Source organism: Neodiprion virginianus, chromosome 6 (assembly GCF_021901495.1).
Source record: "Neodiprion virginianus isolate iyNeoVirg1 chromosome 6, iyNeoVirg1.1, whole genome shotgun sequence".
Taxonomy (NCBI): domain Eukaryota; kingdom Metazoa; phylum Arthropoda; class Insecta; order Hymenoptera; family Diprionidae; genus Neodiprion; species Neodiprion virginianus.
In genome coordinates, this window is record NC_060882.1 from 6,816,408 (window position 1) to 7,104,765 (window position 288,358).

Genomic DNA, 288,358 nt, shown 5'->3' on the forward strand with positions numbered 1-288,358 from the left:
ACGTCTTGTTGCACAATTAATCGGCACTCTGTGAAACTAAACGAGTATAAAACGATATTATGGGCAATCAATGCGGATAATAAACGCTGTGCGTTATGGCGTTTATGATTATCATACTCGACTAGGTATTCGTCGCAAAACGTGGATTTTTTAACTATACTTTATGATAAAATATAATTATAGGTATATATACATCACGAATCTCATCACTCGCCTGGATGCAGAAGCGATTATTTTTCCGGCGCTTTCTTGGATTAAATAATATTCATTATTATATCGTCCACCCAAACACTATTTTACCGGACAGTAATTAATACTCCCGTAAGAACAAATCAATTGTAAATTCTATCTATGCATTATGTGTGCGCAATTGTATGCAGTGATGAAAATCTAAACATGGGTTTCAACAGATATCAAGATTCAATTAGGATTAGCTGTGTTTCACATAAAATCCGGATGGTTCAACATATTATATTAATAGTAATAATAATGGCAATAGTATTAATGGTAATAATAATAATAGTAATAATAATAGTAATAATAATATGTTTTGATTTTGTGCCTTTGATTTATTCGTTTTTTGTTTTTTGCTTTATTCGTAAATATATATATATATATATATAGATAATAATATATATATAATGTTCTTTTCTCCCTCTACAAGTATTACAGAATTGTAGATTACGAGTGAATTATTATAGTTTATCGTAGGTGTGCAGTGTTTAGATGAACGTTGGAACGTAGGTATAGATTCCTTACACGGTGACCAAACTCAACAAAAATTAAAGATGGATCTGATGCGTACATACCTATCACGTTATTACTATTTATAATAAATGTTCAGTATTCAATTTTCGTACCTCGACGTTATTTCCATTTATCCAGTCAGACAGCGTCTCTATTTACATATATACCATACGTGATTACTTTTTCTATTTTCCTCTTTTCCCCTCTCTTGTACAATCCTCCGCGCAACTGTAGATATTATAGATCTATACGTTTTTAAAGATAATTATTATACATCCTAAAATTAAGTCTGATTTTAGATGAAGCATCATTACTTTGTTTCGTTTTATATAGGTATGTATATACGAATTATTGGAATATCGAGATGGTTGTTAGTCAATTTTTTCTTTCACGTTAGTTTATACGCACAATAATAACGATCAGTACTGTAATTGGATTTAAAATTTATTACGAGATAGATTCTTTTACATTTCGCAGTCGCGTCTGGATATTTTCATCCGTACGCGATATTATCATTACAAGCTGACCAGTTGAAGCGATAACCTGTCATGCAGGTATAAAATTGTGACGTAAATTAATAATATTAAAAAGAAATTACCGATGTAATTGTTGCGCGACATTTTACCGCCAAGAATTTAAACGAAATGCGATCGACTCAGTTTTCATAAATTATCTCGTCACTGATCGAGATGAGATAGTAAGTATATATATATATATATATATATATATATATATATATATAAATTTAACAAAATTTGAGGAAGCAGTGACAGCAGTTGGGAAGTCCTATATAAAGAATAATCCATTAGCATATCATCGGATCTATCAGCCCGTGGACGATATTTATAAAAAAACATGTATATGGCACATTGGGCAAATAAAATGTAAAGACGGGCGGAAATTCTGTTCTTTACTGTATCCATCGTGTGACTACGTAATTATTTAGTTTATAAATCAATTACCGTTCCGTTCATTCGTTTCCTCGACTTTAAACAATGTCAGTTGGATCAAATTTTTCAATGTTTGTTTGATTAACGATAGCAGAAAAGAAAAGAAAAAAACAGAAATAAATCTCCAAATGAGTCGAAGATTACTAAATCACAAAATTGATAAAGGATCTATAGATGCGTACGTAAATACTGTATAATGAAATGAAACGGTTATCGCTCATATTAGCAAGTAAAATTGGTCAATATTTATATACCTCTAAGTACATGTAAGCTATGCGCAAGTGTGATTTGTTTTTCTTTTTTCATGGAAATGAATAATTAATAGTAATTAATTACAGGTATAATTGTGTGTTAGTTAGAGGAGGGGTCTAATAGTTAATCGCGGTTACCCGTGACATACACACATATATTATTATGTCGTTTTCTGCGATGAGTTTGTAAAAAAAAAAAAAACAGATTGTTTTCTTCTTCATTATTATTATTATTATTTTTTTTTTTTATTTATTGAGTATTCGAGTATCATCGAGTCTGGCATCTGACCATCCAACCTTTGCGTTGTCGTCTAGACTGGCACATATACAACCTTTTCTACCCCTAGAGTTATTAAAAGACTAATTAATAGCTTACAATAACAACAATGATAGTAATAATAATAGCAATAGCAATAGCAATAATAGTAATAATGACATGACTAATAATAAAAATAATAAATGTAATAATAATGGGTTTCGTATTTGAATTAACGATATATTCTATGAACTATATGTATATATGTATCTAAAGTACTGTATATATATATATATATACATACATATATATATATGTGCATATGTATATGTACATATATATATACTTATATATTGATAATTACACGTACGGCTACGTAGGTACATCACAATTAATATAGTTACACTGTACATTAATGATATTGACGCTAATATCGCGATTATATTTTTATATCTGTATATAATATAATATCCGTATCATTGTAACGTGTTTCCTTACGGATGAAAATGCGAATTTTCATTATTTTTTTTTTTTTTTAATATAGATGCATACATACATGTATATTTATAGGTATGTCCGTACATGTATGTACGTACCTGTAGGCATAATAATTATGAGTACGAATCCGTTATATATATAAAATAAATATTATTATAAACATATTTTTAATTTTTTTTTTTTATTTTTTTCTTATTTCCTTTTAAGCTATCCTATCTGTCGACCCAAAATGTGCATCCGTGCTGCGGCTGATCCGAGTGTTTTTGACACGAACCGGCATCAGATTGGTTACATCTTGGGGTACAGATATATCAAGGATACTGGCTCTCTTTGTAAAATTATATTAGGTACCTTGTATATAATTGCACTGATTATACATGTATATATATATATATAATATATAATAATATATAATATATCATAAATAATAGAAATGTACGAACGAAAGAAAGGAAGAGAAAAATAAAGGAAAGAGAGAAAAAAATTGGAAAAAAAAAATTAAAAAAAAAACAGCATACATTTGTAGTTAGAAGACAAAAGAAACAGAGCTGAGAATTAAAATTTGTTACAAATAGTAAATGGATATTAGTTTTTCATTCGCCAACGCGATCAGGGTGGCACAGTATGTATTTATAGTGGCAACAAGAAGATTTTAATCGAACTTCAACGGGATTACGGGTGATTATTGTGAGCGATTCGACCCGCCCCACATGCAAGTTCGTTTCTTCTCGAAAACTGTTATTTGGCACATTAGTATTAGATATCACATCAAGTTTCCGTCGTCGCCATAATCCGCCGGACCTTCTCCTTCGAGGAAAAAAGAGCCGCCCGAATCGAGTTTACCTCTACGTAACACGTGCAGCAACGGATTTGCGATTTTTATTTTACGCCTGGTTCGGCTTCTCTTGAAATTATCAGACCGTTAATTTAGAAATGGTAATATCGTCTATCGGAGAAGTGGTCGATGTTAGAAAAAAATAAATAAAAAAAATTTAAAACTGGCAGAATGTCCTTTGAACGGTTTCTGCTTTTTTTGAAACTCGTCGATTCGTCGCTGAGGTAATTTTTAAAATCCGTTATTGCATTGTTCTGGGTCATTGGCCGGGACGCGAATACGATTTGATCGAACGAACGACAGTACATAGGTATGTACGGGTAAGAGTTAAAAAACAAAAAGAAAAAAAAAAAACGGAACAACAAAATATAAGTAAACTAATAAACAAGAAGGTACGCAAAAGGAAGATCGTAAAAAAAATACACACACATATATATAATATATATATACATACAAATTAAAATTGTAAAAGGGTTCGCTCGCAAAGATAGAACGATACAACATCATCATAATATTCAACAGATAATAATTTGAAATTCATCGATTGTTAGTCTATACCGATTAATAAATAGCACTAATAATAATATCAATAATAATAATAATAATAATAATAATAATAATGACAATAATAACCGGGATAAAAAGAATAATTTAATAATAACAATTTACTAAAATTCACACAACTCATCTCTCTATTTTTCTTTCTCTCGTTCTCCAGTTTGTTTCTATACATATAACCTGCCTTATAATTACAATAATTACCTACTATTACATAGTTTAGAGTAATATTAAAGTCAATAAATTAATGATGCAAATACTATAAGTACTAAGTGTGCGTGTGCATGTGCGTCAGTGTGTGCGTGTGTGTGTGTGTGTGTTTCTGTTTATATTATTATTAATATTATATAATAGGTATAATATTATAGCGTATAAGCCGTTACAGGCTGTAAACGCGTGTTTGTGCTAGTAGATTCACATTAACCTGCCTTATTACATGGAAACTGTTTAATACATATACATATATAAATATAATACATGTTCAACGTCGATGAGCGATCTCCGTCAAAAGTATATGCCTATTCTCCTCCCTCTCCGTTGAACGAGAGAAAGTGAGAAAGTGAGAAAGAAAGAAAGAGAGAAAGAGAGGAGAAAAAAAAGAAAGAGAGCGAGAGAGACAGAAAAGACAATTGTTAAAAGTAGATATACATACGTGTATGGCGTGTATTAGGCAAGTGTGCGCAGATTTGAAAGTTATATAATACCTAAGATGCGCGAATGAGGAGTGTGACGATGTGAAGTGTTATAGTTACAATGCGAAACGATAACGTGTCGCTTATCCGTCTGTAGTTTTTCATCGATTTATTTTCATGTTCATTCAATATGTGCATGCAGCCCTTTTCCTTTTGCCAAAGTTCAAACCTGGATGAAACGAATAAAGAAGGGACGCTTGATATGAGACCGGACTCTTTTGATCCGTCATCAAAATCGTACAAGGTTATTAGTCAAAATCAATCATCATTACAAATAGGACTGGGAAGAATTAGGAACAAGATTTTTCTTTTTCTGTACGTGATCTATATGGAAACCCGGCAAATATAACATTCTGGGATACAAAGTAGTGCGCTTTGGCAAACCAACGGAACGTTATATTACGATTACCAATATTACTACTACTATTATTATTACTGTTTTTTTAAATTATTATTATCATTACCGTTATTATGATTACCAATATTGTTATTATTATCATTATTATTATTATTATTATTATTATGTATTGCGCGCACTTATTTTTTTTTATTAAAACGCCTCAAAGTGCTAATGCTAGGTACCCGATGCAGTACTCTAGATTAGGCGATTGATGTGTCAAGTGATCTTATAATGTTAAATGTTTAGAAAACTCAAATAAACGAACCATTCTATTTTCAAGTTAATGTTATGCGTACGTTTCTTTCACCTCCCGCTCCATTGGCTACCTTTTCCTGGCTTGAGATTGAATTCTTCAAATATTGCAGTCGTTGTTGAAGGCAAAAAAAAAAAATTTCAAGTTTTTAGAAAATTATCTATATCACTGCCGATAAGCCAAAGGTTTCGAAGTATAAGATGTCAAAGTAATGGGTTATCTTTCTAACCAGTTTGTTTCTATATGAAGAAGACAAAAAAAAAAATATCAAAGCGAAAATTTTAAAACACTCGTCAACTTTCATTCCGGATAAATGAATTTGAAACCAGACACAACCATGTTCGAGAAACGGTAGGTGAAAAAATATCAGGTGCGCAGTGTTTCTTTTTTCACTCTCATTTTTCTCTCTTTCTATTATTTGCCTGACAATCTGTAACGCTCGGAAATGTTTCAATTGTTTTTCTAAATTTCATTGTAATAAATTGCGTGTGTTTTATTTGTATGTATGTATAGGTAGGCGCGGATCGATATTCGATATACTTATAGCTACGTTATAAAGATGATTTTACATCGCCTAGGTAGTACGTTGCGTGACATACAGTACAGCGCGTTGTGTGTAGCATATACGTATACGTAGACGTATATATAATATATAAATATATTATATATATATCTATATATATAAATATATTATATATATCTATATATACGTCTCGAGACGACGTCGCGTTTGCCATTTCATTTCTGCACCTTCTTTCATCGGTTTAGAAAATTGGTTGGAATTTGATTATCGATACCTATACAACGGACGTCGCGACGATGTAGTTCTTCCGTCCAGTCGATACATTGCACATATTCACCTCGTCGATGATGTACACCAAATCATACTTTGAACGCGTTACGATACCAAACTTCCAGCTTCATACTACCAAAGCGAATGGGACCGTTCCTCAAATTCGCACGCAGACAACATACCTATCGTACAGTCATACCGTTAAGTAATCTTTGCTCGCGACCCTGCGTGCCATGTAGATGCAAAATATGCGAAGAAGCCAGTTCTCGATGGCCAGTTGAATAGCTTCTTCCTTCCTACCTTTCTTCCTATCTTCCTTTCTTCCTTTCTTCCCTTCCTATCTTCTTCTCCTCTTTTCCGTTCGCCGTGACACGTTCATACACGTCCTTCGGCGGCGGGGTTGGCGATAAAAGAATAAATAAACCCGGCCCCAGTTCGAACCAGGTTACCAAAAGAGTTCGTGGGCAAGTCTTGCGTTAGCTCCGGGTGGCCACGAGGGCTGACCCGGAGCCGCGGCTCAATCCTCGTCGTGGTGCCGCGGACTGACGTCGTAACCGCCAACGGACCCCGGGTTCTCGGGGGAAAAGTTCATTATGTCACTCGGGGATAGACTGTCCTGGGGGTAGTAAAAGGAACCGTGGTCCGAACTCGGACCGGGGCCCCCTCCGTTGAGGAGCGACGCCGGCGGCGACACCGACGGCCTCGCCGAGGGACCAGGGTGTGGTGACGTCATTTCCGATCCGACCGGCGACAGGAAGCCCATGTCGGGACCACCGCCGTCTCGGTGACACCAGAGCTGCCTCATCTCCTGCCGTCGCTGTCGCATCAGCGACTTGTACTCGGAGATCCGCATCTTCTTCCCGTCGACTATGCATGTCCTTTTCGGACGCGGTCTGTATCTGTAGTCCGGGTGCTTCTCCATGTGCAATTTCGAAAGTCGAGACTGCTCCTCGTAGTACGGCTGCTTCTCCGAATTCGACATCGCTTTCCATCTCGCACCTGTAAAGCCAAATTTACACATTTTTCACGCACGGGAAAGTGGCTGAATATTATGAATTTCAATCACGAATGCGAAGAGGATGTAAACTATCGAAGAGAATCTGTCTCCAAATTTAAAGTGCCGTGTAGATTATGCGATAGCCTTTTGCATCTCACAATCAGTGGTCAAGTATAAATCTGCAGTATTCGGAGAGTTTCGCGTTTTCACTTTTACCCGTCGCGGGAAACGACGAGACTGCGGAATGATTCTCGAATGACGAAGAAAGTAAAATGAAAATAGGCAAAAGCGCCGTTGCACTCACCGAGTATTTTCGATATGTTCGAATTGTGCATATCCGGGCACGCCTTGAGGATTTTCCTCCGTTCGTCCTTGGCCCATACCATGAACGCGTTCATAGGTCGTTTAATATGCGGCTTGTTTTCACCGTCCCGTTTCTGCTGCCTCACCATTTTCGCTAAATATAAACGAGTAGGATTATTTTTAACTCGTCGAATATTGAAAGAATTGCCGAAGAGCGCTTCGATCGCACCAAGAGACACGAGAAGGTGAAAAATAAATAGCAAAAAAAAAATAAAATAAAATAAAATAAAATAAAAATGGACCATGAAGTTTCTTTCGATTAGTTTTTACAGGATTCAAATATTAGCACGTTCAATCGTCACGTTATTTTAATTTAAAAACAATAGTTTTCATTATCGACTAATCACCTTTTTCTGTTATATCTTCAGGAACCTTGTAGCCTTGCTCTCGTCCCCACACTGTAACAAAATGAACAATTATGCGTTTCGACGAGATTTAAATAAATTGCTGTTAACCGTTGTGTGAAGCGATCGTTGATCAACGAGAACGAGTAGAAAAGCGAAACGAAAAGAAAGAGGGAGAATGAAAGTATAAAAAAATATCTCGGTCCAATTCACGTCATACGCAATAATTTTTCTTTGAAAATTAAATGAACATATATGTATATATATATATATATATATACAACGTATGCAATACGTTATATGCGAGGATGGCTGCAGAGATAATAAATTGTAAATTTTGTCGTCATGCTGCAGGAACAAAGTTATGCTGCAGTGAATCATTCCAAACAGGCGATCATATACAGACGACGTTAAAACGCATGATGTTTCTTCGACACGTGTGGTCCTGATAGATATATATTTCTTTTTCATTTTTATTCTCCATTTTTTTTTCCCTCTTCTTCTTCTTCTTACACTATAGATAGACCTATCATTGGCTCTAGTTCTCGTTCGGTACGAATCTCGTACGTAGAAATAGACGTTTTGATTAGAGCCAGCCCAGCATCATCCTGACGCCCTGTCCTATGGTATATTTCAAAAGGCAAGAGAATTAGGAGAACGGTACAGTTTATTTTTAGATCACTGCGACTACAGTATCAAGTGGTTAAAGGTCGTAGACCTTATAACCACAATCTTGAAATTTCTTAGCGAACTCGAGTCGTTACACGGTTAAACGACCACTTTCAGAGGAAAATAAACAAGGAAGAAACGGAGAACGAGTGAGAAAAAAAAAGAAAAAAAAAGAAACGCGGAAAAACACCTTAATATACACAAATCAAGACTGTTGTTCATCCCGTATGTAACAATCATAAATTTGCTTAATATATAACATTTGCATAAGAATCGCTCGATGACTTTACTGGGCTGCGAAAACAAAACAAGGAACAAATAAGATTTTCACCTTCGTCTTTAAATTGAAAAAAAAAAAAAAAATATCACGCATTCTTTTTCTTTCGAAACGCTGAGTTTGCCGAAAGACACCGCCCGTTTCGTGATAAAAATGTAAACCTGCAGCTATGATCGGTGACGCCATCGTTCACGGTTTAGTCACTGTATAATATGTATAAGTATACGCATATGCATATAATGCGCATACCCAACTCTTCCATAACACATACAACGTGAAAAAAAATGAAACAAAATGAAAAGACGAACAACCGAGTGTAATAAAAAATAGGAGAGAAGGGATAAAAAAAAGTGACTGAAAACAGCACTCACTGTGCGGAGATGAGAGGAAGTCCTGCTCCTCCTGCGACGGATCCTCCCGACTACCCGAGTGTTTCATACCCCTCTGAGATTGCGGTGATGGAGGCATGCCGCCGGCACTAGACGGCATCCCGTAGATTCCGTGCATGGCGAAGTGTTTCTCCGCGGCCGCCGCGGCCGCCGCGGCGGCGGAACCGCCTCCGGATTCCTCTTTATTCATCACCTTGCCCACTGAAACGTCAACGTCAGAACGTTGCAGTGTATATCGATACCTATGTACAATGTGTACATACATCCATCTCGAATAGAGAGTTAGAGAGAGGTAAGGCAAGCCGACCGTCCAAAGTTGCGTACATCACAGGCGGTAATTTTACATACATATATATATATAGAAGTGTAAGTAGTAAAAATAATTATAATCAGAAGCAGAAAAATAAGAAGGAAAAATATAAGGATGACCGTCTTGCTCGGAACGACGTTCGTAATTTCACAACGACGAAACCACATCTGGAATCCCGCGTGCCGAGGTTCCTCAGAACGGAATTTGTTCGCTCATCGGACATCGGCGTTGTTTTATCATTATGATTATTACTTCCTTTACTCTCCTTCTTTTCCTATACATTTCACAGTTTCGCCATCCTTTTTCCCCCCCCTCTCTCTCTCTCTCTCTTTTGCCAGATTCAAAGTGGCAAGTAACCACCTCTTTGATCTTGAGATAGCACGTCAAAATTGTATACATAAAAGTGGTGGTGGGCCTCCCGCACCCGATATACTATACCAAACCAAACCGCACACCCCACGTTATCCTCAGAATTTTCCAGCTACAGCTTGCGCACAACTTATATAAATTCATTTCGGCTTAATTCCGTCGCGTACTTTACGCAAGTATAACGCATAATAAACTATAAAGCCGCAGGATTAACCGGAGTAATGATATGTTGCACGTAAATGACTGTCTTTTCTATAAAAAAAAATAAAAAAATAAAATAAAATAAAAAAAACTTGAGCTTTGATCGAAGCCAGTAACATGGGTAACCTGCTATAATAAACTTAACGCTTCTATCCGCAGTTGAAACAACAGCTAGTGTAGGTTCGGTATATAGAAAGAGCAATACCATTAGCTAATCGAACCGAAAGCTACCATCGACCATCCGAAGCCAATGCGTGCACTCCGGCACCCAAGGTACCTTACATGCGGATTCGTCAAATCGTAAATTCGTACTCACTGGACGAGAGGGTGCTGAGATGCGGCGGAAGTCCGCCGTAAGGTAGACTCGGCAGGTATCCACGGGGCATCTGGAGGCTAGAATGGAAGAGTTTCGGTGCCGTCGCGGGCAAGGGTTGCTCCTGATGACCGCTGCTCCCGGCCCCGGTCGAGTGGGAGTCGCTTCCCGGCGAAGAGGAGGCCGTCTGTCCCGAGGACTTTGGCTTGGTAAGGTTCAACGGGGTGTCAGGATCCTGATGCGTCGGTGCCGCCGGCTGCGAGGATCCGGAGCTCGGCGTCGGCGTCGGCGAAGACTCCTTCTCCATCTGCGTCGTCATCTGCGCCAGGTGCGCCGTCGCCCAGGAACTTGGACCGTCTCGATGCCCGCTTATCATCTGAAACAACAAACGTTCCAAGTTGTTTACCTGGTTTTCGTTATTCGCTCTGAATCCGGTGTTTTTCATTTTGCCGCGCGACGCGGTGACACGGACACACATGGAAACCACCCTCAGGATGAGTCGATCTCCTCCTGCGCTCTCGTTTCAATATTTGAATCCATTTTTCCAAAATAAATTTTGTTGCATCGCGACGATTCATCGTTCGTAGCTCGTCGGCTTGATCGATCGAATGTATTAATTCATCGATGGAAATTGCGTATCGCGCGCATCGTGCATCGCAGTTACATGAGTTCACATCGAGAGAGGAGTAGGTGTGGGTGTAACGATTTTGAAACGCATCTAGGGTGCGCACGGCGGCGTCGTGACATCTGGAGATCTTTTATTGACACAAAAATACCAGCGTAACCGAGTCGGCCTGACCTACTCGTTCGGTAGGAGGCGGAGGCGGAGGCGGAGGAGAGTCTTCCTGTTTCAATATTATCTCGGGAATACCGTGCGTGCAGCGAGCGCGTCGCGAGAATTATTAATCCCCGCCGAATATACATATGACCGTGTAGGACTGTGGAGGAGTATCAACCGACCACGCGGGCCAGACGAGGTCGTCATACTCACGTTGGCTATGGAGTTGATATGCTTGTTTCCCGTCATCGCCGTAGAGGTTGGCGGCGGCATGGAGGTCACGGGTAGTCCCCGAAGCTGCTCCTGAAGAAAGGGTAGGAACATGAGGGTCTGAGGCCCCGGCATCGTGACCTGGCCTTTGCTGATTTGCGCCTGAAGCTCCTGGATGTTGTGCTGCATGATGTGCTCCTGCTGGCGCTTGAGGTGCTCGGTTTGCAACCGTTGCATGTCGATCTGCTTCTGGGTCTCGGCGTTCAGGTGCGGAGGGTAAGACTGAAAGAAGGCAGAAGGAGAGACGTTCCGTGAGTGAGAGACGGCGAGAGAGAGAGAGAGAGAGAGAGAGACTCGGACGCACCATGAATCACCTGAAAGCGTGATAAAATGTAGCCGCACGTCGTTTGCAGAAGTACCCGGATGCACGCGGCTGCAACGCTCGACCAAAGTTCCGGTCATCTTACGGCGATCAGAGCCGGGCATACTTCATTATTCATTTGCGAGGCTCGCAGTTATGCCGATGATACGTATCCGTGACAGCTATACCGCCCACAGTGGCTAAATTTAAATAGGCTCACTGCCAGAGGGTTTCATTCACATCCACGTCCACGTAGCCGGCACACCGACGCGCGCATTCGTGGACCGGCAGCCTCGCCGAGTTTGCGTGGATCTCAGTATGCGAGATTCCGCCGAATATCCACGCACACCGCAATGCCGCTCCGCTCGCGCATTCACGCCAACTGCACCGGCACTGCGCCTAAATTTAGCCAGGCAATTACCGAACCGGTAGGTATGCCTCTCATAATCGTTGCCCGATGCCGTGCCTACTCCGACGGCGAAATGTATCATCCTTCCACGACCCGGGTACCTCTGCCCGACGTGCGATTCATTTATCACACGCGCGGGTCCTTCTTATTCCTGCTTCCGACCCAATCCGAGGTCCTTGGACCGCCTCGCGAGCTTGCGCTTTGCGCGTTGCACGCGGACAGGACCGAGGATTGGACTCCAAAGGCTCTCGTACATCTGCATCGTACACCTACGAGCAGCTCTGCGATGCCGAGACGTGAAACGGTCAAAGTACCCGGAAGGAGGATCTGGACTGACGCGACTTTGTGGAGGTGGGATGATCGTCGTCCGGGCGACTAGTGAGGGATGAGTTTGCGCGAGGTTTCGCGTATACACCCTAGGCGTGGTATATTTTCGGACATATCTTTATTAGATGTTTATTATCTGTTTACGGACCGTCCGTCCATGGTCGCCTGTACGTGCCTCTAGTATACCCTTTTGATACCGTGGCACCGTCAGAGTTCACAGATAAACAAATTGCATGTTCGCTAGCAGACGGGTTTCTACCGAGCAATAATATTAATAAATAGCCGCGCGTGTATACCCGGTCCGCCGGATATTGTACGCTGGAAACTCGGACCCGTGCGTCTCATTCCTCGGACTCTGTAATATATCATGCCGTCTCTCTTATTCTTCGCTCCGTTCGGCGTTCGTCAGGGTCCTCTGCTTCGCCACAAAGGCGACTTTGTCTCGGATATCGTCCCCGTCGACGTGCAGCGGCAGCTTCTACGTTTGTACGCCTGGAGTTATCCTCCTTATCGCCGATTCTTTCCCGCCGCAGCTCGATCGTTCAACCTTTTATAAGAGACATACCGACGCCGTTGTCGTCGCCCAGATATCGCGGGCTTCTGTACAGTATCTTCCCACCAGACTTTGATACTCGGAAATCGAAATCGTAGCCCTTTAGTGCCGCCGGTACAGTACCGATGATACGCGACGACGTTTCGTCTTGATCAAAATGATCATGGATCGGTCGATTCGTTCGCCGCGATAACTTTCTTTCCATCGTCGTGTAATTGGGAAAAAGAAATGAAATTAATCGGCGTGGAAAATCTTTGTTCCGAAACAACGCGGTCGCGTATTCGCTTTGGAATACCATACGACGAATAGGAGGAACGACAAATTCGCAAGATTATAACTATTGTGGTTTAATTTTGGACCGTAAAACGCGAAGCGGCCAGTTGGCCGGCTCGCAGAATATCGCGCATCTGTTCCCGACCGCCCGAGTTTAACTTGTAACGTACGTGCGTACTTTGGTCCATTGCCTATCCTCGTACAGGGTTACAGCTTCCGTTGCGCAAGATATTTGTCATCTTTCGTTTCTTAATTTCTCACTACTTTTTCCAGCCATTAGGTACCTCGTGACAGACGATAATATCTCCGAGATTCTAACAGCGACCGAATGACTGAATAATATTACACCGCGTGTTTTCTCTTCATCTCTTTGTCATTCTAACGCTGCAGGCCTTAACGCGCTCTTCCATAATGCGAAATGAAAATTTCAGTAGGGTATTTATTATTCACTGTCAATGCTGAGGGCTGGCTGTGCGGTAACAATGCGTGCAGCAGGAGAGCATGAAAGGGCCAAGAGCAAATAGAGTTGCGTGAGGGGGAGAATCAAACAGTAGCATCTGTGACCCGTACGAGGTATTCGATACAGTTGGATGATGGTCATAGGAATTCATTTGACACGAAGCACAGCCACGTGCATTGTAAAAACTCTATCCAAGTACTTACTTACATCGGGGTCAGTAAAAAGGATAAATATTTATACCGGTACATACTAAGAATATACATGGATTATCCGCAGAAGTGAAGAACCTTTGTAAATGTCTTAGTTTGCAGGTTTGCACTTTTTGCCAAAGAGCATATTGAAATCGACTGTAAAGACTACCGATCTTCGTGCCCTAATTTTGTCTATTCTCAACGAAATCGAACTTTAATCGTAGATGCCGGCGATCAGAGAATTAAGATTAAGGTAAAGTGTATCGGTTATTTACACGTTTAGACACAATTATTGACCCTTTTATTTGCCAAGGCACAAATTGTGAATTCCTCGATGAATAGAATCAATTGACAAAGGGTTAGACGATGCAAACTTATTTTTTTCGTAATTTTAGAACTAAGGATCGAGCAGATACGACCAAAAAAAGGTCAATAACTGGTACCGACACTTACCTTACACGCGTGTATATGCATGGTAGACAAGAATTTTTTAGCATCAAGGAATACGGACAGGTGATTTATTTGTGTCTTTTTTTCCATCCCGCTTACGGGCGACCCTTGTTCGTCGCGAAATTGAACGTCAATATTACTTCCGTCTGAAAGCAATTGAACACATCAGGGGTTATTCCGTTCTGCGCCGGAATTGGTGGAGGAAAGTTTGATAAAATTGGGACTTCGATCGACTCCCTCTTCCTTCTATTCCCCACGATCCCAACCCTACGGCGTCCCACGAATCGCGCCACTTTTTATGCTATTCAGTAACCGCGGATCCCACGATAATCCTTGGCTTCCTGGCTCGAGAGAAGGCGAGAGGAGAAGCTCGTGCAGTTGGTTCTTCTCATTGTCGTTTGACGTATCACACGTGCGGAAATAAGTGAAAACAGCTGACTGAAGATCGGTTTTCGCCTAGCTATTTTCATTCAGAATCTCGAAAATATCCGAACAATTATTGTTCAATTTGTGACTTTGGCGTAAAGTTTCAATAAATATAACCCTGTCTTTTCTTCTCTTTAAATTAAAATTTCCGTTACTCCAAGACGATTTTGACCCCGTTTTTCCAACAACCCAAGTTTAAATACTCGAAAAAATCCGTTCCTAGTCCGCTGCGCCACAGCTAGAGTTGGTTCGGAAATTACCGGAGGATTGTAGTAGACATAGTTCCCGATGTGGTTCCAGCTCGTTATACGAGCTCGCGACGACATCCTCGTAAAAATGTTGACGCGTTCCTCTGTATTCGTGACACAACAAAGCTTCGAGCTTCGGCGCGTTAAAGCTTGAAAGCTCGGAGAAACGAATCCCGCTACACGATTATTCTAGCTGCAGACACAAACTGTAGCTTAGGCAGATGGGCCGGTCTCCGAATCTCTCACACTAAAACTTGGAGTAAGAAAAGCACGTCTTCCTTATGAATGAGCGTGCATAATTCTCCGACTCGAGAAGCCATTCACTTAAGGAAGTCATAAATTTAACTGTTGGAAATCAAATCGTCGATCCGAGGGACTTGAATGACCGAAATACTTTTTAGAATAACGAGGAATCGATCGAGACAACCGATATCATTAGAATTATTAAAAATTGTTGACAACTTTTGCGGTAAGCGTCAAGTGGTTTCAATTCGTCAACGTTCTATTGCAAATTTCTCATCATATTTCTTGCAATTCCCTGTGATTCTCCACCCTCCACTGAAACTCGCCTAGAACGTTGAGAAATGAATGAAAATCAACGTTACCGAATCGACATCGTTCATTTGACAATATCGATGTTGCACCGTCCCCTCAAATTTTTCTCTCCCAATTGTCAGAGGTGCGATGAAAGAAGCGTTTATTATTTCGCCGCATTAGCAGCGGCGAATATTTCTCCGACAGTCAGTCGCGATTCGATTATCTTCCGCTCCGTGATCGGACTCGACGAGGAAAGCCAAGAAGCTCTCTGCAGACGGTACGTGCCTCTGATGCCGGGCGTCATATATCCGTGGTATATTAATAGCGTAAACTAATGCCGTGCGAGGCGTGCACAGGACACCCGGAACGAAGACGTCGCTACTGTGTGTGCACCACCCTCTTAAGGGCTCAGAGTTGTAGCCCAGCGGCGTTCGCGGATCGAGTAGGAATAAGCCGACCTACCGAAGAGACCGACTGTCAAGGGGATTATTGTCCCGGGTTCTTATCTCCGGCGAGTAGCTATATCCCGTCGACTCCGCGGGCGTCCCGCGGGACCCGGAGACGTCAGGACGCGTCCGCGCCGAGAGCGTCACCTCTATTTCCTTCCCTTTGTCCGCACCCCTCGGGAGCCGTCGTCGGAACGCCCGGCGTCGACGTACCGACCTCTTCGACGCCTCCGCGATCGGAGGAAAAATAAAAAGAGGAAGAGGAAGACGAAGAAGAAGAAGAAGAAGAAGAAGGAGGAAGGAGGGAGGGCGGGAGGGAGGGAGGGGAAAACAGACTCGGCTCCTTATCTCCGTTCACTATCTCTCTCTCTCTCTCTCTTTTTCTCTCGCGTTTCACGCCATCGTCGACGTGCCGGCACTCGACGACTATAAGGTGGCGAGAAACGAGGCCTGTTCTCACTTTTGGCACCCGGACTCTCCTCCCACCGTTTTTGCCGCGCGGTGTATAAGTACGGGTATTTTTACCGGGTTTTCACCGGGTCTGTGTTTACGGAAAAATTAAAACAAATATCACCTAGCTACTCCCGCGTATATCTCTTTCTCCCTTTTTTCCCATCGCCCCAAGCACGAAGCATTCTCCTCTCGACTCTTGCTCGCGCAAGCTCGCTCTCGTTCTCTCTTCGTTCGAGTGTTATTCGAGACAAGCGCCCCGCCGTTCGAACCTATATGAGCGATGATCGTCAACCAACGCCACGTTCCGCGTTTAATTTAGCGCACGTGTTTCGGGTATAACGCCGAAGGGTGCAGGGTGTGCACGAGGTATGAGGCACGACGACGAAACGCGTCCCAAATTTACAACAATTTTTTCCATTGCTATTTCACAGGGACATCATTAATTTCATTCACATTTCCACACGCTACGATCCTCCCTTAATATTCTTTTTACGAGTAAAATACCTTGTTTCAGTTTTGTCGCGAAAATTGAAACTCAAGCAGGCGATCAGAGGGATCAAGCGCGTGGAAAAGGGATTCGACGATAGTTTAAAATTTTCGCGACTTTCAATTTCGAATATTTGTTATACCTACTCGCGGCGAAGTTTGAGGTAAGCGGTTGAAACGAGAGAGGCTTGCGTCGTGCGAACACGACACAAGAGATTCCTCTTCTTTGCTTTACATATCGAGAGTATTAGTTGGCATGCGGTTGGTTGATGGAGGCGCTCTTTTTCTTCTAGGCTACCTCATCTCTCGTCTCTATGCTTTTCTCTTCTTTTTTTTTCGATTCTTTTGGTTCGTTTGTAACAACCTTCCACCGAGACGAAAATAAATGTAATCGTTTAATTTGATTGACTGTGTAGCATATCATATATACACACGCACACATATATATATCGTATACACCGACCAGAATTGTACTCTCATATACTGATTATAAAAAGTCTCGTGGTTTGTTTATTTCCTTCTCTTATCGGGTTCACTCGACTTTGTGGCCCCAAGCCAACACCGACGTAGAGGGAATAAAAAAAAAGTAATGGGCTTACAATAGATACTTGCCAAGCCTTTTTCCTATCATTCCACTCCGAGGCAACGCAACGCCACGCACCGCAATATCGAAATTCATATTGACACGTAATAATTGTAAAAACAGTTATACCAGAATAATTCGCGCGATTGTTTTATGCAAAAACTTACAAGGACACAACAGTACGAAGTACAGTATTTTCTACATTCAGGTACACTGTCCCATGTGTATCTCCTGCTGCAGGATTGCCTGCAGTAATTTTCGATTATAAAATTCCCTAATTTTCCAGATACACTTACCACCTTTAGCATCTTTGTTACAATTAAAGTAACGCAGGGAAACCTCGAATTCGCAATAGTGTTAAGTTTGAGTGAAAAGTTGAAGTTTGAAACGTGGGTATTTACAAAAACTAGATTAATTTTCCACCAGGTATCCGTCACCAAGATTTTCCCACGTAATACAAAAATCCCCGACCAATCCAAGTGCCTACACGCAGAGACGACAATCGGCCCCTCCGACCCGCATGAATCCGACTTTTCGCCCAGCCGGATCGTCAAGTCGGCTCCTTAATAATTCGCAGACAATTAAAATAACCCGTCCCGCCCGGCCGCGCTACCGCACGAGCTAGAAAGTGATTAATTCTGAAGGGGTGGGTTTCAGGGGGGGGCGCCTACTTGAGCGTCCGCGCGTCTCCTCCTCCTCTTCCTCCGCGGCGGGTGGCGTCGGCGTCGACGTCGGCGTCGAGGGGCGTGGGGCGGAATACAGCTTGTACTGCCGATTACAATGCACGCCACAGGGTTATACCTCAGCAACCGCGGATCACAATGAAGCGCCTCCTCGCCCTCGGGATTCACTGACTTTAATTAATTTCGCGTATGCGCGCAGGCATAACGGGGGCATAAAGTCACCGCGCAACTCAAACCTCTGCTTGCGCGCACACAGACACACACACTTGCGCGTAGGTACGCGAAATATTAACGTACGTTCTACGAGCAAGGCGGGCGATGTGTGTATAACGTTATAATAATCCCGATACGACCATCGCCGTGCACGGACCGAGCAGCCAGGAGCTGAACAACCACGCGGTGCTCGACGAACCGCATTCAGAGATATCTACGCTGGTCCGAAGAACCACTTGAAACGAGAATAATGCGCCCGTGCACGTGGCCCTGCCCTCCTCCCCCCCTTTCCCCCCCTTTTCCCTCTTTTCCACCCCGAACCCCGAAAAGCGGATACACGAAACCCCGGCTAGCTGCCGATGTGCAGGACTCGCGTATCGTGCCCCGTCTAGAAATATTTACGACGGGCTTATTTTTCCCACTTTTTAGTTTGCATCCGTATCGCGGTTGCAGGCCATCTCCTTGTTTTTCTTCACAATTTCAAATATATATATATATATATACACGTATCTGTAAACATGTATTACAGTGTACGGTTCCATTGCAGGGAGGGATGAGGGGATGGACCGCGGTGCAACCATGCAGACACACGCTGAGAGAATAATATCGACGGAGGAATGAATAAGGTATAATAATACAAGATGCAGGTTACACCTTGAGCGTAAACTGATACATCGGTGGTTGTCCGGCACCGAGAAGAATATGCGATACATCTACACCTACTTGCGTACAGGTGGAGAGATATTGCTATGGGAACGTTTCGCGAAACGTGAGAAGAACTCGTAGGGGACTGCGTGGCAGCCACGAGAATACGAAATTCACTCATCCGTGATTATTTTATTGTTTATATTGTGTTTCGTCGATGGTTGAACGCACCGCAGTTGCCGTACGATTATTGTGTTTAGGGGAGGAGACTTCGGTAAAATTTTCAAAATCGTTACTAGCAATCGTGTGAACAAAAAATCCTTCCACCAATTTTTCGATTATGCTGGTGTAGACCTTGAAACAAGATTTCAACCTCCCGTGATAAAATTGTAGGCGCAAGGAATTCTTTGCAGCAGTGGCCACAATCTTTCCTTGAAAGGTTCCTTGTGCATAATATGCATTCTCGTTGCAGGATTTTGAAACCTTCTTCCAGAGCATATGATACAGTAACCTAAAGATCAGTCGAAGAACTTTTTTATAATCATGTCGGAATAAAAAAAAAAAAAGAAGTTGATTTTTGTTCGAAATTTCGATGAAGTCTCTTCTTAAAAGTGTCGTCATAATTTTTCTATCGGGATCCGAATTTTCTGAAAAATAATCACGATATAACGTGTCGTAGATCTTGCAAGTGCAAAAGATATTTGTAAATGATTCCTGTAACTTGTGAAGTGTTATGTTGAAATTAAAATTTTCTTTTTTCTTTTATTCGTCACGAATTGAACAATTCTTGTAGTTTCGTTTACGCTGTTCCACCGATTCATTACCGTACCATCCCCTATTTCCAAAGACCCAATTTTTTCCACTGCACGAATAAATCCTTGCGCTTGTAAATGCTCAACTCTCGTATACATCGAGTTGAACAGCATCTCAAGATGAATCTTTAATATCAAACTGTTACGCACAAATCGAAATCTGTGCATTGCACCCCCATAGCTGCCGCAAGAGTTAACGGCATAAAATTATTTCGCTTCATCCAAATTTTCCATTCTCCTTCTCCTGCGTACGTCCGATTTAATAAAGCCGAGTCAGTCACTCGAGCGAAAGTGAATTCAGTCTTTGTGCGGGGGATGCGCGAAAAGAAGTGTTTGGCGACGGTGGCGGAACGGAACGGAACGGAATAGAATGGAATGCACAGCTGCGGCACGGGTCCATTCACATTCGTCGGAATTCCTGTGCCATGCATGCCTTCGGGCACAGGTCCGCGGATGCGGTCTCCTCTCTCTCTCGTTGCGGAGCAACCGCGGCCGCCACCCACTCTGCACGGCAGCCGCGGCTTCCCTAAATATAGAAAGGCGTACGCAGAAGAACAAGAATCGCGGAGAGTTTATATTGTCCGCGGAGTCAATTGTCGCGCGTCTCTCGGCAATAATTATTGCGATACTCGTCCGCCGTGCAACGATATTGTACGAATATTGTATAACATTTATAATTGTATTGTAACCCCTCGGACCGATATCCTCATCGACGCCTTTGTCGTCGAATTATATGTGTATACATAACAATGGTGTATATATTGTATAATCTGACTAACAAGAAGACGACGAAAAGTTCGTTCCTTTTCTCTCGTTGTATGTACAGGTATTATGTATATTATGTAGATATAACAATAATAAAAGCGAAAATTTGTCTAATTAGAGAGAGCGACCCCGGCAATTCACCCGCGCCTTTGTCATGTTCATTCATTCCGCGAGTGCGAATTCACCCCGATGACGATGCCGGTACTCTGTAGAGGGGATGAGGAGTGGGGCGGGTTGGTTCACCCCTCGTCGAAATTTCACACCCCCTGAACACCCCCGGATATCTTTTCCGCAATTGGATCAATTCGGGTCATCGAAGATCACGCGCGTTAAAAATTATTTCCGCCTGACGTTCTATAGGTTACAATCGTATACAACGATTAACAATAATTTTACAACATCCGATAAACGGAACGACGCGACACGGAGCTTTCTTTTTCCGCACAGGGTGCGTGCGGGGCTTTTTAAGTGATACACTGCGTAACTGATCGACCTGTTCGCCCAGTATCTCGTGATTCTCGATAACGAATAAGGCAGAGCTTTTTAAGCGCGATGTACTTGTCAGGTGTGACATTCGTCCATTACGCAGAGTATAAGACGCATGAGGGATGCGCTCGCTATATCGAGAGGCGGCTTACTAGGTATATTATACGCTTTCCCGCGTTCCCTTTACTACTTGTAGATTACATAGCGAAGATGACTGTTGCCGCAAGCAGCGGCACCGGCATCGCAGCCGCATCAGGGTATGTCAAGTGTATATTTGGAGCAGCTGAAAAAATTGCTTTTTCACAGGGATTATCACTCATATATGTATAGACCTATAACCTATACCTACATAACTTCATCTACCTCCAACTTCAACTCTACCTACACTGCGTGCACGTATTTGTTTTAATCTATTTTCGGATGATGAGAGAGAGCGAGAGAGAGAGAGAGAGAGAGACGGAGGAAGGGAGGGAGGGAGGGAGGGAGAGAGTGAAAGGGAGACTCGCGAGAACGCATTATAACCCCGGGCCTTTGGCGAAGCGTGAAAAAAATTGGTATAATATTTTGTATAAACATACTGGGTGCAGGATTGGAAAAAATAGATAATGTGAAAAAAAATAAAATAAATTAAAAATACACCGAACATACAGAGTATTCGAAAGAAAAAATCACGCTCGTCCATCTATCTATATACACACTAGGTATACACATATAATATGTATACGATGAAGGGTGAAAAATGACAACCACGGAATTTCTTTGATATCCCGTTGACGGATCGACGCGCCTACTTTATACCGAGGCGTTCAAATGATGATGATGATGATGATGATGATGATAACAACAACAACAAAAACAACAACAATAATAATAATAATAACAGGAATGATGATAATTATTATCGTGCCTTTTTTCACCTTTAACGATTGCGTGCAATTATCCGTACGTCGATGGTCTGCATATACGGTAAGAATAATAAAACGAATATAGTATAATTATACGCACCAAGGCGCCTGTAGTTGAAAAATAAAAAATTGAAGAAATTCAAACTCCCGAATGTATATAATTTTTAAATCGATAAGCTGCGCAATATCGGAGGTTGGCTATTGGACGGATGAACTGCCATGTACCTACAACCGGTGGTTATTACATAAAGTGATATTACGGTGGGAGGAGCACCCGGGTGTCGGTTGATGTAAAGGAGTAGTGAGACGTCTTCTCGCGTTCCTGCATGGAGGGTGTCACAGGTATAGTTACGAGTATAGGTACAGATGCATCAGCGGCGGCAGCAGCAGATATTAATTTCTCTTCCGTCGCGCGAAGCTCATTTATCAACGAGGCGTTTGAAAATTTATTTTTCGAAAGGTTGCAGTGCAAGCGTACGTTATAAGCGCATATATATATACATATATATATATATGTATATATGTATACAAGTATATCTACTACCACGGAGGCAATGCCATCGCATAACTGCAGGACTGGCGCTCGTTTGCAGCTTGCGGCTTGCAGCTTGCAGCTTGCACACGGCGTATATGGGATCTTCGGTATATAAGATACGGTGTATAAACCTACGTACAAAATACATATACACATATAAGTGAAATATGCCATCGTGTTTCAAGAACACATTGCGACACGTCGCTTTTACATATTGGACCGGAAGTCTTGGCCCATTTTTCTCCTCGGGGATGCTGCTGCAGCCATGGCCAGCCCGTAATAGGGAAGAATAGATCCGTAGATCTCTTCCTCCTCCCTCTCCAGTGAGAGAAGAGAAAAAAAAAACCTACGGGACGTCGCAGCTGCTACAATAGCTGGAAAACGGGAAGAGAACCCCTCACGGTAATTAATTAGCGAGTTAAACTGATCGCGGTTTTCTTTTGATTAGCCGATGTAGATTACACGTGTACACAACAATGTCACCGTGCACTTTGCACAGCGTTGTTATGTACCATGTACCGGTTATGCGACGACGAAGACGATTCATCAAATTTTATTAGTATTGTCATTATCGCTTGTTTACTTTTCTTTTTCATTATTCTCCCGAGCTTTTGCGGTCGCGTTTTTTCCTACCGAGCGAGAAGACGCCGGCGGTTTAACCTCCGGCAGAGCTGCGGATTAAGGAGTAAACGTTAAATTACACTGCAGTCTGCGGCGAAGGAGAAAATGAGAAGTAAATGAGAAGGAACGAGAACGAGAGAAGGAGGATGGAGGAGGGTAGAAAACGGAGAAAAAGAAGCACTCTTTCTCTTAAAGTAACCGCGCGAAACGGGATAAGATTACTTGAGTATAATAATAATTATTATAATTTTTTCTTTTTCTTTTTCTGTTTTTTTTTCTCTTTCCTACCTCATGCAATTTAAACCCAAAGCACGTTATTATTTTCGTCCCCGCGCACGTCGTATGGCGCTAACGATCGTGGGAACAATGAGCACAATGTTAATGAGAAAAGTAATTATGTGAGGAATTCTTTCGTTCATTCTTTCTTCTTCCGCTTCTTTTTTTTTTACTCTCGCTTTCTTTTTTCTTTTTTTTTTCCATTACTTCTTGCTTCACTTTCATTTTCTTCTTCCTCGTCTCCACCTTCGTTTCCGAGCCCGCGGTATTTTATACGCCTACTACATTATACATATACCCTACGTAGGTATTGTGCACACGGTACGCCGCCCACTTATATTCCTCCTTTTATTTTATGCCCGGAAAATCGGCGAAGGAAATGGAACGCTGTGATGTTTCACCCCGCGAGGAGAGGGATCTTCGAGGGTCTTGAGGGGGAGGAAAACCGCGAACACCAAGTGGTTCACAGCCCTCGTAGTCTGCAGGGTCGCACCTTACTCCTTCTATAAGTCCGTATAATCCGGCGAATTGTTCACCGAACAACGGGAAAATATTACGGAGAACGGCGCGCGGTAAGATTTCCTAATTTTCAATTCTACCAATTTCGCCAAATTCAACAACCCCCTAAATCGCAGCTCGACTCTGCGCAGCTGGTTAAACCTATTGTACACAAATGACAATATAATTTAAACGTTAACATATAGATTTTTTTTCAGCTATTAATTTTACAAGAAAATTTCAACGTCAATTTCAAGTTTCGAATACGAAATTTTCTCAATCAAATTCCTTATCACTTCTACCCCGAGTGCATAGATTTTCAAGTTTATAAATACCTTGTTTACATACATAAAAAATATTTCCCGTTCGACTATATAAAAGATCGCAATACGTAACATTTGCTTTCTCTCTCTCTCTCCCTCTCTTTCTATCTGAGCTTTTAAAGTCAGCGAAACGTATATTATGTAATCAATTAGATGGGTAAACAAATAAATTCCTTATCCCATCACGCTGTGCGGAAGCGCGTAGAATCTGTTGCAGAAATTAGGGATGAAGAAGAGTCGATAAAAGCGTGCAGTAGGATGAATTAAAGGTAGGGGAGGAATCGCTGAGGGATTTTATGCCGGGGGGATGAGGGTAGTGGGATCAGTCGGCGGGTTTAATGAGGTTACCTGCAATTACATGCATTAGTACCGTGCTCGTTGACGGGAACGCGATTCACCTCGTGCGGAAGAGATACCTTATACCTCTATCTCTATAGTTATACCTGTACGAAAGCGCATGCGCGCAAAGATTGCACAGACAATCGTACGATGCGCGTATAGGTGAAGGTGTATCCGCGTGCAAAAATGCGCATATGTTAACACACCGATTCGCGGAACTGGAGTGCAGATTCGAATTAACGGTGGACCTGCAAGTGCGCGAAAGCGCTAACCGCCGAGCTTTAACCTTCGGCGCGAATCGCGGGTAAGCCGTTAAGCTCTCCGAGTTTACGAATTCCCACTGCAAGCGCACCGCAGCTGCGCGAATTACAAACGCGAAATCGCAGTGAGGGTGGGTGCGGCGTCAGGTGCACCTCAGGTTCACAAAACGCGTCGTAGATACGCCTCGATGCGCCGAGGGCGGTGCGTCGTCCTGACGATCAAACGCGACGGCGTCGCGACGGTTCGCGTCGCGCTTTGATCGCTCGGAGAGATAAACCCGCACCCGTTGCGCGCAGACAAACACAAACACACACCACACACACACACACACACGGTGGAGTGAGACTCGCGCAGGGGATGATAGCGATGGCGCTGCTTAAAAGCACAAATCCATTTAAAAGCTCGGGGTGAAAAAAAAGGGCGGCCAGATTCACAACGCGTTCATGGCTGACCCTTTGCGGCGGAACGACATCGTTACACTTTTATTTACCAACCCCTCGAAATATAAAAAAAAGCAAACGTCCCGATACGTATCATTACGGGATAAAAAATCCCAAGATTTATAATTCCTATATTAGAACTCTTCAAGTCAAAATTCTTTGCGTAGAAAAATTGATGATTCGGTATTCCAGCAGACTATGAATATCTCGACAAATTGAAACGACAGAGAACAGTAAGTAATTTCAATTTCACATCAAACTATGTTCCAAAATTCTGCAAACATCGGCCACTTTATACATGTATCCATGTATGTATACCTATGACGGCATTGGATTCGGTACATGCTTCACAAACGCTCGTCATGGCCGATGGCCGTTGCAGCGGGAATAATAACGCTTTGCAGTCCCCCAAGATTAATTCGGGATGATACCGCGGACGCGTGTCGGCAAACAATCCCCCGTCCCCGATTTCAGGGAATGCATAGTTAGTCGATCGGCTTCCCTTTCCTGAACTCCTGCAGCAGCCGGGGCGACTCGTGAATCCGGGAACCGACAATACCTACCGCTAATTCCCATTAAACGTCGGGACGTGCTAACGGATGGATGAATCGTCCGTCAACGCGATCTGCGCCCCGTTCGATGTAACGTATACTACACGTGTGTATCTACCTGTGACAACGTTGTAGGATTCACGGCTTCGTACGGCCGTATAAAAATATTCATTTCATCCGAAATTATTGGAAATTTTTTGGCAAAGAATCAGACGACTGTCGGTACGTAATAGAAATTACATGAAAATTGCCCTGATATTATAAGAACATGATATAGTTTATTTATGACTCGGTTTATCCAAGATGCGATAATTTTGCCAATTTTTCTTGTTAGGGTGATATTTTTGTGAACAATAATTGTTTAATACATTTTCTTTCAGATTTCTCGCGGTGATAATTACTTAATGTTGTAATAAACGAAAAGCACCCGCGATGCGGAACTTTCTGTGGGGACTTACGTGTATTACACGGCCGCCATATTTGTCATAGCTGGTTTGAGAGAGCGAGCTACTGCCGGCTACGTGGCGCCGTTCCAATACATGTCATAACTGGTTGGCGTTAAAAAATCTAGGAACAAGACAAATTCGCCCGCCGGACGATAAGGACGGTGAACAATATAATTAGTTGCGTATCGATGTCGACGATTATAGATAGTTATTAAACGTATGACGCGTGTCATCCTACACGTCTGTCGGTGTGTGGAAATTTAGGATCTGTGGGAGCAGGCAATGATTAAGTGGGTTTAGATTTTCCGCGGTTTCCATACGCACGTGTCCGTACATCATGTGTACGTTACATGTATACAATTCAAAAGCGAGAACTCTAAATTGACTAATGATACGGAGTCGATAAAAAATGAGCCGACCGATAGAACTGGGTATCTTATAGATTACGGTAGAAGAAGAAGGAGAAGAAGAAGACGGAGAGGAAGAGGAATAAGAGGAGGGCGAAGCGGGTGGAACAAGAAGAAAAGCAAGAAAGAGGGACTTCCTGCACTGGAAACTGCATCATGCGTAGACAAATGACCGACCACGATAAACCAGCTCGTAATAAACTTGCCGAGCAATCAGTCCGCATCAACATACATTTATTTCAGGCGCCATCGTGAACGCGTGCCGCGTTGCCCTGTACGATGAAATAATCTCAACCTACTGATATTTACTATGCTTTACGATTCAAGATTTTGAGACCACAAAATCATGGTTAATTTTAGGTGTTGATTAATTTAAGCATTCGTAAAATACGAAACACTTATAATCGTATAAGCAATTACTAAATAACTTAGGTTGAACAGTTGTGGTAATTCTGACTTGACGTGGCGCAATCTTTTTCATCGGTCGAGAGTTCAGCTGTCGTCATTGTGCAGTTAGCAAAAAAAGATAAATAAAAATAGCAACTACTTTGACAATCGTTAGACACATTGTACTTTTTGAATAAAGATGTTTAGTTCGTCATTCCCTGCAACACATTTTAATCCTAGTATCGAAAAATTCTTTCCCATTTTCAATTGTTCCGAAATCCCAGTTTTGCGAAGAGGTCTCGTAAAATTTGAATTACCAAAAAAGCTCGAAGCTAATTATCATACCGAATCACACGCGCCGAATCACGATCCTGAAGCTAGCGACGTTCGTGTATCCACGCATATCAGCGAAATTAAAGATTGAATAACTATTTCGTAACTGCTAAATGATTTTTAAGAAATTAAATTGGCAAAATGTCTTCATTAGGTACCTGGTGTACTACTTTATTGCAATTTGAATAGATATAAAGTTTATAAACAAAAATCAAGGTTTGTTCAAACTTAATAAAATGTATCTTTCAAAATAATATTTTTTTTGCCATTCTTTAGTTAACGCGAACAGTTGATTTTCATATCGTTAATAAGTTTCAATAACATGCATTCCAACAAGGTAGTATGTATATATTTTTCGGGAGAAAAATCCACTTATTGGTAACTAAAAAAAACTCCATTTTTTAAACCAACGAAATTCCTCAAAAATAACCTTTCTTTCTGTATAAAAAAAAAAAGCACTAATCCGAACAATTCGTCGGTTCAGATCGAACGAACGGATTCGTAAGAAAATAATCTCTTGGAAAAATGAAAAAACAAAAAAAAAGAAAAAGAAAAAGAAACAATTCGTTCCTCCAATTGTACAATTATACGAACTTGAATCTCCTGAAGTAAAATTTCCACACCCACGCATATATCCCACAGACTTCTTCCCATGATTCTTCCGTATTTTCAGGTTGTATCGACGGCTGTTAGAGGTAAGAAAAGGCGATCGGGTGGCGGAAGGACGGCGATAGCGATCGATGGTCGTCGGCGATTGGAAGGCGGCGGGGCAGGTGGACGAGGCCTATAAACGGCGTCGGGACGCCGCGCGGTTACTGGCGCCTCTTGCCGGCCGCTCACGCGACTCGCTGCGGCGACGAGGACGAGGAAGGGGGAGGAGAGGAGCGAAAGGAGGAAGAGGAGGAGGACGAGGAGGAGGAGGAGGAGGGCAGGGCCACGGAAGCTCGAGGTGAAAGCGGCGAGCGCCTACCTGCGAGGCTGCTCTAGCCGGGCGGACCGCGCACAATAGCCGAGAGAGAGAGTGAAGGAGAGGAGAGAGAGAGAGAGAGAGAGAGAGAGAGAGAGAGAGAGAGAGAGAGAGAGAGAGAAGAAAGAGAGGCGAGGCGGCTGCACCTGTGCCTCGTCGGCAGGTAGCCCGGGGAGGACGGGGAGGGCGATCCGAGGCATAACAGGTGGAAAGGTGAGGGTAGAGCCTCGGCCTCTAGGAGGAGGAATCCCCACCGTCGGCTCCTCTACGCCCTCCGCACGCGATCGGTGAGGAGGAGGGGGTGGAGGCAGAGAAAACCGGCGACCGCCTTGCCACCTCCCACGTAGAGAGAGAGAGAGAAAGAGAGAGAGAGAAAAAGAGAGAGAGAGAGCGCCTTGCCTCGGCCACCGTTGGCTGTGTCGTGTCCCTCGGATTACAACGTCGTACGTGGCAGGCTCGGGGAAAATCGCCGAGAGAGAACATGATGGAAGTTTTTTCTGGCAGACCAATCGTCTCGATTGACGAAAATAATTTCTCTTCTCTAATGAATGTGATATATGTAACACCTGTCACCGTAAAGCCTAGCAGCTAAGTATTTCGTACGACGAGATTTTTGAGGAATAAATTTTTTTTACACCAGGTAACAAAAACTCTACACTGTAAAATTAGTCGTATACGTAGGTACATAATTGTTAGTCCGAAGTCAACGTTTACAATAACCTCGTGAATTTCACACGTGTAATTAATTGATATACATATATGTATAATGTGAATTGGAATTTCGAAATTTGAACAACTGTTTTGATAATCTCTATAACGCCTAGTGAATGATTTTTTGTTTTGGTTTAAGTTGCGTTCTGCGGGGTAAAGTTTCAAACAAATCTACCGGTGGTGTTGTAGGTGAAAAATATCTGACCTGTAAACTCACCGTTAAAACGCCACCATTGACTGGTGCGAATTCGCACTGCAAGTGTGCGGATTTCAAGGGTTGAATTGCACGGAAATGAGCACGTAACCAGATCAAAGGTCGTTTGCAAGAGCTGATATTTCCCAGCTTAGAGAATATAATTGCATGACGTAAATTGCCAATATCTGAATCGTCGATCTGTAATAAAATACCTAATTCTGGAAATGATAATTATTATCCTGACACAGGCTGCCTCTGAATAACATTTTACACCGTGAAAAATTAAAATTCCTTCTATTTCCCGGTCCGCGGATGATGGATGTTGCGTTACAGTTTACAGATCGAAAATATAAAGGATCTATTCATCCGCGCGGCGCGTTCTGTCCGACCCACGGCGGTTTTGGATTGTTCTTAAAACAGTGAAGAACAAAGCGCGTTGTTCTCCTCGAAACCGTCCAACATATACATATACCTAATGCGGCGTATTAATAGGGGGTCCGATCTTTATTTCCGGAGTCAAAAACTGACGTGGGCGCAGGTAAAACCGCATGAAAACGAGTTTCGTTGGTGTAACTAAAAAAATCCGGTATAACGTGTTACTAATATTTTTTCCCGCCGCCACTCGTGACTAAATTTCCTTGTAATCGTAGCGAAAATTTGATGTTGGCGCAGAAGATAAATTAATGCCACGACTTTGTTCAATGGAAAATACATAATAATTGTAATAGTCAGAAAAATTTATACAGTAAATTGCCAACTATACTCACAATAAAGCTGCAGTTACTTGTACACACATGATATACCAAAATTTTTTTTCTCCCATTCCAACGATACGTAATTTTTTACAGTAAGTATAAGAGACTATATTTCTCCTCGGCGAATTATACACGAGCTGACAAAGCAGACGGGGTGAACCGCGATTCCGCAGAAGCTGACAAGCATGGCAGGGATCAACTTCAGGGCGGTGAATCGCCTATTAATAATACACCGAGCTGCAATGTCCGAAATATCAATGGAATAGATTATACACGCGTCGAATTATAACTACGGACGAAACACCCGCGGATCAATAAATCACAGGGTGGTATATTTAGTTATCGGAGAATCCCGGCTATCCGCGTCCTTCTTATGTGTTATCTCACCGGTATTAAATGATCGGATGTGATATTTTCAGTAGGAATGGCATCGCTCGGTTGTTACACGCCTAAACGTGCCTGCTGCTATTTGTTACATCCCATATTTAACGCTCTGCTTGCTCCCGCTTCCTCTCGTCGACCCAATTATCCATCGATCGTTTCGGTAAGATCATCCGCGCGGTTAACCTGGATCCATCGAAATAAACCGAATTCCAGTATTCTTAAAGCTTTTTGCGATCTACGCAACTGTCGATCCATCCAAAGAAATTTCCGAATCTATATCAGATGACGTAAGAGTAAAACTACGCATTCAAAACCTCGAATATTGTACGATGCGCAAAAAATTCTTCGAAACCGAGTCCACTACTGGTTCAAAAATTCTAATCAACGCTGATTTTTACGGAAAAATCATCCCCTCAATTATAAATGTTTCAAGTTCTTCGCCTTTTACATTGCCGACGATCAGGTTCCGATATTATAACGATATCGCGGTGACGATAAAAATATCCTTTGCTGCAAGTACTCGGCGCACAACGATCAGCTCTGGAGGAACGTGGGTTGCAGAAATATCAGCGATTCCACCGCAGGTATTACCTTGTGTTACCGGTTCATTAGGCTGCGGGCCGTGAGGACGCCGAGGATCGCGTTATTCCAGCCAACGGCCGAAGACGAGTGCGGTAGTTATACTCCTGCGGACGTTGCGTGTAAATGTCGTAGAAAACGAGGTCCTCGTTTTACGCTGACGTGTCACAGCGTTCGTAAAGTTTCGCAAAGAGCAGAATATATAACGCAAACAAGAAACGTATGCGGCAAACGAACGCTACTGCGGATGATAGGTTACGATATACGAGTACCCTATATCCTATATATACTCCTCTTTCGCAAGTAGGATGTGTAAAATAGCAATGGCGGCTTGCTCCTTGTCTTATGTTGTCATATACATGTTTATTCGCGATGTTATTCTACGCATACGGGAATGATTTCGTGAAATTGACAAACTTTATCCGTAATATATTCACCGTGAAGGGTTGAAAAAATTACGAAAGAATTATAGACAGGTACGCTTAGTTTCGTAGAAGAAAAGGAAATAGTTACTACTAGTCCACACGGTTTATTACTATATATCACTGTTAGAAGAATATAACTAAACATAATGTCCCAGCAGGTTCGCTTTATATTTGGGTTATTTGTTACATTTCCGTTAGTGAATACGACTCACATTTTTTTTATTTTACCATTTAAATTATCATATCAACGTTTAGTTTGTAACTTCTACTTTATTTTCAATCAGTAACAGACTAAGAAAATTATTAAATCAGCCCAACAATTTTAGTGGACCTGTTGGGACATTTTTTTTTCTAACCGTGTATTCAGCTGCATTTTTTTTTTTAACAAATTAATCAGACTTTTCCGAATGAAAAATCGGTTCTTCAAAATCGACCCAAATTTCCATGGATTCGTGAGTAGCTTTCCAAAAAATTCCATTCTCGTTGTTCAAAAAACTGTGGATCGTTTTCGTTTCCGTTTTTCAAACAACTTACCGATCAAATCTTTTACAATTGCGTATAAATAATTTCGTATAAATAATACATAGGTATAACGGTAAATATATAAACAGTGTCTTCGGGAGGTAGCTCGATGCGGTGAAAATTAATCCTACAATATCCCTGTATTCTGTACATCCGTAAATCGCGTTGCGAATTTTTCTCAATCCGAATGAATTTACGACATGCGATCGCGAGGCAGCGCGGCGATGGCCTCGACCGGTTAACAAGTCGGGTTGAGATGACCGCTGCAGGGTGCTTAAACAGCTTGCACAAGCTCGGAATCCTCGCTCGCGGATGCGTCCGATCGGCTAAGCTCCCTCTAATAGCGTGAATTTCAAACTGACATAAACGTACACGGCCTGCGTAATTATACATACATAGTATAGAATATCGTGCATAAACCGGGAATGACGATGGGCTGATTGGCCGAGAGCGAGTAGCTTCGTTTCATATTCTCACCCTCTATTATACGCGTACATACCGTACAATGAATATAATATAAAGGCAATGAAAAGAGCAAAGAATAATCTGGCACGTTCGCTTACGACGGAAACTCAACGAGGTGGCAATAACATGTTGCAGCTCCGCGGACAAGCCGGTAGAATTATTTCTTACGATACCATTCAGAGTTGCAGTTTGCATGTATTATGCATACAAATGTAATAACGAAACTTGCGGAGAGAAATCAACGGCACGTAAGTGACTTAGTTGCAGGGATATACCTGCGTTCCGCGTAACCTGCCTCTTATTATACGCCTGCCTGCGTACCGCACCGTAATAAGGAGTCGCTAATTGTGTGCAGAGAATTTGCGATAAGTGCAGCAGCTTGCACCTCGTTTACGCGTGAAGGGAAAAAAAAATTAATTTTTTTTTATAAATAAATAAAAATATTTTGCAGCGTGTTCGGTTCGGGAAAATCTTGCGCGTAATTATAAAGTGTACTTGCCTGTGCATAAAATCGTCGCGACGCGCGGTAAAAAGGAAACAATAACGATAATGTTGACAATAATAATAACAACGATTTCGGTACAGGTATACGTGTATACGAATTGTCGCCGAAATTACAAACAAACAGTGAAATGTTGAACGGGGTGCGGGGCAGGGGGGGGGATGAAAATTTGTCTGACCTTGGTCTGGTCCTGCTGCTGGAGCAGCTGTTCCCTGAGCATCTGAAGCTTGAGTATCATCTCCGAGAGGCATCGCTCCTTTTCTACGAAGTTGTCGGCGCATAGAACCCGATGAAGGGCGGCTGCCCCGTCCTGGTGTCCTTCCGTCGCCGTGTTTCTTCCCGCAACCTGCGACGGCGCGACGCTGTTCGATATGCCGGTGCTGCTGAAACAGAGGGTTCGCTTCGTGTGAGACAAGTTCTGTACGAGTGCTATACTGCAGCACACCTGATGTATAATCCAGGCGCGCAGCGTAAGGGTTTTCGGTCAATTTCATCCCTCTCAGGGACGGTGGCTCGGAGGGATCGAGGTGTCTCTTCTTCACGCTTCTACGGAGGGCGTCGGGACGCCGGACGCCTGAATAATTAACGACTCTTGCGGTTTGGTTGCCGCGCAATCTCGACGAGCCGAGTGTGTTTGCCCCTGGCCATTTCTCCTTCTCCTTCTACCTTATTCTACTTCTTTCACGTTTAACCTGAACGCTACTCGTTATTCCCGGACGCGGTGGTCGACTTTCCTCTCTATAGTTCTCGCGTTTTAACGTGGGGGGATAGAAAAAATATTACAACCGAAGGATTTCAATAACGCAGGTAAACATGGGATAAAATACTTGTTAATTGCTGTAACGGAGATTCGGTAACGTTGCAATTAATTGGCTTGGAAGATTCTGTTCCATCGTACCATTCAATTTATACTCACGGTGCACCGTTTATACGTTTTTTTTTTCAAAGAAGTTCTAGAAAAATATCGTATTATAATATCTACCAATTTTTCAACCCAGTAACAATAACGGGAGTTCATATACTTGGTGTGCTTTTGTTGCGTGCAAAGTATATTCAGGCACATAAAATATGATTAGCTAAGAACGGTGATACTCGAGAAGCGGCGAGGCGGATTCATTTGATGAAATAATAAGAGAGCCGCAGGGGGAAGGACTGTGCATGACCTTCTTTGGCGGATGATATCCTATCGATGACGACGACGGTATGCGTTGCAAAGAGCGGGATCTTTTTCTTCCTCCTCCTCCTCTTTTTCTTCTTCTTCTTCTTCTTCTTCTTCTTCTTCTTCTTCTTCTTCTTCTTCTTCCTCCTCTGTTCGTGCCCAGTGACCTCATTGACCTCTCCGCAGTTGTATATCCGACCAACCGACCAGCCGTGACGAACAAAAGCCTCATTCTGTTATTATTTATTATTATATATTCAACGAGCCGACTCGCGAACGACGAGCAAGAAATTCTCTCTCTCTCTCTCTTTTTCTTTCTTCGTTACTTTCTTTCTCTCGCTCTGTGAACGAACCAAAAGGGTTTATAATTCCTACGAAAAGCGGAGATAAACGCACTGCACCGCTTTATACATCGTATGCATTATATACTCGGTCTTTACAATGTCGAAGCAGTTCTTTTTCCCCTCCACCTTATCTCTGGTAATTCCCTTTTTCTCTCTATCTTTCATCGATTCTTCTCCTCCTCGACGCGCCGAGATCTTACACAAAATTTCTCCCGCACGTTTATAGTTACGATATACCGAACGACTCGAGGGCGATAAGTTATATCCGGCACCGTATAATTGTCTCGAGTGTACAACGACAATATTGTACATGATTATACTTTCATCCGCCCAGCTTATGCGTGTAATTACCTCCCATGCCTCGTGTTTATTCGCCTTTTGTCCTTTTCATACGACCACCTGCCTTTTTACCTCACTTTCATGCCTCGTAATAATACTCCACTTTCATTATGCAGCCCTATATTGTGTATTATTTTATGCCTTGAGGTACATCGTAAGGAATTCTCTCCCGCAGTGCGATACGTATAATATCATACCTACAAACCGTGGAAATACCTTCTAATTTATTCAGTTTTTCGGAACGATCGTATCGTGTGATCGATAAACCTCCGGACGGCCGACCAAGAAAACTTATCTATCGTCACGTACCGTCAACTTGATTTTGAACGATTTACTGTCGACAAATTGGGAAATTCGCGGTTCAGAAATTAATCACTTCGTTTCAGGCGAAGCGGCAGCATTTTTAGTAAATCAACATTGACATCTGAATGAATTTGTTTATATAGTATGTATAGACTTCTATTGGTCTTGACATATACCTAATAATCATCAGATCTCAATCACTGCAGAAAAATTCCGTGCAAAAAAAAAAAAAAGAAAAAAAGCAAAAAGAAAAAAACCAGTTTTCGATCTCGTTTTACAGGCATGCATGAAATTAAACCCAGTTGCATAAAAATAATTTCACAAACATTCTTTAATCAACGAGACTCAATTCGTTATGGGTGATATATGTATAATAATAACGCATGGAATATCACGTAGGTACAAGCTGGAAATAAATCGAACTGTGAAATTGTGAATGAACGTAGACTTACAATATCGACCTACGCAACTTGCAAGAATACGGTTTTAAGTAGAGGCACGTGATAATCGAGACTATCGTATTATAACTGGGAGGGAATATTTATACACATATGATCGCGACGTCGAACGAGTGGAGGAATGTGTTTGAATAATTGTGGAAATTGCGACGGGAAATCAGCGGAGCGAAATACAATAATTATCGAGTAATTAACGATAAGAAGCAATTAGCACGATCCCGGAGACAACTCGACCGCACATGGCAATAACTGTGTATTTGTATAATAATGTAAAATGTATACAAGCTGGCATTACGTATAATATGCATAAATATATGTATATGTGTATATATATATATATATATATATACATATATATAGGTATAAATGTATGTACGCTACGCGCAAATGAATGTCATCGACGCGATGCCTCTGCGATGCTTGACGCGATAGTACAAAGTGAGAGAATGACTGCAGACTGACGCGACACGCTGTATAGTCGATTGACCTGCGCAAATACAAAGGCGATATCGATAATGATAACTGATTTCCGTTAAGGGTGGATGCATTGAAAATGGAGAAGGATGAGAAATCGGAGAAACAGCCATGTCGAATTTTCACGAACGCGAACGTTTGGTTTACGTGCGAGAACGTAAAAAAGTTGAAACGCAAAAAGCTCGGTAGAAACTTTGAGTACACAAAAAAAAAGAAGCTCGGTATATATTCTTATTCGTTCCTTACGAGATAATTGTACACTTGGACTTTGCGTGTCAACCAGTTTTCACAGATTTTAAAAATCCTATAACGATCTACAGATTTTCGCTTCTTCGAAAGTCCGCTAACTACTGTGATCCTTATATTTTCCAATCCATCTGTACAATTTTACCCGCAGCCTGAGAAGTGAAGAAGTATATCGGAAAACAATTTTTGGTCAATTAGTCAAATACGGCGAGGGAAATGTTATAAACTCCGACAAGAAGGTGATCGGAACAACAATCCGCGTTAACAAGTTAAAACCGGAATTTATCCGAACCAAAAGAAAAGAAAAAAGGAAAAAGAAAAAAAAAACACTCCTTTCGCCCAACAATCTTACAGTCGGCGTATTTGGATAAATTGACCGTCGCGTGTGTATTTATAAATAAAATAATAATTCGAGGAGCATGCTGCTAACTTTGACTGACCTGTGGGAGTTGTGGGTAAGGTGCAGGGTGTTGGGCGTCGACGATGGCGGCGGTGTCGTCCGTCGCGCGGCGTCGTCCTGGAGGGATAACGATCCGCTGTTCATCTTGCACGTGAGCCTCTTTAGTACGTCGTCCATGGACCGTTTCCCCCCCGCTGCGCTCACGCCCCCGCCGTTGTTGTTGTTGTTGTTGTTGTTGTTGTTTGTATGATGATTGTTGTTGTTCTGCGTAACGGTGTTGTTGTTGTTGTTGTGATGGGGGTTGGCGTGGTGGTGGTGATGGTGATGGTGGTGGTGGTGGTGACCGTAGTAGGTCTCCGCCGTCAGGGTGGCGGGGGGCGATCCGCACTCCGAGGAACTCGCCGGCTCGGCCACCGCCCCCGTCGTCGCCGCGGCGGCGTTCGTCTGGAGGTGGAGGTGGTTGTAGCCCTGGAGGGAATCGGCGCTCGTCTGTAGGAACACCATCCTCTGCCGCTTTGCCGCCGGTGGCGAATTAGCCGGCGACGGTGAGGGCGAGTCCCGGGGATCGTGCTCGCTCGGCGTTGCCGGCGACGAACAGCCCGACGACTCGCACTCGCCCCTCTGCAGGGGGTGGTTGTAACAATCCTCGATCGCGCCCTCGGTAGGGGCCGAGTTCTCCTCGGTTGTTACGCTCTCGACAACCCGGAGGACCGCCGACGACGCCGTCTCTTCCTCCTCGTCGGTACCACCCACAGTTCCCGTCCCGCCCCCACCTTCCGATAGCTTCGTTGGCGGCGACTTCCTCTTCGAGGACATTCTTACTCTGCGACAGAAAACATTCGGGGGGAAAAACGTAGGTATTTTTGACGAATTCCAAGCCGTGGTCAAGGATTAATTTATTTCTTTCTTTTTTTTGTTTGTTCGTTTTTAACAACCCTCGAATACGGAACGAGTAGGTATAATTATAAGATGACAATTACGTGGAGCCGGTATTTTATAAAAGCCACTTTAATTTAATAAAATTTTACCTTCTAAACAGCTTTTTTGATTTTATCTCCCGGCTCGGTTTTTTTCAGATTCTTATTAAAAACGTGCACATGTATTTCGGGTCCGGAGATGATACCTAAATCTTAACAATCGCGAAAAAAAATTTGTCAATTGTTTCACGGAACAATTTTATTTTTGCTTTGTTCCATCGTAAGTACATTGAGAATTTATCATATATTTGGTAAAATCAGTAAATATCCTTGCTCAATTGGGGTGAGTATAGTGGAAGAAAATGACGTGATCAATTGTAGGAATGATTCGTTTTTTTTTTATGTTTTCGCGACACAAAATTTGGATCATCTTTTTATTAGGGATATTTTACAAAAACGAAAATCGAGAATGAAACTAGCTCATCGTCCTATGATTACCTCCTCGTACATAAGACATCCGTGAAATATTTTCAATATGAAAATTGGTCCCCTTTCACACGCCTGACCGCGTCTAATCTCCGTGTGAGAAAACTTTAGCGATGCAATAACATGAGTCTAACGAAAAAAAAAAAAAAATAAAAAGAACAAAAACTAAAGGCAAATAAACGAACCCATTCCTGTATAAATTCCACTTTACGAGGAAGAAGAAATAGATTTTTACTGAAATAACAATCGATCGAACCATTTTTCAATGTCCGCATATGACGCACATGACGCATACATATATCGGTGATTTTAAATTGCCGACCGGTTTTTCAATAATAACGCCATGGAGATATACTCGCGTGCCTCTATATTTCCACGTCTGGCTAAGCGAAGCTGCTAATTATTTTTGACGTACGTCTCCGCAGATTGTGCCTTGCGTACATTCCGGCACTCCGCGCGCCTCGAACTTCGATCACGAGAAGGCAGGTTCGATCCTGAATCATCTAGCTAAGGGTGCAGTGAAGGGCGATTTCGTAATTACGAGAGAGAGAGAGAGAGAAGGAGAGAGAGATCGCGGGTCCTCAAATTGCGAGTCGCTACATATTGACCGGAAGTGCAGTATAAGCAACATCCGTTGCAGGTGATTGATTCCAATACGTTATGTATATAGAGAAATCCCTGCAAAGACATTCCGCGATACGTGTTATATGCGTTATACCTTATAGACGGAATAATATCGAGGGCGAGAATCTCGAGATATGCCAAACATCCGAGATGTGAGAGAGAGAGAGAGAGAGAGAGAGAGAGAGAGAGAGAGAGAGATATTCTCTCCGATATATATTCGTCGCCTATCCAGCAGTATAATTTCCTTTGGCAAATTAGACAGCTAAATCGCTTGATCGCGTAGTAGCTATAGTATCGGGAATATTACTCGGTAGCAAAACGATTTATGTATATAATGGTTTTGAATTTCGGTATTTTGGATCACGGACAATTAACAGCGGAACAGCGAATAATGAGAGAAAGAAGTTAGATTCGTACACCTCAAGGGGCGATGATATTTATTATCTTGGTCGGCCGAAACCGCGGGTCCGAAAACCGATGAGAATAAGAATGATGCGATAATCGCGTGTGTCGCAAGAGGCTTCACATTCTTTATACACGGCGTGGCGCGTCAAGAAGCGTATTACATATTCCATTATCTTCGTATATCGGGCAAGACGAGGAGGTTCAGACCGGGGTCACAGCCTGCGCTGTTCGAGTTATACTTTTATTATTCTTCGTATAATAATATTAGAATCGAGATAATAGCGCGCGCAATATCCCGTCACAGAATGAGAAACGTGGGGAGAGAGATAGAAGAAATTCAAAAATTGAGGAAAGAAAGAGACCGAGCACGCGTCAGCGGGACCCGTTAACGCGTTGTAACAAGGAACGTTGATCGTCATGCGGAGACGAGTTAGGAAACAGAGACGATCACGTTGAAGCCGGGTGTTAGCAAAGTATGAGGAGCGTGTCGCCTAGCTCCGTTGGTTTGCATGTCGACGAACAAAAATCGGTGCCCTCGATTTTTAACAACGAGATTTTATCCATCCGTCGAGCGTTGTTCGTTGCTTTTTTTCTTTTCTTTTTCTTTTTTGTTACGCATTTTATTTTTTAAATCAGAATTAACCGAAGGCTCCGTAAGCCCGTCGAAAATTCATCTTGTTACCTTGTGGTACCTGTACGCGATTTCACTCGTCGAGCGACGTTATTGATACTCGATCGTGCCTACCAAATTTCTGTATAAAGAAGATTAAACAGATGAAAAAAAAAAAAAAAAAAAACCTTAGGAATAATTCAAACGTTTTGTACGCGCTCCTGACGACGAGACATTTATTGAACGTTTGTTCTTTGATTCTAAGATATAAATTAGTTCTGCTTGACGCGATGAAGTTTTTTATTTATTACATCTTCGATGCCCAGTAAATACGTAACTTATTTCGATCGTTAAGAATTTTATTTACTTCGTCAAGTTACTTCACCTAATAATGATATATAGATAACGTCATTTTTTTGACACTGTAAAATCAGTAAAACTTTCGTCAATTTGGTAATATTATCAACAACTTGGTAGAAGCGGCGATCAAATTCTTTAATCCGTATAAAATTCTTTAGCGTTGCAAAGAACAATCACGTTTATCGCTGACGTTTAAACAATCCAACATCACAACGTCTCGTTTCTTCAAATACCAAGGAAAAAAGAAATTCCCAACTTGAGCGAAATTCGATACGCGCACACGGAATTTGGCGGGGTCAAAGCGCCAGCTCCGATGCCCCCGGATTATAAGCAGACCGGCAAAAGATGTGCTTTAGGATTGTCTTTTGGGAGCCGCGGTTATATATAAGGCGTCCTGCGAAAGAATGAAGAGAAAAGAAAACAGCGAGGTGCGGTAAAAAGTTGAAATAAACAAATGAATAATTAACCGAGGAGAGGCAAAAGGATGGAGAGAGAGAGAGAGAAGAGGAACAACAGGTCCTGGAAGACGGAGGAGACCCGCAGCTATTGGCTACCCGCTGGGAATCTTTGGCGTTCCGAAGTCTCCGGGGTAATTAATAGACCCGACCAACTATAAGTTACGCCGGATAATGTCCACCATATTTTATTTAAATGGGATTCACCGCGACGATCCGTTTAGCACGAGAGACCCTCGGCCTAATTGCTGCACCAGCGGGACAGAATCCGCAGCAGCAATTTCGCGTGCACTTTTTACCCTCCGATTCTCTCCGACTCATACTTTAAACATTCTCTCCGATGGTTACAGCAGCTTTCGATTAATACCCCGTTCGACTTAGCGGTTTGTCAAAACGCGCTACCGTTTCACTCTCTGTATATTACACGGGTACGATGTGAAAATTAAACTGAGAAACGAATTACGTACCGGTTCTTTTTTCAGCTTTTAACGCGATACCGTTTTCGGTCAAACGACGCGGAGAAAATTATTCGTTTCTCCGTCGTCAGAAAAACACGAGCAAAGGATAAAATTTGTCGATACGTCGGCAGTCGGAGGTTATGATTTTTCCTCAAGCATTTAAATACCAAAATCCATACGCGTTGTACGTAATAAATGATACGACTTGCGTCAAACCCTTTCCGTCCGTAGCACTGACACTTAGCGTTAAATATCTCGTGTGTAAATAGCGGAAGCAATATTGACGTTTTGGTAAACATCATTAAGACGACGTCGAGGAAATAATTACTTTCAATCAAACGATGATGGAAGCGAGTGAAAATATTTGTGGTAAAACGCTCGAAAGCACTGTACGTATACGCATAATCCGATCCGATAGTATCTGTCAGAGCGTCGTGCCTACTTCTTCGATCTGACAGTTGTATACAAATCGTCGGACGTTGTTCCTAAAACTTTTTGCATTCGTATTTAACGAGTGTGCGAGATATCGACTTTGAGTGAGATTAGGAAAACTCGAAGATCCATCCTTACGGCAGGGAAATATCTGCAAGCGGAAACGATCCGAATGTATATATTTAACAGTAAATATACATACATGTTATAATAAATTATCGTACACCGTATGTAACAAGCGCTGTAACGCATATCGCGTTGTTGTATAACGGAGACAATATAATGGGGTTTAATCGAGACGTATAAGCGGCGATCGAGCTATCGGTGAAAGGTCAAACACATCGATCCCGCGGTGATGTTACGCTCAGATATACGTACAACGTGTACCGAATACACCCGATACATCGCGTTATATTATTATATTACATTATATTATATTAGGTATACGTATAATCAAGCAGCGATAATGCGGTATCATTGAAAGCGATGTTATGACTATATTTAAAATCACGACTCTGCAGAGCTTTATCAACAGCCTCGGTCTTGGTTGTATTATAATATATACGTATAATTTGTATAATATGCTTGTGTGCAATAATTTGTGTACACGTTAGCGATAGTACAAGCAATGCCGTAGGAATGGAGATGCAACGAGAAATGAAAAAGTTCACCGTCCTCGTCCGTCTCTCTTTACTCCATTGTGATCATAGCAGACGGACCTTTTCCTTCGGCGTGCGTGTGTTACTTATTTATTACACGTATGTCGTACATTCATAAATTCCGCGCACAGGCTAATAATCGCATTAAAAACAACAGCGAAGACTTATACGTACAATAACGATCAGCGGCAATTCAAGAGATTGTGAAAAATCTTTCTCGTTCAAGGTCCGCGATAAGCTGTTTATTCCGGAAAAAAAATCTCAACATAAATTATCATGTAGGATGTGCATGTACGATTCGGACAATTGAACTTGTATGTACTTATACTTCGGTCGGCTGCATCATTTTGCACAAACTTTCGTATTACAACGGTTACGCGGGGTCGGTGTTACAGGCCGACGGGTTCGATTACAAAATCACTCGAAATGTTTTACGCATGCGCAACGCCATTCTCAAAGAATTTACATTTTTTCCTACCGATCGTACGATGAACGGAAGTCGATGACACGGATCACGATCAAAGCCTTGTATGTATATCTATAATTCTTGTTCCACTGTCAGTTTCTATCATCGTTTCTTAACGAATTAATCAAATAGCCGCGTAGATCTTAGGAAGACGGTCCATTATTTTATTTCTTCAAGTATCCGGATTAACTGCAGGCAATAGAAGCTTCTTAATCTCGCGGCAAAAACGAATTGCCATTATCACGGACGAACATATCTGGCAGAGAATTATATGACACGAGAATCTGTTACGCGGTCGATGCAATCGTATATACATAGATATATATACAATTCGAGGTAAAAAAGAGAAAAAAAAAAAAAAAAACAATCTCATATAACAGCTCAGTAACAAAATGACGAATAGATAACGGCCGATGAAAAGAAACGGTGAAGAACGAGGGCGTAAAACCATCTACGATTGGAATGATTTTCGTCAAGAGAGGCAAAAGCACGCACCCCGTGGTCTAGGTCGCATTAACTTGAGGGCGAAAAGCCCGAAACTGGCATCTGTTTGGGTTCAAGTAGCCCGGAGGGTCGAACCTCGAGTCGACTTCCGCCGTCGAGGAGGGCGCATAAACGCGGGTGCGGTGTGAGAAAGAAGCCGTTCGCCTAATTCGAGAAATAGCAATAGCTGGGTGGGGGTGGTCGGAAAGTGGGTTTGCGGAAGGCTGAACGTCGACGGAAGGACAACCGAGCGCATTGTAATCCGTTTACGCGGTGAAGGCGGTTATCGAATGACGCGGGGGCGATTACCCCGGCCCCGGATTTCACCCTCCAGGAACCCCTTCCGGTTCGCGAACCCTTTTCGCCCCGACACCATTTTCGAACGAACCGACCCACCTTCCCTTCCGCGTTCCGCTGCGCTAGTTCTGTTCTCCCAATTCCAGTCACAGCCGCAGGTAGGCACGATGTGTAGGAAATTAAATTGGAAAGTATCGAATCTCGAATGCGCGTCGATTAAAGTTGGGAAAATTTTACTGCACACAAACGTATGTGACAATTATATGTGCCCGTAGCGCAAGAAGTTGTCATATATTACACGTAATTATACAAGTAAATCGTGCTCGACGATATGTAGGCCGCGAAGAATCCGGGAGAATATAACACATGTGTAATATATAAAGCGATACATTGAACGTTGAAGTTGGATACTTTGTGGCGGGTTGTGGTTATCACCGTTTAATAAATCAAACGCGGTATAATCAGAGTGGAAAATGTTTCTTTTGTGTAGATAAGTTGCACGCGTTTGTTTACGTACACATGTCACGAAATGCGCGCGCGAATTGTCTTGCGTGATCGTTGATAAAATAATCAATCGTCGGTGGGTACGTATGTATAAAATTATACGCTTGCAATACACATGCGACACCTCAAATCGCAGATCGATTGTCGCGTAAAAGAACAACAACATCCACTTCGTTAAGTAACAAACGTATCAAGTCATTATTCCTCAATATCTGCATACGTAATATCGTTTTAACGAATTAAAAAGCGGTAAACAATTTGTTTTTTTTTTTTTTTTTTAATAAAAAACAACGCGTGATCTGACCTTACTGAAACGATTACGTTATTTCGCAGCAGACTGTATTACATCATGACTATAAGATACCTTCGGTATTACATCGATTCATTGTTACATTCTGTCAAATCACGAGATTGAAGTCAATAGCGTTATCGTAACGAAACGTTGGGGAAATAAAAGTCGCTATTTTCTTATTTTAACAATAACTTTGAAGGAACGAAGATTCGAAAACATGAGTACGTTTCGATTCCAAAATCACGGAGTAACGGTTTTACGAACGGTATCAAATCAGCAAAGCGTCGTGAATCAATGATATTCAACGTCTGCAATTAAGATCACTGCTTCATTGTCGATTTAGCGTTAGCCTGCAAAAACACTGTACCTTAAACGCATCAGACCGGTACCATAAACGGCAATAAATCACATTTCAGCTCTCCGTGAACAGGGTATAAAAAAACAACGGAATAGGTAATTTTTTCGCACGTCACTCCCGCGCATCGGTTAATTTTTATAAACAAAAAGTCGATACCGATCCGGTGTAATCTGCAGGAATACGGTTCCCTGGAAATGATAAAAAAAAAAAAAGCTCGACGGCCGTTCTTCGGCAAGAGACGAAGTTCGCGGGGGTGATGGTGGGGTCGGTGTCGTCGTTAGTATTCTTTATAGAAGACAGAGCAGCGTGGGATACGTTCTACATAATGGAGTCCCGGCGTAGCGTCTCTTCTTTTGATGCTCAAGTTCCGTCGACCGTTCTCTCTTGTTTATGTATGAGCGCGCGGACTCCACCCACGCCCTAGCTGCTGCAGCCTCCTCGTCGTCGGGAGATGATGCCGCTGAATATCCACCCTGGAAAACGCCACCCTGCACACACCCGCAAAGTGCACCGCGCCGTGCAAAACCTGCGGCTGCGTGCAACGAACTACGATGACGTCAACCAGGGCTGATTCCGAGTTCTGAAATAATACCCGTGGTCTTTGCGAATTGGAATTCGCGTAACGTTGAGGGAGAAGATTGAGATTTTTTTTTACAATCACTGTTACTTCGCGAAAGGGTTCAGAGCTTGCGGTTTTACGAATTGTTACACGCATCTACGCTTTGCTTCGTTATTCCTGTATCGTTTAACCGAATTTCAGACGACTCCTTGCGTAACTCAGTGGTTTTTTCGATAGAACACGTTACATGTGCGATCCAATTTTGTGGGGTGATTTCTCAGCTTCTAGGATTCACCATCCGAACTCGCAATGAGAGTATCACGGTTCATCCATTGGCCCGTCTCTTCGCTCTAATTATAACTGATTATATTGATGAATAATTTGATAAACGAAATCTGTTGCGTGTCTTAACCTGAAATATTAATTTTCAAGTTTCAATTACAGTTTTTCATACATATTCGAGTGTGAACGGATGTATTATTATTATCTCAGAGCCGTGGTTAAGTACAAGCTTCGGCTATTCGACAACCCTATGCATGTCTTATAAATCGAATAAAGGAAGGTCCGATGGATGCAACTAGAAATCGGAAGCTCCGTAGTATAATATTTAACTCATCGCCTATCAAATATCACGACTTCAAAATCTTTCCCTAAATTTTTGCTCACTGCCAAATACTTTTTCACAAACTTGAAGATGATACCTTCATTTTATATACAATTCGATAAACGACTAATTATCATTTTCAAAAATCAGCATAATATTAAGATCGTCCATACGTTTCAATTAACTTTCAATTTTTCCATAATCATTTGTAATTACACGATGAACTTTTCCGGGGGAGTTGTCAGGTACGAAAGCGTGATGCAATGTTGAGTAAAATCATGCGTAAAAAGAGTCCCTTGATTCTACAACGACACACCGTATTATATTAAAAGTTGAAAAAGTCGTTTTGTAACACCGTGGCTATTCTATATCTCTCCTCGCCTCCGAATACGAACGAAGCAGCGACACGCGGAGTCGTCGTTCGCGGATAGGAATGCATAATATACATACGGAAGATGACGATCATTCGGGATTTTTCTAGAGAGTTAGAGGTATAATTCCGGAGTCCGAAGACCGATCGCCGGGCAGCCAAGGGGCTATAAAACCCGCGTTGTTATCTCGAGATGAATGAACTTCCGGCGTCACTAATTTGCTACGGTTTGGTAACGGTATCCGTTGACTAATTGATGGCCCCCTTAAAAACAAAGAATTTCAACAGAGAGTAGAGCAAAAAAAGGAAGAAAGAAAAAAAAAATCCCAAAAAAGAACCGGCATTTCTTTCGAGATATATTGCCTTTCGAATCAGATCCGATGTAGCCGGTAACAAACGGAAAATGCTCCAGTTCCTCCAACCTCCAACGGTCGGTTTCAAATTTCTACTCCTCGCGTCTCTTAACAGCATAAAGTCGAGTTTCTCTGCTCCTCCTACAGCCAGCAGCGGCTTCTTGGGTTTCGGATTGGGGAAACTTTCCGAAACTATATATTCCCTCGCATCTCGGAGTTTAGGAGGGGTTGTGGTTTTTTCACGGCTAATTAAAGTCAGCGGTCGAACGTATACAAGTACAGGGACTAAGCTTCTTCTGCGGAAGTTGAGAAAAAAAAAAAAGGATGGGGGGTTGGGTAATCAAGGAAAAAAAAGACAAACAAACACGGTAAAATTAAGCAGCCACCTTTGTTCTATGCATGTACCTTATTACCCCGTGCATGCACGTACGTACGAACACGTATGAAAAGCAACAACCACGTGTTCGGATAACCTACGTCTTTTCTACACCTCGTCGCTAAGGAGAAGCTGATGGATAGCTTCTCGAGTGACTTTGATTGCCCCTGCGCCTAGTTTCAATCCCGTTGTACCGAAAAGATTTATTAACTCCCAAAGAGAGTAAGAGAGGAGAAATATTTATTCGATGAAAGGAATTTACACGCAGTAGCTGAATCGTTGTGGGTGAAAACGAGTATAATAATAAAAAGATGTACGTTAGAGTGGGAAGTAGAGGAAGAAAAAGGGGCTGAAAAGCAGACCGAGAAAGCTCCCGGTCGAATTTCATAATTGAAGAGTAGACGACGGGCGAAACGGTGCAGTATATGTATATATATATGACTACCGGGCCGTCTACATTTTCCAGTATTTGTTTTATTATTTATGATCCCGGTAAACGGATGAAAAATTGGCAACCACGAATAATTTGCACCAGTGTCGTTCGTTCGACACTCACAATGAGCAACAACGTCGTATGCAACACCCACCTATAACAGTATAGCCGTAAGACGTTTATGCATGTACAAATATACATACGTGTGTATATAAAGCATACGTTAGCTGTATCTCGCGTATTTTGTAATCCATTCGCGCGATGTACGAAATACGTAGGTATAGAACTGTATAAATTTGACCGGTAAAATTGATCATCTTCCTTTAACCTTTGCGCAATCGCACGTCTCCGTGGATTCTTCTCCTATTGTTTTGCAATCTATTTTCATGTAAATACATTAATGTATGGGTATGTAAACACGATTGAGAAATATAAATTTGACAAAAATTCTGGCACGAAGTTTCGATGCTGGCAAAGTGGATACGGAAATTATCTAGAAAAGCTTGTTGTTGCGGACCGTTTCTTGCGGTTATATATTTTTTGGGATAAAGCGATAGATCCGAGGTATAACAAACACAATGCGATGCTCCGCCATGCCGTAGGTATAAGGCGGGTTATACGCAACTAATAATAAAATGAAGATTCTTCCGCAATGAATAAAAATAACCCCGCAAGCGAGCGAATGACAGCTGCTTTGAGAGAAGAGACTAAGGCGAGCCGGCGGCGATTCTTCTAAAATCCGCCCGCAGCTGATATTTCTCTTGCACAACGTTTTTGTTCTTCATCCGCATCGAATAGCTATATTTTCATCTCTGTTTTTTTCTCCTATTCTTAATACCCATACCGTTTCAACAATCGTTCCTAACGATGTGACGGCTTCGGGCCGACGCTGAATAGACGTAAATAATGTGACAAGAACTTCCGACTTCATCTCCGTCTCAATCTGTATAACGGAGAAAAATAAAGGATTAATAAAAAAACCACAATTCCCTCACGCAAACTTGGCCCGTTTTTATTATTTTTCGCAAATCGATCAATTAGCTGAGTTCTCATACGCGCGGTAGGTACCTACATATTTTATTCATCGTTACAATCATTGTTTTTCAATCTTCGTCGTTTAGTTTCCCTTTTATCATTCTATAAATAATAATATACGTGTGTATTAATACAGCTTGGGCTGCGGTCGTTTATATTTAGATACCTGGTATCTTCCTGAACCCATTAATAGTTTCTCATCTGCCGCCGTAGCTTTGCCAACACGTTACACACACTCGCAGGTATAGTAATATTACATACTCATCCGTATACCCGATTAAAAAATGAATATCCTCAAATTTCCCACATCAACGTATTCAAATATTCATTTCGCACGATCGTCCAAGACAAGGATGGAAACGTGTGCAAAGTTCAAGGTCGAATATCCACCGTAGACGCGAGTAAATTTCCCCTCGTCAGAATATCTGTATACACATATATACACTGGTAGAAATTCCTTCCGAGATCTGGGATCGCAGAAACGCGATATAATCGAAAGGTTCATTAATCGGAGTCTGTAATATCGCTGGAAGTGCGTGACTAACGAAAAATCCTCCGAATTCATTCGCATTATATCGAAACGCCGTGGGTATATAACCAACGAATTCCGGTTGACTCAGTCGAAATCTATTCCTCCTCATTCCCCCTTACCTTTCCCCCCTGCCTCTCTCTCAGCAATATCTCCTTACCGCATCGGCGGAGAAATAAATAAATGAATCTGTTTCCTCTTGAAAATCGGTAGGACGGAATAATAGCGTACTCGTCGCACAGGGTATACGAATAAAAGAAAGCTTAGAAAGTAGGCCCAAAGAGAATTTCGCTGCTCTCTTGATCTTCTCTCTCCGAGAAGAGTCGATCCGGCTGGTGTCGACTGCCGAATTCTGTACCATCACCAGCAGCAGTAGGAGCGGCAGACGCTATCGGTCCGGACAGTTTCACGACAATCGCTGCATCCGCGAAGGACAAAGCTTAGCCTGTCCTAGAATTGTACGGATCAGATCGTCGTCCCGTGGACCACGAGGAGAGAGGCCTGCTGGCCGAGAGGAAAGAGGAGAGAGGAGAGAGGGGCGAGGGGGGGAGAGGGAGGAAAGAGGCGGCAGGTTGGGTTAGGCTCAGCCAAAGTGGGGCCATGTGTTCAGTGTCAAGTTGCGCTAGATGTTGGTCGAGTTGGCCGGGTTCCTCTTCGAATCCACCGTCCTCGTCTTCATCGTCTCTGCTAGCCGAGGTTTTAACCTATCCGCGTTGCGGCTGCGGCTGCGGCTGCGGCTGCACGTGCACGCGCCGCGTTTCTACCGTACTAGAGAAGAGCTTGAGGCACGCGGAGGGCGATACGCGTGCATTTCGAGACGAGACTTGGTCCACGCACGGAGGCTGCGCGCTTAGCGTATAGTCTGGGAACAAAGCTCTCAGCATCTGGAACGCGTTAGAGGTTTCCCGGCCCCCTCCTCTCCTCTCCTCTCCTCCTCTCCGCTCCTCACCTCTTCTCTTTCCTCTTCTCTCCGCTCCGCGTCACCCACATCTGCCTTATAGCTATACGCTTTCGGTGAAACTACACACGAAACGCGACGTCGTCGACGGGTCTTTTCGTTACTTGTACGTAGACACCCGCCTGCGTTGTAATATCTTGCGTGTATTGTAACCACCGCCTTCGTCTCTCTCAACTAGGCCGGGGAACGTCGACGAAACAAAGAAATCAGAGCGCCAGCTATGCAGGCCTCCCTTGACATCGCCCAACTTTCTCACATTCGTCATACTCTGGAGGCGAATGCTTCGTGCCTGATGCATCTTGGAAAACCACTGCACCGAACACTCTGGGATCTTTCCTCAAGTTGACGGGAAGAGTTGGGGATTTATTTTTTTTATCGTACTCGTGACTACGATACCAAAATTGTATTACTCTTGAACTCGTAGAAACAATCGAAACTGCACTCACTGGTAGATCGTGTTTGACACAAGTTGGGTAAAACACGCGTGCAACGTAAATTTGTGTACAATTATACGAGGAGGAAAGACTTGAAGATCGGAACGTGGTTAAAGAATCAAGTTGCACTCGATATGCAAAAATTTGCTATGAATTATGTTCGTTTTGCATTGAAAATGATATCCGTATTTTAACAATTCTCACGATTATTCATCAGTCTAGAAAAATTATGTGTCACATAGGCAAGCTTTCGCTGTTATTTGTATCTTCTTTTCTCACAGTATTCTTAGAATTTTTCATTCTAAGAAATCGGACGAATTCAAACGAATTTCACGCACGACAAATCTTGAGCTCTCATCTCAAGTACTCTCAATTATATATTTGAACACTAAAAAAAAAAGGTTAGTAATTTTTGCGATCCCCTTTGAGCGTACAATTTTCATCCGCTTAAACATGTCTAACCCAAACGCCAATGTCGTCGGTAATTATCTCACATCTGCATCTTTAAATTTCAATTCCCATGCTCAATTCGGGTATTCTGCAACCGGCGTCCTCACCCCGACATCTGCGGAACACTCAGACGAGGACTCGTACACAAGGGGGTGTCTGAGGGTGAAGGATCACCGAGTAATCGGTCAATATAGGTGGTAGAAGAGAAGAGCCCCGGATAATCACTCGCCGATCATCGGAAATAAGCCGGAGGATTAGTTCTCTTTGCAGGTTATAACGGAAGATGAATTACGGCCTTCGGAGGGGTTCGAGAAGGGGAACGCGAATGAACGGATCCTGCGGAAATGCGAAACGCTTCGAATGTTCGCGCGCGCTTGTAATCTCATTCGTATTAATCACTCTTTCGTTACACACGATGATTTCGGTTTGTTCCAACGGTATAAAAGTACAACTCTTAGAAATTTAAATCTTTAATTGTAGACGAGTGATCGAACCTGAATATCACCTTGACCATTTTTTTCAAATTATTGTCGCACGGTCGCTGCAGTAGCGAGGAAGAAGTAGAAGATGAAGAAGGATTAGGAGGACGGAAATATTGGTTGTGGAGGGAAGGAGGGGAAGATGTAGTTTGAAAGGAAGAAAAGAATATGAAGAGAATAAAGCCGCGGTATCAGAGAAGCGAGAACGAGTCGCAGAGGCGTGTGACACCGTTTTAAGCCTACTTCGTTTGATGATGGTATGAGCTTAAAAATAGGCTAAAAATACCGGGACACATTAGGCGAGCTGGTGACTCTAATATTTACTGTGCCCTTGCAGTCAATTCCGAGATTCGCGTTTGAGGATATAAAAAAAAGAAGAAGAAGAAGAAGAAGATGAAGAAGACCATCTCTGACACAGAGTTGAGTTTTCGAGACTTTATGAAAAGTTTGTGTATAATACCTACATGTATACACGTATGTACGTATACTGCATGGAAGGAACGGAGAAGCGGGCGACGTTTCGTATACGCGGAACACCGTATAATATTTACCGGTTGACTTCTTCTTTGATTATTATTAACCTCTTCTCGGTAAGTCGAGCGAAAAATTGTCTATCCTCCTAGCTCGGATATACCACGGACCGTATAGATACGTACATGCGTACCACGGCGCATAGATACATAAATCGAGTGAAAAGTATATAAGTCGAAATAATGTTTCCACGCCGTTCCCTTGATGATAAAACAAACAAACAAACCGCAATTTTCAAACCGCCTTGCCCGCGAGATGATTTCTTTTCCCTCCCCATCCTCTCTGACCCTTTTTTTTCTCTTCTCTCATTTTTCACGCTTTTTCTTTCATTTTTTTTTTTTTTTTTACCCCCTGACTTTAGATTCCTGACGAGACCTACCAATAATAAATATATATCTTTTACTCTTCAGCGTGGAAAAGTGGCTCTTCATCGGGTCTGATGCGTATTTGGAGGGAGTGAAGGTGAAAAAAATTTTTTAAAAAGAAACGAAACCAAATCTTATGTTTGCCGATGTTTCTTTCCTCGACGCCTGGAGCAGCGTGCAAGCTGGATTGATCGAAGTTTGTGTAATAGAATTTCTTCAAAAAACAAAACCCTCTCTGCTGCAGCAGCTAGAGAGTTGTATAAGAAAAAGCTTTAGCGGTTTTCTTATCTATTAGTCTTCTTTATTTTTAAAATATTCTCTGTAACAATAAATCTGCAAAAAGCCTGCCCGCGTTTAGTTTCATTTTTATTTTCTCCATTTTTTCCGTCTTTTCATCATCATTTTTTTTGTCGTGCTTTTTTTTTTAACTCTCCGCTTCCGGAACAGCCGCACGCGTTGGCACCTGCAGCAAGATATTATATTCAGTGATTTGCAGGACGCGGCCTGCATGTTAAATAGATTTGTTGCAATTGCGCGGGTTTGATATACCGGAAAGTCTTCTTTACACATTTATCGAATTTTCCGGACCGCTCAGAGGTTATGAAATTATATTATTTGTCGAAAAATTTACGCGACGTATAAACGATGCGCCGCTAACGTCGTCTAGAAAAGAGATAGAAATGCGGGTCATCGGTAGCCATAATTTAATCGTAAGACATTGAGAGTTCGTAGAAAAATGCTGGAATTCTCGGAATCGCAATGGGAAAATGAAGGATCGACGACGACGGGTTTTTTTCAAAACCCACCGCCACTCCGAGCGAGCCTTCAAGTCGTCCGAGAATGAAGATGAGCAGCTCGCTCGGATGTCATAGATCCGATCTCGTCGAGGATTAGCTGACAATGTGCCCGTAATAATACGCACAATGTCAAATCCGGCACGAAGCTCAGGAATAATTGAATTAACAGCTGCAGCAGCAGCAGCAGCGGCAGCAAAAGCTCTTCTGTCCTACGGTCGAGTGGTCAAACGAGACGTCGTTTGTACTCGTCGCGGTCATGTGTGCAGTTCGTCGACGGGGTTTTATTCGCCCCAATTATTATCACACAGCGAGAGAGTTGATCCTCATTCGAGAATATTAATTTGGTCTGTTTTTCTTTCCTTTTTTTTTCGCTGCTCTTTTATTTTATTTTAAATTTATCCTCGCGACGATGAGCGAGGTGCAGAGTTAATGTATTGAGAAGAATATAAACGACAGGCTGAAAATTGACGATAATTGGGAATCGCGGGGGACATGACAGCGCTGGCGTGAAAAGCTGTTTGAAGTAAAACGACGGTGGTTTATGCGTGTATACACAGGCGCATACACGCATGCAACCCCATTATTTGTGTACCTACATCGTGCGTGTGTGTAAAGAGACGGATCTGTCGAATTGACGTTCTTTTAATTTATAATGTCTGGGGATATGGGCGGAGGAGAAGGAGGAGAGGAATAGGAAGAAGGTTCAAGCCGAAGAAACGTGACTCGTCGTTTAAAGTTTTATACGGTTTTTCCCCCAACGTCGTGGGATCTCGGTTTGGATTGTTTGAAACACGAACTGTAAATACCCCGTCGGTTGAGTTACAAAAGTCTACACAGGAGTCATTATTCTTTTTTACGATTGCAGGGCCTATTTTAAAACAACAGCATTTCCCTTTCAACGAGCGAGCGAGCGAGTTAGCTAGCTAACGAAGAAAGAAAGAAAGAAAGAAGAAGTAGAAGAAGAAGAAGAAGAAGAAGAAGAACCAGGCTACCGCTGTCTGGCTCGAAAGAAGCTGAAGGAGAAAAAGATCTGGAGAAGGAGAATAAGGAGGAGGAGGAGGAGGAGGAGGAGATACGGGAGGAAATCGACGCCGATATCCGGAAGTTGTCTCGAGGGTGAAACACCAGCAGCAGTTTTACAAGGCGTCGACGAGTTCGACGGTCGTGAATTAACCGCGGAGATGAATCGCGCGCTTACGATTAGCGGCTTCGGCATGGGGTCACTGGGTCACAGAGAACGCCGCGGCGAGGAGGCACGGAGGTCCCCATTTTCGCTCCCCCCCATCCTCCCTCTTCCTCTTCCTCCTCATCCTCCCCTACCTCCTCCACGATCTCCGATGCCCAGAGCACATGGCCTCCAGAGAAAGAGAGAAAGAGAGAAGGAGAGAAGGAGAGATGAGAAAGAGAGAGGAGGAAGACGCGGAGGAGGAAATTGGTCCGTTCGTCACGACGCACGATCGCTGCTTACACGCGTTGTAGAGCAAAATTAACAGCCGATTGTCTCCGCGTCTGGCGCCAGCGGCATATTAAAAACCGCAAAAATTGGCACCCGAACCCGATCATCGGCGGATATAGGTGTCGTACCGAATTTTAATATACCTACACTCTCGAATCGCGTCACCGAAGAGGATCCCGTTTCCAGACTTGCGTCACTTTTCCGGTCTGCTGCCAAATAAATCGGCACACAATAGCCGCGTTCTATAATCTCGCAAATTTCTCTGGCCCGGCTGACGGGGCGACCGGTGAGAATGTGAAACTTTTATCGCGAAACACGTTCGTCCCGAGGGTGCGAAATGGGGTGATGGAGGGACCCCCTCCCTCCCGAAGGGTGAAAGTGCACTTACCTGCCGATCGTGTTCATATCATGCTGCACGCCGCTTTTTGGGGTTGGCGCAGGACCGCTCGAGGAGGAGGATCAGGGTAGTAAAGCCGCGGGCACTCTCTCACCTGCACCGCACACTGCAGGTCTCACTGTTTCTGTATATTAATTTCTTTCACTGGTCGGCGATAACGTAAAACACCTGCGTGTATCTGCCTGATAATACAGGTGCGTAGGTACGGTTCACTGGGTCGCGTGTCAACCTCTCTCTTCCTCACTCCCTCTGTTCCTCTTTCTCCGTACGTACAATGGTAAACTTGGAATTTACGTTGCCCGCACGATTATCGATACATGCTTAAAAATCTCTCGATCCGCATACGATCCGGTATTTTCCCCTTCACCCCCCTTATTTAAAAATCCATACAAGGTAACTGTAACCGGGGTGTTTTAACACACTTAATCACGGGTTTATTTACCTCCTGTACAATGTAATTATCCCGATATTTATCACACTTATAGATTAACGACCCGCCCCCCGTTCGGGGAGGGGAATCCCCTTAGTGACGTGATCGCGTGTTGATGTTTCAATATGGGTATAACACTGTATCGTACGATCAACTGGGAATGTTGGTTTTTTTTTTCTTTGCTTTATTCTTGTTTCGTTTTGTTTTGTTTTTTGTTTTTTTTTTTTAATTATTTTCTCTCGTTACCACGCGACACGCGGCGGTTCCAGAGGTCCTCCGAACCAGTTGCCGCGGCGGAAGTCACTACCGAGTCTGCAGGGTGCAGTGTATCCGGTTGGCGTCGAGGGGCGCCGGGAGGGACGGGGCGGGGGGAGGGGGTTTGACGGAGGGGTGAGTGGGTGGGCGGGGGGAGGGGGGAGGACGGCGAAACCGATATGCGTAACGAAGGACGTCGTCGCCGTCTGCCTGCGACGCTACAATGGGAACAATCGCGACGTCAGAGCGTCGGCTGACTGACTGAAGCCGCGAGAAGCTTGGCGGCGGCGGCCACCGTCAAACCCTCGGTTCTCCGCGACGCTGCGCGCCGCGGCGCCCCACCCGAGGCCCTCCGCTTGCCGTCGCTAGGACCACACCCCTTTTGCCCGCGAAGCCCCGCCCCCGATCACCGACACCCACGCCGCACTCTCGCTCTGTTCTCTGCCTCCCTCCCCCTCGGATCTCTCCGGCTCTCCCTCTTTCTCCGGTTCGCTCTGGGATCGAGCAGAGAGACGCGTATATACGCGTCGTACGTACGAGAACGCACACGAGCATCGCCGCTTTTTTCTCCGCATACGCGATACCGCGGCACACCTACGTAACGCGTGTATGAAACAGCAGATAGAATCGTGCCCCGCGTCGCGACGCCGATAGTAGCGTCTTGCACCGAGTTGCGGTCGGGTGTGCGAGCTGCAGGCGAACGATGCCGGGCTCCCTTTCGTTTAGTTTCGTTTCGTTTCGTTCCGTTTCGGTGGCTGATTACCCATCCAAACGAGTGTGCAGGTGCTGTGCAGGCTGTCTTTTTCTCTTACGTCGGTCCCGGTCCGGTCGGGGGCGGCACGGTTCATTGTCACGGGCGACGGGGGCGAGGGGAGGGAATCATCCCCCTGCAGGCGCCGCGGCGCCACAGAGAAAGAGAGAGATAGAGGGAAGGATAGGAGGGAGGGAGGGAGGGAGGGAGAGAGAGAGAGTGAGAGAGAGAAAGAGAGCCGGTTCGGCGCGGGTCGGGCGTCCGGCCAATCGGAGCTGCGCGCAAATCACAATGCTCATTGTTGCCGCGGCCCACCCTTGCCGACGTCGGCGGCGACGGTTCTCCAGACTCGCGCGCATGTGCCGACAAAGGGGTTGAGGTCGCTTACCGGTCTCGCCTCCGCCCCCGGTTATAGCCTCGCCGACTCGCGGCTCTCGCTCCTTCGATATCCCGCATACCTACCTAGCCACCTACCTATGTTATACCCGTCAACCCTTCTCCTCTCCCCCACCCCCCCCGTGGCTCTCACCTCTCTCTCTCTTTCTCTCTCCCTCTCTCACCTTGCGCGGCTTCTTCTTATGCACGTAATATACCTGTAACTATACCAACACATCAGCAACGGTAGCCCCGTGAACGCGGTTCGGTTCGCCTGGCTTTCCTCGCGGGTTAGATGGAAAGGGGGATGTGGATGGTGATGCTCGTTCGCCGGGGCGAGCACCCTCCTCCCCCGTAGAGTCCTTGCTTTCGCGGGGGAGGACGCGGGGCTCAGACAAGAATGGCGCCGGTGCGCATCCCTTTCATGTCCTCCGCAAACCGTTCCACCACTCCTCCTCCTACGCCCCCTCGCCCCTTAACCATCCCTGCCTCCACTCGCGGCGTCGGCGGATGGTCTCTTTGTCGTCGAAACACCGCGCGAGCGGCGCCCTTCTTACCCCCCCACCCCGTGTTATACCCACGACGTGTGTTCGCGTGTGCGGATGTTGTTTTATCCCGTGCGTATAATGCAGATTATATACATATATGTATATGAATATGTGCGGACGAGCAGCGACTGCGGAATTGAAATAACAATAATGATTATCGTTGCGGTTATATATTATTACTATATCACATAATCGTGATAACAAAGATAACGTAACACTGTAGTAAAACAGATATGATAAGCCTGTGTATATACGAGTAAAAAATTATTCATGCAACATGTAATGTGTAGGTGTAAATGCGTGCAGATTATTATATGATGATGATCCGGCATGGGTCCAGTTAGTTCACTGCAGGCTGTTATATATACATACAGATAAACTGATGAGAGAAAAACGCGTAAATTTATTTAAGATCTTTGACAACGCTAAACATTCTTACCATTCGTTAATTAGCCCACGACTAATTAATTTCAGAATTGCGCTTAGAAGATTATTTATCGAATTCGTTGTCTATCTTCTTGTAATATAGGCAGGTGCTGCCCGATCGTCCCGGGAGGAACATATTACATGGCTCTCGAGTTAATAATTTTGCAGGTGAACCGTGTTATCGCCGCCGGTTAGTTGAGCTGAGATGATGCGAGCTGACCGAGAACTTCAAAGCATACGCGCCGCGGTTTCAACCCGCGAAGCTAAACTGTCAGATAAAATCGTTGACTTTATTGAAATGCTCGTGAAGAAGAGAACTCATTGAGCTGCGTGAGAAGGCGAGACAATATGCAGTCGCTGTGTATACTTTATACATATACACATATGTACGTACATATATACGTATATACATAATATGTATATTGTAACTGTAATAGTTGCTCTCTGTGAAGGCGAAAGCTCGAGGCAATTAGGCGATTTAACGTAAGCTTACGAAATATTGAACCGTTGTCGACATATATAACCAGCTTCCTTTTCCTTTGCTCGGTTCTGAAACAGGATTCGCGATATAATGTTACAATATGCAGTATAATAATTTTACGACCTTCGGTCGAGAATTATCTGCATGCCTCTGGTTTTCACTTTCTGTTTTTAGTTTCTGCACATTATTTGTTCGTTGCAGAATACGGGGAAATAATGACCATCGAATTTACTACCTTTTCGGAAAAATGAAAAACTTGCATAGTTTTCTTCTCGTTCAAATTACTATAGCTTTCTGTTAAAGTTACTGGAAAAATGCTCCGATTTACTGGATCGACGTTACAATTAACGACGAAGAAAAGTTGTATGCTACAAAAAATGCGGTAACGTGAGCAAAATTTAAAAAAATAATCGCACTGGTCCCAAAAGTATTAAGAGCAACAGTCATTTCTTTCCACGTATATTCGCGTGGGAGTAAAATCATGCTCTTCTGAACCTTGTCCGGTATTCCTTTCCTACAGTCAATGCCTTATCTTCCTCGATACGTTATGTAGCTGTACCAATGTTTGCTTTCAGATTTAGGTATAAAGTACGTCTGGTATCTAAACAGATATATTACCGGGAAATAAGTATATCGGTCAACGGATCAACAAGATACCTATCTGAACGTTCCCGACTAGCAAAGTACAATACGGATATTATAAACGAAACAACGGAAACTGTAACGAGAGAATCAAATATTTTCATCCATTATACAGATAGAATTTTACAGCTCCACAGCAGCAAACAATTATACATCATGCGAATAATCATACGAGATTGTCCAGGTCTAAAAAAAAAAAAAATTGATGATCGACAAATCGTCGAAACGGGTATTAAAAAATATTAAATAATTTACTTATATTTATTATTTTTGTCTTGCAGTTTAGGGTTTATATCAAGCTCGCAGAAAAAAAAACAAAAAAAAGAAAAACGGGATTAGTACGGTAGATTCGCGCGAGGGCTGACCGAAGAATGGTTTCACTACTGCGACGGGATATTCGCTAGTTAAGATAGGTATTCGAAAAAGCTGAGGTTGAAAGCTGCACCTTGTGCGAGAGACTGCGGGTTACAGAAGGATCTGAGGTTCGTTGTATAAAGGCGAGTGATATATATATATCACACTATATATTCCACTCTACATATATATATAGAGTGGAATAGAAGCAAAATAAACAGGTTGATAGTAGTGGCGGCATTGTTGGGTCGGGCCGTGCTGCAGTGGAAAAAGATCGCCGCGGAAGGTGCGGGAGGAACAAGTAACGTGGGCCGGGTTTCGGGATCGAATGACGAGTGTTTTCCCGAGGCGTTATAAATCCGCACCCCGAATTACATGGCTTAGCTAGACAAACAGCTTGTCTACTGCATGGCGATACGCTGGAAGGTCTGAGATCCGGGCGGCGGGTATCCATCCGTCTTCTCAGACAATGAGATGGCCCCTGGTTGTAGAAATAGATACACTTCATCCGCCTCTCTACCGCCTCCCGCCTCTCGCCTCTCGCCACGAGCTTTCTATTTACAAGCTCCACAATAGTCAATGGCGAAGCGCGCAGCCTCGGGTTGGTTCATCCTCCTCCTCCTCCTCTTCTTCTCATTCTTCTTCCTCGGCTTCCTCATCATCATCATCATCATCATCATCATCACGAGCTTCTTCCTCGGAGTTAGCCAGCAGCTCGCATACCGCCCCAAACAAATGACGCCTCTGCCGTAGCACGTGTTTGACTTTGTTCCGAGAACCGGGACTTCTGCTGGTCTGTCAATCTCCCCGGCAGCCTAGCGAGGGAGAGGAAATTTACTCCTTGTTTTAACCCTCCCGTCGCATCTTCTCTCTTTGTTTTTCTTCCTCTTTTTCAACTCACCGTTTTTTATCTACTCTCGAGAATTCTTCTTACAAATGAATATGTAGACCGAGGAGAAACGTTCTCTGCCTAACTACACGAACTCCGTCAATGGGCCGCTCGCATACGGTTTGTTTGACGAACTTTGTTCAACGTCGTCCTCCTTGTTTTGTACCCTCTTCGGACTTTTTTCGCACACTCGTAACATCCCGATCCGCGATCGTCTATCTCTTCGCACAGCGAAACTCTTACATACCTATCTAGTGTAATCGCTAGCCAGTCTTCCTTGTCTTTTCCTTTTTCTTTATCTTCTCATCTACTCCTCTTGCACCCTTCTATATTGTACTATACCTAATTAGGATAAGTTTTTCGGAATGCGCACCTCGATCTCGAAAATTGTTAAAATAAAAACCTCACAGCTTGATTCAGCGTACAGATGCACAGGTGTGAAAATACTTTATTCTCTGGCCCGGAAACATGCATTTTTTAATAGCGGACCGCACGTTTTCATGGCGAACCTGCGTTATTCCTGCGCCCTCAGCGAACCGCTGGAATACCCTCGAAAACTTTTGCTCGACCTTGACATCACTTATTATAGCTTTACTCTCTCCATGTTAACTAGGTTGCAGATACGTGATAGCCGGATAGGCATAAAAATCAAGTGAATTTCTTCACAGTATAGTATGTAGTTTCAGAGAAATTATATAAGAGGACCAGATTATCACTTTTTAAAAACTGGCTGCGCCCAAAAGTTTTACCAAGTTTGATATTTTAAGATAGTCGTTAATTTACGCATATTACATACAGAAGTTGGGTATTTCATTGCGGTCATTAAAATGTGATGAATTTTCGACTACGACTACCGCTCGCGATATCGAAATCGATCGATTCGAATCCTTTCGTAAACCACGATGCAATTGGCAGCTGCACGTGAACACTGGTTACAACTGTTCTTCCAGAGAGAGAGATTGAGAGAGAGAGAGAGAGAGAGAGAGAGAGGGAGGGAGAGAGACGTACGGTGCAAGTACGCTGCACCATGTCGAAGTGTCCGGGATAATAGAAATCAACACTGTACGTACTGGTATGATACCTATACACTTGCGGTGGTATCGGCTGACGATATAATGAGTGGCAAACTAGTCGAAGCGATTGGGTTTCGAACCCGTATTGAAGAGGTGCAGTGCCGTTCGTACGTTACAGACTTACACGAAAGCCGCGTGAGTGTGTGCAGCAGGGTAATGGATCCGAACGGTGAAATTTCAGCCTCGCGGTAATAATACGTGATCGGTGCCCAGATAGGTAAACGTACGTACAGAAGTGCAGCGTAATATACAAGAAGTTGTCCGTGGTCACGTTATGGGAGTATAAGAGTACGTTATAGCTTGCAGGCTCAACACGATGAGCTGCGTTTCAGGTCGCGTTGGAACTTTCGTCTATACTGTACGTACAGTATAAATTAGAGTGGACCTTGTTTAAGGTCTTGACGAATTTTTTTCACTCCACCCCCAAGAAGCAACTTTCGAACAATTCAAAAACAAGTGCCTAATTTTTACAGATTTTTACCACAACTCTCAAAACAGTCCGCATTGTGATCGAAGATTCTTATGAAAATAACGCAGGAAAAAGTTTTTTTTCTCACTATATATTTTATTGTAAAAGTAATAATGTTCCAAAAAATTTGTTTTAGTGGGCCTTAGTCTTACTGTCTGAAGAAAAATTTTCATCATCGTACCAGCCAATATGGACGATTTGCATTTATTCTAAATGAACAATTCAGATTTCTAGGTCATGCAATCGTCTAGATTGGCTGGTACGATGATGAGAATTTTTTTTCATATAGTACCACTAACTCCTACTAAAACCTCGCAGTTACAGATTGTTCGAATCATTGTTACTTTTACAATAAAATATGCATTGAGAAAAAAAGTTTTTCCCATGTTATTGCAACAAGAAACTCCGACGACAAAGCGGACTATCCAAGAGTCGAGGTAAGAATCTAAAAAAATTAGTCAATTGTTTATAAATTATTTGAAGCTGATTTTGGGGCTTGGGCGTAAAAAAATTCGGACCGCCTTAATATATAGTACGTGTATACGAGTATGTATGTATACATATATATATATATATATAAGAAGCGCAATATGCGTATGTGAAATTATTATTCTATTCTGGTTTGGCGTACGGCGATCCGCAGACAATGAGTGTCGGTGTTACAAGTCGTTTCTGCATTCGGCTCGGATCTCAGCAATGATCTCGGTTTCCCTCTCGATGCCAGTGCACGTCCCGCGGCAGCACGTGGAGGCGGCGGAGGCGAGAGATTTATGCCGCACGGCGTTTCGGTCCCGCAGCATCAGAAGCAGAAGCATTCGGGACGTTTTGCTCCCGCTGGTCACGGACGCCGTGTTATGTCCGCCGCGACGTCGACGACGAGGAGCATCACGACTGCAGCGAAGACGACGCGACGGTTGTGAATGAACATTGGCTCGCGGCGCTTCCGGCGGCCGAGCCTCCCCCCCCCCCCTTGCCCCCATTACCCCCATTACCCCCTTAACCCTCTTTCCTATTTACTCTTTCCTCTTCCCAACGCGGTGCGTCGCCCTCTCGTCCTCAGCTTCGCTTTTCATGAATGAGTCCCCGTTCCGATTACCGAAGCTAAGCGGACAGCTTGTGCGAGACGTATACCCGAGAAACTGGCGGAGAGATGCATCGCGTCGCTGAATTTAGACCATCGCGGTGGGAAGGGAAAGGGAAGGAACGGGAAGGGAAGGGAAGGGAAGGGAAGGAGGACTATCCCTCTATCTCTCTCTTTCCCCTCACCGACACCTACGTGTCCAACACCTCGCAGCTTCTGCACCGCTGCGACGACGGAGAATCTACTCGAAGTTATAAGCTCAGGATTCCTCGGCCGCCGCTGCGCGCGTTGCTTCCATTATTAATATTGCCGTCCTCGCGGTCCGCGGGTCGCCGGCTAAAAACTCATTCTTTCCCTTCCTCCGCCTCCGCCTCACCCTCCTCCGCCATCCAAATTCATCTTCGCGCTCTTGCAGGCCTCACTTTGGAATTATAAATAGGTGTGCGGTTCCGTCAACCTCTGCTCCACGGTGCGCCGCGATGCTCTGTAACTGCACGAGCTTTTGTTGCAGCTATCTCTGTTGCAATAATTATACGCGCGGTGTTTCCTCGATTACTCACGTACAATTGTCACGTCGTCCGTATCGCTCCAGGAGTCGTAGAACCAATCGCCTGCGGACGATTCGTTCTACAACGATTAATTGTGCAACGATAGATAAATGAAAAAGATAGATAGATGGACGGATACGTAGATAGATACGGATACGCGTGACACGAGCGAGAGAGCGCGAAGATCGCGCGATATGGGAGCAGAGCAATATAGCTCTAATTCTCGCGCGCGTTTATCGTCGTCTTATGAATGAAACGGCTCTCCTCGTCGGCATGGCAGCAGCGAGCCAATTGCATGACGCTGGGGAATAATGGCTACTCTGTAATAATCCGGTAACATTTGCGCGTAAGTACTTATGCGTCTGAGCACAAGACGTATCTGGTTTACGAAATCTGCGGCATCGCAAAAGTGCGAAATACGTTATTACACGACAAGGAAAATTGAAGGGTGCAACAGCCATGCAGCGTGGGTGCAAAAGCTGCGGGTTCGCAAGCTCGCACCACCGTGCTTATAATTATCTTCTCTCGAGTCGGAGCTTCGCACATACGTACCTACTTATATAGCCCTCCATACGTATTCCGCTGAACGTCTCGCAGGCGCGACGAGGCGGGAAGAAAGGAAGGAAGGAAGGAAGAATGAAAGAGAGAAATAAAGAAAGCGATAAATAAGGAAAGAAAACGTATAATATACGTCAAAGGCGGAAGAATTTATACACAAATAAAACGAGAGGAATAACAAACCGAGGCACCGCGAAGTCAGCTCGTGTGTATCTCCGTTTGATCGAGACACTGCAGCACCGTGTATATAATATAATACAAGCTTGTTATATTACAGTGCTACTAGTGTTGCAGCAGCGATGAGGGGTCACGGAGACAAGCCGCTATCTACGGAAAATATACAAACTACGATGCACGAGACTGCAGCGACGATTGTACATACATACATATACTCGCACGATGTGATTATTGTCACCGTTTTTAAACAACGTGGGATATTGATGCGCGGAATCAGTCGCCAGCACTAGTCTTACACCTAAGATACAGTCTCTCAACAAAGTGGTACGAGAGACAGAGGAAAAAAAAAGTCGATTTCACGTTACGATGATTCGAATATTTTGAAATTGTTACATGTATCATCATACGCTGTAACATTACGACGATTCTCGTATAATAATATACTCGTCAAGAGAATTAATAACGGACGAACCAGCTGCGGTACCATTTTCAAAATCAATATTATTTTTGCCTTATTACGGCGGCGATGGGCGCATATGGGATACGTATCAGGAAGTCAGTCAATCGCGTGTGACGGAGAGTTAGACGAGTTAATCGTGTGCGGAAGCACAACAAACAGGGAGATAATAAACGGCGGCTCTGTCCCTCCGTATACGGTTACGATAATAATGCTCCTCCTCCTTCTCTTCTTCCTTCGTCACGGGTATCGATGCAGCTTGCAGCCTGCAGCGAGTGCAGTGCCGGTGCAGCAGGCCGGCCAAAGGCCGCGGGAACGACACGGAGCTTTTTCCGACTAAAAATAGGTCAGGATAGTGCGGTTAAGACGGTGCGGCCTCACCAGATACCCGCCGCACCTTCCTGCGCTCCTCTCGCCTCGTCATCCCGTATGCATGATGTGGACCCGCTCTCTCCTCTCTCCTCTCTCCTCTCCCCCCTCTCCTCTTCTTCGCGGACGCTCTGCAGCCTCGTCGTTCATTTGTGTTTCGGAATATAAGCGCGCGCGTCCGCAACTCTATATAGCCGCGCTTTGCTATTCCGGCGAAAATGGAGAAGAAGAAAGACGACGAGGGGGAGAAAGTTGGCTCGCTGTGCATCCTCTCGATTCCCAATGTGCAGCAAGATTTTGACGGGTGCTCGAGAAACTTTCTTTTTCTTATTTTTATACGCCGAACGTCGTTACAACACCTGATTCCACGACCGGAATAAACTATATATACAAACTTATATCGTACGAATATACTTGTATAATATATTAGCACAGATATCGTTTTATTTATTTATTTATTTTTTTTTTCTCTTATTACAGAATCGAATTGTCGGTGGAAATTACAGGCACGTATGCGTATAAAATATTCACGGATATCCTGTGATTTATACGGAAAAAATATGTTTCCAGTATATTATAGACACACGTAAAAATTTCTGCCTCACAATAATTGTGCGATTCGGGGAAATTGTTCTCTGTTGTGATAGGATTCATTTATCCTGGAGCCGCGAGCCCACGATTTGCTTTTCATTCTAATTAAGGTGCCGGTGCCGTGAATTCGACGCGTCTAAAAGAGACCGGCGGAAGGTCGTTCAAACCCTGAACTTCGCCTATTCAGTCTAATTTAGCCAGCATCACACGTTTGAAACTGCGGCGTGTCGCGTGTATAGATGTAGATACGCACCGGAAGCTTTCAGCGACTTTTTTTTTTTCCTCGAGCTTCGTTCTCTGCTAGAAGTTTCTTTTCGCAGTGTTCGTCCAACGATCAGATCTACATATTTCTCACCGTGCGCGAGTCTATCTGCGTGCACGTCTACAAGTGTGGTAAATCAGCCCGCCGATCAAATCGAATATAGAGGAAACGCGAATATGAGATGAACTGAAAGCCAATTTGTTTTTTTTTTTATTTTTTGTTTTTTTTTTTACAAAAAACGCGGAGGTCTGCATAATGCGAAGCTCGTAGGATTACAGAATTAATTCATAATTCCGCAATTTACGATTGGTCCGCGTGCCGGAAAATATATGAAACACGGTACGGTATAAGGTAAATAAAAAATCCCGCGGTATTATGCGTATAAAAAATTATCGTACGCGGTAGACGTACGCCTACGTAATTTATAATGCGAAATTGATCCTTGAAAAAATCCTGAAGTGCGTAGGTATAGGAAAGATATACGTATGCACGTACCGATCAAGAGCGAAATAGTTTGGAAATCGGAATCTGCATTACTTCAGGTTCCCGCATTCGCGTGCAGCCGTCATAAATTACGCGTGTATGTATGTACAACCTTCACGTTATTGAGATCCGTCGATATGCATGTAAAGTGTAGGCACACAGGTCTACATAATCGCGATTTCGCGAGCTCCATTTCCCGGGGGCGGATATAAATTAATATATCCTCGTCTGATAAAATTCAGTTTTATCTTTCTCTTCTTCTTCCTATTTCGATTCGGAGGCAACGATTCGCTGCAAACCCATACGTTTACGATGCGACTCGTCCTCGTACGGACACGTTTACACCTTAATAACTCGGAACAAAAAAAAAAAAAAAAAAAGAACCGGGCTATAACCGAGACAGCTGGGGGAACCAAACTGATCGGGAAACCTGCAACCCCCGAACAAGCTCTGCAACTACTTGATTTCTAAGCGGAAAAAGAATGTGGCCGTGAGGGAGAAGAGAGAAGGAGAAGAGAGGAGAGGAGAGGAGAAGAGAAGAGAGGGCTGCTTTCGTTGGCAGCGCCGCGGAAGGGGGTTGAGGTTGCGGTGACAGGAACGGGCTGTCGCAATGATTAATGGGCTGGAGCATTAACAGGCTATTGACAAACACGTTTCTCATCCCCCCGGCGTCGGCTCCGTCCACCCTCAGCGGGTGGGGTGGTCACCCATCCACCCCTCCGCCCCCAAGACCTCTTCGTCTCTTGGTCTCGTCGAGCCGCGCCACTGGAGCTATATAATCCGAAACTGAATGGGAAGAAAGCCCGGAAAGAAAGGAGAAGGAGCGGCGGGGTTGGCTTTTCTTAAACGCCTCCCGCAGGTTCGCCCGGCTCGCCCGGCTCGCATACACACCCCGACACCCCTGCACCCGTGGCCAAGAGCTAGAAGGCGATGAAAGAGACGCGGGCGAAGCAAAGAACCAAAAGCGAAGCAAAAACGCGCCCCGAACGATCCAGGAGTCGAGATTATAGATTTTCCCCCGGTTATCTGGAACGCTCACCTCGACTTTCGATAAGATTCACGCCGTCTCTTCTCCTCCTCCTCCTCCTCCTCCTCATCCTCCTAGACTTCTTCTCACGTCGCCACCCTGGATATCCTTAACTCTCGTCAAAGATCTTCCTGGTACACATTATCATGCAAAACGTCCCGCCGTCGCTCGAACCTCGATCGCGAAAACACCGTCCACCTTCCCATTCGGAGGGAGATCGTTCATCGCCTTCAACGTCGCGCACCGAGGTGTAGAATATTTTCCGCACTATGCCGAAGGCGCGAGGAGTGCGAGTCAACCTAAGACGCGGCCGAGATTGATCTGGGATATCCGACTCGTTCGATGGGGAGACCTAGAACCAGGAGTTGAAAGCCGAGCGCGAAATTTTTGCGGAATTCAATTATTTACGCCATGGCTCGTTCCTCGAATCGTATCCAATTGACCGAATCAGCTTTTCGATCTTTCGCTCCGAATCTTTTCATTTATTCCCATATTCGTCACTGTCGCAGTAGCTCATTGGGCAAGCGAGAGGCGAGAAGTAATTTCGCACGTTTCCAACTCGTCCGGAAGCGTAGCAACGCTCGGAAAATATTCATCTTCGTTTAACAACCTGCAGGTCTGTGACTGCAGACTCGCCACGATAACCGGTTTTTGGTTGATTAACAGCGTAAGTATAATAAACTGTTGGGGATAACGTCTCGCGTTTATTCCGACGACGTTCTTCGTTTGACCGCGAAGATACGCAGCTGACTTGTGATAAAAAATTATCAGCTTTGACTACAAGATTCAATATGTCTTTTCTGACATGTTTAAATAAGTTCTCATCCGTGGTTCGTAAAGCGGTCCGAATCTGATTTCGAAATCTGCCGTTCGTATCCAGAAAACGAAAATGACTAAAGACCGATCGGTATAAGTTGAAATGGTACAAGGAATATTGTCTCGTTTCGGTAGGTATATGATACGATCTATTTCAGCTGGTTTCGTTGTGGTAATTTCGAGTAGAAGAGAGATGCCGACTTCTGGTGTGACGATTTGTCACGCGTGTGTTTTGTGTCAGCCGGTAGTCGGCAGGTCTATCTGTCAGTCATCCCTCGAGCATCGTTCGAAAGTCGCGTAGGTTTACGTACAACAAGAAGCGGAGCTTGCACGAGCTTGCAGCAGCGACGACGTCTACGAGCTTGACTAGTTTTTCTATAAACTCTCCGGCGTTGGGCCGCTTTAACAGTTTGTTTATTCTTTTTTCCTTCTCCATTTTCTTTTTCACCGGTCAAGAAAACCGTAAAGAGCTTACGCGAAGCGTCCAGTATACCCAAAAGTGCGGACCGTACGAGCTGTTCGAGAAAAAAGGAACTCTGCCCAGCCAAGAGGGCCACAGATGAGCGAGCAGCCGGCGAGCAGATGCTTAAAATATATATTCGAACCGGGGCGAAGGTGTTTTTCGGATTTCACTCTCCGCGTTTAAATAAAGAACAACTAACTCCGGCGTTAATTGTTGTCGACACGGAAGTCATCGATAACCGCGGCCATGTTGCCCGCATTGACGCCGGAGATTCTTCGAAAGGTTGTCGAAATGAGTGCGTAAATACGATCTTGTGCTAAATTATCACTGCGCTGCAGGGAGACTCGTAAACTCTGTTTCGCGAATCGCACACACGCAAGCATTGAACGCGAAATTGCCAGAGTCTCGTCTCGTTAAATGAATTTTTTGCTGTTTCTCTATTTTTTATTCTTATTTATTTGTTAATTTTTTTTTTTTTTTTCTTTTTATCCTCATCTTTGTCACTTACCGTGAATATATAAACGAAGGTAGGTGTAGCGCTGCAAAACGATTTACTGCCGAACGACGAGGCGTCCTTCTATTTTCTCTGTTTTCACGGCCCAGCGTACTCCGCACAGCATGCACGCTGTATTCATGGATCCTCGACTCATCGGGTTCTTCTGGCTTTGCCCTCGTCTCGAGGCGAGTAGATATCGGGTTGCATCCGAAGTAACATTTCTAGATTATACTACCGCCGGTTACTGCGGCAACGGCACAGCAGCAACAGCAGCAGCAAGCTGAGCCGGTTTTCGATACAATTTATGGTGGCAGCCGATTGAATTATGAACCGATAACGTCTGTCTAATTACGCCGGTAGCAGCGTCGCCGAAGCGTGTCACCGCTGGTCATTTCCACTGGCTCTACGTGTGGGCAGCAGCCCGCGGTTACTGACCAGGTGAAGAGAAACACGGGCAAGGTGTGCAACGATCTCGAATAAATGTAGGTGTCGTCTATTCGCCCGATGCCCCCGTACTCGCATGCATTTTAACTACTGTATTATAACAGATCAGCTATGCGGCAAGTTAAACGTGGGACGTCGACCGGCCAACCTTCTTGCGTAAACGGCGTACCTGCGTTAAAAGATTAGAATCTTCTCTCGATGCATTATTTATACTCAAATGGAATTTCCCATCCGTTGATTGGATTTAGTTTACACGTTTCTTTCACTTTATACGATCAATGTAGAAATACACGCTGCGTTATCACATATATATTCACTCGAGTCCGAGATCTTGTATTGTGTTAAAAGCATCTTTTAAACAAACGATGGTAATTTATTAAAAACAATGGCTGGTGTCAGGTATGTTGTATAGTCTCGGATTGTCGTACGGTAGGATCGAATTATTTCGAATTATACATTCGTCGACTCTGTTTGGCACGCTTCTTTGAATAATCTGAATTCAATATAATATCACATGCGTTAAAAGTGCGGTGAAAAAAGCAATCATCGTCACGGATCAAACAGCGATGTGTAAATATTTATACATCATAGAGACGCGTAATTATCGGTATGAAATACATGATGTAAATCTTGTTTGAAATTATCGGCAATACATCGCAACAGTCCTGAGCTTCGCAGGATTCAGAATATACGAAAGAGAGAGCTTTTCGGTCTGTACGACGTGACGTCAAGAGGTATATACATATAGTGTATAGAAACACATGGGTGGGCCACGTGTGCATGGGGAAAATCTCTTTTATCGATATAGATGCAAGGTGGTTAAGAACGTGTGCGTGAAGGTAGAAAGGATTTATCTATAAAGCCGAATCCGCGATAATATTAATAAAAATCGCGGGACGAGCAGAGTCTCAATTCCCGCATAAATAATAATAATAATAAAAAACAAAAAAAAAAAACAACATCCCCTCCTCTACGCGTGTATACACGAACCGCTGCGGTTCAAAAGAGAGAAAGAGAGTTCCGGGGTCCAGTTTTTCGATTCATTTTTATTTATCGAATATTTTTTCTCCACCGCCCACACACGTCTACGTGTAATCCACTTTGGGATTTCGCATTGAATCCCAAGTTCGCAGGTTATAACGTAGAGAGAGAGCCGTACGATACGATGCGTGGTAACGAACCGCTAGATGCACCGCCTCTCTCCTTTTATACACCGTATAATGCGAGCGGAATCGTGCCTCCAACCCCACGCCCGATTTCAACCCCCAAGTGACCGGCATCGAGTGTCGACCACTGCCCGCTCAGAGCAGCCTCGACGACCATCGAATCCGAGGTACAAAGTCATTCCCGCGGCTGCGAGTGCCTGCATGTGCACCACGTGTGTGCACTCTCGAGTCAAACGTCATACGCCTTGCAGACAGGTATTTCGTTCAACTAGCAGGTGGGCAGGGGGAGCGGGGCGGATGCCGGAGCTTCGAGGCAATCGGTCGCGTTCGCTTCCTTGCGGGGGTCAAAGGGTGGTGGAAGAGGGGGATGGAAAAATAGAGCAGAAGGACGCGGAGGCGGCGGTTCAACTCGTTCTCTCCATTCATATCGCGGGATGAAAAGGCCGCGCGCCGAACAGACGTCGTGAAAAGAGAAGAGAATTATTATGATTATTATTATTAACGTTTCTATAGGAATGATTTTCCCTTTTCCATCTGTCTTCAACTTTCGGTACATACACCCACACCGATGTATATACATATAACCCAAACTTTCCTCCCTCGCCATTATCTCTGCAGACTTTCTGCGTGTTCTCGTATTATACATACACACACACACACACATGTATATCTTCGTCTACTTCTCTGTACGTATACGTATTAATATATGTATGGCGTTGTGCAGCCGACGGATATGGTATGTATACATGTATGTATTATACGTGTAAAGGCTACCGGATCTCCCGGATTTTCACAGAAACCGGGACGTGCCCGACGACTACGACGACCACCAAGACGATCCTCACCGCCACACGTATCCCCGAGCATGGGGTGCACGTATGTGTATGCACGTGCGTGCCGTCACCCCCGAAAATTAACATTCAATCAATGAGACTTAATTTCAAGACGCATTGTTCGGTCGTCGACAAAGGTGTACCGTCATTATTTTTGCTGCTCAAGGTTTACGGAGAACAAAGAAATCGCTACTCGTTTTAACGCTTTACCGAGAGGTTCGACGTTTTTCGAATAACGGGTATTATAATATTATAACCCGATGATTCTCATATCTCGATTTCATTGCCATCCGCAAATGTGTGTACCTACATATATATTAGGATGGTTCTTATTTGGGTTACGTCGCAATTTCCTCGCACTAATTCCCAAAAAGTAATTATGTTGTATGGAAAAAAATCAGGCTAAATTCGAAAAATTTTCAAATAACCTTAACACGCTCCACCGAGGATTCGAATTTTACCTGGAAAAATGCATGCATTTGAAATCCAAAATTTTTTGGATTTAGCCTGAGTTTTTTCTATACGACATAATTACGTTTCGGGGGTGAGAGCGATGAAATTCCTACATAACCCAAATTCTTGATCTTTGTTAATTGTTGTCAAAACTTTCGACATAAATTCTCAGCCTCTTCCTCTTGTCCACCATTGTCGGAGCAATTTCTTACACTTTAGCTGACTTGTTACTGCATATATATAAATATACATACTATATATTATATACGTGTCATTGTAACGTGTAGAAGGATTAATACTTATTATACACAGCGTCGAAAATGAATGTATGCAACAAACAAAAAGCAGCCCGTCGACACAACGAGAGTGTTGTTTGCCTCTTTTAACACGTGTCGCGTTCCGCACACGCGGCACGCGCGTCTTTACAACTGCACTAGCTTTCGCGTATAAGCGGCGAAATTCCTCCTCGGTAAAAATTCGTACCTTTACAATAGAATAACACACACGGCCGTACTCGTGCAGGAATATTACGGTAATTTTTTCTTCTCCCTCTATTGAAAACATGTGGTCCGTATACTAGCGGGCTGCAAGGGGCTGAAAAAGAGGGTGAAACAGGGAAAAGAGGAGGTGTAGGGTCGTCGACGACGGCCGATCACCCTCAAAAACGAGAGAATGACCAGCTCCTCGGACGCTGCGGGGTGACCGAAGCCGTTTGCCCGTCACGGCAATTATAATATATCCGAGACGTCGACGTATTATAGTCGTCGGGGGATAACGAGCGAGCGCCTCTGTAGGCTCATTTTATTCCCCTTTCCACATTCTTTTTATTCTCCCTTTTTCCTCCTCGGCTCACTCCGGTAAATATATCCGCCCCCGCTCTCCCTCTCTCTCTCTCTCTCTCTCTCTGTTTCTCCGGTCTCTCGTCCTCCTCTTTCGCGGATCCCGATGCTGCCGGACAAAGAAAATCTCTGTACGCGACTCGCCGAGGCGCCAAGACAACCGCACCGAGCAGCAAGACTTTGTAATTAGCGGACTTGCTCTCCTCTTCTCTGTACTTTATACAACGCTTTACGTTGCAACTGCTTCACGTACGTCCGAGGTCTCAGATTTGTTTTTCACATACACTCGAATTGCTCACGTGTTGCAGAGAGACGGTGAGAGAGAGAGAGAGAGAGACAGAGAGATGCTTGCGTATTATACGGACGTTAACGTATAATGAACTAACTGTTTTATTATTCTCAGCGGTTCTCAGACGACGCTAAATATCCAACAGGCTGCATACTTTATTCCACTCAACAAAGATTCGAATACCTACATTAGTCAGATTATATCGATCAAGTTTTCATCTCCAGAGCGTGAAGAAAGAAAGTTGTTTCAACGTTTCTGTTCTTAATCTCCTCATATTTCATCAAGAAATGTCTCAACTTTGGTTTTTCAAATCATTGTTCGAAGTAGATAGGTACCCACTTCGTTGGTTACGACGATACAAAACGTTGTCATGGAATTTTTCTCGTTGCTTAGTTGAAGAAGAATTAATACATACATAAGGTGTGATTACAAAACGTACGACTAACTGAATTTGTGTGTTCCATCAATTTGTCAAAGTTCAAGATAATAATATGTAGTTATACAGCTATTAGGCAAGTCGCACATATTCTAATTAGCCTCTAATTAAACACGCTAGCTATGGTATATTCGTTGTAAGTAGGCACGCCGTTTCTATATTCGTATAATAATGAACGATTTGCGACATCGTACAGCACACGTGACGGCGATATTAATTCTCGCCGTTAACCCCGCCGCTGTGTCTCGACAATTGGAAATTGGCTACCGCGCGACGAAACCTAGTCGCAGCTTCCACAACGCCGTGACGAGCGTGTCTCGTTTCGTCAAGAACAACATCGTCAATCCGTCACTTGGGGTATAATAATACACGTGGCTATTCTGTCCCGGGTCTCATTTTAGCTCGACGAGCTTTCTCTCTCCTCCATCCATCCATCCATCCATCCATCCATCCATCCATCCGTCCGTCCGTCCATATCTCTTCCTCGTCGCAATTTTCATCCACGGAATCATGGACGATGCTGCAGAGGCCAATTAGAATCTGGTGAAAAATCTGGTCCTCGTCAAGGGAGCGGCCGATGTGACCGTTGCAGTAAACATTGTGACATCGTTCTGTTCCGCGTTACGAGCTTTCCTCCACCCCGCTCACTTTCCCCGGTATAAGAGATCGGAAATCGGTGATCTATTTATACCCCTCGAACCTTCTTTCTAATCATCTCGCGAATGGCCTGTAATTCTTAGCCCCCCCCCCCAGTGTCAGCAGGTTGTAACAAGATGAGGAGGCTGCCCTCACTTCTCAACTTCCTCGCGTCGTATATAATATCGCCGCAGCCTGCGGAGAACGAGCCAAGTCTGTGTGTACGTACATAGTATATTATATATTATATATTATATATATATACATATACAATATGAAGGAAAGTATGCCGTAAGAAAGTATAACGAATGACAAGGCGGCATGATGAGCTATTCCGGTCACGGGAGACGCGCGGCGAGTCCTCGGGGCTCCCGGGGGTCCCACAGGAACGGCGGCAAGGGATGAATTGCGGAGCGAAAGAAGGAAGAGGAAGGAAGGAAGGAAGGATGGAGGAGGAGGAGGAGGAGAAAGAGGGAGCCGGAGATACGCGGATCGTCTCATCTCTCCCGCTCTTCTATATCACGTCATAAAAATAATCAACTCCACTCAATGAGCCCAGGGACACTTTGATCTCGGCATTTGTTTCTCCCCAAGGTTCGCCCCGGAGTCCCGTGGCTGGCGGGATTCCTCCTCCTCCTCCTCCTCCTTTTACTTTTTTTTCTCCGTCGTGCGGGGACGCGGGCCGCGGGTACCTGGCCGGTGTTTCTCTGCCGCGAATTTTCGAGGGGACGCCGCCAGCAGCCCTCCTTTCCTCTCCTTTCCTCTCCTTTCCTCCTCCTCCCCGTCATCCTCACCCTCATCACCTTTTCGACATTCACCCAACTTTCACCGACCGACGTTGAATTTCATGCTTTCGCGTACTAAAAAGTTAATGAGAAAAGGGATGGCTATTTAGTCGGAGCTGATGGGTTCAAGTTTCCTGCAAGAAAATCCGTGAGCCTCTCCTTACATTGGCCACTCCGAAATTGAGTTCTCCGAAAATTTCGTACCGCATGAAGACGTTGACGTTGACGTTGTAGACTTTCATTTCCTCACATCGAGGAAAAAAACAAATCCCCTACCTATTTATGGTTGCGGTACAGTTTTCAACGTTTTTTCGTTTCTTTCCACAGCCGAGAATTGTATAATTGCAGGTATGGGTAAAAAACTGAAGAAAATGAGTTTACATCAATATAACCAGAAAATGTGGTATTGGCATCAATAAAATCAGACTCAATAGTCTACTCGTAAGAAAATTAAATTTCTCCGATTGTCAGTGTCGGGAGTTTTTCCTACGCGTCGGCAGTTTTCCCACCAGTTTAACCTTGGTTTGAAAAAAACAGTCCTTAACAACCGTCCGTCAAGTCACGTCGGTACAATAAAATTAAAAAAAAAACGAAAACTAACTCGTTTCAAAGCTCCAGCATTCGGTCTTCCGTCAAAGCAGGCTATTAATTTACACAATTCGTACCGCAGGCTGCACGGATATTCAGATGTCTATAGATAGGAATAACGCGGATATTAGCAGAGAGGCGACCACTCCGGGACCATTTATGCAGTCCGTGTAACTTCCCATTGAATACAGACCAACTCAAACTCCGGCGGCCAATCAGAGCTTACTTTGCATTATGCATACCCGTGGAATCCTGTGTTCAGAGTTGCGAGAGTGCATTGCTGTTGCTACTGCATGGCGCGGTGATAACGTTCACTGTGTACCTAATAATTATTATCACTGGGACGACGGCAGAGAGCTAGGCTCGTATGATACACGCGCTTGCATCCGGTTCATTGATCAGCCCGAGCAGAGAGCGAGAGCCAAAGGATTGATCAGCGTATGACAAATTAACATAGCTTCTTGATTGACGCGACGCGTCACCGCGCTTTCGTGTATGTACGTACGTGTGTTATACGTGTTGTATAGGTATGGATATCGTACGAGTATGCATGCTGCGCAATCGTATCCAACGACGCAAATGTGTGGACTCGTATGGATCTCATCCCTCTCTCCGCTCCCTCGCTTATCAACTCTGCGGGTATTCAAACAAGAGACCAGGCCGCGGTACACATTCGTTTCGCATTCGTATTGCAGAGTATAATCACAGCGCGATGGCATGGCGACGGAAACCGGAGGACAAAAACCAATCAGGAGAGTTCACCCGGTGGACAATGGTGGCGGAATGTTGAAAATCGTTGCTAGGTTGACGGTAGAAATATAATAATTCGACTCGCGAGCCGATGGAAAAAAGTAGAAATATTCTCGGTACCCGAAATAAACCTCGTATCTCGTTTTTTCTCTACTTGTCGCAAAAAGCTTGTTTAGTTGTTACGTCAAGCTTTCGTCAGCAAAAAATTTCTTTTTTTTTTCCCTTAACGATTTATACTCTACAGTTCGTTTCTGATTTAATAATACAAGTACATACATATACATATATTGAGAATCTCCTGGAACGAAACGGTGTATATTGTATACAAATTTTCTGTTTCTAAAGTTTCTAAGTTTGATCTGAAAATGATTTCCATAAGCAACAACATTTTTATATACGGAAAGATATTCACAGTCAAGCTTGATGTAGGTATTTCAAAACTGACCAATTTCATCGTAAATAACTGATTCTACTGCAACTGACTGGGAATATAATTTTCAAAATAACACGAATCATAAAAATTATGCAAAATCTTCGCGACAAATGAATATTTTTCACAGAACAAGAAAGTCTTGAAGAACGTTTTACGTTTTCTAGGATCAACGCTTCAGCGGATCAGTGAAGAGAGCGTATTATAAACTCATCATATAATAATGACCCTAATGAAGAGCAGGCGAGGGGGTAACAAGTTCCGTCGGGGGTCGGGGGATGAAAAGGGGTGGTTGGGGGTTATCAAATATTCAGACCGAATCAATCCTGGCGCGGCAGGACGGGGGGCGGGAGTTGGCGAAGGGGTGGATCATTCGCGGGGTTGCGGAGTAGGGGGCGAGGATGAGACGAGGGGTTGGGGGCGGCTCGCTTAACCCTTGAGTTTGCGGCCGGGGCTAAAGTAGTTACGTTTGTCCTTTGAGTTGATAGGGCGAGGCCACGGGCGACCCGACTAATCCTTCCGAGCGCAAGGATCCGTCCTGCTAATAGGGGTAACCTCGTCCTCGCCGGTGCCTTACGCCGCCTCCCCTCTTCCCTCTTCCCCCGTTACCCCTCCGAGGAGGTCCTAGATAGTCCACCTGGACCCGCGGCGTCGCTGCACCGTATAAACTTGGACCCGGCGCCGGGACGGCTCGTCTTTAATATTAAACCAAAATTCAAACTCCGGTCACGACCAGAGATTCCACGCCTAGATGAAAATCCTCGAACCGCCGTCTATATCTACGAAATGAAAGATTCTTCCTGCATGGATTTCGCCTAGGTGACCGAAATCTGTGGTTCGCAACTCGGCGTCGCGTCCGTCGGGCAAATGAAACGAACGTGTGAAACCGAACTTGACGTGAGGTATGAAAAGAAAACAATTATATCATACTTGTACTATTTTATTTGCCTGAATTTTTCCGATTCCAATGTGATTATTTAATTAGATTCTTGCACTCGGAAAAATTTCATTTGTTACGATAGCTAGAAAAAATCAGTAAAACAAGTATCATTAAAGAAAAAAAAAAACTCTTCGAATATTGTTGAACTTACGAAAAACGAGGTAAGCGTAACCATTTTGCACTATCGTCGATCCGTTTTTGGTAATTGCAACGCAAAATCAGTTTCTTCGGTTTACTCCAATTTTTTAGTTAACCAAGGCTTTAAGACGTCAATCTAACTTTCGATCCTCCCGCAGGATCGCGAGAGGCTTTTCTTCCCGAGGATTGGGTGGCGGATCACCGAGTAGTTAGGGTGAGGATCGCGGCGTGCGGGGGAGGGGGGAGGGGGGGGGGGGGGCTAATGACTCGCCGAATGATTGATTCGCCGGTTTGCTTTCACTCGGGTGGCTCGTTCGCTCATAGGTAGGTAGGTAGGTGCTCGGCTACACCGGAATCTCTCTTTATCTCTCCGACATGTGCTTCTGCCGTTGAGTTCATTCGCTATTCAAGACCTGTCACACACCGCCCTGTCGCAACATTCAATAAATGTAATATAATCGGCAGGATTCATTCAGCCGGAGCCAGCAGCCGCTCGGAAAGAGACAGGATTCGCGCGTGTCTCTCGCAATTGTACGAGGTTGCGATCGCGTCGTCATCGTCCCGTATTCGCGATTATTTTTAATCAACGCTGAATATCAATGCCGCATGCTATTTTCGTACACAGTTTGCCGATTCTTCTCCGATTTATCAGAGGAGACGAGATTAAACTTTGTCGCGGCGGAGTTGGGCGAAATTGTTTCGATAAAGCTCGACCTAACGTACAAGATATAAAGGTTAGTTTACAGTCGAGGCGAACAAGCTGGTTCCTTCGTTGACGATTATAAATGATCCGATGAATTTGTAATACAAAACGTGCGCGACACGAGTTGACAAAAAGCTGAGTCACTTATCGGCCGGCTTTTCAGCCTCTAAAGTCATGTACCGCATGACACCCCGAGTGTATAGAGAGGATCCGCAGATATCACCCTCTTATTTATCGCACCTAAACGGGTACGGATCGATCGATTATTCATACAGCTTTGTGTATAATATCAAATTTCGTAGCGAGCGTTCATTGAATTTAATCCATCTATTTAAATTACTCTTTACTTTCACACCGAAACTCGCATGGGACTAAAGTTGCAGTAATGCGAAATTAAATCCGTACAGCAATATTTCCTTTGCGTATACTTTCGATAACTTGTCTTTTTTGTCCGTTTTATTTCTCAAATAAAAATGGTAATGTTATGTGGTGCAATTTGACATGGCAAGAGCCACGGAACCAGAGTATTAGGTACAGTACTCGGTACCGGAACCTCGTAGCTGATCGTGAATATCGTTGGGAATTTAGCGGGAGAAGTGTTTCAGCCCGAGTCCTCGGAGCTACGTTCGCAGTATCGGGACATTGTGAGCCTGTCCCGGAGAGATGGATTGCGTGCGGTAATATAATGTACCCAATGTCAGGAAATAAAGGGCATTTTGTGCTAAAGGGATGACAGAGTATTACGCCCTAAGCCGCTGCCACTGCACAGACGAAACGCGAGCGCGGCAAAACCGCGACGAATTTTAACACAAAGAGATCGCAATATTGGCGCAAGGACTTATATTTTGTTCTATTACGTTTAAAATTATTGTGCACGATTTTTTTGAAAATATATTGCTCGGGTAGTCGGGAGAATGGAATTGTTCCACTGTTTGGCAAATTATTTTTATAATTTTCCCATTACGAGTAATATCAACAGCATGCATGGAACGAAATGAGCTGTATTTGTTTTGTTGTTTTGTTGTTCTGAAATTAGTATCAGCTTTTCATGAGGTTTGACAAAATTTTAATCACTTGACTTGACTGCTTTACATTAACGAGAAAATCAAATTCGGCTGCCAGCTCTGACTGCTAGTTTTAGCGTCGTTACCTATGAAAAATCGATACGTCGCCTGGTTTCAAGCAGTATATGAGGAACCCGATTCCACGACTTTTCCCCGATTTCCAACACGCGCAATCGAAGCTCCGGACCATTTTGCTGAAAACTGGAAATCGCGTGCATCCATCCGTCGACACGTGAATCCGAATCGCGTTTGTTCGAGGACTCGTTGGCGGGGTAACTCGACCTTGATTGAACCTCGTTACCCGTTGAACCCGGTTGGGAAGTGACTGCGGAACGAGCTCAGGGGGTTGGCTGGGTGACAGCGTCGCTTAATCGGGGGCGTACATGTAAGGGATGAAACCCCTGGCGGGTCGGCCGAGCCGCAATTTCTAGGCGTCGGCGTCGGCGTCGCGTCGTCAGGTCGTGACGGAGCGAAGGGCCGCCGCCTATGAACGAACAGGCACGCGACCCATCAAAGGGAATAATTCAAGAGGCGGCAGCATTGTTCGCGCGGCTTGTAGGGCGGCCTCTATACCTGCTCCCGATCCCAAATCCGATCCCTCGGGACTCGCTCGCTGGCCCCTCTCGCCCCCTTTCCGAAAACGCATTAAACAAGTGGAAATAGCGATGCGGAGGGAAACGTAGCCGTGCGGTACAAACCGAAGTCACCAAATTCGAACGGAACGTTCCGCGAATGACACTGCGGATGATCCGGTGGCAAATCAAAAGCGATAAACGCGACGTCGATTTTTATCGTACCTTTTGAGAAACGCCAGGTTTCGACGCGTGTTGTACAACGAATAACGGCCAGTCTGCGGGAAGAAACGGACGAGCAAAACACGTGTTGACATCACCGAGAGTGGCGTTACAGGCGAGTGCCTCCGGAGCTGTGATCCTTCCCCTGTGACCCCTGTTCCATTAGCCCTTTTTGACCGTTCGAATTGCATTAAAACGGAGCGCGCAGTTTAAACATAGACATGCGGGATGCCTGCGTTGTGCGGAATCAGGAACGGGGCGGTTCCCGTTTTTTTTTTTTTTTTACTATTTATTTATTCCCTTTTCGACTCTTTTCTACCCGTACGTGTTCGTTCGTTTGTTGTTTTACATATGTCAATATACCTACGGGATTTCTGGGAAACGCACTTACCCCGTCGTGTGGTGTATGTCGCTATGTCAATTTGTTGTACGGATGCGATCAACGTTTCGTTATGTTATACAGCTGACGCCGCGTTTGGCTAGGCTTTTTACCTCGCGATTGACCGGCACGTCGATGTTTCGAAACGAATTAACCCATTTGATCCATTCGCTGCACCCTGCTGCACATCGGTAAAGGAGGCTTTTTTTTCAATCGCAAATTTCATTTCCTGCAGTGTACAAACCGCACGTCGCGAGAACGGGGCGGAAAATTCGCTCAAATGAAAAACGAGCGATCGATCGATTCTTCGGTTTGATATTGTTGATTCAGCCCACCGCTGGTCTACCATTGAAAGAGAAATGAAAGAAGAAAGAAAGTTAAGGTAATCGGCGAATTTTCAGTAAAGACATTATTTTTTAATATAAAAACTCACGATGACCCGTATCAGGGAAAAGGTGAAAGGTGAAAGGTTCGAAATTACCGTACAAAATTGTGTTCGTTCCGTGTTGTACCCTAATTTTGAGGGACGATGGGACGAGGATTAATTTCGAGGGACGACGCAAGGTTTTCGGCGATCGCAGGGTGAAAAAAACCGTAAATAAATGCTTTCCTCAAACTATACACATTTTCGACTTTCGATTCGCACTCACAGGCACGAGATAATCAAAACACAAGTGAAAGCGGCGGTAAATTCTTCTCCGACGTGACCGCCCCGCAGTCACCCCCTGTGCAAAAGTAGCCCCGTTATCCGAGGCATTCCTGCAGCAGGTTTCGCGGCGGTTGTCACGTCACGCGCCGGAGTAATTGGGTGTCGTAAACCTGACCGTTTATCGACGAGTCTGACCTCCTCGAGGATTAGACGCGGAGAGCGAGAGAGAGAGAGAGAGAGCACGCGTGGCACGCTCGAATCCGATCTCCATCCCCCGTGTCACGGAATAACGTGGCGCAATGTGTATACAATATACGTGCGGATTATAATCTCGAGTGCGATTTTACCGGAGGAGGGAAAAAAGGGGCTTCGGGAGTAATGGAAAGTGTTAGGGTGAGGGGGCCGCGGATCTACTTGGGCCGCAGAAGGACTTGTCTGGAAGATTAGCACCTCGCATAAAAGTGGGTATATACGCGTACGTACCGTATAGACTGGGGGGGAGGAGGGGGGGGGAGGAGATGGGGTATTTTCTGTGGCAACGGAGGAAAGGGGGATGAGGAGCCCCGGCAAGCAGCTCTCCTTCCTCGTACCCTTACCGAACCCAAGCCAAGCCATCGTAAGACCGCGCCGCGTGCCCCGCGCGCGAGAACCGGAGGAAAATTAGTTTTCAGAATTTTCATGAAAGCGTTGAAAAGAAACTGTGTAAGGTTCCTTTTCTCATTGGGAGGCTATTTTTGTACGCGAGAGAAGGAACCCGCTACGGGGGAATTCAATAGCCTTTATTTTTCCCTCGTGTTAACTCATTCCACTCTCAACCCTCAGCCCTCAAACCCCCCGACCGCGTGCCGCGCGCCAACGCGAACGCAAACGCCAATGACGTCGACGACGACGGCTACGCCTTTTTATACAACCGTCGACCACGACGACGACGACGACGACGACGACGACGACGGCGGGTGTCGAGCGGAAGAAAGACATCCACCCTCCGCCCGACCCGCCTAGTTTATTATACATGCTTATTTTATACATGACGATAATTATTGCGACTCTAATTACTTAGGATCAACAACGGATGCAGACTCCTTGCCTCCATCCCCTCTTTCCGCCGCCCCTCGCCACAGTTTAAATTACGCAATTAACTATATTATCATTATTACTACGGTTTTGTTCTTATTATCTTCTTATATACATATAATTTTGTGCAGTGCTTCTGCTTTAGCTTCAACCAGCTTCTTTGCTCAGACTCAAGTGGGCAAATATGGGGTATAAGCTATACGTCGCGTTTCCATATAAAATCGTACATGCACAACTCTTTCTTCATTCCTTTTCACAACGGCTTACAAAGGGGACGTTTTCCAAAGAATCGTAATCGCGAATAGTTCCAATTACGGTTAATTATTAATTCACATCATTTGATATGCATGTATCCCGACGGTACGTAGAAAAGTAGCCTGATGTCGGCGCAGTGAAAATATGGGTGCCAAAACTGTAAAGTAGAGAAATGGTACTTTAACAAAACAAAAAAACTCGACAATATCCTGCCGCTTCGGACCGTCAAGGTATCCATTGCCAAAAGATGAAAAAATTTCACTGGAAGAATTCCAAACCGTAGTGTTCAAAACTTAAAAAAAGAAAAGGAAGAATTGAACGAAAAAAATATCTAACGCTATGAGAAAACGTGGAATCACTAGCTTAAAATAGTAGCTAAAACGCCACAAGCTTTGATCAACATCATTCGCCATTTATCTTATACATACTTGGATGTTGTTCTCAGACAACGAATCTGTATTTCATCTTTCATTCTCGTAAAAGCTACAGAAAGAAAATTTCGTACAAGAGCAATTCCGTATCTTCCGATAATATGAGACAGCATCGTCTATACTTCGTCACTTCAAAGAGACCGAAATACCGAACGCACACCGCACAAAGTAAGAAAAGATCGAGAAGAAGTTCTGATACGTGCGGTAGGTAGGTATTGCAAGTTGACAGCTTTCATCATGTCCGAATCATCTTGATGGACTTTCCGAAAGTGAGCGCAAAAAGAAACGAACAAGAACCGCGTTCAACGTCTCCCCCCCTCGAACCTACCATCGGCGTACCGATTTCTTACGTCGCCAATTTGCACCGCATTAGACAACGAATACAAAGGGTGCGGATACTCGTACATCTGTCCTACGCAACGGGAAAAATGTCTCGACGAGTTTCCGTCTTCGTCAGAGATTAAGGGCGCGTGTAAAGCAGCCCGTCGAATTCCCCTTTCCTCGCACGCGAAACAAGGATGTGCGATGAGGAGACGACAGGAAGGGGTTCGGGGCGGAGGACGGACAGGTTGTACGTATATAGACGTGCACACCGGTTCCAGGAGTGTGGCTGCAAAGCCGCGTCAATACGCTTGCCCGGACGTAGGCAGGGTCGTTGGCGAGGGTTTGAAGGGGGTGAAGGTGGGTGAAGGAGCTGCGAAGGTGGAGGCGGGCGAGCGTATAGTCTGGGCCTCAAGTTCCAGAAGGAGGTGGCGGTTGTCGGGGGCTCGAGGTGAGGTCGGAGTCGGAAGATACCCGGCTGGAGTACCAACGCGCGGGGGGTGAGAGATCACTGCTCAGCCGATATTACTGCCAGCCCGAAGATTACCAATATCCTTGAGAGCGCGCTAGTCCTGTCATAAAAGACGAAGCTTACCAAGATATTACGGGGACCCGACCACCCGACCACCAGCCCCACCTCCGCTCGGTATCATCGCCGGATTCTCGGCTATTCGCGTTCGGCTACCCGCCGGCCTTAACTTCCTTTTCCAAAATTCTGGAACATCCTCATTTTTACCTCGGAAATCGTTCGATCAACTCTCCGCTTGTCTGCGTAATCACGACGAACGTAGTATGGGTTACCGATTTCTGGTGCAAGAAAAATATTCGCTCTTCGCTCTCAATGCCACCGTACCGGTAATTTTTACGCTCGGTATACGGACAGTAATGGTCTCTGACAAGGTGTACTTACGGTACGAAATAAAATAAGCTCGAGGGCAGGACTTCGGGAGTGCCGAAGTGGGGTGTAATGATTACCGGGTAAACGATGCGGGTTTGAACACTTTGTAGGGTTTGCGAAGTACGGAGATCGTTGCAACGCTTTCCAAACTTGGTACAACAGTGTAACGAATACGCGGTCAACGATCTTCCGAACGAACTCGTCCTTCGTTTCGAACGATCTAGCAATCATTCCAATTAGCAGCGTATCGAGAGCTTTTATTTATTATCCGCGCCGAAAATGTCTTTTCATCATTACGCAATTATCACTAACGATGAGATCAAGAAACCGGTGGAACAATTCCGAGCGTCAAATCACTCGCGCCGAAAGTATCGCAACGAAGAATTCGCTTCGGAACCGCATCGTGTATCGTCGAAACGTGATCCTTTGTACGCGTATTTTTTTTTTTTTTTTTTTTTTTGTTTTATTTTAATTTTTTTCGACCTTCGCCACATAAGCGACGACTTTGCCGAGCGCTATGCCAACAGAGCGTGCCTATACCGGCTAATAATGCGAGATTGGGTATGAATATTGCGGAGCGAGATAGAGGAGTCGCTTTGCCAAAGTATATTCGCATACATAAGGTCAGAGAGGCGAGGTTGGACACAATAGCGGGGTCCATTGTGGGGACGCTTTGTGCGACACAAAGCTTTAATCCGCGACTGGGATCTGCTAATGTCAACATCATTCTACGCCCGTTTTCATAGGCCTTATACGTACCCGCACCCGGAGCACCCGTCCCACCCATGCAGCTTCTATATTTAAGCGACACGCGCACACGGGCGCAAGCCGAGCTTGCGGGCAGCCGGGTCGCCTCGTACGTGCAAAAGAAGGTGCACCGACACTCGCCTGATCGTAGCTGCAGCATTTATCGGCCGAGCTCGGGGAAAGGACAGAAGGTCGTCTCAATAAGAGGACGGTAATCCACCCCAACTTGTACGATCTTCTATCACCGTCCACCCCACTGCCGCTCTTTACGCCCGTCATCCGTTCATCACGTTCACATTATTGTGTCGCGCTTCCAGCTTGGATTCGAGCTGCAGCGCCCTTTTAAAACCTGAATCGTTTCATGATTCGTGCAAAAATGTACGCTCGCGAATTAAAAAAAGCTTCTCCATTAGAAGCTCACGTTATGTTGTGAAAATTCACAAAGTTCATACAGCATAAATACCGTCAGAAATTATTTAAGATCTCAGGAAAATATTTTCGCAAATCAGCAGCCCCGCACAGACATCGGTGGTACAAGTTTTGTCGTATAATAGGTAAAAACTTTTTGCAATACCATGTAAATTGGTTTGAAAGATCGCTTCATACATCCAACTTTTTAAAAAATTCTCTCTCCATACCAAAACGAGGGATACGTTAATTTCCTTGTCAATCACGTCAGAGCTGGGAGGAGATCGGTTTTTCCTTTCTTTTCCTTTTCTGTCGATTTCTTTTTTCTTTTCTCTCTTTCTTTTTTTTTTCAACCGTTACGTCAACCTGCCTTAATATAAAAGGCGGATCCATTTGACGCGGGAGGAAAGGAAAAAAGACACGAGTCACGGCTGTCCGACGCGATCCGTCACCGTGTTTCATATTATAGTATAACCATGGATTGCCGCGTTGTACCGTTGACGGTCATCCCGATGATTTGCCGGGGCCTCCCGATCACTGCCCCCCCCATTCAGACCTGTCGAAGTGAGGCGTCGTCGTTGTCACAATGTAATTACTCCGGTCGCTCTCGCGGGGGCCCGTTGGGGATTACGAAAAGCCGACGACGAGTCGTCGGCTTATTTCCACATTCTTATCGGAGAATCTGAGTGCGGTAATCCCCGAGGCGGGTGCGTAATCTCCCTCCTTCCCACCCCCTCCCCACCCCCCTCCCCCCCTCCTCGTCTCGAGACGATTTTCGCCCGTGCCTCACAGGCGGCCAGGGTTTTGCCGCCTCGCAGACGCACACTCGGTAATCTACTATTAATTGCCACCGCGAATAACATCCCATGAGGATAGAAACGAGCCCGTTGTACGTTACACCGGGACACCGTCGCGTCGCGTCTCCCTGCCGCACGCTTTCAAAGTATGACGGAACCCCCCGCTTCGCCCCTCTCTAATTTAGCGAACCTCCGTCATCGGCATCGTCATCCCTCATACCTCATCCCTCATCCCTCGGCTCTTTAACCGTAATCCCTGTTATTGTCGCCGATCTCAGAGGTCGTTATCCGGTACTTTCGGCACTGTCGCCTCTGGGATTGAAACGCCGTTTTCCGCCAAGTTGCGGTTGTCGTAACGCGGAGATCCTCCTCCCCTCCCCCTCCCCCTCGAGCGTTACTAATTGCAATTAGGAATAAATAGTTGATGGGTTAAAATATGGCTCGTAGCATGAGCGTTTCGAAGCGAGAGATTTAACCATGAATTTAGAGCGGCGACATTAGAATCACGCCGGCTGATTTGCGTTCGCTAAAATTCTTCAAACGCAGCTCGGTAATGTAATCTGTAAAAGTCGGTCAGGATTGTCAGAAATTTTCAAAAGCGACGAAAGTGTAGAAACATCGCGGTATCTGGGTAAAGAAATTCTACCTACAACACAAAAGTAAAAAAAAAACTTGACCGCCTTGGAGAATGAAATTTTTACGATCGCGCGGTGATTAGAGCGAAATAATTATTCATATCATATCGCAAGTTGCTTGTGATACGGGAACTTGTGAAAAGTAAATAATTAAAAAAAACTTAAGTTGGTCTGCACTTTGAGTTGAGAAGTGAAACTTGACTCAACTCCCCTCGGCCGTGACGTTGAGGAATGAATACCCCGTAAAATGAAAACATGAAAAATTCATCATTTATCGCGTGTTTGCAGCGGGAGGTGTTATAAGCGGTAAATTCTCGAGCGTATATAAAATTACTGGCCCGTTGATGATAAGAGGATCGCGGATGATGCGAGGCGGTTATAACGATACTTCTTGAACCTCGGTTGCGGAAAATGAACGACCTTAGCGTCATCAGCGGTGAGCAGGATCTAAGGCGTCGAATCCGCGACTGAAACGCCGGACCCTTTTTCCGTTTCCACCGGTGCAGTTTAACGGGGCGCATCGATGCGTGCATTCATGTCCTCGGTGGTTTTAAGCATTGCAGAGATCCGCCTCACGTCGTTTAATTTAATTTGACGATTGCTTGTTACGAGACGTCGTGACTTGCGAAAATCCCTATATTATATTATAGTCGAATTCCGCAAAACGTCGTCGCGGCTGATCCACCTTTTGTTCCTCGCCTGCACGCTCCGCCTAAAAGCCCGGCGTTTTTTCGCCGAATGCCTCATAATGCAAGATATACGCATGTTTCTAAATTCGACTCTGCAGCCGTGCCTCGAGTGCATTTCACCTCGTTTTACAATTCGAGTCGTAGAGAAAGGTTTCTACCGCGGGACTAATTCCGCATTCGCAATGGTGAATGTACTAGAGCGAATCGCGTCTGTGCAGCCGTGAAGAAGCTGCTCTGTCGTCTGTACACGGAGGCGATACGATTTTACAGATTTATCTCCGCTCGCCGATCGGACTTTTGGAAAACAACGGTAAAAGCGTTACAACAGTTGTTGAAAAATCAACATATCACGTATCTCTAGGTATACGTATAATATATCCGGACGATTTATCGTCAAGGATTACGAATGAAATTGGTGCGATCAACGTTTCGAAGGCTTAAAACGAGCTTGTAAGAATGATCGATGACACGTTCGAGAAGACTCGAAGTTGAGTTTCTCCTTTTCAAAAATTAAAGAGCACAATCGCGGCGGCAGTTTGTTGAATTTCGGAGAGCGCCCGTGTCCGCGGAGAATTAAGCTAATGGAAGAAAAGCTATTCCAGACCCATAATCCGTAACGATGGTTTTTAAAAACCGTCCGGCAAACGATTCGATCGAAATAGAACCGACGGCGCATTACGAGATGATCCAACAAGACGCGGAAGGCGCGGCAGCCAACTCCCAGTAAATCCGCCTCTCATCTTCGAAATTGATGAGCCCATCGGTCTCTTCTTGTTTTAATATTTCCCATTTGCCTCTCGCTTCCTCACCCCCCCCCCCCCCCCCCCCACCCACCTCCGGCGTCGCCTTATCTCAAAACCGAGAGGGATAAATAGCGTCGAGGGCGTCGCGGCGTCGTTCGTGTGCCGTCTGCGTTAATCGCCGAGCTTGCGGCTGCACTTCGCTCCCCGCGTAATATCTTACGCGGCGAGGCATCGCATCGGCCGAAGAAGTCTAAAGTCATCGTTGATGCACGAGGTGCGCCTGCGGCGTCCCGAGTTAATGCCGTCCTAATAAATATCTGGCGTACCCTTCGCTCCGTATCCGGTGATCAGAGCGGCCGGAGCACGTGCCAAAAGTTTAAACCCTTTCCCGATTCCACTTGTCCCTAATTACTGTTGCGTCTGATCGCCCGCACCGCTCGCCGCGTGACACCTCGACGTCACCGGAGCTTTCGTTCCGGCATCCGTGCAAGCTCTATTTCGAGCTGGGACGCACTCGACTTTAGTAGTTCGGAATTAGAATTAGCCCCGGAGTCGGAGAGGTTCTGCCGAACAGGTTAAGCTAGGTCAGGGCCCAATTAAGGCCCGGCAAAAAATCCACTCGACGAGGAAAAACGGGAGGAAGGGGGATGGAAGCAAAAAAATAAATAAATAAAATAAAAATGAAACGAAACTCGAGCCTATTTTGGGGGCCGCTTATACAAACATATAACCGTACAACCGAGAAGGGAACGACCATGCAGTTGCTCACCCCGATCTTCAGACGGCCTTGATGAATTGAACGGGGGTTAAAAAAGCTTTCTCAATCTTCACTCCTCACCCTTGGCTTTTCTTTCACCTTTCAAGCAACGCGCACTTGTCCACTTTTACATTTTTTATACTTGCGGTTTGATCATCTGTTTGAAACCGTCACTTTGGAATTTTGGTTTTTGCAAAAAAAATTTCATCATTGCCAATTCTAGATTTAATTTCAAGGCTTCGGTTATATATTTATAGTACAAAATAAATAGATACAGAAGTAAAAAAAAAAAAAAAACATTTGCCTGTTGCGCGAGATAAAAATAATTCTTACATTCACCAAATGTTTATTGAAATTTCCAATATATTCTTGGATTGTGTTCAGCGTAAAAAAAAAAGGGCAAAGAAGAGAAAAATAAAAATCAGTCAACGTTTCAAAAATAAATTGACGAAAATAAATCCACCTCGCGATCATTTTTGCGACGCTTCAAAATTCTAGTATAATGCTGCACGCGGTAATATATAACAAATGTTATGTTAGAAAAAAAAAAGAAAGAAATAAAAAGAAAAATGGCGCCCACGCGTAGTGGCAAGTGGGTATTCAATCCATATCGTCCGCTCGAGCAGAACTTGGGTAGTGAGATTAAAAATCTCGGGTCGGTGTCGCCGCCGCTAACGTAGGTATATAGCTTATACCGCATTACAGATATACGTAGATGCCCAGAAGCATATGAGATATAAATGTGGCTCGTCATATTTTAATGGAACATCGTTGTAAATTCGTCGTTTAAACGTCAGCGTGGCGTAGGAGATACCTACTCGAGTCTTGTCGAGCTATGCGCGTCTCATCTCTCGCCTGGCTATATATTTCAGACAATAATAATTCAGAGTGCACGTGTGAACCATACGCGGCCCAACCCTATGCCATCGGCATAGACACAACAGGGGCGGAAGGCGACCCGGTCGGTGCATCGCCGCAGCACGTGTCACGGATGCGTCGTCGCGGCCTGAGTGACACCTTAGCCCTTCTCTTGGTGCCCTGAGCCCGGAGCTTGCGGGGCGTGGATGTCGTCCGGGCCTTCGGGGTCCCTCTAACCTCGATGGAGAAACGGCGCGGAATTTATATCAACGATCTACGCACTCTCACTTTTTATTTATTCTGATTTACCGTCAGCTCTTGGACTTTTCTTTCCAACCGCATATTAAAAGCTGTGCTTTACTGCTACGTATCTGCTACCTCGAGTGGATATCTTGTTATACTGCCGGAAGATCGCTGCCCTCGAATCGTTACTCATACACAATGACGTGCAGAACCGAGTTATTATACTACCGTTGTACGAGGATCGTCTCGCCGTTTAAACCGTTCGAACGTTTCCTTCGACGTGTCGAAAAAACAGAAGAAAAAAAAAAAAAATTTTAAAAGGAGCGGAGAGGAAACTGGACGACATAACTTCGCTACCGCGCACCGAACGAAGACGTTAGATTTAGTCAACTTTCATTAATTTCTACCGCAATCGCAGCGCCGAAGCTACGACGCATGTACACGTATTAAATTTGGTCTAATTGTTTTTAAAAAAAATTTCCACCCACTAAATCAGTGATGAAATAAATTCTCGTAATGAAGCGTCGGAAGAAGCGTAAATAATCTCTTTCGTTAAATAGGTTAAGTGGCAGGTGAAAGCTATCATGTGAAAGGAAAAAATCAGGAAAAAAAAACCCGAACATATGCCGAAAATATGATTTAGAAGGGTTGATATTGTTTCTAGTTTTATTTTTTATCTGTGAGTTTAAAAGTTTATCTAGTTAATCTAGTCTTGCGAATACATCGTCTCAGTCTACAAGAAAAAAAAAAAAAAAAACGAAAATTGGCGCGCAAATATACGTCGAACAGCAGCCTCTCGAAAGGAAGGAACGATCCTGCAACCATCGAGTAGACGAAGTGGATTGTCCTTATAGCAACTGAGTTGAGTGGATAAAGGCAGGCGAATAGAATGGGGGGAAGGGTGGAATACGCGACCCGAGACGAAGAAGCAAATAAATACCCGCAGATGTAATCGGGAAAGGAAACAAGCTATGGGATTGTTCAGGGAATAATTGAAAGCACCGCGGCGCTTAGCATTGCCATTCCGGTCGTCGGTCTCCTGGAAGATGCTGGCTGGAGGCTGCCCGCCGGCTCTCGTCTCTCTCTGACTCGTTTTCCTCTCCTTCCTCCTCTCCGAAGATGCCTTCCTCGGGTGGCTGGGCCGACTCGGCTGATCGGATCGCGCCGCATAGCGCTGATCGGCAAATTCTAATGTATACGTTTATTGCCAGGCCGAACCGCGACTGGAAGCTCGCGACTTTTCGACCGCGACCCTCATTAACGCCTCTGCGAAACCGCCCCCAGGCCCCAGGGCCGGGAGACCCGGACTACGCCCGACGATATAGACCTCATGTTTTGTCCTCCGACGACCCACGGACCGTGAAAATAAAAGGACGCAACCTCCTCGACAGATTTCCGATAATATACCTGCCCGCTCGGCTCTCTCCCAGCTACACTCTATATACCTACCCATGCTCACTCCCGGCATACGCGATTTCTTATTCCAACAGTTGCGGCTGCACGCGATACTCGGGAGAAGGCCCGCGGCTCATCCTTAGAAAATAAGATAATGTGAACAGGGTTAATCAATTCTCGTTGAATCATCCTCTCGATAGTTTGTTTTTTAATAACCACAAAATCGCAGTTTTCAAATCCTTGTGTGTGTTGAATTTTACATTCTGAAAGAAGCTTGACGTTTTTTTTTTTTTTTTTTAAACGTTATACGCTGGAAATACTTGACATATAAAATGACAGTAGCCGAAACCGAAAATTTTTGTTCAAATTATGCGACTCACTCGTCTAATGTAAAATTTCAGTTTTGATTTCTCGCATATTCGTATACAGTGCGTATAACATTCGAATAACTATAATAATTTCAACGCTGTATATTTCTTCTATTAGATGTCTGTTATGCGAGATATTGTATACCGACGGGTACCTGCCCGAATACCATTCGTGTCTTCGTTTTCACTCGTGTAATATGTAGTACCCGATACCTGTGCCTGAACAGATATGCTAAGATGCCGGGTTTAGGGGCCTGGTTTAACGCCCCAAAACTGAACCCCGGTCAATAAAATTGTTCGGGAGTTTATAACGGTACGATAGGACTCCGTTTTATCTACTTTTTTTTATCGCTTACGATCGTCTTTCGGTCACTTTAGACTCCGGCATTGTCGCAACATTTCGGTGACACGCACTGCACGTAAGTAATACGCGTTATAAGCGACACGTGCCGCGTTTAAAGCCTCAAACGGTACATGATTAATTGAAATTATCGCGTGATCATAAACGTGGAATGATCGCACACACCGGATATATCGAGTAATTGTAGAATTGGATAGAAATACGCGTAGTGCGTGCGCGTGTAAAAAATTCGAATATTTAACGGTATTTGAATAATTCATAAATCGCTCAGCTCTCGGATTCGGAACTTTCTAGTCATTCGATGTTTATCTAATCATCCTATCTTTTTTTCTGACTCTTGTTCTTCTTTTTTTTTTTTTCTTTCTGCCCTTCCGGAACAACTTTTTCTCACCTATTATACGTCCGAAATATGCTCTTTCATTCGGATTTACATGGCAGACCCAAACTCCTCGGCATATTATAGCTTAATAATGTTATTTCCGTATTTCAACGATGAAACATAATAAATGCAACACATAATTCGTCGTGAGAGTGGGAAAAAGAAATTTTAGATGACTTTTATTTTTCAAATATTCTACCACCGGATTAGCTGATTATTTTTTTCCGTCCACTTTGTTTCGTTGTTCCAAAAATAACAGGTCAAATTTTTTCTTCAACATCCTGGTGAATTATATTTTCATAGACTCGAGCGATGAAAGAAAACAAATAGGTGTTAAGCAAATGAAGAAAAAATAAAAATATCATCAAGCTTCAAACGTAATTATACGATACATCTGCGGTGATTCCCTCGTGGGTAAATGGATTTAACACGTACATTTGAAAACAGAGGGTGGAATAAATAGGGTTGCGAAATATTCGAACCCCTGCGCAAAGATTGTAAAATTTTTTTCACAAAAATTACAAAGTCCAGTCGGTCGTTTGCAAAACAATTCCTACGTAGACGGCTTGATACGTTGTTTCGTCGGAACGAATCTTGGGCGTTTTACTGCGTCTATACGATCTCCCATGTGGACGAAAACGCGAACGGGGGGAAGAAGTCGGTTTTCCCCGGTTGTATACTCTAATTCATGCAGTGCAGCAGGGGCTGTCGCGGCGATGGAACGGCGACTCTTCATAAAGGTGACGTTAAATATTTTATCAACGCGACTCGTAGCCCCGGTCAGACTTTTTCCCTGGTCCGATAAAAAGCGTCTTTTATTGTTTCCCCCGGCGCAAAGCAGCGGCAGCAGCAGCGGTTTTGCTATCATGCGGTGCATGAGCGTCTGAAAATTCTCTCATAAAAGAACCGATTTGCCTCGATGGCTGCAGGGGTAAAATAGGAAGGGAAAAGGGCGAGGGGGGGTGGTTTGAGACTCTACAAGGAGACCCCGGTTGTACACGAGAGAGTACACGCGTATCCTGCATCAAGGGCCGAGCCGAGCCGAGCCGAGCCTTCAATAATACATAAGGTGGGAAATTGTGATCGAAGGATACTATTGGAAAGCAATACTTTAGCCCCGCCACCGGCTGAATAAGTAATGGGACAATATTTTTAAAACGCCAATAATTCGCGGCCGGGCAGGTCATCCTCCCCTTAACTCCCCTTTCCCTACGCTTCTGGCGTATTTATCGGCCCTCCGAGTATATACCTATATACGTACATACGTAGTAGAGACACACACACACACACGCACACACACCCCAACACCGACACAATTCGCGCGTTCTCCAGCACTCGAAAGATAGACGAGGCGAGTTGCCGCCGCTGGACCCGACGCAGAATGTAGCCTGCTTAAGGGATCATGTAGGTACCAGCCGAAGGTATCGGTTCTTCCCTTTTTAAACTGCGCCTAGTCGGCTGGTCGGCCACAATTGCCAGCAGCGCGTATACGCTCAATGCTCTTCTCTCGGTTCTCTCGTTTCTTTATCTCTTTTGCCTCCCCCCCCCCCCCTCCCCCCGTAGTCGCCAAGCTCCTCCGGAGTATACATTACACGATCGCGAGCTCATCTCGCATCGGCTGCAGCCGTCAGGTAACTCTCCGTCTTGCATGGACCACCCGTCGTTCGAATGATTATTCCCAGCGTGTCCGTGCTGCTGCAGCCTCGAATAACCGAATTACACTTGTCGCTGTTTTGATATACGGTAAAGACCGATCAGCCGGCTCCACGCCCAGCTTCAACCTCGGGAGACACTGTTCGCCTGCTGTTAGGGACGGTGCCGATTTGATCAACAGATTAGATTGCCTAATGGACACCTGTGTGTATTTTTCACGGTAGCATTTCGGCCTCGGCCGGGCTGTTCGTACACCGTTAAAAATTATTGTCAATTTACTGCAGGTTTACTGTAGAAACGAGTCGTTGGATTACGATATCGGGTTGAAAATTTACAAATTCGGTGCGCCGACGTAAATCACTATACCATTTGCCTTGAATTCACGATAAAAATGTTTCATTTTCCAAATTGTGTGGTAAATTTATTCTATTTATAAATTGAATAAAACTTCCAATACAGCGTGGGAAGTTTCGTACAGAAATTTTTTAACGGTGTAACGCCGGTAAAAACAATTTGTGCAGTGGTACGTGTTCGATTTAACGAACGTAAATTGGTCAGATTCATCAGACCTGTAGTCCGAGGTTGTCGGTGCAAAAATGCACAAAGCTAGACATTTTTTGTATACAATAAATTGTATGAAATGTAAAGAAAAACCCCTGTGTATAAAACTTGTTCAAAGTCGGATATGCGACGGGGAATCCAGTAACTGGAGTACAAATTAAAGGTCACAACGAGAAGCCCAGCCTTTGACGGATGTGGCCAAAAATTGTGTACGCTCGCGTCTGTACCCCAAGAGTATCAGCCGCTTGCAGTGCGAGAGTACAAGAGAGTTTAGCAATCAAGAAGGGTATTCAGCAGCGGTACAATAACGTAGATCGCGAAGGATTAGGTCCATTCCGAATGATGCAGCGTTCGTTGATGAGAGTTTGAGGGGCGCGGCGGCGTTGTTCGTTAAAAGCCTGGGAGCGTGGATAAAGAGGATATCGAGTCCGGGTCACGAAGCGAGGTGACGAGATCCTAGTTCGAACAAGGTATAACTCGCCGGCTGCAGAGCTACACTTTAATGATTCCGATTGCCTATAAACACTCATCTGGCTTTCTATTCGATTGGTATGTATAAGGCGGATGGACCGGGTACTTTCTCGTGCCCGATGTGGACTGCGTGAAAGCAGGACGCACTTAATTCTTGAACAGAAGCTTAAGGTATGTCCAGGAATCATTTCTTTTGTCATCTCTCGGCCCACTCCCGTAGCCTTCGAGTTTCTCCCTGGTGCACCGGGGTCCGTTTCACGCGAGATTTATCAAAAACGAAATTCAACTTCTTGTTCGAGGGCGACTGATGAGCGGCTGAAACCGTTTCGTCGACAGGATCGGAGAGATACCTGCACACGCAACTGCGGCACCAGCATCAGCAGCAGCAGAAGCCGCGTAACTCCCGGTTATTCGCGACACGGAGAAGACGGCTTGAGGCTATATACAAAGCCTTGTAAGAGGCAAGAAAAGTTACGGAACAACAATGGTAATGCTAAACTTTCCAAGTCTGGATACCGGGTGCCTCGCGTATGTGCAAGTCCGCAGCGGATGCAGGCTGCGGGTATCAACGCGATTTGCTTTTTGCTAAGGACGGTCTTGCGATTCTCGACCACTACGGGGTGCCGGTGTTGCAGACGCGTTCGAGTTTCCCCATTAAGGTCGGAGGGGCAAAAAAGCCATCGTTTTTTCTCCCCTCTCTTTATCCCTCTCCCTTTCTCTCTCCGCCCGTCTCTTTTTTTCCATTTCCCAATCCGTCCGACGTATCCGCGGAAAATTCGAACGGGTATAAAATCTTAATGATTATGGATAGAGTGACGTAAGGAGCGCGGGTCGCGTCGAGTGGGTACCTAATTGGTCTCTTTTTCTGCCGTGCTTTGACTCTGCGTGTAACTCTTCCTATTCGAAAATGTGATGAAAAAATCGTAATATGCTGGTTCTTCGATTCACCTGGTTTTGACACGCGTATGATAAGTGTATACAATAGTATACATGTATGTACATACGCGTATCAGACGCGAAGTGATCTTGACTACTGTTCCCGGAGAGTCCGTGGAGCCCGTGGGGCATGGAAACGTACCTACTGCGCGGTACTAGACGCTGATATAGAGGTATAAGAAGAAGAAGAGAAGGCAGGTACGCAGGGCCGGCTGACTACCATTAAATGTAGCGGCAGGCTCCATCATCATTATCATCGCATCTACGCCGAGCATCAAAGAGTTCTTCTCGTTCTCTACCATCCCCCTCCCCCTGGGCGTCGACACCCACGTGCGCGGTAGCCGTCGAGCGGAGAAATGACCATTTGTAAATTACTTTATCTTCGGCGAGAATGAACAAGTCGTACACCACGGCTCTAAAAGACCGCGCGTGCAGTCGAGAACGGCCGGATTTCCTGTGCCCTTCAACCATCGTAGTCTCTGGCCGTTTGGACGTAGTTTTTGAAGGAAGGAAATCGAGAGAGAGAGAGAGAGAGAGAGAGAGCGAGAGAGAGGGAGAGAGAGGGAGAAACGGTCGAAGGTAACATGCAGGACACCCAGTGGCTGCACTTGGCCGAAGAGGAAGCAGTCACGCAACTGTACCGTGCGGGTAACTCTAAACTAAAAATCACAAGTCGCCTTACTTGTCGAGCGCGTAAATTACATTCGAGACGTTCTTATCTTATCCTGTTCGACTATGCAACCTGCGCTGCTTCAATACAAACCTGCAGCAAAACGTGCGGATAATTCTACCTTCTCACGCGTAGGAGGTTCGCGCAACGTTTAATCCTTACCTAAAAGCAACCACCGATGTCTGTATAACATTTCCAGAAGAAAAAAAAACAAAAAAAAAAAAAACGAATTAGCTTCAAGACGAATCCACATGTACGGTAATTCCGAATTCGTGGTCAACCGCTTTGGAATCTCGATGATCAGTATCGTCAACGTCGTCACGATGCGGGGAAACGTTTGTTTCGATAAGAATATAACAAGCCATCCGCCCGACCAATCGCGCTTTCGAGACGGTACGGAAGGCGGCCAAGAGCTGGAAGGGAAGTGGAACAAGAGATGATCCGCCACATGTTGCACACTCGGCATCGCAACGGTGGCTAATCGCCCTGCGCAGAGAATAGACATTTGTCCGAGGTGGAGTCGACGTGTCCCGAGTGGCCTAACCCGTCCAGACGAAACGGTGACGACACAATGGATATAGAAGCAGCTGGTTGATGGATGCTCCAACCGGCCAAACGTAACATCTTTCTCTATTTATCTCATAGGGGGAGGAGAGGAAGGAGGATCGGATCATAACCGGACGAGGTTACAGATTATACCTTATAGAGACGGTCCAAGCATCGCCGACACGCGTTAATGATTTCTCACAGTGTTGAGCATGCCTGAAGAGCATGTTATAATACGTTGAACGGGTGCGTGCCGAAGAATCAATCGACCGTTTGAAACCCCCGTTCACCGCTGAAACCACTCCGAGATAAGAAGGAATCGAGATCTAGAGTTTTAGGACAGGAAACGCAGCTCGGGGTAGAAGGACAAACAAGATGTTTCAGCTGCTGTTTTTGTCTCACAGCCTGATCCGGCCACGACTTGGGGGTGCGCGCTGGTCTGAACACCCCTGGAAAAGATTTTCTTCCCCCAAGAGTTGAGCGTAAGTTTTGCGCCAACCGACGTACCGTAGAAAGGCGCCCGAATTCGAAACACAAGGAACGAAATTTCGAGACGATATGGTATCGTCTTCGTCCTCGTCTTAAGGTTCCCACGAGTGAATTTCACGGGATATCCGTTGGGCGCCCGTGAAGCTGCATGCGCGAGGCAACATTCTGTATACGTGCATTCAAGTATCTCTCCCATTGTTGAATCTATTTATTCTTAGAGTATAAATCCTTCCTTATAATCGTTTAATGCTCACATTCACCGAGCCGGCCGAGACTTATTGTCCGTTTAAGGCCGCGGCACGCATGCGCGGCAGCGTTCCACACAAGAGGCTTATGGCGTCTAGAAAGAACCGTCGCGGCATCCCCATATCGCCCCCCTGTCCTCCTCACCCCCCAAGGCACTCGCTGGAGCTAGCGAACTACACGCGCTAAGTCCCCATGTAACTAATTAATCTCCGCATGGAAATTCTTCTCGCCTAAACTGGCCATTGTGTATTCGTGTGTAAGAGAGAGAGAGAGAGAGAGAGAGAGAGAGAGAGAGAACGAGAGAGAAAAAAAAACACACGCATGTGTGTACGGTATACATTTCAGTCGTAGGAGAGACGGTACCGGAGGGCTGCGCGGTGAAAAATGACCCTCTCTCCTCTCTCCTCTCTCGACTCGTCGTCTAGCCACGCAATCTACGTTTAGCTTAGAGTTTGGACCTCAGAAGGAGGAGGAGGAGGACGACGACGCTCCACGATACGTCCGGCACAATGCATCGTGTCTCTCTCCGTCTCTGTGTGAACGCGTCTAACGTATCTAAACTATCGCAAAGGCATATAAGTGTACCGGACACGTGAAGAACGGAGCGTTGCAGCCAGCCGGAGCCTGCAAGGCGAGAGAGGCTTTGTGGAGGCTCAAAGAGTACACAATGTCTATATGAGACCGGCCGACAATGGACCCTCTACAACTGGATAATATCAAGGTTGTTTCAAGGGTAGCCTCAAGCTCGGCAAGACGACTCTCGGTTCCTCTGCACCCGGACACGTTGCAAGGCTCGTTTATCTCGCGTCGAGTTAACACCTCTGATTTGTCACCTTCCGGGCTTCGCGGGTGCCTGGGGTTGAAGGTTCACCGTTTTCAGGTGACGCTTTACCGCTCTCGTCGATCCGATTCAGCCCAGTAACACGTGATGAAAAATTTCTCAAGAAAAATCACTAGCGAAAATGGAAAACGAGAAGAAGATAAAACGTTACCAAGTTTTTTATGGGGCAGTAGACTCGAACGAGACGAAGAAGAAGAACCTTCGGCCAGATTCGCGCTTGATATCGTCATACTTCAAAGAAATCCAACTAAAATTTTTCAAACCAAGATGAATGCATTTTCTTTTTCTGTTTTTTTTTTCTTATCAACTCTTTTAATAACCAGAAGTTTTTTTACATGGATCTTCGTCTTATACGGTTGAGAAACAAAAAAAAAAAAAAAACTTGCGAAGCGGGTATAATGAGAATGGGGGAAAAAGAGTGAAGAGGGAAAAAACCGAAGAGATATTTTTTGTCACTATCTTATTTTCCCCGACGAAACTGAACCCCGATAGGTATACGCGTAGGATGCAGACTGCGCGAGGCGATTATATCGAGGGTGCAACCCCCGAGGTGCACGTTTCACGGATCGGCGTAATGAATTGCATACATGTGTCCTTACGGAATTATCATCCTTATCGGTGGATCTCCAAGGCAGTGAATGCATCACGCGGTGTATAATTCAAAAGGGTCGTTCTGCTGTACGTACGCCCGGGGAAAATAGAGAGTTTGGTCAGGTTTGCCGAGAGAGAGGGAGGGGGAAGGGATAGATAAAGCGACAAATGGGGACGGAGAGAGGGGGAGAGATTTTGTCCTCCGGGGAGCAGTCAAAGCGCGTGGCCCTCGTCGTGTCGGGATGATCTGAGCATCAAACGCGACACGAGGATGTATACTCTGTGTATATGCGTCGGGTTCGTAACAACGGGGGTAGCTAACTTTACTGCAGCAAACAGAGAGAGAGAGAGAGAGAGAGGGAGAGAGATTGTGGGTCGGCGTCTTTGTGTGGATGCACACCTTGATCCTTATCGGCTAGTCTTATCGAAGCACGTGGTTAGTTTCATTTTCTCAGCGTTTGTTCAGGATTTCCGTTTCGGCGGATGATCGGTTCATTAACGGATGAATAACGCGTCGAGAGATGATCGGGGCAAAAAAAAAAATACCGATCCGAACGTCCTTCCCACGAGTAATTATGTGTTCGGCGGAATTGGAATGGCGAGGTAAAAACCTATACAAGGGGAAACCGAAAGTCGGATGACAAGAAATAAAAGTAGCGAGAAGAGGATGGGAGAAGAAAAAATAAATAATAAAAAAAAATAGCCGGCGTGACACCAGACTCCGCGAATAGAGATAGTGGGTATAAGGTGTATACTATAGGTATGGGTGTAGGTGTATTATATACGTAGGCGGGCCCGCTTCCAGACGAGAAAAAACCACCCCCTGCGACCCCCGGGGGAGCAGCAATTTATAAATAATTGACCCGAGTCCGGTAAAAAATGAATTACGTCTCCCTGCGCTGCACAATATCAGGGAGTTACTTTACGGTGAAACGAGGAGAACCCCCTCTCTCTCTCTCTTTCTCTCGCCTCCGCGTTGCAAGGGGGCAGAGGATACCCGCGAGACCTCAACCGGCCCCCCGGTAACATAAGCCGCATCAATTTTGCAATTGGAGAATTTTACGTCGCGTGGTTCGCCATATATTATGGGTAGTAGCTACGCTACGGTGAACCCTGTTTCCCGTTTGCCTTCTTCGCGTAATATTTTTTTTTTTTTTCTATCCTTTCCACTTCGAGACTGAAGATGTTTTTTCTACTCCCAAAAACGTTTGTTCTTTATTTTTATATTTGTTTTTGTTCATTTGCATTACCACGTGTCATCGCATCGTTTGAAACTAATTAGTGTAATTGGGTCGATTTGCGGGCGAGGCTCGATTTTTCATTTCTTTCGAATATGTACGAGGTGTGTATCGTATACGTAATACAGAATCAACGTGACAGTGTGTTTAATTGACTAATTAAAGAAAAGCTCTTTGCGCTCGACGTTGTGAATCCACAAGATCGAGGAACAACGATTCTGTGGGACATGAAAGACTTTTCGATGTATATATGCGTGCGCATTCATTTCGTGTAATTCCAAGGTGTTTTTGTATACGCAATTTTAGGGGAGGGGGGGGGCGGAGGGTTTGTACAAGATTTGATATACATGCATAAATACTATTCCATCGTTATACATATTCCTTTATATCGTCCTTTCATTCGTTTTTCTCCTTTCTCGCTTATTTTATTTCATATTTCAATTTTTTATTTTTTTTATTTTTATTAAATTCATTTTTCCTCCTGCTCTCAAACGATGTATAAAGAAAAAGTAGAAGAAGACGCACTCTTCTTCTTCTTCTCCTTTTTCTTGACTTAAAATTAAGAAAACAAATACACACACAGGAGCAACGATAAGAGATAAAAGGGAGACCAAGACAGCCCTCTCCCTCATCCCCCTCGACGCCGCCACCAACCTACTTCAGAAGATGAACTTGGTAATGCATTTGAGTTTTGCGCAAACATCATTTTTACCCCCTCCCCCTCGTCCTCCTCCTTTCCACCCGTCCGTTCGACCGTCTCCCTGCAGAAACGAGGAATAAGAGGACACAGAAACAGGAGAAAAACAAGACGAAAGGTGGGATGGGAAAGAAACGGAATGATTTCCACCGAGGCGGGTAATCAGGGAGGTACATTATTTCTTCTTTGAGTGACAAGGTACAAGGTATGTATGTATGAAAGGGCGGTAAGGTGGGTGGTGGTGGGTACGTATATTTTAATGCCCCCGCGGAAAGACATCCACGCGCGTTTGTTTGCATCGCGTACACGCCGTCTCGTATAAATACAACGCGTTTTTTCATCCCGTAATAAAATAAAGATTGGATTTTTCCCCAGCGTACAGAAGTCGCGTACTGACAAACGTACGAATCGACGTAATTTACTCGTTGGGATGGAAATGAATTTCTTTTTTTTTTTTTTCTTGCAAAAGATACTACAGTCACCCGCAATACCGACCGAGGCAAGATTATATATTATTATTGTTATATCATATAATATAGTTGCAGAGTATAAACCGCGAGCAGTTTCGCCGCACAACAATAAATAAGCCTTATTCAATTTGTTACGGCGGATACAGTGAAAGTCACTACCGCGCGGCGTGATCGCGGTACCGGGGCGTAAAAAATTAGATCCAAAAAGAAAGAGAGAGAGAGAGAGAGAGAGAGCGAAATTGCGAACTGGATTACACGAGCGAGCTCGAGCATTGTTTCACAAGTTGTTGTGGCGTTATACGGCTCGTTCCCCCGCGTAACCTGCTCTCTGCCAGGCTGCATTGTTACCGCTATTGTTTTCTAATTGGCACAAGTAGAACTGCACCCGGTTATACATATCGCACGTGTGGGTGCAGCACGGGAACGTTGCACATTGCGTCGAAGGTTTCACGGAAATACTCCTCGATCTACGCGTTCTACAGGTTCGGTATACGATATGACGAAACAGGAATGAAACAACGTGCATGCTAATTGACATAAAAATTAATCCCGTAGCTACGAGTATGACAAAGTGAGACATGAAACAAATGCAAAAAAAACAAAAAAAATTATCTGACGAAAGGTCTTACGCTCAAGTATAACGTTCGGAATGACCAAACTTTGCAGGTGTTTTTTGTTCGATTCCAATCTCGTTTGTCTAATTTGTACTCTTTACCTCACATCTGATCAAGACAATAATCATGTAAATCGGCGCCCAGGCTGGTATAACAATCATCAATGTCATAGTGACGTGTTCGAGGGTGGACAATCGGTATTTCGACAAAAGCTTGCCTCTCGTGAAGATTCGCTTGAACGCGATGCTGGATGCTGTGCAGTACCTGTGCGGTATAAGCGATGAGGGGAGAGTGAGAAGAGGTGAGATAACGATGGCGAGAGAAAGAGAGATGGGCGAGAGATTGAAAAGAGGGAAAACCGTTGCGGCCAGGCTCTAACCTGATGATGAAATCTGCAGAAACTGCGAGCTTCGATGGGCGGCAACGGAAGCGCCTCCTCCCATCTACCGGATATTTCCACCGGGTCTCATATTTTATTTCATTTTATTTTATTTTATGCTACATTTTTCTCTCACATTTCTCCATTCCTTTTTTCCTGATTGTTTTTCTTTTCCTTATTTCTTTTTTCTTTAAAATATCAGTCAACGAACGCTCTCAGGGGATGATTTCTTTCCGTTTAACCCCTCCCTCGTATTTTTCTCTTCATCCTGTAGAGCGAATTGCCGCGGAATTGTCGTGACAGAAGATGACGAGGAATTTCGCGGAGACGGAATGATCGCGGTGAATTCTAATTTTATTCTAAACACATCTGTCTTACCTATACCTACGATATATCTACCAATACCTAAAAACCGACGCACCGTTACGAGCTCGTAAAAATCCAGTCTCTCTTTCTCCATCTTTTTCTCTTTCTCGGCCAGCCCGAGGCACGTTTATAAATCGCGATGATATTCTCGGATGAAATTTAAAGTTCCAAACGTTTACCGAGATCGGTGGCCATCTTAGTTTTAAACGAGTTTTTACAGACGATCGGTTCAAAGAATGAATGATAACCCCGAAAAAATATAAAACAGCGGTAATAATCTAGCCGTTTCCACGAATCTCGAGTTTTTGGTAATACGTAATATATTACGCGTGCAGTTGTAATTCGATAATACGAACCTGTGGTATATATAATAAATTACATTAAATCGCAGGTGCTAAATTGCAATCTGGGTGTGTTCGGATTTGCGCTAGGTACGAAGGTGGCAAAAATCTTAATCTGCGTTAGAGGGAACACAGTGATACCCACCAACACCGACCACCCAACCGATCGACGAACCAACACAAACGTGGCCATTATTGTCGGTGCACATATTGTTGTATTTACAAATACGAGACAAGCTGCTGCTGCCGCTGCTGTGGCCGATCTCTGTGTGCTCAGCGCGTTTTGCGCTGGTATAAGTAAGTCAATATAACCGGCCTTTCTATATTGCACATAGGCGGATAGCCAACTATAGCCTGTCTATCCAAGCCTGCGATGTGGGATATTATTATACAGGGTACATGCACCGCACAATATCACGAGTTGCGCAATTTCTGTGCGAATATACGAATGTGTGCGTGTGTTTTATAGTTTGCACTTTGGCAGAAAGGTAACGAACACGGATTGACTTTCGCGTGTCGTATATACGCCATGCGGATGAAATGTCGGGAAGTGGGGGAGTAAAATGAAAAAAAGAAAAAAAAAATATCCATGGTTGTCTCCACACATGCACGGAACCCCAGAGAAAATAGGCTTCGGATTGTGAATTATCGCTTGTTTCCACACGCGGTAATCGCAACCCTTTCTAATCGTATTCTACAGTGAGTCGCTACGTTATAAACCGACCGACCAACGCGGTTCGATTGTTGGATTATTATTCGCGGGACCTACATTGACTAATCGAAACGGTAACCGCTTTGCGTATTGGACTATATCCGATAATTCATTGCGGTATTATTTGTCACCTGCAGATATGACGGGTCGATTGGTCGCGGCGCGGCAGATTAATAATTCCATTAGGTACCCGTGTAATGCGAGAAAATATTAATTGATCGTTCAATCAAGTCTCCCAGACAATTCTCTCACTCTCTGTCGGCTTTTACTTTTTTTTACCTCGACTTCCTTTCGTCGAGAATTTTTCTTCCTACGCGCGATCGCCTTCACAACGGGTATGATCGACGCTTTGCGCGTTACGTTTATAAATAATTAGCGTTAATTAAATTCTCTAAAGAGAGAATTTAATTTTATCGTAATTATATAGTTATATTATTTTCCCACGCGCATCTGAAACTGCGTGGAAAATACGACTCGCATTTTTGCACGTCGTTCATCTTCAAAGGGATTGATAACCTTCGATCACTAATATATATGCAACCAGCGTGCGAAAGATGGAAATCTGATTTTTACCTGCTCGCTTGCAGAGCATACAATTTTTTTAATACCTTATTTTTTTTACAGCCCTTTTGTTATTTATTGATTTACTTGTTGCTTCTTTTTTTTATCACGAGGCGGTTTTGATAACCTGATAAAGGCGTCGCTACAGTTGGGTACAGGATGAAAGTTAATTCGGTGGCATAAAACGTGTGCGACTAAAATCGAGCGTTGCGCAACAGTGTTTGAAATATTCGTTAATAACCCCAGAATTAATTAACAAACGTGTTGAATTTTTACGTGGATAACAAAATGGGCAGCGTTTATGATTCGTTCGTCACAACATCGGCACTCGAATTTCGAGGCATAATAATTATTACGCAACAACAGCCATAGTCGATAACTTAAGCTCGTAAGTTATAACAGGTATCCACGTCAATGTAGAATTTTCCTTAGATTATTGATTGTATTGGTAAAAAAATTGTATGTTTTCTCATTTAAATTTACACCTTATTTCTTCAATACGTTAACGAAGAAGGTATCAAAAATATTTTTAATCCTCGAACTAGAAACAGGATCTTTTAAAAATCTAGGGCGAATCGTTCGAGTTTTAATTTCACGAGAAACTCACTTCTTTTTATCGTCGAGAAAAATGATTAAAGGTGAATATAGATGTTTATTGAGTGCCGCACGTTTTGACTGATTTTCAAACTTATTTCACATTTCCTGAGATAGTAATTACAACTTAAATGAATCTGCCTGAGTATTTCACATTTGTCCAATCACCTCGTTTGACGTTCAAAAATAAGAATCAGAAAAAAGCGCAATAAAAAATATGGAATACAGGTCTGATCTGATCTCGTTATTAAGCTACGGATAGCTGAAGGTTTCGCAATGGGAAAATAAATTTTACAGTCACTCACCGGTGGCGGGGAACCAAGCAAGAAAAAGAAGAAGAAGGATCCGTTTTGGCCAAACTCTCTTGTCGCCGGAAAAATAATCCAACTGTTGCAAAATCGCTAGTCTTGACGCAGAATCTAATGGATTACAACCGCGGCACTTTGACACACACGTGGAGAACTACAAGAGCCATTGCAGAGGGAATTTGCGGAAGCCAGAGACTAATAGGTGAGTGAGTAAGTAAGTAAGTCTGTATACGAGGATGAACGAGTTTGATCGATCATAACCGGGGCCCTAACCGATCGTTGATCTACGCTCCTCTGCACCCTACATTTCCTCAAGTTTACTTTGTCGCCCGAGTCATATTTTCGCAGATTAGATATCCGCCTGCAAACAAACTTCGCTGCTCGATTCCCACTCGTAGACAGCAAACACCCGCCTCGATTTCTGTAAAGCCTACGTAATATATTTCTATATTTCTATGCATTCTGACGACCGTAAGATCCCCGATCGTAACAACGAATCGACCACCTTGTTTTACGATCATCGCGTGCAAGGAGCACCGGAAATTCACGCTTCCAATTTATTTGCAGGCGCCTTCGTTGTTCTGCTTGCCGATCGCAGCGTCGTTTCAACTCACGTATATCCACATGTAGCCGTAAATGTTTACTTTTATCCCGTATAATTCTTACTTTTATTCACGTTTTTATTATAGGATTAATATTCACCTTTTAATGAGTGTTTCGAGACAGCTTACAGAGTCGTTTAAGCACGCGATTAGTCGGAATTAATTCGCATAAATTTGACTACCGATTTTGTTCGTAATGAGATCCGACCAAGCTCGGCAATCGTAAAATATTTACCAAACTATCGGAGTTTGGAACGATTGTTGTAAACTTTTGGCTCAAAAAAATCGTTCCTCAATTTTCAAATACCGCGTGACTAATTCTCCCAGCTATTTCATTTCATGCTCGTTCACAGGTAAGGAAAAGAGCAGCAGATGTGCATTCGTAATATTATGCGAAATCGATCGGCTGGACAAATCGTTGTGAAAATGTTGCACAATCGATACTGAAATAACTTACCGGGTTGGAATCTTCTGCCAGCTGATTCTCGGCTTTTTATCGGCGCTTCGTGCCCACCGACCGTTCGTATATCGGAGGGAACATCAGGACCTGTTCGTTTCTGCAAAAAACGACGAAAATAAAAACAATGTTACAAGAATATCGCAAATCGAGAAAAGATGGTAAGAAAAAGAATTATCGTACGAAAGTCATGCATCTTTGTTACGTAATCGCAAAAAGCTAAATCACACGCCGGAATATTTAATGCACAATGTCGCCGAGGAATCAACTCTTGCGTCACAGTTCGCTTTCAAATTCCGTCGAGTGTGTGGATATTTCTTATTTTCCATACACGTTACAAAGGAATTCAACTTTGTAACGAGACGTGCGTCACGAGTCAGCCGATGAGGTTCGCAGTCGCGTACGACGGCCATCGGTCATATTCGCAGAAAAATTTGCAATGTATTAGTAAAAATACCTGCGCCCGTGTGCACAGGCAGGTTATAATTAGGTGTACGTATGTATTTTCTGCAGCGCAGAAGCATATACCGGGTAAATCTCACGATTGTGGACAAACTTTTTTACCTCATCGCGTTCGGGTACAAATTTTTTACGCTCCCGGATCTTGATTGTGACAAACGAAATACAAACAGAGAAACGAAACGACAATAATTTGCATATAATATTGCCGGTATTTTATGTACACACATATTATACACGTATATGCAATATGAATTCTACGTATGAAAGCAATATCGTTGTTCTCAAGAACTATTAGGATACTTATAAAGATCTATGCGTAATCGGGAATTTTAATCGACGATATATATTTCGCTTCACACACGAATAAATCGGTTCTCTTCTCCGTACCATTTTCAGTATTCGTATAATTTTTTCCTTGGTTAAGAACAACGTGAATTGAATTCAGAAAAAAAATTATATCGATTTTGAATACCTATAAGATACGACGCTCGAGTTTACGTATCGGGTAAAACGATCAACCGTTTTGAATATCTATATGTGGTATATTTGACGTTAATTGCATCGTTACAGGACTGCATAAAAGACGATGAAGAAGAAGAAAAATACGCGTACAGCAGCTAAAGTAAGCCAATCACCTGCAAACGTGAGAGTAAAGTATATAATTGGTTGAAAAATCAAGAATTCGAATGGTTAATTAATACGTCATTATTATATTATATACCCTCGGCAATAAATTTATTAGCCAGATAGCTGCGTCTTCATAACAGTTACGGGTGTACAGATGTTTAATACCGGTAATATTTGTCTCCTCTTTTATTCTCAACTCGACTCGTTCCTTTCGGTCGCTGCAGTCGTAGTAAATAATAAGTCGTTGTTATAAATTATTTCTTTTAATTTCCGACATTATAACCACAGCTGTAATGATACAGATGTACGTCTATAATAGCGCAATTTATCCACCCGTCTGCAACGCGGGAAGCTGCCACGGGTATACAATAACGATTATAATCTAGCTCAAGACGACGGCTCGTAGCCGCAGATCGAATCACGCCATTCGATAGCTCGGTACGAAATCGTTAGAACTTACGAATAAAAAATCTATACGTCGTCAATAATTTATGGCTGAAATGGTGCATAATAACGTCGAATCCTGTTGTAGAACAGGTTATAATTCCGAAAGCTGTAGTCGGAATAGACGATGTTCAAACCTGATTCTTCCTGACTTCGTATCCAATTCCAAAAAATTTCATAAACTGCCAATTATCGCCTACCTGCGATTAATCATAATTAACTCATTCGTGAAGTCTTTACGCGCTGGCAATTTTAAGTTGCTATTATTATGGAATGTTACGCATGTTCAAAAAGATTGAACGAATGACAAGGAGGCCGTTCAATGTGGTTTAGAAAATTCCCGGCTATTTTCCACTTTCACGGATCGAAACCGATCGTAAGCAAGCTTTTTCCTTGACTTATCGCTTCAATGTATCGGATTTGTTTTTTTTCTAAAAACGTCGGATTTGAATAATTCATGAATAAAAAACAGAAGGTCGCGTAAAAACTAGTGACTATGAAGTTTAGACCTTAAACACGCGTATTCGCATTGTTATTAACATCGTCATTATCATGTCTATACATAAATATTCATAATCAAGCTAGCGCAGCGAGTAAAATGTAAGAATTGAAAAAATACCCGCACGAGACGTAAATTCTGAACACAGCTATACAGGATGGTCCATCTGACTCTGCGTCTCTGAACGATCTTATTATTCAGGGAATCAAGTTCAACCATTTTCAATAACGTGATCTCCGATTGACCTTCAGCTTCAAAATTTGTAATTAAATGATAAAGATGGAAATTGAAGAAGAATAAATCTTAACGGCAAAATCGGTACTTTCTTTTTGACTCAATTTATTTCAACGCGTGTGCAAAATGTCGTCCACCATCCGGAATGCACGTAATAAAGAATTTCCCAGATTGGCTGGATCGGCAATCTTTTATTATATGTATGGACGAGTGGTCTACGAATTTGTGGATCCGACGAACGATCAAATAGTCCCGATATCACGAGCCAAAAAGGGTTAACGCGCAGCAGGAGCATCCGCAGGTATCAAGGACAGGAGCTCTCCTCTCTATTAATAGCGCAAAGCCTCGATAATATCGAGGCAATTCGCTCTCGCGCATCGAGTAGTAGAGGTACGTAGTTGGGCGGGTACACAAGTTACAAGGCAGGCGAACGTAGACGAGGTCCGTTCGCGGGCGTGTGCGCTCGGAGTGCAAGTTTAACGCTGCGCTAGGATGGGGTAGGACGGGGTCGCGGCGCGAAGGTAGCGAGCGAAGCGAACGAAGCGAACGAAGCGAGCGGCGACTAGGTGGCGCGCGGCTCGCGTCCTGCGTGCCGGCTAGCCGCGGTGCTGACGGCGTGGTCAGGTGGCTGGCAAGGACGCCGGAGGACGACGACCCCGCCACGATCCGGTCACTCGCTGCCCGCTGCCCTCCTTCGTGCCGGTGCTTCGCGGGTTATACCTACGTACCTCCGATCTCGAGTGCGAGCGAGCGAGCGAGCGAGTGGAAGTTGGATTTCTCGTCTCGCGAATCGGCGGTCGATGCGTGTTGTATGTACGTATCGTACCTCTGCACAGCTGATACAACGCACCTTCGGAGAGAGACCTGCAAGTGTTTTACCTCAATCTTGGCGTTATACGTAATACCGAGCGTGTGTCATTCCCGCAGTCTCAACACACGCGCGCGCGCACTCACACGTGTATGTTGTATGATAAATGCGGTGTGGGCTGTGTTATTGTATCTTACACCCGTATGCGTGTAACTGCACGCAGGTGCGGGATCGGGACGAATGGTTTATTCTGGTACGTTCGAGAGGATAAACGGTTGGGGGTTAAAACTTGGAAGGGTCGATGTATCGAGATTTTAAACATGCGGAGATGAAATAACGAGAGATGAATTCCTCGAATCTTAATTTTTGGTCCTCCGAAATATCGATCATCGCCTGGACAATCCTGATCGCTAATTATACAGTTTTTAGAGAGTCGACGCTGTATGAGGTTACAGATACATGTACTTACGATTATTATATCGTACCTACACAGTAATAAAGAAGATAACAGTATTTTTCGTCACGTCGTCGGCCACAGAATATATAATTTGCATATCCTGGCGGTATTGATCTATGAATTAAAGATTTCACGTCAACCGAGTTTATACAATTGATGAAACTGGTGTGATAAAGTGATTAGAAAGGAAATAAAATCGTAAAAAATATAAAATACTTGTGTCCAAATGAAAAGAAGCGATTTAATGAACCATAAATTTTTTAAACTAGTCGAATCGAGCAGATCGTGAGAGCCGATTACCTAACTAGACGATAAGTAAGAGCCTCATCGATCGCGAATGAAATTTGGGACAATTAGAAAAAATGGTGAACCGATCGGATCGACGCAAAATCTTCGCTCACGTCTTCGGAAGACTTTCTAAAAATACCGGAAAAGTCATATCGTGCGTTGCGTAGTGTGTACTTGTAACGAAGAAAAAACAGACGACCGACGACGACGGTAAGTGTTCGTTGCCAGGAATTATCGTGAAAAGCCGAAAGAAAGTATAGAAAAGGAAATCACGGACATCGATGAAAATGAATGAAATGAAAGGAAACGAAATGAACGGGGTATAAGAAGATTGCCGGTTCTGGCTGGGCGCGAGAAGTAAGGGGCGGAAAGGGGGCGATGTAACCGAAATAATGGAGTAGGGTGTTCGAGTGTTCGAACGGTTTTTCCCCCGGGGGCTTGTCGAGGGGCATGCGGCACCTAATCACAGGGTGAAACGAGGCTGGAACGCGGCGCTGCTGTCGCGGTACGAGAGAGATGAGAGAGAGAGAGAGAGAGAGAGAGAGAGAGAGAGAGAGAAACGCGGAGGGACCGTGTGTGCTGATAACCCGACCTGTTATTACATTTCTTCTGGTAATATTCGCCCTGTCACCCGCAGGAAATAAGAAGCTGGCAAAGTCTCGCTTTGTTACCGCTCTCTGGTCTCTCTCTCTCTCTCTCGCTCTCCTTCTCTCAGTTTCTCTCCCGCGCGGTGCACAAAGTCTCGACCTTCGCGAGTTTCGGGGGCGGCGATTGAACAGAAATTGAATGATTGGGGCGAGCCTGGAGGGCGCTTGATTGTTCATTCAAACAACAATCGTAATTGCGTTACGCGCCCCGAGGGTGCCGACGACGACGACGACGACGACGACGAGTCGGGACTCAATCACCGCGGACTTGACTCGCTCCGCTCCCAGGCGACGTGGCCCACCATACCATGAGAACCGAGCCGAACCATAGAGGCGAAAACCTGCCTTGGCCATGATAATTGCTGGCCTCGATAATACGCGAGTGCTCTTCACTCCGGCGGCGTAGCGTCGAGGCCGATTCTCGCCGACTCCTGCTGCACTTGACCGTCGTCGCGTCGACTTCGAAGCCTTGTTATACCGAATCCGTTAGCTTCGCTGCATGACGGGACCACGTGCCCCGATACTCGGGATGTCGCTAACGATCCGGGTTCTGATCTCGAGGTCCGAGTCGCTTTTGCGACGTGAAAGACTTGCTGCGGCAAAAGGCTTCTCGTATATTACTATCTTATTTACTCGTACGTATAAGCGACTTTGAACGTATCACTTTTCAACCAAATCATTGAATATCGATCGGTAGATGCTAATTGTTCGAAGAATCAGCTGCCCGTGTGGAGGATAAATATCGAGTATTCAAGATTTGTATGCACGCGCTTATTTCGAAATTCTACATAGCGAGTGCGTATAAATGAGACGCGAGAACTTGTGCAGCATAAAATTGCTACAAGATCTTGTCAAAATTTTCTATGTTCAATGTTATTAATAATAATTGCTAGTGGTGCATGAACTAAAACAGAGTTTGGTATAGCCTGAACCGTCATTCGTGTGAAAGAATTTCAATATTCGTTAGTCGAAAGAGTCAAATTTTTCATTTATTGGCAATTTTAGTCGATCGTATACATACCGGTTATCCATAAAGTTTATCGAATATCCTTGATACCACTTTGTCAAACCAGTTTTTGTTAAAATTTCGACGAATCAGCTGCCGTTTGTTCCCCCGGCATACATTAAAATTATGTATCTATGCGGAAAGATTCGCGGCAATCATATCCAGGCTTCACACTGAGAGAAAGACATTGAGAATAGGTATATCATAGCTAATTATAGGCATTGCGGTAAATGTCTAAAAATTCAATTCCGCAGTTTGAAACAAAAAAAAAAAAAGATCATTCAAATACCTAATGAATTTCAATATTCACAAAATACATCGATTCCGTTAACGTTCCGTCTTAAGAGTAAAAACATTTATTCGATCGAACTGAAACTAGCTTTTCTTAAAAAAATATCATTTGTATGAAAGGAAAGTTTTCGGCACGCAACTGTAGTATTTTACTACATGTAATGATAAGCACACTTAACGTTCAATAATAACAATCGGTCAAAAATTAGCGATATTAGCGTGTACGACATTTCATTCATTCGTATTATGCGATTAAATTCCCAACTGCAGAAAAGATCGGGTTATACACGAAAATATGGGACCAAGTCTCGTTCGCACGCGTAGTCGTTGACGTGTTGGCATATTAGAGCCGCGTGTCCGCGCGAAGCACGTGGTGCGTTTAACGTGTGTTATTTAATACGTGTGGCAATGATAAAATATTTGACCGACATATACGTGTCGCATACATACGAGCCGTAATATAGTATTAAAAAAGTTTGATCAGCGAAATTTGCCAACGATCGATGATCGCTTGGGTTTTCGGTTTCTCCCGTCCGTGCCGCTTGTTTCCAGACAAAACGCACGCGAGAATCGGTGATCGAAGAATCCCTGCAGCCTCTCTACGTGACCACGAGTAGCCGTGCGAGTAGGTGAAACTATGAGTACGGAACGATTTGCCTAGGTAGGCCAGCCGAGCAAGCCTTGCCGCGGAGTTAGGCAGGTACAACGTTTGTTCAGCTACATGAGTAAATATGTGTGTTAGTTTGAGCCGAACCAGGAACGAAATTGAGGTTGACGTATTGTCACTGCCTTTTCGTGATTAACATAATAATAATGCAAACACAATGACACGAGGCTCGTCCTCGTTGTGTTTTGTTTGACCAGGTGAAAATGGCTCCACGCTTACCGAGTAAGTCAAACACTTGCCGCCAACGGCGGGTAGGGGGAGGAGAACGTCAATGGGAACTTTGGGCAGCCGTTGTGACCTTAACGATAATGATTAAAATATCAAAAAAAAAGTGTAGGTACACGCATACGCTCGCTGATCAATCGACGGCGAATTTTTCGCTCCCTGCATACGGAAATGGTAAATTTGGTAGTAATAATAATTTCGTACAATTATACCGAGCCGCCCTGATACTCGAATCGATATTCCAGCGTCGTCGGACAGAAGCGACGCGAAGTGTGCGACGGAGCCTTAAATCGGTAAATCCGCGAATCGTTGAGTCGAGCAAGGATCAAAGGGTCGTTTGTACCTTCCATTGAATCGTCGAGGCTGATTGTCGGGCAAAAGGTACGCTGAACGAACGAACGAACGAACGAACGAACGAACCAACGAACGAACGGTGGAGATTTCTCTCATTTCCAGATAATCAGTTTACAATGAGCCGGACGAAAGTGCTAGATGGGGGAGCTAATCCTTCTGTAGCGGAGTCGAGGGTCCCGCCCTCGATCCTTATCCACCCCCGCTTTCACAACGAAAATTCTCACTCCAACCCTCGGTCCCGGGATTTTACACGGTCGACCGGAGGAGCCCTTCCCACAGGAGAAAACAACGCGCACCGACTGCCGGTGACTCCTGACTGACTGATTGTGAGCCGGACAATCTGCTCGAATTACCCAAACAGCGTTTGCCTTGCCCCCTCACCTCTCCACTTATCAAAACAACAGGGGGATCATCCTTCTTTCTCCTTTCACCCATGAAGAAACAAATCTCCGAGCGGTTTTCACCTTTCCAATTGTTTCCGGGGTTCACCGTCTTCGCGACCATTGATTCGAACCGTGACGCAGGACTTTTTGCACATTGGGTCAATCCTTGCTTAATTCGTTGGCAAGGTTGCGACGATTTCCGACAAACAGGTGGAAACGGTCGTGTCGCGACTGATGCAACCGTTTAGGATGTGGTTGGTTAGTCGAGATTCGATAGGCGGAGAGACTCGGTATACACTGGATGAATTTCGCCGTTGGCCGAAACCCCGCGGGATGCGATAAGATGACGCGATCGTTCGAGAAGCCTGACCATACGGAGAGATAATCGTCATTCCATTATAACCATACCCGATGAGGACGTGTGAGAGGGACCCCCGGCTATCGGTGGGTAACGACTCTAGGTTAAGATGGCGCGCTTCGGATCAAAACGTTCACAACGACCTACGAACAGCCACATTCACGGCGTTTCACTTCTCTTATTTAGCTCTCAGTCGTAATAGAAATGCCCAGAGGTAAAACTGGTTCCCCGAAGAAATGACCACGATCTCTCGTCACCTAATCGGCCGATCGCCGATCCATTTGTTGTTCCCTGTTATGCGGTGCATTGCTATATTATCATCGTAAACGCTCGCTATTACACCCCGAAATTCATCGATCATGCATACGTTATACCTACGTGTACATAGGTATACATATTTTCAATATCGATTGAAAAGATTTTACGCTGCGTTAAAATTTCGTTGCATAACATATGACACGTTGGTTTAAATGTATGGGGTATCTAAATCGATCGATAAATATTTGTGTCCAAGAATTCGAAAGCATTTTTAACAAATCGATGAGAATTTTTTAGTTTTTCTTTTATACCTCAAATAGAATCAAACGTCGAGATCGTCAATTAGCAGACGTGGTACGTAATGAGCTAGGATTTCACGTGAATTATGATAATGGCAAAAAACAGCCCGAGGTCATCGACGTAATCAGATTAACGGAAAGGGACATTTGCTTGGAAATCGAGCGAACGAACCCGATTGATTAAAACTGATTTCGAATGATTTCTACTAATTTCTACCTTATCCAGTGCGTCCTCGTTGGTTCCCAGCGTGTATAAATTGATTTCTTTTTTCATCCTAATTTCTTGCTAAAACCGTTAAATTTATGACCCGATCGTCGAGTGAATAGCCCCTCGAATCGCTATAATTCCGTGCTCTAATCTACATAATTAATGTATCATCATGGCGAGACGTGTAGAAACATAAACTTCGGATCGAAGACTGACACTTATACACCGACAATGAGCTATAGGTGTGAGAAAAAATCTTCCCCGAAGCTTATTCGCCTGTACCTACGTACTACGAATGTCGTGAAAACACGTTCAACTGGTTGTTTCCTCGATTTTTCAACCTTCCCACATTTTTTACTCACCGTCAGCACGCGTCGGCGGGAACGAGCTATTAAAGGAAAATACGGTAACGATCGATTACCCCTCACGGTTGGACGCGGCGACTCTCGTCGAGTTGGGGGGTTGGCTTCTGTTGTAGGGGTTCGCGTGTAATTACCGTCACAAACACCGGGACACGTGAGTGCCTGCCTATCTACGAGCGAGCATCGAGTGCCTGTAACGGCGGCAGGTTCCTGGGGCACGAAGTGCCGCGATGTATCGGAGAGAGGCCGGCACAGATGAAACTCTTAATCGTAAAAATAATTGAAAACACCCGTAAAGCCCTGCCGATGAAAAAAGCATCGTCTGCCGGAAGTTACCGGAAAATGACAATTAGTGGGACGGATGAAGCAGCGCCTCTGTGCCGGACTGTCTGACGTCAACGGCGACCGTTCCGTTCCCCTTTTTATCTCCCCTCGATCGAGGAGAATCGATCGGCGAACAATCCGCGGACACTTTCGACAAAGTCTCGCGCTTCCATCTTCCGGTGTCTCGTTCCTTCGTCTTTTTGTCCGTTTTCGTTACGTCTCTGCGGATCTGATCGCGAAACGGCGTGCAGGGGAGGGTGGCTTGCGTCGAACATGTGTCTGCGTACACGGAGGCTTAATAAGCGCAGCTTTCGCTCGACGAACGAGGGTGCTGCAGGGAGCATCGATTGCTCTTCAACCAAGGGTTTCGTCCCTGCGCGAACGATTTCCTCGTTATCATTGAACGCCGGTAATAAATAGCTCTGCTCGTGCAGTGAATAGATAGACAGGCTCGTACACGGTCGTGTTCGAATATCGGGAAGAAACTTCTGTTTTTCTCGACTAAACATTTTCTTCTACGCTTTTCCGCATGCAATTTTTTACTCCTTTCGATCTACGAATCAAGTTCCCGATTACAATCTTTGTTTTTCACATCAAATTTCCACTTCTTTAGGTGAGAAGCGCAAACTAAAACTGTCGAAGTTAACGTGTTTTGTGAAACCTCGTTTTCTCGCTCCAACCACGCGACACGCTGCACTTCTTTACAGAATAGACCAAACCCCATCCTGCGTATAAATTCGATAATTGCTTTTACAAAATTAATCACAAATCAGCTGTTAACGCGAGTAAAACTTGTAAAAGTTGTCGGATTTCCGATAGTTTTCCGGGCGACAGGAAGTCCTTCATTATTATAGCCAGAATCAAATGGCGTCGAGTGGGTGAGCTCAAGACTTCCTTTACGTACCGATTCAGAGAAGGTAAACGTAGCAGCGAATCACAAACGCGTATACCTATACACATATTCGTATCCGTATATACACATATGTATATCATAAGGCGTACGTGGCACGGTTTCAAGAATGGAGTCATGCGCTTTGAATGGAGGCTTTGAATAGCCGAGGCTGCTTGTCTTTTTCGACGCAGAACGATATTGGCTTATACACGTAGTGAAGAGGAATATGAGAGTTATACAAATACTACGCCTCCCGTGTTCCCATCCTTTCCAGCAAACCTCCCATACAAATGGATTCAACACTGCACGCGACTGCATCGAGAAGTCAACTTGCAAACTTACAACCGATACGTCTTACATCGGCGACTGCGGTACATAAGTAAAAGAGTACACCGCGCCTATCTGCAGTATATATCGCAAGCTTGCAAGCTCCGGACTGCGTCGTATTCACGTCATGGTTGCGAATCTAGATAATGTATTATACATATGTAGGTATACATATAATCTACGCCGAGTTGTAGGTAGGCCGACACTGCGAACCTTCTGTCGTCGAAGCTTTTACCCTGAAAGCCGTCAGAGAAGAGAAGAGAAAAGAAGAGAAGCTCCGTTGTTGCCTTGCTATCTCGTGAAAAGAATAACATTCTCTTTGAAACATTAGCGATTCTATGATCACTGGTCTTCATTCGCCAGGTTGAGTTACGAACTTTTTCGTACCTAAGTCTCACCTCTTTTACTACAGATGGAATCACCCCGCTGTGCGAAATAAAACATTCCACTAGCTTCTGCGTATATTACGTACCATTGTACGTACCGTATATTTTTATACATGGGTATTTACGATACGATTGCGGGTGTAACGCTGTACGTACATGTGTGCATACATATACATATACATGTACTTATACAATATACATATACATACACAACGTAAGGCGTCGGCAACGGGCGCCTCGTTACAAAATACTTTAATTAATGATTCCTTGGAACAAATTTACCTTCGTTATTAGCACATTCACGCGATGGCTGTATAGAAAGCTGCACTGACCCTCCCCCCCCCCCCCCCCCCCCCGCCCCCAGCCGCCCATTCCCTTCCACCCCGCCTACGTATCCGTATTGCACAAAGACTCCATTGTCGATTCGTTCATAAAAGACTACTGTGCTCCGAGCTCACTGCTCAAAATAATTCAATTCACCCGGTACGCTTTATATACTCACTGTGCTGCTTGTGTGATATCAGAGATGTATATGAACGTGAGTGCGTGCGTATATACTTTATTTATAACATCGTAGAGATACCGCGGCACGCCACTCGCCTACACGTACCTTGTACGATCCTTCGAGAGGATCAAAGGAACTCGAGGACTGGACGAACCCTTTCGTCGCCGTTGCGATCGCGGTCGCGATTTACATGTCAACAAATTACGAGCAAAATTATTTATCTGCAATTCGATATCTCACGCGATATTCGTTACACCTTGGATTCGTATCGAGCACGAGTGCGGATCTCAGGTAAAGAAAATAGGAGAAGAAAAATTTCTTTGCGGTGATACGGTTTGTCATGGGATTCCTGATATTTCAATCATACGTTCAATGATGCGTAATTCGCGTCAATTTCTTATCAGGGTGTCGGGAAATCGAAATCGACTTCGGAACGAGACTGAATCTTGAAACGTGCAGCTGGCACAACATTAGCTGATCCGATGAAGCAAGTTTTCTAGAAAATAATTACACACAAGTGAAATCGTGACTGAATCCGTATTTTTAAACTTGGTATTCCATTTCAATGTAGGTGCTCTAACTTCCTATCCCATGGTTTTTACAAAAAATAATTGTCCCTCGCTCTGTATAAATTCACTTGTTGGGAAGACCCAGTGATCGGTTTAAAATTTTTCAAGTATTCAGAGAACATGGCTTCGCTTTACGAAAAAATTTTAAAAACTAGAATGAAAAAATAAAATGAAAGAAGAACCGTTCAAACAGCGGTATGTGACTGTACCGAAATACTTATAAAAGCCAGGTGCCTAAGTGAGTGTAAATAAATGATATATATGTATATATATATACGAATATAGGTATACGAAATCACGGAACGTTGAGAACTTCTACTCGAATCTATGCCTATACACCAAAAGTAACTTCAAGTGTAATTCTCTTGAACGTTCTATCATATGCAAATATTATTATACCACAGATCGAAAGATTTGATTCTCGATTGAAATCACCTCGAGTGAAGGAGAAAAATTTCGTGAATAGTAATAATTTAACCGTGTATACCAATAAATATTTCGGATCCGTTTGTCCTTTGCTTTTATTGTTTTCTCTTTTTCTTCTCCTTCTTTATTCTCTTGAACAAAGATATCGTGCCTCTGAAATTGACGCGAGTTGACGCTGCGACACGTTATTTCCATTACCGTGAAAATCACCGTATGTACCGTGCCTCGTGTCTTGCCTTTCACGAATGCATATCACGTATCGGGTACTGGTATATACTATAATGTCTACATTACATATATGTACACGTGTGTATACATATATATGTATAATATAAATGCGCGTGATATATAGATGCCTAATTATCTAGAGATAATAAATTATCCCGTAACAGAATGCGGCGGAAAAAGGAGAAAAGAAAAAGAAGCACAACATAAACGTTCGACACAGAGCCGGTTGACTTCATTTTCACCGATGTATTTAACCTGGATGATCGAGTTGATCATCGATTGATTCTTCGATGCTTTATGATCGTTCTGAGTGAGTTTTTTCGTAAACTTTTTCCAAGAAGAAGAAAAAGCTGCAAACTATACAGAGACTAATTTTGACATTCTGCAGACACAATGAAATGTCGTGAGTCTAAAAGGTTTGTTGTTAAAAAATTAGTTAGGCTCTAATAATTGTTTCTTGTTTGAACAAATGACCTAAGAATGAACGTGAAACCGAAAAAGAGGGAATTGCGTGACGGAAACGGTTTTCAATTGCGACCGTGAAAATGTTTTTCTGGTTTCCCGTGACGCCGGCGTGCACTGAGAAGGAAACATATATATATATAGGATGTAACGAGATCTAAAAAGTGTAATATATATATATGTACAGAAATTATTCTTAAGGAATAATAATTTCGTCACAATAATCCCCCAGACTATTCTAAAGAATAGAAAAAGAAACAAAAAAAAAAAACGAGGAGGTAAAATATACATCCTTACCGGTTGTACAATTTTGGTAAAAAAAAAAAGAGAGAGAGAGAGAGAGAGTGAGAGAGAGAGAGAGAGAGATAGGATGTATAATATATTCATAATGACACAAATGCATGGATCATACGGCGCAGTATAAAAGATAATGTTAATGTCGACTTGAATGTATTATAAATGATTCAGCGATTATTATTACAGCGAAAGCGGTAAGATTAGAAGGACACTTATACCTAAACGCATTATAATAATGTACAAGGATAATTGTACAGACTAGGAGTAATAAATAGGAATAAATTCCGTCAAAGGCGTTGATCGCAGCGCAGCTGTAATAAAGATCCTCGGGGTAAAGAATATCGAGCGTTCCCCGCAAATCTCTCAACGAGAGTGTAATTTCGATGAACAGTCTTGAGAATATTCGCGAGACGTGTCCCCTTCGGTAGAGCAGAAGAGATTCTAATATTGTAAGCACAGGAAGCTATTATACATATATGTGTATGTATATAGATCGCGGCTTGATTCTCCCGCATAACTGCCTGACTAAATTTGCTCTCCCGCTCTTATACGTCGCTTCGTCGTGCGTTGAGCTTTACACTCGCGGCATAACCGAAGCTCGATTTTTTTATTTCCCTTTTTTTTCGTTTCTTTTTTCTTTTTTTTACCAAAAAGTAAAACGCGAACGAGAACGAGAGTGAAAACTCGCTGTTTCCAGAGCCTGCGCCGTGAAAATCACCGTCGATATAAATGACGTGTGTGAAAACGTATGATGTGTAAAGTATAAAATCATATACAGGTGCGTAAAATTTGTATCAGTATTTTCAGCAGCGATACTTTTCTCCGCGGCAGCTAAATAATCACTTTTATTGACATTTATTACTTAATTAGTTAATTACTCTATCGGTAAACAGCCATTGGAGGTCAAAGGAGCTGGCGAGCTAACGTTTAGTTTGCTTCTCTTTATTATTTTATTATGGTTCCTATATACCTACGCGAGTATAACGCAATATGCCAACGAGTCTTTGCGAGTACTTCAATAACAAGTATGTATTATGTGTATATACTCTCCGGGGTCAATTCAATCAGGTATACGTCACTGTTTGAAGGAAAAGAGAAAATGATTATTACTTTCCTCTCTTTCCCACTTCCCAATTTATGAAATCTGCTGAAGCTTGCACGAGATTTTGTCGTTTGATGCAAAATCTATATGAAAACCCCGACTATTTTCAGACTCTTTCTCTTCCTCGTGTCGAACAAATGCTGCAGTATTTGTGAAAGCATTAACTATAAGCTTCTCCCCTTCTCCTTCTTATTTTTCTTCTTCTTGTTTCTGTTTTCTGAATCGTCCATATGCCAGTCAGCATCGCCGCAGAGTGAAGTTCTTCGAAGAACGGGAGGCGGAAGGTTCGTTAGAAGGCACTCTCTAATCTTGGGGTATGTAATTAGTTGCCTTATTTCATAATGGATCGTCTTACTTGTCTTTACCGAGATTCGGTTGCTGCAGTTGGAATACCGTGCATATATATACGGACATAAATATAAAATATAAGGCACGTGTACGATTATTTTGGAGCAGTGAAACAAAAACTGTGAATCAAATAAATGTCATTTGCTTATACTTACAGAAGAATTTGAAAAATCCAACTTGTATCTACTGCTTTGCACGTGAAATAAGAAGAATCGCGGTTGGATTGGGAGATGACGGAATATAGTGTATCGATTATTTCATCGTCTCTCCACAGAACCATAAATTCTTTCGACATGTTGCAAGCGTAATCTCAGTGTTCTTTCGCTTATTCAAATCGTAATGATATGATTTCGGAAGATTTGAAGCGTAAAAATAATATCTGACACAAATATAACAACGATTTTGTAATCAAGTTGTTTAGCATCAATGACAGATCAAATTCCTTGACATTTTCCGATTTTCCAGACGAAAATAAATATTTCTGCAAGATTCGCTTTTCACTCTAATCCCTTCCGTTCTCTCACGGAGAGTAATTTTCTACATTCCAAAAAAAAAAAACTAAAAATGCTAATTCCTCGATAATTTTCAGGTACAGCTGAAATTAAAGAAGTGAACTTCCCCCCTCGGATGCATCGGATATCAACGATGAAAATCTGTATGCAAGTCCATCTGACGAACGCGGGAAAATTTATAACAAAGCTCGCGTAGAACGCAAATGGTGTCCGAGTATAATAACGTCGACAATTCTTCACCCCATGCATTTGTATCAACAATGCGTACATACATATTACACACAGGATATATACAAGTGTCCATAACTGAGGCCCTAATTGCAAAGTCAGTTTTAGCACATTTGTAACGTAAAATACCCACGGATCCGATACGTTATAGACACGCGTCATGTGAAATTGTTTGCCTAGATATTGATACGTAAAAAAAACTGAGACAGAAAGATGGATTTTCCCTCCACATATTCGACCGGGAGTCTCTCTGCCCACTCGAATCAACCGTACTACCCATGGTTCGCACAATGAGCCTTTATGCGTATTACACAGGAGACCAGCAGGCCATAGAGACATCGCGTTGCGCACCTTCCCGTTCACGGGTTACACCATACACGCATCTTCGTATCGTACGTATGCGTACGTGTATGATATACACACGCGTGAGCGTATATTCCTATATATATATGTGTGTGTGCGTGTGTGCGTATAGGAATAGACGGAATCGCGTCGAGGATCAAAGGCGCACGGGGGCAACGAAAGGTACCGTGTACGGCAAAGTGTGTATAATACGCAAAGGCAGCCAGCCACCAGCCACCAGGTTCGGGTTCGACTCCGCCGGCAGCCAGCCACCGACGGAGATGTGTGTCTTTGTTGTATCCTCCGTTATGGACCGATGCGATGCGACGGACGGTAGACGTGTAGAAGTGGTGGAGGCAGATACGGTAGTGGTAGACGTCTATCCGTGGCACGAAGAGGCCCCTCGGCCCGTGCTCTCCTCTCGCGCTTCCTTTTATCATCTGCTTTTCTTTTTTTCTTTCAGTTTCTGCTTTTTCTTTTCTCTCTCTCTCTCTCTCTCTCCGTCTCTCCGTCCGTAGGCGAGCCGCTGGCCCGTTTGACCCCGACGCAGTGGCTCCGAGGCCTAATTGTTCATTTTAATGTATTCCCCGCATTTAATTTCCGGATATATTAGTTTCGTTGAGGAGTATAATCAATCTTGTACACAGGCAGCGTGCGCGATGATGCACGTTACGATAAATACGGGGACGATATTTACACACTCGTAATACACTGTAAGTGCCGGTTGTGGCAGCCTCGGATAAATAATTATAATCAACTGCGCAAATTGTTGTATTATACCGCGGTTCAAAAATTAAAATACAACGAATCGGATTATTTGCCGTGAAAAAGCGTCACGCGGGCGAGCGGTGAATAATAAAGAGAATCGAGGAGGCGAAAAGAAATAAAAAAAAACGGCACAAAAGTTTTTGAAACGAGGATGAGAGAGGAGAGAGGGAAAGAGGGAAAGAAAGAAACACAATTCGCGGATTTATTACGTGTTCAAGCCTTGCCGCAGGTACAGTGAACCTTGATTTTATCGCGATTACGCGAGTTTCTTGTTTGAATATTTATATCTGCGTATTACATGCGTACGCACAGGTATACGTATCGTAGGTCGAAGTAACATTGCACTAATGGACGTACATATGACAATTGTGTACGCAAAGTGAGAAATTTTTCTGCTTTTTTTTTCTTTTCTTTATACACACACCGACGTAGACAATTGGCAAAGAATTTTTTCTCCGTTTCACAGCGTCGCACATTTTCTTGTATACAATACGTAGGCCTATGCGTGTACGCGTATATGTGTATTATACACGTGCCTATATGAAAATCAATCAAGAGTCAAACGGTGCCCGAGAGCCTCATCTTGGAGTAAAATCCTCCGTTCTCCTGCCTCTGACGGCGGTCGCGGCAACGGAGAAGATTCAAGAAACAAGACTGAAAGAATGAACGAGAAGAGAAAAGAGAACGAGACTCGGAATGAAAAGAGAATGTAAAAAGATAAGGAGGAGGGAAAAATCAAAGGAAAGAAAAGACGCTGCAACAGATATAGTACCTGTACCATAATAATATCTAAGTATAATAAAAATGAGAGAGAGAAAGAGAGAGAGGGAGAGAGAAGGTAAGGTATACAAAAGAAGAAACAGAAAAATCTGAGAGAAAAGAAGAGAAAAAGAAGAGGAGCAAAGTAGAAAAAAAAATACAAGGAAAAAAAAAACCTCTCGCTTCACGGAGAGTCAAGTTGTTGGGCAAGGCTCCTTATTTACTTTATTACAGCCTCCAGAGTCCAGTAACGGTATCGGGTCGGCTCGTTTCCCGCACTCCTCACCCCCTTTCGCCACTCTCTCTCTCTCTCTCTCTCTCTCCTCCCATTCTCCAGCATCTTCTTCTTCTTCTTCTTCTTCTTCTCGTTCCTCCTCCACCATTCCCGACGTTCCTCTCTTTAACAAATTCTTCTGTATCGATTCATCCCAAAGGGCTAGCGGCATAGTGGTGGTAGTTGTACAGCTCCACTTCAGCTGTCGTCTCGATCGTTTCTGTTCCTCCTCCACGCTCACATTATACCTATATATATTGTATACGTACGTATACCGGCTCTCTCCGTCCATCTGGTTGGATTATTTGGGTATTTTAGACAAAAAAATAAGAAAAAGAAAAAAAATTAAAAAAGATTCCGCCTTGCCTCGACTCGCGAATCGTTAATTTTTATCTCGTCGTTTTCTCACCTTTCGCTTCAACTGTGAGCTGAATCGATTTTGGGGAAAATATAAAATATGAGGGACGAGTAAAGTCAAAGTATGGTATCACAGACGTTGAGGTAACCAAGTGGAGAAAGAAAACTAACTTTTTTATATATTCGGAATATGTAATCCGTGAAGGAGTTGAATTTAGAAAATATAAGTGTATAATTTTGAAATGCTTCGCGGCCATTTACTGAATTATGTAATTTCAATGACTTCTATGGCAAGTTCCGTAATAACAATTTTTGCCAAAAATGAATCGTTACAATAACATTACGAACTTCAACCTCGCAAGGAAGTAAACCACGTAAATGGGACGCGAGAAAGAAACTGTATCATCCAAGTCGACGGTTTGCGCGTAGGTGCGAATAATTTATTACGATATAATTCGACGTGTAGGCGCAGAAAATTGAGCTCAATTTTTGGCTTTCGCATTTTTCATAATGAACGAAAAAAGCCATCCAGGTATACATGTCCAGATATAACAAAGTAGAGAAGCATAAAATAATCGGGTCATTTTTTTTTTCTCTAGTTCGACTAAAAGAGTTTATAATTGGGGATACGTTACAAGCAATTGGTTTTCACTAATCTTGTAATACATGTATGGAGAATTTGTTTTGGTTATTTCGATTTTTCATTTCTGGATTTTGATTGAAATTTCGTGATAGCTGAAGGAAAAATCAAAACTACTAACAAAGAATTGTTAATTGGTTGAAAAACTAGTAAGAAGAAATTAGCGTTTTGCCTGCCCACTCTGATTTTGGTTTCGATAATTTTGATTACACAATTTGTGTAATTGTTGAAACAACAATATAAGAAATTACGGACAAAATCCAAGAGGGTGAGGGTCAGACCCTGGTCGAATTGACGTGGAATGCCCCATATATATAACGTACATCACATTGGCGTACTTTTCTGCACTTCATTTCATCATTTTTGATTTCTGTAGGGTAATAAGCGTAGATACGAAATTTTTTCGTGGAAGGACCAAATAGAATAATAGCTGCGGACAAAATGCTGAAAGAAAATAGAGGAGGATGGCATGTTTGGTCCAGGCCGGCGTATAAGCACGAGTACATTCTCGTGGAAAAAGAATTTAGAAATCCGTGCCCAAGTTATTTACGAGCGATGGCCGGTTTGGCGGTCATCTTAACGCGTTGTAACAGGTATAATTCCCGAACGCCTTACACCTCGATGATATCCCGAGGACTGCTTATACCGAGACAGCGATTAGAGCCGTGATAATGCGATCCCACGTTTAAATTTCATGAGAATATAAAATTTCTGTCGCGTTGTATTTTTTAAGTCTCTTTACATAATTAGAAATCGGAAACAATTTTAAATTTATAATATAATAACGTTATATTATAAGAGATTTCTCTTCAATTTTTTTTTTATTTAAATCTTAACGATTGATCGATGAATAAAACCTACATCTGTTCACTTTAAAAATTCATTATTTTGGAGATAAGAATTTCTTTTCTATATTGCAGATTATATGATTCAATTTCTTCTCACCGATTTCCTGCCATTGTAAAAAAAAAAAAAAAACGTCTAGTTCCTTTCCTTATGTTGAAATCTTTTCTGAAATTAGATGAACGACTGGAGGCAAAAAAAAAATTGATACATAGTACGCGTACAATAGAAAGTATACGATTATCGATTTCATAGTATATACAATATAATCCATTTATTTTATCATTTCATCGTGGAAATGTACAAACTTGTTGATCTTGTAGAAAGAAATTTTCTCGGAAACCGGTTTGAACGAGTATACTATGAATAAATTTCAAAAAATTTCGCATGGTTATAACATATGATATAATCGTGTATTGATCTAACTGGATTTTTATTCGAACGTTTTAAAAAAAAACTTTTATAGTTTTGAAAAACAAATTTTTATTAAACGGTTTCAAAACCAGATCATCGATTTAACAAACGACGGTACGGAAAAGAAAAATTTACTCCGATTATAGTGATTGTATACTAAAGAAGAAGAGATCAAAGTTTTCGATCAACGCGAGGAATCTTATTCACAGAAAGAGAATTGAAAATTTTACTTGCTAAGGGAAAATGATGCGATAATTCTGTGAACCACAATCGGAGACAACCTTATTTGCTTCTCGTCGTCGTAATCAATGTTTCGTTTGGCTAATTGGAACCCCGGGAATTGAAAAAATTCGACCAAGACATCATAGCTTAAAATAACAAGATATCTCCGTTTTCCCGTCACATTCGACCATCCGTCGATCAAACGGATAATTTTGTCAGTTAGAATAATTGAAAAGAATCATTTTGTAGCCTTTGCACCATCGTCAAATATCAAACAAAATCATTCGAATTGCGGCGCCAGAGTTAAAAAGAACAGAATATTTGAAAGAAAAAACAGTGTTCATATTCTACATTGAAAATGATTCGAATGGAGACGTTACTTGTGGTAACATAATTTTTGTTCTCGGAGGTGGAATTTTTGGTCGAATGATTGCGAAGACGCAGCGTTAAAATTGAAATATGATAAACCGATCAAAAATACTTCAGCGAAACGATTTATACCTACGCCCGATTGAAGATTGGCCAAATTCTTGACGCGCGCGACACGCACGATCATATTCGTGCACCTATAATAGCCACATAATAACGAATTACATTGCGTGTAACAATTTTTGTCAGAAAAAGAAGGAAAAAGGTAATGACGACGATGACGACGGTGATTAATTTATCACGCCTTGGAATGCCTTTGGCAAAAATGACAAGGAAAACATTAAATACATAGAGCGAAATAAAAATGACAAAGGCAAGAAGTGACGAATGAAGAAAACTAAGTCCAGCAAGACAGCGAAGCATGCAAATTATCAAATTAAACGAGGAAAACATAAGCATGACAATAATAAGATAGATAAGGTTGAGAAATGAGTAAAGTAAAGTAACAAATCATAAAAAGACAGCAAACTGGAACCAAAGAGACTCAAGCATCGAAAAGATAACAGTAGCAGCGTGATCGCGATGCTGGGTCCAGTAAGTAAGAACGAGAAGTCGGGGCTTGTTAAACGAAAAAAAGATAGAGAGAGGGGAAAGAGTTAGAATTTCGGGAATACGAGGCGGCACGCACGGCTCATAATTCCCTGGGTTCGCATATCGCGCATAATGTATAAAAGCGCGAGAGGCGAGATCAGCCGAGAAGAACGAATTGAAGCGACGCGCGCGCGCAGATCTCGGTTGACAGCAGCTGGTTTTGGTCCAGCGTTAAGTGCTCTCCCGCCTCCCGCCTCCCGCCACCCTGATTTACGTTCGCTCACCTGTTCATCCGTTTCAAGAGTGGCCCAGTTGCCGAGTCTTTCCGGCTGCCTCTTCCCTCTTCCCTCTTCCTCCTCCCACCTCGCGCTCTCCGTTCGAGCCTGCTATCCTAACGTCCGTCCCGCTGGGCCAGGGCCGAGACCAAGACCGAGATCTTACGGGTAGAGAGAAGAGGTCGCTGGACCATCCACCCATGATTTATATCCGCGGTTAGGTTCGACTGACCGACCGGCGAACGGACGGACGAACGGAATCCGCACCTCCGTCTTCTTTCTTACACGTCACGATACACCTGATCGTCTCTCGAGTCGCGCTTAACTGCTTACTCGACGTAACGGAGGAGGCGAAAGAGAGAAAAAGAGAGAGAGAGAGAGGATTTCGGGGCATTTTATTTGACTTGGATTGAATTTACCATGGAATAGAGAATAATGCCTATAAAGTTGGTCCGTTTTTTAAAACTCATTATACCGTCGATTTAACTTTTCGCAAATAATTCGTTCGCGGAATCATTTTATTACGTAATTATTTTCTCTTGCACAGTGCAATTGTGAAAGATTAACGAGGAATATAAAAAAATTATAATTGTACCGCTTTTTTTTAAGAATTATCTAGTGTCGGAAAAAATTTCACGCATACTCCCTAGACAGATAAGTATAATTATTAGGCTCGTTACGGTTGGAAACATTTCATTTCTATGTCGCACATACTATGAGGTGATAATTATTAAGATGAGACTATAATATTCCGGGTCAGTTTACCGCAGAACCGACAGTCGTATAATAAATAATTTTTACGTTTGGCGATTATTTGCAAATTTTTCTGTATTGTAACTGTATAATGTACACATATATATATATGTATATATGCGAAATTTCCGATTATGCGATACAAGTTTCGGAAAGCCGTAACTTTCGAAGTTTGTCAAAAAATGATAAATGTAACTTGATTTGTATGTAATATAATTAATACACTGGTTATAATTACTGCAGCTAATACTTATTGGTTTCATTTGCGACTATAAAAATGCCCGTTCATCATTCTACGGTATTCCTTCCTACGGTAAAAGTTTAATAATAAGAAGAATATCATCGGACTACGTACGTGAGTATAACACAAGCGTCGTAAAAGATATGCGAATGCATAAGGCGATGGAAGTAAGTTTTGAATAGTAAGTTCCTGATGTTTGCGCATCAATCGCAAGACGTATATTTACCGAATAATAATACAACGAAGTCCGGTATAACATGAGCATCGTCTAGGTGTGTTAGATTTTTGTACACGTATATAACGGCGTTGCTAGTCGACGTTATTATTATTAGTGTTGTTATTATTATTATTATTATTCCTCTTAATTTTTTTTTTTACGGTAATACTCAAAGTGCAGCTACATTTCCGTAATCTGATCGTACAGGTACGTGCGTACATATACATATATTTATATCTAGAAATATAATTCATGCATAATTTTGAGGTAAGCGTACAATAATAAGCCGGTACTCTAGTATATAATGATATTTACTCGTCAATTACTCAAGATTAGTAAATCAACATATCAACGGATTTCTCGATTGCTCAAGTTTTTTCTACGCGCTGGTGTTCCCGAAAATTTCCGAAGGCTATGCCCAGTAATGCTCTTTCGAAATGACAGGTTTCAGTGGTTACAGTGTATCGTGTTTGGCTCGATGCGGCAGCATAATCGTTATGCGTATGATACATATCTGCTTCGTATCACAGACGTAATAGGCATGGTACGAAAACAATTGGAGAAAATCTTGCGAAAAGTTCTACGCGTCGATATTATTTATCCATTACAGCTGGTATCAACCCGAAAATGATCGTCCGCGGTGCAAAGGTTCGTTTAAAATTTTATAATAAAATACCCGCGTCTCGCATGATATCCCATAAGCTTAATAAATCGATGAGAAAATAATGGAAAAATAAGAAGATCTGCGTAAACTGAGTAAGATTAAAACGAGCAGAGAATAAAACGGTAGTATACGTGTATGTACGCGCGCATGTGTGTGCGCGTGTGTGCATATAAAGCATTAAAGCGTTAATCTCGCGGGTAGTGGACAAGATAATGCTCGCGAGTCGAAGTCGGCTTTAACGTGAGACGGCTTTGAGCCGCGGCCATTTATCTCCTCTTTAAATCGATTTGTATGCTAATCCTGGTGAAATCCGCCTAGCCGCGTACCAACCAACATAAAACTAAGGAGGCCTACAAAACTCGCCTCCTGAGATTCCAGATAATATATACCTGACTAATTAGGCTCGACCTATGCATCCCCCCCCCCCGCCCCCCTCTTCTCATCGCCCCTTCAACACTTACGACTATTTTCGGAAGGTCCAGTCCACCGATCAACGCGCGTCATTCGGCATAATTATTGTACGAGGTGCTGCTGGGAAAATTGAGGAAACGGTGAAAAACGACACGAGTTTCGTCTTACGCTGCGGTGTAACATGTTCGCTGGCTAGTTGAATCTCCTTACGATCCTGGGATGATGCACGAAACTTTTAACGCCGGATAAAAAAGGATCTGTCGCATCGATGGCCATTAGACCGTGATCAATCGTGATTACTCCACTTTGTACCGACGACGGCTGCTCTACACGTGTTACAAAAGGCAACGATTCGGTAAAAAATAACATATTTGCGAAGCTCCGATTGTTTAAATTTCGAGGTTTCAAATATTATATAGCTATACGTAAGCGTGGTAAATTCAACTCGAAACAACTTTGTTATTTATTTATTTTTTTCACCCAAATCTTTCGTCGTATTATCCGTTGAATCTTGTTGTCGGATGAAGTATTTTTCGTATAATCAAGTTCGTTGACACGCAGAGTCTCTGCAGGTGTAAAAAATCACGTATACTTTTAATAATTGTAATGTTCCCGTGACATTTTGAATTATAGAATTTAAGTCAGGGGGAAAAGCTTTGACACTCGACGTGGGACGATTCTCTTGGTTTTGAGCCGCAGACACGATTATACCTGTAGGTATGACTGATTTGTTTAACGGTTCAATTAACAGCGTGAAGAATTATATACACGCTGCTAAATGTCGTTTACAAAAATTACGCACAAGGCGTAGCTGCAGGTTAAATACTACGTATACATTATGACACACGTACGTGTACTATACGCGCGAGTATGATGAATAACATTCAATTATGTACGAGAAAGTTATAATTTATTGACGTAATGAAACGGGTATCATTTGTAAGTTCGTTATAAAACGTTTTAAGCTCTTTACGGTACATTGCAAGGCACGTTATTGTACCGTTTTGTTAAGAGCGCGAAACTTTGCAGTGCTAAAACTTCGAAGCTGACTTCGATTGAGGCAATTTTTAAAAATCGTAAGAATAAACGATAAATTAATCCTGTTACTTCCTCATTTATTCCAAAGAAAATAACAAGACTCAATTTACAGTCTTGAGTTTCGTTTTGTATCTGCGAGGTTTTACCACATCCAATACAATCAAAGTTCGCTGCACTTGCATGATTTGCGTGCGCGCGCGTATCATCTGTAAAAAATAAAACCTATTCTATCCGAGTAGAACAATTAATTATATTCACCGAAGAAATAAATTACAGGTATAATTCCAGCAGAGTGTCCGTTCAATTCCATGAAACTAAATTTATTCGATTGAACGTAATTTTCCTCAATTATTCCCGAGTTTTGTTGTTTTTTTTCTTTTTTTTGTTTTTTTTATTCAGCATATCGTACGTGAGGAATCAACAATATTAGACGTCTGTTAATGCGTACAATAATTATTAATCGTCTAATTGCACGTAAACGGGATGAATAGATATTTGCGAACCTCGAGAAACAAACATTCACCGATTATGCTCAATTGTATTCGGTATTGCTCATAATCCTTTGAAAGGAAATTATTCAAGTGTCCAAAGTACGGCTTAAACGGATGTAAATATAACGATAAACGGCGGGTGCTGTACGAGGGTAATGGGATGCATGCCCCGCGACCTTTGGATCGGATGAAAAATATCTCGAATCGCCTCGCGGCCTCTAATTATTACCGAAATTTACGGCGTTCATTCGTCAGATCACGAAACGGCGATGCCACTCGACGATTGAGCAACGCGACTGACTGAAAACCTTTTGAACAATAAAAAAAAAAAAGAAAAAAAAAGTCATCCTCCGCTCAGGATTATTATATTTTATTATTCTCACAAATATTATTCACCGGTCCCTTGATCACTTTTCCGCCTCCCGATCGACCGGCACGAATTGAAATCGTGAGTTTTTCAAACGCTTTACGACCTCAAGAGAAATATATAATAATACAAATATTACGTACCTACTGCATATAGGTATGTAAATGTGAATAAAAAAACAAAAAAAAAAAAAAAAGTTGTGGCTCAGTTAGTTTTCTTTATTTTATTTTATTTTTTTTTATTTTTATCTCTATTCCGAACCTTCTTACTCTTAGTGTCTTTCCGTGTAAGGCACAGGTGCATTACAGCGCTGTGTTTCCAAATCTTGATATTCATTTAACAAGGATCATAACGGAGATCGTTATCACGCTACACCTTTCTCGTATGCATGTATGTATGTATACATATTATAATACACGGCGCACGCACCGAGAGTTTTATAATAGTGATAAACAGAGGTAGTTTTTTAACGTCGCTTATACTGTTACCGTATATATATATATTATACAGGTAAAAATGGTGTGCTTTATTTTCGTTCTTTCACAAAAATTTCTCATTCTTCCTCCTTCTCGTTCCCGGCTAGAAAATGCATTATTTCGACGCATATATTATATTATTATTATATATTTATATATATATATATATATATATATATATATATATATATATATATATATATATATAGTTGAAATATTTCACCATATTTCCAAAGTGTATGCTTATTGAATTTCTTAGCGAGTGACGCAGGCGTGAATCACTTACCGGTAAATACAATAACGTGCGAATGTTAAACGGGTAGAAGCGAGTGAATGTCTTTCGTGTGACGATAATTTTTTACTGCATATATATGTATATATATGCGTACTATACTTAGTTCTTCCTAATCATATTATTACGAAAACGGAATTCTGGTTGCAGCATCACTCCGGTCAGCAACAGAACGAAAAGGATAACAGATATGACGAAAGTTTATACAACATAATTCACTCGCAGATATTTTCCGCAGAAAATTTCGGGGGCAGCTTGAGAAAGATTACGGATTACGTAAAATTTTCTTAGCAGGTTCTCGACTACGATATTAAAATGGTAGACGCGTATATTTTACGGACGGACCGTTGTTGTTATCATCCGTACGCGTCTTTGAGAAAATTCATCAATTCAGGAATGCAAATAGCGACAGAATCTATTACACGTTGTTATATGTATACCTAAAGCATGTACGCGTGTTTGCAGAATTCTTATTTTTACTCTCTCGTTCCATCCGAAAGGTTGACGAGAAAGAAGATCTCGATGATTTGTTCGCTCGTATAAATGTGTAAAAATAGCGATACGGAGATAGAATAAAAAAGAAAATTGGGTGAAAAAACAATTTTCGAAAGATAAAAACGAAAATTGCGACACGTCATACATAAATTAGGCTCTTTTGCGTCCGGCGGTGTCACTTTGGTGACATAAGAATTCAGAAAGCGTAACGCGCAGATCAAACAGATCTGCGAAATATAACGAGAGCGGGGTAAACAAGCATATATCTATCGTACATCCTCTCCTCCGCGTATTATAGGTATGCCTACCTACCGGTATGAAAAACGCTAAACGACCGGCGATCATCACTCACTTTAATTGATTGCTGTAACCCGGCTTTGAATGCCTATCATCCCCGGCCGTGGTGTGAAAATATGACATTATTATAATATGTTACAACGTCGTCGAGATAAAAATTCCAAGCGCGGTTATACGTACGTCACGCATATTATACGAATCGCCGAGAGAGAGAGAGAGAGAGAGAAAGACGAATGACGAATTTTTCGCTCTCTGTCACAGGTACACAAATCTACGTACAATATCTATGTATAGACGATCCCGATGACGATTTAACCGTTCACAGATTCCCGGCGATCCCATCGACCGGATTTCTATTCCCATCGATTTAATGAAGATCGATGACCGCGCGGACCAAGGCTCGATTATTTTATACGTACCCGCGAAATCCGTGGGCGTAACGAAGATCCTCGATATCTAAAACACGTGTTCGACGATTTTTCCTACATTTCATGCCTCGTAAATTTTTGCTCCTCGGAAAATTATATTTTCAGTATAATAACCGCGACGAAAAAATTAATAACAAAAAGTCCAAGAAACATCCGTCGCGACTAAACGCTCGGATTGCGTACGTCTATAATATAATGTAACGCAAAATCCGAAAATTTTCTACTACAAACATGCTTCTCCTTTCTGTCGCACACGACAAACTTCTTTCCTTGCTGCACGGGAATAAAATAATCGCGCGTGCCCTGCGACGAATAAGTAAAATAAGAAAAAAGAAAAATATATCGCAACCTTTTACCGAGTTTGGTTTTATACCGCAGCTCGACAACGTCTCCGGCCAATTAGTGGAGGCCTAATGCCCGTCTACCTCCCTCCGGGTTTACATCGTGTATTAGAAACGGGAACTTTAACCTGGCTTACGTATCCTTGGACAGTGCGGAACGAGTATTGAAAGTTACAACCCTAAACAGGTATGATTTATGTGCATTTACTTATACACTGTATTACGGGTATGTTTGCCTCTAGGTACTTCTGGGCACATTTATCTGGGTACCTTGCGTTACAGGTTGTATACATCCACAGGTATAAGTTCTATTGCAATTTACCGCTGCCGTATAACCGATGCAGCGGCATGGCAGCAAAAGGCGGCGGCACCTGGTCGTAATTCCTCGAGTCCGCGGAATAATGTTTCTTTTCACCCTGCGCTCTTACACGTACGTACGGGATTGTTATAACGCCGTTCAATTAACGACGTTTATCGCTCTTGACACGTTCGACTTATTATAATTTGCCGTTGTGACCGAAAATTGACTACCTTTTTGTTCCAACGTTCGTGCGAAAATTATATTTACGTACAATTGTTCGTCCTGACCGAATGTTTTACGTTTAACGTTGCACGTTACACTGCAAACGAATGGAAAAATAAATTATTTGACAAACTATTGTTGTTGTTGTTGTTATTATTATTATTAACATTATCGGACATGAGACTCGGATTTGGAAAAACTGCTGCTGAGACTTGAATCGGTATTCCTTCAATTTTATTTGTTTTATTTTATTTTTTTTTGAAAGAGCAATCCGGCGTATCTAATTGGCGCGATTATCTCAGTCGAGTCGAAGAGTGCAAATATCGGCGGTACAATGAGAATGATAATCGTCCAGCTTCGTCATTCGCCTCTTTTAGCTCCATGCGTAGAGAGAATATAAGGAGAAAAACAAACGTCGGCGACGTTATAGAGTCATTACCGTTGCTCCGTTCGAATCCGCGAAGCTGCAACAGCTAGAGATAATCGATTGCAGGCCGTGCAACGGAGTGACTTTTGTCCGCGTAAAGAGCGTGCGAAAACAAAGAAAATTATTATCGCCGATCTTTTGTGCACGTAGATTTCTCTATTGCAACGACAAGGCGAATAATAATATGTGGTATGGATTCGTCGCAATTGCGCGTAACGTAATGAAAATACATAGCGAAGAGAACCTCGTTTCACATGTATATTTTTTCGCGATTCCGCACGACACGTGACAATGCGGATTACGCACTATTGTAACTTATAATCGTATGACCGTACGAGGAGACAAAAAAACGATTGCGCAACTGTTGCGCAGTCGCAAGGAGATTCTTTTTATTTTTTTCCAACCGTCTGGTGCAGGATTTAAAAATGGCGACGGATGAACTGAATCGGGTCTCGAAGAATCATCGGGACTTGGATTCGCGCAGTTTTGAGAAGATATCGGATAAAAACGAAGAGCTGCACGGTGATGAATTTGTAGACGACGACGAATATCGAGTTCGTTGGTCGTCCTCGCAGCGAAATTGCATGACGGGTTTATCGTGAATGATGTTGTTTAAAAATATTCAGACTCACCCCGTTTCTGTGCGGCAATTTCCAAGTGAATTTTTTCGTTTCTCAACGTCACAATTCCACTTCCTTGATCACAGAACGAAAAATCGCCACGAATACACGCGTTAATATCCACGATTAATATCACGCACGCGTCGTTCGATTGGCACACAATTGGTTCTTCTCTTCTCCTCAAATTCACACACGATAAACGTTTTATGTTTCATGTAAAGATCACGTGACGGTGGTCTATGTTATTATAAGCTGTGTCGATAATACGCACACTCGTATATATATATTATTTATATAAAATTATTATATCAGCGTTACGACGATTATTTGACACCGTTTTTTTTTTATCTTTGCACATACACATTTTACACACTAATTTTAAAAAGAGCAGATCAGAGGAAGAGACAGAAAGAGAGCGAGAGAGAGAGAGAGACAGAGAGAAATTGAAGAAACAGAATGAAGAAAAACCAACAACGAACTAGAATTTTATGTCTTTTCACAGATCTGTAACGATCGTTTAATCGTCGGGTTATAACATCATGTGTACTATCACGTTATCGATATTATACGTACGGATCGTTGTGTATTAAAGGTAGGTATTATTACGTATGTATAATATATATACATATGTATAATATGTATATCATATATACGTTTTTTTTTATTATCACATGTGTAATCACAAATAGTTAAAATATCGTATTATTATACACGATCATGTCAATGATCGCGAAATGTATAAAAACCGCTCAAGTGTTTCTCATCTTCGTTCAAACAATATATACCACACGTAATATTTATACTCGTGTACCTACGTATAGATTTATTAACCACCGGCACGTCGAGGGATAAAACGTAACAACATTATCAACACGGCAGGTGAATATATTCAAGCACTTTCAAGATATTGTTAACCACGTTAGACGATAAAAACTAATTGAGCAAAAAAGCAGGGTTTAAAAACGTAGGATCCACCGAACGATGTCAAATCGACACCGAGCCGCCGTTGCTTACGGCGTACACACACGTACATGTATTATTACACATGCATGTAATATCAAACGTTTTAATATCGCGGCGAGAAAACAAACACAACTAAGCAAGCACAGCCGAATTATTCATTACACACGTTATTACAGAGACAAACGCTTGTGTCACAACTCTCACAGGTATGCAATGATGCATGTATAAAACATAACAGAGCGAACAACGTCGGCTGATTGTGAACGTAAGTAAGTCTCTTGCGACCGATTGCCGAAGACGAGCAAGAGAGAGAGACGCTTGCCTCCCGATATTATATTTCACTTCATCGAGACGATCGGCGAGGGCAGACTGACTGATCAGAGAGCCGACGGACTCTCAGCCCTCTCGCGTTGTATCTTGGGCGTCGTAGTTTCAAGGCGAGTGTCGCCGTAAGATCGCCGATCGGTGTATACAACAACGAGGGAGATCGTTATTATTTCCACCTGGCATACGATCCGCCGATCAGTTTCCTCCTTGTGGTGGTGGCGGTGTGCGGGTACGTGTGTTATAACCGTACGCGGAGGGTTGTAAGGCTGCAAGGCGAGCGTGGCCTTCCAGAACAATTAACCCCAAAGTCTAATCGATTTAATTAGGCGTTAGAGCCGCGCCTCGCCGTCAATCCTCGAGCCGAGAAGAGAACCCCTTGTCTGCGGGTCGACGAGCAACACCAGCCGAGTTTCCCCGCTGCCGGCTCCATCCCGTGACAATATCCACGGGAGATGCGTCGTGGAAATGGTTAAGGAGGGATGGGGGTGGTGGGAGAGGGGAGGACACCCTACTTCCTTCCTTCCTTCCTTCCTTCCTTCCTTATTTTCTTCCTTCCGGTCTCTCTTCCCTTACGAATTTGCCGCCACGGAACCTCGTGCGGCACCGGCGAGGAGCCACGTGTTTCCGGAAAAGAGTGCGAGCAAAGATCGATCGATGTGACTCGGGTGGGTGGTAGACGACGATCTCTGGACGAGCGTTTCTTTCTATCGCAAGATTGGTCAGTTTTATGAGGAATTGTTCATATCGGTACGACGGTTGACGACACGTATCCTTGTGTTGAAATTGTCGATGCTACGACGACATCGATGAAAATCGGGTGGGGGAAGGAGGGGCGCGATATTTGACGCGGTCGGGGGTGATTCAACCCTCGAAAAACACACGGCGCACAGTTTATTATCAACGTATGTAAACGTAAACCGGATGATCGGCACTGTTGTAACATCGAACAACAACAACAACAACGACGACGTTGATTAGAATTAAGACGACGAGAACGACGAGGAGGAGGACGAGGAGGAGGAGGAGGAACGACGATAAACGATTTATAACAATACACAATGCCGTGCGCTCGCCGCTAGCTCGGATCTTACACTGAAGTCCAAGGTACACATACACACATGACGTCCGACCGCCTCGCCAGGTAGAAGGAGTAGTAGGCCGTGCATGGCGAGAGGGGCCGAAGAAGAGGAGGAGGAGGAGGAGTAGCGTGGAGCCAGCCGAGTGCCGAGAGTGGCGGGAGTAACAGGCACACACGCACGAGGCGAGATGAGAGGAGAGGAGAGGAGAGACAACCGACGTGTGTACGCACCTCGACGTCTCTTCCTCTCTTCCGATCCGAGGCAGCAGCAGCAGCAGCAGCAGCAACAGCAGGCACGAGTTTAAAGTTGGGAGAAGAATTGGAAAACGCCCGATCCGACGATGCGCCGCACCTCACTTTGATCGTTGCCGTTCGTCGGCGGTTGGTTACTTGCGCACCGTCTATTAACGACAAGTAACGTGCCTTTGTGCAACATTGGGAAATAGAGTAAATAAATGAGCGAAAGAACGAGGAACGAGAAACGAAGCGCGAGGAACGGTGAGGAGTCTGACCACCTTCCTCCTCCTCCTTCCCCCTTGGCCGAGGGGGCACGCGGTGAACGGGAGTAGCGAAGAGAGGGGGGAGGAGGAAGGAGGAATCGGGATGAAGTGAGGCGAGGTTGCGGACGGCGGAGCAGTCATGCAAGGTATCGTTCCTTAATGCGGCGCTCCCCTCGACGCCGCTGAATGCCCGCTGTTCCTGCTCCCGCTCCTCCCGCGATCGGATTGTTCGGCGACTCTTCTTCTTCTTCTTCTTCTTCTTCTTCTTCTTCTTCTTCATCTTCATCTCCTCACCTCGCCTCTCCTCTACTCTCCACTTTACTCCACTCCTCTGCGGTGGGGATTATACCCACATTCATTGACCCGGGCCACTGCATCCATCCGTGCCGTGCCGTGCCGTGCAGCAGGGAGAATGCAAAGGCAAAGGCAAGGAGGGACGAGGAAAAGAAGGAGGAGGAGAAGAAGATGAAGAAGAAGAAGAAGATCAGGCACCGCCACCGCCGCCGTCGCGTAACGTGTCAACGAAACTGCCCACGCTCCGAGCACTTTATCGGACCCCACCAATCCTCCCTCCATCCCCCCTCCGCCCCTTCACACCCACCAACCGCGACTTCTCGTTCCCTCGCTCTCTTATAACACACACCGCACCGTGCTCGCGCGTTACACGTATACACGTATGTCACGTATGTGTATATAAATATACTCGTACAACATACGTACGTATCTCATATATGCCTCTTCGTTTCTGGGATAGAGTATAATACACCCACCCGTACGATGCCGAACGGGCGCGACTACCTGCCTCGAGGAGAGATAATAACGTCGCATGGGTCCACCTGTCATCTCCCCTTATCTGAGTCGTGATCCGCCCATCCATCTCTTTCGGACCCGGTGTGATTTTAACCGCGGGATCTCTCATACATACATATATATAATGTGTGTAGGTATAACTATAATATACGTATACGTAATACATTATATATACGATACGTGTAACGTGCGTGCGGAGTATGACAAGTGCAGCGTAGCATCTCGCGCTTTTTTATACTACACCCCTTCGTATTTTTATATATAGGTATGGGTGTAAAGTATACCGTAATGGGTGATACGTGCATCTTAGGTGGGTCGGAATGGGAAGGAAAAAAACGCGTCCTCGGTCGAACCTCTCGGCTGTTACGTAATTGACGCCTGATCGACGCCTGATCGACGCCTCTCCATCTCCTTACCTCCGAGAGTCCAAGTTTAATTTTGAATCTTGTGCCCAGCCGCAGTACCCCCTCCCTGTACCCCTCTGCTGATTTCTTGTACCATCGCATCGCGACGATCCGGTTAGACAAAACAAACAAGAGGCCGATACCTTCGAACATTTTTACAGGCAACGCGGTTATGCTGTGCATATTAAAGTCTACTACAGGCGCAGAGATACAATTGTTTCACGTGTGTATCACGTAAGTAATAAATAGAATATCCTTGTTCGTATAGATATATTTATGAAATTAGTTAGGAACTAGTGGATTTAAGGCCTTAGTTAACCCCCCCGTCTTCACTGTGTAGAACTTAGCGCTGACAGCGGATATTGCAAGGCTTTCGTTGTAGCTAACTTGAAGAATTTTTTTCAAAGAATCAGCAAAAGATTTCGATCCAGAACCTGTTCGAGTATGAAATACGTATATTCTTCTGTATTGAGGAATTTTTTCGAAATTTTTTGACGGGGAATTCCCTGTAAAATAAGATTCGAACGCTAAAATGTCGACAGTGGGAACCTTGTATCAAAAAATCACAGTGGTGATGAAGGGTCAATAGTAAATATGATACAGATATATTGTACAAAAGAGAGAGAGAGAGAGTTAAACAAATAGAAAGATTAGTGGATTTCACGCGTACAAATGTGTCGTTATTTTGTGACGTGCGAAACTGATCCGCGGTAATTACAATTTGCGTGGAATAACGTTGAATCGTGTTCGCAGAGAATCGAATATGAAAAAACAATACGTGCATGCAGTTATTATGAAAATAATTACACAGCGATTTACAACGACAATATTATAAGTACGTACGAGGTTGACTGGCCGTACGGAACCGGTAACAACAAAAATATTGAATCAAAGTATTTGTACGTAAACACTGGTGTGTATACTGTATTATGTTTTTTGAGTGTCGGAATAACACGCAGGACAAACAGTGTCTATAATCAAATAATTGTACACCGGGCGGTTTTCCTGCAGTAACAATCGGGTAATCGTGTTTGACCGTATTTATCACCTGTGTAATACTTGGTGTGAAAATTACAGATCGTGGAAAATCAGTAGTAAATTTATTTTGCGCAAATAATCTTATCGGAAAGTATGCCGCGAAGCCTCTCGATCTCTCCTGGCAGTAATCAAAGGTGATCCAGGTAGGTACTACGTTTCGGAAATGAAGAAAATGTTATCAGCTCTAAAAATTGATCATTGTGAATGCCCAACGATTGCATGGTCCGTCGTCTGCTAAAATTCAACGCGCATGCGCCACGATCCGAGAAAAGCCTTTTGCCACGGCAACCGATTGTTTCTAACCTAAAAAAATTTGAAATTTTTCAATTAAGCTCAACCGCCCTGGCGACAGACAGCTTTTCTCGGATCGTGGTGCATGCGCGTTGAGATCTAGCAGACGACGGACCATGCAATCGTTAGAAATTCACTCCGTATGCACAATATTATAATATATGTCCGAGTTTCAGCGGGACTTACATACGTACGTATTGTATTAACGGCTAACTCGCGTAAATAGAAACGTCTCGCGTCGCGATTCTCGTACACAACCCGTTGTTACAATACACAGGTTGTTTTTCGCTTTCCCGAACTTGTTGTAATTCAAAACAATTCGTTCGTATATTCCCAACCGTAAAGTGTATAGACGGTGTTCCGCAGCCGTTACAGAGACCGAGAAGAAACCCGGCCTCGAAACATTTGTGCAAACACATCGAGGCCGCCGCGGCCAAATGCTCCCGTATTATGCGTGTCACAGGCGTAGGTACAACGACACACGTATGTCGCAAGCCCTCGAAGACACGATTTGACAGAGGAATCTGTATGCCGGTAAACGCGGTTTCTCCTCCGCACACGAGGGTGTATATTTGCCAACGAATTCCGCAAAATTTCACGAATCGCAACGTCTGACATCTGCGCCGTCGGCGCGCAAATATATTACATTATATTATTGTGTGCCGATGTCGCGTAGATGGTGGTACAGCGACTTGGACGTAATACAAGTTCAACGCCTTTTTTCTCTTTGTAATTATGTAAAATTCGCGTAATGTACACACAAGAGGAGACGCGCGTGTGTGCGAAAACGATTCGGCTAACAGAGCGGCACGTGACTCGCTTCGGGATGTTCATGCGTGAAACGATTATTTCAGAATTTTGCAGGTGAGTATGGTTACGCGTTCGTACGTGTGTTACGTCGTACGTTACACATCGGTCAGTTACAGATTTTCAGACGACGCATGTATCGCGCAGTCTCATTGATGGTAATTGTTGTTTAATTGTTTTGCCGATAATTTGGGAATCACGAACGCGGGGAGTTTACTTTGTCGCATTTAAAATACACTCCCAACTATGTAACTCACTTTGGATAATCATAGAACTATTTACCACACCGACGTTTCGACGTTTCGACTCCGTTTCACTGTTTGCGCATTGTTATTACCTTTAATACATACGCGGGAGTATGTCGAGTATTTCAGCGGCAAACAAAGAATATGGAGAAAAACACCGCGACGAGACACGTGCGTGATACTGTACGGTACAATAACTTGGCTCACCAGTTTCTTGTTTTCCTTATTTTTCAGAATTTTTAATTACCTTGCGTTGTTACGCCTGCTAAAGTTTCCCGAAGTATCCAAAACCGTCGTATTCTCGCTTATAACACGTCTCTCTCATTTCTCTTTCCAGGTAACATTGTACATAAATGAACACCTTGCACGTCGACTTGGGTTCTGGATCTGCAGGACCGAGCCTTACAGGCAGGAAATCACCACGGCAGGAAGAAGAGGCGTAATTTGGGTAAGTGTTCGAAATCGAACTATAAAAATTGTAACAACCTAATTTCGTCAGCTTGACCCGCGACGGTATAAACTTGTTGAATTCGGCTTCAGTGCGTGTGTGTCGTACCTTGTCGTACACACACACAACCGATCGCCGACTTCCATCGTATAGTATAATAATCGTAAAATCCCGTATCGAACCGCACGCAGAGTGGGAAACACATCGTTAACCAACAATTAATTATCCCGTCTATGTGTACCAGATAACTCTCATAGAGTCAGGCCGTGAGCAGTATCGTTCAATTCTCTCACGCATTTTGAGCAACAGCAGCAGCACGAAATTCAGAACGCGGCAGCTAGTCCGAAGTAACGGTCTCTGAAGCATGATAATGTTACAGGCGCGAAAATCACACTCACCAAAGTAGGTCCACACATGCCACGAATCGGGCAAAAATCGGTCCGAGTACATAGATGGAGATATATGTATACATATACAAAGGAATCTTGCGAGAGAAAAGTGCGGCGAAAACCGATCGTTCACGAATCTCGGCGCTACCGCCTGACTTACTTCGAATCGAAGCTTCAGCCGTGCAGGGGTCGAAAGCTCTCAGTGTTCGCGGTATAATTGCGAGCGGTGCACTGAGGGCCGAGTCGACTCGCCGGCTCGTCGAGATGACAATACCGGGTTTCCTGGAGACGATCGGCTTGCAGGCCGCTGAGAGAGAGAGAGAGAGAGAGAGAGAGAGAGAGAGCGAGAAAGATATACATATATATAGAGAGAGAGAGAGTGGACGTCCATTAGAAAAGCAAGGCCCTCTGTCCGCCGGCGTAGCACGAAAGCGCAAAGTGTCCGAACGGCCGGGTACGACCGCATTGATAATTCGATGAAGCCTCTCCGACGCCCCTCGTCGTTACCTTATTGATTGCTGCATTGTCACCCCGCAGCATCTTCCCCGGTCCGTAGCCGCGAGGCTTTCATCCGCCTCGTCTTGGAAATTGATTCGGAAATTTCTGACCAAATGGAAGTAAAGACGATCGGACGATTCGACCGATTTCTCCATAACCGTTCCCCGCCTGTGCGTTACGTAGCTCTATCGGGCGACACTCCGGCGTATTTATACCGTTTGCGAGACGACGACGACGACGACGCGACGATGATGATGATGATGATGACGACGATCACGATGACGACGATGTTGCATCGCCTCCGCCGCGTTTTGTACGCCGGATGTAATAAGCTGAAAAAATATTATTTTTATCTCTAAGCGAGATACCCGTTTGCGTAAGCTCTACCTCCCACCCCCCCCCCCCTTCTCCCCCTCCCCACCCCCCCTGCCAATTCTCGCGACGCCGTCACGCGTATACCGAATATACATTGTGGAAGCTCGATTCGTCGGGGCTTTTACCGTCTATAATCGAACCCCGATCGATTTAGACCGTTTCTATGGCTCCGCCACCTCGTTTTCACCTTCTATACTTACCTATGTATAATAATATCGCGACACGCGTGTAACTGTGTGTATAAAATATACCGGCGGCTTGACCACCGCCCACGGGAATCCCGAACGTTCGAAATCCCCGGCGTATCGGCCCGTTTTCGCAAATTTCTATGCGAATTTCTTTCCATCGTCCGTGCGATTCCGATACGCGTTTTTATCGCTCGCCGTGTGCACGTTTTCATTTTTCCAAAACCCGCACGGCAGCCTTCGACTTCGGGCTGCAAAATGAGCGGCAATTAATCAAACAATTATTATCGAACGCCCTAACAACTGGCTATTAGACAATTAGCTTGACCGGTTCACGTGTATGAATTATACAAGCGAAACGGCTTTTCTCCTCAGGCCGGGCGCAGCTAGATGCTCGAGGTTGTAGAGGAAAGGAAAAAAAGAAGGAAAAAAGAAAAAAAAATCGAGAAAGAAGCGAATAAACGAGAGGAAGAAGGAAGGAGAAAAATTGTCGGTATGTAACGGGTTAAACGTGCGCGAGGCGAAGCTCACATTATTCACGTGATTTCAAAGCAAAGTTTACTCGGTTCATAAGTTCCGCGGTTTACCAATCTCTGCGGCATTAATAATCCCGACGGTGAGACGGGATGCGAAGATGATTTACCAGGTAACGCATAATCTCGGTTATAAGCCCGCTTCGCGTCTCGCGGCCAAGCGACGCTCTAACGCCGTTTTGCAAGAATCGGTATATATTTATTTGATTATTTTATTCCGGTCGTATTCACATAGGTAGATACCTATATTCAGGTGTAACTTAGGTATGTGTATAATGGTGTATAAATATATGGCATACATACGTGACGAATTTTAGTATAGATACCTAAACCGCGGTCGATACGATATTTGTTATTACAAGAGATGAATGAAAAATTATGTCACTAGCCTGTTTACCGTTACATTTATAGCGTTATTTTACAATTTCAGAACCATTTTTATTACGTAGCAGTTAAATATTCCCGTATCAAAGATCCATGGAATAATTGTATGCGGAAGTGATTATTACTTGATTTTGTTTCAAATGCAACTGTTCTTACTTCGTTTGTAATTTATTGTATAATTTGATAAATTTTCAAAGCAAGTTCCGTAATTTTTTCATCCACATCCGACGGACACTTGTCTCAGGATCGTTTTTTTTTCGCTCCATATTTACCCACCGCTAGGAAGCCTTACTTTTTCCCATAAGAAAAGCATTGATTTTTGTGATTTTTAATCTTTTTTTTACCGCTGCCCTAATTATCAGCTGAAAAATCGTAAATTCTCAGAAAATGTTGACAGTTACGTTACCTTTTTGTCGAATTTTTTGGAATTCGGTACAAGCAGTTTTGGGCTGGATCGATCACATCTTTATTCTCTGTATGTTGCGAAAAACGCGGAGAAAAGCAAAAAAGTCACTCTGCCGATTGTTGATTGGAAACTAATTTTCACCATCTTTTCTTCAACGTCACTGTTTAGACAATCGACGAAACACACAATTCCTCACACTTTTGCAGTATCGAAAAGTTTTAATAACACTTCCGTAAGAAAACGTTCCTTCGAGTTTGGTGTCAAGTAATTTTTATTCCGGTAAACGAACTGAATTACTGTTTTATATACCGAGAAAATATCTTGAAAGTTTGCAATCCGTCACCACCGACTCGGCATCACTCAAGTTCTTCATTTGTTTCTCGCAGGTTGGCCAACCCATTTTTAATTTCAAACTGTGAAAGATCGAAAAATTATTGCATCGACGACAATAACGACGATTATGTTTCAATTTTATTTACGGGGCATTCATTGGCAAAACATAATCGTCGTATTTGTCGATGCAATCATTCTACGGTCTTTCGCAGTTTGAAACTAAAGACGGGTTGGCCAGCCTGCGAGATATAAACCAAGAGCTCGAGTGGGTGTCGAGTCGGCGGTGGCCGAATTATCGAATAAGATGAGAAGAAAAGATTCAATTTATAGGCAAGCAAGTTACTTTAAATCACTTAATACAACTCGCAACCACCTCACTGTTTGAATAGAAAACAAACATGTGCGTACGCGACGAAAGTTTACGATCCATTGAAGCCGATCATAACATTGATGCGAGTCTCGAAGGACGCAGCGACGTAAACACGCTCGAAATGTTGACCGACAATCGGTGCTTCTTCTTCGAAATTCAGTGTTCGACTGAAGCCGGCTTCGAACGCATGTAGGTACCGAAAATTATTCTCGTACTACGTGACTGTACAAAAACGGGCCAAGTGTATAAGCTCAACGATTTCTGTTACGTTGTATTACGTAATTGAAGGTGAATTTCGTGTCCCGAGTTTTCATTGTTTTGTTCAACTGTAAACCTGAGATGCTTCGAGAACTACTACGTGTAAAAGTGTGGAGCAGCCCAGATTCCAGGTAACGATACTCACTTTAATTATTGATTGATAATTCGATGTCGTACATTTGAAGCCGAACATTTGTTACAGCGTGCAATGCGTGAATATTAAACTAGACAACGGTAACAATTAATTTAAGAAATGAAAAGCCGATATGCTAAATTAATCCGGGCCTCCTTTTCCGTTCTACCGTGCAACTTCAGGTCTTTGCGAATTCGATTCTCGACTCTCCGCGTCGCGTGTCGTTTGTTTGTTATTTGTTTGTGCGGCCGACCTTCGGTGAGTGCGTAGCTGCATCGTTGACAATTTCAACTCACAATCAGTCCTTTTAGGTAAGCAGCTGCGACGCAAAAAGTGTTATCGAGTTTAATTATCACGCTGCAGAATTTTAGATTTTAGCTTTCCGAAGCTTGCCGAACAGGCTAACAACATATTGAAATTCTTCTCGGGCAGACTTTTGACTCGTCAGAAGCGTTTTGTGACAAGAAAATACTCCGATAATATTCCGTTGCGGTTTTGTTTCTGATATTCTGAAAAAAACAGGCCTTGCGGAAGGCGAGCTTCGTTTGACAATGAGTTCGTAATGCAATTGTAACGTGTTTATCAGTGAGTGGTTCATTTAGGCGGCATTCTTTTTGCATAAAAATAAATTATCGGTTCGTTAACCGAATGCGGAAGTGAGTTATTATTCACGCATGTGTAGCTGTGTCGTTACATGTTCGTCACTTCGGAGGTTTGTCTTTCGGTTAAACTTTATCGGTGTTCGGTCTTTGATTATGTTTTGTAAAAATGATCGCTAATTTTCAATAGAGCGTGAATCTATTTGGAACATGGAATACTAACAAAATGTTATCTCTTATCTGACTGCAGGGACGAACTACATTTCAGTGTGATTGACCAAATTTAGCAACGATCCGAAAGAGTCGGCTCGATCGATTGATCTCTGGAGATAAGGTGAAAACTAGACCATCCCCTACAGTGGATAAAACCGAAAGGTACGTAATAAATATGATTCTTGATTACATTGTCGCTTTTGGTCGTAAATAGTGGTAGGCTGTTCACAGGCCTTACTCATACATATTTAATACTTGTGTCTATTTAATTAGCTTTCTATTATTCGTTTGTGGAATTCATTTATTAACACATCGGAAACCACTGAAATGTTGTGAAAAAAAAATACTAATTATTTTGACACACGCAGTTTCTAGGGACATGAAATCTGATCCAAGTATGTTCAATGAGTAATATTTTGTTATATTCTTATCGCAGTGTAAAAAGTGCGACGCTTCACCATTCGACCAGATTGTGAGTTGTTACGCGAACTACTACATTTCAAGTGTGGAGCAACCTAAAGGAGGTAAGAATACTCATTTCAATAACCGTTTGATTGTTCATGGTGGTACATTTGAAGCATAATTTTAACCCTTGCGTAATCTGTAAACAACGGTGATAATTAATTCGAGAACTGACAATGCAGCTTTTATACATAAAAATTAATTTGGGCCTCCTTTTTTGCTTTTCCAGATTTAAGCAGAGACATCCGAGCAACTTCTCCATTACTCGGCAACGTCGGTGAGTTTGCACGTATTTAGGTTAGGGGTATTTCCCTGGTATTCCCCTGTCACGTGGCGTGGCGGTAACAATTGTTACACAAATCTTGGATTTCTTAGCTGCATGGATAGGCTCATTCGCGATCGCAACGTGCTTGACTTTTGGTCGAATAATTTTCGTTTCGCAATTTAATTAACCATAGCTTACTTGAAGTTAGAAATTTTACACGTTGCTAAAAGTGGAATGAGCATCGCGACAGGTAACCATCGCTTACTCGGCACTCGCGAGATCGAATTGTGTTTCGCAACTGATGTAATAATTAATCTACGTTTGAATTTACCGACGATGTCTTTTAAGCGGTGGGTTGACCTGAGGTTTCAACGTATTCAAATATTTATTGTTATTTCGATAAAATTCCAAAGTCTGGCATAACGTAACGTAATCAAATTGCATATTATATTATACGTTATTTTCAATACTTTAACATTCAACAAGTATAGATCCAATTCTTTTTTTTCTTAGCTCGCTTAGAAAAATGCTAATTGGCATACAGGATGTTTTTAATCACTTTTACAAAAGGTTGATGTACCGATAGTCTGCCAACATTTGCTAAAATGATAGATACGATATTGTACCGCGATACTGTATTCCGAGTAGGCAGACTACGATACAAAAACATTTTGCTCCCGACAGGTAACCAACGAAAATGTAAGTCAGTGACCACGGCGCGAATGACGAAGAATGACGTGTGTTGGAAAGAATGGAGAATCGTTTAGATCGAATATAGGTAACCGGGTAGGTAGGCGAACGTTTTGGGATCCGTCGCGGGGTTTGTGCGTGTGTGTGTGCGTCTCTCTTTTCCGTTGGGTGGTTTCGTTGGGAAACAGGCAAGGGTAGGAAGGTCGCGATGTACCGCGATGTACCGCGATGTTGCTAACTTTTCTAATCCACAGCGTCGAACGATCGCAGAGATTTTTTTTCCAAGAGACTCCGTATTCGAGTCTCTCGACCGTTTGTAAGCGTTTGAATATTAACGAGATAGAATTTTCCATTTCTTGTCACTCTGCAACCATTTTTCCATTGTTGTTCAATTCAATTATTCAGTCATCACCGATCGTTATTCCATTCGATTGATTTCTGTGATCGTCCGAATGGGCAAAACGCATCTCTGGACCATCCATCGCGTTCCGTGGTACGTTGGATGGCGAGATGCTGAGCTCGAAGACTTCGCGTCGAAGAGGAACGCCGACCGTCACGCCACACAATATAGGTAATGCATGCCCTCCAACCTCCCTCCCGGACTTGACCCGCATCTCGGAAGAACAATCCGCATCGCGACGTGTCGGATTCGAAAAGACGCGGATGCGGATTGGGTTTCTGCAGAATTTTGCGACAAGTTCTAGATGTTTAAGGTATTTTGACAGGTAAATCGGTCGCGCCCTCTTGCGCGTGTGAATTAATCACGGGAATCGTCCGCGCCTTTTGCGCGATTATTAATAATCAGGGTGGCGACAAACCGGGAAAACCGGAAGTAGTCGGAGAATTTTGTCTATCGGGAAAAGTCAAAGATTCATGACGAACCATTGGAAAGAACGCACTTTTCTATAAATTGTTTTCAAACTTCAGCCGTGCTTTGTAAATTCAGCCAAGCTAACTGCCGGAAATAGAATTGTACAATTTATAATTATTCGTGTGAGACGAAGCAATATTATTTGCGTTTTTTAGATCCAAATTAATATATTCAAGATGTACATTGTACAACTTCCCGGGCTGTGAGATCGTAAAAGCTGCTCAACAATATTCAAGTTTCGTGGGAAAACGTGAGGGAGTTCTGAATTTTTTTACGGGAAAAGTCAGGGAATTTTATTTGAGCACAATCGGCGCCATCCTGCAAATGATCCAACGATCCAGTGGTCGAGGGATCGGTGGGATCCGGTAATCGACTCCATCCAGTGGTTAAGGTGTCCAAGGTGATCCCAGTGATCGAGTGATCGAGTGATTAGTCCGGGAGCTAACGACAGATTTCGTTGCACAATTTTCACGAGCTTCATTTTTTTTGTCCGAGTTATCCGTGTTACGTACAATAGAGTAGCACGAACGTCTTCCAATGCGCCCCCACGACGGGGGGTTACACGAGGGTTAGACTTACAGCAAAAAATGAAGCAAAAATGTATGACGGAATACGCGAAACTTATCGTATTCGCGTATTCGGCAATACGTTTATTTCTTTAAATTTATTTTGCTGTAATTGTAACCCTGCCGCAACCTCCCGCCGTGAGGGTGATTTGACAGACGTCCGAATTAATATTATGTGTTACACATTTAACTTAAAAAAGATGAAGCTTGCGGAAATGACCCGCGAATCTTTGTCGCTGCCTCCGGGACTAACCGAGTGATCGAGTGATCCAGTGGCCCAAAAATGGATGATCCGGTGACCCGAGTGATCTGAGTTTCGATTCGAGTGAGCCAGTTGAATCGAGTGATCCAGTGATCTAGTGATCGAGCAGCGTGGTGAGAGACTTTTAAAACCGGGAAAAGTCAGGGAGATATGATCGATCAAATGGAGTAACGTACTTTTTTTTCATAAAAATCGTTATCAATCTTGAGCTACGCTTCATAAATTCAGTTAAACCGACCATCGGAAATGGAATCGTTCAATTTCCAATTATTCGTCTCAAACGAAGCAATGCTACGTGTTTTTTAGATCCAAATTAATATATTCAAGGTGCACAACCTCTGGAGCTGTGAGGTCGTAAAAACTACTCAATAATACTCAAGTTTCGTGGGAAAATGTCAAGGAATTCGAATTTTTTTTACGGGAAAAGTGAGGGAAAAGTCGAGGAATTATACTTTAGTAAAATTATCGCCACCCTGATAATGCGAATCGAACGATCGCGCTTTTTGCCTAGCGATTTCGTAAACGGTATATGAAAAAGTAAAGAACTTTCGATGTGTCAAGTCTGTAGCTCTTCGATCAATTTTTTTTTTTTACCAACAACTGAGTTTTCAAACTTCAATTGACCGCGCTTGTTGCGCGTCGGCTTGATAGTTTTTGGTTCTGAGAGAAAGCGCGGCGTTTCCAAGCCGGCGGCCAATTCACGGGGATAAAAATCGCGGAGTGTGTAGTGATGGTGAAGAATCTTGGCGTAAGTATTTATGAAATATATCTGAAATATACAGAAACACTCGTTTAACCGATCGTATTATTTTCTGTTTCAGGGCAACAAAATCAATTTTTTAACAAATGCACTGACAATGGGAACTGTAGAATGTTCAGTCGAAAAGGATATTCACTGTAATAATTTAAAGCACAAAGGGATGTCGATTCAAAAAAATTAGAATGTTTTTCATTCATCAATACAATTAATAATCGAAGCCACGAATATTAAAGCGCATATCATGTTGGACTCGATCCATTTTTCGTCAGTGTATGGACTTACGTCATTGTACTAACCATACCATCGGTTGTTTCAGGTAATAAAACTTTTGCTTGTTTCAGCTAATCAAATTTTTTGCCTCTTGCAGCTAATCAAATTATCTGTGTGTTTCAACTAATTAATATGTCTCTTTTTGTTAATTATATATTTTTTACTCATCTAAGCTAGGTATATTTTTGTCTTTATCGACATATGTCACTAATTATATTTTCCTCTGATCCAGGTGACTGAGTTTTATTCACTATGCTGAAAAATTAACGTTTCATTTTTTGGGTTAAAAAAAAAAAAGTTTATGTCAGCTCCGACGCACGACTGGAGTTTACTCCTTACGAACGATAATTATGATGTATATCGAATAGAAAAAGAGGGTAAAGGAACGCATCTTCCAAAATGACAAGAGGAACAAACATATACACTGTAATTATTCAGATTATTTATATTACTTCAATAAAAGCGTAGTACATAAAAATACACGTATCAATGCATAGAAGTACAAGAAAACTTTAAAATGCAAAAATTAAAGGTTGATGGTTAGGTTGCTGTTTGTGTACGTTGTATCGATACCATAAATGCTACTATATGCATTTATTATACAGCATGCATACCCTGTACTCGGCAGCAGTATGCAGAACTTCGTAATACGCAGGCACACAACACATACGTACAAACATACGCACACATTCAACTCTCAGTTAGACTACGAAGCATCGCCCAAAGAGGAGGCCCCGCCGAGTATAGGATACGCTGTGTGATACATTCCATCTCATTCTTTTGCACGTTCAACATATATGCTTGTCTCTTTCTATAACGCCTCAAGTTTCCATGTTATACTTTACACCCCATAAAATTTCCGTACCGGGCCCTATAACTCAAATCGTTTCTCAAGGAGTAAACTCCAAAAATCCCGTCAGGACGGTAAGAGACGGGCGAAAGAAACGAAAACCTGCCGATTTCGTGTGAAAGAATTTCAATTTCTTTCGGCTCGTGGCTATTCGGTGTCGTTCACGGTTCGGGATGCCGTTGCAATGCAGCCAGGGATAGGCTGGAGGGCGTGGAATGGGGATCGAGGAGCGAGGGGAAGGCGAGTGCTATTTCAGCACAGCTTTCATTCATAACTCGGTTTTTAATAGCTTCTTCTCGACGCTAGAGCAGAGCCCCTCTCGGACCCGGGTTTCCTCCTCCCCCCCACCCCCGCCTCCTCCTCCTCCTCCTCCTCATCCCTCGGGCGATGCGCCCCTTAAACCCGTGCACGCGTCATCATCTCCGGACTTTGAATATACCTAAGTATGTATCCAGATATTTGGTTTTTTTTTTTTTTTTGTTTTCATTTTTTCTTTCAACCTAATCGGCGCGAATATCGAGCGAGAGTGATTAAACGGCAGAGTTTTTTGCATCGGAGATGAGGTTTTACTTTCCGTTCCGACGACGTGGGCAGCACAGCCCGGAGGCGTTGCTCGATATGACGACGAGTTAGTGTAATCCTGTTATTCTAGTCGGCGGGGATTTCGCAATGCTTGGCAGACCGGAAGCCAGGTGGTGATAAATATTCCGCTGCAGCGCGGTATGTGTCAAACGAGATGTAAAATTACAAGGCCCAATGCCAGACTCCCGCCCCGCGATCTTCTTCTTCTCGCTCCGCAAGCTGCACTTCCGGCGGCGCGGCGTTTCCTCGACAAAGGGTTCGAAGACCGCGGGAATTCGAGCGTGCAAGCTCCGCGGCAACGTCTACGAGCTTCTGGACCGGGAACAGAGACGCGTTCGTCGTTTTATACCTCACGCCGAATCTGATCCATTCTGAGACTCCGGCCGGCTATTTCGGCTAATTAACCGAAAGGCTGCCGCCTCCGGGCGGCTGGAAATCCGTCGACCGGTATTCTGATTATTAAATTTTCATAATCGCCCAGCGGCCGTGCAAGCTCGTTTCCACGTTGTTAGACGGAGCGGGAAAAGTCACGGGGACACGTGTTCTTTCCGGTCGAATTATACAACCTGCACTCGATGACAAAGTGCCACTTTTGCTGTGGCTCGTTTTATTTATCGCCGTCTCGCTCCTCGGCTTCTCCTATTCCCTGCGTCTTTTCATCTATACGTATTATACGTTGTAACGAATGTACCTTCTCACCCTGTATATTCGAACAAGGGAATATTAGCCCTTTAACACGTTGAGCGCCATGTCAGCCATCGGTGGCTGACACTAGACTTTCCGTTTAGGCCGCGTCAGCCATCGGTGGCTGACACTAGACTTATCGGTGGCTGACAGCGGCGCTCGTGGCCTGAACGGGATTGTCTTAGAAATACGCGTGGCGCTCAACGTGTTAAGATAAAAGCACGTTACTTTGTTGCGTTAGCTCTGTCATCGGAGAACCCACTTTATTTTCTAGTAAATCAAAGTTACAATATATGTATATTGTGCGCATTCCATGCGTTTTATACGCATCGACGAATATCTCTCACCTCGTGCGGCGAGCATCCACGGGCACAAATTAAACCATAAACGCGTGGGCGTTTAAGTCGACGTCGCCACGTTGGCGACAACGAGTCAATTACGCCACCGGATCTTTTTCTAATTGCGTCTCCAAACCACTTGACAACCTCAAAATTCTTCCACTCAATTTTATCATTCATCTTTTCTGTAACACCTCGTAACCGGCTGTCTCAAGCTTGTAAACCCGAATTATCGCTCTCGTTCCTCGAGCGTCGTTCCGAGTTCGTATATCGGTTATCACGTGGATCTTGATTTGAGAATTGCCCAACGTATCCTGTTTGTCGGAAGTTCCCATCGCACAGCTCAGTCTCCGAATAGAAAATTCGGAGGACGATCGATGGAACAAAAAACCGAATTAGAAAAACGAACGAATCATCGTCGTTCCAAGGTATCCGTGATTCGCGAGATGAGACCGCGGTGCGTGGACGAACCTTGTAGAAACACGAGGTGGGAATTTAGGGGGAGGGCCGGGAGAATATAAATAGACACGCGGATAATCACCGAGGATTTATGGTTAACCACGGATTATCAGGTTGTACAAGAGGGTATAACTCATAACCCCGCGGTACGTATAAGCATGCATGGTGGAGGAACGCGCTCATGGGGGCTTATTTCAATGGACAATACTCTCTGCCCGTTCCTCTTTGTACCTCAGTCGTGTTCGCGTTCAAGCTCGCACCGATGGGAATAGGTATCATGTCGATGCATGCACGCGGCCACTAAGAACCTACGTTATTATACCCGCTCGGGATATCTTGTACAATAATTCTCCGACACACGCGTAGGTACGTCCGACGATCGCTACATCATCGGTATATTATATACACCTCCGATTAATTCCCACGATATTTAACCCCTGTCGAAGTCCATCGTGCAAACTGATTTTCATAGTGTAACTTGGACGGAGTGAAAATTCTTCGATATTTTACAAGGTCGGCACAATGCTTGGTCAGAATTACGGGTCATGGAAGTTGGTTGGAACTTTGCAAGGTTCGTACGAATTATACTCGCACCAATCAATGCCAGCAAAAAATGTCCAGACGATATCGATCGTCCAATGTCTGCAAAGTAATTGTTCGAAAATATTGATTTCCCTTGGTTGTCCAAGTCAAGTACCTGATGCATTGTCATCAGGGACAGGGACGGTCGCTTTATGTTAATTTCAAGTTCGTACGCAACGTTTATTGATGTATACTTCTGATCATTCTATGTTCGAAAATGTCGGGTTCATTTCAGTATAAATACGTCAAAGAGAGTGATAAGAAGCGACAGCAGCTCATGCTGTCAACCCGGGACTGTTTTTACTTTCGATTTGAACTTCCCAATGGAATGAAAATCACGTCGATGACCAGGTTACTAGGATCGAAATAAATAAAAACACCGGGTCGGACGTGTTAAATTGGCGCCGTGGTTACTGTATACATATGTATGTATATATATATATATATATATATATGCAGGCGTAATATAACCGAAGGATGTTTCTTCAAAAGAATATACCGACGATACGAACACGCACGTAGTTTGGGCATAGCTGACACAATGCTCGGATGCAGCCTAACGACCACAAATGCCCGCAATGTAATCTATGATTTACGGGGAGTCTTTTATTCCCGTTTCTCTTTTTCCCTCCTCCTTCTTTCTCCCTCCGTTCCTTTCAACTCCGACAATCGGATTATACCGCGCTTCCGTGAAAATTGACGGGGAAGTCGAAGGAGACGGAGGAGGACGATAAGTAAGTAGACCTTCGAACGCCTCTCGATTTGAAACAATTAATTCGATCGAACTACGGAGCGAAGAATTAAAAGGAGGGGAAAAGAAGGTTTTACAAAAGACGAAGTGGAAATTCCTCCCTTATCTCCCGTCTATATCTTATTCCAAAAGACTCGGATTCCGAGAGTCGGTAACGGGTGGGGGGTCCCGAAGGATGAAGTCCCGTCGAAGAAGCGGGAAGAGGCGGGGAGGGGTATGAGGGAATCAAAGCCGATTTTATCGAGCTCTATAAAGGAGGCGACAATAGAATATAGTCTTGGCTGAGTTCCCACGGTTCCCTGGACTCCCGGACGAGTCCTCCACCCCCCTTTTTCCCTCCACCCAGGAACCGGCGGAGGCTTCCCATTGTCATTTCACGTACGCGCTTACCATACGCACAATGCCCCAATATTCCTCAATATAAAACCGGGTCCCCGTCTTCGCGAGTGTTGATGCTCACCTACGTCTCCGTTCTCCGTGTTAAGCGCCCGTCTCTGGTCCACCCGATTGTTATGTACGACCCGCTCTCCATTATTCCCCGGGCCCTTGGACTCCGGATCAAGTTGCCCGATTTTCAGTATCAACGCGAAACCTTCACCAAACGCGATCCGCACGGTATTCACGATTATTTATTCTTCTCTACAGCATAAACCCAAACACGTGTACGCCTAATACCTACAAGCCTGATTTTTTGCTCTTTATTGTTAGACTCGTTGTCAGGTGGAAGGAAGAATGAAATTCATAACAGGTAAAATTATGTACGTTAAAATTTCACTATACCGTTAAATCAAAAATCTTATCCGCTTCAAAAATGAATTTCCCGAGTGAAATGCTGCTTGAATTTGTATACGAAAAGGTTCTTATCTAAAATTGAGATCAAATGAATAATCAATAAACCGAAACGTGTGGTATATATTGCCAAGTTGTCTCGACGATTGTCGGTGAAAATAACGCGTAACTCATTATTTGTTTTACCGATTTGTCAAAACGGTCAGATCGATGATTGGCATTAAATATACGAGTACCTAAATCATCGACGATTTTTTTCCAAATATTTCATAAAGTCGTTCGGGACTTCATCAGTCTGAATGAATATATTAAAACGAATCTTAAACGGGTGATCCCAAATCCCTGATCTCTAATGCGTTCCGTGTGTATCTTTTTCTTCCCTACAATTCTGAGTGCTCTACTAAACCATACGTAAATAATAGGCGAGAGAGAGAGAGAGAGAGAGAGAGAGGAAGATAGGAGCGGGTGGGTCCCGCCTCCTGGGTATTAATTTTCACAGAAGCTCGAGGCGGCTGTGATTCGTGGTCCATGCGGTTCGGCTCGTTAATTGAGATCGGCCTAGGATATTTTCGGTGGCGCAATAATTCTCTCGTGGGCGGGTAGCGAGAGCCGAGAATCGCCGTGGTGCGAGACGGAGGTTTGGCCGTGATCGAGGAGGGCACGCGGAGGTTAGAGAGGACCTCGAGGAGATGACGAGGAGGAGGAGGAGGACAGGGCGCGAGGCTTGGGTGCCGTTGCACTTGGTGGAAGACGTAACTCAGGCAGAAGTTACCGCTATCTTTTTTAACCCGTCCGCCGGAGCGTTATATATATACGCCCAGAAGAAAATTACTTATTTTCAACGACACGTCTAGGTGCTTACTCCTCTGCGCGCAGCGGCTCGTCTTCAACGGTGGCCAATTAAATTCCTAGACAAACCTCGACCTGGCCTTTATCTACGGCTACCTCTCTCATCCTCCGTTCTCATTCTTCTCGTCCACCTACGAGTCTCTCTATCGACTACCCGAGAGGCTGTTTCTCGGAGGCAAAGCCCCAAACCAGATTACAAACTCGGGCTATAAGATCCTCGGCCCCGAATCCCTGACCAATAAATAAATTATTGACTTCTAGGGTCGCGCACGTCTCGAATCGAACCCCTCCAGCGGCTCACGAACGTCGAGGTTTAACAAACCGCGATAAAAAAGAGAAACACCGCGTCGCTAAGTTTTTTCAGCTTTATTGTACAGTCCGTGCGTCAGACTTTGCTAAAACACAAATACCCCCGAGGCTTTTCTCTTCAATATTGTATAATCGTCGATATTAACAAATTTTCCCATCTGCACTCTACGGTGAACCGACGAATAGAGTCCTCCGAAGGTAGTTAAAGTGCGCGCTTTACGGCCTTGGAAATGCGACAGATTCCGAATCGTCCAATTTGCAGAAGGACCGTCGATATTCATCGGTAACCAGATCTGGCTACAATTTCCGTAGTATCGAAGCAGCGATCGCGTGTCGAACAACATTCACATATTCTCACGGTCCCACAGATTTCTCTCTGTTATTCCCGGTGAAAATCACGCTGGAGAAAAGGTAAGGAATAAACGGGCAAAGCGAAGAGAAGACAGGTGTATTCCAAATCCGATTAGAAGCCTGTGAAGCCGTTTCTACGCATGACGTTTAAATTGGTTATTGGCTAATCGTAAGGGTCGACCGTGACCCCTGGAGGCTGTGTCAGGAAGCCGGATCGAGGAGCTACCGTACGGTCCTGACTGCCTCGAAAGATGCAAACTCATCCCGAGGTGAAATATTATTTATACGCCGGCTCATCTCGACGCCCGACTCTCATCGCGCCTCTGGGCCTGCACCGCATCACGCTCCGGCAACTTTATTCTCAACGGCTGCTGGCTTCATGGTGCGGAGGCTCGACTGACTGACTACACAAACTCGCTTTGCTACTGTCCAGCACCAGTTACAGCCCCGCGCCCCTATCCCGACAATCCTCAGGCGGATCTCCATTCATTCCGCGTCTGCTACTGACTCACTCCACCTGATCCTCCTCCTCCTCCTTCGTCGAAACTTCTCTCCAGTCCCACGTTGTGTCTATTGACGGTAACAAGCGTGTTATTTACTTGCAAAGGATTGCAGAGTAATCGCACTGGATGCACGGAATCCAACGAGTGGACGACCTCCGTCGTATTCAATTTGGAAACCATAAGCGTCACGGGTGCCGGATGAAGAAGAGTCCTGGAACACTGCTCGAGTCACGGCTTGGTAACCGTTACTTAATATAAAAAATGTCGTTTTCAGAGATCACGGAGCTTCCGATTTTCGAATTCTTACCGCCGTTTCCAGTCCAACCTTTGGACCGATCGTTCGGGAGTTGATTCGAGGTGCAGCATGTAGGCGCAATAAGGAGGATCACCGGGTAGACCGGAGGATCGGGACAGTGCTCGGTAAGTGCGAACGTGTGTCTCGTTCGTATAGGTGTGCGTGCGCCAGTCGAGTGCCTCGGACGCGTGCATGTACGAACCGGGGCACCTCTATCCCGGAGCTGTCCGAGTCCGGTGTTTCGCGAACAAATGGGAGAGCATCGCTACCCGTTCCACCGGTCCCCATTCCTGAGACGCGGTCCCGTTTCAGACCCCGCTGCAGAGCTCCCTGCGGAGTCCATGCATTGTCTCGATCTCTCTCCTTTTCTCTTCCGTCCTTCTCGTTCGGGTTCACCCGAGGTTACAACTATTCTCGTTCGGTAGTTAGGGAATACAGATTCCGCAGAAACCGTTGTCAGTTTCCTTCTGTTCGCCGTCGAAACGTGATCGAACACCGACGTGCAAACGGTCCCATCGTTTTTCGAACGGGTCGCAGATGCGAATGGTTCGAAAAGGGATGACCAGAAATCACCGAGAGAGATCGCTGCTCGAGAAGATCAAGCGGCAGTTGTTCGCGTAATTAATTTAGGTACCGGCAACTTTCCGTTTCTCCTGCACCAACGTCATCTTTGGCGCAGAGGTCCGTCAGCCTCTCTCTCTCTCTCTTCGTCTTGCGAAACCATACGTGGGCAAGCGCGTCGAGCCTCAGGTGCCCTTTTATTGTTAACAATGATCGAGGGCTCGGGTCACCTTCCGCCTGTCCCTCGTCGGCACCCCTCTACGTATACCTTTTGGCCTCTTTACTACATGAATTTACCATTATGGCGTGGGACGTCTGAGACGGCGGACTTATATTCTAAGGATTCACCGACGCATTGTCTTTTCCCGCTTTATTCCGGACCGTTCCCCATTTTTCTCCACCATCCCTCCCTACCCCCGCCCCTCATATCCTTTTATCCGGACAATGGATGGTCCTGCTATATCTCGAGTCGTCCTCCCGTCGGCGTCGAGGAGAAGGAGGATCGCTGCGGTGAGCCGCACAGGTGATCGGCTACCTCGTCGCGTTTATCGTACACACGTAGAACTCGCGAAGAAGCCCACGGGCTCCGATCGTCCCGGTATGGAGGGGGATAAATTGTTATCCCGCCGGTTATACACGTCGGTTGGTACTCCGTACACCTGGCCACACTCGGTCCATCCGCTTCCTCGATTAACCTTCTTCGCCCGAGAGGTCTTCTCCGTGCCGTCCGATTCCCTCCATGCGAGAACGCGATGAAAAATGAAGGGATTAAAAAGGAAAAAATCACCGGGATTCGACGTCACTCGGAGATCCTGGTCCTTCGGGACACGGTGAGCAGGTTGCAGGGAGCCGTGCATGGTATCATCGACGAAGGTCGCTCTCCGCAGGATTGAAACACTATCCCGGCTACATCTCAGCCGGTTCGCGGCTGGTCAACACGGCCGGCACCTCTCCGCGATCCCTCGACCGGACCTGAGGGAGCGACGGGAAGAGGGGGGAGAGGGAGAGGGGCACCGGCCTTAGTCACGCCGGATCAGAATCGCATATTATCGGCCGGAGAGAACCGACGCTAAGGCAGGTGTATTGTGCAGCCCGGGCAATTCTTATCTCCCCGTGTATCGTCATTTCCACTCCTCGATCCACCGCGACGGACGCCATTTCTGCATCCACGCGCTTCGTTAACGCTCCGACTCGCCCACCGAACACCTTTGGATCCTGTATTTACAACGCGGAATCGCATCCCGAGCCTTCTTATCCGCTGTACTCTATATATACTCGTTGAACACTTCCAGCTCCTTTTATACACATTTTATGCCGTCCGTACGAGATTTTCTCGCCTGAAATTAAACCTGAAAGTGTTTTTTTTTCTTCAAGTCGACGTAGTTACGATACAAGTGTTTCGATCACGTTTTCCCCGTCCGCCGGACTCTCGAACAACATTTTTGTCGTCCGATCTTACAACGGTAATTACAATTATACAAAGCTCGGAAGATTAACGTCTGCTCCGCGTATCCTTGATTTTTTGGTCAAGGTGCGAGGCCTCCGCTGCAGTGGGTAGATATACCAGTTTTCTAGTCTCGCTGGTGGACAAAGACCGAGTCAAAGACACGCCGGAGTGGAAGAATAGAAGCCGGAGGCAGGTGCGCGTGTATCTTGATACAAATTGTCCGTATTCCCCCGGCGAGATCTTTCCTCAATCTTGGTTACAGGCGTACTTTATACGCGGGTATGCAAGCCGTAAGCCATAGGTGGAACACGGTGATAAGGTCGTAAATTCCGAGGTATCATGTGAAACCGACTCGGTTTCATAGTTACGCGTATTTTTCATTCTCCGTTGACGAAGGCGAGTGCTCCGAATGTCGAGGACGAGTCACTATACGCATCGGTTGTTTAAATATTCTCAGCTAGTCACGGCGTTTGATTACTCCGACACACGTTACAGGCGCAGGTACTTGCGGGTGCCGATTAATTAAGGGTGCCTGAGTTATGCGGGGGACCTCGGTGGTATACTTTTAGCGAGATTTAGCATAACACGGAGTTAATTAGCCCCCCTGGAATCTAAGGCATCCCGGGATGCCGGAGGCTCCACGCCGGGCTCTCCCGGTTTCCGACTCTCTCTCTCCCAGGAGAGACAAAGAGAGGGAGAGGGCGGTCATGCGCCGGCTACATCTCCTTGGCGCCAGGTTGGTCGTTCAGCAACCCGGCCACCACCGCACCCTGGTCGTGGTAGTGAATTCACACACCGGTGACTCGCAGCGCGGCCGCGACGCGAGGGGGAAAAGGAGAGCGGACATGCGACCCGGGGACAAAACTCCTCTCCGTGCACGCCGGCGTCCTGCACCTATAATTGTTCGCCGTCACCGGCGGTCCTCGGTATTCACGATTTAAACCAATTCCCTCCTCGTCCACTTCTTTTTCTTCTTTTTCTTCTTTTCTTCTTTTCTTCTTCTCTCCACCTCGGTGAGATCGGGGCACGACTCGTGTGTGGGTAATCCTCTCGCCGCTGCGTGTCGCTTGTTAAACGTCACGCGCGTCCTGAAGGATATTTAAAGACTTAGGCTTTGTGCGACACCTGGAGAAAAATAACACCCCGACCTGTCCTCGCGGGGCGATGGAATATCTGTTTTTCATTTTATTCTCCTACTTTCGTATCCACGCATGTGTGGTTGTAACGTATGTGGAAACTTCCACGTGCAGGGATCGCAGTCGCGATATACCGAGCATAAGAAATCCTTCACCCTCGATATCTCCTGGCATACCTAATTCACGACGATATCTTTAATTACGTAAAACACCCTACTGCGAAACAGCGTTCAAAGAAAGTCAAGTGTTTTTTTTTAAATCGAACAAAATTCCCCCAGACTACTATTTTCATTTTGAACCCCTTTATAACTTCAATCCCCGATATATTTGTCGATAAAATCGGTGACATCACGCAGACAGAGAATATTACAGGAAATTGTTACCGTCCACACAACGCCGCGTCACGAATGTTCAACAATTACGGCGTGGCTCGTTTTGATACCTAATTTGAGCAAAACTTTGTCGTCATGACACACGCGATAACGTAAACGAAATAGTCTTTCACCTCGCTCTCTTCTCTCTGGGTCCGTGTTTGCAGCACGAACGCTTCAACAACGGGGGAACTGAAAGCATGGGAGCAATCTATATTCCATCGCGTATACAAAGGTGACGCACGTCACTCGTTTATTGTGCAAATATAATTATTCACCGTACACGGTTTGGAAAAGAGATGGAAAACCGCAGGGCGGTGAATTACATTCTCAGTGCGGTATATGCAATAACCGTTTCGCCGATTAACCGTGCGTGCGTATTTGTGCGGGTATTGTTTGCGGAAAGACAATCGTCCGTGAATCCCTCAGGAGCGAGGTGGAGAGATCCTGAAAATGGCCCAACTGCCGCCTCGATCCCCGGGGATGAAAACGCTGTGAAACCCGTACGTGCAACGAGACAGCCAGGATCGCAGCGCTCCGTTACTTACGTAATTGCAGCTGTGCTGCAGCCTCTGTGCAACCTATTATTAGGTAAATACATATGCATACTGTACCGAATGAATATATTTACTCGGTATTGTTGTTTTTCCTCATCTCTCTCTCTCTATCTCTTTCTCGATTGTCGTGCAAGATTTCCTCCTGTTATTTTCTCTCTCTACTTTATCGCCTGCCGCACTCGATCGTATCTTTGTCTCTTTCTCGTTCTCGTTTCGTCAAACAATTAGTGTCTCGATCAAATCTTTATGCGTATATATCCGCCATCGGTATACGTGTAATGCTGCAGAAATCGGGGAGTTATCCTACTTTCACAAAACATTTGCGCCGAGTTTACTTCTTCTACTTTGATCGTAATCACGATAATCTCAGCTTGTGTCTACAGCGTTGATATAAATTTAACCGGTTCGCCGGGAGAAAGGAGGATCACACATTTTTTATTAATCCGTCTCTCGGATCATCGCCCGTTCATCACTCGACGAATGGTGCCGTAAAGATAATACATATCCGACAATTCTTTCAACGTTTATTATTCTCCTTATTCCCGTTGGCGCCGTGCACGACGCTTTTCAAGTTGGGCACCCACCTTTTTACCCGTTCAATCAGCTAATTGGCTTGATTGGTTACTATACGAACTGCTCGAGAGGAGCGGTCGCGCAATGCTAGAAATATTATAATATACCGTACACAGAGCGCGTATCGCGCTGAAATTGCTTGCATAATTAAACGGTTCGCTGATTCCGCGTGTGTGCACTTTGCGTATTATATATAACACACGTGTATATAAATATGTATAACAGATTGATAACGGGCATTTGACAGCAACGCCTTTGCAACGGTCAAACTTATTTTCCTTCCTTTTTTTTCCTCGTGTCTGTCGATTAATTTTTCCCTTTTCTTTGAGTTTCCTTTTTTACTTCTCGTTTTTTCTACCTCTCCTATCGTTGCAGAGCTCAATATATCGTACACGTTACGTACATTATAATACAGTTATACCCATGTTTCGCTGCATTTGCAAACCAGGTAATAACTGCACCCCTGCAATTGCATGCATGCACGTACGTGCGCCATTCTCTTTGATAAAAGTATGATAAAATACGCATTTGTTACGAACCGCGGCCAGATCGAGTTACATATCCAGTCTCTCGCTTCGCAGGTGCGGGTATAAAAATTTTCGACTCAATATCGAATTAATTGACGCTTTTTAATTCGTTCGTAGAATTGAATTCGAAGAGGGTGGCGGCGGGACGATTAAAAGTGAAACGCGAAGTAAAATTTTGAAGATGAAGGTAAAAAGAAAAAAAAGGAATAAAAAAAAAAAAAAAGAAACCAAAAACAAACGAACACGGAAAACATTGAGAAAAATAACGCCGGCACGTCACGATTTACAAGCCGCGTACTTTCACTTCGCGCAAGCGTTTGTTGTAATAATAATTCCCGCAGGATCAGAAGTGCGGACTGTCCGACGCGTATAAGGCAAGACGCGGTGTATAAATGTCTCAGTTTTACGATAAGCGAGGCAGTACGCGTTATTACACGCACTCCTCATATCCGGCACGCGATCTGACAAGGATCAGCTGAGGGTACCTCGGCTCCTTAATAGTCCTGGACGGCAGGCGAGAGCGCTCGACTCGCGCATTGTGACACCCATGGACTACGGTAGGGTCCGCGTAAAATGAAACGGAGAAAGACCGTGTCGTCATTGTAAACCGGGAATTACACGCCCGGCGATGCAGTTTATTCTAATGCCGCGAGATGGGATTTTTTTTACACCGCCCCGCGCGCATAACGAGATGCCGAGTTATTACCACCGATAAGACTCTCGAATGCTCCGTGCGTTGCAGAGTCGTACCTACGTGTATCCCTGTTACTCCGTGCTGCAATCCTGATTATAAATCGCCGGCTTACAATACCTAATCCCGACTCATTCGTGACTCGGAGGTATTATTATTACCCCGTCCTTTTACCTTCGTACCTACATATGTACGTGTGTATACCACCTCGCTTTACCCTGGTTTAGAAGGATTCCGCCCACGCGTCGATCGATCCACCAACCGTGCACCGTTCGATAAAGGTTTCCCGCACAGCTCCGAGCATGATAATACGGTATGTCCGCTCTGCAATGCACTTTGATAAATCATAACTCTCCAGCGACTAAACTGATCTTTATTATCCACGACACACGCTACCTGCCTGTCTCTTATCTCTTAATCAGTGCTACGTTTGCGCCTTTTCAATCGCCGCATTCAATTAATAACGTAATCATAGTCATGACAATCGCTTACGCGCAATAATCAATTTTTCCGGACCATATACGGACGTTCGTTTCTTTTCTTAAATTCTATCCGATAGAATGGATTTTCTTTTTACGCACCTTTGAAGGAAAATTGCCCGATTAATGTAATAATACAGCTATGTCGTAAAGTTACAAATTGCATTTCAGTTCTCTTTGCCGTCGTTATACCTACCTGTTACAAGATTATTATAATTATTTATTTTACGTTTCTTGTTCCCACCAGGTTCGTTATAAATTATACATAAACGTGCGTACGTGTGTATCCTATACGTGGAATCGGTTCTACGAGGCGTGGGTGTTGGCCCGTGTGTAACGGCTAGTTGACGAAATATGTCATAAATCAATTCGAGTGGCTGCCAGGAGGGGGGCGGGTGAGAAAGTTTTCGGAATACAAGAGAGATGCGGAGGGAAAAATAAAAAGAGGCGAGATGTTTTTTACACACGTACGATGTACGTATACCTATACATACATGTCGTAAACGCGTGAGGAACAAGAAAGGAAAAGGGAATAAAGAAAAGGAAATAAATGGCAAACTGGACCAGTCGCGTTGCTGCGTGCTGCCGCGGATCTACGCCGCTATATACGCGGCTCTCTACACGTTGCGTATATAATACAGAGGCGGTGATCGGCAGCGATCGGTGAACGTTCTCGTTCTTTACACTTATATACTTGAGGATTGAATGCCGAAGCGACGTCGAACGGGAGTCAAGTGCCTTCAATCGTTAATCATTGCCTGTTCGCGAAAAAGAAACTTTACTTCTCAAGAGAACACCGCGCTCGCAACTCGTATATATATGCATGTCTGTACACACATACACGCACACGCGTGCCTATAAACGTTGGTACCTATATATATATAGTACATATACGTATGTAGTTCGGCAGGCTGGTACCTTCGCGATCAGTTGTATTTGCGTACAGGGCGGTTCAAAGTCGGATCCTGAGAGCGTTTCAGACTTTATGAAAAAATCGCCCAGAATTACAAGGTGCCTGTGTTGTACGGCAATTGACGGCCATGACACAAGGTAATTTCATCTTTCTTTATTCCGACAGGAATATGAGAATTTAGGTGTGTCTCGTATTCTCGTTGTGAGAAACGACGATTCTTGTCTTCGACGTATTTTTCCTGTTCCTCCCCCCCCCCCCCCCTCAGCACCCCTTTCTCTCTCTGTCACTCTCTTTTGAAGCCAATTAACGCTCAGCGTGAGGCGTCGGTTGCATCCTACTCGTGTAGGTACGCATCGTGCCTGAGAAAAATCTCGCACGCGATATCGCATCAAATTAGTGTTAAGTGTTGCATCATTCGAAAACGTCGTGAACCGATCGGTGGGCATCGTCCTGGCGCTCGACTCCCTCGCACTGTATTTTTACTCCAACGGGTTGGACAAACGTATTTAATACGATATATTTCGATTTACATGACAGAGGGAGAATTTTCTTTCCCGCATTGCAGTGAGCAAAGAGAATCGATCAAACGACGACGCGGCGCGTCTCCGGGTGAAATTTTTTCCCGTCACGGACTCTCGAGTTTCGGTGAAACTGTACGGCCACAGTCACTTCTGACGTGCCTCAATCACTGGACCACCCTGCCTTGTTATTTGTACATATCGTGCAGGGTCGTATCGTCGGCGTGACGCGAGTACTCGGAACTTGACGGACATATAGCTGTGTGTACGGTGTGTGCGAGAGGAGAATCGGAGCCGACGAGGTGGAGTTGGGATATGAAGAGAGAGAGAGAGAGAGAGAGAGAGAGAGAGAGCTGGGCGAGGGACCAACACGTAACCAATTGTGTTGTATCGAGGCATTGTCGATTCCTCTCGCGGCGTACGTACCTTATGCATGTATGGACCGCCTCTGATCGTTGGGAGCTAATAAATCTTCCACGGTTTCTCCTACGAGAAGCCATTACCAAACCCGCGTGTTTCGGGGGAGCGAACTAATGCTCGCTTGCTCGCTCTCGGGAATTCTAGCCAGCGGAGAATACAACGGCGCCACTCTCCGCGAGAAAGCGGAAAGGGACATTCACGGGTTCGACAATTTAATGATCCCGTCCTCCTGCGGGATCCCAAGGCAGCCGGCTCGGCTGGACCTCTGGTGTTAAACCGATACCTATACCATTTGTTCCTCAATTATGCCCTCTGATTTATTGATTCCTGACTCCCTATTTTTTAACTCGCCTACCCCCGCCTCTCATGCCCCCCTTTATACATCGATATCGGGGAAACCTGTTTCATACTGTTCGGCCGCGCTAGAGCAGCTGAATAATTACCCGTATGCAAGAATGTACTGTCGGATAAATTTTTACTATTTCTTATTTTCCTTTTCGTCAGCAGGATCAGATCGGATTATCGGAATTGGAATACGCTACATTTTTTGTATTCCAATATTATGTACCGTGTGTGTTACTATCTTTCACCGCTCGCAGACCAATTGAGGAAATTCATATGTAATAGCATATAAAGGTATGGATTGCGTTGAAGTTTACGGACCAGATTGAGCAACGAATCGATCAAAAATTGAGTCAGGTACGATTCGTTATTCACGATCACTTGTCGATCTACATCACGCAAGTCTCTTAATATCATGCCTTAGGTTCTATCGGTGAACTCATTTTCACCCACTTGCTGATATAATTGATGATCAGGCCTCCCACCGGCCTTATAAAGTCACGATATCGTCTCATTCATCTCAGCTTAACGATCGCGCGGTTCGATCGTCGGAGTTGAATTTCGAACGACAGGTTCAATCCTGTCGGTAGTTTACTTTTGCCAACGAGTTCAACGAGTCCTTTTTTCCCGAACCGTTTATTTCCGTTTCCCGGACCGCTGCCGCTCGTCTTCGAAATTCGTAAGATCCTCTGAAAAAAAAAGTTACAGTAAAGCTCGAGGGGAAGAATCCGGGTCTCATCAGCGCGGTCCAAGCGGGGCGTATAATCCAAGCGTCGAAAGAGCTTTGAACTGACTATAATGCGGCCACGGAGGTTTGGTTAATTACGAGTAAAACCTACGAGGAGGAGTAGGAGGAGGGGGAGGAGGGCAAGACTCGCTGCGAGTGGAGCGGCGAGGACAAGAGAGCCGGGGAGATGACCAAATGAGATGCTCTTTGAGACACCGAGAGGTTCCAATAAAGCCGGACCAATTACTAACGGGCGTCCTTCCCCCTTTAGTATCGATTTGCATTCAAATAGACGTTATACTCTCCTCGAAGTAGATCCTAATGGATTATCAGCGAGAGTCATCGCGAGGAGTTTCAAAGCTCGGCCGGCGTCCTTCTCCTCCTCGTCCGCGGAACTCCTTTCCTCTCTGATATATCCTCGCTCACCGTTGGTTCCGTTTCCATTTCAATTTCCATTTCCTAATGAATTCTGCCCACTTTCTGCCCCTTTAATTCCCCGAGCCTGTAAGCTCGAGGTGACCCCTCCTCGATCCTTTTGTCTTCGGACGTGTCTCCGATTCTCCTCCGCGTCTCGTTAGCGGGTTTCTGTCCTCCGCGAGTGTTACACTCGCCTGCCTAGCGGAGCGAGTAACCAGTTGGAATCAGTTTCGAATAATTGCGGAGCTTTCGCCTTCCCGTATAGGTATAAATGCCCGATGCGATGCTCTCTTCACGCTGGGGCCGAGACCCACGTGTCCGGTATCTCGGTGCTAATTAGCTTCGAGGTGGGATAAAGAGTGGTCGAGTCGAAAACACTAAAGGACGAGAGGGTGAAGAGCCTCCGCGTTCCTGCGGGCAAATATTCGCGACGGCTCCGAGCCCTGGCTGCGCGGCTCTCTCCCTTTTTTTTTTTTTACTCTCTTCCCTTACTCTCGCATTTCCCTTCATTTTTTTTATACGGAAAAATCATTCCCGTCCAGCCGGACACACTTCGTGCACAAATTAAAACGTAAAAAGATCCGCGCCGGCAGTTCGGTCTCTCTGTGCCTCCTCTCCATGCTGCCTGACTGAAAGAGCCGCTTTTCGTTCGTCGCGGAGGGTTGGAAAGGGGGTGAAACCTGCTGCTGCTGCTGCTACTGCTGCTGTTGATGCCACGTATTCGGGGGCGCCAGTAGGCCATCTTTCATCTAATTACCGACACAAAATGCTGCAAGAATTTTCCCATCATCGCCGGTGCGTCTGTATTCATATTTTCTTCTCTTTTTTTTCCCGATTTTCAACATATACGTGCATCTCATATATTCCGCGTACGCGAGTGGCGAGTCGTTTTTTCTATAACTCTGTGTTTGTTTCCTTTTTCGTTTATTTCATCTTCTTCTCTTTTTTTTTCCTCTCCGCCCCCCCCCCCCCCCCCCGCGTTCGGCTTTGGTTTAATCTTTTTCCGCCTTCAATTCATGCTTGTTTTTTGCCAACGTCAGTGGAGGCACGGCACCCGCCTACTTCTTTCGTCTTCTTCCTTTTTCTCCTCTGCGAAGTAGAAAATTTTCAATTCCATTCATGCAAATTATTGTAGCGCACCGACTCTCGACATGTGCAACTTGTATTAATGACGCAGTAAAGGAGCAGACGGGCGGAGAGCTGCCCATTAGCGGATGAAAGCGGAGGGCTCTCGGCGCATAGCCCGATAATAGCCCGACTTATACTAGCGAGGCTGTGTAGTTTAGCCCCGCGTTACGACGCTCCGCCGTCCTGGCCGCTTGCCCGCCGCCCCCGTCCCACCCCCGACCACCCCCAAAGGCCAAAGGATCGTGCACGCATTCCTCGATTATTCACGTGTTATTACTTATCCATCCGCCTATCGAACCCCGCTAGGCTCGCGGAGTTTCCACCCCTCCCCCCCCCCTCCCCCTCTGTCCCCCAATTTTTGAAAAAAAAATATGCATTTCGCGCATCGATTTTCTCTATCGGACCTTAAGGAGGTTTACATTCTTTGCCAAAAATCGATGAGTTGGATATTTATCAACTCGTTATATTCGCAAGCTACGAAGTGGATCCCTGCAAAGATACGAAAATAGAAAATACTGGAATTATAAACGAAGCAGCCGTGGAATATTGATGGTACGTTTTGAATCGCTTCGAAATTGTTAAACATTTACTAGATTCGTTCGGCTTCATTTTACGATGGGTCATTTTATTAGTATCTTCGTATGATTCATCGAATTAGATTTTCTTTTTTATATCGTCCGTTCAATATTGCCATTCGTCGATCATGATCAATATCGGTGCTGCGTTGTACTATTGAATGGAATTTAAAAATTCCAACGTAATGACGAAAAATTGTTTCAGCTAATGATTAGGAAGTATGGTCTTCGGAATAAGACGAGGCATCGAAAAAGAGTGAAATCGAACAAATCTACGAAATATTCAACAACTTGAAAACGAATTCCAAATATTGATCTTCGATATTTGAGTTTTTACATTTCTAAAAAGATCCAACTCGTTGTTACGCTTACGAATAAAACAATTTATCAATCACTCGATATGCGACTATCTTGCGATAAAGGTGAATAAAAAGTATCAATTTTGGGTCAAACAATCGCCTACAATTAAGTCTTGAGGACTGCCATAATATTTGAGGTACATGTTCTCACTGTTCTTTCATCTCACGTATCTATCGCGTACATGGCGTGAAAGGCTTTCGGGGAATTTAATTTCCCCCCCTCCCCCCTCCCGCCCAAGGAGCAGGGGGGCGGCACTGACCCGACTCAATTCCAACCTTGGCTAAAGGGCTAACGCCGTTGCAGCGTCGAGGGCGAGGGTTCGCCGTCAACCTGGAAGGGTATCTGTCGCGTGTGCGACGAGTGAGACGTGTGTGTGCATTAGGAATACCACACACGTTTAGGAAATGTTTTTGCAATTAATTTATTTATTCACACGACTATACACGTGTATAAATTATATTTACTTACATATTTAATTTTAATTATTTTTTTTTTTGTTTTTTTGTTTCCATCTACGTCTCCATTTTTCTTTTTCTTCCTTTTTCCTTCCGCAGCCCTTATACGCGATGTGACGGAGACGAGCTGTTTTGCTTATATAAGGTGAAATTAACGCGCGCGTTTCGCTGCTCTTCACGTTATCCCTCATTACGTAAAGGCCGTTGCTAGAACGTCGCCTCGCGTTTAAATCATCCGCTTGTGCACTCGTTTGCGCGCGTGTGCGTGTGTCTCTCTCTCTCTCTCCGTGTGAGTGAATTATCTGTGGTCGGATGTGTTGCTATCCTATCCGGCGCTCATGTAGCCATCCGTCCGTCCGCTTGTCTCTCTTCCTGTCAAGCTTGTCCGTCGTCGTCGTACGTTGAAGGCTACTCAGTCGCTTTTCTTTTTCATCACGGCTTGTAAATATAAGTTTCCACGCTTTTTCCACGTTTACAACGTTATTTAACTTGTCTCTTTTACATCCAGGAAATTAGAAATTTTATCCATTCCCTTGTACATCTCGTCGTATTTTTTTTCATCCATTTTTCTTGCCTTCGCATACTTTTGCCGATCTTTATAATTACGTCGATCCAAATATTGGGCACTCCTGTGAGAAGTATTTTCACGATTAGAATCTTCCATAAATTGTACAAGTATTTCTCAAGTAATTTTTTAACTCTCACTGCTCGACAACACTTTTAAACTTAACATCAGTTTAACGGACAGTTATCGCTCTTGAATCGGTATTTCTTGGACAATATTTCATTTACAAAAAATAAGAAGAAAAAAAAAAAAGTCTACTTCGTACAAACGATCATTTTTCCTTCTTTCTTCTCATTGAAAAATTAAAGATGCGTGTTAAATTCTCAGTCACGTTCTTCAAAGGAACCATAACAAGTTTACATTTTCGCCCGTCGTAATTTCAGCGTGTTCAGCGTATTTGTTTCGCGAGAGTCACATATCCCGTAAATCGAATCCTATCGCCGACTTCGGTCCATCGACGAAGTTCTACTCGAATGTAATTCGAAAGGCGGTCCCGGGTCACCGGGGCACTTTGCTAGTTTGAAAATGTATTTATCAATCTGCGAGCTTTCCCTCTCATTCCGTGACACTCCCCCATCCGTGCCTTACACATCGAGCCGTAATCGAAGCGTCGTCGTCGCGACGCCTGCGTATCGATGAAGAGGATGAAGATGTGCATCGCCCGCTCGAGGATACGGACTTCGGGAAAGGCGAGCTAGCCGAGTTTCGTCTCCTGCCCTGCATCCTCCCCCCCCCCCCCCCCCCCCCCCAGATATAACATAATACATCACGCGCGGCCAGACAATACACGGAGATTACCCGACAATGGACGATGATTTACTCGGGCTCTCATTACCCTGCTTTGTCGCCGCTCAGGTCGCCCGGCCAGGCGCCGTTGTCATTAGAAAAGCAACGGAAACCTCCCGTTCCGTCAGCCCTCACCCCTCGCCATCCAACTCCGGAGTACGTCTACACTCTTATATTATCCGAATCCCAATCAGAATCAGCGAGAGTTGCAGCGATAGTCGAGTCCCCGAGGCGCCGCGACGCCCGGCCGAGGGGCGTCGCACAAATTAGAAAGAATCTCGACTTCTACCCTCTGTGTATGAGAGAACGTTCTTGATCAACCCTGCGGTCCGGAGATCGGCGCCCGGGCTGCGGCCACGGATTTTTATCTCTCTTGACAGCCTGTTAACACCCGTGAACCCAACGCATTTCTCCGCCACGCCCTGGAATACATTTGTATTAATTACTACGGACGGCCGCCGTCACCGAGATATAAACACTTTTCACTTTCCATTTCTCGTTTGTAACTCGCTATGCTACATTTCTTGCCTCCTCGTGTATCCGGCTTTATAGGCTCGGCCCGTTGCGCCGAACGGAAACGGGAAAAAATCGCTAAAATCTCGGTGTTTTGTCGGATCTTGTCGGTACTGCGAAAAATTTCAACGTCCTTCAAAGTGTTTTGGATGGTCGTATTTTAATATCATTCTGTTCAATTATAACCTATGCTAATTCTGTCGAAGGTATAATCGAGACAAGTTACTTTTTTAGAAATTTTGAAAAATGCGAACCGTTTTGACCAATTGGAAAGTTTTTTACTCCCAAGATTCAACAGTTCGAAAATTTCGTAACTTCATTACATTTTTATACTGTCCGGAGATCTGAATATTCGACGTTTCGAACATTTGAAAGTTTGACCATTTGGAATTCTGACTGTTAATCATTTAACTGCCAAGGTGATTCTTGATAGGACGTATTTGGATTCAAAAATATTATCACACAGTGTTGACACAACAGCAAAAATTCATGTCGAAGTAAGAAGATGTAAGTTTGTTCTATGACGCCGTTTGAGAAAATGATAAAAAATTCGAAAAGTTCGAGGATTTGAAACTGTACGAATGCACGGACGGTATAACTTTTCATGATCACGATTGGACTACTTGACCTAAAAAATACTTAAAACACATGCTTTCAAAATTAAATATTTACTTGACACACCAAAAACAGTGAATTATTTTATGACGCCGTTTTGCGACTTTTGACAGCCAAGTGGTTATGAGATTTGCTCATTTGGAAATTCAATTATTTGGAACATCGAATCCCCGGAGATAGTACATCACTTATAAATCAGACCAACCGGAAAGAGTTTTGACTCTTTGTTTAAACAACCCCGTGAGTTTTGACCTCACGAAAATTGGAGCTTCAACGACGCGACGTATCGACGTGTGGGACCTACGACCTTTGCCATAATGGTGAATCCGCGTTTTTTATAACGACTCGGATTTTGACTCGCGAGGTCTCCGCTTCTCCGCCTCCTTCTTCGCAGCCTCCCGACTAGGTACGTACATCCGAGTACCGCAACCCCGGCGTTGACCTTTACCGGTCAGTACATCAGCGCTGACCTCTGGTGCGAGAACGTGTTGAACAAGTTATGCTACGCCGACGTCGAATAACGCATCTGGCAACATCTACCTACGCGGTTGCTATCTCGACTCTGGAGGTTACCCGCAGCTTCTCGTCCCGCTCTTCGTAGTCCAGCTGCGGAAACGCGTCCCGGCTTAAGGCTTAAGACTGCAGTTCGGAAATTGCCTACTTCCAACGTAAATCGTACCTACCTATGTCGAATTACCTCAAACGCATCGACGCCACTTTTCCAGTCTTACGTATCCAACGCAGCGAGGATCGTCGCTTCTCTTATCCTTTTCTTCACCTCACCGATGGGAATCCCAACAACAAGAAGACGTGGATATCCTCGTGCACGAAGTCGGGATTCTTTTTTTCCTCTCATCTTTTTGCTTCCGCGATTGCAAATCTGCATAACGGGCTGCTGAATGAAGCAGTTGCTTGACCATTTGAAAAAAAAAAAAAAAAAAAAACAACCTTTCTACCACCTTCTCTTGCTCGTCGTAACGGCAATCTGAGGTCTCTTTTTCGACTCCGTCGCTTGTCGCACACCAAAGGAAATTACCTACCGGTAATTGCTGTTTCTATTTTTAACTTACCGACTTTTTTTCAGAATGTCTGGACTGTTATACCAAAGCACAATTTCCGGATATGTAAAGGCGAAAACTATTTAACTAACTGTTCCAAGATTCTGGAATGCAAATCATTTTCTTCACGCTCTTCGGAGAAGCTTCGAGTGTTGAGCTCATAATTCCAGTTTTCCAGCTCGGATCAAAGACTCCGACCACAAGCGTTTACGGTAATAGACGAATAAATTTTTCCAAACTCCCCGAGGCCAAGAATAGCAACTTGGTTATATATCAAAACGTAAATAGACCTGAGCGATGTTTTCGCGAGAAAAATGTCAGTTGATGATAACGAAGCTGAGATACGGGGTCGTGATGATACCGGTAATAATTTGATACAGCCAAGAGACGCCGGATTGACGCGGCAAAAAATTTTGTTTATCCCCAATTTTCAACGAGGGCTTTCAATAAATTCCGGGTGAAATTATTTCTCCCCGCATGGGTTTTCCCGTCACCTTATAATCGTATACCTTACGATGTTTTGTTATTTTTTTCCCTAAAATTTATCGCATATTCATAATGTAATACCAGCGAGTTGAAAGGAGCCGAAAAACCCCGGTGAACTCTTCGTCGCGCAATATCCTGCGTGATATTTAAAATATTTGCTATGTTTAAGTTAAATCTGATTTACGGCCGCGGTACGCGTACGTGTAACGCCGTCTCTGTATCCGCGGCTCGCAACGCAACGCAACGGCCTGCGGTTTATACCCGCGCAAATATCCTCCCTCATAAATCATTATTCCTCGTCTCTGTATACACATGTTGCCGCAAGATAATGGGCTGAGCAGGCGCGACGAGGTCAACGGACGACCCCTGATGCCGCGGTAATACGGGGTGGCCAACCCCTTTTTTCGCTCATCCCCCTCTGGAGCGAAAAATTCCACGTCTTGCGAGAATTTTGCAATTTACGGATTCGTTATTCATCCGAGAAAGTCTGCACTTGTTCTCGGTAATGGAGGAGGCAATCGTCCGGGAATAAGGATCGCGTACGTCAGGACTGATACTTTCAACCTGGAATTCACACCGCGGTCATCCTCTCTACCCATAAAATTCACGCAGACTCGTCGTGCGGTCGGAGAGGAGAGCGCGAGACGTACATTATGGGTTTTTTAGAACACGCGGGAACTGAGTTGTGGCAATTTTTTAAATGAATAAAATCCGCGCAAGTATAGAAATGGAAATTTGTTTCATGAAAAGTCCATCTGGAAAGAGTGCTTTTTAAATACTGTGAAACCTTTAGTGTTGGCTTTAATATTTTCCTTACAAAATGACACAAATTACAGAAATGTCGTGCCTAGCCAAATTAGGACTCCTCCCTTTTCTTTCTAAATTTGGCGATTTTTCTCCCGGATATACGATACACGCATGTTGTATGTTACATGAAGAGTTGCGCTACGCCGAGTAATTGCCAGAATAATCCCATTTAGTACGGCTAATTAGACCGCGCAAAAGTTGTTGGCTGGTGGGTGAGAGGGAGAAGGGCGCGTGATGTCGAATCAGATACCGAATTGTTCGCGCACTCGAGGATGATAAAAATTCATTTCATTCAGTTCATTCCGGCGGGCAGGGCTGACGATTCTTGCAGTCGCTTGTTACCGCGTAATAGACAATAAACTATACGAGTGGCGTAAATTTTCGCGAGGATCAGGCGCGGACAAAGCGTCTCGCCATTCGTCAGACTCTGAACAGAGGCGCGTTTATGTCAATCAGATAGATTTACACTTCAGCTATTCAACAGGCTGCGGTTAGTTTATGCTGGAATTATGTTCCTATAGCGCACTTTCTTCTGACAATCGGTCATCTTTAATTACACCGTTGGAATACGTCTGGTAATCTCGACGAACAGTATGACGAATAGAAAAGTTACTGGCGTTCGAGTTTCAAATTTAAACATTGTACGATACAACTAAAAAAGATCTTGTGAGAAGGGGAAAAAAGTTTAAGCGTTGAATTTTAAGTGTCAAGACTTCGTTATATTATTTTAACATGATCAGAGAAATAACATTATTCGACAATTTTTTACCGAAAAGTTTACATTGTTTGTCCAATTTGAATTATATGATTTCACTCGCGTTGTTAATGTCAACAGGTTGTTTAGTGTGGAAATTCAGTGATTATATTCTTTTTACCTAATGTTTCATTTTCGTTACATTTTTTAACCGACTGCCGTACGTCACGCATACGTACATCCCTAACCCTTATGCTACACATCTCTTGTGTATGACACTGACGTTACATCGGGGTCGCTGGAGACCCCACGTAAAAAATAATTGCGTGAAAAGGGAAATATCGGTTCGATTAACTTGAAAAATTTCTGTGATACACTTTATCTATTATATTTCAGGGCAAACTAGTTACTTTTAGAAAATGGATCATTCTACTCAGAAAACCACAACGGATGAATTTTCAATAATTCGAGCTGAAAATTGACTGATATACTCTTAACACACAGTCATTCGATTAATTAAAAAAAAAAAAGAAAAAAACATGTAGATGCCGCGCGATGAAAAAAGGTATTTATTTGAGTGAGCGAAGTCGAATGTTTGGCAAAAGAATGAATGTACGTCTTACACGATACTTCATTATTTATCTTGGATCAACTCGTCAGATTAATTTGAATGTTTTTCATATAGAATTTACGGTAAAGATGCCGCGGGGTGATTTTGACCCCGTTGTGCAGCGCAAGGGTTAACTTAACTAAACGAAGTATTCTTGAGGGGGAAAAACTTTCATTACGTCTCACGATCCTCAAACCCGAATGAGAAAAAAAGGAAAGGATGAAAGGGGGCGTCATTCGTCCGTGTTCGAATCCGAGTTCCACGTACGATCGAAAGCCCGGGCTTGACGTTCGTCCGCGTGTGCATTCGGCGGTTTGTGTGCGGATGCAGACAAGCTGTGCGGCGTGGTCGCAAATGCAAACAATTAAAATTAATGTATCACATGCCGACGGGCTGTACACGGGGTTTAAATAAATACGGTTGTCATACGGCGATTACCGGGGTGGTCGGTGCCCGGGATGATCGATGGCTCGCATAAATAATGGATCCCCATGAAAACGCCACCCCTCGACGGCAGCCACCCCGCATCGCGGTTTCGACGCACTCGTGGAGGCTTAATACCCGCGTTCCGTACCCACACAGAGTGACGAGCTTGCAGTCGTCCTCCTATACCAACCAAGTTTCTTCTCGCCCCGTCAACGGGGCTCCTGGCATTCATCGCTTCCTACTCCGATCCGGGTGTGTTTTCGACGTCGGTCCTTCGGTTCGCTCCTCGACCCCTCTCAAAGCCATTTCGTTACCGGATCAGGGTTATTAATTATTAATTAACGTCAACTTCCATTATATCTCTATACCGTCATACTTTACCCGCGTCACGCGAACGCGTCTTAGTTTATTAACTTTGAGATAATCACCGCGCGCAAATTTAGATTTACAACGAATCAACTTTCTTTCAGAATTCGTTCAATGCGGAGAATCTGGAATTTTCAACCGCTGTACCTCCAGAGGTTAGAAATATTCAATATCATTTAATATTCTCGAAAATCTTTGACCAATCGATATCAACAATTACTGCCAAGAGTTCGGCAAAACGGAAAAATTATACTTCTGAGGACCATTCAAGTACCACTAAATTTAATTCAAACTGAGAACTATTTAGAAATGTTAATATTATACTCCAATGTCAGTATACTGCGATTCTGAGTATTTCTTGGCAAATGTTTCTGCTCCTTTCTATCGACAGAGGGCACAGCGTATATATAATAACGGATTCCGCAGTGTCACCACGGACTTTGGCTCGAGTGAATTTGAAGGGCTTTCTTGGATAGAGTCGCGAGGCGGAGGCGAGGCGAGGCGATGGGAAGACGTAGAGGAACCCCGGGGCTATTGAAAGGTATTGGAAACCATTGGTGACAAATCGGCGGTACCAGGGAAACTCCATTCTTCGTGCCGGAAGCTGGGTCCCTGGATTTATCGCGGGCGATTTGCTTGAATCTTCCCGGCATAAATAACCCGCCAATAACGGGGAGATATTTATGTCGAAAACAATTCGACGCGAAAAAACGCGGACGCGGATTTGCGACGGTTCTGTTATTTTTCTCTCCAGTTTCACCGCTCTTGTCTCGACCGTCGTTGTCTCAGCTTGCGAGGGAAACTTCGCGGCGATAAAAAGGAAATAAGTATCGCGCTTTTCAACCGAGCCAAGGGTTGAAAAGTTCCGCGCAAAAAGTCCGCGCGCCAGTTTTGGCAAAAATAGCCAAGAGGCAAGAGGTGATTTAGGTGACTGATCCCGGGGGTTTGTTTTTCATCCGCGGCTCCGTTGAATAAAGTCTCTTTTAAAGGGGGAGGCAAGAAGTCCGGCGCGATATAGGCGCAAGAAAGGAAGAGACGGGAGGCCGTTTCCGTTGCGGCCTTATTCAGCCGTTGGAGCGTTTGCCGCGTGGTGAAGCGACACCACCGGTAGCTAGAGATCCTCTCCTCTCCGCCCCCGTCGCACACATTGTGCATAGACAGAAGCGCACGCACACGCGCGTGCGGTAGAGAAACGCGCGGCGTGTCTCGTAAGTTATTGCCTCTGGTCGCGGTGCATATAAATCCGGCGAGCGCGGCGTATTGTTTTCCAGATCAGGAGAAAATATATGTACCCAAAGAAAGGCCTAGAGGAGCGATCGCTTTCACGTATTTATACGTACGCCTGCCTCTGTCTCTCCCTGCACTTTGTATTCCCGCGGCGCGGTTTCTCCGGAGGCGGCGGAGGCGGACCACGAGGGGGAAACGACGACGCCCGATGGACAAACGCCCTGAGGACCTCGGCCCTCTCGAGAATACAATGCGGCGGAAGAAAGCCGATTTGCTCCCCGTAGATAAGCGACCCTCTCCTCTCCTCTCCTCTCGTCTCATCTCGTCTCATCTCATCGCGCTGTCGCGCCCTTGTAAAAGAGCCAGTCGCCAGGGGTCATTTCTTCCTCTGTGTAACGCGTATGCATGTGTATATATATACATTTATACGGGGACGCGTGTCCCGTTTACTTCCGTTTTTATTTCGTCGTTTCCTTTCATCGGCTTGACAAAGGTCCCTTGCCCGACGTTTGACGACACCACCTTCCGAAAACAATTATATTTCACCTTGGATGATTTGGTCCGCTCTTTTTCTTCTTTAAGGGAGAATGGACCGTAGAATCTTACGATTAGTCAAAGATCAAGAGTTGGTCAAACGTTCAGAAAATCTCCAGCCACGAGTTACAATATCCGACAAATCTTATCGTGCAGTGACGTAAGCTTATACCATGTATAAACAATTTGAGAAAAGTTTACGTAGTAAAAAAAGCTTAAAATGTTTTTTTTTTTTTTTATATTGTTCGAGTGATTTTTGGCTTACTTTGTCTGCCGTAAAGATAGTCCTAGGATAGTATGAAAAATTTTTTTATAAACAAGTATGTCCTGAGTGGATGAAAATATAGATATGTGGAAATACGGGTGTTCGTCGATGATTATATTTGCGCGTAAAAATTATGTTAATATTTTTTAGACAATTTGTGGAGATATCGCTGCTGCAGATGTTTCGAGTGTTTTTTTCTTCTCCTTTTCTGTTTTCTGATTCAGACTCTATGGTCTATTAATCTTTACAAAAAAAAAAAAAAAAAAAATTGACTCATAGTCGGACAGTTTAAAAAGTAGTTGCACACGAACTCAAAAATAGTTTCTTACCTCATAGATTCAACGTAGTTGAATCAACATTGATATATCGGAGTCTCGATGCTTGTCCGAACTCGATTTGTTAATTTTCAACAAATTTTATTTATCACCTGAACCGAGAGTAATGACTACTCTCTCGTATCGCTGCAGCGTAACATGGAATAGTCCCATTCACATGGTATAGAATTAAGTGGCAGTAATCGGCAAACATATGGTGGGGGGGATACGAGGTGCGGGGCACCATAATATTCCAAGAAAGGATCAGCGGACACCGCATAGATAGGAGATATAAATCAAACTGGGCCCTGCACTTATCGTTGCCCGTCATTAGAACTTCTACTATGAGTACAACGGCGCATATCGACGTGGTCTATCCCGTGCCGTCGGACAATAAAACTACGCGACATAAATCATCCCGCAGCTCCACCTCGCTGCAGGTACGATGTGAGTCTGCAGCCGAGGAATATTATATCCGTACGGTATGTATGCCTTATCGTGCATTGACTTAGTAACTCGAAGAGTATTATAATCCTAGTATATAATACTTATGTCTGGTACAGCGTAGATGTAGGAGGCATAACACTGGCGAACAGCAATGGTCAAAGGGGTTTCCGCGTGACGCGCATTCGATATACACGGTGGTCCGTTGTAATCGCCTCAGGCGAATTTTTCAAAAATGAAAAACGGAGGACAACTCTTTGCACTAAACTGGCCGGATGAAAACGTCGCTTGATTTGGGAATTTTGCCACTTTCTGATTTCAGATGAAAAATGTGTATCTTGGGTATTAGTACCAGCTGATTATCAGATTGAATACAAATTAACACACTTTGAGGAAAAGTTTACTGAACGTGTTTTTTGAATTTCTGTTTTATTCGTAGCTTATAGCTACGGCACGCATTCATTTTAGCTCAACTTTGTTCGAGAATTTTCGTCCAAGTACAAAATTGCAGAGTTTGAAACGAAATTTGTGAGTTATTCAGGGAATCGATAATTAACCGCATGATTAGCGCACTCAACATAATTACGCTGACAAAAAGTTCAGTCTCATGTAGGACTAAAGTCAAAATTGTGACTCTGTAAAATCGAATCAAAAGTCAATAAAAGGGCTGTTCAAAAAACATCAGAGCACAATGTCGAAAACAGATTTACGAACCTCCAATATAAAAAAGCAACATTCGAGTAAAACATTTTCTCTTCTAATTTTTATCTCTCACAATGAGATATTCGCCTGAAATGATTGAAATGGACCATCCTCTATACGCGCAACAGAGTGAGCGTTGCGCATATGCCTACATACATGTAACCGTGATTCGTCATGCGTGTATGCAAAAATTAAGTGCGCAGGTATAATACGTACGTCCGTAAGTATCGAATGCAGTCGCGGGGATCAGAGTCTCGCCGTTTGGCGGTTGAAATGGCAGGTGGCACTCAATCGGTCGAAAGACAGGGAGAAACAGAGAGAGAGAGAGAGGGCAAGATTCATCCATCGGTAAATATGCACGTAACGGGGCCCGCGAGAATGAGTCCCATGCTTACGACGCTGATCACTGACAGGGCCCGCTTTTCAGACGTCAGAGGGCGCAGATAAGCCGCGTCTTTATATGTGCGGCACAAAGCCGCGATCATATTCGATCCGCGTTCTCTCCCCTCGAGAGAGAGAGAGAGAGATAATGGATCGAGGCAATTTTCCGAGGCTTCGATGACCGCTCGTCGCCTTGTCGTCCTCGTCGTCATCGGCGATGGTGGTGGTGATGGTGGCGGTGGCATAGAAACGCAGCCGAGGAATCCCGACGCTCGGTATTCGCATCGGCTATATATAGCGACCCGCGGGTTGATTGCCTTATCTGCCTAATGAAACGTTTCGCTAACTAGCCGCCTCCGAGTGACGGGGCCCGCCGGTTTATGCAGATATTGTTATGGCCCTTTTTGCAATGGTATTTCACTTCGCCTCAGTCAGTCGCGAAACGGGGGAATTTACATGCCCCCCCCCCCCCCCCCATAGGATGCCCGACGCGACGCTCCTTGCTCGGCAAACCTCGCAAAAACGAGACGCGCAATGCGGTATATCTCATGCGTAGGTATGAGGTATGGGGCACACATGTATCCAGCTTAGGCCCTTTTCTTGGGCCCCTCGATGCCGCCTCGCACATATTATATCCTGCCTCTGTGCTCCTGCGAGGCACCCGATGCTGACCAGTTGTTATATCCGCCTTAAGGGGCTTCTCCCTCACCCTCTCTTTATCTCTCCTCCCTTTGCCTCCCCCCACCCACCCCCATTATACTCGGCTGCTCGCCAATTAATTATCCAATCCGTACCGCCGACGGACGATTCCCGCTTATATGTTCGTATAAACCTGACGCCGAGACAATGCACCTACTCTTCGCCAATTCGTTCGATCGCCGCACGCGCGAGAACACCCGGATTCGAATGGCGGAGGAGAAATGGAAACCAGAGAAAACGTTCCGGATTTTATTTAGCATTGCGTGGTGAAAATGAGACGGGAATTGAGGTGGAAGGGAATGCAGGACTTTTGAAGTAACGTTCGATTAATTCATTATACACTCTGAAAGAAATTATTTTGGTATAAGTGGTTATCCTCGCTTGTCGTTGCAGCTTCAAATTCGTTCAGTCCATTGAACTTACTAAAATCCATTGTTCGGTGTAAAACTGCGATTTTATAATTTGACAAATTGAGAATATACAGTAGGGTGGTCCTTATATGGGGTCAAAAGAAAAATTCACAACGAAGCCTGTCAAATGTACCAAAAGGTGAAAAAAGACTTCCTTAATTTTTTCAAATATTTATTTCATTCACCTAGTCTCCCTATTTAAGCGGAAAATTTCAAATTATTCAAAACTATGCTCATTCGCTGTTATCTCTTACCAACTCAATTTTATTTCAGTTGGTAAGTTTCGGTTCGAAAGTGAGAATTTCTAATTAATCATGACGGTTATTCTCGATGAATTGATTAAGCGTTCAAGTCCAGCGAACGCAGCGAAGCTCACGGGTTCGCGTAGGTCCACAAACGCTCGAGAACCAGTCTGTTTAATTTCGAAACGAGGAGCGAATGACGAGCGAAACGAGTAGCGTCCGAATGAATGGGGAGCAAATGGGTAGGAAAAAAGCGCTAATCAAAGACGGTGTAACCAATAACCAATATAACGAGTTACGCACCGCGTTACGACGAGAGGCTTCCGAGAAGAGCGGGAATAACGCTCCGCTAAAGTTGCGGAACGGGGGTTGGATGCGGGCAGCTCTGAGAGAGCATAACAAAACCCAACAACGCGTGGCTAATAATGTCTTCAGGCAAAGTGCAGCCGGTCGGTTCGCATCGCGGGATAAGTGCACGGCAGCTCGGGTACCTGTGTAATGCATAGTAGTAGGCATAAGAATCACCCATCGCCAACTATACGACCGACTATACGACCGCGTCGCTTCTGTTCGAAGGCAGCGGCGGCGGCATTTGCCGAGAGAGAGACAAAGAGAGAGAGAGAGAGAGAGAGAGAGAGAGAGAGACGCAGCCTCGACATAACCGCGCAGCATCATTACCCGCGCGGACGCTCGCGGCGTCCTTTTACGGTTCTTATTTCATCGGCTCCATCGGCATTCGGCATGTTTACTCTCGCTAAATAGCCGCGCTTGTTGCACCCTTCATCCCCCGCTACAGCCACTCCATACACCCCGCTAAAGGGTTGACGGAGAATAATAAACTCGGAGCTTCGCTGCGCCGGCATATAATGCCTGGGTATATACGTGTGTACCTACTGCAGGGATGATCCACCTAGGTGTACGAGGTACGCTAATTACTTTCGTTCGGGGAATGACGGGCCAACTCCTCGTGGCTCCTTAACGAGTTTACAAACAATTCTTGCAAGTCGTCCCCGTGCGCAAAGCCGAGGAGGAATCGCGAGAGAAAAACCCCCGAGTCATTACGAGTTCCGAGTCTTCTTCGTCTCCTGCGATAAACGAGCCTCGTTAAAACCCTTGCCGATTGTTCAACTTTCAACCTATTTTGCATCGCGCGCTGACCTCGGCTCGTCGTCGGTGTTTGTAATATCCTTTATCCGTTCGAGTATACGCTGCACTTTGCGGGATTTCTTTCCCCCCGTTGATTGTTCTTTCGTATTCACGCGATAATTCCGTCTGCTCGGATGAAACCGTGAACGATGCCTATCTCGACACTCTCGTACTCCTCGTACCGTAGTAATTAATTACTCAGATTACAAAGGCCGCTTTTACCGGGGTGCGAGCGGTTTTTCAAGACACCGGTTCGTCGGATTCCTACTTCGATTCAACGAATGAATTTACCCAGCGAGAAACAACCACGCACGGCTCCACGCTGCGGATGCAAGGAGCAGCGCGTTTAGTTGCCATTAATAAAAGGGTGAACCGGAGATTCCTGCGTGACTGCGTCTTATCTCGGTTCGAAGAAGAAGCGGAGAGTCGATGTGGAAAACATGGAAATTAGACGCTCGAGATATATTACACGCGCCGTCTTGCCGTAGCTTCGTTACCTCGCGTCGCGTAAGTGTACACATACATATGTATATATATATATATATTTGTGTATACATATATACTTTGCATATTTTGATATTTTCCGAGGAAATGAGAAAATACGGTGCAAGGGGGGGTGGGGGGTGGGGGGGGGGACTTTGTTTCCCGTCGAATATCCGTAACGTACGTATAACAGTAACGGTGATAATTCATCGCTGATTAATGGCACAGAGAGAAACGTGCGGAGGTTTTTGGTTATTGAAATCGCGATTGGTGGGAGGCGAGGGACGCCGCCACCCTCGTGAAAGTTCCCTCTTTACCTTGATGATAAAGAACTGGGCGAACCGGCGAACCTCACTCAATGGAACGGCCGAATGGTTATGGAAACAGCATTTAATTTGCATAGAAGGAGTTCCTTTGTCGGGGGTTGAGTGGCGCGGGGCTGCTGGGCGGTGGATGAAGGGGGATGAAAGAGGAACGGCGGAGGGGGATGAGGGGGGACTCCTTACTCTCAACGCTGAAAAGAGCATTGTCCTTTTATCTATTGATTGATCATATATATTTTTTATTCAGATTTTGTGACTGCCGAGGGTGAATATTTACGTCCGAGGCATCGACTCATTGAACATCGTCGTTTATTACGCGAGGCGATACAGCGCGCTGCACGCTTATACGCGACATTCCCTGTACAAGGTATTGTATATACATGTATACATTTCGTGTCTTTTGTACGCTGCCTGTTTCAACTCCCCGACACGCTAGACCGACGGAATACCTACCATTCTGTCTCCTCTTGTTCTTCTTTTGCTTCTTTTACTTCGTTTACTTCTCCTCGACCGCCTCCACCTCCTCCTCTTGCAGTTGTTTCACTTCCTCTTTTATCGCCGCCCGGAAAGTCGACTCTACGGAACCTCGGGACCAGAGTGAGAATTCCCTGGTTCGCGTGTACGTAAAGCTATTCGAATCGCGGCGGCGGCGTCGCTCGGAGTTCTCAGGATGGATAAAACGAACGAATAACGTGGGGCGGTTAAACGCCGGTTCAAATTAACCATGCGCATCTACATATTCGAATGACTGAGACTAAGTACTAATTAACAAGATTGATCAACCATCTGTCGCGAGAACTGGTTTTTAAAACGGGTCACGTGGCTCGGGATATTTTAACTTTGGTAACGCGGTGGTTGGCCGCATCCCATATATACATACACACATATATTCAGTTTATAAATGATTTTTTCTACTTCGCCATTAGTCTCAGGCTACGATACCGCGTGTGTACTCAAGTCGTAACGTAGCACAGCCTAATACACATTCGGTTAATTTTAATTGAGCGAACGATACGCGGTCATTGATTCTAATTCGATATTTCAAATTCTGAAACTTCTTGTTATTATTATATCCGAGTCACGCGTTAAAACGGTGCCAGGGATTTTCAGAGTTACGAAAGTCATGGTTTCGCGTTACGATCGATCAATCCTACTCTCGGTGCGAAATCGAAGATTTTTTTTTTTCAAGTAGATTAATCGCCGTTGCAATTTATGACGAATAGAAAAAAAACTCTGCCGATAATCAAGTCGAATTAAACTTTCAAAACGTTCGCGTCGACACGAATCCGAATGTTTCACAATCTTAATGTCAATTCTGTTCTCAAGTCGGTCAAGAATGTAGATAATCACGTATTCGTCTCTTATTTACGTTAGAATCCATTTATTTCAATACCCGAGTGCATCGCGCGTCACATCCAAGATGGAATTACGACGCATATTATAAAAAATTTCTCTTAAATTTGTATATCCGAAATAACATAACTTACAGCGCGTACCAATATCCCAAGAGCATCGACATCCACACACACGCACACACACACACACCCGTATTGTTTTATTTTTCCTTCTTTTTTGTGCGAAAATCGCGGATTGTTTATCGAGAGTAATCAGCCGACATCAAACGGGCCGATCATCAAGTGGAATTGTTTACCTTAGTGACCCCTAACTCAGATGGCTCCCCCCCCCCTTCTCTCAGATCTGAATCCCGTTTTCCGCAACCCTCGATATGGGCGAAGGGAGGTAACCCCTGCACACGCACACTGCACTATATCAGTCACAACAATAATGTTAATTTAACTCCCCCCCCCCCTCTCCCGAAAAGGATCGACAATTTGCCAGGCATACAAAAAGAGTTGACAACTTGAAAGGGAAATGGAGCCTATTGACACAGGAAGGGAAGGACGGGGGAAAGGGAAAGAAGAGAGGCGCCGTTCTACCGCCGGCTGCAGGACCACGACGAAGAGGAGCTCGTAGACAGCTCGGAGCAGTTTGGTCAACACGACAACATTATCGTCCGGTTCGAAATCCCTCGGTTCCCCGTCCCGGTCCAGGGACGTCTCTATGCGCGCCGCCGGATGCCAGCGTGTTTGCGTATCCGTGTGTTTGTGTACATAAAAGTAAACCCCGGGTGCGGGGGGCCGCAGAGTCGATGTCGAGGTGTGGAGAAGAGCGGGGCGTAAGTCCCGCTCGGCGGCGGTATCAACAGGCTGAATCTCTGCTGCGGGCCCCCCTGATCAATCACCGTGTACTCTTTGTTCCAGGCTTTCTAAGCCCGCTTTTGTATCTTTACGCGGGCTACAATCATTCTGCATTCATTATACACCGCGTCGGCTACGGGCATCCACCGCCACCCCCCATTAACAGAGATTGCGTTTTGTAATCCCCTTTTGTTCGATTGACAGAAAAGGTGTTTCGTGCTCGCTCGAATGCCGTATAGCAAAGCGCGTATTTTGCTTCCGGTACAAACATCGCGCGTGCCTACCTTTTAACGCAGCCTCCTGATCACCTGGCGCGATTACAGATTAATCGTTCTATCCTACGGTCCGAACGAATTCGTTGCAATTTTCTATTGATATTACGCACCGAAGGCGAAGAAGAGAAAAACCGGGCCTCCTGCAACCCGTCGTTGGTAATATGAAAAATTTCGAAACATTCCGGGCAAAAAATCGTGAAACAATTAGTTCCGACCGTTGGAGTAATTATACATGTTCCGCGAAGAATTCCCTCGAACTTCGTGATGCTCGAATTCGAGTCTGTGCTCGCAGTGTTCCGGGTGACTTTCGTTTGAGGAAAAAGACTACGCGCCACTCACAAGCTGCCAAGTATTCGGAGACGCAAGTTTGCTGTCGCGGGACGAAACTCCGCTGCACTAGGAAATGGTTCCGGGAATCTCGGTAGAACAAAGTTAACCGTGGAACGAACGGACGTGTCTGCCGGTATCGTTGTACATATTTGAGTGCACGCAGACAGTCCGTAGGCGGTGCAGCAGTATGGCAAAAGAAGCATCAGCTACAGCGGCTTCGGTAGTGCAACATGGCAGCAGTCGAGATACAGGCGGGGCTGCGGAGAAACCCTTCGACTTGCACACCGTGTTACGTATATATGTATGCAGCGTACAAGTTTCGCAGGATGGCTCGTTGCCCTCGTCTCATCCCCCTACCCCCTTGCCCCTCACCCGGCATCCCTCCGCCTTCATCCCCAACCGCGATAGCGACAGTCGCATTCCGCCCCGCCGTGACTCCTTCAACCACCGACGCGTATCCCCGTTGGAGTGGAGCCGCCTCTTCGTTACCGTCTCTTTAGTATCACATGAACCAATAAACATCTTCTTTGATGTACCGGGGGGCGCATTAATTAGTAAACGACAAAATTGTATTTAAACAATGCCGGAAGACTGGGAAACTCGCGCAAAGTAAGCGCGCAAACAACGCTGCGGGGGTGGCGGGAGGGGCGGGAGGAGAGGAGAGGGGAGGATGTGCCATGCTCGTTACCCACGCTACCGTCGCTACCGTCGGACCGACCCGCGCCACTCCGGGGGTGGAGGACGAACCGGAAGGGGTGAAACTACGATAGATCTTGTCAATTCATGAGGCCACCTCTTAGTGTGCTCGAATAATTGTTAAGCACGGTACGTGCATACCTTAGTACACTGCACGGCTCGCTGTTGCAACGGTATACGTCGTGTGGAGATGTAGTGGAGGGATATCGGTGAGCGGAAATCGCTGCTACTGGTCCGTCCGCAGGGAAGAGGGCGGCGTCATGTCGCAGAGACGAATGCCCGAGTACGCGACACGGAAGACAATGGGAATCAAGGTTGAACCGCGGCCCTCATTGGTCCTCGCGATCCTCTAACGCTGACAATGATACCGTCTCCGTTTCTCCGACTCGTCGCTCTTTCCGTCGTTACAATGCTCGATTTAAGGCGCAGGTCCGAGCATGAGCGGTGGAAAATGTTGAGGATTGCTCACCGTGAACGGTGCAGCAGGTCGGGAGATGGTTCAACGGAGTTTCGCCTCGGACCACCATGAACAACGCTTATCCAGCCCCGACGCCGAGTGCGGGATGACAATGGTTACGGGGGATTTGTTTGGGTGAAAGCAGGGACTCGGGGTTCCGGACGATGCCACGGGTGGATCACGGGCAAGGACTCATCTACAAATGGGTAGGTATCCATCCATCCCGGTCCGCAGACCGCCGCCCCAAAACCCCGGAGCTCCTGCAGGCTTCACTGATTGCTAACATCCCACGTCTATTTATATAGCTTAACTGAACCGAAACAGAGGCCGAATATCCTTTTAAAGGATTACCGCATACGCCGATCGGATTCATTTGTATCTGTCACTGTAGGATAAAAGGTTAGAGGTTGGCTCGCCGAACCGCTTGCCCTACGCAGATCAACGAACCTGGAAGCTCCTCTGCGGAGGTTCGATTTCATCAATCGAAAATACGCGCTTTGCGCCGTTGTAAATTCGTCGAACCGGAAATGCCACCGCAGATGTAATACTGCAACCAATTCCACGACCGATCACTCCGCCCGGACGAGTTAGTTCATCAACTTTGACGCGCGTCGACGATGCGTTTTGTTTCAGGTCTGATAATTCGGTTCATGACCGTTTCCCCGTTATCCCCCTGTCCCATATCATTTTCGCAAAACTTACAGGCATCCGGATATCTCTGAGGAAATACATAAAACGCGAAATGTAGTCCCTGCTCCTGGATCGGGTCGACGGTTGTCTTGCGAGAGTCATTTCGAGTTTAATTGGCGTAGGAAACTTGGCGTTGAAGACACTCAAGTATGAGCTACTCTCGGAAAGGTTGAATCAATCGCAAGTTTCCTGCAAGCACAGATGTACATCAACAGAGATATTAGTTTGCGAAATATAATATTTGCAAATGAGATAGAAGCGTCTCAGCATCCTCGCCGGGTTCCGAGGCTGCTTCTGAATGCCTAGAACAAACGGGTAACGTCTACTTCGTATCCAAAGACGCTCCGCGGTACGTATCTCTTAGGAATACCTCCAACCGACGGGCTTGTGTGTGTTTGCGTGTGTTTAGATACATGTATAAACATACATAGACACACGTATATGTATGCAGAGAAGCGTATCGCGAGGTAACTGTGACGCTGAGGGCGTTGCGCGGGGCGCCGGGGGCGGAAGGGGGATGCTGTTTGTTCTATTCGTAAGATCCGCACGCTGTGTATCTTGGCCCGTCGATATCTCAGTCAGGAATATTTAGTCAGATGACGAGACTCGAACAAACGCCTCTAAGGCTTTCTATTAAGCCGACTCTTTGATGTGAGCTGCTGCCGTAGAAGCGCTTTGGTACCGCCTCGCCTCGCCTCTCCTCTCCTCTCCTCTCCTCTGCTCTACTCTTCGGTCGCTTCCTGCCGCCCCCGTTCGTTACCATCGAGTCGACGCAGGCCCCCGACTCAGGTTCGAGACTCACTGTATACAGAGAGGAGACGAGAGGAGCGGAGAGGAAGAGGGAGAGGGAGAGAATATCCTCGCTCTCTCTCTCTCTGTTTCGCCACCCCCGCCTTCTCATCTCGGTATTTGTTTCCAGTAACTCGGAAACTCGCGAACCCCAAACCCTGCATTTCATCCGCTGGTTTGCAGCCTTCGTCAAAATCGTTTTCCGAAGTAACGCCAACTTGACGAATTTCAACCGGATTTATTATTCCCCTCGTACAAATATATACGTATATATCATCCCCCGCCTCACGGCCTCAATTTTACTCGCTCTTTCTCCATTAAAACCCCGCGATATCACTGTATTTTAATACACGGACACACACACACACACACACACACACACACATAAATCTGCAAGGCGAAAAACCTTTATTAAGCAATCTTTGGCATTAATAATACAGCGGTTATTTAATAGCATGAAGTTTATTTACGTTTGAGTGTTAAAATTCGGTTCATACAAGTACGACGCGTGTGTGTGAGAGAAGAGAAATTAATCGACACAGTGGCATCCTGATTTGCTTACCTTAGGTACGTTACCTCTAATAATAGACGCGCACTTGACGTATAAGATGTAAGGAAAATCAAGGCATGCTGCCGACTGGATCGACGATTGTTTATACTCATTACGCGGGGTAAATTGGCGTATACCTTTGCCTACCCCATACGTATGTCGCTGACGATGAGACGATGCACGCACGCACGTGTCGCGTATGCCAAGGTGTGCCTGATTGTAAGCTGGAGACGGATAAGAAGAAGGCTGCAGAAGCCTCGCGATGCGAGGATAGCCGCACAAAGCGGGGCTCGAGGTCTACTATATGACACCCTAATAAGTGCGGTCAGGAGGAATTTAACGAATGTATATACGAGGGGCAGCGCATTATAAACCTACCTACGTTCGCATTACACGAGTCGAGCATGTTTACAACGCGCATTGTGGTCGCTAAAATGGCTGCTTGCGGCGTGTCCGGTATGCCAATGGTCCTACTCCCAGTGTAACCATTACATCCCGAGTGTAGTTAACTCTGAAATTTCAATGCCGATTACCTGCCTGACTGCCTGCTTGCCTGACTTCATGCTGTGCACATGTAATCTACCCGCGTGCAAGAAGCGCGCAGGCTCTCTCCGTGCCCGCCTCCCTGTCATCCGGGGAAAAAACTACGAATATTTCTGCACATCCGTTTCTAACAGGCGAAACCGCCTCGTGCCCGATGCATGCCGCCCAGCTTCTCGCTTCTCGTTTCTCGTTTCTCGATTCTCCCGTCTTCGTTATCCGCGCTTGCACATCCATATGCATCGCCGTCCATGCAGGGATTTTTTCTAATGAAACTAAAAGCGATTTTTCCTCTTACACGCAAGTGCGCTGTACCCTGAATGTACGGTATATGACGCAATTTTGCACGATTCACACGCTTCTTTTAGCCCGTTAAAAATATATTTATAAATACAGTGTGTATGTATATTAGGTGTACGCATAACCGTTCTGATCCGAGCGTGAGTTAGATCTGTGTAAAGGAATTAGAAGGAGAGATAGATAGAGAGAGAGGAGAACGAAACGTTTATTTGCATTCTATGATAGTCGACACCTGCTATTACCTGCCATCAACTCTGTAAGGCCGGGCCATAGATATATCGTTACCTATAATAAAATCTCGACCGAAGTTGAATTCCAATTAAGTAACGAAGCCAGCCCATATAAACATGTTATATTATACACACTACGCGTATCCACTGTCCAGACATCCGCGCGCGATGCCTGTGGAAGAATGAATAAATTAAACGTGACAATAAAATAAATAAAGTCAAAATAGTAGAATAAAAAGACCTTTTTTTTTCTTTTTTCTTTTTTAACAACAGTGGGAATAGAATTTTCAACTGGTATAGCACATATGTACATTTATGTATTATACGCGTGTGTGTGTGTCCGTTTGCTCGTTCTCCTTCCTACACGCTGAGCGAATATAATAGCGCAGACGGCGCCCCGTAAAAATAATGGTTCCTAACGTTTGGATCCCCGGAATGGTGTACACCTTTAAATTTTTCGACCGTCGTCAGAGATTCGTTCATGTGGATACGGACTGTGATATGCATGGATTACACGAGGACGACGACGAAGCACGGAGAGACAGCGAGAGTGGACCCACGAATGCCTCGGGCGCTGCCGGATGCTGGACGGTCCAGCGGTAGGCCGGCTAGAAAGTAGGTCCCTTTACCTCCCTCCCACCCTCCCGCGATGAGGCAGAGGTACAGTCCGGACCTAAAGTAGGCAGGATATATCCTAGTGTTGCGATATAGGCGGTGCGCCACCGCCGCCTGGAAAACAAACACACGAGCACGTCAAATACCTATGGAGGAGGGAGGAAGAGGGGACGAAAGAAGAAAAAGAAAAACGAAGGGGGAAGGGGAGAAAAAACATAGTAGTAGGCAGGCTCGCACTGTTTAAACTTGCCACAAAGCAAACTAAATAATGTAAAATAGCGGGCGGTCGCACGGAGCGAGCCGCTGGTGGTGTGCTTGTTTGTTATAACATTTACTTTGGTGCGCCACTGTTGGGTATTTTACTGCCTCGCCGCGGAAACGTGCGCGCCGCGCCGTAATATATCCTTTGAATTTTCGGCCCCGTTTTTGCTCGAGCTCGCTAGCTCGCGTAACTCTTTTTCTACTTTATGCCTTTTCCCATACCCGAGCTAGGCGGCCGGCTCGCGACTTGGAAATCAATATTTTCCAATTTCACGCTCTCGAGCGGCGTAAAACGCGCGCACCTACTAAGTTTCGTCCGGAAACTGTGCAGAAGCCGCGTTTCGGGCGGCTCCTCTTATTCCTCTTACGTATCCTCTTCGGCGCCCCCGTCTTCGGCCGTAAATCAACGCCTGTAACTCAGGCTGCCCTCCGCGAGTCCATTAAGCGCTCAGCTTTGTTAGAGAGTGTACGCGGAGGATCTCGGAAAAACAAACACTGCCACCCCTCCACCCGCGGCATCCCAGCCCGCGTACTGCCACTCGCTGGTATCTCCGGGAAAAGCTTTTCCTAACGTAATTAAAACCGTCCGGTATGGTTTACTAAATACGCGAGACTTGACTTCGCTTTGAAGTGTTTTACAACAGGGGACCTGCACCTCGTCCTCTTCTCATTCCTCTCGACGTGATCGTAATCCTCGCCGATGGTTCACCGCGTCAAAACCCGTCCCATGCAATAGCAACGATCACAGCGAGTGAGCGCAGGTTGCTCATACGGCGACCCCGTCGTGGGCCGTCGGCCCCTCAACGTCCGACTTGGAAGAAGAAGAAGAAGAAGAAGAAGAAGAAGGAGGAGGTGGAGGGGAAGCGTTTGCAGATAGGAAGTTGTTGACGTTGATCGCGAATAAGGATGCGGAATGACGCAACGGGGCCGGTGCCGCCGTGTTTCCTGACAGAAATACCCGGCTTACAAGCTCGGGACTCGCGAGGAATCCTCCTCCCTCCCTCCCTCCCGTCCTCTCTCTTCCTTGCAAGTTGTACGTCCGTCCGTCTGTCCGTCTGTCTCGTCCGTCTGTCTCGTCCGTCTGTCTCGTCCGTCTGTCTCGGCTCGAGAGCGAGAAGCTGGCGAGCGTCTCTCGTCGAGTCGCGCCACCCCGACGATGGCGAGATAGCTGCGGGGTTTCTCGGGGTGCAGCAGCGGCGAAGAACGCGGAGGACGTCCGGGGACCGCGAGGAAGACGAGAAACAGCAGCGGGGCTGGCCTAACCGATATCAGTCTGTCGGCGCCTCCTTTGCTCTTAAGAGCCAATTGTTAAACTAAGAGTACCAAATGGCCGCCACCGCCAGACGAAGAAGACCAAGAGGAGGAGGAGGAGGAGGAGGAGGAGGAGGGAGAAGAAGAAACAAGAAACGCCGCTCCTGCAACCTCTGCGCAGACTTTATGCTTTAATACGCGCGAGGCAAAAGCCGTTTTATTGGCCACATACCACCTGCATATTTTACCCACTTTGTAGGTGCGTATAACACGCTGCAAGGCATTAATAGCTCGGAATAGGTGAGCTTGTCGTTTTAATTTATCCCTATGCGCGTTACCGGTATCGCGTATATTATACGGCCGAGTAGCAGTATCTCGTCTCGTTTCATTCGCGGCTATACCAGTTAAAACGACTCGATACCTCCGCAGCTTGCAACTTTTCATCAACTCTTCACCGCCTTTTATTGCGATAGGCTCTCCGTCGTTTACTCGGCTTCTTCTTATTTTCGTATTTCTTTCTCTTATCTTCGAATACCTCGCGCGGCTCGATAAAAGTGGGCAGGTGCCGATGTAGTCCGCTGTCGTATTAAGCACAAAATTGTTATCTTCGAGATAACCGGTCGAGCGGACAGTTGATTGCAGCTGACAGTCAGCTCGGCTTAAACCGCGTGTATGAATGACGTACGTGTGTTGATACGCGAGAAGAATTATCGAAGATTTTGACAATTCGTCCGGCTAGTTGGATGTGCACTAATTATATCGTCATTTAAATATTCCGTCAGCATCGCGTAGTAATTGTGAATAATAACGAATTAACCCCGGCAGGCATTCGTCATGCTTTATATTCAGCAATACGATTAAGCTCATTAGCTGCGGACTTATCTGATCGTTGAAATTTCATCTGCGTTTCAGGTTTCCACGGTCCTTATTTTACTCTCGTGAGAATTCGAACTGACCGTCGTTTCTCGTTATTCCACCTCGAGTATTAAGTCGTGTCGCATCCGATACACGTACACATATTCCGAACTTGTGTACGCATATCCGTACGTATTTACGATATACAAACATACGTATACCTGCATAATATAGGAGCGCGCTGAGGACTGTCGAAAAATGATTTGGACCTTACATAATCCCTCGAGATACGAAGAGAGAAAAGAATGCCATAAACTCTCTTGGCATTCGGCGGTATGTATAATACGCGGCACCTGCAGTATTCGTACAGACACTCGAAGACGTGCTTGTGGTATAACACGTATGTGAACGGTGTATTTATAGCAGCGTATTCCACTACTCAAACAACGTCGGGATAAACAAGCGGGCTTAAACTTTCACGCGGAAGGGGAACGAGAAGAAGAGTAAAAAGAAAAAAAAATGAGAGAAAACAAAAACACACGCCTAGAGACGGTATAGCTAAAGTGCATTTTTATACACTTGTCACAGTTATTACAATACAGATGACAGATCGATGTCACTCTATCAAACATCATGGTATTAAATAAATATCTTCCTGCCAAATCTTGCTCCTCAAAGCTTGAAATGATCAACTATGTATACGTAATGACATAATTTTCTCAGCTGCACCGCTTCTAACAGTTTAGCCCGATACAAGCATTGGCATAAAATACGTGTGAAGTGTGTGTTATTGCACCGTTTGAGCGCGGCTATTCAACAATTTTCGATCTTTTATAGTCATGAAATTCCAATTACCCGGGGTCTCATCTTCCATCGTGTACAGGTGATAGTCGTACGGAACCGCGTGATGCGCTGGGTCAAACCTGTCTGAAACCGCCATCTTTATTGCGTGCTGTAAAACAGCTCGTTCAAAGAGACGATGACGTCGTCGGTGTGCGGTTTGAGGTGCGTGCATACAATAAATACACACGCACAAAGGTTCGCGTATTACTACGAGCTGCAAGGTGGGCTGGGAGGGAGGGGGAGGAAATTTCGCACATAGTAAAACAAGACGCCGCCGCTTCGGCATGCCGGGCAGGTTTATATCCGAGTGTGTACCTACGCGATGTAGACGGCAAATTGACGCGCGAGTGTAATACCGTACGTAACATACATCGGTCGAGTACAACGCTGGGAAGCTGCGGAGCAGAAAAGCGCCGGAGCGGTGAAAAACCGCCTGTCCGTGTTACGGCCTCGGACTCGCGGACCGCTCAAAGGGCACTCCAGCGTCAGCCCTAACGATTATCTCTAATGGCGCATGATACTATAAATCGGGCGCGAGTACGGCCGATTCGATCGGATGAGCGAGACCGGGAGAGTGCGGGAATAGAAACCGCTCCTGGCGATCCGCGCCGCGATCAGCTCGTCGGCCGTATCTTACGCACCTTATAACGCGCGTCCAGGACGAGAGACGCACGCCCGATATGCGGACGACGGTCCGGGCAACTCGGACCAGGAATCCGCCAGTTGTGTAAGCCCGCGCACCTGACTGCACTCCTGATCGGTTGGTCCCGGGGACCGTCCACGCTCCGCACAGAAGGCGTCTCGTCTAGTCCCCGTCGACCGAGGGTCCGGATCTGCACGTGTTGCGCGGACCCCGTGGGCATGCGGTCGTGGACGGACTCGGGCTCTTCGCGGACTCGACGCTATGCTGTTCCTAGGCGCATACCTACGCATGGTACCTGTACTGCAGATGAAAGAGAGCGCTGGCGGAAATTGTTATGGTAACGATCTAATTACTGGAGAGCCTGCCATGCCGGCCGTAGTTGGAGATGGAGAGATGGATAGATAGATAGATGGATGGATGGATGGCTAGATAGCTGCTGGATAGATAGACTTGGGATATAATGGACCGGCGTGGTCGTGGCAACTGTATACTCTATACCGCTGTGTAATACCTGCTCGATGCGTCGACGCGGACTTCGTAATTTTGCATTACAATTATTACGTACACGCGTATGGATCCGTAGAGAAATACCGGGCGAACTTTATGAGCCAGTTGATCGTGGTTAGTCAGAGTGGTCGTAAAAGCTAGACGTCGTCATGCTGATTTACAGAAATGTGCAGGCCATGTTTCGCCACAGTTACGTAAAAGTGTTGCGGTACGTAATGTCATCGGTGTACGATTTCAGGTTCAACTGGCTCGATGGTGCTTCTCGGCAAACATCCTGAGTCGCGGAATGATTAGAGTTCTTTGGATCGTTGCAAACCTTGTTGGACAGTGCAGCGTCAAATTTGCCAATATCTCGACTTTGCAGTTCGAGCTGAACTCTTAAATCGCAATACGACCAGAGTACTCTTAACCCTCTGACGGGGTTGTAAACTATCGCGTACGGGTGTGTTCAAAACGTTTTGAATTCTGACCTAAGTTAGGCAGAAGAACATGTTTTTTTTTCTGTTTTACTTCAATCGCCTCTTCGGCAAACGTAAGCGTAGAATAACTTGAAATTTTGGTACTTAAAAAAATAAGCGGAACGAGAATCATTCGCAGGTAACGAATCAGACCGACGGTATATCAGGTACCTAAGCATCCAGTTATATGGAATGCTCTATACGCGTATTGTAATGTAACCCCGTAAAAAGAGGGCGAGGTGTATAAGAGTACGGGTCTGAGCATAGGCCGAGTTAAGATTTGCACTCGACGGTTTGTACTTAGCAATAAATAACTGCACAGCGGCTGGTGTTCAGGGTCTCTATATCCACTAACCAACGAACAACGCGAATGGAAGACATACGTAAGAAAAAGAAAAAGAAGAAGAAGAGGAAGAGGACGATGAGAAAAGCGCGAGGGCAAGGAGAGACGAGATAAGAGGAGGACGGAGGAAGGTATCACAGGATGTACCACGTATCGTAGGTACACGTACCTACACGTAGCAGTGGAACCGCGTGTGCGCGGACGATGTTTATACATACCGTCAGATTTCCACCTATCCCCCACCGTTCCTCCTCCCCCTCTGTGTCTCTCACGTCTCGTGGCGTGCCAAGGGCCTGTGTTACAATGCCAGAGAAGTACGAGTGGCGAATGATTTACATTATCCTGCACAACTACCATCCTACGACGGCTTACACCGCGTGCCTTATATCCATCCCAACGTCGCCTGCGCCACCTAACCGCGAGCCGCTTCTTCTTCTTCTTCTTCTTCTTCTCGACCTGCTCTCTGTAACGCGCGTCAAGGTGTAGGTATGCACATGCATTTACGCTTTGTGAGTAGGCACATGCGCCGCGCGGTACATCCTCTCAGGGATAAAGATGTACCTATGTTCGAGTTTCACTTCGGATACGTCTGTCCGGAATCGTTTCAAATCTTCGCCAACGACTATCGCGTCACTTCTGCTGCTGCGCTATACTGTTAAATATGCCTACAGCCTGCAGCCGGCTGAATCATCGTCCTTGTTGCATTCTCACGAGTATCTTTGTCGTTTTGTTTACTCTGCGGACACGTCCGGAGTCGATATTGTTTAAAGGATGGCGGGTATGTTCGCGGTTTATCACTTAGTCAAAGTTGTTGGGCTCATTTGGTACGTTTTTAGCCGTTGACCGAGGTTAAAGTTATTTCGTTTCCACTGAAACATGTCGCTTGATCGACTTGGCTAGACCTGTTCCAACGGATCTTCGCAGTTCCAACCACGTGTGGACAGATTTTCAGTCTCTGATCGTGACACTTTGACAGTGATCTCCGATTAAGTTAATTGAGGTGCATGGCATCAAGAGAACCGTGAGCCGAAAATACTACGGAGCTGAGAAGAAAAACGGTTTAAAAAGAACCGGCGAAATCTGTGAATATGAAAAGACTTCTTTCAATCGAACGTAAATCCGAACCGACACTCGCCACTCTGTACGCATACGTGTATCGTCTTCAAAAGATTTTCTCAAACGCTATTCCCCCGTTCCAAATTTTCGCCATTACACGTGTAGGCCACGTGGCTTCAATAACATTCTCGCCTTTTTATCCGTGGCGCTGCACTCCGACGTGTGGTAACAAAGTCGAAGGACCGCGTGCTTCAGCGGGTAGGTAATTGGACTTTGATTCGAACGATTCGGACGGCGATCGTCAGGCTAAGCAACAATAACTTTCCGAGTGCATCTCGACGGCGGTTAAAAGGCACTGCGGGGCATCGAGAAGGTTCCTTCGTCAGGGGTACTTATAATTTAAGCAAAAAAGGCCGACGTTGCGGCGCTCATTGGTGCTCGAGGAAGACTTTGCGGCGGTGCATCCGAAGAGCGCTGGTAGCGCGGAATTCCGAGTGTGCGTGCGGACGCAGGTGAAGTGGAAGAGGACGAGGATGAGGGGCTGGTCCTTTCCATCCTCGGAAGCTCGGCTCCGGGGGTTACAGGGGCATTGTTGTTTGTCTTGGTTTGAATATTTTAATTGGACGCGCGTCCCTCGCTCCGCGGTCCGTGGTGTTATTTACCGTCTAACAACGGTCGGAAGACTGGTAATTAATTATCTTGTTTTGCGTTGCTTTATATGAAGAGATATAGCCGCTGCACGCCGAATCCCGTAACAATGCGCAATTAGCCGGATACGCGAAAGAACAATGCCCCAAGAGTCAGACCGCGGTCGGCGTGCATTAACGATTGCGTGCGGCGCACGCGAATTCGCGCTGATGCACAACTGCGTGCACTCCGCGAAAAACCGCCTCTCGACAAACACTCGGAGGACTTCCCCGTGTAAACGAGGACTTTTGCGTGTGCGAACAGAGGGGACGCGATCACTGCTGCTGCTGCTGCTGCTGCCGACGCTTGTCCTTGGACGATTGCTCGGATGCTCTACGCGGCTTTAACGAGCTCTCGCGGCTCTCCGCTGCGGCAGCATCTCGCCGAGACCGATTGTTCGCCGCTCTGCGAACCGCTGTGGGAGAGTTTAAAAAAAAAAAAAGGCAGACGGAATAAGGAGTTGAAAAAAGAACCCTGACGGGCTGCTCTTTTGCCGCATCAGAATCCGGCGTCCCTTCGCGGCCTTGCTCCGTCACCCCTTTGAACCCGTAATCGTTGTTGAGGCGTGTGCCCGGGGAACCAGCCTCCGGAAAGATAAATCCTGTAAAAAAAAACCGGGAGACGTTGGATGGATCGAACCGCCCACGGGACTAATTGTCATGTCCCCTAATCCGTGACCGATTGAAACATGTTCGGCGGGCAGCTCGTCCGAACCGGCTTGACGACGTTCTGGGGAAATTTGACCGCAATTGAAAAACCCGAACCGGTAGAAACCTCGCAGCGGGGAGTAAATCGTAACATCTGGTAAACTTTTTCAAGCACGAAAGCAGGCGGTGTTGGCCTGTGTTAATATCGGAAGAATCTGCAGCGAAGAGAAATCGCGGGAGGGAAGTGAGGAGGCGAAAATTATATTTTACGAATTGAATTTCGCGATGAGAAAAGAATTTGTTTGCTATTAAATCTGCGGACGAATAATTAAGTGACGTTTTCATTTCCCAATACGGCGGATTGTTTCCTGTCTGCACTGCGGCGGGAATCGAAAGATTGCACGCAGCCAGCTAGGGAGGCTGGAACACGGAGTGACGGGTATACGAGCCTAACGAGAGCTCGACGAGATCGAGGAAAGACAATAAACTGCAGTGAAGTCTGTAAGCGTGTGCACGCGGCCGAGGGCGCGTGTATATTAATGAAAGCGCAGGTTGTATCGCCTCTAAATATAGACCGGCGACTGTATAAGGCGTAGATACACGTATACAAGTGTATAAACGATCGTAGGAAATGTGAAACGTTCTGTCCCGTGACGCTTCCATTTTTAACCTGGCTTTAATCTCGTCAGCGGGACGCGGTAAGTTTCATTTTTCTCGAACCGTCCGAGAGTGTAAAGTAGTTTTGGAATAATAGACACAGAGGAAGCATTATATCGAGGCCACGTGACGCGGAGAAACGGACCGCGCGGCTCTTAACTCGCACCGTTCGTATAATGCGGGTTCGGTGAGTCGAGTAGGTGTTCCGAACCGCCTTATCACTTTAATGAGGCGGTCTCAAATATTTGAAGTTTTCAATGCTAATTGCCCGCATGCAAATTGCTGACAATTGCCTTCGCATCAACTGTTTATCGACTCTTCACAAATAAGTTGAACAAAGAAGCTTGCGTCACCTTCAAACTTGTTTGTTGTAAACTTCCTATATTTGCTGGTCAGTTAACTCACTTGCCCGGGCACAAAACAGCTCAACGCGTTATAATATTGGATCGTAGGCCGACTGAGCTCCGAAAAATCGAGCTTCCTATTCTTTTTTTGATAATTATACACGAATCGTCTGCAGATCATTTTACACCCAGTTTTCAAACGACTTATTCGTCATGTTACCAATTGAGGAAAAAAAGACAATTACGCAGACTAGTCTGCTTTCCGCAACTGCACGTAAGTTGTAGAAAAAATCAACGGAATTGTCATTTTCTGAAACAAGGTAATAGAAAATATAGTGAGTTAGAAAAGAAGAAAAAAAAACTGTAACAGGCATTGTGCCAATTGAACTTTCGTCACTCCTGTGCAAGAATAATCGTATGAAAATCCATCTACGCGGCGTAACATGGACGAATTGGCAATTGTTACGGGGTACGCGACCTGCGTGCAGAAATTGAAATTGGCGAGGGTGAGGCGCCTCGGTTGGGGTTGTGACAAAGGTTAACAACGACGTGCAAGCTTCCGAGTGGCGGAGGGTGGTTTACCCCCGTGGGGTTAGGCTAGGCGAATGACCTCGAGTTCAATGTCAATGTCAGTGGGTTTCTGGGCCTCGGAGAGAGCGAGAGAGGGAGGGCGGGACGGATGGAAGAGAGTGAGATGTCCGTGTCAGCGTCGAGAGGAGAGAGCGGACCCGAGCAAATGTAATTATGTTGGAATCAATGACAGAGCCGGAGGATGTCCCCAGCGTATTGATCGACGAGGTGCTCGGACGATGTCCTGCCGGTTGTGACGGTGGCGCACCTGCGTCGAGAGAGGCGAAGATCTTCCTGCCGTTGTGCGACGCCTTCGACCGCCGGTTATGTAACCAGGTGACTCCTACACCGCCGCAGGAGCGTAATTTCATTACTTTCTATATCGCTGGTGCAGCGACCGTTGGATTGATCTTGACGAGCGTCTCCGTGTGCCTGTGTGTGTACGAGGTGTCGGATCTCTCTCTTCCTCTCTCCTCCTCTCTCGGTCTCTCGCTTTAATTAACATCGTCGAATAACCTGGCACAAAAACTAATCGTGCCCCGCAGGGGTCAGCCTGATTTTTCAATTACATTCAATGCTGAATGCGTTAATGAAACGTCAGTGCCTAGACACAATGCAAACAAACCGTCGACGTACGTTGTTTTTCATTCTTTAAACTTTTATTTTTTGTTTTGTTTTTTTTCTCTTTTTATCTCTACGTACGAACGAGTAAAAAACCTTTTTACACCGATTTACACACCTCGGCGTTATATCATCATCACCATCATCATCATCATCATCGTGCCCTCGATTCGACGGTAATAGGTTAATTTAACCAGACGTCAAACACGCTGTGGGACAGGTGCGCATGTTGCTACAAGCTTATACGGTGCGAAACAATTGTATTAACTTAGGAGATACGGGAGAGAAAGCACGAAACTTTGCGTTTATACCTAGAGGGAGGAAAAAAAAAATGAGAAGGTGATTGAATAATGTTAATTACATTGAGATTAGCTGTGTCCTGATTTAACAAACGTTCTCTGCAGTCCGGGTGGAATTGTATTAAAACCATGGTCCGACATATTTTATTCAGCAGATAGATATTCTCAGCGATCGGGTAACTCGATTAATTAATATAAGGAACGATAATCACAGGAAGTTTTTACGACGGAGGGAACCGTTTGATATTTGAAATCAGAAAACGAAATAAACCGCAATACTAGTTTTGGTGTCGCGGATAACAACCCGAAGTGCCGATAGATGTCAAACAACGGTGCTCGGTAATAGCGACGCATCGTGATTTTTTTTATTTTTCGTTTTATTCATTCGTTTGAACGTATTCTTTACAATTTGGATTCAACAAGTTTTGCCAAAAGTTATTATCACAATAAATTCGCAGAGTTATGTCCTTACTTTATTGTATAATAAACGTGTAACGCAAACGGAGACGTTCCTTAATAGAAATTATCGCAGTCATTTGCCGTCGAATATACATATATTACAGGTATGTCAGCTTCCATACACACGCGACCTTCCGAAAACTCATTGCGAATAAATCTTGCAAAATATCGTGTAAAGAAGTTGATTCCGATGCTAATCGGTGGCGCGGTTCGACGATCATATGCGAACGTATACGTAAGAGGTTTTTGGAGCTGTTGTACCTGTTCAGTCACGGATAGTTAATCACCCATGGCTGTACGTTTTGCGTCAAAGAAAATAGGCGAAAAGGAATTCAAGACTTAAATAGACGCTACTAAGTACTTAATACGAGCAAACGTGCAAGGCAGAGGCTGCGTCATTTAACAGTGAGGACGCCGAGCGCCGTGACGACGTGCTAATTGCGGCTGCTTCTCCTTCTCCTTCGTCTTCTCCTTCCTTCTATTTTTTTCTGTCATTTTAATCCTTTTTATTTATTTATTCTTATCCCCCGCCGTTTCCCTCCTCCTCATTTTGTTCTCTCATAACCGTGAACCACCGAGGACCGTGTGAACTCGAGCTGCAGGAATCGAGATTACGAAGATGCCGTCCGTGTGCGCAGACACTTCCATGCTCACATTATACGCCCGTACAACCATGCCATGTGTATAATAAACTCTCCATGCAAATCGACAGCACAACGGCGGCCTTCCGCGATCGATGCCCACGCGTCTTTGAATGGGCTTTGATTGCGACAAACAAACCATCCCGATGCCTTGTTTCTTACGCCCTTCCACCCCCGCCCCCGCCGACAACCTGTGTCTGTATACCTCTGCTACCCCCTTCCTTTATACCCTTGGTTATACACTCGTGCCAACAAACCCAGCAGCGTTCTCGCATCGCTCGAAACCCACGTCACGAAATGCCGTTGGATCGTAATATTATATATATATATATATCGTAATATTACATATATTATATATATATATATATATCAACTTTGACAAATTGGGAAAACACGTAGCGTCGTAATCGTTATCGTCGACGAATCTCAACGGTTGTTATCTGCAAGATTTCGGGACGACTGGTCATTCCTTCGTTATCAGGAATTCGTCGCTAGTCCTTTCGAATAATTCCAAAAAATGATGTTTCTACACGAACGTTTACTGTACATATACATATACACGTATATATGAGAATCAAAAGTAATTCTCTGCTATTCAGTCATTATTTTTCTGACATCATCGCGATTCATTTACACTTGGGCAGGAGAAGCGACGATGAATGAGGGAAAAAAGAATACAGGGAGAGGTGGAAAAAAAAGAACGTATCATAAAAAAAATGTATAAAATTCCGTGAGACAAACGAACGTCGTTGAACAATATTCCTCCTCTCGCTCCCTGCAGGGAAGTCGGATGAGGGGGTCGGGTGGGGGTGGAAGGGCGGGAGGCTGCAGAAGCGAACGGGAAGAATAACAGGCGTCGAGGGGCGCGAGTCGCGGTCGACGAGGTGCCGAGTGACACAAACGACACTTCATCAGTTTGAACGGGAGAGCTGTCGACATTGTCTCTGGGTTGAGCTCTGAGCTCTGAGCTCTGAGCGACGTTCACGGTCCCGGTGTCCTCCTCGTCCTCCTCGTCCTCCCTGGAGCTCGGTGTCTCCCGGCTCCGTCGTCGTTAGGCTCACCGAGGATCACAATATCTCGCTGGCTACGACGACTCGACGAAAAAACTCTTTAGAAATTCAATTCTTTGTTTTCTCCTGCTTTTGTCGAGCTGCCGCTGCTGCTGCTGCTGCTGCTGCTGTTGCCAGAGCGTGCCGAGATACACGCTGGCTTAGAAAACTACCGGCTTCGTCCTCCTCCTCCCCCTCCCCCCGCCCCAACCACCTCTCATGCTCCCACACTCACCGTTTATCTCTCCGTCGGAGACCATCGGAGGATTCTCCGAGAGCACCTACGCACCGAATGCTAAAGCTAGGCGGCGATACCGTTTATCCGTTTCTATTGTCGTCAGAAACCCGGCGGCGACCGCTTTTCGAAATTCTATGACACTTTTGTGGGAACCATTCGGCATCTGGTTGGCACTTTTTACAGGCGCAGCTAGTATGCCTTCTCGCATGATTCTAGATTTCGAGATAATTGTCTCGAAAGCATTTGGAGATCTTTCGGATGAGATCATTTTCAATGACCATCCGAAGTGCTTGGACTGTTGCAATAAAAATTGTATGCGTAGTAATTACATAGTGACGAGTGAATAGTTGCGAAGGAAATTTTATTAGTGCATCCCGTGTCTGTGAAATTCAGAGAACAAGAAGATATACACGCGAGAGTCTTGTGACGTCACCGCAGTGTTGGCGAATCTTGTGACGTCATAGCTTTCGGATGGTACGAGTTGACTCCGAAGAACGAAACGAGGCGAGTTTACTTCCGAATTAAACTTCACCTTTAAAAATTCCAAACACAAGACTGTTAGTATCGTCTTGTATATTTCTGTGTACACGTATATGGAAAATTCGATGCGAATCTAACCAACGTCTGACCCTAACCATTTTTGATGTTGTTTAAAAATTTTTTACCCAATTGTCCCAACAATGAAACAGTTCAGATTTTTCATTCAATTGACTAATTATTTGTAAATATTGACAGTTATTTTGCAGAAGAGCCTTTCTAAATTTATCAAAAATTGTATTTTCATATCGAAACATTTGAAGACCGGGATGTGTACGTACAAAAATCTTGCGGTACCTATGTAAACGTAAACCCAACGATAATTCTCAAAAATGGTTCTAAATTTTCCCTTTCGCGCATCGAAATTGAGGATATCGATCACCGAATCGCTGCTCGACACGCGCTTCCATTCGCACCCTTGGTAGAAAGGTGGCGAAGGAAGGCTTCGCGGGGGGGTATTATGGGTGCGAAGGAGCTGGTTTCCGTGGAATAATTGCAATAATCGGCTTTCGGCACTCAGAGGCTGCCCGGCGCCTCGTCGTTGCCCAGAGGCGGAACAAGCGGTGGGCTGATTCCGGGCTGATTCGTGGCTGATTGTTCCATTCTGAGAGCCGGCATCCCCCTTCGTCCCTCGACCGCGGGGGGCTTCGCGGTGAAACAGAGAGGTGAATACGAGCATAACCGCATCGCATTCGGAGAGGCCGGATGGCCGCGAAGTCACGAAGCCCCCGATGAACGGGGGTGGAGGGGGCGGGAGGGGGGGGGCACACACCCTCGCCTCGCCTCGCCTCGCCTTTCTACGTGTCGGACAAAGTTGCGGATACAACAGTCGAGGGTGTCGGGAGGGGCGGAGGGGGACACAATCCAGCCGCTCGCGAAACAATCACTGATTTCTTCACGCGTGATTGCCTCGCATTGTTTCTCGCCTCACAAAGGCCTCCTTCTGCCGACCGTGCAATGGTGTAGGTTATACGTATACGTGTATGTATATACATACATGCATAACTACAAAGGATACTCTCGGATCGAGGCTTGTCGTCTTCTCGACGTTTATATACCCATTCATGCGTGCTAAAACAATTTTTTATGTATTCTAGTCTTTTGTTCGTCGTCGGATTATTCGATTCAGCCGATTCGGAGGATCGGTTTGTAAAAATAAAATTCTTTACTATGTTTCCGGTTCTTAATGATCAGCGTGTTATTTCGAGGATACGTTTTAGCTGTGGCATGGATAAAGAGAGAAACGTTTTATTTCATCCGAGACAGATTTACGTTGTACTTGTACCTTCTTGAGAAAAGAAAAGAAGATGTGATTATGTGATTAGTGTAATGACATTTTTCGATTCCTATTTACCGTTACTCTCAACTGAGATACTGATATTTCTAAGTTGAGTTAAAAACATTTTGGTGGTTAAAAAAAAAATAAAAATGTTGTCTCGTCAAATTCTTGACCCGCCTCGAACAAAAGATACCTCGAGACGGTTCGTTTTATAAATCTGAATAATTTCAGGATTGATTTTTTCGATCAGTCCTTTAGCCTGGACAATTAGAAAAAAATTAAGAAAAGCAGCTGTGCATGGAAGGTATAATTGAGAGAAAAAATAAATATGAATCGATCGTATACGCGTTCGAAGAGAGAGCAACGCGTTATACACGTGAGTGAATTGTAAAAAGAAAACGCAGGTATGATAATAATTGAATGAACGAATAACCGAGTGATTGGAAACGTTAAGAAACGGCGAAGGGAGAAAAAAAAATTAAAAAAATTAGAAACAGCGTTCCTAGGTGACGATGTTGCGTATCGTACCGTCGGCGTCGAGAGCGGGAATCAGCAGGAGGGAGGATGACGGGCGCTAAGTGGTCGTTGGTCGGTCGACTGTCGGAGGAACGAGGAGCGCGGTCATAGTCTTAGAATGCAATCTCATCGGCCGGCGACATCGCCATTATACGACGGTAAATAAAAATAAAAGCAATTAAATATCTTAATTAAGGCTATTAATCAAGAGCCTCGGACGCACTTTCCGTGAGGCTCGATTCAGGTATGGGAGGCCTCTGAGCTATAGGCATTCGTGTTATTCTCGTACGCGTGCTGCGGCTTCGCTACGACGCCGCGATGCAATATCTTGGCATATCGACGGGTATGCGTGCATCGATTGCATTTCATACAGGCTCGCCTACGGCGTTTACACGCGTAAGTACGTATACGGTACGTGAATATACCAGGGATAAAAAAAAAAAAATTCCCTTCAAATGCCAATAATTATGCGGAAATTGTAACATCTCGTAATTAGTCCCGCTTTATGTACTGCGCGGAGAGCAGCGCGGCTTGTTCCAGATTATATAACTAATCTCCTTGGGGAATATTCTTGTAATTGCAGTCTAATTAATATATGATGTATTCCGTTAGGTCGATATTTCTTTACAAACGATATTATTACATCGCTAACTCCAACCCTCCGAGATAAAGAAAACTGTATCACCCAACGTTGCGCGTATAGAAATCGATTCGCGAAATATGATCAGTTTTTGCAAATCTCTTTGAAGTTCGATAACTGCGGATGAGAATTTAATTCCCTGTATTACAGTCTCGCAACCATTAATCGCGGATATTATTATCTGTGATAAGAATCTTCAAAGGCGAATCGAAAGCCCCGCGACTCTTGTTACTTCGCTGACTTGCACTCACATTATTTAACGAAAGTAAGAACGATTGAACAACTCCTGCGGTTCCCGTCCGAATTATGGGGTTTTTGCCTCGGGATTTCGAGCGGAGGTTGTCACATACGGTGCATAGAGATACCGGGCAGCATACCGTATCGGTTGTTCGGCGATTACCGCCCGGAGTAGGCAGTTGGCACGGCAGAATGACCGGGAGGTATATAATAAGAGTCGCCAAGGAGGAGGACGAGGTTCTCCCTCTCTCGCGGAGAGTCCGCCTTATAAGCAGGAACTCGTCGCCGTAATCCTCGCGTGTAGGTATTTTATACAACCTCATACGCCATAAAATATCGATATTTATTGACATTGCATAAGGAATCTTAAGTCTTTATGCCCGCACCGGCGAGGCGCGCAGGGATAAGGCGAACCTGACCGGCCGTTGCGAGCTTCTTTGCCTTGCTCGTTTTATTCTCAATGGAACCAGCCTGATCGCACAAACACACACAAAACGCACACAAATTGACTCGCGAGCGAAAAACGACCAATTAATAAAAGAAACAAAAAAGATCCGGGGGAAAAAAACTCCAAATGATACAAGGCTTTCGATTCCCGCGTTATTACGAAGAGGAGGAAGAAGAAGAGGAAAGGAGAGGCTGAAACCACGTGATATAACTTACTCGGTATTTCCTGACGGAAGAATTTACAAACCGGAAGATCATTGATCAAGTGCGGGTGGTTAATTTTATCCCTGTATTTTCATGCAAGGATCATAAAACTAATCGATCATTCATTCTTACTTGTTTCAAATACTAATTTATCCCCCCCTTCCCCAATTTCGGCGTTCTTCGAGTTTTTAGTCTCCGAAAAAATTTATGGCCAAACTTGTAAAACGTATACTTGTTTCTGGTGGAATAAATCTAATCAATTATTGAATTATAATCACTGAACACATGCGACAGCGAATACCGAGAGGATGTTTTAGGCGCACGATTCATTAGAAAATAAAAATTTATCCGCCTTGACCATTTGCATAAGTTGATAGATAGATCGATCGGTAGGCAAGGTCGCCCGGATCGGTGGATCTACCACCTCGAGGGTCGTAATCGCGCCGCCTCGTCGTTTCTGCGGAGCCGAGGTGTCACGTCACGGCTTGAACACCTCGAAGCTGCAGGGGGAAGTCGCGGCATTCGACGTAGGTACGTGTACACCCAGGCGTAATTAGGTTGTCTGAAACACTCCGCGTCTCCAGGATGCCGGGGCGCCACGCCGAGACATAATGCACTCAATGTCCTCGGGTGGTGGTGGAGCTTTTTTAGAAAGACCAGAAAATAGAAGGGTCACAATACACGTGAATTTTAAAACGTCAAAAGTCCAAGTACAGAAAAATCTGAAAAATTCTGGCGATTCTGTATTCTGGCTTTCTATACTTTGACCTTTCTACATTCCGGTTCTCGATCTTTCTACATTTTTAACTCCGTGAAATTTACTCTGTCCTCTTGTCCATTCTCGAATTCTTCCTTTTTTTTCTGTCGACGAACATTTCATCGATCTGCAAATTTTCATCTCTCGTTGTTATCGGTATAATAATTAGAATTATTCCGCTGTGACGCTATACAACGATAATTTTTTTTTTTTTTTTTTCAAGTTCATTCAGACTTTGCAATGTTTTAATAGGAATTTCTTATGAACGAGAATTTTACAGATAAATATTCGATATTTTTTTTTATTTTTTTTTTTTCACCGAGATTGACGCACCCTTTCAGTGATTTTCTTGTGACCTCTTTTGAAATCCTGTGAGAAATTGGAAACTATGAAATATGAACTATGAATACGTGCATAAAATTGTCTATTGAAAACAAAAAACCAAAAAAAAAACACTCTGAATTTCACACGTGTCACGAGACTTCCTTGCGAATTTCCGTCGGTTTAAAACGAAATAAATTGACGACAGTGGCGATAGACGGGTTTCTTTCCGGCGTTTTTCAGTAAGGTAATACAGGCAAAGCAGAGGCGGAAATTAGTATATTCTATCGAGGGTACGTCATAGGTGCTCCGTGCAAGGACTCGGTGCTGTAGGATCTAGGCAGAAGCGGCAAGGTGATCTCAGCGGTGATTATATATATCATACGCGTCGCAATAGTGTCGCCCATCGTGTTGCATACGGTCCGTGGAAGATGCTGCGGGAGTGAACGCGAGTAAATGGAAGGCAATTTTTATATTTCCGCGAGTGTAAAGGAGCTGACGATGCGGCTGACGCCCCAGGATATGAGTTGGGAACGAACTTCGCCTTACAGCTCTCGCTCTGCATCCTTGTCTAGCCGCCGCCGCGACGCCAAGCGCCGCATGCCAATCTAACTACCGGTAAGAGCCAACTTCCGCGAATCGAATGTGGGAGCTGCAGAGACCGTCTACGTACATACACATCTAGGCTATCCTCCGCCTGGTAAAATCGAGTTCCTATAACATTCGATCAGCGGCTGCCTCCTTCGTCACTTCTCTCTCTCTCTCTCTCTCTTTCTCTCTCTGATCCCCCGCCATTCCCGCACCTACCTAACTTCGGGAAAGTTATTAGCCGCGCTCCTTGATTGTTATCGCCAACTTCCGGCAGCCTGGTCGCGCGAGCTTCTTTTCGCTATTTTCCTTCCGATGTCAACTTCGCGACACAGTTTGGAAGGTGGAGTTGGTCTCGTCGCGTATATACTTCCATTTTTGGGCTCCATCCTTACTTTCCGTTTATAAGGTATTTTTCGTTTTCGACGATCAAGAGCATCGACGTCTGCTACCAAATTTCACTCGGAGCTTACCCGCAGGGTTACACACTTCAAATCTGTGGTCTTCGATTGCTCGATCAACGACAATCAGGCCGCATACACGCCGCGGATTCCAGAAGCGTGAGACGATTCTGCAAGGACCGGGGAATTTCGGGCTTAACTCCGTTCGTTCGTCACTTGATCATTGTTTTGCTAACGCAATATCCACGGGTTGTACAATCAGACGTCGTTACACGGCGCTGCTAAGGCTGCTGGGTTCCTCCTCGACCTCGACATCTCGCTCCACGGCATATATGCGTTTGCCCGTGTGTGTTCGCGAAGGATATACATATACGTACATACATATACGCGAGACATTCTACTCGAACTGTATATATACATAGACACATTCGTCGCGATAATTGTATTTCCCTGATTACGGGAGGCTGAAAAGGCCCCGCCGAATCCCCATTGCCAAGATGCCGCCGCTGCGAATTGCTCCAGACGATAACGCATAATACCCGCCAGGAGGCCGCGTGCATCGGTGTTTCGCATTTTCCACTCCCCGCCAGAAGCGTGCTTTTGATTTCGGACGACGACGTGAATCGGCGTATAATCGATTCCTCGGGCGGCTGATTTTGTTCCATTCTCCCGGTCCTTTCCGACTCCTGCGGACGGTTGAGTTACATCGAGAGTCGCGGATAAGTTGCTGCCAGACAATTATCGGCAACGTATCTACGTGTATTACACATAATGGAGAAGCGGCGAATAATGCCGGCAGCATAATACTCGGGTTATAATTTACGGACGATCGGTTTCTTCTCCCGCGATTTTACGGAGATAATCGAGGTAAGTGCACCTCGCGTTGATACTTTTCGATCCTTTCGTCCGATCGTTGAACTCTCGAGCCGCGCGCGGAGCGAAACGGCGACTTAACAATTAATTCGTCCGGTAGGCTGGTATCCCGTACATGTGTGTGATATGCAGGCATCCAGCATCACGATTTACAGTAGACACCGTGGACCATGGTGAGGAGTAATTATAGCCGATGGACGATGATATTTACGACCACAAAATGAATTAGGCCTGCAGACTCGCGTGGTGCGGTTTCGATCGTTTATACCTAGGTATGCCTGCATGACCGTCGAGGATGGGGAAAGAATTCGATACGATTGCAGGCACCGGATTTTTTGGTAAAAACACCTTGTTTACGACCAGTTATAAAAGCCTTCCTGCATACACGCACGTACGCATACATTCATACATATTATATGTATGCATAGGCGAGCGTACTCATTTTTGTTTTACTGATTAACGTTTTACCGTTTTCGAGAGCCCGCGTTTCGGTTCTACAAATCTCATAACACCCGGCAACTCGGGCCTCTACCAGTCACGTTACAATCTCGAACAAATAATGTGTGTCGCAACTGTATAATTACGAACGTTATTTTCTAAAACACCGTTATATGCCGCATCTTCTTCTTCTTCGTCCTCGTGCTCGTCTTCCTCTTATATTCCGCTTGTTCTTTCAGATACACTTACGGTCGTCATTCGTTGCAGCGGCAGCAGCAACGGCAGCAGCGACCGCCGCTCATCTTTCAAACGTAAAAATCCTCGGTTAGAACGAAAGCCTCTTGAACCAAACTATTGTGTTCGCGGTTACGCAACGACCCCGGGTACCCAGTTTCCACACATACCTTTACCATCTCCAAAGAGCCACTCAATCTTCAGCGTCCAACAACGAGCTGCCTTGGAATACTGTACAACCGTGCGTACGTATTCCGGGACGCAAGCTCCGGCTCGACCGTTGCACACGTACCTTTGTATTATATAACCAACGCGCACTCGGCCAACGGCCGAACGCACTTTCCTTCGATCTTCAGCCTTCGGGTCAGTCAAAAAGTCCGAATACGTTCTTCCTCATCGTTGATCAAGATTGTTATTCTCGATTCCATCGCGCTGCCTCTCCTCGGCCAGATCACAAAGATTACTCACTCTTCGTCCGTCGAAGAATCTTCCTTTTTCTCGCTTCGACTTTCGTATATCGTACTTGCACGGGGTAACGTCGATTGCAATGTGAATTTTGTTACGATCGATCGACTTCGCCTGCAGTTGAAATTGACTTATTCTCGTTTCTCTTCAAGTTTAGAACTGTAGAATAGAATGATCTGTTAGTTATCTTAAAGATGCACGCGCTGTTACACAGGTATTTCTGAACCAAGAAATTCCAACGGTACATTGCAACGTAAGCTTTGAAAAATTATAACACCCGTGAACCGCTAACTTGAATTATTTCTTTCCATATTCGGAGAAAAAAAATAAATAAGTATTAACGCTCTCGCATACAATATACCAGTGAAATTAAACGCGCACGTCCGATTGGAAAGCGTGTCCCTTTGAAGTATCAAGGGACTGCTGATGCACCTGGGTGTCCGACAGATTACAGATGTATATTCTGGGCGAAGCCTCTGAAACATTTTGGTTTACTTGCCTCTTCGTTCTATTTGCTAACCTCAAGGATTCAATAACACTTGGCGACTGCGTAATACGCGTATACGTGTTGACTGTGTGTGTTCGTTTGACGAAGCATATTATATACCGTCATGCATACGTCATTCTCAGGTGTTCTCTTCTCTGGAACAGACCTGCAGTTTCCTGTTTTTTATTTTTTCGATACTCATAAGTATTTTACCCTGCAGGTGATCGATTGTCTCTGCGCGATTGATATCGACGAAAAAGACAAAATGACAAGCAGCACGGAATTATAATCACGGGGTTGAAATCCGCGCGTTTCATTTAAACAACTAATGACAGAAGTGCCTCGTAATATCCCCCGATATAATAATGATATACGAAGGGAACGTCGCCCCAAGCTCGAGTGAAAATAGCGGGCCTCGAAAGCCTCTGTCGAACCCATCGATACAGCGGAAATTTGAGGGAGGATTGCGGGCGGCGAGTGCGAAAACAAATCACATTAGTTCTGTCTAATGGTTCAACTTTAACAATTTGCATGGGATTACCGTAATCCTTTGCTGATGGCGCACAACCGCAGGACACAAATAATAAATGCTTCTTTGGTTGGTATAACCGAATCTGTATTACCTATACCCGTACCTAGGTATGTACCTGTAGCCACACGTATACGTACAAACGATGATAAGACTCGCGGCGCGGAATTGCGTCAGCAAAATCCAACAGGATTCAATTCCAGCTAGCGATCGTCCCGTTTCTCAAGGTGTAGGTATGCATCCTGTATTTATCGACGTTTCTCCGGCGTTCCGGCCCTTTGATTTATTTACGTAGACCATCGTCGAAATCTCTGCAAAAATTACGCCCGCCGCCCGCATTATTCCGCTTTCGCTTTCCCGCCGCTGTCAAATTGGCCGGAAGACGTCAAGCTTCGCCTATGAGAGCCGGAAGTATCTAGCTGCAACCTCGCGTCGTCCACCCCAGGTTCGTACGCGTGTTCGTGAGGTCACCTGGCAAACAAAGCCCGATGCCCCGGCCTCTAGCCGCATGTACCGCGTCCGTCAATATTTGCCAATTAGTCGACTACTATATTTGGGACTCGACTAGCACCGTTCACCAATCACCACCACCCGTGTGTACCGGCTCAACTCGCCGAGAAACGCCTCGATGCCATCGCGAACCGGAACTTCAAGGGCTCTTGGCATCGATGATCGTGCCTCCGAAGGTTCCGTCGATTGAAATTCGACTTCTTTTTCGTTCTCGGATCAGCTCGCGACGCGAATTTGACGTCACGATGTCCCGACTTTCCGATATTACGTCGACGAGGCGATAGAACGTAAATGTGAAGCTCAGAGGTATCACAAGAAGCGGGTAGTTGATATTGTAATTATCTTGATTATAAATTGGTCGTCACTTTTTATCGTTTAAGATTGCGCGGATGATGAATGCGGAGAGCATCCGGCAAACCGTTACCTTCACCTATGGTAGTGGGCACACATCGCGCATACAGCCGTAACCTACGTAGGTATAAAACACATCTCTTACCCTCGCGCGCAAGTTTCTTTATTATACTGGACGCTGCTGTGAGCTTCGGCCGATAAATTGCTCAACAGAGAGAGAGAGAGAGAGAGAGCGAGAGTGATAGGGGGGGGAATGGAAAGGAAGAAAAGACACGGTGAAAATAAAAAAGAGAAATGATTTTCTTTGGCTAACACAGCCGCGTCCGAGACCCGCGCCGACGACGACTCGCCTCGGTTTACACTGGCGCTGTTCAAATACTTTACTTTGTTGTTATAACAAGAGGCAGTTTTCAACTTGGACAGTCGGAGAAGAAGGACGACTCAAGGAATAAGACGGCCCTGCCAGGAACGTTCGGTCGGCCAGCCGCCCGTCTAACGTTGAATCTTTTATGGTTTAACCCGAGCCTAAACCGTTATAATGAACTTAATGGATACCTGCTCGCCTCTGCTGCAGACGTGCGGCTTACTCTCGCCGCTTCGTGACGAAATAATTGTACATTGTTGAAAACTTTCTGCCTCATCTTTTTTCACCTTTTTTCCACTCTTATTCCCTTTTCTCTCTCACTCACTCTCTCTCTCTCTCTCTCTCTCTCTCTCTTATTTGTATCTCTTGGGTTTAACGTGTATTTACATATATATGTATTATGTAGGTATATTATATACGGCGTGCAAGCGTGATCTATGGCTAATTGCTTTTCTATAATCAAGGCTTGTCCTCCTCAACCGTCCACTCCTTCCTACCTCTGGTTCTCTCCTTATCTCTATTTAACAGCCTGCTAATTATTCCGCGACTTGTAAGAAAAAAGTATTGAACAGTTTTTGCCAATCGCAGACTCTGAGCCAAACGCGATGTCGAGGATCTACGTGACAGAAATTTTTATACATTTTTTTTTATATATTCTTCGGGACGTGGAAAGAATTGACCTTGCATTGCATAAATTTTAAACCAAGGTTGAAAATAGTGTTATACAAGAAAAAAAAAAAAATCGTATTCTTTAATTTTGCTCTCTTAGCTTAACTTCAGAGTTTTGTATAAAATTTGCCAAATCGCACCGATCGCACCCAATGAAAAGAAATCCAAACATGTGATACCTCGTTTCCTTTTTTTTTTTTTTCTTTTATTTCTTCCCTCGTTCAGGATAAAATTCTCACGTTGTACGGAAATTTTTTACCCTACGAAATTGCAGAGTGCAACAAACTCGCCGATCGCATGCAATCAATCGCTAAATCCGAACAAGCATATACGTATAGCTATTAGCCTCACTTATAGTTTCGGCAAAACCTATTATTTTCGACATTGTAATGTGATGTGAAAAGAAAGAAAGAAGAGACAAAATAAAAAAAAAAAAAAAACAAATAAATAAATAAAAAAAAATTGGCCCGATCGCGTGACAAACGATGCGTGCGCGAGTGCATATCGGTGTATACCAACGGATGAAATGAAACGAAATTAAAAAAAAACAACACGCAACACCAACGCGAGGTATAACGTGCCTACATCGCGCGTCAATTGGAAAGAGTGTGAAACGTTCGGACAGCTTTCTCCAAAGTATAACAAGGTGTATCGCCTTGGGTATATTATCATCGTTCTCCGGAGAGGAGTTACGGGAGGAGTGACGGGGGGAGATAACGCGTGACGCGGATTTCACACGCGAAAAAGGACGTCGCGTCCGCGGCAATCGGTCCGCAATTAAGGAGAGAGACGCGCAAACGCGAGCCGGCGCGATGCGATGCGAAGCAAAAGCGAAGCGACGAGAGCGAGTCTGAACCGAACTGCCGGTGCAGCAACGCAGCGCGGAGCGGAGCATTGGGTTATATGAAAGGTGTTCACAGGTGTACCGCTTATATACGTATATGATCTTCTCGCGAGTTTCATACACGCACGAAGCTTTCTGGCAGGCAGGGTCGGTTGAGGGAGGGGGAGGGGGAGGGAAAGGGGGGGGGGCAAAACGGGGGTCGGGCATCTCCCGCTGCTGCAGGCGCGAGTTTATACGGCGAACCCTGATGCCTGTGGGACGCTGCTGAAGGTACGCGATCAGCGCCCAAGGGAACACGAGTGTATACCTGTATATATATACCTGTGTGTGAGTTTGTATGTATGTATATGTATATGGGTACGTATGGGAGGTACGGGGTAAAAGGATCGGGAGACCGAGGAGAGTAGATAAACCGGGGCGAGCCTCCATCAGCCCGGCTATTTCTTCCCGTGACAATAAAAATTATAGGCTATCTGGAGTGGAAAACAACAGGTCGCCATCCCTCCTCCCCTATCCCCCTATCCTTCTATCCTCGTCCTCCTCCTTGTCCACGGTACAGGGAAGAGGGGATCAGCCTCCAGCATCCCGTGGACCCGAGTCAGCGCTCCACGTCGCCTCTGCACGCCCGGATCGTGGTTTGCATTCATTAAGGCTCGACACGCAAGCGGTGGCTTCTCCCCCTCAACCCCGGCAAACTAACCCGCTGCAACTGCACCGCGTATGCACCACCTCCCCGTATTCCTTCCATTGCCACTTTACATATTACACATTATAAATTATACCGATCCCTCCCCTCTCGCAGTTCCGTACGTCCTCTTCTTGTTTTCCATCCTTCCTTACCTGCCTCCCTATCTCGCTTTCTCTTTATTCTCCGTCTTTCTCGACAACTCGACGTACGTGTGTGTGTGTGTGTGACTATAAAACCAGCAAATATATCAATGTTTCGAAGGACGCGTGTATGTAGGTATGTATGGGCAATGGGCATCCATGCCGGACTCTTCTCCTCTTCCTCCTCCTCCTCCTTCTGGTGTACGTTTCTCGTTATTACACTTCTCTGTACTGCTGACCACTGCATCTTCGGCGCCCGTGTATAATGCACGCGCTCTGCAGGGATTCAACGCCGATTCGCCTCATTTCGCATATATTATTGTGTACTCTTCTTATAGGCTACAATTTCATTATTTATAGACCGATCGTTCAGTGGCTGGTAATTTCGATTAAACGGGTAAATTAAGTATGGCTAAATTGGAGTGATTGCGAATTTCGTTAGAAATATCGAGTAGGTGATTTTTTCTTTTTTGGAGAAGTAATTAGCTACTGTAGCAATAGAGACGTTCGAAATCGTTAAAACTTGATTGCGATTCGTTTGAAATGCTGTTTCAGTGCAGCGTGAATTTTTGACCGAAGTAAACCTGCGGAATCAATGGAATTAAGTAAAAATCTAACGAAAAGTTTATGTTGCTTTCAACTCAGCGAGTTTATACTCAAATTGTAGGAAAAAAAAATTTATCAATCACTTGTATCGTTAGTTTGTAAAAATTTTGTAATTTAAGGGAAAAGATCAGAATGTTTCGATCGTTTCAATCCATCAAAAAACAAAACATGTCAAAAACGTATATCTTGCAACGGCCCACTTTGACGTCCGGTCTCCACCATCACTGCAATTTTACCAAAAATTTTACTCCTGAACTACAGCCCTTTAAAAATTTGCCTCATTATCAGTTTCCAGATAAATCGACGAGAAGAATAACGAGCTTCCGAGGCTTCGAGTCGTCCACCTGTACGTGCGAAACATCTTTTTTCGTTGTCTTTTGAATCACACTTACACGAGGCAAAACAATCGAATAAGGAGGCCCCATTACGCATACGCGATTAAGCAGAAAGGACGAAGAGAAGGGATGGATGCTGGACGAGTGAGGAGGTACTAAGTAATCCGGTTATCCGTAGGATCGACATCGAAACACAGGTTGGTTATAAGCTGTTCTTTCCACCGGTCCGCAGGACCAGGTATACCTACATACATATGGATCGGGGTATAAGGCGTACGTGTAATAATTATACATAAAACAGCATTGCCTTGCAATAATTCTTGTGTTATTGCATTATTTAGCGGGACGCCCCGCTGCGACAGATGGAGAATCTTTCCTGGTACCGCCGTGCGACTCGGGGGTATTATATTCCGCTTATTTATCGCGAGCGCGATGAAGGATCCTCAAAAAGTTAGCGCAAGCAATATTCTATCGGGTTAAACGATCGGTATCGCTGTATCGCTGCGGGTACGGACGACCGGTGACTTGGAATCATAATCGTACGTTGAGTTGGAAGCTGCGAAGCTTGTTTCGAGTCGGGAATTAATATTCATCTCGAATGAAACGGAGCGCAGGTGTACTTTGCGTTGTACGACGTAAGGAGCGGAAGGCGGGAGCAGATATTCGACTTTCAAACACTCGAGTGAACAACGCACTCTTCCGATAACGCGTACCGCTTCTTGCTCTCCGTTTAGAACACTTATCGAACGCTTTATAAGCCGAGCTTGCGTTAACAAGGCAAACTCACGTACCTGCATGCGGCTCTGTTGGGAGTATGCGAACGGTACTTTACACTTTGGGGCGGGGGGGGGAGTTGGAGAGAGAACGCGTCCGGTGGCTCCGGGTTTTCCTACTTCATCCTCGCCGGAGGAGCGGTCCCGAAAAAGAAATATTTAAAAGGTGATAGATAAATAACAAAGCAATACGGCCTGCGTGTATCCTGCGGGATGCGGGATCTCGGCTCGCTGCAGCTCGGCTCCAAAAAAAGTACATTACATTTATAAGTCATTTATTATGAATTACACGATGGCATATTTAAAATGGTAGGCATGTCTCGCTGCCTGGATATATGGGATACCGAGATTATAACACACGCGGCAGCTCCGCTCCGCTACCACCCCGTGAGCCGCATGATGCAGCTCGCTGCGAATCGGAGACGTTGTGAATAATTATCACGAAGATACGTCGCGCTGACCGCCCCTCCTTATGTTTTTCAGAAGAAATAATAAACGCCCGGACGCGGCGCAAAATATCTCGCAAGGATCAGTAAACCCACCACGCGAGGGGGAAAAGAGATCGCCGAAGAGATTTCCAGATTTTAATTGATTTACGCGTTTGATATATTATAGACTAAAATCCTTTTGTCTCCTATATGTATAGTATAACGAAAAATAATTCGACTAGAAACGCTTTTCCGAGTACTTTGAAAGAAGCGTTGAGAATTGTTCCAACAAACAATCAACTGTTAATTTTGATAAAAAAACGACCAAGACATACAAGAGATTTATCCTCGGACATGTCTCGACTCTTTTACTCCGTGCGGATAATCGTTGAAGAATCGATTAGGAAATAATTTACGAACTTGAGACCATCGCGCGACGCGTTAACGCTGATGAAATTCGTGGTTATAAGTGCTTCGAGATCGGCGAGATTATCGCGAGACGAGCACGTCACGCGCGTACGCGTAGAAGGTACGTAAATACGTAGAAGCTCGCCGAGATGGGATTCGGGTAGGGGAAACGGCCTCCCGACAACCTAGACGTGCCTTGACCTGGGAGTTTTGGAGAACAGGTGCTCTCTCGACCGTTGACCGCTGCCGCGTTGGATTCCCTGCTGAGTTATGCTGCAGTTTCTCTCGAAACTCTTTTATTAACCGTTCACCATCTCCTTCGGACGCCTCGCGTCCCGCCGCCCCGAGACGAGAGGAGAATCCGGTCTCCGCCGCTTTTAGCGCTGCTGTAATATCTGCCATTTAATTATTAACACACAAGCTACGTGTGCGAATCGCTTTGTTTTTACACGTGTAACAATCGACTCGCTCGCTCGCTCGCTCGTCGCCGCGTTCGCGCAACTTTCGGCGTGCTCTTTCGGCCACTTGTTATATACCGTGTATATATATATATTATATATGTGTGTTTGTGTGCGTGTGTGTATTGTACATGTACCCACTATCGGCTCTCTGCGACGAAAAAGGCGAAACGGTATATCCGCACGCTCCAATCGCCGCCACCGAGCTCTTTTGCTACCGTAAAATTGCCCCCGAGGATGTTCGTCGAAAGGATATTTTATCGATCAATTACATCGAGTCAGAGCTCGTTTTGTTCACCTCGCGAACGGTTTTAAAGGCTGTATTTTATACCGAAACCGTTTTTAATGAAGACGATTAAACGATGAATTATTTTTTACAGACCACGATATAATGCCGATGCTTTCGTATTATGCACGCGCGTCTTTAACGCGGGACAGGTTTTCGACCGTTTGGAACAGGCTGAAAAGATGCCGAGTCTACACCGCGGCTTATCCCTTTTTTTTTGAATCGTTATAACGATCTTCCAAACTGATTGCGTTGTCGTTCCGCTTACGGACAAAACTGCCCCGAAGGAAGACCGTTTAAAAATTTGCGGTACCGATAGAATTCCAAATCATTTGGTGTAAAATTCAACACCATCGGTGTCAATTGTGTCAAATTTTGACTTATCCGCCCCCCCAAATTGGTTGCAAATGTATGAATAAAAATCTCCAAGGCATATTTTTATCAAATAGTAGAATCAATGCCGAGTAATTTCTTACAGCCTGAAATTTTCTACAAACACGAGTTAGTCCGACGATCAAATATACAACATATACTGAAAGTTGAGTAAGAATGTGTATATTTTAAACTTCTATCTCGACAGAAATTGCGAGAGGCTTTCAGGGTTAAAATCGAGACTCGTGCTTTTCTGGAGATTTTTATTTATTGACTTGAACCAAATTTTGGGTGCGTCCCGGTCAACTTTCGAAAAAGTTCAAAACAAGCACGACTCCGGTAACCGCAGAGGATGGCCTGTGCCAACGAACCAATACCCAAAATCGTTACAATTTTGATTCTGAAAGAAACGAATCGATTCAGAGTCAGTGTTGAAGATGAAGCGAGTGTACCTATAAAAGGTTTGTATCGCGGTACCGGTGTTAAAACGCGTCATCTCGGAATTTTCTCTATTTCAACACACTCTTCTCGGGCTGAAACCCGCGGGACACCTGTTCCCGTAGCAGTCCGAAGGAGGCAAGAGAGCGGCGGACATGGACCGGCTACGGCTGAGGTTGTGGACTCGTTGAAAACGCTGGGAACGAGAGACGGACACGGCCGTGCTGCGGGGACCGGGACGCGCGGGGGATTGACACGCGTCTACGACTAATGACGTCTGCGTGCACTGCACGTGTGCGCGAGGAAACAATGTTGGCCGGCTATCGTAACGGTGTGGGTGTCGGCGATGCCGCGATGCAGCCTCTTCCACCCTGGACCAGGAGCGCGGAGGGACGGAGAGAGGAGAGTGGTGAACGAAGAGAGGAGAGAGGAGAGAGGAGAGAGGAGAGAGGAGAGGCGGCGGTGCCGCGCGTGGGCTGACGGCTGACAGGCTGACAGCACGCCGAGCCGGCTGGCCGACACCTCGGTGTCAGTAGGGGCCCATCGGCCACTCTTCTCTCCCTCTCTCTCTTCCCCTCTCTCTCTCTCTCTCTTTCTCTCTCTCTCTCTCGCGCGCGCGAAGCGAGGCACGAACTCGACACCGCGAGAACCGCTCGATTGTACCGAAAGAATAATGTCCCACTGTCTCGGGAGACAAGTCGACCGCTTTCGTCTCGCTTAGGTATATACTCGCTGCAGCTCGTCGCCACCCCGCGACTCGACGCTATTAGAACCACGCTCCCAGCCTGCGCCTAATTCATGTAAAGTGTTCGATCCGACACGGGGAAATCACTCTCGGCTATTTGCTCGACGTCGAGAAAAAAAGGACCCCGCATGGGAGTCTTCGGATGACTGTAGACCGTGTGGATGTTTAAAGTCGAGAAAATTTGTTAGGAGCGGTGGACTCATTTGTGTAACGTCAAATCGCTTGTCGAAGCGTGTGTCGAGATTTGGAAACTTTTTAAAGATATATACATATCGCTCTCCCTCTCTCTCTCTCTCTTTCCGAAGGACAGTTGCGAAAACAGCGGAGGTATCGACTTGATTACCTAATTAGCGTATAATTAACAGTGAAAATTTCCTTTGAACGGATGAAGCTGTCAAATTTCTTTCGAGCCAAGCTTCGCACGCAACGTACTATACGTATACGCCTATCGAGAAACTCATTATACGTTATACAGGCAGCTAGGCGCGATGTAGATGTTTGGTATACGAAGTGAAATCGACGGTGTGGACTTGATGTGTGTGGGATAGTCGTGTACGTGGCCGTAGATAGTCGGAGTAACGATAAACGTGACTAATTAAAGGAGAATCATCGATCAATACCGGAATGAGGTAATTGATTGGAGACACAATTGATCAGTGGAAACATTAATCGCCGAGAGTACGTACGTACGTACGTAATACGTACCGTAGATCGAACGCAGGCAGCCGGCGGATATGTTAGGAAGTAAATTAACGTCTCTCTACGCGGAGGCGATTGTCCGAGACTCTCGATTACACGTAGGATGTGCCTCAAATGAAGCACACTCCAGGGTTTAGAAAATCTTTGGTTGTTGCGTGCAATACCTGCATCGGGGCGCCGGCTTGTTCGCAACACGCGCATACTTTCCTAGGTACTCGTATACACGGACCTCTCGAATATATGCAACGATTCGCAAACGCTGCACCGGCTGCATTGTCCGGTACGTGAGGCATGATCCGCACTACATCAATTCAAAAACGGTGCGGTTCGAGGCCGACCCACGCTAAGGATGCTGGATCGAGCGAATCCCCGGCTTATTCATGTGTGCATTAAAGTATAAATATACAACCTGCGAATGTTCTCCGCGGGGCTGTTATAGATAGTACTTATATATAAAGAGGGAATGATGTATGCCGGCCGATCGGTAATATACCGTAGGCGGATAACGAGAAAGGCTTTTGCACTATCCTTCGCGGTGATCGATGCGTCGATGAATCTGTACTTTAAGAGCATACCGAGATCTCACCGCGCAGACCTCCGATTATCGCCCAACCCCAACCTCGCACGTCCGACGGAATTATCTCTTACGTAGGTACGAAATTATACCCAGACCGTTTCTGCCCTCCGCGCGCATTCACGTGAAATTCATAGATCTCTCGCAAGGTTCGCGTAAAAGAACGATCTCTGAAGACTTGGCACGAGGCGAAGTCTTTCGCGAATCGAAGCGCAGGTGCGAAGACGAGTGGTTTCCGTAAGCTGTTGCGAAAAACCACTTTTATATCGAGGCGACATTTTCCCGTGCACGACTCAATACCGTCCACATATTATAACCAGGCACGCGATGCGGAGTGAAGAGATTTCTTTGAATATTATAATGCTTCCGCACGCGGAGGACTGAAAGAGCGGCGTGAATAGATGAAACCTCGACGAACCCGAGACTCGGAATCAGATCAGGTACCGGAGATTAACCGGTCGCGTAATTCCGTTTAGTCCCGTCAGTCATATTACACTGTCCGATCAAAGGCACGGGGGCACGGTATCGTTATTCCGCTATCGGTTGCCCGCTGTCTCGGATCATCAACGTCGGGTCTAGATGCAACGATATCGCTTGTCGAGTAACAACGCTACTCCGGCGATAAGTCGAAAAGTCAGCGATGCGTGGACTCGGATTTCTCTACGCACGCGGAGCAAGTGTCCGTAACAGCCGCACATCCCGCAGATATCCCTGTTCGCCGTTCGCGTATGTTGGCGCGGTTCAAAAATCGCCACACGGACGTGCGTTCCACTTTCTATAATATAACGCACGATACGCGGACTGCCCGACGTTCGGTCTTGACGTCGGATGGACGCTATCTCGCGACGTCCGACGGGCATCTTCTTGTTTTACGCGGCGCCGCGCGGCCGCACCGTAGAACGGGAATAAACTTGGCCGGGAATCAGCGGAAGGAGGAACGTATCTTCCGCGGTCGCGACTCATCAGCCCTTTTTTGCAAGCCTCTTCCACGTATCAACTCGTGGGTAGATATGCAATGCCGGCTGCACTCTGTTTCGCGGGAAGAAGATTAAAACCTCCTCCAGGTAGTAACGTAATCGACTGTACACTCGGCCACTCGTTCGCTCAATTTCACCGAGTGGGATGATTTTCGCGAGTCAACTCGTCGAGCCAGAATTGATCTTACTCGCTGTTGGCTCGCTTTTTCTTCACACTCGACAGTTCATCCTTCGCTTTGATACTCGAAACCTCGGTCGTTTGGACCGGTAGGAAGATAATGACTTTCGGACTTATTCTCAACGGACCAGTTGCACGGTTTGTCGTTAAAGTCGATACGACAAAAATCTTTAGTTGGAACAAAAGTGGTGGGACTAGATGTTACTCTTATCTAATTCCATTGTCGGACATTCTTTCTCTTTTCGTATCAACAATTCGTATCAATGACCCCTGAACCGCAGCCTGGAAAACCGGGTGTACGTGTAATACGTAATAAACGAAGATCAGCGGCTGACTCCAGATATACGTCCAATTAGTTAGACCGTCGGATAATGAGTTTTAGTATCTGTATTGGCAGCTCGGTTGGATGTACGCGATCATTAGCAATTCTGAATGGTATAAGGTACGCGCCTGTCTGTAGTAGAACCTCTGTGCATGCAGCCTGTCTTCTTTGGAGAAGTTGAGCGCGTAAGAGCTGCGCAGATCGTTAAAAGCAAACGTAAATAATAATTACACGTTGAGAAACAATCACACCGCCGTCCGATCGTGCGGCCAGCGGCCTCCCCGTATACGTACACCAGAATTCCCGGGTACCAACACCTTTCCCTTGGTAAACGAAGAGGCCGGACTCTCGAGTCTCGCCGTAACGTCAGCTCAGGCTCCGCACCTTGGCTGCTAAATAAAGTAAAAGTTTAATGGCGCACATCCGTTGTTTCGATAGATATCTTAATGCGACCGGATTTTCAAGTCCCTTCGGATGACTCGATGAAACTCAACGGATCCCCTCCTCATTCCCAGTTTTAACGGCGAATGGACATCGGATTTTTTCAAACTCCCTGCGACGCGGTTTAACGAGTTCAACTTCGTTGCACCGCCGCTCATCGACGCTACGAAAGACTGTATAATTATTATCGGGTAAGCGTCGCGTGCATGTGTGTGTGTTTGTGTCTACAGTCACTCGCGCGACTTTATTAAATCTATACGTCGGTCCGTAACTCCTCTATAGTCTCATGCTCCCAGTGGATTCTATCCGAGCTAATGCGACGACTGATCGATCTTCGACTGGTTCTTCATTAGTCCGAAGACACGAGACAAGCGAACCAGCGTGGAAGACGAAATTTCATCAGGATCGAACGGGTCACGTACGACGCGATCACTTCCGAAGGAAGAAGACAGCGGGAAACAAATCGTGATCGTTAGATCGTTCCTTGTTAAAAATCTCGGAGTCAAATTTTAAAAAGGTTGTTCGCGCTTGGCTATAATCACGTCTGAACTGTTTAATCGCTTCAAGTCGTCGCTGACTCTGTCGGTGAGTTCTTAACTCTGATTCCAGAAGACCAATTTGACGACTCCGGTGCAATTCTTCGTGCACCTGCGCTTGTCGTACACGCTTCGGATACCCGGCGCGCATTTAGGATGTACCAAACGGCGGGCGGTGAGAAGAGTAGCCGTGTACCCGATATTATTCCAGTTTAAACGGTCAGTCAAAGTCACCATTACCAGTTTCTTTCAAGCAGAGCATTTATTTATGCTCAAGCTGGGCTTATTTATAGCCTCCAATTAATTATCGCTGAATAATGAGCAGACATCTCCGGAATACATTAGCCTCGCTGCCATTCTTACACGGTATACACGTATGTAACCCTGCCTCCTTGCGCTGCCGCCGTTCAACCGCCAACGAGGCACCAAACGATACATTTCGCTCTCAGTGCTGTTACACGCGATTGGTAACCCGGACGATCCTGCTGCTGCGGTTCCGGAACTGCGAAGACGAAAGTGAGCGCTCCGCGCTTCTTCTTCTTCTTCTTGGCATGTGTGCCGCTTGGCAGGTGAGTGCCAGTGCTGTAGGAAAATTTGAAAATGGTGCTTGATTGGAAAGGATAAATCTAAACTTGGACGTGGAGAGTTCAGAGTTACAGGGTAAAGACTGGGAACCACGGGGAAATTTCGTGCTTTGTTTCTCCGGAGGATGACCAGCCGCGTGTCTCTGTGTGCGTATAGGTACGGTTGATTTCACAAAGGGAAGAGATGAAAACTGACACCAGTTTCGAACGGACGACAATACCAGGGGAATACGGGTTCGTCGAACTCCCTGATATCTTGCTAGATATAATAAGTGACAGAGGCACCGAACGTCAGGTGCAGACGCGGTTAGCCCGGCTCTCAAGGTGAGGGATAATCGAGTGGTGATAAATTTCTACCTAATCGATTTTCCCCGACTATAAAGATTTCGTTAACGTATAATTGCGGCTTGACGTGCGGCAATGCATCTCGGCCCGAGTACCTGCGCCGTGTTTTTCTCCTTCTCCCAGCGTGCAATCGTCTTCACCAACAAAAGGACGGATCCGTGGCTGCAGCACACGCCCAAACGCCGAGGCTTCTCTCGGAGCTTGAGGAAAGCGTCTCCGCGTGACTGAGAGCAAAGTTCAACGAGTTACCGTATGTCTCGTGACAGGCACGCAGGGGAATTCCCATTCATAAAAACCTGGAGCATGGCGAGGCACTTCGGAGAAGTCGGAACTGGACGCCGAGGAATGGTGGCCGAGGGCACCGACCGACCTGAAGAAGAGCCCACTTTTCGCTCGGTTGACTTTGTACCGTCCATTTCTTTTCTCGGATGGGTTCCGATGAGACGGACGTCGCGATGTGTCGAGTGATTCCCGGGGAGTCGGAATCGCCCGGGTGTGTAATAAAAATGCCCAGCGTTCAATTTCAAGGCTATTTCAAAAGTCAAACCTTACACACACACACACGTACAGACACCGGCTCGGGATATTCATATAGTTACCGTGTCCATAAATATTATCCAACATTCCTGCGGGAATACAGAAAAGGAAAGGGTAATGAATAACCAGCGTGTACACGGGCGTTAGCTGTCTTCGTGTATACACGCGCTTAGTTTATACGCACGAATTAGACGAGAACCATTCAACGTTCATAAATTTTTGACCTCAACCCGCACTTTCTCTCAATGCTGCGTGTGAACGCGTCCGTTCATTGCTGCACTTCATTTTGCACGTATACGGTAGTTTTGTTTTTTTAAATCGTTTTATTGTTATTACTGTTAGTCTTTTTTTTAACACGCCGGAAGCAGCTTCGCCGCTTGTTCATCTCGCGCGGAATCGGTTAGTCGTTAGTAGTAAAACCGTTGGTAGGTATGTTTAGAATTGCTGTACATGTTGGTACACCGACATCGAGGAGCGAAACAGCTCGCACACTTTGCAAACCGTGTCGGCCAATTTGTTAACGAACATAAAGAGCAATCGCATCGACTCACGCTCATGTATCACGACTTGTAGCAAGAACAACAAAAACATGAGTGTAGATTCTGCAAGGAATATGTGAGAACGATTTTTAAAACCTTCACGTCTGAAATTATCGTACAACATGATTTAGCTAGTCTCGTGCTGACTAGCCGTAATAATATATTTCGGGGAAGAGAATCGGTCGGCGAATTTGGACTTCCTTATTCTTCAACATCAGGCATTTTTTTTCTGTAATTTTCTCCCGTCTAACAACTTTATTTTTTGTATTTCATGTTTGCATATCGATATAAAAGACTTAAAAAAAAAAAATTACATTGTATTACATGTTATCTTTATAAATTGAGATGAATGGATAGTGAAAGTAGGTAATAAAATTACACAGTTTCAAGATTGCCGCATACTGAAGCCTGACAATTAAGCTCTTATTGAAAATTGATGAAATTTTGCTGGATGTTTTGAAAATATTTATGCTTACCGGATACGAGTACGAGTTTTATTGTACAAGCCTGGTGATGAGATTGTCAAATTTCACGCGAACGCATCATTCATTATCGCCGAAAGAAACATCGAGTTGAGTATGTTTTTGAAAAATGGTTTCATATCTGACCATCCAGCCAACGAATTTAAACGAACCGTGACAACGAGGCGTTGACGTTGATTACAATACAGAATCGCGTAGAAGTTGAAAGAAGAAGGCGCACGGAATAAACAGTAAGTCCGGGAAGTGTCCCTGATCGCTCCGTTGCAGCTGAACATCCCATTTCATCGTCGTCAAGCGGTAGATTACGCTTTTTGCGACAGGAAGGGGGAAAGATTTTATCAAGGTGCGCATCAAGATATCGGTCGAGGCATGCGTGCATCAACCGACCACGTTTGCGGATGCCGGGTGAAGGGGCGAGGGGGAGGGCATGTAATCTGCCTCGGATGGCCCTCCCGGTATAATGACTGCCACTTCTATGCATTATCGTACCTCTCGAGCCTCCGTCCGTTGGTCCGCGAGGCTCGCGAGATGATCGGCGGGCCGTTGGGGAGATGAATAATTTCAAGACAGGCGCGCAATTACGCCCGGTGCGTCTCGCGTACCAAGTAGGCAGGTAAGTCGACTCGAGTCGGCTCGCAAACCTGGGAGGGGGAGGAAAATACGTCCCTCCGTGCAACGGGCGCAAGGTGCACAACGGGTATAGATATCACTCGTATTTCACTCCGGGCAATTATTTTCGGCTCGTAGAGGCATAATGCTCGGTGACCAATAAATTTGTGGGGCGAGGAGGTGGGGGGGGTCCTCTCGCACAATGATCCGCCGCCGCCGCGGCGAGAAATATCGCTCGTTATTATATCGTACCAACGGAGTTGCATGCGTGGCACGGCATCTTAGCCGTACCGGCGAGCTTCGGGTCCTCCTTGAGTGGTCGTTAACTGCAACGACGGGACGTCGCTTCATGCGCGTATAACATTTATACAGGTACATACCTGAGCGGGAATCAGCGGCGCAAGCTTCCTCTAACTACACTGCATCACCTGTTCCTTGGATCGGTTGTGTCCGAACGACTCCGCGAGATAACGAGCTTCGTACCTGTAATACACTCGTTCAAAATGCAATGGCGCAACTTCCGCACGGGGATATTCCGTAGTTGAAAGGACGAGACGCCCGGTATTACCGCAACTTTCAACCCTGACCGACTGTTTGTAATCTTCGAAATTTCAGGAAATTTTTCGCTCAAGAATAAATTGCTTCCCGACAGATCTAAAGGATTTCGAACGCTTGTTGGAAGATATACGCGAGTGTCAGGGACTTGTTCCCGGTTTGTACATCGGCACCTCGAAGCAGTGGTTGATCGACTGAAACAATGTCGCCTCACGCACACATTCACTCGCTTTTTCTCGCTCCCTCCATACGTAGAATATGTCGCCGACGTTGCAGCGAGCGGTGGACCAGTTGTGGAGGATATAGTAGATAATGTATTATAATAATGTGGGGCACAATAGTTTCGCGTCATATCCTGGGCTCGTCCCCAGTTCCGATCAATTAGATCAGCGCACCCTATCCATAACACGAATATATCTCGCGCCCACCCATCGTCGCATCGCGTACGTTGTACGTACGATGTGTTTTCATAGTCAGCCGGACTTATATATCGGACCGGTCCTTCAATCAGCTCGTTCTTTCAGTGATGAGAGTTCTACGCTTGGGTCAGGGTATCTATTGTCGTATACGAATGGAAACTGATTGGAAATCAAAAATCGACAGATTGTACGCGAACTGAAAGAAGTGCATGGATCAATGTCGCTCGCTGTAGTTTACAGATGTTCGGAAACAAACTTTGGTAAGTTTGGACACATACGGTAGGGACTGGAAGGATTGAACGCCGAGTAAGTTTTTTTTTTTAGGAATGAACGAGCGTTGAAAATGGTAGTCTTATTCTTTCTAGATTTTTCGCTAAAATTTCGAACAGAGGCGGCAAATTATTTATCGCGTTACGACACACGGCCTGCTAGTTAATAGCACACAATGACAAGATGTGAAAATTATTTTACAACCTATCCTTGTTACGTCGTAAACCAATTTGACAAAATGTGTAAATTAATGTTAATGTATTCAAGATGACTGTTTAACGTATTTGACAAGCCTCGCGTAGTCGCGGAGCCTCGTGTATATCTACAAATTTAGACATTACTCTCTTGTCGCGCATATATCATAATAACCAAGGCTCGCCATCGTAGGTGACCAGAAATTTAAGCGAACCCACTTTCCATAAACCTATTATTGAAAAGACTGTGCTCGCTCGTCTGTGTGCCCGAGGCTTAGAGAAGAAGAGGTACACTGGAAAAAAAGAATGAAAACGACGTGGAGAAAAAGAGAACACCGACAAAAAACCACCCGCGACAAAGAGACTGCTTTTAGACTTTTTCAGAACGTGATTAGCACCCGGAACTGCGGCTACAAGAGACGCGCTCGCCTGAGATGAAAGAAAAAGAACAACAATAATCTTTTGTGATACTTCGACTTGCAAGAAAAAAATAGTCGGAAAAAAAAATAACTTGCAAGACGAGCGGTACAATAGTAATAACAAAAAACAACAGCGATAACAATAATAGTTACAGATAATCGTAACGATCGAAGCATGCAAAAGCACATTGTGCTGTTATAAACGAACGCCTTTTTTATTCCGTAGTATCCTCACAAGGCCTCTGCGTGAGATTCTCAACAGAAAAATTTCAGTCTATATTAGTTTCAAGCAGCATCTCTCGTTTCTTTTATTCCGTTTGTTTTTTTTTTCATTCTTCTTCGTTTCTTTTCTCCCTTCTCCTGTATATACTCTACGTCGCTGCGACTTATCAACTAGCTCAAATAATTAACCGTCTGTCTAGTCACTTTCAAATAATAACACAAGTTTCTAGACTGGCAAATTTCTCCACCATAGCACCTCGGTGGAATGTTAATTTATAAGGAATCTCTGTAGAAACAGGATACAAGATAACACGACGATTACTTACGATTGAAAATTAAAAATACCATAGGTTAAAAAATAGTTAAACACGATTGAATGAATACTAGATTTTTTTTATGAACAGCAACGATTAGTCTTGATTATCATTACTATTTTTCTTATTACAGTTTCGACGCATGTGCATGGTTAGCAAATTACGAAAACGGAAAATTGCGCTGCATTACATCCTGTAATTTGCATTATCCGCATAACTCCGATACCTTGGATGAAACAGCGGTAAAATCAACGGTAGAATCAGCAGCAGCATCAATTAATAAACCAGATTACCAGAGATTTGCCAATGGCTTAACCGCGGGCGAGCAGCTTCTGTAGGCTTGAAACGCGGGGCATGTATGTCAACTTGTAACCGATTCGCGATTCTAATTAGAATTAATGCCCGGCCATTACGTTGGGAAAATCTTGCCTGCCCGGAGAGAACACAATCCTGCGGTAGGTACATCCAATTTAAAGACTCGGCCTCGCACAGCTCGATCTCGGCGATTCGATTTCAGCGCAAGATCGCGATCGATCGCGGGTCGTTACATCGTACATCCGGCGTGAGTTTCCTCGCGGAAAAATCACATATCATAATATAAAATATAAAAATTGTCGCCGATAATACAGGCACTTTTTTGCCGGCCGTACAGAAAACGAAATCAGATGGAATACGCCGCCGTGCGATTTTCACCCTCGCAAATAGAAGAGCCGGATTTACCAAGCTGGTGCTCGGGCACCAGGAATGGGGATAAACAAGCGGGTATTAACCGTCTCGCATCCGATCGGCACCGCGAGCTTCGAGCCTACAGCATCCGCCGCCGCGGCCTTTCTTCTATGGCATGACAATGGCTTACTAAGTTCCATGCGTAAAGAGATAAGCCATCTGGACAAGGCTAACCATTCAATAGTGATGAACTGGTTTCTCGATACGAAGAACAGAAGCAAAACGGACCCGTGCCGCAGCAGCCAAAGCCGAAGCGAGCTGCCGTATTCCTATAACCGTACCAGAGCACGAATCCAGAAGCTGAAGATCGCAATGACGCTGTGGGAACGGCTCTGATACTCGATCGATTTCTCCGTTCCTCGAGTCCGCGTCTTCAAGGATCGTATCACGAGGAAAGCATCGTGCAGGTGGAATTAAAAATTATTTACCGGCTTGTCAATCGTGCGTGTTGAAAAGGTGAACCGGATTTTTTAGTGGATCAGATCGATCAAATTTCAACCGCAGAAAGCATCCAGTTTCTACGTTTCGATTTGCCGATTTTTTATATGTCTACAATTTCTGTCCATTTTCTGAAATTTTTCAGAAACGTGTCGAGTGTGAAAGAAATTTTATCATTTTCCAAGGATAAAAAAAAAAGAAAATTCAATCCTGATGAGAGCTTTTCTCGAAAACTTATCAAACGTCGGAGAGTTATAATCTCTGAAACGAATTGCCTTGGAAAACTATAATTTTCAATAACCAAAAGTCAACATTTTACAGGAATATAACACATTGCGGAAATGATGAAAACAAAGCATCAGAAAACGTATGAAAGTTCAAGAAAAGATCTGTATTTTCGCGAAAACACCTGTACTTTGCGATTTTGCTCTAAATGTTTCATCGAACGCTCATATATATCAACAAAAAAACCTCCCCACTTCGACGAATTGAGGTTAGCGATTAAAGAATAAATAAAATGTAATAAACTTCTGAAAGATTGTCACATCGAACTTCAATTAGCATTCTTGTCAGCTACTCAATTTTTTTTTTCTTCGCTTCATCGTCAATGAAAACCAACCCCCGTTGAAAACTCGCCCACTTTGCAACAAAAATTCTCCGAAACCGAAAGTTCTTTTTAAAAAACGGTGACCCGGCGTGTTCGGGGTTGTCTTCGGCATCCCGCGGGAGGAGATGGACCCTCCGGATGGCACGGAAGAAGCCGGAGTCGAAGGATCGGACGCTTCAGCCGTGCGACCGGTTTGTTTCACCCCGCTTGCGCAATGTGTAATGCTAAGCGAACTTTTTCGCCCGAGGCTTATACCGGCGGATCCACTCTCTCGTATCAGTGTATCAGCGGCTTCTTTACTGCCCTAGGAGAGCCAATTTTGTCCGATTCGAGCAAACCGGAGCGGTCTCCTCTTTAGTCCCGGCTGCAAGAAGAACCGCAGCCTATGTATCCGCTGAGGATCAGCCGGCGTCGAGGTTCTCCTTCGGAAAATATTTGTACACATTTGACGGTCGGGTGTTTCGTTTCTTTCTCCTTCTTAAGAAATCGGAGATATCAGCCGTTTTTCCCTAACGAGCCGCGGTTATGTCATCGCAAATCATTCCGAGTGTGCTTCGCGCGGGATATAAATTAAGTAGGTACGTATCAAATGTGTCGCGGAGTTGCTTTTCACCGTGAGATTATCTAAGAGTATGTATAGCTGGTATTTTACGAGAAAGGAAATAAGCGGCGAGGCAGAAGCGGTGCGCAGGTACCTACGACCATTTGTACGATACGTCTAGTGAAATTAGTCGGACGTAAAAACTGCGGTGTGTTCAACGTTCGGCGAGAGCATCGTGTAACGGTGAGCTTTAATTGAAATGCTTGATAATTGCGAATACAAGCGAAGCTGGAGAGCCGCAGACGGTTGATAATTGTTCCCGTCTAGATGCGAAACCCGCGGTGCACTTGACGGTTTGCGTTATTTTCGAAAACGCGGCGTGCGGGACAAAGGGGGATAACAATGACGATGAGAACGGGAGTCGTAAGTCGCGTATTATCGCGGAATATCAGCTAATTGCAGTACGTCGGTAGAACATTGTTTGACGGGTCCCTCGGCGCATTAACATCACAATATCCGAGTAGGATACAGGCTGGCCTACTAATTAGAGCCGTATAACCTTTCCTTTATAAATAATTTATGACTTTTTCCATTGCAGATTACAGTAGGTAACAATACCGCCACGTATCAAGCAGAAGGGACAACAGAGCGAGGTGAAAACTACGTGCCTCGTCTGCAAATCGCTCGCGCAGCTTCGCACTTTTCATCCCCTCTTCCTTTAATGTACACCTAAAATTCCTGCGCAGCATCGACGACTGAGAAGCCTCGTTATAACATTTGGAATTGGGTCGCAGGTCGGTCACTTATCTCGACTGTTTACAGATTGAATTTTAATGAGCGAGAAACGATAGTCGGTGATATTCCAACCTCAATTAAAACCGCTGCTTCTTCTTCGTCTTCTTTGCCAGCTCCTCTCCGGCCTTCGCCGCTTTCGAAGTCTGAACTCTAAATGCAATCGTTGGCGAGACTCTTTTACCACGGGCCACCATGTCGACGATGAAACAAAACGACGAGGACGAAGAAAGAACCTGCGATAAACTATATTGCTTCGGCCGCATATCGTCAGAGATAACTGGACGAGAACAGGTATGCCGTATACGTATTGTTGAAATTATACGTTTATACCTTGACATTTTTTTAATTCCTTGACAGGTTCGTTCGGTGGTTTAAGGTCAACCGGAAGATTGACACAAATTTAAGATTCGTATTTTTACATCATTAGGAATGATTTGAATTTCGCAGTTGAAGATAAGAAGACTACAGATGTTGTTTCGGTTACGATTTTTACTCGATTAAAATTTGTCTCACTTTAATTGAATAACGAAAATCTGCCATGTTTTGAATGTGTATAGAACTCCGGACACGTTGATCACCTTTAATTTTATCACGTTTTCAATATTGATATTTGAAAGAAAGTCAATTTCTTAAAGTATGAAAAATGGCGAGATTTCGAACGTGGGACGTTTCCTGGTCGCCTCGCCCGTACTTGGTTAATATGCGAGTAATGTCCTGCAGCTAAAAGGATTTTGAACAGAAGGCAGAAAGACGGGTGCGCGCGTACAGTAGTCGCTAAAAGTATAAGGTGGGCTACCTATACAAGGGATGAGGTGCGGGTTTGCGGGATGGGAATAAATAAAAGAGGGACAAGGGGATGAGTTGCGTTTGTGTCACCCCGCCAGGCGCGGCCTTCTAAGTGGCGTCGAAAAATCTGTTCTTTATTCCACCCGAGGGGAGGTACAATGGACCGACAATGGCTGGCGCGTCCTCAACGCGGTTGCACAATGCTCCCCGCGATACAAGCAATCCGAGATTTGTCCCGGTCTTGTCCGCCTAGCCGACGAGCATTTGGGTTAACGCTACTCACCGTGAATCGGAAAAATTCCCCTGGGATCACGTGGGAAAGAAACACGTTCCGAATCCTAACTGCACGAGCAACCCGCAAGAGCGGCAAGTAAAGCCGCCCCCACGGAGAGAGGAACCGCTCCGGATAAGCCGCCGAAGCTTATCCGCTGCATCCGCTTTCATCTCGGTCATTTGCCACCTCTTATGACCACCGAAATACATACCCGATTTTCTCGGGCTTCTGATTCACCCCCCTCGTCGATTCCACCGGGAGTTTTTCGCATTTTACGAACAGGGTCAATTTCAAGAGAAAATTATCTCTTTCGAGTTTAGACTGTTTTCGACGTGTTACGGAGTAGATTGGACGGCTTGAAATTCACCCGTATTTTTTTCAAATCTATTCAATTTTTCGAGTCGTGTACGAATTGGGTGAACAATTTTTTATTTTTATTACAGTTTGTGTAGTTTCATTTCAGGGATTTGAGACGGGGTTCGGCGGCTTGATTCTGACATTGGGTAATAATGTAATTCGAGAAGAACTCAAATATGTACACAGGTGTGTTTTATCATATGGACATTACGATTTTATACACCGGTCGAGAATGGAAATCAATTGTAAATTGATAAAACGGTTAATAACAGTAATCTTCGAATTGTTAAACAATTTGTACGGTTTCAATTTTCGTTGCGTGTTAATCGATATACCTCCCACATCCTCTGGGGCTAATATGTATAGTTGAATGAAATTGTTGAATTATACGACGCCTGGAGTGGTTCACGCATGCAAGCGTGTACAAAATACACACACACACACATACACACACACAGGCGCGCGCGCGGCTTATAGTTACGTATATACGAAAAGTGATAACGACCGTGTAATAACACAGCTGTTTTCCATCCGAGCTTTATGACTGTGCACATTACACATAAAGGATTGCCTACCTAACCAACCCGGCGCGATAAAAACAGGAAGAAAATAAAGACAATATAATTACATCGGTGATGGGTCGGCGTCAGCGGTAGCCGGTAAATTACGATTCAGAGTCAGGGGACTCCCGGAGTAGTTGGAACATTAGGAAAGGTCGCAGGGAGCCTTCGGCTTGATCTTCGTGACCGCCGAGGGCCAATAAAACGGAAACGCGGCCCGATGCGCGGACACGCGTGCCACAACATTCTACGTAATACAGATCAAAGACGCGGCGTCGGAGAGGCTGAATGAAGCCGGTGCAAAACCGGTGAATGAAACGCGTCCCGGGGATGACGGTGCTGCTTTAAGTATTCGACCCTGCAGGACGGCTCCCGGAATGACAGCCAAGGAATGACTCGGCGGATGCCGGGCGCCGATGCTATTCGGTGGCTGCCGCAGCTCCCGCGGGAAGAAACGGAAGACGAGGCGCGTGCCTGGACCGCCGGAAGCTCCACGCTGACCAGCTCAATCCGGCGAGCCAACTTCCTCCGCCGATCCACCTGCACCCGCCCACCGAGACCCGGAGCCGAAAGAGTCCGCTCCCCATTTTTACACGGCTTCCTGCACGCTCCGCGCCCACGCCGCGCGCACCGACTCCGAGAGGCGGCGTGTCTGCGTGCCGATCGACGAGCAACCGATCCTGTAACGCACCTGTGCAATTCTGCCATGCGTGAAACTCCGCCGCGTCCCGCGTGTCGTGCGCGTTGTTATATCGGTATGTATACGATATACGTACCTGCTGTGCGTGTGTCGCCGACCCGGTGCACGCGTGCGGTGCAACGCCCAACGTGCTTATCCCCCTTCTCCCCCCCCTTACCCCGTCAAACCGGAGTTACCTGAAGACGAGATCAATATCCGATTCACCTTGGGTTACCGGCACACACCGCCGCTCCTTCCCTCCTCCTCCTACTTCTCGTCTTCGTCTCACCGTTTCAGCTCTTGGTGGTCAGTTAAGAAAGTTACACGTATACGCGGTACGAACTACTGTACAAAAACGCGTGCGAACATTTCTACCCGTGAAATATGCCCGGATCTTTTCGCTGTAGTCAGACTTTTTGAAATTAGAAAAAGAGACGGTGCTTTTTACAATGAATTATTGATCTGAGTTATTTGGTGCAGAGAATTATAAGCTGCACCTTCTATTAAACTTTATGATTGAACACTTCGAGGCTCGTTTTGCTCTTCGAGGAAAATTCAACGGGTTTATTAATTATTTTATTCCCGACTCAACCGTAATGTTCACTTTTTTGACCTGAAGAGCGCAACGAAAGTGGAATATTATTCCCTTTTTACTTTTTTCCCTCGTCTGTGAGAAAAAGTAGCACTTTCCTCCCGCATTTGCGAAAAACATGATCTCGTGTTTCTGGCAAGTTAGAATCGGCAGGAAATGTGAGGTCATATTTCCCATAAATTAATTTTTCAGTTTATCTGGTTTTCTCTCTTTTCCATTTTCAACTACACCTCTCTGTAGTATTATAAGCCTTCAATAATCAATTGATTATCATGTAAATTGTTGTTGCGCTAATACAGAGTAAAAGCTCAACAATTATTTGTATTAAATGTTCCATGAATTTTTTCAATTTTATTTTATTTTTAAAAAGTATATATATGTATATATTTGAGGGAGGAGTGGTGGGGGGTCTGCCCCCCTGTGGGGGCTTCGCCACCCGCGGCCCTGGATCCACTCCCACGCCCTGACTCCCGCCGACCTACATCCATGCACGTCTTGTCTGCGCTTTTTAGATTTTCTCTCCTTTTCTCTTCAAGTCAGTAATGCGGCCAGAGTTGCGTCGGAAATAAATTCCCGTATGTAACACAGGAATAAAAGTCGATTAGTACCTTGTTACATAACGTACTATCTGAGTGAAATTAATTTCCATAGAGAAGTCATATATGGATGCAGGCAAAATCTGCAGGACAAATGAAACCCGTCGACAGGATAGGTATATTAGAATATAAACATATGCGACTACACGGATACGTCTATACATATATTAAATATACATATATATGTTTGGTATAAAATAATCTCTAGCAAAAAAGACGAGGTGAATACCTACGTATATAAATATAAACGAACCGATAGATACGTCCTTACAGAGTGGATATATTAATAGCGACTAGAAGTTAATCAACACGTCAGCGAAAATGAGATAACTAATTACCTCGGCGTTACGTTGCTGCACAGCAATTACGGACGTTTTCCCTCTGTCGCTTAAAACTCCGAAAGTGCGCATGTGCGCCTATAATTAATATAATAAACATGCGCGGAATTTCGCCTGAGGAAATTGTCGTCGACTGTTAAAGAGTCTTCGTCGATAGATGAGGCTGTCCCGAGTCAGCTCCTCTCCTCTTCTCTCGCGAGTGAATCGTGGTCTGCGCGGATGCTGCAGCAGCATTGGAAATTGAATGATGCGATTCAAGGCCGCCGATGAATAAACGCGGCGAGGGGGGTCCATCCATCCGTCCACCACTTTCATCTCCTACTCTCCGGAATTTTGATGCCTAATTATCAGAAGCCGGTCGTCGTCAGTTCAAGAATCACAATATTTACGATATTTTTGTGCAAATGACCATTTATGGAAAGAACCTAACCGCGTCCCCGTTTGGGCCAAACCGGCTCCAACGAGGCTTGTAACGGTTAACGATTTCCAATCAATCTCGCATAACGAACGAACTCTAAGCCGTTTCCCGCGGCACCATGAAATCGAGGTTCTCTGCGACGCGTGTACAAGCCGACGAAAGGGTTGCGGGGGACCGAAAGGGGCTGCAGCCGAGTGCAAGAGGCTGCGATCGAAGACGAAGGCGGACACCGGGAGGCTGCGCGCCACACCCCGATGCAGCTAAGCACTCCATTGATTATTGTCGGTTCCACTTGTGCCGTGCCGGCCAAACCGCCCTTGGAAAGCCTTGCAGCTGCACCCTGGAGTGACACAGTTTTTAAACATCGTTGAGAGGTGAACGATGCCAGGCGTCGTTGCTGGTTGAAACGACGAGTCTAACTGTCATTCTTGGACGTGGAATTGCGCGTTATAAGGTTTAACGCGAGTAAGTCTTGTTTCGGTAGTCGAAGGTGGAAAGAGGGATAAACGAGTCAGAATTACCCCTGAAAAGAGTCCTCGGGGCGAGTTTATCTTCCAGCCACGAACAGAATTATCAAGGGAAAGTAATTCCACCTCTCGGCATGCGCACGCATATACATATATGTGATCCGTGATCCATCCTGCGGGATAAATGCCTTATACGCGTGATTTGATGCCGCGTTGCGGCGAACCTCGAGGAAACTACCCACACGCGTTGTTCTCGCAAGTTATAATGCCATCGGCCTCCGGGGCTCGCGCATACAGGTTGATGCATCCGTGCTTAAAGAACTGCCATTATTACGACGAAAGGACGTCGGCGGGGACCCGAGGGGAGGACCGCCGGTGCATGCTGGGGCTCTGAAAATTACAAGCTATACGTTGTTCGAAACCGGCCATCTAAGATAATACCCACTCACCCTCGAGCCATAATGAATATGTAAGACAGATTGTAGGCTAAGAGAGAGCCACCGAAGCTACCGCTGCGCGATACGGATGCTGCTGCCATGCGCAGGATATGGACCCGCCGACGGATCTCTCTCGTTTGGTGAACCGTCCGGATTGCATTCTTACCTTCCCTTGCCACCCCCCTGCCCACCCTTTCCGCGTCCTCCACCCTCGATTCATCGTACCAGTTGCGCGTATTAATTGACCGAGCTGGATGCAAGGAAGCGGAAGGAAGGAATCCGACAGGTTTCAAGATATCACTGGCAAATATTCATCCCGTCGTCGTTGACTCGAGTCAACAAATATTTCCGCCTTACGACGGTTATACAACGATTATTGTATAATATCTCTCTTAGCCGGGAACGGACGCATGGTGGCGTCAAAAGGTTCCGGGGTTATCCGTCTCTTGTTGTAGGGCGGGTGGCTGGACCTTAGGTAGGAAAAATGGTCCCGGTGACGTATAACCTGCGCCATAAGATAATGGCCGATGATAAATGAGCGTCCAGGCGTGTCGAGGAAAGTGTCTCCTTGGCTGGCGCGGGTATTATAATACGTTGGCAGTCCGGAGGGCGCGGGTTATGGGCGTAAATAAATCTCGCCGTCTAGCGCAAGCGGCGCGCAGTGCCACGAGCTGCACAATCATCGGCCGCGACTACCGCGAGAGTCAGCGAACCGGCTAATTGGTAGAGAAAGTTCATCCCGCAGAGCGTGCGGGCTGCTTTAAACGGGGACCATTTTTGCAACTCTCCGGATTCCCGGGTATTGTAGCGAGGTGCACCTATCCGTGCTATCGGCAGCGTTCGTCGCGGTCTTTAATAAGCGGGTTAATTGCTCCCGCTAATTAACGCGATTAAATTAATTAATACGTAATTCAATATTTAACGCGCTGCGCCGTAACGCGGCTTACAGGGCGTCTGTAAACTGGGTGAGAAAACGAAAAACAAAACGAAGTGAAAAAAAAGGGACACGCTCGGCACCGGCATCGGCAGCAGGTGACAAAGTCGAGTCTTTAGCCGTCCGCTGACTGAGTCTAAATTTGGGACCTTGGGAGGGAGCGAGAAGGCGACCGTGGCGAGAAGAATGAAGAGGCGAGAAGAACCGGCGGTGGACCAAGAAGACGAAGAAGATGAAGAAGAAGAAGAAGAAGAAGAAGAAGAAGAGGAAGGCAGCAGGAATGTCGTCGGACCAGCGCCGCAGGGCAGCCGGAGCTCGGCTCTTCGCCTGCACGGCGATACTCCTGCATCGCCGGCAACAACACTTCGGACCCTCTCTCCTCTCCTCCTGCACGCATCGTGCGACCGTGGTTATTTTCCGGGGCCTCCTCACTTGTCACACACCCGACTCCCCTCCCGAATATCCACCGCCTAGCTTCGGACCGCATCGCCGTCCTCCGGGAGAACGACGCCCGGACCTCCGAGCCTGGAGAGAGTCATCGCCCGTGTCCTTCCTTCGCCCCTGTACTCACGGATCTCACGAATTATTCCGTCCTCGTCGCTGTCGTTCACTGGACACCCTGAATTTGCCTGCCCGAATCGCCTCCTTCGGGCACGTTGCAAGTCATAATTTGGACCATCGTAATGTACGTATCTACTCACGCGTACCTCGGCTGCAGTTGCTGAAGGATTATGTGCGGTATGCTTTTTACCCTTGGAAGACGGTGATTGTCTCGCTCAAAATTAAGAATCGTCGTTTTTTGCTGGGCCAATTTTTGCAGGTACTTTGGCAACAATTGGCCGCTATTATGCCGCAAGCATGCCAGAAATACGGCCCTTCAATGTCTCGTCAAACTATTAGCCATTAAAATGCGATCAAGCTGCACACTACGGAGAAAAAGACTCTGCGAGACCGAATGCGGGCTGCTTTTTATGCCAGTGAGATGAATAATTTCGTCACTGCGCAGCTACGAGTATGCGTTGATACACAACCGATATCGACAGATTAATACTGGATTACATTTGTTTTTCATTCGGATTGCTTAGGTCTTGAACGTGTACGTGTAATCCTGTAAAAATATAATATAAGGAGTAGGTTGGCGAACGGCTTGCAATACGGGGCATTTATGAGGTATCTCAAAAGATAAGGTCTCAAGCTTAGGTCAGTGAAAAGAATGGGTCCGATACTTCTTTGATACGACACTAGCAATTTGAGGAACCATAGTTGTAAGTTTTTTGATGGACCTGAAAGTGACGCGTGCACGGACAGTTGACGATGTGTAGCGGAAACCGATTCCAAGAGAAGGGAGAAAGCTGCTTACCCTTTGAACGTGGCAAAGAGGCGTCTTCCCTTCAGTTAATCATAATCGGCCGGACTAGCTACACGCATTTTTAAATCATTATCGAATTTTCACGACTCAGAACTTGAAATCATTCATTATAACGAACTGTAACACAGCATTGCAACACACCAGACTTGGTCACATTTATTTAGTTTGAACTGTCAATTTATTGCCGAAGTATATCGTTAACCCTTTAATTACGAGCTTACTCTCAAAATAAATACTTCAAACAAGTAATATATGTATCCTTAGAATTGTGAAATACAAATTCTAAAAGTCTCAGCAGCCACAAACTTTATGGCGGTAACATACATAAACAACTGATGATCAATATTTCATTCACCACTCGTGACAGCAATTCAGATGTTGGTTTTACCGAACCTTTTTCTCTATGCATTAAACACCGTTGTGTTACGAGAAAGATTTTTCTGTACAAACATAATATCGCGATATCTAGATCAGACTTGGAATATTCTCTGAAAGTTTTTCGATGGTTTTTCGACTGTGGCAATGAAAATTAAAATACCACAAGACGACTCGGAATTCTTAAAAAGACATCGTAGATAATTATCACGGCCGTATGCGATTAGTTACTACACATGGAATCGGAACGGAGGCACAAGTATTAGGGGTCGCATACCGTGATATAATAAAGGTTCGTAATTGCTTTGATCGTTAAAATTGGATATTCGATATAGCGGGGTGAAAATATCTAAGACATATGCAAGGAGTGATTCGTCGACGTGGCTTTGATTGGATGCCATAACAATTTTATTTTATTACTTTAATCGCAGACGAGATCTCGAACATGGAATGACACTTCTTGAGATCAAAGTCATCCACTAATCACTCAACTCCTACGCCGTTTTACTGTCGCAATAAGAAACGGGCTGCTACAAATTCGAGACATCCTCAATCTCTGACACTGTTTCACTCCTCGTGATTTATTTGTATTTGAAAAAGATGCATTTTCAGAAAAATCTTGAAGATTCTCGCGCATATATGAAGTCGACCGTCCAAGCTACTTAAATAAATCCCAGATGTCAAGGTACACACTAAAAGTGTGTCAGAATAGGAAGAAGTACTTGTGTGGACTTTGGCTTGCTGTTCAAACGCTTGGCTCAAGGAGATGGAAACTTTCATTACGTCCGCAGGGCATCCCGAGAATTCGTGGGGCACGAGTGCAGGGTCCGCATCACCCCCGAAGAATCCCGCACCTTCCGGTTAGTTATTGCCCTGTTATTTCTACCTTCTCGTTTTGTTCGTTGGGTAATTCTTTTTCATTCGGATCGAGGAACACCCGCACCGAATATCGGCGACATGGGGGAAGAGTCGCTTGTTTCCATCGACGAAGACGCGTATCGCACGGCGCAATTTCAACCTGTAATTATTCTTTTTTTCTTTCTTCCTTCGATAGGCTCCCCGTCGCGGTGTTGCCTCGGGACTTTTGCCATGAGTGCGCGTGTGTATTATACACGCGTGAGGCCGACGGGCGTTTGATGTTTGATAATTTATTAATTCAGGTGAAAGGCAGTTGTATGTGGGTGCGCGGGTTACTTTAACACGGACCTTCGAACGCTGCTGCTGCGAGGAAAAACGCTCGAGGAAAGATTACGGGTCACGGTGTCAGTCCAGTTTCGAGAAACAAAGAGTTGACTTGACCCCGAATTAACCGTAAAATCATCCAGAACGCGGACCGTGGCGCAGAAATTATCGCGGTATGTATCTCTCCTGCCCCTCACGGCTGTCAGTCAGACTCGGAGATACAGGCGTATCCACCTGTAACACGAACGCACTGCGGACGGGAACGCAGATGTTTTATTCGAGCATACCTGTACGAGAACACTGTGCAATGTATAATGATCGAGTCGGGAGATCCGAGAGGTTGAAATTTCCGTCAAAAGATGTACAACGTACCCATACTTGTATACCAATAATAATTACACGCCACGTCGTTACCGTTGATCCTGGCAGTCCAACTCGACTCCGGTGCGCCAAGGAAACGCTTGTAACGTCGAGCGAACGAACGATCGATTCAACAATGTGCCGTTCCGAGGTTACGAGTGAATGCGAACGGCACGGAACAAACCGCGGTAAAAGACACCGATCGCACGAATGGGGCGAGGTGCGCAACTTGGTCCGAACGCGGCAACTGTACGGAACACCTTGATGTCTGATTGAGGGATGAATGAGGATCGCCGATCGGCGGCTAACCTCGATTATTTGATAGGGCAAACGGGGCAGCCCGTCGTGCCGGCGTATCGCTTCGAAGACCTTAAAACACAGATACATCATCCTGGACGTCTTTGTTGCGGGGCCCCGCATCAAAGTTAACGAGGTGCCATTCGCTGCCTCGTAGTCGATTTGTATTACGTTGGTATACCCGAGGCTCGTCCGGGACGGAACTCTCATGATGGCTACTCTCGCAGGCACGACACCCATGCTTTGCCCGTGCACCTGACCGCCTGCCGACGCGACCTTGACGCGGTGTTCCGATTTCATCGTCTTATCTTCTGCCTTTGAAACCTCCTTCGCTCCCACCGTATACTCGAGAAATCGCGAAGTCGACTATACTTAGGAGAAGATAGTGGAGATTATTTTCAAAACTGGTATTCACCACTTATCGTTTACGTCACGTGCAATTGAAAACGGTCATTGAAGAGGTCCCGCGGGTCGTCTGGGGAAACGATTCCATGAAACCGCTTTGGAGATGACTTTTTAGTTAAAGCTATGCATGCACGAAGTTACGGAGACCTCGCTTATGGCGACCAGTGTGACCTCTTGAAAGCTTTCCTGATCGCTTATCGTGGTACGAAGTGTTCCATCGATTGCTTTTCCCTCCCCGATTCAATCGACTACCTCGCAGTATAGCGCCAATGTTAAGAAGCCTCAAGTTCTGATGATTTTGTCAGAAAATACGTTGAGAAGAAGAGAAAAGGGGTGCTTGAGAACTGACTGGGCCTTCGAGGTGGTTGCAAGTACGAAGACGAGGCGGAGTGCCGGAGCGATGCCAAGGTTGGAAGGCAGGCTGCAGGGTAGGAACAAGGTTGGTACGTACGTACGAACGGACGGCGGAGGACGCAGCAATCTAACCGCGTTGATTAGAGTTGTATGTAGAATCGAGAACCGGATTCCAAGAACCTGTTTCCACGTTCACGTAAGATCCCCAGAGTAATCGACTGACGGATCGGCGACCGTACGAGTCAGCGACCCCGGGGCTGGCCGAGCTGCGGCCATGCGCCAGGCCGCGGCGATACAGATGCGTATGGTGTGTCTTTCTTGTCCTACACACATTCGAACGCTCGAGCCCTCGAGCTAGTCCCTGGCTGCCTCCTCCCGGTCTCGCATTTACCTGCAGCAGCGTGGAACACGTACCGCGCCGCGTTTGTTGCACGCGGTTCGCATCGACCGCGTCGCTGCGGCGGCTTCCATACGCCCCTAAACGATCGGCCGACCATAGGTAGGTAGGTAGGTGGGTACAACTGATAGATTTTCATTACTCCGAGTCCACCTCGAAGAAGCGATAACCCGCGGCCTCGGTCTAACGGCACATTCACCGGCTCCGAGTATCGGGAAAAACGCGCCCGTTTAATAACCGCCATAATGTATAATAATGGCTGGACTCGCGTCGGACAAGACGCGCCGGATATTGTCCGGAGACTCAAGCCCCCCCCCCCTATGCAATTAAGAAGCGGTCGTATTATCCGCGGAAATTAATTGTCCGTTCTCCGGGAGATTTCCGTGCCACAGCCGCTCCGCGTCGGGCTTCTGGAATTATACAGAGACCACTAACCGCGAGATAGGGATCAGGAATGAGCCGCCGATATATTCCTGCTAATTACTCGTTTCATTACCCCGATCAATTTTCGAACCGGAGAACCAGAAATAGAAACCAAGCGCAACGTGCTCCGGTGGCCAGCCGACCGGACTCTTCGGTCCTCCGATGCAGGACTCGACTCGACTCGGAACGACGACCACTTTTGTACGACCTCGTGTAGCCACTTTGAGAAGGACCCCGCTGCTGTTGCTGTTGCTGTTGCTGCTGCCGCTGCTGCCGCTGCTCGCCGCGGTTCCGACGTTCGGCCGTTCGTCCGGCTTCTAACGTATTCAAGGCGCAAACCATTGTCGCCTCTATGAATGGACGTTTTCACTTAAAGTGGTACACGGTGAACAAAGAGGTCCTCGCTTTAAGGTGGAAATCTCTCAGCCAGCATACGGCTGTCGGCCGGGACGCCTCGGTGTAAGGCGAACCACACACGCCTCGGATGATCCACCCGTGTATCTACACGCTGCTCGCACACGTCCGTGAAAGCGCGTCTCTGACGCGACAGTATGCACGACGGCCTGATCCGCTATTCAGGGGGTGGCTCATGCTCGATATGCCAACTGGGTCATGGCCTCAGGGCAGTGACGACGTCGAGTGTCAAGGATACCCCGAAGACTAGGGCGTAGACCAGAGGGTGGAAGCTCGGGACTTGTGTCAGTGAGATGGCCAATCGGTAAGAGCAGGTTTATTGACCAAGGTGAAGTATCAAGATGGAATTGCGCTTCGAGTGCGACTTATGGTTCAAAGATTCGGCGTCTTGACTGATCAGGAAACAAACGATGCAGCCGCGTCATTCCAACGAGAGGATCAGTCAAGTGATCGCGGGAGAAGAAACTTGTTTTGGATTCCGTAGCTGCTGGTTTCCTGAAATGAAACGGCGCATATTTGAACAAGCGCGTGTATGATAAATCCCGATGACTACGTACCGTCGTTTCCAGGGAGAGGATCGCTTCCAAACTCGGCAAATCGCGTCATTTCCTCATTGCAAAACGATGAGCTGGCCTCCTCGTATCGTCCAATGATCGAGTCGATCCTGCAACATGTTAAACGTGCCGGTCAACGGGTAAATTGGCTACAATATACGCGAGAGCCTTAGCGAACAACAGGAGAGCTTCGTCACTCTCATTTTTATGCCAACGTCTCGCCCCGGGGATGAGCGACTATAAAGGCGACAGGAACAAGCGATCGCATGCGAACCCGGCATGCATCTCACGACTCTTCGCATGGCTTATCGAGGCTCCACGTGGAGCATTGTAGCTGCTGCATAATATTAACATTAGTGGTGATTAGTGGGCTGCCGAGCGAAGACCCCGTTCCTGGACACTGGTTTGCCTGTTCGACCGTTCCCCAGCTCACACGCGAGCGTCTCGATCGCGACCTTCAGTTAATGAGATTCTCAGTTTGAAAGCCGGGATACACACGTATCCAGGATGATGGTGGCGCGGATGGCATCAATCGGGGACCCGTCAACGCGACTGATTCTTCACCAAATCATTCGCCGAATTCCCGATGTGTCCGTAATTGGGTCCGGTCGCCGCCTCGCCTCGCCACGCCACGTGAATATCGGACTGCACGCACGGTGTCGTGATCAGGCACCAGGTTCGAGGTGCGGAATGATCGTTAGCGTGGCGTGCGAGTGCGTAGTGAGTTTGGCGGTGCTGCTGAACATAACTGTCTGGTAGTATGTGAAATTAGGGATAATTTATTCACAATCAAGAGGTGCGCGCATCTTTCATACGATCGGGGTACGGGGTGCGGAGTTTAGGCGAGTGTGGGCAGGATGCGTAAATCACTGGAACACTGAAGACTGTAATCAGTATATAAGGTATTAACGGTTTCGCGCATGCACGTCGCGAGGCGTCGATCGATTTTTGACGACGATCGAATTGGAGACAACGAGCGAACGAAACGCGACTGACGACAAAACCGGGAGATTTTAATCGTTCTTTGGAACCGTTTTTCAACGACGTCGCTTTCAAAGCGTCGTGATAAGCTGTTTGAAATTCCGAAACAAACGCGCCTGCTGATTTACACACACGCGTGTTTGCTCGGGCGTGTGAACGATAGATCGCGGGTATGCAAATTGGTGAATAACTTATCCCATACCCATATACGTGAAATTTAATCCGTTGCAGTGGCAGTTGTGTTTGATGGAGAAAGCGAGGTCGCGCAAGGACACCGAGAAGTCTTGGCGGGTGGAATAGATTCGTTTAGCCCGTGCACACTGGGCTGAGAATTTTGAACCGTCTCGCGTACGTGTCCACAATTAGCCACACCTGTGGGTCCTCCTTTGGTACCGTGGTGCGGGAGCCCGTGCCGAGGTAAAAGTGCGTTTATTTACCTCCGGCTCGAGACCAGCGTGTCATTAACCAGCGGGTGTCGGGTTACGGATAGTTCTCGAAACCAAGTAAAACCTACGGAAACCAGCCCGAGCCAGGGAGCTGGAGCGAAAGAAACTCGGCTTTCACGCCGCGGTGTGTAACGTCGCTTCGATGTGTTGCGTGGCGTCGAGATGCTGCGGGCGTGTGCACGATATTCTCTTGTGTGGATACCTGGCAAGTCTTCGGGGGCCAGTCAACCGGCGAACGAGACAACAAGACAACGAGACCCGCGGCCACGGACTTATATTTATGCCCCTCAGGCCCAGTTACCCCCGTGGCGGTCAACTAAATCACACCACGCGGATTTTATATTAAAACAAATATAATTAATTCAGATACCGAACCCGCCGCGGGTGGTCTCGTACACCATAAATGCAGACCCCTCTTCTGCAACGGAGAACCTGCGTGACGGTATTAAAGGGGGGCTTTTACGGATCAGGATTCATTTCTTAGACTGCAGTTTTATCACCGCGAACATCGGCGCGCTGCACTCTGACTTCGACAAATGAGGAAATATGCAGGGAATATCGATTCATTGATAACAATGATAATTCAAATCACCGATCCACCGATCATTGACCATGAGCACTTATAAAAAAGAAAAAACATTTGCGCCAGCATGGCGACATCTCCCCAAAGTTCCAAATTGAAACGATGCTCTCACTTGAAGCTCAAAAAATCGCTTGCCAAAGTTGAAAATTTAGCGAATCATCAGGCCTCTTTCTGAAGAGCCGGTGATCTTTTTAAAAATTGAAATCAGACCAGGTTTTGACGCAGGGACGGGCCTCGCGACAATCAAGTGATCTTGTCGAAAAATTTCGAGTTTTCGATTTCTGTAGCTTGCATCCTCGATTTTTTATCATCGGTAAACTGCAAATCATACAATCAAAAAGTCTGAACCGTCCATCACGCGTGTCTAAATTTCATAAGTTATATCTAATAGTCTAAATTCTCGAAACAATCAACAGAACGTGACCGAACTTGTATTTTTCCGTTAGTCGGAGTAAACTCATGTAACTGGTCCACTTAATCATAAAGGTTAGTATGCTCATGTCTCGTGTCCGCACCTGTAATTCGCAATGTACGAACGTTATACCTGCCTGTCACTCTGCCGCATGTAAATAGGTATGTATATACTAGTATATGCTAAGAAAAAAAGTGTATATGTAGGTACAGCCTCAGTGCACGAGGGGAAAGTTGTTCCTAGCAGCCAGAGATAATGAAAGAAACAAGCATCACTTTACACAACTTCGCTCGTTTGTAAAGAGCCATTTGTTTGTTCAGGAGGATATGAGGAGAGGGAAATAAATGTAGGGAGAGAGAGAGAGTGAGAGAGTCGCAGCAGCACCTTAAGTGTGGGTAGGTTAACTGGCGTATAGTGTTGCAAGTCACAGTCATCTCCCGAGCTCGTTGGCAGTAGCCGAGATATATTAGGATGCTTTCATTTTGGATAACCGCCTCGAGTTCGTGAGTGTGTACGTTGCTTATAGTCGTTCTTCTTTCCCGCTAGTAGTTTTACGCCCCGCGCACTTCGCTTCCTTTCGAAAGTTTCGACATTTTCTAAATACTCCACCGAGTTCCTGGGTTTCCATGTAACGTGTATAAGACAAGACGTTCGGGCGGCTCGTTCGCACACAAACACAGAAACACTCGAAGCTCCCTGCAGCACAGCAGGTTGAAACACTCGTAGCTAAACGGCGCACGACGCCGACACTTGTACCAGCAGAACGTAGTAGTTTCCTTGAAAGTTGAAAATTTAACGAGCTGACGACTCGCCTCGACTCCTTTCTTCGGATGGAATCTACATCTTCAACGAACTTGGTAGGGTTTATCAGACCGTCGGTGCCACTGCCCGAGTATTGTAAGGCCTCGTCAATACGTGCCTTTAAACGAGACGAGAAATGGCGCACGATGCTGTGCGGATAATATACGCGGATTCACCGCTGCGTCACCGGACGCATAAAAACCTGGGGAGAGTTCGTACACCAATCCTGTGGTACAGCTATCGAGATCCACCGTGAGATGAAAGTACAACGAACGTTCCTTTATTACACGCTGACATTTCGGAGCCAATAAACAACCGTCGCAGTCAGCTGATACCGATTCTCTTACATGCGCACATGCGTGCTCCCTTATCTTTACACTCACAAGCGCATTGCTTCGCAGTGTTGTTACAAGACGGACGCGTCGCGTAGGCATCAGAGACCCAGGCACCGCCGTGCTTGACAAATCAACGTCGCTGCGTTATCCATAAAATATATATGTGCGTAAGGAGGAATTAGAGAAGCGGCCGAAGCTGGGCCGCGCGAGTGTAGCAGGTATACTCGTATACCAACCTATCTCGGTTTTTCTGGTAAGACATAAATTTCCACACGATGTATGCATCACGCTATATACCTTCAGCCTACCTACCGGCCCACCATCTCTATACCTGGTTAAGGAACTTCTAGCTGCTTCGCCTGGTTTCTCATAATGTGCATGTGGAGGCAGATACGCGGCGGCTCCACATGCAGCCCGGTACCATTACGCCGCTCGGTCAACACTATTTCTTTGATAACCAACTTTCTCTGCACTACCAATTAACGGGCAATAGAATAAATGAGAATTGAGAGGCAGAGCTACGGCGCATCGGAGCGCGGAGGACAAAACCGGCTCGTTTGCCGCAGAGGACGCGAGTCGGTCCTCCAACACGGCCACCTCGGCCAGCGACGTGATCCTAATTCTGGCCATCAGTTTCACTTCCGGACCCGATCGCTCCTCGGCTCTCAAATGGAAAGCTCGATTAATTATTTCAGCCTAATTACGGGGGATGATCGAACGGTGAGTGACACACTCGCGCGACGTATCTTCAACAAAGTCGAACTACCAAACTACCGAACACCTGTGAGATCCTCGGAGCAATAAATATGTAAACACGGTTTGAGGAAGATCACTTTTTCCTCTTCTTTTTTACCGCGCAGCTCGTCTCTCGGTAAACCGAAGACGAACGGCAGCCCCATTACAGCATACAACCCATTAGTTTCGGAGGCGTCATTTGTGCCAATCATGGTCCCGCGTTATCCGGAGTTTACTCGGACGATTACCGTAACAAGGTAGGTAACCGTATAGAGCCATCGGTATAATATATATAAGTGCGTCGCGGAGCTGTGCGTGCTGAGTTGCAGAAACGACCCCTCGGCGCGATATCCTCGCGGGGGATGGTTGGGGTGCCATCCCAGCCGAAACTGGTACCTATCGGATTATGCAAAAGTCGGCGCGTACGTCGTGCGACAGCCCAATTTAACGGGGACCTTGGAGTTTAGGAATTAAACGCGTGGTCATGGGGAAAAAGACTACACGTATCGCATCATGATTCGGGGAACAAAAGCGTTCCGTTAACAAGATAGCCCACACTCGCTGTCTGCATCCCGTATAACACGAGTGCCTTTTTAGATCATTAGTTTTTCACAGCTGTCTAGGTGTGCTGTGCACCGCTCCTCGATGATCGTCTCTTGCCACGCGATTGTGAAGCTGTGTAATGGTCACTTAAAACACCGCGAGAATCTACGTACCTTCCATACCTGCATATCGAATCTCATTCGTAACTGCGAATTATAGTCGGGTAATATATACGCTATATACTATCGAATGACTCAATTATTATAACCATTACCAGTTACGGGTTCGCTGTTTAATAAAAATATATGCTTCTCTGTGCCGGTATGGCGCGTGTGTTGCCACGTACTTTGTGTAATGTTCATGTTTTTATTTTTTTTTTCATTTCAAGACTCGTCGAACCATTAATGGAGTCGATTTAAATCCCATCACATTTTACATGTGTTCATGGAGATAAATTGTAGCGCTAACGGTAAAGTGACATTCGCAAGAAAAAAAAAAAAAAAAAATACAAAATTTCACCACCTTTCAGTAGTGTTCATTTAGTACAAATTTGAAACAGTATCGGTATACCATTCTAACTGTGTTAAAGAACACTGACAATAATGTAATCGACGTTACATCAAAGATTGATCTTTCAGTATACCGCAGTGGAAAATATACGATCGCAATTAATTCAATGACGAGTAAAAACATTTGCGCAAGGACTGCTCTAAGGACCGTAAATGGTGATTTTTGATACTCGACGTTAGAGAATGTCCGCAGAAGAGCGGACAGAGCGAAACGAGCCATTCCCCATTTAGATGACATCCGCTTAGCGATAAAGACCGCGTTGGTTTTCGGGGTTCGAAATGAATACAGGACTCAATGCGGCGTGACGTAAGAATGATGCGTCGACAAAGAATCGCTCCTGTCGCTGGTCCATTCCGAGTGCGTCACCCACCCGCTGCGTCTCCGGAATGCCTAAACTACCGAGATGTCATTATACCGTGGGCCGTTGTTGACGCTGCAGGCTTTTGCCTGTACATGTGTTCGGCATCGACGTGTCGTTGGAGTGCCAGTGTGGGCAAAGGTCTCACGCCTTTACCTGGATGTCCCCCCTAGCAACACCTGCTTCTCTAGGAAATTATCAATATCGTTCCACCCACCGCGAACTGACAGGGTGTATACCACTACGGTGCCGCTAAGGGTGCGCCTCATTGCCGCTTGACAATTCCATTCAGTGACGAACCCACTCGCTAGCTGGCACACCGGCAAACTTCTCTCGACTTCGAGGGGCCGATACGTTTGCATCTGCAGTTTGTCCTCGCACGCACGGTACGATGTTGTTATATTGGAGAGCGTTTGTTCTGCTCGTTTGATTGCAAGTCTGTAGCGGGGAAACGCGAGGAAGGTGTTCTTACCGTTCGTTCACCTTGAGAAAGTTGTCGGGAAAATGTTCAGTTGGATCTAAAATGGTGTAGAAGCTTCAGTTTTACTCAATTATGTTTTTGTACAGTTGATTTTCAACGATACAATCAGCTACGGAGAACCGAATGAGGAAAGTATAAAAAAAAAAACAAAAAAACTGAATAATTGCCACCTGCATGAGGTGATGAATCAATCGAAGAACCGAGTGGCGTCATTCGAGTGGTATTTATTACCGTTCCGTACTCAGAGGCGGGCTGACGATACTCGATAAATTTCAGTGGCGAATATTAGGATTACATTACACGCTCAGCAATACGATTGGATTATAGAAAATGATATTTCATTAATTCCAAGTGCACGGTGAAACGCCGCCCAACTCGATGTAGTTATTGATCGTAATTTTATAAAGAAAAACAGTGACGTCTTCTTCTTTAACCGCGCAGTTTAAACGAATCACGCTTTTCAATTATCCACTTTTTCTCAGAAGGGCACGAACAACGTGGGATAAATTTTTAAAGGAATGTAAGCATCGCAAGATCAGTTTCCTCGATCGAGGATATCCTGTAACATATAGCATGGGGATATTTTTTAGTAGATAGACTATGAACCGCAATAAATCCGAGTAGCGTTAAAAATTGATATACTGTTCGGAAACGCGCGTGCTTGTGTGTGTGCGTGTGTGTGTGCGCGCGTCTATAGAGAGAAGAGAATTGGGGTGGTTTGCAGTGCAGGTATGTATACATCGACCGAATAGCTAGCTACTGTGTAGAACATCGATGGGTGGGGGTGGGGGGTGGGGTAGTGAATGGTAAGCGGAAGGCCATATCAATACGTATCGGTTTTGTGTTTGGATTCCTGGATGCCGTGTAAAACATCGATACAACGTTGTGGAAGTGGGGTGGGTGGTGGGTCCCGATGGGGATGAAATAATGGGGGCGGACGCGCGCATCGTAACATTGACGTATATCCGGCTGCCTAGCCGGTTCGGGGTAGGATTGTGGGTTTGGGGGTGGAGGTGGGGGTGGGGTGGTTTGCAAACGCGTGCAGGAACACGAACACAGAGACACCAATCGAGCGTGCAGGACCGGCTCTCCCTTACACAAAACCGATCCAGTCGGTCGAAAGGGATGTGGCGGTGGCGGAGTCGAGGGGTTGTCGGGGAGAGCGAGTACGCGAACCACTCGATGCCACTGATGCGGCCCGTGTTTAACGCGCTTATAAATGTGTAATGCTCGCGTGCGCCGCCTGCCGGGGGATGATTGAGGGCGGCGGGTCTCGCGGTGCCAAGAGGGGGTGGCGGCGGTGGCGGCGGGAGGGGCGGGGAGAAAAGGGAACACGGTCCGCCGCCGGCAAGCCCGCCTGCGTATCGATAAACGATCAATCAACGCAGCGGTTCCTCTGCCTCTGTACCTGCCGAGAGTCGAGGGGCGGAGGGGCGGACGAGCGTTACGGGGGTGGATGCGGGGGCGAGGATGGGCACGTAGGAGAATACCGGCGGAAGAGACGAAAGGGGTTGGCTGGTGGCCCGCAGACTATCGACCCGCCGCGGAGGAGACGCAGCCTGGGTACACGCTCCCTCTCTTTACGGACCCCCGGCCGGTGCCTCCGCTGGTGGATATTTTGTTGCTGGTACGTAACTATTTCGCCACGCAATGTTGAGTACGTCGCGTTTTGACGGTTGGTCGACGCGCGTTCTCCGATAATCGGTTAGAATTACGAGATAGTAGCACGGCAGATTTTGCGGTTATTATAGCTGGTACCATAAGAATGTTGTGTACAGCTTTTGTGGAGCTCACACACTTCAATCGTCTTGATAGTATACTTTGTTGCGTTGGTACAAGATCGGGCAGAAATTGCTGCAAAGTGTATTCGATTATGTAAACTTATCGTAATCACGGTGTACCTAACTTAATGAATCCGATTATTGAGTACTCGAGGAAAATAAGTGTTCTGAAATGATGAAAATAACATTTCTAAACGTGTATTTAACACGTTACCACGGGCTCAACTTTGGAGAGGATCAGGTTAAAGTAGCGTTTACAATATGTCAATGGTGTTTCAGCTATTTACCTTTCATTTTTAAGCTAGATTCCTGATTCTAGGCAAGTAAAAAGATCATTTAACAGCGGTTGGTATCGATCATTGGCCATACCAAACTCTTAAATGGCAGTTGTTTTGACATGAGTTTGATATTTTGTCACGTACTCAAAAACATCAACGTAAATGATCATTCGTAACATCAGATGTTAAGAGATAGTTATCTGTGAATTCACATATCATGTCTGCGGAGAATTTTTTGCTCAACTTCATACGGTAGACTTGTGAATTAATAGCGGATTAAAGTTGAAGGGTTTGCCTGCACAGAACGCTTCACGATGGAACCTAGTTCCTAATTCGTCAACTGCGTTATCGTTTCCGCGGTTTTCACAATGCAATACAGTGATCCGAGCGAAACTCTGGACTTCATTTCGAGTCCTTCCGCGGCGACGAGCTCTGGCCTCGCTCTTTCGTTGAACAGCGCTTCGGTTTGGACCGGGTTACTCCAGACGCTGAGGACCTTAACCCCGGGGAGCTCCCGGAAGACAGCTCTGGTAAAACCCGGGGGACCGGAAACACCCCCGGTTCCCGCGAGGGCTGATCGCGAGGCGTTCACTTCGACATCGGCGCTGTTCGCGGATTTGCCTATTGTCGAGTGGCGCGGGGTCAGGTGCAGGGTCGCCAATCTCCGGAGGCCTGCGGCCCTCCCGTTGGCTGGCGTCGCGGGGTGTGGCCAGAATTCACATAACCCAGGGAGCTGCACGTCGGCGCTGATAACAATAGGCCACCGCTTCGGGGGCGGAGGAGATTCGGAGGCAGCAGAGACTCGGGAGGTGTGGGAGGAGGGTGCGGGTTGCTACCAGGCAGGCGCATCGCCGACCTATTGTACAATGCCCAGCCCTTCCTAAGCGACTATTGTCATCCGGGGCAGCCACGAACCGCGCTCTGCCCATGCGTCGATGCGCACAAACCATTGTCTGCCCGTCGAATGGGCGTCCCTGGCCGAGGCTCTTCTTTCCCGTACCCGGCGTAGGCGCCATCGGGATTTTCGGGCGTTTCGCCCGTGCGGATAGAATTTTTTAACATTTTCAAACGATTGTGCCAAATATCTTTACTGCGTTTTAGTCGGCATTCATCATTCGAGGCCGGAGGCGGGGTTTTTATCGGCCCCGAGTAGCGGATCCTGTACTCTTCGCATAGTACCCAATTCAGAGCTGTTCAACCTTTTGATTTCGTTGATTGATTGACTGATTGATTGAATGATTGATTGATTCGTAAAGTCATGAAAACGATACACAGTCACGCGGTGCGCCCTATTTCGAGAGTTCGGTCACGCGCTGCGAAAAAATCTGGCAAATTATTTTTCAACCTGTATACACCTATAATAAGCTTATAATTTGACCACGGCCGTTTCAGAAATCCATTTCCGTACTGCGTTAATTGTATAATTAGAAAGATTGACCGTACAATTATTATACGTCATGCATATTCTTAATCGAGTTAAATGATGCGGAGTATAGCTATATGGGAGTCATCGCAACCAGAATGGACGGAAGTCAAAATCAGTGGCAGCACGCAATGTATTTACGGGCGATAATTAACTACTCGTATTTTTATTGCAGAATCTTGGAGCGCGCCGGATTTGATTCATACCAAGTACGTATCGAGATGCTGCACGTGGGTATAACAAAATGTTATAACCCACTGCGCATGCATCTCGCAATTTCATGTGTGGTTCTGAATTTTAAAAGGCACGTATGTAGTAGATAATACAAACGACCGTCTTAGCTTCGATAATTGGTATACACTAATTATAATCATTCAAACTGTATTGTGATTTATGAAGATAATCATGGCCTGTATAATATACAATATATTTCGTTGGTAAAATTACAGTTACGTTTAAACTAACGTTATAAAGCATAACATTAACGTATAATTTATCGATATTATTTCGAATACAGGTTACGTAGATATATTATACTCGCGCATAATACCCTGTGGTGACCTACTTTTTTACGAACCACATTGGCCAGTGGATTTATCGAACTTGTTATGTCATCGCAGTGCAAACCTTATTATCCGTTACCTACACTCTGATTATATCAATTGGGCAATTCTCGTTATCGCATACAGAGCTCTGTATGCGTCATAACAGTGTTATTTTACTCATTCTTGAAAGCGATGGGACTTCTAGCAAAATATTCGGGGTAAGCCCGATATTCCGGAGCATTGCGTTAAAATTATGTTTGCATGCACAATGCGTGCTGTGCAAGGAAGCACTAAAACCATTTGAATTGTTAAAGTCATTAACGCACTCAATTTATAATGAGATTTTTTCATAATTGACTCTAAGTATAATTGGTTATTATACAGAGGAAACAAGCGGAGCTGCTCCTTTGCATTATTACATCACCGTTTCAATTATTCGGCTGTATATCGAAGTTGGGACTTGAACCGGGACCTTTCATAATGAGTGTCGTTTAACTTTTTTCTAATGGTAAATGCTATTCCGATATATAATTATACGGGCTACGTCAAGCTGTGTAGTCCAGGAAGTCGCTGGAAGAATGTTGCTAGTGGCATCTACCAAGGCTCGTTTCATTCGCATGCTTCGAACGAAAATCCGGCGGCTGGTTAGTACGGACGTTACCACTGGCTGGTATTCACAACGTTTTCGTACGTGACTCAAGTATTTAATCAATGAATTATGCCACGAAGAAAAAACAAATCATATCGATCAACATTCACGAATCAAATTGAGTGTTTGGGAAAATATGCAGCAAAAAGTACCTTGCATATACCGGGCTATTTCCTTGGAAAAGAAATTAATCATGCATAAAAACGGTCGAAATCAGCGACGAGAAGAAAAGCTTAGGCTTTCTGAATATGGGTGTATTCTATCGATAATTATCAATTAATTATAATTGTAGCAAAATGGCCAAATTATCATTGCAGATTGCTTTAAAAACTATATCTCTACTGTAATGTTAAAATCACTGCGCGTTCAAAATCGTTGTCTTCTCGTGTCGTTCCATGGCGATTTTTTTAATCCGCTCCCAAAGCATGGGGTAAGGGTGTATAGTCCGAGTAAAATCGGCGCGCTCCAGCCTGTAAAGTTCGCAAATTTCTACAGCAACGACACTCGCGACTCGACGTTCGTCCGGCATGACCAAAGCGATTTCTCCGAAATGAGCACCGTCCTCTAGGTGGCAGACTTCCTTCCCGGACTTGGTGTAAATGGCGACGGTCCCGGAGGCGATGAAATACATGCAGTCCCCCGGCTGATTGGCCCGCACGATCACGTCGTTGGTGAGGAATATCTCGGAGCGAAGAAGGGCCACGATTCTTACCAGCAACGACATCGGCAAGTTGTTGAAGAAGGTGACGTTCTCGACCAGCTTCCTGCACGAGTGCATCCCTATCTCCTGGCTGATCTGGCTGGAAACCGTGCTCAGGATCTCCGACTCCCTGAAGTAGTTGTGCTGGTAGCGAAACTCGTGGTAGGTCATGAATCGCTGCTGGTTTTCCACAGGGAGCTGCTTGTGCCTTATGTACTGAGTCAGCTGGGCGGTCATCGCCTGGTACTTGAGGGACGAGCTGTTCATGGTCTTGTATATCTGCATCATCGCGCCGACCATCTTGCACATAATGAAGACCGACGACACCTGGAAGATGATGGCCAAGTACTGGTCCTCCATCGTGGAAGGAGGAGCTCCGTTGAACCCGGAACAAGTGAAGATGGCAACCGCGCGAAATAGGCTGCTGCGGTATTTCGTCTGAGGAGTCGACCCCCAGAGCATGTTTTGTGCAATCCAGGAGCTATCGTCCGGAGCTTTCGGCTTCCCCAGAGACTCAACGGCTAGTGGTACTATGTAGTGGAAGCAGGCCTGCCAGTGGAGGGCCAGGAATATCAGTCCGATGAATATTATTATGTTCACAATCCCGATCGATATGTCGTAGGAGGTGGCTAGCCTATGTGTATACGAGTACATGGAAAATCCCCTGAATATTATTATCAGCGAGGTCACCTCCCGCAATACTACCAGCTCGTTCCAATGAGCCAAGAAAAATATGTCCGTCGGTATCGAGCCGATCAAATCGACAAAGAAAGTACCGTGGAACATGTACTTTTTTGCTACCATCCAAGAATCCAGTTGCACTGTCCGAAGAGTTTGGTCGTAGTACCTGAAAAGAAGGACATGAATATCTTTGCTTTACACGCACCGATACCGAAATCAAATAACTGTCTACGGGAATTTTCAATGAATTTTAATAGCGTTTTTCATAATCAACCAACAATAACATTTCTGCCACAAAAGATTGACTACGGCCACGTACCCAGTCCTCAAATTCACGATGATGTCCGCGTTAAAGAAACCGATGAACAAATTTTTCGCCTGGGTCCAACCACGGATTTTCCGATCCATGTCAAAGGCAGCTTGGTATGGCAGAATCAAACAAAGGGCATACATGGATAGTACCATTGCGAAGTCCCACCAGTGTCTGTAGAACGTGAGTTTGTTTTTCTTACTTCTACATTTCAATGCTTATCAAATTACGTAGATAATATCTGTATTTAACTTACGATCATTTATGCGAGAAACCACCGACGGTTAATAAATACGTAAAATTATTTTTATTATGTTGTAGTAGAATTATGCATTGTATTAAAGCAATTGTACTGATCCAGAGTTTCAAGAATCTAGGATATAATATATTATCATCTTGCCGTACAGTATTCATTTTTTCAGGGACCCACCTGAAAAGACTGAACGGGTGAATAACGTATTTAAAGTTTCGTAAATGACGTCGCTTTTCGTAAACGATGGCTGCTCGGCTCCGCAGATATTTTGTCGCGCTTGGATTTTTTCCGGATACCATACAGGAGCGTCGCAGCGCCCCGAATGTTGACCGAAACGGACCCCTTCCAGGGATAAATAATACTTCATCTTCTTTCAAATTTATTTCGCAATCATGATGCACTTTCAACATTGTGTTTCATTAACTTTTTCCGTCATTAAAGGTCTCGGTTTGTTGTCGCCTAGCTAATAATCAACTAACTCAATTCGAGAAAAAAAGGTATGAAACGTGTCACCTGGAGTTTCTAGGTTCGCTTTGTTATTAGTATTCTTTTGTTTTTGATGCCAGAGAAGTGTACTCGCAAAACAATTTTATTCGCAGTTATTATAAATATTCAACTCTCTGGTTCGCCTTACTGTAGGCAACTGTTTTTCAGCCATAGCGTGAAGGCGAAGTAGGTTTAAATTGTTTTAAAGATTTGAAGAAAACTAATCAGCTTGATTGAACTAATATGTCTCAACGACTATAACATATTACTTTGGCATTCTAATAGCCCAGAATACGACATGCACATGCGATCTGACAGTCGATCAGCTTTCTGTATCTTAAATACTCACTCTTCACAGGTAGGTATTCTTGAAGATTAAAATGATCACTTACCTGTGACAGGTTGATTCGATTATATTCAAATTCTGCGTATAGAGATTTTTTATAATTATCCTTGTTTTATTCGCCTCATTAAAAAAACAAATTGCGAAGTACGTAAATAAATTATAAGTCATTTTTACAACGCTATTGCTATTCTACAACGTATAATAAATCTAGCCCAGTTGGGTATTTTTTTCCTTCTACGTCAAGTTTTACGGTACCAGTATCTAAATTCACACTAAAAACTGCGGTTGGAGGAACAAGGATTTTGCCATTCAGTATATCGTCGACTTTTGATATAGTTCTAGGCCCCAGTATCGAATCTTCGTAACGGTATAAGCGAACTGAAGTAGCATCTGTAAACGAAGTACACGATTTAAAGCATCAAAATCAATAATCACTTCATGGTCACTAACTAAGTAAATTTCTCATATATGCTTGTACCTTTTATCAATTTATTATCCTTAGCTATTCGCGCTGAGACATCAACTGCTCTGTCTCCGTCGGAGAGTTTTATGATCTTGGTAAACAGGCTATTACACTTTTGTGGATTCACCACGGTAACGGGAAGGCCTGGTCTTGTAGAGAAACTTATATACGGTGCACCAGGACAGCATTCTTCTTTCGTTTTTTCGGGAGCCTCGTCGGAGTATTTGATTTCAATTTTTTCCAACTAAAAATGAAAATTTATTTAGTATACGTAGCCGAGTATATTTAACTAAACACGTTGCGGTGATATTTTTTATACTCACGTCTAGAGTACTTCGAAGATAATCTTGATTTATCGTCAACACATCAACTTCATCGAAGTCAAGTGTTAGATTCAAAGCTGATACACCAAGTGTATCCATTTTTTCTCTTGTTGCTTGCACAAAAGGCATTACTCTTTTCATGTATTTCTTGAGCTCTGTTTTGGTACTGAGTTCCGTAGAAATTACTTTGTTGTCCGGTAGTTTCCCTCCATTCTTCTGTAAATAAAAGTAACAGTTTCAAGTTTCTCGCAAATAATACCATAAATCGATACTCAGGTATCCATCAACTTACCTCGAATAATTGTTTCATGCTCGTGAGAACAGTGCTCTGCCACGGCGGAAATGTTTTTGCCACCCAAATCGTACCAAAAGTAGGTATTTCAGGAGGAGAAGGAGCAGCCTTCCCTTTAGCAGGCTTTTTCACGGTAAGTTGATTTTTTAGATGGATTCTGAAAGTATGTGCGGCTTCCATTAGGTATTGTGAAGATTTCACCAAGATTTCATCAATCGGACCAGCCATAGGCCAACGGGCGTTCAAAATACTGTCTTTCTATAATTAAAATGAAATCAGATGAATTGGCGCAAGTACATTTTGAGACCGGATTCATGACATTAACCGTGCATTGTATCTTTACCTTCTCAATCAAGGTCCAAACATGCTCGGCAACGTGCGGACAAATGGGAGCCATTAGAATGGTTTGGATTTCAATGAACTTCATTATAAGTGTCAGATTAATTCCATCTGACAGAGTAAGTTGCAGATATTTATCTCTCGCTGCCTGAAATTCATAGAATCCAGTTCGAAGTGCTTCTTTGTACAGCATCTTGTGATAGTTTTCCTTGGTCTCAAGTATCTTCATATTCATTTCACTGCAAAAAGAAAATTTAAATTATATAAACAATTCATGAAACAAGTATCTCTGATCATCGCATTAATGATATTTCTGCTTTCAACGTACCTCTGGAAGACTCGATCATTGAAAGTATTAGGCTCCCCTTTTCTGAACGTATTCTTTGAGACCATAATTTCTTTGATCCACTCAATATACGTATAAAGCCTGAGGATTCCTGCATCAGCGGTGCTTTCGACAAAGTTCGCATCTTCTACAGAGTCACCGGAGTCGGCCAAACAGAGCCGCATACCATCTGCAGAGAACTTACGCACTGCGTCAGTCAATGTAAGGAAATTTCCATCCGATTTAGACATCTACATATAAATAAATAGATTCTGTGGTGAGTATGTTCTTCAATTCAAGAGTCATGTCACATGAATTATAAAGCAGCTCAAACTATTCATTACTTTAGCTGAATTAAGAAGTAGATGTCCATTCGCCCTTATGCCTTTAGGCCATAATTCGGGTTGATCCGGCCAAATAGCGGTATGGTTATAAATAAAGAAGGTAAGATGATTTTGGACCAAATCTTTTCCAGAAACACGTAGGTCGACAGGATACCAATACTGGAACTCTCGTCGCATTTTATCTAGCGCTTCTTTCTTTATAGATCCATGTGGCAACTTAGCATCTTTGAAAAATATGTAATCCCAGACTTCCGGAGTCATTTCTTCAGCCCTGAAGAAATAGGATTAGAAAATTTAGTAGCAAAATCTTACTAAAATAGAAGCTTGTCTGTACTGAACTCACTTTATACCAAGAGCATTGGGTTTATCCCCTTTGAATGTTCCGCCTTGTATCAAATGTGCTACTGTATAGTACGCCATGTAGATAGTTGAGTCTGACAGAGACTCAATGAGCCAGTATTCATCCCAGGGCAGTTTAGTACCTTTGAAGACAATTCTACTATTTTTTATGGAATAATTGAGGAACTGATTCAAAGTTATTGTTTTTGTTGGACGTTATAGCAGAAACTGTACAAATTTAGAGAAATACATACCTAATCCATAAGTTCGAGAGCAGGCATATTCATGCAGCCAATTCAGACATGCAGTGAAATTCTTCCTAACTTCATCATGGAAAGTTTCCAAGTTTTCTAAAGCTTGTTCAGCCTGCTTTTTCCAGTTTGCTTCGCCATAGTCTAGGTACCACTGGTTACACAAAGCGACAACACATTCGTCGTTTGACCTTGATATTATCGTTTTTTCAGGTTCATAGTATACCACTGCATCTTTGGCGTCAACGAGTTTCTTCTGTAAGTCCTTTTTAACGTCTTGAATTTTCTTCCCTTTGTATTCACCTACCAAAAGCACACCGTCGTAAAAACCTTTGAGATATACCATTTCTTTGGCAGTCAGAAGCTTCTCTTTATCATTTTGAGACTGGATTTTCAGTTGGTCATAAACCGTTACAGCGGAAAGATTTCCAAATTCAGGGACTTGAATTATTGGTATCTGTAAATGAAAGTACTTAAAATATGATTATGCTGCAGACAATATCTCATCTGAAGAGTGTTCTAGGCATTGTCTCTACACAACCGTCATTTATTATAATTTGGCGCTGAATGTAAACTCACAGGATCATAAGGTAGCACCATATTGTCTGTGATGCCATACTTTTCTCTAAAGGGTTGCTTCTTTTTCAGATCTACAAGTGCCGCGTAATCATCCGGAGAATCACTGGGAACTGATGTCACGATACCCGTACCTTTGTCCTCTTTTATAGTAAGCATGGGTAGAGTGTATATCACTTCGTTGCTGGATAAAGGCGCATGAAGTGGAAGGCCAAGAATATCCTGGTATATAGTATAACATTCAATCAATACTCATAAGTAGGGATCAATGAATTGCAAGGAAATATCAAGTAGCTGAAAAATTACCTGTCCGCTCAATTGAGCAACAATGTCTATTTTACCCTCGGTTTTTGTAAAGCCTTGATAAGACAGATTGCGTGCAGCTCTCTCTGTAGAGATATAAATGTCCCCATTTGCTAAGCTGTAAGCAACGTACCGCATGTCCGGGCGAATCCAGCAATTTGTTTGACCGTACATAGTCTCCGGTCTCAGTGTAGCGGCGACTAGATAGACAGGCTTACTCTGAACAACTCTGGGAATAAAAGACAGGGGTTTTATCTCACAATAGACCGATTGAAGTTTGTGCATGACGAGTAATGAACACTAATTCTATGTACTTAAGTGCGGCAGGATATGATTCGAGTAGTTTCATTTTGATTAGGGTGTATTCCTGTGGTCCGACGCCTTCTCCAGAGGATCTGTCATGGTCCATACATGGCTGATTGTCCTTGGGTGAGAATACTGTGTACCGCTTTCCATACTTCACTTTGTTTCTCGCTTTTAGATGTTGGAACTGCCATCTAACGAAAGAATCGAAGAACGGATTCGCATCGGTTGTTATGAACATGCGTCGCCAGTCTACCTAGTTTGCGTAAAATAAAAAGTTAGATATATTTAAATAAAAAAATTTCTCATCTGACTTGAAGACTTTCAACAATCAAGTAAATGTATCTTCCAATTGCTGATACCACATACGTGTATTCCGATCGATTTCAAGTCCTGCACAGCCAGCGGTGGAAAGTAATCCAACCAATAATTGGCATCTGAAAATTTTTGGATTTCCTCATCATTTAATCCAAGGCTCTGCATAATCTGCCACTGATATTTCGCGCCACCTGCTTTGGCTACAGCTTTGCTCTGAAAACGCGAGTTTGTCAAATGTTGAGAAACAGAAATTATTAAATGAAATTTGTAATACTAATTTTGTAAATGTTTTAACTGCACATTGCATGTGAAAAGAAGTGCAACGAAGGCTCTGAAAAATGAACAACCTTTTTTCCTTTACTTTTATCCTTCATGACAATATCGTCAATCTTTTCAGTAACGACTTCTTCGTCGAGTGGAAACTTTGGTGGGTTTCCATACGTTTCCATTTCTCTCTTAAGTTTGTCAGCGCAAGCTTTTATAGGCATGCCTGTGCAATGAAATCCAAATGGAAACAAAACCTTTTTGCCCAAGAGACGATTGTAGCGAACTGCGAACTGAAAATTACGGTACATCCATACTCACAGATAAATTTCTATATTCAACATTGTGTTTATGATAAGATATCATTTCATGTGATTGACAATATATAAAATGTAGATGAATGATAAATAAATCAGCTACATTAAAATACCTCGCATTTGGACAGAGAGAAAGTGTGCCCCAGATGAAGACGTCCATTCATGTATGGAAATGGAAAAGTAGCCAAGAACTTTTCATCTGGCGATTGTCTTTGAGACAATGGAGCATCTTCTTCGTATACCTTAGCATTTTCCCATTGCTTTTGGACATCTCTTTCAATCTTCTGCAGGTACTCAACCTTAAAGGTACCTTTTCTTTCCGCTGCCTGTAATATAATAAATATTAACGCGTCACACCTTAGCATATTTTGTACACGTTATAGACTGATGACATTGATCAGAAAAAATGAAAGCCGAATTTGGTCAATGATTTTATAGCTGAGTTATTTCGAGAATACCTGCTCGCAATCACATGAATATACCTGGTGAATTCTGAGCAGATGGGTAGTGTCAAAGAGAGGTTACGTGCTGTTGCGGTATTTGATATAACGGTACTTTGTAGCCACATTTGGGTTTTTGTGTTTAATATGTAGAATATGAAGATTATACGATAATATTTTCTCTAATAATTACCATATCTGTTTTTCTTTATTTATAAAAGTCGAACGGCTTCCACATATAGCCACGGCTTCGACTCGAACGCATGGACGTTGACTGAAGAATATAAAGACGGATACTCCTGGGTAAATTTTTGTGACCAGATTTCGGCGGGCAAGTGGGCCCAAGTGGGCCTCGGAGCGTAGGAGTTTTCTGCTCTATCGACTCTACCTAACTAGTTCGCACCGACATTTCTGGCAGCCAAAGTAGTGTCGGTATGGAAGGTTGAGATTGAGTCGGTACAAAGTGAGTACGTAAGACTATTTGTCGACCGCGACTTAGAAATGTCGATCAGCTCGATCATTCCCGTGAGAAGAGGCGTAACAGCGTCCACCGCCAACCATCGCAACGACCTTCAACCACCGTCAACCACCTCAGCCCACCTCCGACCACCTTCGTCTTCCTTGTCCACCTCGTCTGCGTCCACCGCCTCCACGCCGACCATCGACGTCCATGTCATCTTCGTCCTCCTCGACCAGCGCCGATCACTTCCAACCACCTCCTACCACCCCCTACAGCCTCTAACCACCTCATACCTCCGACAACCACCACCTACCAGTTCCTACCATCTCCTACCATTTCCGGACACCTCCGACCACCTCCGACCGCCTGTGTCCTCCTCGTCCCCCTGCACCGCCGTGTATTTTATAACATTAATATGCATAATTATTCCAACAACTTTTCATTTGCTCTCTCGATCTTGAATTTTCGTAGGCATGGAATCAAAACGCTGTTTTAGCTAGTCGCAAGTGAAGTATCTACGTTGGGTAGAGAAGCAGAATTGTTTTTCTAAAAGTGTTCGTATTGAGAAAAATTCAGAGTAACTGTAATACATCACGGATGCGCTAATTTTGATCGAGATGAAACGGATGGTCCGTATTTGAGACAGTATTTAACGCAGTGTTCTGATTTAAAGACCTAAAAAGGTGATTGTTGACGATTTTTATTTATTTTTTTTTTGATAGGGAGAGATAGAACGAAGCTTGTTAAAACTTCGAGTGTATTTGAACACATTTGAAAGGTACGAGCAAAAATTTTTATCATCCAACTGTCGCAGAACGACAGCGATATTAGCTGACCCGTTAGCTGAAGAATATATCTTTAGTCAACGGCTGACCATCATAGGGCCTAGCCGCTTGAGTCTGGGATCGGCAGGAAAGATTAAGTGCGTATTTCTTGTCTGAAATGCGAATATTAAAATCATTATACATCTTATCATATATACATACATCACATCATACATCATCATATCATACGTAGTATTAAAGTTCGAAACCAAAGATTGGATGTCGGATGTTCAGAAAGTGACGTCACCCAAAATTTTTTTCTCTTGACGTCATCGATCTAAAATCAGCTAGTTGAATTCCTCAGTCTGGAAACAACCGCGCAGTAGAGCGGACGGATGAGAGTCGCGCTCCGCAGATTTCGAGTGCCGGGTTCTCTACCTCCTGGATCCTGCGCTCCGGGTCCGCTTCCTGGTACAACTCGACATCCAGGAAAAGCGCTCCGTAGTTTCTGCGTTCAAGGTCCACTACCAGCAGGAACTTGACTTCCAGGACAAGTGCTCCGTAGTTCTGGCTGTCCAGGCCCACTACCTGCAGGAACTAGACTTGCAGGTCAAGCGCTCCGTGTGTCCTGCGCTTCAGGTATGCTACCTGGGGAAACTTGATTCAGGGAAAAGCGCTCAGTATTTCGTGCGCTCCAGGTCCGCTACCTAGTAAAACTCGACTTCCAGGACGAACGCTGCGTGGTTCCTGCGCTCCAGGTTCACTACCTGGTGAAACTCGACTTCCAGGACGAACGCTCCGTGGTTTCTGCACACCTGGTCCGCTACCTAGTAAAACTCAATTTCAGGAAGAAGTGCTCCGAAGTTACTGAGCTCAAGGTCCACTACCTGGTAAAACTCAACTTCCAGGACAAGCGCTCCGTAGCTTCTGCGCTCCAAGTCCACTACCTAATGAAACTCGACTTCAGGGACATGTGGTGAATAAGGAGGAAGAGGACGAGGATTTCTGCTCAGTGAGTGAAACATTTTTATAATATTTAATGGCTATTGCAATTATATTTTATATGAAATTTTTTGAAGCTTGTTACGTTTACAATAAATCATTTCAATTCATTTTTCGCGCAAGCACAAATTCGGTAGCTGTGAACGCGCTAATGGGATTAATAATATTGCTAATTACTTAATTGATTATATTATTCCTTACGGATTGTTTTCGATGTTTTCTTATACTGAAAATATTTATTGCTATTTCAGGTATAACCCGAGGTGATTGGAGGTGGTTGGAGGTGGTCGGAGGTGAACGAGGAGGAGGACGAGGAAGACAAGGAGAACGAGTTGGACGACAAGGACGAGGATTTGTGCTCGGTGAGTAAAACATTTTTATAATATTTGATGACAATTGTAATTATATTTCATCTAAAATATTACAGACTTGTCACGTTTACAATAAATTGTTTCAATTCATTTTCCGCGCAAGCACAAATTCGGTAGCTATGAATGCGCTAATGAAATTATTAATATTGTCAATCACTTAATTAATTATATGAATCCTTACGTAATGTTTTTGATGTGTTCTTATACTGAAAATATTTATTGCTATTCCAGGTACAACCCGAGGTGGTTATCGGTGGTTGTTCGAGGTGGTTGGCGATTGTTGGAGGTGGTCAGAGGTGGACGAGGAGGAGGACGAACTGAACTGAGTCTCAAAGCCCTGTTGACATAAAAGCAGCTATTCGATAGAAATTATAGTTTATAGTTTACACAGTCCATTGCATGATATTTCATTATAAATACATATGTTTCAATGTATTTAGGAATAATTTATCAAATATACAAAGGTCATGTGCAAATAATAAATGAATTCGACCGCAGATTGATGTATTGATTGGAGCTTTATCAATAAATTTAAGCTTTGTTACTTCTCTTGTTTTATTATGGATAATCAAAAACATTTCCGACTATTCGTGCTGTGGAAGCATGGGGATTAAACCAAATGTAGCAAAAGATTAGAAACAGTGTATGTAGAGTACGGGTATTTTTCTAACAATGCAAACACGTGCCGCTAGCTTAGTTTTGACATATCTAGAATACCACGCCTTGCGAATTAGCTTACCAGACAGAGATGAATGATGAATTTTAAGGACTGCATTATCGTTGTTGAATACTCTATGCCTCATGGGAAAAGAAAATCTGTAACGATAAAATTGATGCACTGGATCATCGTCGACTTTAACTTTTGAAATGTCCTACCATTTTCGAACACCTCCTACCTCCCCCTGCCACTTCCCACCATCAATGGCCACTTTCGACCATCCCCTATCACCTTCTGCCAGCGCCGACCACCTCCTACCATTTCCGAACACCTCCAACCATCCTATTTACCTATATTACTAGATTAGCTATGATATGAAAAGAGAAGAATTATTCATTTCGAAATGGGATTCTATTCGACGCGCGCTCGATGTATTCCATGACATTAGTATTCATAATTATTCCAACAACTTTTCATTTGCTCTCTCGATCTTGAATTTTCATAGGCATAGAATCGAAACGTTGTTTTAGCTGGTCGCAAGTGAAGTATCTGCGTTGGGTGGACGAGCAGAATCGTTTTTCGAAAAGTATTCGGATGGAAAAAAATTCAGAGTAACTGCAATACATCACGGATGCGCTAATTTTGAACGGGATGAAATGGATGCTTCGTATATGAGACGGTATTTAACGCTGCGTAGTGATTTGAAGACCTAGAAAGGTGATAGGGAGAGAAAGAACGACGCTTCTTAACACTTCGAGTGTATTTTAACACACATTTGAAAGATACGAGCGAAATTTTTCATCATCCAACTGTCGCAGAACGGCAGCGTTATTAGCCAACCCCTTCACTGAAGAATATATCTTCAGTCAACGGCTGACCATCGAAGTGCCTGGCCGCTTGAGTCTGGAATCGGCAGGAGAGATGAAGTGTGTATTTCTTGTATAAAACGTGAAAACTAAAAGCATTATACATCATATCATATCATCATACATCATACATCATACATCGTACATCATACATCGTACATCATACATCGTACATCATACATCATACATCATACATCGTACATCATACATCATCATACATAGTATCAAAGTTCGAAACCATAGTTTGGATGTCGGACGTTCAGAAAGTGACGTCACCAATTCAAAATCAGCTAGCTGAATTCCTCAGTCGGGAAACAACCGCGCAGTAGAGCGGACGTATGAGAGTCGCGCTCCGCAAATTTCGAGTCTCGGGTTCTCAACCTCCCGGATCCCGCGCTTCGGGTCCGCTACGCGGTGAAACTCGACTTCCAGGATAAGCGCTCCGTGGTTCCTGGTTCACGTTTACAATAAATTATTTCAATTCGTTTTTCGCGCAACCCCAAATTCGGTACCTGTCAGTCCGCTAATAAAATTTCTCGACTTCCAGGATAAGCGCTCCGTGGTTCCTGGTTCACGTTTACAATAAATTATTTCAATTCGTTTTTCGCGCAACCGCAAATTCGGTAGCTGTCAGTCCGCTAATAAAATTTCTCGACTTCCACGATAAGCGCTCCGTGGTTCCTGGTTCACGTTTACAATAAATTATTTCAATTCGTTTTTCGCGCAACCGCAAATTCGGTAGCTGTCAGTCCGCTAATAAAATTTCTCGACTTCCAGGATAAGCGCTCCGTGGTTCCTGGTTCATGTTTAAAATAAATTATTTCAATTCGTTTTTCGCGCAACCGCAAATTCGGTAGCTGTCAGTCCGCTAATAAAATTTCTCGACTTCCAGGATAAGCGCTCCGTGGTTCCTGGTTCACGTTTACAATAAATTATTTCAATTCGTTTTTCGCGCAACCGCAAATTCGGTAGCTGTCAGTCCGCTAATAAAATTTCTCGACTTCCAGGATAAGCGCTCCGTGGTTCCTGGTTCACGTTTACAATAAATTATTTCAATTCGTTTTTCGCGCAACCGCAAATTCGGTAGCTGTCAGTCCGCTAATAAAATTTCTCGACTTCAAGGAAAAGCGCTCCGTGGTTCCTGGTTCATGTTTACAATAAATTATTTCAATTCGTTTTTCGCGCAACCCCAAATTCGGTAACTGTCAGTCCGCTAATAAAATTTCTCGACTTCCAGGAAAAGCGCTCCGTGGTTCCTGGTTCACGTTTACAATAAATTATTTCAATTCGGTTTTCGCGCAACCCCAAATTCGGTGGCTGTCAGTACGCTAATAAAATTTCTATAACTTTATCATCTTCTCATAATCTTTCTGGTAGATTATATCGATAAAAAAATTATAATAAACCTTACACATTATTTTTGATTTGTTCTCATGCTGAAAATATTTATTACTATTCAAGGTATAACCTGAGGTGGTTGAAGGTGGTCGGAGGTGGACGAGGATTTGTGCTGGGTGAGTAAAACACTTTTATAATATTTGATGGCAATTGTAATTATATTTCATCTGAAATATTACAAACTTGTCACATTTACAATAAATTATTTCAATTCATTTTTCGTGCAAGCACATATTCAGTAGCTATGAATAATCTTATACTATTTATTATATTATTCATCATTTAATTAATATTCTTATAATATTTAATGGCATTTGTAATTACATTTCATCTGAAATATTACAAACTTGTCACGTTTACAATAAATTATTTCAATTCATTTTTCGTGCAAGCACATATTCAGTAGCTATGAATAATCTTATACAATTCATTATATTATTAATTAATTGATTAATTACATTAATCCTTACACAATATTTTTGATGTGTTCCTATACTAAAAGTATTCATTACTGTTCCAGGTATTACCCGAGGTGGTCGGAGGTGGACGAGGAGGAGGACGAGCTGGACGAAGAGGAGGACCAGGTGGACGAGGAGGAGGCGGGGTGGGTCGTGGGAGAGGACCACTCCTCTCCTCAGAGGAGGGGAGGGGAGGGGGAGGGGCAGGGAAGGGGGAGAGGTGGGCGGGTAGGGGGAAGGGAAGGGAAGGGAAGGGAAGGGAAGGGGCGGGGAGGGGGGAGGGGAGGGGCGGGAGGGAGAGGGGAGGGGATGGGAGGGTGGGAGGGAGGGTGGGAGGGAGGGCGGGCGGGCGGGAGGGAGGGCGGGCGGGAGGGAGGGCGGGCGGGAGGGAGGGAGGGAGAGAGTGGAGGACGGATGTCAATGCGAGCCTGTTATAGTTAATAGAGCAGTACACGCCCCCCCCCCCCCCCCCGCGCCCGCCCGCCCTCCCGCCCTCCCTCCCTCCCTCCCGCCCGCCCTCCCTCCCTCGCACCCTCCCACCCCCTCCCCTCTCCCTCCCGCCCCTCCCCTCCCCCCCTCCCCGCCCCTTCCCTTCCCTTCCCTTCCCTTCCCTTCCCCCTACCCGCCCACCTCTCCCCCTTCCCTGCCCCTCCCCCTCCCCTCCCCTCCTCTGAGGAGAGGAGTGGTCCTCTCCCACGACCCACCCCGCCTCCTCCTCGTCCACCTGGTCCTCCTCCTCGTCCAGCTCGTCCTCCTCCTCGTCCACCTCCGACCACCTCGGGTAATACCTGGAACAGTAATGAATACTTTTAGTATAGGAACACATCAAAAATATTGTGTAAGGATTAATGTAATTAATCAATTAAATAATAATATAATGAATTGTATAAGATTATTCATAGCTACTGAATATGTGCTTGCACGAAAAATGAATTGAAATAATTTATTGTAAACGTGACAAGTTTGTAATATTTCAGATGAAATGTAATTACAAATGCCATTAAATATTATAAGAATATTAATTAAATGATGAATAATATAATAAATAGTATAAGATTATTCATAGCTACTGAATATGTGCTTGCACGAAAAATGAATTGAAATAATTTATTGTAAATGTGACAAGTTTGTAATATTTCAGATGAAATATAATTACAATTGCCATCAAATATTATAAAAGTGTTTTACTCACCCAGCACAAATCCTCGTCCACCTCCGACCACCTTCAACCACCTCAGGTTATACCTTGAATAGTAATAAATATTTTCAGCATGAGAACAAATCAAAAATAATGTGTAAGGTTTATTATAATTTTTTTATCGATATAATCTACCAGAAAGATTATGAGAAGATGATAAAGTTATAGAAATTTTATTAGCGTACTGACAGCCACCGAATTTGGGGTTGCGCGAAAACCGAATTGAAATAATTTATTGTAAACGTGAACCAGGAACCACGGAGCGCTTTTCCTTGAAGTCGAGAAATTTTATTAGCGGACTGACAGTTACCGAATTTGGGGTTGCGCGAAAAACGAATTGAAATAATTTATTGTAAACATGAACCAGGAACCACGGAGCGCTTTTCCTTGAAGTCGAGAAATTTTATTAGCGGACTGACAGCTACCGAATTTGCGGTTGCGCGAAAAACGAATTGAAATAATTTATTGTAAACGTGAACCAGGAACCACGGAGCGCTTATCCTGGAAGTCGAGAAATTTTATTAGCGGACTGACAGCTACCGAATTTGCGGTTGCGCGAAAAACGAATTGAAATAATTTATTGTAAACGTGAACCAGGAACCACGGAGCGCTTATCCTGGAAGTCGAGAAATTTTATTAGCGGACTGACAGCTACCGAATTTGCGGTTGCGCGAAAAACGAATTGAAATAATTTATTGTAAACGTGAACCAGGAACCACGGAGCGCTTATCCTGGAAGTCGAGAAATTTTATTAGCGGACTGACAGCTACCGAATTTGCGGTTGCGCAAAAAACGAATTGAAATAATTTATTGTAAACGTGAACCAGGAACCACGGAGCGCTTATCGTGGAAGTCGAGAAATTTTATTAGCGGACTGACAGCTACCGAATTTGCGGTTGCGCGAAAAACGAATTGAAATAATTTATTGTAAACGTGAACCAGGAACCACGGAGCGCTTATCCTGGAAGTCGAGAAATTTTATTAGCGGACTGACAGCTACCGAATTTGGGGTTGCGCGAAAAACGAATTGAAATAATTTATTGTAAACATGAACCAGGAACCACGGAGCGCTTATCCTGGAAGTCGAGAAATTTTATTAGCGGACTGACAGGTACCGAATTTGGGGTTGCGCGAAAAACGAATTGAAATAATTTATTGTAAACGTGAACCAGGAACCACGGAGCGCTTATCCTGGAAGTCGAGTTTCACCGCGTAGCGGACCCGAAGCGCGGGATCCGGGAGGTTGAGAACCCGAGACTCGAAATTTGCGGAGCGCGACTCTCATACGTCCGCTCTACTGCGCGGTTGTTTCCCGACTGAGGAATTCAGCTAGCTGATTTTGAATTGGTGACGTCACTTTCTGAACGTCCGACATCCAAACTATGGTTTCGAACTTTGATACTATGTATGATGATGTATGATGTACGATGTATGATGTATGATGTATGATGTACGATGTATGATGTACGATGTATGATGTACGATGTATGATGTATGATGTATGATGATATGATATGATGTATAATGCTTTTAGTTTTCACGTTTTATACAAGAAATACACACTTCATCTCTCCTGCCGATTCCAGACTCAAGCGGCCAGGCACTTCGATGGTCAGCCGTTGACTGAAGATATATTCTTCAGTGAAGGGGTTGGCTAATAACGCTGCCGTTCTGCGACAGTTGGATGATGAAAAATTTCGCTCGTATCTTTCAAATGTGTGTTAAAATACACTCGAAGTGTTAAGAAGCGTCGTTCTTTCTCTCCCTATCACCTTTCTAGGTCTTCAAATCACTACGCAGCGTTAAATACCGTCTCATATACGAAGCATCCATTTCATCCCGTTCAAAATTAGCGCATCCGTGATGTATTGCAGTTACTCTGAATTTTTTTCCATCCGAATACTTTTCGAAAAACGATTCTGCTCGTCCACCCAACGCAGATACTTCACTTGCGACCAGCTAAAACAACGTTTCGATTCTATGCCTATGAAAATTCAAGATCGAGAGAGCAAATGAAAAGTTGTTGGAATAATTATGAATACTAATGTCATGGAATACATCGAGCGCGCGTCGAATAGAATCCCATTTCGAAATGAATAATTCTTCTCTTTTCATATCATAGCTAATCTAGTAATATAGGTAAATAGGATGGTTGGAGGTGTTCGGAAATGGTAGGAGGTGGTCGGCGCTGGCAGAAGGTGATAGGGGATGGTCGAAAGTGGCCATTGATGGTGGGAAGTGGCAGGGGGAGGTAGGAGGTGTTCGAAAATGGTAGGACATTTCAAAAGTTAAAGTCGACGATGATCCAGTGCATCAATTTTATCGTTACAGATTTTCTTTTCCCATGAGGCATAGAGTATTCAACAACGATAATGCAGTCCTTAAAATTCATCATTCATCTCTGTCTGGTAAGCTAATTCGCAAGGCGTGGTATTCTAGATATGTCAAAACTAAGCTAGCGGCACGTGTTTGCATTGTTAGAAAAATACCCGTACTCTACATACACTGTTTCTAATCTTTTGCTACATTTGGTTTAATCCCCATGCTTCCACAGCACGAATAGTCGGAAATGTTTTTGATTATCCATAATAAAACAAGAGAAGTAACAAAGCTTAAATTTATTGATAAAGCTCCAATCAATACATCAATCTGCGGTCGAATTCATTTATTATTTGCACATGACCTTTGTATATTTGATAAATTATTCCTAAATACATTGAAACATATGTATTTATAATGAAATATCATGCAATGGACTGTGTAAACTATAAACTATAATTTCTATCGAATAGCTGCTTTTATGTCAACAGGGCTTTGAGACTCAGTTCAGTTCGTCCTCCTCCTCGTCCACCTCTGACCACCTCCAACAATCGCCAACCACCTCGAACAACCACCGATAACCACCTCGGGTTGTACCTGGAATAGCAATAAATATTTTCAGTATAAGAACACATCAAAAACATTACGTAAGGATTCATATAATTAATTAAGTGATTGACAATATTAATAATTTCATTAGCGCATTCATAGCTACCGAATTTGTGCTTGCGCGGAAAATGAATTGAAACAATTTATTGTAAACGTGACAAGTCTGTAATATTTTAGATGAAATATAATTACAATTGTCATCAAATATTATAAAAATGTTTTACTCACCGAGCACAAATCCTCGTCCTTGTCGTCCAACTCGTTCTCCTTGTCTTCCTCGTCCTCCTCCTCGTTCACCTCCGACCACCTCCAACCACCTCCAATCACCTCGGGTTATACCTGAAATAGCAATAAATATTTTCAGTATAAGAAAACATCGAAAACAATCCGTAAGGAATAATATAATCAATTAAGTAATTAGCAATATTATTAATCCCATTAGCGCGTTCACAGCTACCGAATTTGTGCTTGCGCGAAAAATGAATTGAAATGATTTATTGTAAACGTAACAAGCTTCAAAAAATTTCATATAAAATATAATTGCAATAGCCATTAAATATTATAAAAATGTTTCACTCACTGAGCAGAAATCCTCGTCCTCTTCCTCCTTATTCACCACATGTCCCTGAAGTCGAGTTTCATTAGGTAGTGGACTTGGAGCGCAGAAGCTACGGAGCGCTTGTCCTGGAAGTTGAGTTTTACCAGGTAGTGGACCTTGAGCTCAGTAACTTCGGAGCACTTCTTCCTGAAATTGAGTTTTACTAGGTAGCGGACCAGGTGTGCAGAAACCACGGAGCGTTCGTCCTGGAAGTCGAGTTTCACCAGGTAGTGAACCTGGAGCGCAGGAACCACGCAGCGTTCGTCCTGGAAGTCGAGTTTTACTAGGTAGCGGACCTGGAGCGCACGAAATACTGAGCGCTTTTCCCTGAATCAAGTTTCCCCAGGTAGCATACCTGAAGCGCAGGACACACGGAGCGCTTGACCTGCAAGTCTAGTTCCTGCAGGTAGTGGGCCTGGACAGCCAGAACTACGGAGCACTTGTCCTGGAAGTCAAGTTCCTGCTGGTAGTGGACCTTGAACGCAGAAACTACGGAGCGCTTTTCCTGGATGTCGAGTTGTACCAGGAAGCGGACCCGGAGCGCAGGATCCAGGAGGTAGAGAACCCGGCACTCGAAATCTGCGGAGCGCGACTCTCATCCGTCCGCTCTACTGCGCGGTTGTTTCCAGACTGAGGAATTCAACTAGCTGATTTTAGATCGATGACGTCAAGAGAAAAAAATTTTGGGTGACGTCACTTTCTGAACATCCGACATCCAATCTTTGGTTTCGAACTTTAATACTACGTATGATATGATGATGTATGATGTGATGTATGTATATATGATAAGATGTATAATGATTTTAATATTCGCATTTCAGACAAGAAATACGCACTTAATCTTTCCTGCCGATCCCAGACTCAAGCGGCTAGGCCCTATGATGGTCAGCCGTTGACTAAAGATATATTCTTCAGCTAACGGGTCAGCTAATATCGCTGTCGTTCTGCGACAGTTGGATGATAAAAATTTTTGCTCGTACCTTTCAAATGTGTTCAAATACACTCGAAGTTTTAACAAGCTTCGTTCTATCTCTCCCTATCAAAAAAAAAATAAATAAAAATCGTCAACAATCACCTTTTTAGGTCTTTAAATCAGAACACTGCGTTAAATACTGTCTCAAATACGGACCATCCGTTTCATCTCGATCAAAATTAGCGCATCCGTGATGTATTACAGTTACTCTGAATTTTTCTCAATACGAACACTTTTCGAAAAACAATTCTGCTTCTCTACCCATCGTAGATACTTCACTTGCGACTAGCTAAATCTAGTTTGTCACCCGGAAAATTATAAAATTTATAGTATGCATTACGTAATAATCGTAAATGGATCATATACACTAATATCGTACACGGACCACATGTATATATATATACTTTTTGGCCTCTCCATCATCATTACATCTCATCTATTATCATCTATGATCTATGTATCCATTCATCTCTCGGGTACCTATACTTCAATTAAATCACTCTTCCGCTACGAATTTGGGAAGAAATTTGTTCTTATTAATAATTTCTTGTACCGCCGACAAGCCGGTAATTACACAAAGGCTAAGTACTGGCGTAGGCTTACCATTGCGAAAACTGTGTAACTCAGAAGGCGAATGCAGCCAGCATCATGCCGAAATCGGCAACGCTCCGACGTTCTGCAATAAGTTCTCAACTCTATTGTTGGAACATCTCAGGGAGCGCAAGAGCACGACGATTTTTGGTTTTCACACCAAAGCCCATTAGGGCAACTGACTTTATATTTTTAGTCAACGGCATGGAGCACTCGAGTGTACGGGAAAAGCATGGATACCTATATTATCAACATTATTATTATTTATTATATTTATTATTATCCGTGTTATTCGTGAATTGATGCAATTTGCGAGATGTTGGCAGGCGTAGGTTGCGAAAGTCCATAACTGCGATAGCTGATTCGAAAAAAAAAAACGATATGAGTTGTACAATATACCGTATGCAACCCAGTTCAATCTTTGTATTATTGGGAATAAAATGAAATTATTATTACAATCATGGCAATCTTAGAATGCTTCACGTATTGTGGTATTGAATCAATTGACAGATTGACAGTCATGCGTGAGGATAATGCTGCCAACATGCACTGGACGATGGCTATCTAAACTACTCTGAAAGCGATATTTTGTAAAAGGTGAAAACACACCTCCATTCACACAAGCATATAAACGCTCAGGAATGGAGGACTGTAAACAACATCGATAAAAATTACGATACAATGTAGATGTAGAAAGTAGGAACGATGTTCTAAATAAATCTAAATCTAAATCTGAATCTAACCCCTTTGCATTTTTTCCGAAAATTTTCGCGATTTTGAAAAGTGCTGGAATCAATTCTTTGTGGCACTATTCCGACGTAATTTCGCGAGAGAAATCGATTGGGCGCAGTGTAGAGACGCCTGCGTGCAACAGCCAAAAAGGAAAAATTTTCCCGTATATTCTTTGTACCTTTCTAGCTGTTTCTAGGTCCTTAACTGTTCTTTATGTCTTCGTTTGGATTTCACAGGGCCCGATGTGGAAAGAAAATTCCGCAAATCATTGATGCTCGAATTAAATTCTGCTTAAAAGTAGTTCTCGAAGATCCCTACAAATCATCGATTGCCACATGCAGAACTGTGATCGTTCCTATCCAAGTTTCCTGAAATTCATACGTATCTTACGCATGTCAACCCTGTTAACTAAAATTGAAACATACCAGAAGGATAATTTCTTTCGTCTACAGCTTTACTTACATACTCTGATTAATGTACATCAATGTCTTTGCCAAAAATCAAAACAATCTGAAAGATACCAAAAGGAATTACTACCACTCCCAGTGATGGTTCAATCCGGAAGCTTTCGCTGGTAAAGCAGCGGTGGTGCTTACCTACCGCTGGCTTGCAAGCACTTGTTACTATACAGTAAAAGCCTTGCGGACAAGCTCAGTTTTCTTTAGTCTCGGTAACGTCGACATCGTGACACCTCATTCATCGACGTTATTCACCCCAAATTCATCCTGTCCTCAACAGATGCCAACACGTACGCGTTCACCTTGATAATCGGGAAAATTAAAACATACATAAAAATGCACATGGATTGATCTTTCAATTCCAAAGTTATTTCTTATAATTAGTACATGTGACAAAAATGATTTAATCCGGTCGACAACAACAACCATTACGTACAACATAAAACGTGCACTTATGCGAAGCCCTATTATATTAACCAATTTTCCTGAAATATAATAAATTTCATCCGTGTACCAAAAAACATAGGTATACGAGCATAAATTTTTCATTCCTTAATTGCCGACATAAGATGTAGAAATCTAAGGGTGTATGTAGGTCCGGACATACACTCAATACGAACATATAGAGCACTGCGAGATTAGAATACAAATCAATCAGGGAAACGGCCCACTGCACATTTAATTTCCATTCTCCCCCGTACGGCGTTGGCGGAGAGAACCGAAGTCGATTTCTCTCTCTCTCTCTCTCTCTCTCTCTTTCTTGCTCTGTCTCTCTCTCTCTTTCGGCGGTATCCTAGGACCGTCGGTGATACGGTTGACGGGGGTGACTCGACTCCTACCCCGAGGGCGCGGCGATACGTTACTCCGGGAGCAAACGTCGCTGCAGCAGCAAAATCCCCCAGCTACCCTCGCCTCGGCCAGCGCCAATTCCAACTCCAACTCCAACTCCGACTCCAACCGCTGCTTACCCAACTCTGCCACGGGCTGCCGTCATTGCCAGCCAAGTTTATGGGCCAGACCGACGCCCATAAACTGTACAAATGGTAAATCTACCGTAAGATCATCCCAGCCGAAAATGATGTATTGCAGATTTTGCGATGAACAGGACATGCGAGCCGAGCCGCCTCCTCGTTCTGCTGACCCCCGTTAAGAGACGTCCTTAGTTGACCTCTTCGTTTTGATACCGCCAGTTATTACGCTCGTCTCAGATTTATCCTCTTCTCACAGACCCATCGTTTTCGTATTCTGTTACTTTGCAGACATTGCGATATACGATTTTATTGTATACACCGATAAAAATAATCTCACTGTAACGTTGAAATAAAGAGACTAAGTTGAATTTTAAACTCGACAATCGTTTCCAAACGTCTGAAATACTCTTACACTGTCATCTGATGTTTTCAGATCGCCCATAGTGGACCTCTTCGTCTCGATCCTGCCAATTATTTCGCTCATCTTCTCTTCATCTTCTTATCACAATCCCATTATTTCCGTATTCTGTAAATCTGTAGAAATTATTGTATGAGCTTATTGTATACACTGTACGAAATGATTTGATTGTAAATATTGAAAAGGAATAAACTTTTGAAATTGAACTGTGATTCTAAGAGTCTCTTTCAAATATCCCATATACATAATTTACACTATCGCAAAGTTTGCGTTATTGGGTACACTGAAACTTAGATATTTTGAATTATCCGATTTCTCACCAGAATTGGAATCATTCACTTCAGACTGGTCGTCATCAAGCTCGTGTGTAATTGTATTGTAGCTAAAGTCAAGCCGTTATAAAAATAAAATGGGGTACCTGAGAGAAAATAAATGACCAAATAGACGAAAAGTAAAAGCCAGAGGAAAATGTTATTTGGTCTCAATACCTGTATACGTTTCCTGTTGATAGCCAGAAACAAGACTGTTTTTACACTAAACTGGGTTAACACAGCAAACTTATTCCTTTGATGAACACGCGAAGGTGTTTATATGTCTTTTATCTGCAACGAATACCAGATCAGAAACAGGAGCATAGAGTTGATTTCACCCTTTATAACGGTACTATACCACATGTTTCCAAGACCATGCGGTACCTTGCGTACGAAGAGTGTATTAGCATTAAGACGACGAGTGCCGCGGTGATGCAGTAAATTCGATCTCGATTACAGTTAATTTACTATACCATCGATACGTGCAAGTACGTGCAACGAATTTGCTCAGCTGTCTCACCCCGAGGCGAGGGTAGAAGTTCCCGTGTGACATTGGTCTTGCGGAACATTGGTTTATAGGTGAAAATACGAAAAGAATAAAGGTTGCCCAGGTGTTTCCGGTCGACTTGCGAATCTGAATTGGCGCGGAGGGTTTGTTGCGACACAGAGCCGCGGGCGAGAAGTATGCCATGCCAAGTTGGCCTTGGGCCCACCACTAATATCCTCGCGGTTCCAGGATCGTCGTCCCTGTGCGAAGGATGATTTCGACCCAGAGATTCCCGCAAGCATGGCACGCTCCGGAGGACACGGAGGATCAGCCGGTCCGTTGTGTCGCCTGCGGCCTTAAGCCGAGCTTTTGCCGATACAGACGCGTCTCTCGCCGCGTACAATAACGCCTTCTTCCCAAATACCCATTTTGGGACTCGTTTCACCTGACTAATTCGCGACCGTGATTTTTCCCCGCGAGCGTTCACCCGAACCCGAAATGCGCGTTCCGGTTTGATGCCTGCGCGATGCTTGCCGGCAGTTTCCAATCACTTTTCCGCAATTACACGCGTCGGTTCTTTAACTTTATCCCCTGCATCTGCCGAATTCCCCTGTTTCAGGTAGCACTCCGCGGAGCATGCACGCGAGTATACGTATAGGTATACCGACTTACCTGCGACCGCAGATTATATCAGTCTAGGCGTATAATAATGGACGAACCGCATGCACCCGCCATTATGCTGTTATGCTATTATACCGAGCGAAGCATTGTCGGAAATCAACCAGCGATCGTGCAGGCATTATGGTTTCACCCTATAACCAATTCTGCAGGAAGATCGGGGTTTACGACGGTACACGTGTAAGAATTACAGTTGAATCGGAGTGCATAGTTAATAGGAATATCTCGAATAAATCGCGATATAAGTTTACCCCGCCACTTATCGCCGTAAAACTGTTTTACGACAATTTTTTTTATTATTCCCGAGCTATTATTGAGCAGGGTCTTTCGCGGTTCATAAATTGATGGTTCAAAGTTCCCGAAACGCGTTCTGCAAAGGGCGCGGAAAACCATCGTCGTGGCAAAAGTCGGATGATACTTAATAATATCTCGGTATACGTAACGCGTGGAATGCGAACGTCAGAGGTTCATGTACAACCGAGTAAATGGACGGATCTATGTGCACATAAAAAAAACGTTCAAACGCACGGAGAGACCGTGGAAATCCTTGACTTCAATCCGATTTGGGTGCGGGTCGAAAAACACACCCACGACCGAACCGCCGCCGAGATCCCTGCCGAGTAGAAATTGCTTTTAGCATTTCGAGGATTCTGAGCTGTATGAAAGCTGCTCGGGAGATCGAACAGGCATTGTGATCGATGTTTGCGATAAGACACCTTATACCGTCCCGGTATCATCCGCGGTCTTTACTTTCCGATTGTTTCGTCGCCGATGGAATCGACCTGCTTCTAAAACAATGCACGTTACGAACATGGAATTTCGTATAAAAGTGAAGAATCTCGAGATACGTTGTGTACTTTTTGGCTCGAGTCGTAGGCGGATGTGTTTTTTCCTTCCTCAATCTCCGCCGGGTGTTTCATCTGCAGTCCGCAAATTATTGTCATACGTAACTCGAAAGACAATGGCGACACCGTTATACGAGCACAAAGGAATTGCTGTGTAGGTAATAATTTTGAAACGTGGTATTTTAATCTCGCGGATACCTTTTCTACGTGGCGCACAATCTAGCAAAGAGCAACCGACACCACCCGTTCCCTTAATTTCTTCCTTCGTCCCCCTTTATCTCGCAGCAAAGTGCGCGAGCAGCTCAGCAGCGTTGCGATAACACCGGAAAGACTGGCGAGAGGAGCCAGGGTAAAAATGTGATAATGTGGCTCTATTCATACAGCTCATCTCGATGCCTTGCGACAAGAAAAAATAATGGTGAACGAAAAAAATGGAAATAAAAAAAAAAAAAGATAAGAAAAAGAAAACAATCCGGTAGAAGGGAATGAAAAGTGAAAAATGAAACAGACGCTGCAGACCGAAGCCATTGTGATTCTCGCGCGCTCATTATTCGTGCGATCACATCCGGAAAGAATTTTGCCACAATGTACCGGGGAGCCGTAAGTTTGTTGGTTACGTGAACTGCAGTTAATAGTCGATAAAGGGTTCCGAATGGGGATATAATCCTTATTGAGTCCGGGGTGGGCGGGTTTTCCGGGAACTTAATAGATTATCCTAAACTGTTCTATTGTACAGGGGAAAGCGAGTGGTCAATAGCGAGGAAAAATCGGGGTTGACTGGGAAAGGGTGAAGACGAAGAAGAGTGGACAATTTCCAGCTTTCTAATCGCGTAGGCTATACCCCTTGGCGATATTAGTCGAGGTCATCGCGATGCGTTAAGAGGAGAAAAGTCGAACGATGGGCATCGCGTTTCTACGAGTGCCGAGGAGATAATTGCGGGACAATTCTAGTGGCGCGATTCGGGATCGCGGGGCTGCGAAAGGGGGAAAAAGCATCGTCCTCGGAGGCGGGATCGGAGCCAAGAGGCAAAAGAGGCGCATCGGGCAGAGAGACAGACAGCCAGGCAGCATCTGGTGCGGATCTCCACTCGACGGATTCAAACTCGCCGTCATCGCGCGGCCCCGTTGTCCCGGAGTTACTTCCATGACGGTGAGCCTGAATGCGAGCCGATACTCTCCGCGGGAAACCAACGAGCCTACCTACCCTACCCTAACCCTGCACGGACCGTCCGGGTCCGTCCGTTCGGCCGGGTTCTCCGCGCCACGCACTCCTCTGAAATAATAATAGAAGAATGAAAATGAAAAAGAGGGAGATGGAGAGGTGGAGGGAGGAAAAACGAAAGAGGCGAAGGATGAGAAGAAGAAGTAATAATCTCTGAGATCTTTTAAAATCCATCGAAGCAGACGAATCTCCGGGATTGTGTTGCAGTGTGCGCCGTGTCTCGTGTATAGTGTTATACCCGCACCGTGCCCATCCCTCTGCGCCCGTTCTTCTGTGCTTTTTTCAATGTATCTTCCCCAGTCTCTCTCTTTCTCTACCAATTATGATGCGGGTATATTTATAATACAGGTATAGACAGGATACGCGTAACAATTTTCAAGGTATTTCTGTTCTTATCATCGTTCTCCTACAACGTCCTAATTCCACTCATACGTATCAATTCGAAGATAGGTACACGTGTACGAAAACCCCTCTTCTACTTCACGTTTCCATTCCATACTTCGATGCGGTTTAGAGAAATGCAATGTGGCCACGAGTTCGCGGACGGTACAAAGGTCACCGTCACTGCAAGTACTTGTCGGATCTCGCAACCGTAGGTCGAGCATACGTTGAAACAAGTAAAAGAAGTGAAATATCCCCAGAAAAAGGAGTTAAAGTCAAGAATCTGGAACAGGTATCGGTGATTGAATAATAAACAGCGTCACAGGTCGAAGGACGAGCGGTGACCCTGATCCCGGATATTCTCAAGGACGTACATGCGGCGTCTCTTCAGGGTCCGCACTCGACGAGCAAACGGACTTTAGCCCATTGGAAAGTGGCCACGTCTAATCCTAAGGGGTCAACTTTGACGGGTATTTGTAAATGTTTATACATGTAGGGGAATGTGACCTCCTGACATCGGGCATGGATGAGAACCGGGGCCCTGCGGACTCTTTTCCGAACGTCCGTCACTCCGTACGCATCGTCGCCCAGGACGTTCTTCCCCCCGAGTTCGGCAGGGAGGGTTCCGAATCATACCTATCCGTGGATTCGTATCTCTCAATCTCCCGTAAAGCCGACTATCGGAGACGCATCTCTCTGCGGATGGAATACCAGAGGCACATCAGCCGCCGCTCCCTGCAACCGGAATACGTCGCTGCTCGGAGAGCTTTCGGTGGGTTTTGGTAGGTAGGCCAGAACGGCTATCGAGCGATGCCGATGCGATTCCAATTCGTGGCTGTCAGCGGCAGGGCTGCGGGAGACGCGTCCATTCGGGGGCAGCCTTCCGTGAAATCCTTCTCTGCCCCCGGTATCCACCCCCCACCACCCCACCCCCCCTGCGCCAAATCTCCCAATCCAGGCCCCGCTAACCCGCGCCCTCAGAAATACCCGCTGCGCGACGCGCTAGGCCTTCCAGCAGCGGTCCTCGCTAATGCCTCGATGCCTCGATGCCTCGATGCCTTCGCATCATGCGTCGAACACGATTCACCGATAATCAATCCCGACCGAGTATCGATTATCATTTTACTAGCAGTGACTCGGGGCGGAAAATACTTTAAGCTGTATATCTGTCAAGGTGGTCCTTAACATATGCGGGTCATTCGCAGATCTTGTTGCTTCCGTAGGATAGAATATATCGAAACGAATTTAGAAAAATTTACCCATAACGTCAGACTCCTGTCTTAAGTGTAAGCTCTGCCCCAATAAGCCCTAAAAATAAAGTAGGTAACTAGGGTTTTTGGCTTTCGACAGTGAATTTTTTGCTTCTTCTAATGTCTCGAAAACTCTAATGGAACATCTAATATTAAAATTCGAGAATATGGGTCACGGTATTGATTAGAACACCCTTAACGCGATTACCCTGACTATAAAATCAAATTTAATATCTCTGGCCGCAAAGTTTAATCGCTTCGATCAGTTCGTGATGAATATTTATCGGTGTTGTATACATTTTTCTTTAAAAGTTGGAAAATAATGATGTCAAGTACAATCATTGTACATATTAAGAGGTAGTGTGAGCATGTTTAAATACAGCGAAAAAGCTCGTTTCAAAGTTGTGGCGCTTTCAAAGCAAACGAGTTTCTAACGCTACTTTTAGAATATTTTCTGTGAATTTAACATCGTCTCGATCGAAGAGGTTGACCCTGTATTTATAAGCCTGAGATTGTATTCTCTGAATCCCTGCTAAGTAATTCGATGGACTGGCGAACGAAAGAAGGAAGCTTATGACATCTTATGTGTCGATTATACCAGCTCGGAACGCGGTGTAATAATCACGTGCGCAAAGGAATGATATAATCCGTTTTTCAATTGGGGTACGGGGAGCGTTGAAACGGTCGTTTTGCAGCGTAACGGCCGGGCGATAAATGCAAATTTAACGAAATAAAGGCTTGTTAACGAGACGCGATCGCGTCGCGGCGTTATTGTTGCCGAGGGAGTCCCGAGGCCCCCGGGGAACGGCCAAGCGGCGGCGTCGCGTGCCGCAGCGGCCGGATCCTTCTCTCTAACAAGCCTAACCCCAACCCGACTAAATCGAATCGCCGCCGAAAGGCTGGGCGCTGCCCTGTTTCCCGGCACCTCCGCGAATCCACGGTCTTGCGGACGCCTTTCACGCTAATAATGTACAGCGATACTCGAGCCGAGCACGTGTCCGTTCTCACCCCTCGAACCTTCTCTTTACAACCCCGTTCCTCGCCCTCCCGCACCGGCGCCAAGCCTCGATATTTCTCTCTTACATCGACGATTTCCGTCGATGGATGTAATTGACCGATTTTGAAATACGACCGCAGCTTTCGGCGTCGCTTATTTTCACCCGACTGTCGGCCGATTGTACCAATTTTCAGCGAACGATCGACATAAAATTTAAACCAATATTTTTTGGGATCAAAATCTCAATGTTACCCAAGATTCGGATCGATTTTCTAATGATTTTCGTTCGCAAGGGGTGAGGGTGACAATGCACAAGGACTAGAAGATAAAAGGCTCACGGTGTTGAATTTTCAAAAACTCTGTAAAGTATAATACATTTTATTACAGAATTTTTAAATCTAGAAAGTTGAAAGACAGAAACGTGAAAACTTAGAAAGGAAAAGCAAAGAATGTCAAAGTACGGATTCTGACGATTCTATATTCTGGCTTTTCACATTTTGAAATTCTATAAAGCAGATTTTCT

General features: G+C 44.8%; 3 protein-coding genes and 2 long non-coding RNA genes across 7 annotated transcripts; 2 read left to right on the forward strand and 3 right to left on the reverse strand.

Moving 5' to 3' along the window:
• Window positions 1-5,267: 5,267 nt before the first annotated feature.
• LOC124306891 (transcription factor Sox-5) lies at window positions 5,268-138,719 on the reverse strand. Of its 3 annotated transcripts, XM_046768017.1 has the most exons (10): window positions 136,213-138,719; window positions 106,783-106,882; window positions 36,852-37,634; window positions 33,267-33,471; window positions 11,457-11,735; window positions 10,469-10,841; window positions 9,255-9,473; window positions 7,941-7,991; window positions 7,535-7,687; window positions 5,268-7,232 (listed from the first exon to the last, which is right to left on the reverse strand). In XM_046768017.1, the coding sequence occupies exons 3-10, from the start codon at window positions 37,625-37,627 to the stop codon at window positions 6,751-6,753; spliced, it is 2,538 nt and encodes an 845-aa protein (XP_046623973.1). In that variant the 5' UTR covers window positions 37,628-37,634; window positions 106,783-106,882; window positions 136,213-138,719; the 3' UTR covers window positions 5,268-6,750. The 3 variants fall into 3 exon arrangements, with proteins under 3 accessions (XP_046623973.1, XP_046623972.1, XP_046623971.1); XM_046768016.1 differs by lacking the exons at window positions 106,783-106,882; window positions 136,213-138,719 and adding an exon at window positions 54,735-55,691 and having other exon boundaries at window positions 33,267-33,468; XM_046768015.1 differs by lacking the exons at window positions 106,783-106,882; window positions 136,213-138,719 and adding an exon at window positions 54,735-55,691.
• Window positions 105,775-122,161, forward strand: LOC124306893 (uncharacterized). The gene is made up of 3 exons (XR_006908706.1): window positions 105,775-105,925; window positions 121,415-121,491; window positions 122,115-122,161. It is a non-coding gene; the product is annotated as an uncharacterized LOC124306893 (long non-coding RNA).
• A 120,483-nt stretch (window positions 138,720-259,202) lies between the features above and the next one.
• LOC124307270 (potassium/sodium hyperpolarization-activated cyclic nucleotide-gated channel 4-like) lies at window positions 259,203-260,693 on the reverse strand. The gene is made up of 2 exons (XM_046768789.1): window positions 260,548-260,693; window positions 259,203-260,394 (listed from the first exon to the last, which is right to left on the reverse strand). Exons 1-2 carry the CDS (start codon window positions 260,691-260,693, stop codon window positions 259,203-259,205), a joined length of 1,338 nt encoding a protein of 445 aa, XP_046624745.1.
• Window positions 260,694-261,720: 1,027 nt separating this feature from the next.
• LOC124307062 (leucine--tRNA ligase, cytoplasmic) lies at window positions 261,721-267,133 on the reverse strand. The gene is made up of 16 exons (XM_046768379.1): window positions 267,014-267,133; window positions 266,494-266,706; window positions 266,147-266,356; window positions 265,851-266,012; window positions 265,493-265,737; window positions 265,182-265,407; window positions 264,879-265,097; window positions 264,303-264,756; window positions 264,053-264,191; window positions 263,710-263,980; window positions 263,369-263,616; window positions 263,045-263,279; window positions 262,702-262,959; window positions 262,410-262,625; window positions 262,102-262,330; window positions 261,721-262,013 (listed from the first exon to the last, which is right to left on the reverse strand). Exons 1-16 carry the CDS (start codon window positions 267,014-267,016, stop codon window positions 261,808-261,810), a joined length of 3,534 nt encoding a protein of 1,177 aa, XP_046624335.1. The 5' UTR covers window positions 267,017-267,133; the 3' UTR covers window positions 261,721-261,807.
• A 1,289-nt stretch (window positions 267,134-268,422) lies between these two features.
• On the forward strand, window positions 268,423-269,680 carry LOC124306821 (uncharacterized). The gene is made up of 4 exons (XR_006908691.1): window positions 268,423-268,683; window positions 268,773-269,056; window positions 269,298-269,408; window positions 269,649-269,680. It is a non-coding gene; the product is annotated as an uncharacterized LOC124306821 (long non-coding RNA).
• The last annotated feature ends 18,678 nt before the right edge of the window (window positions 269,681-288,358 follow it).

Bases quoted from the DNA above. Each gene is read 5' to 3' on its own strand.
- LOC124306891 (XM_046768015.1), bottom strand. The intron at 9,474-10,468 runs GTGAGTACGAAT...TTGACGTTTCAG, and splicing joins TCTCAGCACCCTCTCGTCCA to TGGGCAAGGTGATGAATAAA. The intron at 7,688-7,940 runs GTGATTAGTCGA...GTTTATATTTAG, and splicing joins TGAAGATATAACAGAAAAAG to CGAAAATGGTGAGGCAGCAG.
- LOC124307062 (XM_046768379.1), bottom strand. The intron at 266,357-266,493 runs GTATTTTAATGT...CGTAATTTTCAG, and splicing joins TCTCTCTGTCCAAATGCGAG to TTCGCAGTTCGCTACAATCG. The intron at 264,192-264,302 runs GTATGTATTTCT...TTGTCTTCAAAG, and splicing joins CTCTCGAACTTATGGATTAG to GTACTAAACTGCCCTGGGAT.
- LOC124307270 (XM_046768789.1), bottom strand. From the start codon at position 260,693: ATGGTACTATCCATGTATGCCCTTTGTTTGATTCTGCCATACCAAGCT. The intron at 260,395-260,547 runs GTACGTGGCCGT...CCTTCTTTTCAG, and splicing joins ATCGTGAATTTGAGGACTGG to GTACTACGACCAAACTCTTC.